Below are 227987 nucleotides of genomic sequence, written 5' to 3'. Positions count from 1 at the left end.
TAAAATTACCAGCACATAATTATCCTCATTTTAATTACTGCTATTAATCAGGGGGTGGGTGTTTAGTGACCCCGCAATCCAGGGGGAGTGGGGGGCCGAGTCCCCCCAGCCTTTTGGTGCCCCCCGGACTGGGGTGCAGCGGGTTTGGGCGGCGCATCGGGCGCTAACGAAGCCGTAATTAAGCCTGGGGGTTAATTAGGTGCGGCGGGGCAGGTTGGGCAGGGCGGGCATGCCCGGGCCCGGCGCAGGACGGGTGAAGTGGGGTCAGCGCCAGGGAGACACCCCAAAAGTGGGGCAGGAGCTGGGCTGGGCTCCGGGCTGGGCGCTGGGAGCGGGGCTGGGCTGCGGCACCCACGGGAGGAGCGAGGGGAGCAGGGGAGGGCTCCGCAGCCCCCCGATCGCCGGGGGGGGGTGGCTGGTCAGCGGGCAGCACTCCCAGCCCTGCCCGTCACCCCGAAAGCCCCGCTGTCGCCGTGCCTCAGTTTCCCCAGCCCGTGGGCTCCTTGCCGAGCCCCGCCCGGGCACACAGGCGACCGGGGGCTGCAGGGCCCAGCCCGGGGTGTCCCGCCCGATCCGGCCCCTCCCGGGCACCGTTGGACTTCGAGCCGCGATCGAGGCCGGCGCCGGGGCTGAGCCCGACGAACTCGTGAGACGCACGGGGCCAAAATGCCCCCAAACGGGGTGAAAACCCCCCAAACCCGCGGCCTGCGCAGCACGCTGCTGGCCCGCCCTCACCTCCCACCCGTCCCTTATTATGGTTTGGGGCAGAAGAAAATGTCAAAGCCCTTCTCCCGGCGTTTTCCTACCCAGTCATTTGCAGGCTCCGGGCAGCCGGCGCGGCCGGGCTTTGGCTTCGGGGGAGCGGCGGGGGATGAAAAGGCCAAATTCCTCCTGGGTTTTGCCGGGGAAAGGGGCCCCGGATGGGAATCGCTCCCGGAGCCGTGTGAAACCCCTTAAAATCCCCGATAACCCCCTAAAAAACTGTAAAGCCCTTAAAAAACACTCTCTAACTCATTTAAAGCCCCTTAAAAATCCTCTTTAACCCATTTAAACTCCCATTAAACACCTAAACCCCGTCACTTTTAAAATCCCCTTAACCCCCCCCCTGAAAATCCCTAAATAAAACCCTTAAAAAACATTAAGCCTCCCTAAAAAATAACTTAAAACCCCTTTAAAGCCTCTAACCCCCCTTACAAACCCTGATAACTCCTTCAAAAACCTTAAAATGCCTAAAAATCCCCAAAACTTTAAACCTCCTTAACTCCCCCTTAAATGTTCCCCCAAACCTTTAAAAGTCCTTAAAACGCCTTTAAAAACCCTTAAAAACCCTCTTATAATCCTTGAAATGCCCTTAAAACCCCTAAAATCTAGGTGAAGCCCCCTCTCTTTGCCCCCCAAATTCCCTCAATCTCTGTGAACCAGTGAGAAAACACAAAATTCTAGAAAACCAAAAAGCACATATATTTATTCAAAACCCCACAAAAATCCCCATAAATCCATGAAAAAAGGGGGGAAAAAAGCATCTGAGATGTGGTTTTTTTATTTCCCCCTTTTTTTCTCTCCCAAACCTGACACGACCTTTAATTTCTCGCAATAAATATACAAAAATAGAATAAATTAGGTTAAAAAATACAAGGCAACACTGGCAGATCAGCGTTAAAGGGGGAAAAAAACCACCCAAAAACCCGGTGGGAGAGGAATAAATAGGGAGAAAAAAAGCAAAAATAAATCAGCTTTGGAACTGAGCCCTTTTTTTCTTGAAATGTGGGGGGAAAATAAAAAGAAAAATCCCTCCCCCAGTTCCAAACAAGCTTGAAATTCCATTTTTTTTAGGGGGGAGGGAAGGGGCAGCACCCATTTCATCCCCAGGCGTGGGGACGATATCAATAACATTATAAAAAAACCCTTTATAATTACAGAAATAATAAATAAACCCCTCGGGGAGGAGGGGGGGGTTCATGTGGTGCTCTGGGGGTTTGGGCTCAGCCCGGGGCCCCCCCGGCCCCCGCCTGCTCCTGCAGCCCCAGCAGGCTGTAGGCGATGCGCTTCTGGTGGCCCGGCAGCCGCACCCCGATCCGCTTGATGTCCCTGGGAAACGGGAACACGGGAACACGGAGTCAGGAGTGGGGGAACGGGGCTGGGAGGGGCTGGAGACGGAAACGGGAACACGGGAACACGGAGTCAGGAGTGGGGGAACGGGGCTGGGAGGGGCTGGAGACGGAAACGGGAACACGGGAACACGGAGTCAGGAGTGGGGGAACGGGGCTGGGAGGGGCTGGAGACGGAAACGGGAACACGGGAACACGGAGTCAGGAGTGGGGGAACGGGGCTGGAGCCGGAAACGGGAACACGCCGGGCTTGGGGGGAGCCAGGAGCAGCGTCCTGGGGGTGGGGATGGATGGGGGGTGGACACAGCTCATCCCGAGGGATGGATGGAGGGATGGATGGATGGATGGATGGATGGATGGACATAGCTAACCCCAAGGGATGGATGGACACGGCTCATCCCAAGGGATGGAGGGATGGACATAGCTAACCCCAAGGGATGGATGGACACGGCTCATCCTGGGGGATGGATGGATGGACGGACACGGCTCATCCTGGGGGATGGATGGATGGACATGGCTCATCCTGGGGGATGGATGGATGGATGGATGGATGGATGGACATGGCTCATCCTGGGGGATGGATGGATGGATGGACGGACATGGCTCATCCCAAGGAATGGATGGATGGATGGACCTGGCTAATCCCAGGGTATGGATGGATGGATGGATGGATGGATGGATGGATGGACGGACATGGCTCATCCCAAGGAATGGATGGACACGGCTCATCCCAAGGGACAGATGGACGGATACGGCTCATCCCGGCCTCTCCAGCCAGGGAACATCTAATTTTATCCTGTCCCTCAGGCCACCAAGGCCACAGAAGTGGTTTCCGTTCCCAGCACATCCCTGTCCCTCGGGAGCTGGAGGGGAGGGTATGGGGACAGCGTGGGGACACATCCTAGGGACAGCAGGGGAGTGGTGTGGGGACAGTCTGGGAATATCAAGGGGACAGCACGGGGACAGGGACTCACTCGCTGGTCATCTGCAGGACCTTCTCGATGGTGCTGTAGCCCGAGGCCATGAAGGTCTCGGTGTACTGGGGCATGCGGATGGACTCCAGCCACTCCGGGACCGAGCGGAACGGGACGCCCTCGGAGCCGCTGGTGCTGGGCAGCCGGATGGACACCCTGCGGAGACGGGCAGGAAAATGATGCAAAAATTAGAAAGATGCAAAAAAAGTGGTGCAGAAATGCAAGGCTGGAAAAGTGATGGGCGTAAAAAAAAAACAAGAAAGGCTTAAAAATGGTGCAGAGAGGAAATGATGCAAAAAATGATGCAGGAGTGGAGGGGTGTAAAAAAATTATGTGAAAACGAAAGGTGCAAAAAACTGTGAAAATGGGAAGGGGCAAAAAAAGTGAAAATGGGAGGCTGCAAAAAACAATGCAGAAAGGCAAGGACACAGAAATATTGCAGAAATGAAACAATGCAAAAAATGATGCAGGAATGGACAGGTGCAAAAATGGTGTAGGAATGAAAGGGTGGCAAATAGAGATGTGAAAACGGAAGGATGGGAAAATAACACAGGGTTGAAAAGATGCAAAAAATAACGTGAAAACGGAAAGATGAGAAATTCTGCAGAAATGGAAAGGTGAAAAAAATAATGGAGAAAACTGGAAGGATGCAAATATAGTGTAGAAATGAAATTATGCAAAAAATTATGTGGAAGGTTAAAACGTTGCAGAAATGGAAGGATGCAAAAAATTATATGAAAATGGAAGAATGGAAAAACAATGTAGAAATGGGAAGATGCCAAAAAATAAACGCAAAAATGAGATGATGAAATTATGATGCAGAAAACGAACACTGCAAAAAGTGGAAACGTGAACATGGGGAAATACCAAAAAATGATGCAGAAGTGGGGATGTCAGAAGCAACGTGGGAGTGCAGAGATGCAAAACCCAACACGAGAGTGCAAAAAATGATGTACAAAATGCAAAGATGAAAACAAAATTATGCAAAAAATGACAGAAGACGCAAAGATGCGCAAGAATCAGAGAATGCCAGGCTGGTTTGGTTGGAAGGGACCTTAAAGCTCATCCCATTCCACCCCTGCCATGGGCAGGGAACCTTCCACTATCCCTGGCTGCTCCAAGCCCTGTCCAGCCTGGCCTTGGACACTGCCAGGGATCCAGGGGCAGCCACAGCTGCTCTGGGCAACTGCCCCCTTCCCTCTTCTTGCCCCCCACCCCATCCTGGTGCTCCCCGCACTCACCGAGGGTCGAAGTCTGCCAGTGCCTTGAGGGACTCGGGGGCGCGGATGAGTTTGTCGAGGATGCTGACGATGTCGGTGAATTTGGGGCGCCGGCAGCGCTCCTGCTGCCAGCACTGCATCATCAGCTGGTAGATGGCCGAGGGACAGTCCAGCGGGGCCGGGAGGCGGAAGCCCTCGTTGATGGCCTTCATCACCTATGAGGAGGAGGAGGAGAAGGGTCAGGGATGGTCCCCCCAAAAAAGGTATTCATTCACAGAATCCCAGAATGGTTTTGGTTAAAGGACTTTAAAGCTCATCTCATTGCAGCCCCTGCCCTGGGCAGGGACACCTTCCGCTGTCCCAGGTTGATCCCAGCCTTGTCCCACCTGGCCTGGAACGTCTCCCAAAACAGTGGTGATGGTGGAGGGTGGGCACTCACCTCGTGGTTGGAGAGCTCCCAGTAGGGCCGCTCACCGTAGGACATCACCTCCCACATGACGATGCCGTAGCTCCAGACGTCGCTGGCAGAGGTGAACTTGCGGTAGGAGATGGCTTCGGGTGCTGTCCAACGGATCGGGATCTTCCCGCCCTACAGCAACATTGGGGTCAACCCTTGCACCCCCAAAAATCCACCTCACCTTGTTCAACCAACCCAACATGGCCACCGTGATGGACAATCACCCACCATGTTCAACCAACCCAACATGGCCACCGTGATGGACAATCACCCACCATGTTCAACCATCCCAACAAGACCAACCATGCCCTCACCTCAGCGAGCCACCCTTCCATGGCCAACCAGCCACCCCTCCCTGGCCACCACCCTGCCGCAGTGACACTCACGCTGGTGGTGTAGGTGGCTTCAGGGTCATCTTCCAGCACCCTTGAGAGCCCGAAATCAGACACTTTGCACACCAGGTTGCTGTTCACCAGGATGTTCCTGGCAGCCAGGTCCCGATGGACGTAATTCATGTTGGCCAAGTACTTCATGCCAGCAGCAATGCCCCTCAACATCCCCACCAGCTGGATGACGCCAAATTCGCCCTCTTTTTCCTGGGAAAAGGGGAGAATCCAGCCTGGAATCCACCTGTTGTCTCACCTCCTCTGGTGGGTGTTGGAGGTTCCACCACCCCGTGGTCGTTCCCACCACGTGTCACCTACCCTCAGGAATTTATCCAGTGCCCCATTCTCCATGTACTCCGTGATGATCATGAAGGGCTTGTCTGTATAAAAGAAAGTCCCCAAAATAGGCAAAAACGCCAAAAAATATCCCTCCAATCCCCCCCAAAAAGTGACCCCCCTAAAATCCCTAAACCTCCCACAAACCCTCCCAAAATTCTTAAATCCCCAAATGCCCCTCAAAAAAACCCAACACCCCAGAACAACCCAAACCCCTCAAAAATTGCAAAAAACCCCAACCACCCCCAAAAAGCCAAACCCTCCCAATTTCCCCAAAAACCCCAGACCCCTGACTCCCCCAAAAATCACCTCTATTAAACATTCTCAGAAAAACAAAAAAGTTTCGACCCCCTTACAGACTCCAATAAACCACAACAGCCAAAACCCCAAAATAACTCCCCCAACTCCTCCAAAAATCCCCTAAGCTCCCTGTAAAACCTTCCAAATAAACCTGAATTCCCTCCCCAAAAAAATCCCCAACCTCATCCCCCAAAAAGACCCAAGTCCCCCATATTCCCCTTTGCGCTGTTGCTCTATAGGAACATCCTGGTTTTGTATCGCTTTTTTGGGGTGTTTTGCTGGGAAATTGGGGTGTTTTTTTGGGGGGGGACAGGACATAGAGGCCACTCACACTTGGAGACAACGCCCTCGAGGCGGATGATGTTGTGGTGGCAGAACTGTCCCATGATGGTGGCTTCGCTCAGGAAGTCCACGCGCTGCTTCTCCGTGTACCCCACCTTCAATGTCTTGATGGCCACCGGCACCTCCTTCCGGCCGCGCTTCAGGGTGCCCTTGTACACCTCCCCAAATTCACCTGCTCCAAAAAACGTGGGCATCCTTAGCCCCCCTGTCCCACCCCGATTTCGGGGTGTCTCTGGGGGGACAAAGCCACGCACCGGCGCCGATGACCTTCTGGCGGGTGATGAAGGATGGAGGGATCTCGGTGGTGAACTTGAGCATGGCTTGGTTGGGGTCTTCATAAGTGTGGGGGTCAACGTAGGTCTTGAGGGGCTTCAGCTGGTCTGGGGGTGTCAAGGAGGGAGTCAGCACCCCTGTCACCCCCCCTCGCCCATCCCTGTTGATCCCACTGTCCCATGGTTCACCTGACTTGGAGAAGTAGACGTCCTCGGCGGATTGGCGTGGCCGTGACCTCCTCTTCCTGCAGAAAAGGAGCATTTAGTCCCAGAAGATCATCCCTTGCCCATATTTGGTGGTGGGACAACGACATTTTGGGGTTTTTTGGGGGTCTCGGGGAGGGGGATTGTCCCCTTACCGCCGGAGGACGTAGAGGAGAATGACCAAGAGGAGGACAACAAAGACGACGCCAGCGATGCTGCCAGCGATGACGGTGGTCGATGCCATGGCCTCGGAACCTGTGGGGACCATCCAGGTGAGCCCTGCACCCCCGGGAGGCCCCACCCCGCACTCCTGACACCCCCTGGAGGCCCCAGCCCGCACTCCTGACACCCCCTGGAGCCCCTCCTCACCCTCGGGCAGGGTCTCGAACTCGTGCTGGGGGCTGAAGGCCCCATGGCCATCAGCGGTGAGAGCCTGGACCCGAACCACGTAGGCAGTGCCTGGGGACAGTTTGGGCAGGGTGACAGAGGTGCCCTCGCAGCGCAGCACCGAGTAGCTGTTCTCATCCACCTGGGGACACGGCAGGGTGACATTAGGGTGACATGCAGGGAGCGGTGGCACGGGTGGGGCAAAGATGGAGGTGATGTGGGGGATGTGACATGGATGGGGCAGGGATAGAGGTGACATGGATGAGGAGGTGACAGGGATGGAGCAGGGATAAGGAGGTGACAGGGATGGGGACAAGAATGGCGTGGATGGGGGGCTGATGTGGGTCAGGGCAAGGATGGATGGATGATGTGGATGGAGATTGCATTGCCAGAGGTGACACAGCTGGGGGCAAGGATGGAAGTGACAGGGATGGAGGTGACAGGGATGGAGGGGTGGGTTTGAGGGTGTCAGGCTGTGTCACCTTCTTGCTGTAAGTGACCTCGTACTTCCAGACCCGACTCTGCTGCCGCAGTGGCACCGTCCAGGACAAGACCAGGCTGGTGGCCGTCCGTCCATCCAGGCTCACCGATGTCACCCGGGGGGGCTCTGCCATGGGGACACAAAAGGACGTCACTGAGGTGTGACCCACAGGGTACAGGGACACTGCAGATGTGTCCCCACCACGGAGGGAAGGTGTGGGAGCTGCCGATGCCCCCTCACCTGTCTGGTTGACACTGATGGTGGCGCTGGCCACGCTGCGCTGGTGGCTGGAGGGGGACACCCCATTGCGGGCCTCCACGGTGAAGGTGTAGTTGACGTGCGGCTCCAGGTCGGTGACAGTGACCTCCGTCCCCGTGAGCCCCCGGGGGGGCTGTGAGAACCGGACCCCCCCGTCGCAGGGCCGGCACTCGCCGCTCTCGGGCCAGCACTGCTCGCAGGTGACGCTGTAGGTGACGTCCTCGCGGCCACCGGGGTCAGCGGGGGGGGCCCAGCGCAGCTGCACCGCGGCCCCCAGCCCCAGGGCTGTGACAGCCTGGGGGGGCGAGGGGGGTCCTGCAGGGGACACAGGGCAGGGTAAGGGGACAGGGCGGTGTCGTGTCACCTCAGCGAGGTGACACTGTGGTGTCCCCCCTCCGGAGGTGACTTACGGGTGCAGGGATGCTCCAGAGGATCCTCAGGGGCCCGGAAAAATCCATCCTCGCACGGGCAGGCAGCAGCGGCGGCCGGGGCAGGAAGGGTGTGGGGGGGACAGGGCTGGCAGCCCCCCGAGGACACCGCAGCCTTGAAGGTGCCAGGGGGACAAGCTGTGGGGGGGACACACAGAGTGACACTCGTGAGATCACAAATCCTGTTTGCCATCCGTGGGATCAGCACCTGGCAGGTGGGGGGGAAGCACCTCCAAGCACCCAGGGAGATGTTCACGGGGGTTTGCCTCATTTTCCTGTTTCTTTATTATTGGGGAACCCCCACCAAAACCACCCCCCTCCTGGCTGAGCCCTGTTGCACTCACTGCATGAGTGATGCTGCAGGGGAATGATACAGGATAGGGAATTTTGGGTCCAACATCTCATTTCTCCAGCTCAAATGGGGAATTTTAGGGTATTTAATCTTATTTTGCAGCTGCTACTTTATTGGGATACCCCCAGCCCACCCTTTATGTGTCTGAGCTCTTACTACACTGGTGATGCTGAAAGATGGGGATCCAGGGCTGGGAATTTTGGAGCCAAAACCTCATTTCTCCAACTCAAATTTGGGAATTTTTAGGGCATTTCACCTCATTTTTGCAGTCACTGCCCCACCTTTCTCCCAGCTGAGTCCTTCCACACTCCACTCAAGGCTGAGGATCCAGGACTGGGAATTTTGGGGTCAATCCTCTTCCCTCCCACCCCGCCCCAGGCACACACCAAGCTGGCCCATCCTCAGACACCCCCTCAGCTTAGCCCAGTCCATACCTTGGCAGGTGTCTCCCAGGCTCTGGAAGCCGGCCCGGCACAGGCACTCCCCGATGGGCACGAGCCACTCGCCGTCGGCGTTGCAGTGCAGGGCCGGCGCCTGCTCGGCCACCGCCTCGGCCACGCACGAGCCCCGCACCTCGGCCAAGGTCTGCGAGTCGGCGCCGGCCACGGTCTCCGGGAACCGCGCCATGCCCCGCACCACGGCCGGGCACCGCTTGTAGTAGACACGCACGGAGAGCAGCGCCACGCAGGCGCCCAGGTCCTGGAAGGCCAGGTAGAAACCCTTCCTGCGGAGCGGCCCCACCGACCGCACCTCCACGTTGAGCTTCACGTTGCGGGCGGTGAAATCCTCCTGCACGGTGATCTCGTCCGGAGCGATGGTGTCGATCTTCCTGAACTGCCGCTTCTGGAAGTTGGTGCCGTAATCCACGTCGGACTCGGCGTAGTAGAGGTTGAAGGTCTCCTTGCAGGAGCCTCCGCCCGCCATGGGGAAGCTGTTGCAGTCTCGCACGGTGAACTGCAGCTCGATGAAGATGCGCTGGGCCACGCCGCGGTAGATCCAGTTGGTGCGGAGCCAGTTCTCCTGCTCGCCCTCCATGACGTTGCACACGGAGTACATGTAGATCAGGGAGTCGTTGAGGACGTTCTGCAGCTGGTCCCACTGTCCCCGGAGACAGAGACAGGGCTATGGCGGGGAACTGAGGCACTGTCCCCAGGGATGGGCTCGTCCTCATCTCGTTCCCCCTGTCCCCATCCCCATGGAGGTCCCCAGGCACATCCCAGAGGTCTCCAACCCCAAGGATGTCCCCACGTCCGTCCCCATGGATGTTACTGGTTCCATGGAGAGCCCCAGCCTAATTCCAGTGGAGGTCTCCATCGCCATGGGTGTCCCTGGCCCCATGCCCATAGAGATCCTCATGACCGAGGGATGTTCCTGTGGAGGTCCCTCCCTGTGGATGCTCCTGTCCCCATTCCCATGGATGTCTCTATTCCCATGGAGGTCCCCATTCTCCATCCCCATGGATGTCCTCATCCCCATTCCTGTGAAGGTCCCCAAAGATGTCCTTGTCCCCATCCCCATGGAGCTCCCCATGGCTGTCCCCATTCCCCATGGAGAGGTCCCCATTCCCCATCCCGGATCCATGGGTGCTCACCCCTTTTCCGTAGGGATGGGTGAGCCAGCCCAGCTCCCCGTGTGCCTTGGCGAAGTCCAGCAGCACCACTGTGTGAGAGGAGAGAGGACAGGGGCATCAGCAGATGCCACCAGGACCCACGGATGGCCTCAGGACCTGCAGGTGCCACCAATACACCCCTCTGGCCCTTGGATGTCTGTCCTCCAGGACCCACAGACATCCCCTTGGAAGTCCCTCGGATGTGCAAACACTCCTGGGGACCCACAGATGTCCTCAAAAAATCATGGATGTCGTGGGCACCCACAGATATCCCTGGGACCCACGGATATCCCTGGACCTGTGCATCCATCCCCGGATATCCCACCAGGACCCCTGGATGTCCTGGGCACTCACAGATATCCCTGGAACCACAGATGCCAGGAGGTTCCATGGATGTCCTCAAGACCCACGGACCCACCCCATTCCCACAGACTTCTCCAGGACCTCCAAACAGTCCCAGGCCCCAGCGGTGTCCCCTGGACCCACCGATCCCCCCGTTCCCGGCAAATTCCGCTGGACGAAGCCCCCTGGGGCCGCCCCAGAGGCGGGGAAGCCGCGGGGCCCGGCGGGACCTGCCCTGGCACGCCGAGGGCGGCGGCCGGATCCAGCGCCGGGAGAGGAAGAGGAGGAAGAGGAGGCCGGGGAGGGAGCGGGGCCCCCCGGTGAATCACCCCCCAGGAATGTGCCTGGACGCCCGGGTTCAGCGGCGAGATGGGTCCGGCGGGACGGGGCAATTTCGGGACGGATGGGCCCCCCCAGCTCCCACGGCTGAGCGCGGACGGGCTCGTGGCGTGTCCCGGGAGGGTCAAGTCTGGGAGGGACCCCAAAACCTTCCGGGGGGGACGCGGGTGGCTGCAGCATCCCCCCCGCGCCGTGCCCGGGGTCAGGAAGGATGCCGGGGCGGATATCCCGGTTTTCCTGAGGCTGGAAATCCCCCCCGCGAACCTCCGGAGAGCGGAAAGCTGCCGGAGCCAGAGCCGGAGCGGGCGGGGGTTCCCTGCCGGTGCCCCCGGGGCTGGCTCTGGGGACAGTCCCGGGGTTGGGGCTGCTCCAGGGGCGCAGCAGCCGCTGGAGCTCGAGGGACAGCGCCGGAGCCGCAGCCCCGTCCCGGGAGTCACCTGTACCCACCGCCGCCACCACCACCATCATCATCATCAAATTCTCCGTCGCCTTCGTCACCCGGCCACGGCCGCCCCCACCGCCAGTGCCACCGTGATGTGGCCACCAACCCTATCACCACCCCGCGCTCCGGTGCGGCACCCCCGTCCCAATCCCATTCCGGCTGCATCGTTGTCCCTGTCCCCTGCCCTGCCCCAACCCCGTCCCGATCCCAATCTTTGTCTGAACCTGAATCCGAATCCCATCCCATTCCCAAAGTGAACCCCAATCCCATCCCCTCCACAATCTCATCCCCATCTGAACTTTAACGAGAATCCCAATCCCAAAATGAAACCCATCCCCTCTCCATCCTCATCCCAACCTCATCTCCTCTTTAATCTCAATCTGAACCCCAACCATAACCCAAAATTGATCCCACCCCAGTCCCAATCCCGCTCCATTCCCTCCTTTTTAACTGCCTCCCCACCTCAGCTCACCCCAAATCCCACTGGATCTCACCGAGGGGAACCAATCCCCCCAAAATCCCCAAATCCCACCACTCTCCCATCACTTTCCCTTTCCCCCCACGCACTTTTAAAACCTCAAATCCCAACATTCCCTCCCGTGAAACAGCACTTTGGGAACACACCCCAAATCCCACAGCTGCCACAGGGTCACCCCTCTGCTGTCCCCCCAGCACTTCCAAAATTCCTCCTTTTAGGGTTTTTTACCCCGTTTTTAGTTTTCAGGGAGTATTTTCCATCCCAACCTCTGATTTATTTGCATTTGGGGCTGGATTCTTCCACCTTACCCTCAAAAAGTGACGGATTAAAGCCGTCAGACAGAGTTTATAGAAACTCAACCCTAAAAAAATTCCAGGTGTACACGAAAAAGTGAATTTCCCCCTTTTCTTTTGCCCAACCCTCCCAAACTAAGCCCCAAAATCACTGGGGGAAGGGTTGCGAGGTGGAGGCCGAGACGCTGCTTGTTTGTTCCCAGCAATTTTTTGGGATTTTCCTGACATTGTTTTCCAGCTCTCCGGCCGGATCCTACCCGACCCTGCACCACCCAAGGGAAACGCTCCATTTTAAGGTGATTTTCCCCTTTTTGGGGGGTTTATTTTTTAAACCCCCCCACCTTCACCCCTCTGCCAGCCTCTTTTGGGGGCTCCCGGCTGGACCCGGCCCCGATGCATCGGTTGGACGCTCGGCATGGGAAAAGTTGCCCCAAACTCTTGGTTTCCCCCTCATTTTAGCTTTTTTTTCTCCCCATTTAAATTTCTTTCTCCTCTATTCTAGTTGTCCCCCCATTTTAGCTAGACCCCCCGTATTTTGATTCCCACATACACCTTTTCAACTCCCCCCTCCTTACTTTAACTTTCGCCCTTTAATTTGACTTTTCCCCTTTTCATTCAAATTTCTCCCACCTCATTACAACTTTTCCCTTAATTTTAACCTTTTCCCCCACCAAAACGCGCTCCGGCACCTGCGGCTTCCCCACCGCACCCCAAACTGCTGGGGGGGAAGGGGGAACCCACATCACCCTTTACCCTCAGAGCGCTCCCAGGTTCCTCAGCTCCCCCCAAACCACCCGAATTTACCCCAAAACCACCCCACCCTTGGGGGTGTCCGCAATAAGGAGTTTCGGGGTGCTCCCCAACTAAAAAAAAAAAAAGAAGTGGGGACTCACCTTCCTCGGCGGCCAGGGGGCTGAGGGCGGTGAGGAGGAGGAGGGTGAGGGCCGGGGGGCTGCCCGCCATGGCGGGGCGGTTTTGGGGGGTCCCGGGCGCGCCCCACGAGCGGCGGCCCCGCGGGGAGTGCGGGGGGTGTGGGGTGCGGGGCCGCGCGCCCGCTCCTGTTCATTCATGCCCCGCTGACGTCACCGGCCACGCCCGCTCTTAAAGGGACAGGAGCCGCTCCCAGTACGCACCAGTACGGCACTGGGAGAGCGCCGGCCCCAGGGTGGGACGCGACGGGGTGGAGGGGAGGGGAGTGTGGGAGCCCTCTCAAGGTGGGGTACGGCCCTGGAGGGGGTTCGGGGGTCCCGAAGCCCCGCGGGGACCCCCCGGGCCCGGCCCCGAAGGGGTGAGCGAGTCCCCCCTCCCGCCCCCTCCCCTTTCATTCATGAATCGGCGTGGGAAGGGCGCGGGGGCGGCAGCCAATGGCCGCAGGGGGCGGGGCCACGCAGTTACTACCGGCCACGCCCCCCACCCACCAGTTCGATACTGGGGGGCTTGGGGGCGACCGGCCTGGGGGGGCTGCCCGGCCCCCTCGGGCCCCAGCGCCTCAAATCCTCAGCTCCACCGTCCTCAGCATCCCGCAGCACCCCAAATTCGATCACCCACAGCACCCCAAATCCCGTAGCACCCCAAATCCCACAGCACCCGAAATCCCACAGCACCCCAAATCCCATCACCCACAGCACCCCAAATCCCGTAGCACCCCAAATCCCATCACCCACAGCACCCTAAATCCCACAGCACCCCAAATCCCGTAGCACCCCAAATCCCATCACCCATAGCACCCTAAATCCCACAGCACCCCAAATCCCACAGCACCCCAAATCCCATCACCCACAGCACTGTAAATCCCACAGCACCCCAAATCCCGTAGCACCCCAAATCCCATCACCCATAGCACCCTAAATCCCACAGCACCCCAAATCCCATCAGCCACAGCAGCCCAAATCCCACAGCAGCCCAAATCCCACAGCACCATAAATCCCATCAGCCACAGCACCCCAAATCCTACAGCACTGTAAATCCCATCACCCATGGCGCCCCAAATCCCACAGCACCCCCAACCTCTGTAGCACCCACGGCACCCCAATCCCTTCACCTCTAGCACCACAAATCCCCCAGGACCCCAAAGCAACTCAAATCCCACAGCACTCTAAATTCTGCACCCCTGTTCCCATAATCCCTCTGCAGCCACATCCCCCAACACCACACAGCACCCAGAACCCCCAGGATCCACAACACCCCAAATCTGCCAATAGGCCCAGCACCCCATTCCATGATCCCGTTGAAACCCAGAGCCCCCGGCACCTGCAGCACCCCAAATCGTGCAGCACCTCCATCCCCAGGATCCCAGTGCACCCCACATCCCAGTGCACCTGCAGCACCCCAAATCCTGCAGCACCCCCATTCCATGGTCCCACTGAAATTCAAATCCCCCAGGATCTGCAGCACCCCAAATCCTGCAGCACCCCCATTCCATGGTCCCACTGAAATTCAAATCCCCCACGATCTGCAGCACCCCAAATCCTGCAGCACCCCCATTCCATGATCCCACTGAAATTCAAATTCCCCAGGATCTGCAGCACCCCAAATCCTGCAGCACCCCCATTCCATGATCCCACTGAAATTCAAATCCCCCAGGATCTGCAGCACCCCAAATCCTGCAGCACCCCCATTCCATGATCCCACTGAAATTCAAATCCCCCAGGATCTGCAGCACCCCAAATCCTGCAGCACCCGCCTCCTGATGATCCCATTGCACCCCACATCCCCCAGTACTCCCAAATCTTCATTACCCCAAATCCCCAGTACCCGTCACCTCAAACCCCCACCCCCAAATCGGACAAGTCAGGCCACCCATGATCTTTTTCATAGAAAATCGCTGATTTTAACTAAAGAACGCCTTTATCCCTCCCACGCCCACAACCCCCCCCACAAGAGGGGGTTCATGTGGGGGTGTCCCCCGTGTCCCCCGGGGTGACGCCGGCGGTCACTTGGTCGCGCCGCCAGAGCTCTTCGACCAGAGCGTCCAGGACGGGGGCGACCCGGGCCAGCCCCGCCCGCGCCCCGCCGGCCCCCGCGGCTCCCCCCGCCCGCAGCACCCGCAGCCCCTGCGTCCCCTCGAAGGCCCGCACGTCCCCCTCCGTCACGGCCGCGTGTGCGGCCAGGTCGAATCTGGGGTGGGGAGGGGACACAGGGTCAAGGGAAACAGCAACGCCCCGGAAAATCCCCCAAAAGCACCCGAGATTCATCGGGAGTTGTGAACCCATCGGTGTAACCAGGTGGGAGTGTTCTCTGCCTGCCCAGGGACTGAGTGGTTGGAAATCTGGGGGTGCAAACCTGATTGTTGGGGGGGACACGGGGTCCAAAGGAGACACCAACACCCCGAAAAATCTCCCCAAAAACGCCTAAAGAGAAATGGGGAATGTGAATCCATTGGTGCAATGAAGTGTTGAACGTTCTTGGCCTGCTGAGATAACAAGTGCTGAGAAATCTGGGGGTGCAAACCTGACTGTGGGGGGGACACAGGGTCAAGGGAGACACGGGAAATCCCCCCCAAATCCCCTTGAAAATAAGTGGGAGCTGTGACCCAAAGAAACACCCCCAAATCCCCTAAAAATCAGTGGGAGTTGAGGACCCATCGGTGTATTCACGTTCTCAGCCTAACGAGGTATTGAGTGGTTTGAAATCTGGGGGTGCAAACCTGACTAGGGGGGGGACACAGGGTCAAGGGAGACACCAACACCCTGAAAATCTCCTTTAGGGCAGCAAAACCGCCTAAAAATAAGCAGGAGCTGTGAACCCATCAGTGTCATGATTTGTGCACATTCTCAGCCTGCAGACATACCAAATGCTGAGAAATCTGGGGGTGCGAACCCGTTTTGGGGTGGAGTGGGAGGGGGGGTTGAAGGAACACCTGAAAAACCCCAAAACCCCGATAAAATCAGCAGGGGTCGGGAATCCATCGGTGCAATGAGGTGTGCCCATTCTCGGCGCCTGTGATGCCAAGCGCTGAGAGCCCCGGGGGTGCAATGCCCCCGCCATGGGGTGACTTTTGGGGACCCCTCAAAAGGATACTTGGTGCCCACGACCACCCTGACGAGGTGGCGGTCCTCGGGGTCCAGCACGCGGCCCATGAGCGCCGGCAGCTCCTCGAAGGACGCGCGGTCCGTGAAGGAGAACAGGAACAGGGCGGCGTCCGCCTCCTCCTTACAGGCCTGGGCACGGGACACCCCTCACCGCGGGGTCCTGGGGGTGTCCCCCGCCCCAAAACGCGTCCCCCACCCCAAAGCGCGTCCCCCGCTCACGGGCAGCAGGTGCTCGAACTTCCGGAGCGCTCCGTCCCCGCAGTCCCAGAGCTGCAGCTGGAACAGGACCGGGCGGCCGCTGCCGCGGGGCTTGGCCGGCCAGAACACCGTGGTGGCCTCGATGCCTGCGGGGACAGCGGGACTGTCACCCCCAGGCCCCACCAGGGTCTTGTGGTGGCCGAGGTGGCCTCGATGCCTGCGGGGACAGCGGGACTGCCACCCCCGGGTCCCCCCCGGCCGTACCCAGGGTCTCGAGGTGGCCGAGGTGGCCTCGATGCCTGCGGGGACAGCGGGACTGCCACCCCCGGGCCCCACCCTGGCCGTACCAGGGTCTCGAGGTGGCCGAGGTGGCCTCGATGCCTGCGGGGACAGCGGGACTGCCACCCCCGGGCCCCACCCTGGCCGTACCCAGGGTCTCGAGGTGGCCGAGGTGGCCTCGATGCCTGCGGGGACAGCGGGACTGTCACCCCCGGGCCCCACCCTGGCCGTACCCAGGGTCTCGAGGTGGCCGAGGTGGCCTCGATGCCTGCGGGGACAGCGGGGCTGCCACCCCCGGGTCCCCCCCGGCCGTACCCAGGGTCTCGTGGTGGGCGGGGGGCGCGGGGGTCCCCCCCAGCCAGGCCACCAGCGCTGTCTTGCCGACGCCGCTCCTGCCCGCCAGGAAGAGTTTGTAGGTGACAGTGGGGACAGCCAGCGCGGGCGGCAGCGCCGGGCGCTCCAGCAGACCTGGGGAGGGGCTCAGACTCATTCCGGGGGCTGAGACCCCGGCTGGGGGGCGCAGGGGGGGGCACGCACCGAACATTCTCCGCTGGTTCTTGTGCAGGATGGAGTCCAGGTAGGGGCGGCCGGCGGGGGACAGGAGCCAGCCCGGCTCCAGCGCCCAGTGCTGCTCTGCCATGGGCCCCCGAACCTGGGGGACAGGGAGGAGCCCCCCTACCCCCATGGGGTCACTGCATCCGCAGCTTTGGGGTCCCCTCCTGACCCCACCCCACGGTCCAGGCACCCTCCCCAGGGTGCCTAAATCCTCCATCGGGTCCCTAAAACAACCTCCTGCATCCCAGCATCCACCCATGGGGTCCCCAGAACCACCCCTGGGGTCTCTGACACCCCACTGTGGGGTGCCTCACCCCTTCCATGGGGTCTGTGCCCTCCCTGTGGAGTCCCTGCATCCTCCCATGGGGTCGCTGACCCCTCTCTGGGGTCCCAAAGCCCTCTCTGAGGTCCCTGCGCCCCTCCACGGGGTCCCACCACCTTCCCATGGGTTCCCGACCCCACCATGGGGGTCTCTATGCCCCCCTGCCACCCCAGTACCCCACCACAGTCCCCCCACCCCTGGGGTCCCTGCCCCCCTCAGTGTCCCTCGTCCTCCCAGGGCGTCCCTCAGCCCCACACGGAGTCCCTGCCCCCTCCGCGGGGTCTGTGCTGCCCCCGTGCCCCCACAGCATTTCGAAGGGGGGGACCCAGCCCCCTGTCCCCCCCCAGGACCCGCTGCCCCCCAGACCCCCCCGTGCCTTGCCCCTCACACCAATTTTCCCGCGCGGGCCCTTTAAGACGCGGCCCCGCCGCTCACCTGAGGCCGCTTCCGCCTCGCCGTGACGTCACGAAAAGGGGCGTGCCGTTGTCGAGACCACGCCCGATTACAGCTGCGCATGCGCGGTGAGCTGTGGCGACACGTGGAGTGACCCCGGCCCTGCGGATTTTGGGGGGTCCCCATCCCAAATTACTGACACTGGAATGATCTGGGGGTCTCCATCCCCAGCTCCCAGCACTGGCGGGATCTGGAGTTCCCAACCTCCAGTTTTTCCAGGCTTTGGAGCCCTCACTCATCATCACTGACACTGGAATGCTTTGGGCTCCAGCATCTCCCACACTGGCAGGACTTGGAGTCCCAATTTCCAGCCGCAGCAGGCCCTAGGATCCCCATCCCCAATTCCCATCTCCAACAGGCTGTGGGATCCCCAGTTCCCAGCACTGGCAGGATTTGGAGTCCTCAAATCACAAATGTTCAGCCCCAACTGGCTTTGGGGCCCCTATCCCAAATTTCCAGCCCAAACAACAGGTTTTGAGGTTCCCAATTCCCAGCGCTGGGAGGCTTTGGCATCCCCAGTTACCATCTCCAGCAGTCTTTGGGATCCCCATTCCCGATTTCCATCCCTAACAGGGTTTGGTGTCCCCAGTGCTGAGAGCCTTTGGGTCCCCATCCCTAATTCCCAACCCTGACAGGACCTGGAGTCCACAATTTTCAGCACAGGCAGGACCTGGGTTCCCCATCCCCAGTTCCCAGCCCTGGAAGGTTTTGGGGTCCCTATCCCAAAACAGGGTTTGGGATCCCTGAATTCCCAGCTCCAATAGGCTTTGGGATCCCCAGTTTCCAACCCCAACAGGCTTTGGGGTCCCCATCCCCAACTTCTGGCTCCAAGAGGCTTCAGTGTCCCCAATTCCCTGTGTCCCCCTTTGCCTCCCTCCACTGCTCCAACATCCCCTGGCACAAGTATTTCCCTTCTCTTGCCCAAAAGGTCCCCAAATCCGCCCTTTCACCCCCAAACTTGTGGCATTGCAGCAGGAACTTCCCCTCCAGGCCACTCCCACCCCACCCCTCCTCAAAAGCACCAACCATCCGTTTCTTTTCCTTTTTATTTGTTAAACCACTAAAAATTCGTTGGGAAGCGGGGGAGGGACCCCCATGAACCCCCCCAAAGTGTACACAAGATTTTAAATATCACCGGAATCGCTTCCCATTCCTGCGCTCGGCCCGGGAGTGGCGGGGGGGGGACACCTGAGTCGCGGGGGGGGACACCTCGCTCACAGCACCAGCAGCTCCCGCCGGATTCGGGGACAGGGACCCAAATTTGGGATGAATCTCTCTGAAGGGCACAGAACATGCGTCTCCCGGCGGGGAATCACCCCGAGAGCGGGGCAGGATGTAAACTGGGAGAGCAGCCCTGGAGGGATGCTCTGCAGGGAGAAGGACATCAAGGCGCCATCCATCCCCGGCTTTGACTCTTTTTTGGGGACGGATGACAAAAAACATGCAAGGGGGACGCGGGGATCGATGCCGAAGCCTCGACCGCCTTCCCCGCGGCCACGCGTGGAGAAGGAAAATTCCACAGCTCACCCGAGGTGCTCCTGAGGTCTGGGGATTTTTTTGGGAGGAAAAAATTGCATTTTGCTTTCCCTTAGGACAAACCAAATCGTTCTGGGATGAACGGGACAGGTGGGATTCGACGAGGGATTTATTTACAGAGGTGGAAATGCCGCGGGTGAAGCAAATCCCTCCCCGTCCCCACGCGGCTGGGATGGGATTTAAGGCTCCGACCGGCAAAAAGCTCAGTGGGAATGGAGAGCAAAAATTCAGGGAAGAAGGGACCACGTCATGGCGTTGCCGGCTTGGGGAGGGCTCCCTGGTTTTAGGGTGCTGGAGGTGGGTTGACCAAAACCTGGCAGAATCCGCCCCGTTTCCCCCCCGTGGAGGGGACAGGGAAGGAGAGGGGGTTGTGCCAGAAGGACGCACAGGTTCAATCCCTTCGGATTTGGATTTAATCTTTGCGGAAGGAGGCACGTGCAAAGATGAGGTGAAGTTACTGCATCGAGGCTGCCCTCACATTTACCAGTATCTGTCCTTTTCCCTGGAAAACCCACCCTGCTCCCGGGCTCCAAGGGGCTGCTTCGGCCTTGAACAGGATTGGGCCATTGAATGAAATGCAATCTTTAAGTCTAGAAGGGAATTGGCAGCCAAATATCTCAGTTTTGGGGGAATAATGGGATTTTCAGAGTACTTCTGCTGGTCAGAGGGGATAAGGGCTGATCCCGAAGCCTGATTCAGCAGGGCAGGGAGAGGAGGGATGCTAACAATCAAGATTTTTGGCATTTTGACACAAAAAAAATGTCCTTTCCTCCTTCTTTTGGTCCTGCCTGGAGGACAGGGATGAGAACGGCAGGTGAGAGGCAAAATAAAAAGGCATCGTGTTCGTGTTGAGCAAAGGTTGGCAGCGCTGGGAGATTCCCAGAGGGATATTGCTCTTTTCCTGATGGATTTGAGCATGGAATTAATCAAGCTAAGAGCCTCCTGCCTGCTGCAATTTGGGTTATTCCTATAAAACCACTTCTACTCGCAACCCACGAGGAGTTTCGGAGAGACTGAGACTCGCAAACACTAGGAGAATGAACCCAGGAGGATCCTGGCTGGTGGAATTCCCTGGCTGCTCACCCCGAATCCTCGGATCCTCAGGTCCTTCCCCGCCTTGTAAACACAACTTGCTCGCAACTTGGTCTTACTGGGAACTGCCGGGGCAGCGCTGGAGGTTTTGCTTGGACTTTTATTGGTTTCCTGCTCCCCAATTCACAGTTTGAACGCCTGCGTGTCGGGAAGGGGCTGGGGAAGGAGGAGGAAGAGCCGCAGGGATGGAGGGACGGGCGGCGGGCGGGGGCCGCATTATCTCTTTGCTCGCACAAAGTACAAGGCATTTGTTTTGGGGTAATATTTGACGTTTTGTTTCTTGTCCATTAGGCCACCGAATATGATCAGCTCCCCTCGGCCTTGCACCACCGTGTGTAAACTCGTCTCGGGCGGCCCCACCACGGAGCTGCTGTTGAACACTTTCCACTTGACTCGTCCCTGCTCCTTGGTGTCCTTAATGTCCAGCACGTACATCTGCATGGGCTTGCAGTTCATGCTCTGGTACAGCGGCTTGCCCACGTTCAGCGACTGCGGCGGGTGGTGCCCGAGGCGCCGGGCGATGGGGGGCAGCGAGTGCCCCTCGCCCTGGGTGGCACTTGGCCGCACGGAGCCCGGCTCGGCGCCCGGGGACCCCGGGGACGAGGCCAGGGGAGGGCTCAGCGCGGCCGAGGCCGAGGCGGCTTTGGAGGAGAGGGCTTTGACGGCCTCGAGGCTGCGGCGGAGCGCGCCGGGGGACACGGCCCCGGGCAGCGCGGCGTGGGGCGGGGTGTGGATGCCGTTGGTGTGCTCCGGGGGGTTCCGCGTGCCCGCTGTCCTGCCCTCCGCGCCGTCCAGCTGGCACAGGAGGGACGTGGGCTTCTGCTCCCAGCCCAGCTCCACGGAGGCCAGGCGCAGATCCCTCTGCTCCGGCAGCGAGCCCCGGCGCGGCGCCAGGGCCAGCCCCACCTTGAGGTCGAATCCCTCGGCGGCCGAGGGGGTGCTGGGGGACAGGGCCTGCACGGGGCTGTCCAGGGAGGCCCCGCCGGCCGGCGCCGCTCCGGGTGACACGGTGCCGCCGTTGAGCACGGGGGAACTGTCCCCTCTGGCCGGGGACAGGCTGCCCTCCCGTGAGCCCGACGGCGTCTGCCTGCGGGGCCGCAGGGTGCCCCAGCGGCCGTTGACGCAGGGAGCCTCGTCCGTGTTCCTGACGGGAGACTGGGAGCGGAATTCCCGCGTCTCGGGCACCAGGGCGGGCGGCGTGGCGCTGATGGGAGACGGGCGGGAGTTGAGGCTGGGGCTCAGCGGGGCTCTCCCGCTGGGAGCTTGGCTGAAGACCACGACACACTGTCCCACCTGTGGGAGAGCAGGGAACAGGCATCAGGAAGAGCATTGGTGCTGGGGAGAAGCGGTTACAGAGCATTTTGGGCAGGGAATAAAGAGGGAGGGATGTGTGTGAGGGAGCAGGGACCCCGCTGTGTCCATACCTTGCAGGCGGGATGGCACCACAGCTCCGGGGCTCCGTGGTCCTCGTTCTCCACCTTGAGCGGCTGCCACGTCCAGGGGTTGGCCTGCATGTGTAGCAACCAGGCGTCTTTGAACAGCTGGGGAGGGAAGGCTCACATTCAGGACTCTGGGCTGGCATTCAGGAGCCCAGCTGAGATTACAGAGCGCAGGCTGAGTTTTAGGAGCCCAGTTTACTGCTGGGCTGGGCTCATCAGGGCCATGGTGGGAGCAGTGCTTTGCTACTGCAGACAGAGGATGCTGACCCAGAGCAGGAGCTGATCCCCCATGAGTGACTACACCCCACTATGGCCATGGATAAATTCCTTCATTGCCATCTGCTATCCCAGTACAAAGTCAGGGCTCATCCTGATGAGCCTCAGTGAACCCAGGGAGCTGCTCAGAGAGCTCCTGGAGTGATTTTTATTAATTAAAGCAGGTTCAGCAACAGCTAAACAGCTTCTCTGGAAAATCTACCAGATTTGAGGAATAAAATGCCACCAATGTGCAGAATCCCCCCATCCCAAATCCAGCCCCCAGGTGCCAGGGGGATGGTGATGTCCCTGCTCCCTCAGGTACTCACTGCATTGGGACCCCCGCAGCCTCCAAGGATTAAAATGGTCTCGTTGTCTATCACGATCTGGAGGGGACAGAAGAGAGTTTCAGCCCGGGAAGGATTTTCGGCCTGGCCTCCAAGGACAGACAGTGGCAGGTTCTCACTGCATGGGCGTTCCTGGGTTCTGTGTGCCCCGGGATGAGGAGTGGAGCTGGGATGGAGCTGGTTTTGCTGGGACCGGGACAGAGCGGGATGCAGGGCTCATCCCACCCCTTGTCCCAAACCAGTTCCTCTCCCAAAGCACCGAGGCCCTGACACCCCTCTGCAAAGGAGGACAAGGGGGAAGAATTGTTTGGGAGGGCAGGTGCTGGCAGCAGTGTCTGATCAGTGCTGCTGCTGGGTGAGGGATCCCCGTGGGCTCCTTTCCTAGGGCATGGAAAGGCACGCTCCAGCACGAGCCATCCGAGCCCTGCTGGGTGCCCGTGGGACCAGCCACACTCTGGGAATCACTGACCATCCCAGAGGGGGACACCTGCCTCAGGTAGGGTGACAGCCATAAGCTCCCTGCCCTGGGCAGGGGCTGCCGGAGCCGTGCTTGGAGCGGGAGTCAATCCCAGGATTGGGAGAGAGGAGCAGTCACAAGGGCCTGCAGCCAAACCCGGCTGTGCTGCCTCTCCACTGATCTGAGGTGCCACGGGGCATGAGTGGGGTAAAGCAGGGATGGGTTCATTAGAGCTCTGAGTCACTGGGGGAGAGGGCCTGGCGGGCAAGGGCTCCACAGATAACTTGGGAATGAATGAACCTGTGCAGAGCTGTCTGCAGCTGGGAGCGAGGCTGTGCCTGGCCTCCCTCTGGCTGAGCTCACCTGGGACTGGCCCCCGCGCGGGTGAGGGCTGGGCCCCGAGATGCTGGGCTTGGACCAAGCCCACTGCTCCAGATCCAGCACCCAGACGTCGTTGCTCCTGCAAGGATGAGACAACACGTGCTGAGGATACAACCAGGGACATAGAACTCGGGCTCAAGGCTGGGTTTTATGGCAAAAAATTTGGATTTTTGCAGGCTAGAGCCTTGGGATTTGCTGCGAGAGGCAAAGGGTGTGCTAAGGCAGCAGGCAGACCCCAACATCCTGCAGAAAATTCCTCATGGGCGACCCCAAGACCATCCCAACTCCCTCGTGGCTCACAGGGGTGCTTGTCAGACACCCTGACCCCAAACTTACATCTGTCGGGATCCAAGGGAGCCCCCAAAAACGATCATTTTGTCTTCGATGACACAGGAGGAGTGTCCTGCCATGGGAGGGGGGCCATGGGTGGTCATGATGCAGTTCCACCTGGGAAGAGAGGCAGGAACACATACCCCAGAAAAGGAAAATGTTGGATGAAAGGCCAAACAAAAAATCCCAGTGGCCTGAAAAGTCCTCAAGAACATGTCATGGGGGAAAACCACAAGGAAAACCTCCAAATATCCAAATAGCAACGAAACTAATTAGAAATCCCAATGTGCTAAACATTTTTAAGGCATGACCAAGTCTCATGGCCAAGTTAGGAACGGCTCCCCTTCCAATTAAGTTTGCCTCAAATTCTTTCCAAGAGAATTGGAAATCTTAATTACAGAGTTGTAACAACACTGCCCAAAGTGCACTGGATAATTGATACTTTGGAGGATGAAAAGTTCTCAGTGCAAGAGGAGCAGGAACCTTCTCTTTGGTACAGCATTTTCCTTCTCACACACACTGTCAGTGAGAAAGCTGGGTCTAAAATCAGCCAAATGGTGTTTAAAAGGAAAAGGAAAATTCCTGCCAGCTCCATGGACACTGCTGGATGCTTCAGTCCTGGAGCTGTAAAGGCAGAGGTTGAAATGATGGAGAAATCTGATTTATCACGTCTCCCTGAGGGAGCTGAGTTTTGGATCATCACTAAAAACAAGACCTCCAGCACTTCAGGCTTATCTCAGAAACACCTCAGTGCTCCCAGCCAAAGTGATAAGGCATTTAAAACACCCAGGTTTCCCACCTGGATGGGGATGCTCAGGCAGCCTGGAATATTTAGGTACAAGTCCAAAACTATATGGAAGCAACAGCACCCACGAGCTGCTTGGCAGCACCCTGTCCTCAGCTCTGCTGTGCCTGTGTGGCTTTTTTTTTGTTTCAGAAAGAGCATTAGAGACACACCTGGGAAACCAGGACCACGCACAGCTTCCCAGGCATTCCTCCAGCTGCATTCCAGAGCCATTTCTCCGGGATCAAAGCCTGCTCTTACCAGTTTTTGGAGGGGGAGTACGTGTGGATCTCATCGAAGAACCTCTCGGGCTGGTGCAGGGGGTAAGGGCTCGGCCGGGTCCACCCCCCAAAAAGCACCAGCAAATCCTTGTAGACCACCAGCGTGGCCCCAGCCTTGGGAGAGGGGTAGGAACCTGGCAGGGAGGGAGGAGAAGTTAGGAAAACTATGAGCACAAGCCCCCAACTCTGCATCCTTTTTTCCCCAAGTGTCACAATGTGGAGACTCCACCTCTCTGAAAAAATGAAAATAACAGGGAAAAAAAAAAAAAAAAAAGAAAAGAGAAAAAAAGGCAAAATTAGAGCTGGGAGCCTGGGAAGAAAACTCCTGCCAATTTGTGTCATGGTAATTAGTAGGAGCCTGAAAGTACATCTCAAACACAGCAAAACATCTGTCACTCACTGGCAGGAAATTGCTGGTTTTCCAGCTATCCCTCCAAATTATTGCTTTAGCGCCGAATAAAAGCAATAATTACCTCCAAATACCTCCTAACGTCTCTCCCAGAGGAGGGAGGGAGAAGGGAGACAATTCCAAGGCACTCAGAGTGGCTCGTGCAGATGTGTGGGGTGCTCACAAGTGGCAGCACTCACTGAACCCCAGGTTTGAGAGGGAAGTCCTGAATGCTCTGGCTGTGAATGAAGTCATTCCTCGAGTCTGGTGGATGCAGTTCTGCTCTAAAAATCGTGGAAAACCTTTTTGTGTGGCCTGTTTGAGGTTCAAAGGGCTCTGCAGGGACCAGGGGCCTCCTGAGGACGACCTGCACAAGGACCAGGTGACCTCCTGGCCTCGGTGCCATTGGGATTTGCTGTGCTCAGACGATTCCGTGGATCTCGAGGGCTTTCCTGAGCTCACCTCTCAACCTACTGCTGCTCCTGTGGCCCCTGGCCACCACATCCCTGAGGAGCTGTGGCCGCTCCATCTCTGGAAGCGTCCAAGGCCAGGCTGGATGGGACTTGGAGCAACCTGATCCAATGGAAGGCGTCCCTGTCCATGGCAGGGGGTGGAATAGGATGAACTTTAAGGTCCCTTCCAACCCAAACCATTCTGGACTCTGTGATTCCTGTGGAAGATGTCCCTGTCTGTGGAAGGAGGGTGGAATGAGATGAGCTTTAAAGTCCTCCCAACCCAAACCAATCTGGGATTTTATGTTTCTTAACCTGCTTAGAGCAAGAGCAGCCTCAATGCAAGAAACTTGTTGGCAAGAGCAACTATCAAAGGATTCGACTGCTTTGAATTTGTGTTGGGAAATCGGCCACGATCCGCTGCAAAAGCCCAATCCCTGCCTGGCCCTGGAGCCAGAGGTGCTGTGTCTGTGTCACCACCCTGCTGATGTGTGAGGTGCTGAGCTGCTTCCCAGGAACAGCTAAAGCCTCTGCAGCCCAGCTGACTCTGAGCATCCTCCTTCCCACGGTGGCCACCAGCACCCGGCACATCGCTCCACCTCCACAGCCACCCTTTCCAGTTAATCCTGGAATACCCAGCCCAGCCTCACAGCTCCGAGCCCGGCTCCGGGAGCGCGGCAGCTCAAGGGCACGGCTCACACGTGGCCACCTCTCTGAAACAGCCGATGCTCCCACCTGGCCCCTGTCCCCTCCCCTGTCCCAGCAGGACTCAGAGACACAATTTTAGCAGGGAATGACACCCAGAACAGACTATTTTTAAAAGAAACCGGAGCAGCTATTTTAGGATGCTGCAGCTGAGGGAAGCAATTCCATCGCGATGGGTTCCAGGTGCTGGGAGGGGAGGGCCCAGCACAAAGCAGCCCCTGGCCTGATGCAGAGATGGCCACGGTGTCCCTGAGCCCTTCCCCAGGGACAGAGTGTTCTGCTGCCCTCAGCATCGTGGAGATGAGGGAAAAATGGGAATAAAGCTCTGCAGAAGCACTTAATGCAAGGTAACGTACAGCCAGAGCTGTACCAAGGTCTCTGTGAGGACAAAATGCCAGTGAGGGTCACATTTGGTTACTCCTTGTTCCTGAATTCCAGTTTTCCTGGCTCATTCCATGTGTGCAATTCATTAACCCACACCAGCAGGTTTCCAGCCTAAATGATTCCCTGGCAATGCAGAAAGTTTTTCTCCTAAGCCTGGCACCACAATAAAACATTTGTACCTGAGCTAGTGAATCCCAGCTGGGTGATATTGCCAGGGATGCCACAAGGTACTGGGGTTAAATTGGGTTATTTTTAAACCAAAAGGGGCAGCTAGAGTCATTCCAGCATGGAAAAGCATTGGCACCTTGCTTGGAAAGGTCTGGGAGGGAGCAGTGAGGAAAGTCACCCTCCCACTGCTGTAACCTGAAGGTCAAACCCAGCCTCAGCCAAGGAGACAATTCTCAAGTGAGTCAATGCCATGCAAACAGCCCAGGGCAGAGGCCAGCCCTGGTTTTTCAGGAAGCTTTGCCTGTTATTGGACATTGTACGCATGTAAATGAGCTGAGTTTCATTCTGCAATGCAGGAAAACTCTGCATTTTACAAGTCAAAGAAGTGCTGGCTTCTCAAAGCCTCTTCAACAGCAAAACTGGGATATCTGTGGATGCTCTCCACAAATGAGATGCACCACAAGCATCTCCAGGACCTTGTGCTGGAGCAGGAATGTGTGGAAATCTGGAGAACTAATGCTGTCTATCCCTAAAGCAGGGGAGAGCTGCTGCGTGCTGGGTCCTCGGGAAGGGCAGGAACGTCCCGAGGGAGCTGCTGGAACTGCTGGAACGGGAAGGCAGCGGCAGCTCTGTGAGCTCAGGACTCAGGCATGCGGAGGAGCCCGGCACAAAGGGACATCAAAGGGACCGATGACCTGCTCAAAGTCCAGTCCTCTGGAGGATGTGGGAGGTGGGAGCGGCCCTTCAAAGACTCCCAGGAACATAAGGGATCCTCTCTGGGATCACACAAGGATCAGGCTGAGGAGCCATCAGAACTTCGTTAATGAATTGTACTGGTTCCCACTGGCCCCAGTGGGGAACCGCTGCGATCCCGAGCCCCTCACCCCAGTAACACCACCCAGCCCAACATCCAGGTTATCCTTCCATAACATCATCCAGGTTATCCCTCCACAACACCACCCAGCCCAACATCCAGGTTATCCTTCCATAACATCATCCAGGTTATCCCTCCACAACACCACCCAGCCCAACATCCAGGTTATCCTTCCATAACATCATCCAGGTTATCCCTCCACAACACCACCCAGCCCAACATCCAGGTTATCCCTCCACAACACCACCCAGCCCAACATCCAGGTTATCCTTCCGTAACATCATCCAGGTTATCCCTCCACAACACCACCCAGCCCAACATCCAGGTTATCCTTCCATAACTTCATCCAGGTTATCCCTCCACAACACCACCCAGCCCAACATCCAGGTTATCCTTCCTGGGGATAAAGGTTCGAACAGGCGGAGGGTGTAGCACAGTTCACTCCTCCTAAGCACAGCAGGCTCCATCCCTTCACAGCTGACGCTGTTCTTTTGGCTGGGATGAGGAGCTAAAAGCTGGGCTGAGCTATTTTTTTCCCAGCTGATGGATTTTCCTGGCTTGCAAAGCCAAAAAACCAACCAACCAAAGATCTCCAGCTTCCACAGATGTTTGGAAAAGAAATGCCAGCCTCTGATCGCTCCCGACACAAGCTCTGGCTGTTTTATCTGTGTTGGATCTGTCCTTATAAGCAGTTTTTAAAGCCCAGTTATCCAGCCCTCTAAAGCCACCGGAGCCGCACACGCGTAGATTAACGGGAACAAAGGAAAAGCCTGGCTTGAAGGGCATTGGGACACAGAGTGCCAGACCAGCCTTTTACCTCTGGAAGGGGCAGTCCCGAGACTCCAAAAACCAGCTGGAGTGGGGAAGAGCAATGATCACCCCATGGTTATCTGCTGGGAGTGCCCAGGTGGAAGGATCGGCTCAGGTCGATAGGGTTTGGGGAATATTCCACAGGAGGGGCTGGAGTGGGTCTGCACTGACCCAGGGGAAGGGAACACATGGAAAGAGTTGTGACAGGGGGATCGGTACTGAGGAGCTTTAATTCTGGGGAAGGATGGGAGGAGAGCTGCAGCCAGGAACTGTTTCTGCTGGATCTGATGGATCCTGCAGGGAGCCAACTCCCACCATTGCGGCCGATCAGGTTCCTACGGAACACCCACATAACCACAGCCATGTGTCCCATCTCAAAGCTGAGAAATTAAAGGGAGCTGCTCCAGCACCCCATGGATTTCAAGGTGCAAAGGAATTCAAATGCCACCTGCAATCTGCACTCCAGAGGTACAATAAACCATCCCTGGGGAAGGGCTAGGGGCTGTCCTTTCACAAGAATCTTGGAATGGTTTGGGTGGAGGGACCTTAAAGCTCATCCCATTCCACCCCTGCCATGGGGCAGGGAAACTTCCACTATTCCAAAATGCTCCCAGCCCTGTCCAGCCTGGCCTTGGACACTTCTTCCCAAGGCAGGATGGTGCCTGTTTTGCACTCTGAGGTGTCCCAAATTGGATCCAACCCTGCCCACCATGAGTTTTGTGTTTCCATGCTCAGGGCAGCAGCAGAGCCACATCCAGCGGCTGGTTTTCGGTCTGGCTTTTAGGCTGGACATGGATTTTCAAATCCCAGTTTCCAGCCTGGAACTCACATTCACCCCAGTCGAGGGATGGCCCTGACTACATCCCATCCCACAGAGTTCCATCCCAAACTTGTGTGACAGCGTGAAATCCCCAAATCCTTCCCCTTCAACCGGAAGCAAAACCAGAGAAGGAAAAAACAATAAATCCCTCTGCTTCCCAGGCCAGCAGTCAGCAGATTCATCCAGATCCCTGCTAGGTTTCCCAAAGGGAAGAGGACAAGCTGGTGAGCAGCAGTCCAGAAACCAGAAGAGAATGTGCATCCCAGCAATCCCAGCACTAGCACAGGATTTGGGAGATGTGAAAGGAGCGCTCCTATGGGAAGAGCAGACATCCCTGCTGCACACCCACTCATTCATGAAGTCAAACCCAACACTGAGCACTCTGCTCAGCTGCCTTAGCTCCAGCATTTGACATTCACCTGGTTTTAACCCCAAAATGTCTAAAACAGAGCACTGGGATTACGAACTGGGATCTAGACTAGCTCTGACCAGGTCTGCCTAAACCTTAGAGCCTCTAAAAGCCACAGAAGTATCATCTTCTGTTACCAAAACCACAGGCAATTTAGTGTTCCCTTCCAGAAAAACCCCAAATTCCATGCTGGGAAGCAGACAGGAATTCAGCCTTGCAGGAGTCTTAAGGAAAAACCAAACAAATCTCTGCTGATTTGTCTCTTCAGCAGAGAGACAAAACCTCTGCAGACACAAATAACCTCTTGGGAAGGAAGCGGGAGAATATCCCGAGTTTATTTGCAATTTTGGGGGGCAAGTCAGCAACCCCCTGATGTTGACATGCAGACAGAATTCCCAGTGTGGGATTTCCACCCTGCAGTGACTCGAGACTGTGGTACAAGCCCAGTCAAACCCTGGTGTGGAAGCAAAGTTTGGTTTCTCGCAATCCCTGGGAGGTGCAGGCAGAAGCCCCGGGGAGGATCAGTCACCTCCACGCTGTTGCAAGGTGCCCGTGGGTATTTTTTTAACCCCGGCATTTGTGAGGTGCTGCCGCTCTGATAAAGCCGTGGAGAAGGAGAGGCAGTGCCCTCTGAACCCCGTGCAACTGGATTTACTGAGTCACTCTGTGCTAATGCCTGGCAAAAATGTCCTCATGCAGCATTGAGCAAACAATGCCGAGATAACCGCGCCAGAACGCCGCGGGCTCGGCCTCTTATCTCCCCACAGCCGCGGATGGGATCGCCGCAATTCCTGCCGCAATTCCTGCAGCTGCACTGCAGGAGAGGCTTTACTGGGATACACCCTGCCCCTCTCCCTGGCAGCAGCGCCCCAAGGTGCCGGGAGCTCCTCGGGGTGAGGTCACCCTCCACAACCATCCTTTGGGAAAGGCGGATTTGGCCCCGCACGGGGAGCTGCTCTTGCAAAAGCCGCTGTTCCCTCTCTCCGTGGGCGGAATCCCCAGTATCTACCTCGCCCTGCTTCCATGCTCGTGTTTTTGTTCCCCCTGAAGTGACGCTGCCCTGCAGACTTCTCCGGTGATTTCACAGCCTGACACCTTCCCAAAATCAGCCCCTGTGCAACTGAAGCGCTCAGCGCGCCCAGAAAGGGCTGAGTGGCTCCCGCCGCTCGTGATCCCTGCAGGAGGAGAGGGAAGAGCTGGGAGCTGGGCTCGGGCTGCCCAGCCTCGAGGAGGGGGTAATTGCAGGGCAGGGGGGTGGGACAGCGGGGCTGTGTCCAGCCCTGCTGAGCTCCGCGCTTTTCGCTCCTGGATCATTTCCCACAGCGCGAGGGAGGCGCCCCAGCCTTGGAGAATCCCAAAATGAGTGGTGTTCCAGGAAATGGCTGCTGCGTAATTTGGTGAGGTTACAGCTACCACGGGGCTCCAAACCTCAACTATCCTCTAAAGAGCACCCTGTAGGCACAGCCAAAGAATCCCAGGATGATCTGGGATGGAAGGGACCTTAAATCTCGTCCTATTCCAACCCCTGCCATGGGCAGGGACATCTTCCACTGGACCAGATTGCTCCAAGCCCGGTCCAGCCTGGCCTTGGACACTTTTGGGGATGGGGAATCCACAACCCTTCTGGATGCAGTCAGAGGGAGAAAGTGCAAAAAGCCTGGGAAGAGCCAGGGCTTTGCTGTTCCCAGTATTTGCTGCAAGGACAACAGTTATTCACTGAAACCCCAGCATCCTCCCGCTGCAATTTCCAGCACAGGAAGGGAAATTTAGTGCAGCTCTTCGCACTCCCTTCCCTTGCTGTCTCCCCCTTCTCTCCCATTTTCAACCCATCGGTTCCTGAACTTTGCTCCCTCCACGCCAGGGAAGCACTTTTTTCCTTCATTCCAGTAATTCCAGCCCTGAACACCAAACTCCTGAATATTTCATGGCAGGAACCAAAATCCACCTTTGGACTGCAGACAAGCACGAGCGAGGGCTCCGTCCTTCTGCGTGCCTGCCCCACTCCCCATGAGTTTTACAGCAGATGCTTTGGGGAAAGATTACAATCAGGCTACGGAGCGCCGGGATGCCGAAAGGCTTGGAAGGCCACGGTGCTGGGTGCGGATTACACTGCCCCAGGAATGCTGCCTGCTCCATCCCGAGGATTACACACGTAATCCTGCTGGATTGAGTCCTCAAGGCAAAGGCTGGGCTGCCTTGGAAGGAGCTCCTGCCGATAGATGTCAGCACAGCCTGCCCGAAATTCCCAGGAGGACCTTTCCTTCCCAGCTGACAGAGCAGCGGGGTTTATCCCGCTGACCCCACAATGGACAGGGAGGTACCTGCCCAGGAGGGAAGGCCCGTCAGAGACCCAGGAATAATTGGGTGTGAAACGATCAGGGAATTTGTGTCCAGGGAAACCATCACCCCTGGGTGCCTCCCACGCCTCGGGAAGGAGGGATCAGCTCCCTCTGGGGTGCAACACATTCATGAGATGTGAGACACCACCAGTGTCAACAACGCCGTGTGTGGCTCCGGGGTTTTGAGCCTTTTTCCCGAAAAGGAAATAAATTGGAGATGCTTTGTCTGAGCCACAGTTCGCAAATTCCTCGGCTCCAACCAAACTCGGACAAGCGAGAAATTAAATTCTCTGCAGGGCTGGGAAATCAAACGTCAGGAAAAGGGGAAAAAAATCCTGATAGAAAAAAACCTTCTCAGAAAATCCAGCCTAACTTCTGCCTAGGTTAAAGGGATGACAGTCCTGCACTTTGGGATTATTAAAATGCAAATTGTTCTCCAAGTGCCAGCTTTCCAAAGTGGAGGAGGGAGTACCAGGTACTATTACTACTACTACTACTACTACCTGCTACTAGGAGGGATTCCTGCTCAACCCTGGAAGTGTCCAAGGCCAGGCTGGACAGGGCTTGAAGCACCCTGGGATAGTGGAAGGTGTTCCTGCCAGTAGAACAAGGTGAGATCCCAAAACTGTACTGAGGGAAGAGGGAACCCAGAGGAACTGGGGGAAGAGGCAATCCAGATCCTCACTCCAGCATCCACTTCCTTTCGAGCTGCTGCTCTCCCAGCCCCCTCAGCCTTTCCCTCTGTTCCCTTCCCACAGGGCTCCTGCCACGTCAGGCTGAGCTGTCCGGGCAGGGCAGGAGGGCATCCGCAGGCTGAGGGATCATTCCCTGAGGGAGAACCAGAGCCGGCCGCTGCCTCCCTGCCCTGCTGCCCAGGGCAGCCCAGCCCCGCTCCCAGGAGCCCATTTCCCACAGCAGGGAATGCTTTTCCCCCACGTTTTGCCCACGGATAAAACCTGGCTGAACTTCCAAGTCCTGCGGTGCAGGGAGAGCAGGGAATGGAAGAAGGGAAGTGCTTTGGCCTGCTGGGGTAAAAGCCCTGTGCCAGCCCCGTGGCAGCTCCCCCGACTGAGCCAGCCCTGCTCCTGGGCACATTCCCACCGCCCTGGGCGGGTGAGCCACAGCTCCTTCAAAGCCATTCCCGGATGCCTCGGGCACTGCATTCCTGGAGGCCCAGGCACACCTCAATGGAATGGCTGAGCTGCCTCTGCCCCCTCGCCGGCAGCTCTGAGAGCAGAGAGGAGACACGGGGTGACTCGGTGACCTTGGCGACACCGGGAGCGCTGGAAAAGCCGTGGGAACACGGCATTGATAAGGATAAGCCGCTGCCAGCTGGAGGGAGGGGCAGGATGCAGCCAGGTAGGGGTCGGGGGGGAGGGAGGAATGTGGGAATCCCACATTTCAGATGTAGGATTCAGGACTGGGAGGCACAGGGCTGTTTTCCCCTGGTGGTGGTGATCCTCACCCATTCCCCATCCCACTGACCAGTCACCCCGCTGGGCTCTCCAAGCACGTGCCTTTGTTTGCAGGGAGCAGATCCCCAGGCAGGGGAGGGATCCCAGACAAGGATCTTTTGGCTTTTCCTGCCTGGTTCAGTGACGGTCCCTGTGGGATAAATCCCTGCAAACAGCTCACCACACGCTCAGTTTGCTCGTGGGTTTTGTACCCGTGGTCCCTGGGACTGATCCGTGCCAGGCATGGCAGGGTGGCCATCCAAGGATGGATGCCAGTGGAATGTGGTTTGGATCCAGACAACAAAAACCTTCCAGAGGTTAAACACAGCCAGCAATGCCACGAGCTGCAGGAGGAGAGAGCCTGGCAAATCAAAGGGAGGGGAGGTGTGTGCTGTAAACCTAAACCATGGCTTAATCTCCTGGAAACCAGCAGCACCTTCCCAACCAGGTGTCAGCTGACACAGAAAAAAAAATCAAAAAGCCTTCACTTGATCTGAGTTGACTTTTCATCTCTTGCCCTTGAGATATTTCATATTGAACACCACAAATTCCATTAGAGACGTTCTACAAAACCAGCCAGGCACAGAGAGGAACAAATGAACATCAGATGGATCCAGGGGCTGGGAACAGCCCTGCTCGCACCCCAGAGCTGCCAGTTCACCCTCTGCAAGGGCAGGAATGAAGTCCAAACTCTATATCCAGGGATACTGCTGGAGAGTTTGTTTGTCAAAGGCTTGGCAGGAGTGGTCACTCACCTCCTTATAAAACTGGGAGTCCAAAAAAGGAGGAAAACAATCAATATGCTTAAACTGGAGAAAGCAATTCCAAGCAACCTGTGCTGGGAAAGCCTCTGCCCCAAAGGGCATGGGACAAAGCCTGGAAAGTCCTGGTTCTGTTCCAGAAGGACAGAAGTGAGGGGTGGGATAAGCAAGAAGTGAGGGCTGGGATAAGGAAGAAATGAAGTGTGTGTAAGGAAGAATTTAGGTGAGTGATCAGGAGGAAACTGGGTGGGTGAAAAGGAAGAAATCAGGGGCAGGATAAGGAAGCTCCAGGCAGGAGGCTCACAGGATTAAAGCTGAGCTTGAAAAAGGCATCAAGTCACTCCGAGCTTGAGGACTCCAAGAGCCTTTGGATGCTGGTGGGAAAGCCACAGATTTTTGGAGGATAACATGGAATGTTTCAGCTCTGCAGAGGCAGGAGCGAGCCCTACTGCCACCAAACTCAAAGGGCAAGGAGGAAAAAAACACCCAGATCAGGAAAAGAGCTGGCAAAAGCTTTCCTGTCTTCCAGGCTTACCAAGACTGCTCACAGCACGAAGGATTTCCATCCAGCCCATTAACCTGCTCCACTTTGCAGGCTCAGGCACTCAGCCATAATTAGGGAGGTTGTTCTGTGCCAGGAATCAGCTCCTGGATCCCCCGGGCCCCTGGGAGGCCAACAGGGACACATGGCTGGGGGCCTCAAGGTGATCCTGAGCCTTTCATAAAACTGAGCTTTGCTCTCAGTCACACGGGGCCGTGGGGCACCACGGGGTGAGCTCAGAGGCCAGGGGGACACCAAGGGTATTCTGCAGACAGAATTTTGGTCAGGTCAGGATTTTGGGGGGTTTTAATGCTCAAAGCAAGGCTGTGCCCGGGATCCCTGTGAGGGAAGTGACTGCAAGGGGAACAGAGCTGCAGTTTGGGGTCAGGGCAGAGCACCTCAGTTACTGCTCTGCAGGAAAAAAAATCCCAGAATCCCTGAGGTTGGAAAAGCCCCTCAGGACCATCGAGTCCAACCTGTGCCCAGTGCTCTCCTTGTCACCCAGCCCAGTGAGTGCCATGTCCAGCCCTTCCTTGGACACCTCCAGGGATGGGCACTCCAAACCTCCCTGGGCAGCCCCTGCCAAGGCCTGAGCACCCTTTCCACGGGGAAATTCCTGCTGGTGTCCACCCTGAGCCTGCCCTGGCCCAGCCTGAGGCCGTTCCCTCTCCTCCTGTCCCTGTTCCCTGGAGCAGAGCCTGACCCCCCCGGCTGTCCCCTCCTGTCAGGAGTTGTGCAGAGCCACAAGGGCCCCCCTGAGCCTCCTTTTCTCCAGGCTGAGCCCCTTCCCTGCTGCCTCAGCTGCTCCTGGTGCTCCAGCCCCTTCCCAGCTCTGTTCCCTTCCCTGGACATGCTCCAGCCCCTCCAGGTCCTTCCTGAACTGAGGGGCCCAGGACTGGACACAGCTGATGCAAAACACAACCCTGAACTGAACAAGCTGCACAGTCTGCAGTCACAGAGGGTTTAAATCCACACGTGAGGAGCTCCCCACTATTCCCACACCTCTGATTATTCCACAGATTCCCCCTGAGCCCTTGGACAGCCCGGCTCCTGTCCCAGTGGGATTCATTCCCTGAGTGCCAGTGTGGTTCTGGTTTGTGGCTGTGCATAGCTGGATCCTGTGGGATCTGGTGAGATCCTCTGGGATCCTGTGGGATCCAGCACCACCCCCCTCCTCGGGAAGCCCACTCAGTCCTTCCCCGTGTCTCCTTCAGCTCCACAAATCTCCCAGAGCTGAGGAGATCGCAACCGAGGAATTCAGCACCGTGAAACTCCAGCAACTGTTTGGAAATTTGTTTTGAAAACTCGCCGCTGTTTTCTAGAAGGGGCAGATGAAAACAAGGCTGGGCTTTTTAGCTCGGGGCAAGGTTTTTGCACAGCTTTGTCAAGGCCAAACCTCTCTGCTCCACGAGCGAGCTACGGGGAGGTTTCTCCACCAGGACCACATCTGACACCAGGAGTCTCTGCCGAGCCTCTCCTGCCTCCTTGGGGCTGTTGCTTTTGTTGACACAACACCATCAAAGGCACCTTCCCCTCAGTCACAAAGGGAAACTGATCCTCCCACTCCGGGCACGGAGGGGGCTGGGGGAAGAGCTGAGCCACGAGGAACTGCTGGCAGAGGGGTTTTACTGCGTCCTGCTAAGGCCACCCAGGAGGTTTAGGCACAAACTCCAGGCTGGAGCAGGAGGAAGGATCAGCCGTGGCCCGAGGGCAGAGGGGATCAAAGCCTCACACGGAGGGGTTCTGCCTCTGAGCCCGGTTTGATCCCGAAGTCCTGAGGAAGACGAGAAGCTTTCCCTCTCCCCAGGAACCAGGAAGAGGTCCTGGGGAGGTGCCCGTGCCGGGGCAGGGTGGCCCAGGGCAGCAGCAGCAGGATTCTCCTCCCAGCAACAGGAAAAGCGGAGCCTCGGGGCTCCTGAACCCCTGTGGGATCAGCGAGGGATATCCCAGCCTGGCAGAGGGAAACCACACAGGGACAGGAGGGACAGGGCCCTTCCCAGCCCTCCTGCCTGCCCAGCTGGGAGCAGAAGGGGGATGAGAAAACAGACCCGAGAGGAGGATGTGCGTATCCTACACGAATGCCTCTCCCTGCAAAGCCCTGGTCGTTCCAGCACCATCCCTGGCTTTACAAACACGACAAGCTCAGTTTCAAAGGGTAAAGCTTTTCACCTCTGTGCCATGAGCCCCTGGGAGAGCAGAGTTCCTGGCCTTTTCCTCCCTAATTCAAAAAGGCACTTTCTGGTGTGTTCTGGCCGAGAGAGGCCAAGTGCAGGACTCTGAGGAACTGGAACCAAGGACCCCAGGAGGGACAAAGCCTGCAGGGACACAGCCTGGAACAGCCCAGGCAGGGCAGCAGGAGCCTGCCCGGGGACCCTCCCGGTTCTGCCTGTGAGTTGTCCCTGCAGGATGTGCGGACAGGAGGCTCAGATGGTGCCAAAGCTCCTGGGGCTCCCTCCTCTGAGAGCCTCCAGCAGCTTTCCTTGCACAGGGAGGGGTGGGAGATCACCAGGAGAGTTCCACAGACCTGCATGGGAGCAGCACAAACCCTCCTTGCCAGCAGGGCAGCAGATCCAGGGATGAATCCAAGCATCAGCAAAGGCCTCACCACAACCCCCTGCAGCTCCCATGGCATGAAGTCATGGAATCATGGAATGCTTTGGGTTGGAAGGGCCCTTAAAGCCCATCCAGTCCCAGCCCCACCATGGGCAGGGACACCTCCCACACTCCTAGGGTGCTCCAAACCCTGTCCAGCCTGGCCTTGGACACTTCCAATCTGTGCCATGGCCTCATCCCCCTCATAGGGAACAATTCCTTCCCAATATCCCATCTGACCCTGCCCTCTGGCATTCCAGGCCCTTGTCCAAAGTCCATCTCCAGCATTCTTGGAGCCTCTCCAGGTACTGAATGTCCTGCAACTCTCTATTTCAAATGAGGTTTGGTTTCTTTCCTGACTGTTCAGCCCATTTTTGGGGAGCACCAGGGACTCTCACCACTGAAACCAGCGTGCTCCAGCTGGACTCACAGGAGTGGGACCTCACCCTGGCCTCCAGCTGGATAAACAGATTCCAGCATAAACCACCCCCAGCCCTCCATCAGGATGCCCTGAGCACAGATGGGCTCAAATTCCAACAACTGCCCAGGTTAATTGTGCAAATGAGGGCAAGGAAAGCCGCCCCACCACATGGAAAAGGCCTCTGCCTGCCAGGGACCACCTACCCTGGGACAGCACTGCAGCGTCCCACACATGGAGCTGGTAATTATCCTGCTCCTGCTCCAGCAGATCCTGTGTGGGATGGGAAGGGTGGGAGCAGCTCCACAATGGCCAGGAGAGCTCCAGGGAGAAGAGCTGGGAGGCACCTTCTGGAAATAGAGATCCTGCTGCCTGCCACCCTCCTTTCCAGAGCTTCCAATCCCACCAAAAGCTCTCCAGAAGAGCCAAACACCAACTCTCTTGTGCTGCTCCAGCCCCATCAGTCACACGTCAAAGCCACTGTTTCAGATCTAAGCGAAAAAAAAAAAAACTTTGAAACCTCAAAAATTAGGGTTTTTTGAAGTAATTATCTCCCTCTTCTGTCTCTGAGACGAAAGAAACCCAGGCCAATTATTTCTTTGAAGGCTAAATATTTACTCCCAGATGAAGTAGCTTGGGCTGGAGGGGAATTATCCAGCTCTGATGTCATCTCATGCCTGGGAGCCAGAAAACCCGGATGAAAACAGGTAGGAACAAACAGTAACAACAACAACAACAAAAGGGTGTCTTCTCCTGGAAAAGCCTCTCAGGAAGGGATGAAGTTGTGCCCAAGACATTGTGCTCCCATTCCCTGCCCAGGGCTTGTTAAATAAGATGCTTAACAAGGGCACACGTGGAGTGTGAGGGAACCTCTCTGAGCAAGACTGGCCCTGGGAAAGAGCCAGGATCTCATCCCAGAGTTCTGGAGTCTGTGGGGCAGGTGTGGGAACTCCTCCACAGCAATTAGCCTGCACACACAATGAGTGGTAATCAATCAATGTCAACTCTTCGGTTTTTCTTTTAAAAAGCCCTCTCCTGCCTTATTTACATCCCAGCATTTCAAAGCTCTGCCCCCTCCAGCCGCTCTCCTTTCCCAGGCAGGCGGTGCCACCCCCAGTTCGGGGCACCCAAAGGAAGAGCAGGAGCTGTGGGATCCCACCGGGCTTGACTCATCCCTTTGGAAAAGCAGGAACCAGAGCACTCCCCGGGCCCGGCCTCCAGTTTCAGCTGTGATCCCATCTCGCCCATGACAGCGTGCAGGAACATCTCCTCGGGGGATCTTCCCGTGGGACTGAGCCCCGCCACGCATTCCCACAGGAGCCGTTCTTTGGGAGCGCCGGGACGGCCTCCGGGACAGGCACACACTGGGGACAGGAAAGAGCTCCCCAGGCTGCAGGAATCCCTGGCCTGGGGCAGAGAGAGCTCTGCGAGCCCAGGAGCTGTGCATCCTCCCCTCTCCAGCCCCAGCAGGGCAGGATGGATGGCAGGAGCCCCTTTGGAGGACTGGGGTTCGTTTTCCCTGTTTAAATCCACAACTCCCTAATTCTTCCCTTGTGAGAGTCCCACAGGGGCTGTTTGCCCAAAACCAGAGCACGAATGAAGTGTGGGTAGATGCCCAAGCACCAAGAGAGGTGTTCACAGCTGGAATTCCCCAGGTGACACCAGCACTTGGGACTTGTCCCTAGTCCCTCTCCAGCTCTCCTGGAGCCCCTTCAGGCACTCTAAGGGCTCTGAGGTCACCCTGGATCCTTCTCTTCTCCAGGTGAACGCCCCCAGCTTTCCCATCTCCCTTTATATCCTTCTCCACCTCTATCTCCTTATTCCCTGGATTTTGGAGGACTTCAAGTGCCAGACAAGAAAATACTTTATAAACAACATCTGAGCAGTCCACAATACTTGGGGCACATGACAGGGAATTCTGTTCCCAACAAGGAATGCTGATGGATGTTGAGCTCCTTTTCTCCTTCCTTCTCCCACCAAAACAGCTGCTCTGACTTCTCCCCTCTGCCCCAAGAGCTTCCCCCAATTCTTCTGCTTTCCTCAAAGTTATTTTAGTGGAATTCAGAAATTAAAAAGAAAAAACCAAACTGTTGTGGGTGACATTTCCAGCACATAAACCAGTGTGGGAAATAATCTGTGGTGTTTTCCTGCCCAGCTGAGGGTGCCTGGACAGCAGGAATGAAACTGCTTTCCCACGCTCTCCCACCTGCACGGGCTTGTCTGCTCCACCCCCCAAAATACCTGGAGTGGGAGCCACTGGAATGAGCAAAGAAAATCTCAGCTTTGGGACAATGACTCTCACCACGGAATGGAATCACAGAATGGGACCTTAAACACACCCAGTGCCACCCCCTGCCACAGGCAGGGACACCTTCACAATCTCAGGGTGCTCCAGCCTGGCCTTGGACTCTTCCAGGGATCCAGGGGCAGCCACAGCTGCTCTGGGCACCCTGTGCCAGGGCCTGCCCACCCTCACAGCCAGGAATTCCTTCCCCATCGCCCATCCAGCCCTGCCCTCTGGCAGTGGAAAGCCATTCCCTGTGTCCTGTCCCTCCAGCCCTTGTCCCCAGTCCCTCTCCAGCTCTCCTGGAGCCCCTTTAGGCCCTGGAAAGGGCTGAGGTCTCCCTGGAGCCTTCTCCTCTCCAGGCTGAACAACCATCACATCTTAGCCTACTGCAGCACGAACAATCCCAACTCTCTCAGCCTTCCCCAGGCTGAACAATCCTGATTTTCTCAGCCTTATCACCGCAGGCTCTGGTGGCTGCAGGGAATGTCCCTCACCCTGCATGACAGGGACCTGCTGCTCCCCAGAAAACCCCCCAAGGTGGGGCTGAGGATTCACACACATTTCCCTGGGATGCAGCCCAATCCCAGTGGGATAAGCTCAGACACCCAGAACCACAACCCCGAGCCGCAGGGAGGAGGGAGGGGTGTGGGGGAGCTCCCGGGCTCACCTGAGGCCAGGGGCCGGATCCACTCCTTGCTGTTGAGGTCCAGTCTCCAGAGGTCGTTGAAGGCGGCGTTGCAGCTGCTCTGGGTGCAGCCCCCGAACACGTACATGGACTGGTTGGGGTCGTAGTAACAAGCACCTGCGAGAGAGCACAGCCCTGTCACTGCCCTGTGACCACAGCTGCTGTCACTGCTGTGTGACCACAGCTGCTGTCACTGCTGTCCCCACAGCCCTGTCACAGCTGTGTGACCACAGCCCTGTCACTGCTGTCCCCACAGCCCTGTCACTGCTGTCCCCACAGCCCTGTCACTGCTGTCCCCACAGCCCTGTCACTGCCCTGTGCCCCACAGCCCTGTCACTGCTGTCCCCACAGCCCTGTCACTGCTGTCCCCACAGCCCTGTCACTGCTGTCCCTACAGCCCTGTCACTGCTGTCCCCACAGCCCTGTCACTGCTGTCCCCACAGCCCTGTCACTGCCCTGTGCCCCACAGCCCTGTCACTGCTGTCCCCACAGCCCTGTCACTGCCCTGTGTCCCACCCGCAGGTTAGGCCCTTTCCTCCCTGGAGAACAGCAGCCAGGCTGCCCCAGCTCCCCAGAACCACAGGGCACCCCTGAGCAGGGTGAAGCTCAGCAAGAACCTTCCCAAGAGGATTATCCCTCAGGCAGAGCTGCTCCTCAAAGTGCAGAGAAAACTGCCTTAGAGGCCTGTAATTAATGAGCTTAGCTGTGATTAAGGCACTGAGCTCCCTGACCTCCCTGAGCCGGATCACACAGCTCACAGACCCCACTGTGCACCCAGCCCTGGGCTTTGCTCTCTCTTCAGGATTTCCCCCTGTCTCATTTAAAGAGCCCCACTAAAACTCAGGATCATCCAGGGGCATTCCCTCTGCTCCCTGTGGGGAAGGATGAGGCAGCCAGATGGGGAACAGGGAGGGAACACCATGTTTGACAACCCCTCAAAGATACCCAAGATCTTTTGGCCCCAAATAAGCTCTGCAGCAAAACAAGACCCATGCAAGTGTCTGCCTTTGGCAGGGAGTGTCTGCAGCACCCAGGTACCTCTGGCAAGAGGGAACTGAGAGATGGAGCAGGGAGGGCTTGCTCAGCTTGTCTGCCTTGGAGGCTGGGCAGAATTCCGGGTTTCCCGTAAAATTCCATGTGGAATAACCCCCCACATCAAAATCACTGAGATTGTGCTCTCCTACTTCTTTTAAGAGTAATTTTAAGCTGCTGAAGATAAGGAAGGCAGAGCAACTTGAGGGAAAAAAATAAATAGGAAAACCCAGGAAAAAGCAAGCACAATGAAAAGTGCAGTTTATTCCAGCTTGTGGGAATTCCACAGTGGGATTGTGGGGGCAGCTCTGTGCAGGGTCAGGAGCTGGACTTGGATGATCCTTGTGGATCAGCTCAGGATGTTCTAGGAATTCATGATATGTTTATATATAGTTTATACCAGGTGTAGAACAAATCAGAGGGAAATTGTGCACGTCCCTTATGGTTTTAGGGTTTCTTAGGGTGGAAAACACTGAATGGATTTAGTTGGGTTTTTTTATGTCTCAGCAAAATTCAGTGACCCCCAGAGTTTCAGCACTGCAGAAGTGGCTTGTCTTTGGAAAGGAACCAGGAATTCTGGTGTTTGAAGACACTCATGCTCAGGGAGAGCAGAGGTTCTGGTTCTGAGCACACTCTTGACTCCCCTGTCCTGAGCAATGAACCACTGGAGATTTTAACCCGGAGCAGCCGATAGCCAGAGCAGAGCTGACTGGGGAAGGAAAACCAAATGGAAAGCACATTCCCTTCACCATAATCAAGAGCATGGACTTCTGAAACTCAGAGAACACAAAATAAATTCACCCATCCAAGTTCAAGGGCTGTATTTCCCACTGGAGAGATGGGAAGGAGCCAGCTGGGCTGTAAATCCCATTCCCACATGGATTGGAGGGTGACAGCCTTTGGTATTGGCCTTGGACACTGCCAGGGATCCAGGGGCAGCCACAGCTGCTCTGGGCACCCTGTGCCAGGGCCTGCCCACCTTCACAGGGAACAATTCCTGCCCAAGATCCCATCCATCCCTGCCCTCTGGCAGTGGGAAGCCATTCCCTGTGTCCTGTCCCTCCATCCCTTGTCCCCAGTCCCTCTCCAGCTCTCCTGGAGCCCCTTCAGGCCCTGGAAGGGCTCTGAGCTCTCCCTGGAGCCTTCTCCTCTCCAGGTGAATGGCCCCAGCTTTCCCATCTCTTTCTATCTCCATCTCCACCTCTATCTCCTCACTCCCTAAAATGCCATTGTCCTGCTCCTTGCAGTGCAGGGCCTGGGTGCAGCCAAAAATCCGGGGATATTGAGCAAGGCTGGGTGCTGGGAGGAGCTGCAGCTCTGCTCCAGGAGCAGCCCATCCTGTAAAACAAACATTCCAGCTCTCACCACTCCCAACGGTTCATCAAACCCACAAATTGCTGTAATTACTCATCCCGGTGGTGCCACCAACCCCAGGCTCCTTGGAAACAAAAACAATAAATCAGTGCTTAAAATTAGACACTCCTCCAGCAAAGGATCAATATCCCTGGCACAAGGGTCGGCATTCCTTTGCTGCTTTTCCGTTTCTGCATTCCTGAGCCTCCTGACATCTTTTTCCGACTGCGGGCAGTGATTTCACCCTGTGACTCATCGCCCTGCTGTGACCTCGCAGGTTCATACATAAAACAGCTCAGTGACTCCTGCAAACATCATCCAAAAAACCCCAAACACGGGGGATTTCTGCCCCTAATCACCCAGCATTACTGATGTTTCACGTCCTGCAGTTTTGCAGCCTTTGGAAATCAGCGGTGTGATCCCTGCCAGGCACTCCCTCCCCACGGCAGCGCCTTCCATTCACTATTCCTTATCAAGCGCTCCTGCCACTCCTCCCTTCAGGACTGAGAGCAGACAGGTTGACTTCCAGCTGCTTAGAATTCCCCTCCTTGGCCGTTTGTGCTCCCTGTGAGAACTTCTGGGATAGTTCTAATAATTCCTGGAAGCGAGAGCGAGCCCCAGACAGAGCTTTGATAGCAGCACTGACTCGTGCCTGGGCGGTGACGTCTTCCCACAAAAACCAGCAAATCACTCATCCCTCAAGAAGGGCTTTGTGAGTCCTGCCTGCTCCCTCCCCACTGCCCAAACTCCTGTTCCCTCCACCTCAGCTCACCGTCATCCCTTGGGACTTTAGGTGACGGTTCAGAGGTTCAGAGTTTGACTTTCCGGAACTGACGATTTGTAGCTCGGCTTTAACGCTGGAATCTCGCCCGCAGGCACGGAATGCTGCTGCAGGGAAAGCAGAGGCTGCAGATTTGGGCAGCTGCTCACAAACCAATCCGTTTAAGTCAGCAAACAAGTTAATCCAGATTAGCTTTGTGCCCACAAAGTGCATTAATAATGCTGCCGTGGCCACCGGGGCCGGGCAGAGCCGGGGCCATGTCACTGAGCGAGGCTAATACGGATTACACGCTCCGAGGGCTGTGGATTTAGGGAGACAACTCACTTTGCAGCCAGGAAGCCCGTGGTAGGCAGCAGGATAAAGGGAAGAGCACGCAGTGCTCTTTGGGGCAACTCTGAGCCTTTTCCAGGCAATTTCTAGCTGGCTTGAGCACCCAGTAGTCGCAAAAAACGCTGCTAAAATTGAAGGGAAATACATGCAAATGTGAAGTCGTTAATAAGCACTTCATTAAGGTTGCTAAAAATGAGCTGTGAACTGCGGAGCCTTTTCATCCTTCAGGAAGGCGAGGGTATCTCGGCAGAGCACAATGACTTCACCAGAGCTCCCCGCAGCAGCGTCTCCCGGGCTTGTCTTGGCAGGAGGCAGCGAGGCGGCTGCCTCATAAATTATTGCTTGGGAAGATGAAAATGTGATGCCTGCTGCTCTTGGAATGGCAGGGTTTGCACAGTGTTTACCTTCCCTCAGAAAAATGCAATTTGCTTCCTGGAAGAGCTGTCCCCCAGAGGGCTCAGACCCCGTGCTCAAGTCACAGGAAGGAATTTTTGTCTTGTTTTTTTTTTTTTTGTTGGAGCCGAGGCAGCTCAATGCTACTGTGCTCCAAAGAACAGGGTTTATTTCAATACCTTTCCCTCAAAGGCACTGTGTTTAGGTATCTTTTCTCCTCTGTTCTTTTCCAGACTCTTGGAAGCAGGGGAAGAATTCACCCAAACATTGAGTGGTGCTGTTGACTGAATCGCTCCCTTCTGTCAGCAAATCCACCTGCAGCTCTGCTCGATTTGAGCCCAGCACACTGCAGAATTCCCAGTTTTCCTTACAGATGTAGAGGAACTGTGCGAGCAGCTGGTGCACATCCCTGAGTGCTGCACTTCCCAAAACCCACTGGCTTTGATGGGAATGACTCCAGTCCAGCTGAGGGAGGGGGTGTTGGGGAGGACACAAAGCTCAGGGCCAGATCCTGGGGATAACTCTGGGTGCCTCAGGACATGAAGGACACTGAGGGGCTGGAGCATGTCCAGAGATCGGAATGGACTGGGTAGGGGCTGGAGCCCCAAGAGAGGCTGAGGGGGCTGGGAAAGGGGCTCAGCCTGGAGAAAAGGAGGCTCAGGGGGGCATTGTGGCTCTGCACAACTCCTGACAGGAAGGGACAGCCGGGGTGTTCGGGCTCTGCTCCCAGGGAACAGGGACAGGACAAGGGCGACAGCCCCAGGCTGTGCCAGGGGAGATTTAGGCTGGATATTGTGAAAAACCCTTCATGGAATGGGGGTTAGGCACTGGCACAGATTGCCCAGGGCAGTGCTGGAGACACCATCCCTGGATGTGGCACATGGGGACACATTTTGGTCAAGGGCTGACTCCATGATCTGGGAGAGTTTTCCAGCCTGGAGAGCTGCAGAAAGATCCTTGCACAACCAGAAAGCCACAATCCCAACCCATTTCCACTCCATCAACATTTCCTAGGACCAACGAGTCCACCATGACCAGCAGCTCCCAAATCCCTGCTCTTGTGCCAAGTGTTGGCACAGCTGTGGCTTGAACACCGGTGGCGATGGGCACGTGTGGCACTGCCAGCCCCCAAGGAAGGTAGCTTCCAGCAGGATTCCAGGGATGGCACTGCCAGCCCCTGAGGGAGGAGATTCCCAGGATACTCACTGTGTGAGAAGCGCTGGGTGATGGGGGTGCCGGGGTAGGGGTAAGTGCGGCTCTCCCACTGGATGTTCCCTTCCTGCACTGCCTTGATAAAGCCGTGGTAGCACTGATGGGCCACACCTGGGGAGAGAACAACACTGTCAGCAAGGCTGGGAACAAACTGTGCCTGCACGGGGACAGCTGCAAACCCCCGTGTTTGGGTTAGAAACACGCTGGGAATGCAGGGGATTAAAGGAATAAAGACAAGGGAACTCTGCAAATGAAGAAGTCAGCAGCGTGCACCGGCTGGGTCATGACATCCCGGCAGCTCCGGCTCGGGGAAGCAGAGCCTTTGGGAAAGGAAGGAAGCACTGGGATGCTTTGGAGAGCTTGTATTCAGCCCTCTGTGCTGCACCCTTGTTCCCTCATCACACCCCAAGGGGCAGCTTCCCTTCCCTCGAGGAAGCTCAGTGCAATAATCAATTTTTAAGAGTGTGAATGCAGCTACTGGCCAGGGATCTGAACAAAGACGGAAAGGAGATATCAGTGATAAAAATCAGCAGGGATGCTCCAAGGTTGCCACTGTGTGAGGGTGCTGGGAGAGGCCAGAGGAGACAAAAGGGTCTGGAGAAGGTTTCTGGCAGCAGCAGCAGCTCAGCAGACACTTGGTGGCACCTGCACTGAGGATGCCACAACCTGCCAAGAGTTCTTCCCCAAGCCCTGTGCCAGGAACACCCCCAGCAAGAAATCCCACTACGGGATATAAAGCAGGAAGGTTTTTTTTAAATAAAAAAATAAAAGTCTGGAGTCCTCGAGGAGCTGATCCCTGAGAGTCACACGGGAAAGGGAATGTGAGCTCCAGCAGCGCACGGCAGATGTATCCTGGCAAACAGGAAAAATTAACCAGGAGAACACGAATCAATTGTTTACCTCGAGTGACCTCTCTGGGCACAGCTCGCAGGTGGTGGCTCCAGGCCTTTTTTTGGCTGGAATTGCCCCAGAAGGGCCCAGCTGCCCAGCACCACTTGTCCCCTGAGAGGTGACACAGCCCAAAGCCACGCTGTGCCCCTGGCTGCTCATCCCTGGGCTCCAGGGATGTTTCCCACATCCCTCTGGGGTGAATCCCAGGTGTTTGTCCGTCCCAGCTGCATCCCTTGCAGGCCACTCCAGGAAACAGCCAAGCAGCCACTTGGGGCTGCAGCACTTGGAAAAGGCCCTTCCCCAGGGCTGTTGTCCCAAAAGGATGCACAAAAAGAGTTATTTTGGGCCATGGTCCCTGCTGGGGTAGCTGTGTTTTTTTTTAACCCCCAGCCTGTTCAGCTCTGGGCAAAGTGAGAAATGCCTGGAATCCTTCAGATGAGGAGAAGTCCATAAATGAGCCATCACCCCACAATCTGCCAAGGGCATTCCTCACCTGACACCCCCTCCTGTTTTCCAGAAGGAACACATTCCCATTGTGCAGCAACCTGTCCCATTTCCTAGGACTGAACTGCTCTCCTCTGAAACTCCTTGTTTTTAAATGAAGCTCATGATTAAAGCATGCACCCAACAGAATCGTACCAGAAATCACCGAGTGTATTAAAATAAAATGAAGCAGGAGGTTCTGTTTGTATCCCTGTCCAAATTTTCCCTCCTTATTTGCTGTATCATATTTCTCCAGCATTAAAATATCCCCACGAGGCTCTGGAATGAATGTGCGGAGGCCAAGGAAGGATCTGTGTCTCTGGGCTACTCTTCCAAGAAGCTGGAATATGCACATCTCTACTCATGCAGATTTTATACTGCACTTATCTCCAGCAGAGCTGTAAGAACCAGAGCCAGGGCTGTTGAAAGCAGCAGCTTTGGGAATGTTAATTACTGAGCAAGACACAAACGAAGCGCAATTAAAGCCACATCAGCCATGGGACACTGGCAGGGGCTCTGGGGAGGAGGCTGCAATCCAAGGTCACCAGTGCAGCACTGGGAGCACCCAAAGGCAGCAAAGGGCTTTGTTTTAGTTTGGGCTGGAAGGGACCTCAAAGCTCCAACCTCTGCCAAAGGTGGGACCTTCCACTATCCCAGATCACTGCAAGCCCTGTCCAATCTGGCCTTGGACACTTCCAGGATGGGAATTCATGGCCTCTCTGGGTTTTCTACCCTGAGAGAGACTGAGGGGTTCAGTTCTGCACAGCTACAGGTCCTCTTTGAGCAAAGCCAGGGACCCCATGGCTGTTAGGATTTCTCTAGGATTTCACAGAAGCCAAATTTCAGAGTTTGAGGGGAAAACAAGAGGCAAAGATAAAAGAGATCTGGGTTCTAGGCCCCACAATTAAAGAAATTGCTGCCATCATTTGTACCTTTGATCAGTCGATACCACTGTTTGCAGACAAGGGCAGCGGTTTTGTGCTCCTGGTAGGGAGAGAGGAAGGACAGGATGTATTCCAAAACCTCTTCTGGCAGCTCCAGCATCGATCTGGAGCTGGGCCTGGGCTCCTCCACCTCCAGCTCAGCGTGGGGCTCATCCTCCTGCTCCATCGTCCCTTCCACCGCGGCGTCCTCTGGATCCACGGCCATGAACCCGTCATCGTCACTGTCCGAGGAGCTGGCCATGGCATCCCACGTCACAGCTGGGAAAGGGACAATGGGGAGGTCACAGGGAGCATCAGGAACGCACCGAGAGGTGTGTGCCACACCAGAGGGCTCTGGCATAGCAATCACCAAGTGCAGGATGTGGTTTTGCAGTTTTGCAGCAGCTGAGGGTTTAGGAACGGCTTTCCCAGGTCACTCCATCTCTCCCCACCCTGCTGCTGCCTCCAGTGGGAAGCAGAGAGCCAAAGCCAAACCCCTGGAGCTGCTGCTCCCTCACTGGGCACAAGGAGACATCGCCCTGCTCTGCCCTGCACCGTGGGACCCAGCTGGGATGGGGAAAGGATCCCTGTGGAATCTCACCAGAGGTGAGACAGGATCACAGTGACATTTACAGTCCCTCCGTCCCGTGGAACCTGTTCTGCCAGTGAGGCTGTTTTAGCCCAAACAACTCCTTGTGGGGGAAAAATGCCCTGCCTCGTTTTCACCACCCTTTTCCTTTTATTTGTGAAATACCTGCACACAGCCCTGGCTGGCAGTAGGTGAAGAAAGCAAATCCCCCCGGGATTTACTGTTGATGGAAGGCTGGGATAGCAGAGGTTGTATCTCCAGCTATTCCCAACATCCCAAGTGTAAGGTGACACCTCGATGACAGAAAAGTATCATGACATAAATCCCCCTTAACAAGTGGCTGTGTCCATTTTGGGCACCTGGCACCGTGTGAGGTTAAATCCATGCCTGCTGTGGCAAGGCAAACCCCTGGGCTCCATTTCCAGGAAGCAGCCAGCCTGTCTTGAGCAGAGCAGCAGCACTTTTCCCTCCCAAGGTGGCTGCGTAGAGACCAAGGGAGCAGCTGCTCCCTGAGTGCTCCTGGATCCATAGCCCAAACCACAGTAACAGCTCCCGGGGATGACACGGGGCTTTCTTTTCCAGAAATTCCCTTTTTATCCTTTCCTAGCACGAGGAAAGCACCCAAACCAGGGCGAGCTCCCTGTTCTTGCATCACTCAGCCAGAGTTCCTCTCAAGTCCACAAGGCAGAGGCCGCCCAGCCACCTCCAGCACTGAACTGACCAGAATTATTGGAGGCAGATCCACACAGTCCATAGGATAAATCCAACCTGCAGCAAGCCAGGAAGCAAACTAGCTCCTCAAGAGAAGACAAGACAGCTTTTCCCTAACGTCCTCCAATATAAGAATATTATAATTATTTTTTCCAAACCCTAATCCAGAAAATACAGCTGGAAGGATTTGAAGTTATTGATGTCATTGTTTAACGTGGGTTACTTAGCAGGATAAATATCCTGATTCAGAAACATCCTGATAAAGAAATATCCTGATACAGAAATACCCTGGTAACAAACCCCATGTTAAACCATCAACTTGGGTCATTGACCTGATTTATAAACGAGGCTCATTTTGCAGGAATAACCTGAGCTGCTGTTACTAATCCAGGTTTTTCTCACGCTGTGGGAATGGCAGGTGGTGGAGACATGGAGTGGGAAAGCTTTCCATGGCAACCAATTCATGCCCAGAAAAATGACAGGCGACAGCACCAGTCCCCACTGCTGTCAGGTTCCCTGATGAAGCAGCTTTGGAAAATCCACAGGGCTGTCAATCTGTGGGAGGAACCACGGGAGGAACCACAGCAGAACCCAGCACATTTCCCATGTCAGAAATCCCTGCTGGAGTCACTGTTGGGGCAGGGGAGGCTGGAACCCAAACACTGTGACACAGGCACTGCTGCTGCTGCCACGAACCCGCCTCACGCAGCCCAGCAGGCACAAACTCCCAGGGACTGAGGGAGTGGGGAAAAGGGAAAAGTGGAGTTGAGCTAAAAAAAAATGAAAGAATGGAGGGTTGGGCCTTTTCCAAGCAAAGGCATCCATGGCTGGGGAGTGCCTGTGCTGGTTTCCATCCTGACACAGCATGGAGCCAGCGCTGCTGGTGCTCCTGCTTGGGATGGGGCCGTGCTCCAGTCTGGGATGGGGCCGTGCTCCAGTCTGGGATGGGGCCGTGCTCCTGCTTGGGATGGGGCCTTGCTCCAGTCTGGGATGGGGCCGTGCTCCAGTTTGGGATGGGGCCGTGCTCCAGTCTGGGATGGGGCCGTGCTCCAGTCTGGGATGGGGCCGTGCTCCAGTTTGGGATGGGGCCTTGCTCCAGTCTGGGATGGGGCCGTGCTCCAGTTTGGGATGGGGCCGTGCTCCGGTCTGGGATGGGGCCGTGCTCTGGTCTGGGATGGGGCCGTGCTCCAGTCTGGGATGGGGCCGTGCTCCTGCTTGGGATGGGGCCGTGCTCCAATTTGGGATGGGGCCGTGCTCCAGTCTGGGATGGGGCCTTGCTCCAGTCTGGGATGGGGCCGTGCTCCAGTCTGGGATGGGGCTGTGCTCCAGTTTGGGATGGGGCCGTGCTCCAGTTTGGGATGGGGCTGTGCTCCAGTCTGGGATGGGGCCGTGCTCCAGTTTGGGATGGGGCCATGCTCCAGTCTGGTTTGGGGCCTTGCTCCAGTCTGGGATGGGGCCGTGCTCCAGTCTGGGATGGGGCTGTGCACCAGTTTGGGATGGGGCCTTGCTCCAGTCTGGGATGGGGCCGTGCTCCAGTCTGGGATGGGGCCGTGCTCCAGTCTGGGATGGGGCCGTGCTCCGGTCTGGGATGGGGCCGTGCTCCGGTCTGGGATGGGGCCGTGCTCCAGTCTGGGATGGGGCCGTGCTCCAGTTTGGGATGGGGCCGTGCTCCGGTCCGGGATGGGGCCGTGCTCCGGTCTGGGATGGGGCCGTGCTCCAGTCTGGGATGGGGCCGTGCTCCAATTTGGGATGGGGCCGTGCTCCAGTTTGGGATGGGGCCGTGCTCCAGTCTGGGATGGGGCCGTGCTCCAGTCTGGGATGGGGCCGTGCTCCGGTCTGGGATGGGGCCGTGCTCCGGTCTGGGATGGGGCCGTGCTCCGGTCTGGGATGGGGCCGTGCTGCTGCTCAGGGTACAGAAGTGCAGAAGGGTCTGTCCTTTCCTTCCTCCCAGCCTGGGATCACGGAGCAGCTCCCCAGGAGCCAGTGGTTTCCATCCCCACCCTGAAGCCCTGCCCGAAGCCTGAGCAGGAGGATTTTTGCCTCTGGCCTGGGGACAGCAGGACCCTGCAGATGGTGATGGGCTGGGGAGTTGTCAGGACCTTGTGTGATCCCAACTACTTTTATTTGTCCTTTTTTTGTGCTCTAAATAATGTCCAAATCCTGCTGGAGAGAGTCATGGGAAGTGCAGGAATGCACACCCACTAGAAAGAGGTGTTTTCCAGCTAGTAAATCCCAATTTGGATCCTCTGGAGCAGGCTCGGGAATAACCCAACACGTCAGGCTGATCCCAGGCACAAAACAACAAAAACCATCTTTAAGGCCAATTTTAAAACAGCGGGAGGAGCCTCAAATAGCATATCTGAGGATGGAGAAGCTCCACTGAGTTTTGTCTGCTCTTCCCAAGCCACTTGATAACATTATAAATATTCCAAAGCATATCCTTTGGTAAATGCTTGTTTCCTAAACGTTTTGAGCATAAGGAATAACCATCATCAGAGTTTTCACACCGACACCGTGTTCTTTTTCAGAAGGAAAACAAGGCCAGCAATAAACTCAGCTCCCAAAAGGCAGCTCCCTGTCAAAATAACCCTCCAAGCTTGACCTGCCACAGATGTGGATTCTGTTTGGCAGGGCTGGGAATAACCACCCCTGGAATGCAAAGCAAAGCCCTGTCCCAAAACCCTGCTCCAATACAGAAAAAGGAAAAAAACCCAGGCAGCTGGCAAAAAGTGGTAAAATCCCACACCTGGGGTTTTACTGGTTATTCCAGGAGCAGAACTGACTGTTCCTGCATTTTGGGGTGATGCAAGAGGTGCTTTCTCTCTCATCCTGCCTCTCCAGGTGCTCTCTGCTTGCACCATGCTGGACTCCACTTTGCACCTGGGCTAAAATGAATCTCTGAGCACTCAAAAAGCTGCAACCAAGAGATTTAAGCAGTTTTGTCTCATCTCAAAGTAGCTGCAATCCAATTAACTCCGGGATCGGACTGAGCCCTGAAAACACCAACATATCCCCCAAACATTCCATGATATTCTGCACCCCAGAGCCCTGTTGGTCCCAGAGAAATGCCTGTATATCCCAGCACTAGGAAAGTTTTGGGGCCTTCAGGAATCAGCCTGGAGCTGCAGCAAGGAGGAATGGCAGCTCCAGCAGCCCGACAGGAAGCGCTGGAAGCAGCGGGAGCGGAGCTCTGCCGGCGCCGATGGAATCTGCCTGCCCTTTCCTAAAAGCTGTGTCTCTGCCAGCTGGCAAAACATTTCATAATCCTTTTCCTCCTTTCAGAGCACTTCAATTTTCCCTCTGTCCCCTCCTGAAATTCGTTAAGAACCTGCTATTTATTCCTAAAGTAATTATCTGGAACTAACAGATGAGGAATATTAAATGCAGGCAAAAATAACCCCACCGGGTTGACGCACTGCTCAAAATCTGCTCCTGCAAATCCCTTCTTGGTGCAAGGAGCTTTTCCTACCTGCAGACCCCTCTCCTGGTCCCGGAGCCCAAAGCTCAGGTGTGGGTGGCACTGGTGGTTCCCTCCTGAGCTGCCTCCTCTTCTCCACAACTTCCAGCTGCTTAAGGAAGTGCTTGAACCTGCAGGGTTTTTAACCTGCCTTCCCCCCCCCCCCCCACCCCCGGCTTTTTATGGATTTTATGGAAAAAAGCCTCCAAGGGCAAGCTGTTGAACGGCAATGAGAGGCTGAGCATCGGTTCTGAGTCAGAGCACTGCACACACAGGGAATGCTCCTTTCCACAGGCCACAAGGAATGCTCTCTCCAAACACCAGCGGAGGAGCCGTGGTGCTGCTCCCGTCAGGAACAAAACATTCCAAGTGTGTGAGAGGACCCAGGCTGGCCCAGGGCTTGGGCTGCCACCAGAGAGGGATTTCATTGCACCTGGCAACCAGGAGCCCTGGTGGTAATGCAGGGGTGGAAGGCAGCAACTGTCTCCAGCCTGCTCCAGACTCTTCCTCATACTTTGGCATGGCTTCTTCTGCCTGCCAGCGTCTCCAGGGGGGCACTCTGGGGACAGCCACACCTCTGGCTGATTCTCTGCCCCAGTTCAAATCAAAACCCTCTTCCATCAGACAGAAATGGTCCATTTTTCCTTTAAAAAAATCTTATCTCTATGGGAAGGATTTTCAGTGTTTTCATGTTTGTCTCTCCAGCTGTGCCATCAAGGACTCCACCTGCAGCTATCTCTCCTCCTGGTTTTGCCCTAAAACAAGCCCTGAGACCCCTTCTGGGGTGAAAAGAGGAAAATTCAGCACGATTTCCGAGGAGAAGCATGCTATTTTATAAAAGCAGCAGCACAGGGAATGAAAGGTCCGTGGGAACCATGGGACTCAGGACTGGGATAAATACCATAAAATAAAACAACATTCCCAGTCCTCCCCAACCTGCAGCAGCTGCAACTGATCCTTTTGGATATCAACTGCTGGGCAAGCTCAACAATGGGGGGAAAAAAAACAGATTTTAGTTCAAAAAAAGAAAATAGAGCCTCTGGGAAGTTATATGAGCAATATCCTGTCTGTGCAGAGCAAGACCTCGGGAATACCGGCACCACGGATGCTCCTTATCCCTGCAAAACAGGCAATTCCAAGGGCTCTTCAAAGAACTGCTTTCCCCTTTTTTTTCCCCAACACAAAATTGTTTTTCTTTCATACAAGTCATCCAGGAAAAGAAAGGATTCCTAAATTCCATCTGGAAGGTTGAAAATTCCACCATTTCTCTGTCAACGCAACCTCCCTGTGATGGTTTTGCCTGTTAGAACAGTGGGCTTTGGGAAAAAATTCCATATTACATCATTTCTACTGCTGCCCATTGTCCTGGAACAGCACCACTGCAGCTGAATTTTGGTTGATATTTCTGTTATAAAAAGGTACCAAGATCCCAGGAATTCCTCCCAGCCCAGTGATGAGCTGACCCTTTGCTATTCCAGATTCCTGCTTGTTCTTTCCCGAGGTTTCAGTTAAAAAATAAGCAACAGTGTGACATTACACAGCAGGATTTATTGCACAAACAGCACAACAACCTACAAATAAATCCTGCTGAATCTGTTTTCCCACAAAATGAATGCACTGAAAACCAGAATGAAAATGTGGGGGGTTATCCTGGATTTTTTGGTGGAATACAAATCAGGGAGCTGCTGTTTGAGGGACTTTTTGGTGTAGAGCTCACAGGAAAAGGGGAAGCAGCAGAGTTTAATGACACCACACTTGAGGTGTATGTAGGGAAATCCTCATTATTATCGTTATTATTATTATTGTTATTACAAAACCTCATAAATGGTTCCAAAGCTCAAAAAAAAAAAATCTTAAAAAATATGAAGTAATATGCAGGAAATTTATAATGAAACCATGAGGTAAACACTTCAACTGACCCAAAATCCAGCCTGGTTTTGCTCACACGAAAAACAAGTCTTAAAGAGACAACTCCTGTGAGTTCTGTATTTCCCTTTCCACACCAAAAAAGAAAGCCCTTAAATATCCCTGCAGAAAGCCATGAAAAAAGCCAAAACCTCCACCATCCACCAAACCCTCCACTTGTTATGTATGCATGGATTTGGAGAATTTCCATGGTTTCGGATAATATTATTACCCTTAAAAGAGTTGGATTTGTTTCAAACCTGCCAAAATCCGCCTTGCCAAGCCCTGGCAGCACTGGAGGAGCTGCTCGGGTGCAATAATCGGCTGCTCCCTTTTCCTGCGCTCCCGAAATCCCCTAAATTTTGTAGGAAATGAGGAGGATTTCGGGCTCACACACTCCCTCTGCCGGCCCCTGCCAAGCCCTGAATTCCAGTTAGCCTCACCTCAGCTTTTCCCAGCAAACAAATCCTGCTCGATTTGCAAACTGAACTCCCTGTGAGCCCCAAAACCCAGAATAATCCCTAAAAGCAAAGAGAAGCCTTTGGGTCTGGAAAATCGAATTTTTTCCAAGGAAAAGGGCAGCTGCTCCTCCTGGTGCAACATCCGCTGTAGGAGGATGAATTTCACAGGATAAAAACATTTATCCAAACCTGCTCAGGATGATTTATTGGCAAGAATTCCCGATTGGGAACACTGAGCAAACCCACACTGGGAGATCCTGGAATTGCTGTCACCAGGAGAGCACAGGAGCTCCTGGACAAGCTCTTGGAAAGCTGTGGAGAATTGTCTGGAGGACAGCCTGTGAGAATGTCACAGCGTTCCCTGAGTCCTACAACACCTGAAACCTCCCAAAATCACCAAAATTGGTTCATCTGCACAAATGGAGGGAACTTATAATGGAACCACAAGGAAAACACGGCTACTGACCCAAATCCAGCCCAATTCTGCTCAGCTGAAAAACCAGCCTGAAAACACAACTCCTGCAAGTTCTGGATTTCCATCCAGCCCAATGCCCAGTTCCAACTGCCCGAGCAGAATAACCAAATGAAAAACGTGGACATATCTTAGGAAAGGGTTTGTTAACAGAACACCCAAACATACTGGATGCCTTCATTCCCAATTTTCTGACAGGCTGTGCTAGGGGCTTGTGGGATTACTTTGTTAAAGTCCATTCTCTGCAGAGCCCTGGGCACCTCCCAGTGCCATTCCCAGGGAAGCCACGGTCCCCACGTGTCCTGCAGGAAAGGCGAGTGCCAGAGCTTCCTTGGCTGGGACACCCCTGAGCTCATCCACCTCCTGCAGCCCACAGGCAGCTGGGGAGCAGGAAAATGGCATTTCCTACTCTGCTCCGCTCGGCATGGCAGCGTCAGGCCTCTTCCTCCTCTGCCTCCGGGATTTGGGGCTCTCTTGCCTTTGCTGAGGATGGTCCTAGTCCCTTTCCAGTCTTATGGAACTTGGGAGAACTGAGGATCATGGAATCATGGGATGGTTTGAGTTGGCAGGGACCTTAAAGCACATCTCGTTCCACGGTAGGGACACCTTCCACTGTCCCAGGCTGCTCCAAACCCCAGTGTCCAGCTGGCCTTGGACACTGCCAGGGATCCAGGGGCAGCCGCAGCTGCTCTGGGCACCCTGTGCCAGGGCCTGCCCACCTCCCAGGGAAGGATTTATCCCAATATCCCACCTGAACCCACTGGATCCTAGACCAGGATTCTCGAGAACTTCCTGCCCCTGTTGAATCAGGCAGAGGGGGGCTGGGCTGCAGGATCAGGAATCAGTGAGAGGAAAGCAAAGGCTCTAAGCCTTGTTTCCAGAAATCCATTGAGGGCTGGACACAGGGCTCCCTTCAGAAACCACCAGCACTTCCAGAGGCTGGGAACAACCAGGATTCACACCTCACTGCAGTGCTGTCCACAGAACCCAGGCAATCACGGGTGGGACAATCAGGCAGGATTCCAGTGTCCAACACTGCTGCAAACTCAGGCTGGATGTTTCGCAGTGGGAACGAAGGATGGAGTTTCAGGAAAATGAAGTCCAGCACAGCCACGTCAAAGTCAGGATTTTCCTGCTGTGGGTGCTCATGCTCCAAGCTCTAGTTCTCCATCATGATGTGGTCTTTGGCAGCACTCCCATCCATCACAGAATTATGGAATTGGTAAGGCTGGGAAAACCCTACATGATCACCGAGTGCACTGCTCCCACAGCACTGCCATGTCCCCACTAAACCATGTCCCCCGGTGCCACATTCTGGGACCAGCCAGGGGCCATCCGCCTCTTGCCCACCTGGGCATACCTGGCTCATGTCCAGCTCTGGGCAGTGGCAAATGAGCAGTTTGGTGGGGGTAACAATTTTATTTTTGCAATAAACAAAGCTATTCTTCAGCCCAGATTCCCCAACTACACCTTTCCTCTCCCCACAAAAACACGTAAGTCATGTACAGCCCCCAGACCTTGCACCCAAAGCAAAGATGAGCTCAAGGCTACTGACTTTCAAGCCATAAAAAGAGAAAGATATACTGGAAAAAACCCATTTTATTGCAGCCTGGCTGGCCAAGGTTTGATTGGAATCGATGCCCGGGGCTTTCAGACGCACTGCTGACTTGGCAGCAATGCTGATGCAATGTTTTTGTTAGCAAGCAGGACACCAGGACATCCACCACCACCAGGGATGAGCACCCCAAACTGCCCTCCCCTCCTGATCTGAACTCCTGGGACACAGCAGTGTGTCAGACACACCCAAACGGTGCTTTTGGGATGCACACTGGCTGTGTCTCACACCAAACCTGTCTGTGCTCCCCCTCCACGCCCAGCCCTGCCATTCCCGCGGTGAGGCCTTTGATGGAAGCTCCCAAGCAGGGATTAACCATCCCCAGCAGTGCCCAGGAGCAGGGCTGGATCACAGGCAGGGGGTTTAAAGGCAGATCTGTTTGCTAAACACAGCAAAACAGTATGGAAGGTATTTTCCCTCTCTCAGGTGGAACAAAGGAGTTTCCATCACAGACAGACACCTGGTCTGGCCACAGAGCCACAACCTGAAATGCCTCAAACATTCCAGCCTTCCACATTCCACAGTTAACCCCATTTTGCAGGTAAAGGAACAAAAGCCACAAGAAGCTGGGGTTAACAGCAACACTAGGATTCAGGGAGCAGAGGTTTGCAGCTCCCTGTCCTGAGCTGCCACCTCTCCAGAGTTCAGAGGGATGTGCAGACAGCTGGAAACAGAAAGGACCTGACAAGAAACACGGGAAGGCACTTTTTACCAGAGCCTGGGGTGCCAGGACAAGGGGGAATGGCTTCCCACTGAGAGACAGGAGGTTCAGATGGGATATGGGGATAAATCCTTCCCTGGGAGGGTGGGGAGGCCCTGGCACAGGTTGCCCAGAGAAGCTGTGGCTGCCCCTGGATCCCTGGAAGTGTCCAGGGCCAGGTTTGATGGGGCTTGGAGCCACCTGGGATAGTGGGAGGTGTCCCTGCCCATGGCAGGGGTGGCATTGGGTGGGCTTTAAGGTCCTTCTCAACCCAAACCATTCCGTGATTCTTTGCTGCCCTAATCAAAACCTCAAAAGGTGATGGGAAGTGTGATATTCCTGAAAAGCAAACAGCGTGTCCTTGACCCCCATGGAAGTACTGGAGTGTGTGCAGTCCAAAGGTGCTGGAATTCATGGCTGGGCTTTTTTAGCAGAAAATGTGAATTAGGGAGGGCAGACACCCACCAGCCTCTGCAAATTTCAGACTATGGAGCTCGCACTGTGCTGTGCAATGGGGATGGAGAGAAGAATCTACAAGCACAAAGGTCCATGGTGATGTTGGTGTGGGCAAAGGGCAGTGCCAGAGGCCGGGACAGAGGGAAATATTGGCTTCACCATGTGACTGACCTTGTGGCATCCCAATTCCTTGCTCAGAACCCCAGGGAGCCGTCGTGAGCTTGGTGCTTTGCAGGCAGACAGCATCCCTGGGATTCCCTGTCAGTGGAGCTGGGAGCTGCTCTCCTGGAGCTCCACTCCTGCTAAACACACTGCACAGAACCAGGGAATGTCCTGAGCTGGAAGGGACCCATAAGGATCAGAGTCCGACCCCTGGCCCTGCACAGACACCCCAACAATCCCAGCCTGTCCAAAGGCTCCTGGAGCTCTGGCAGCCTCGGGGCCGGGACCATTCCCTGGGGAGCCTGGGCAGTGCCCAGCACCCTCTGGGGAAGAACCTTTCCTGATCTCCAGCCCCAACCCCCTGGCCCAGCTCCAGCCCTTCCCTGGGTCCTGTCCCTGCTCACACAGAGAGCAGAAATCAGAGCTGCCCCTCCACATTTCTCCCCCAAACCAGCACCTCAGTGGGGGTAAATCTCAACCAGTTCCCAGCAAACAGCAGGCAATGAGCAACAGAGGACTGCCTGAAATCTTTGAGGGGGTAAAGCAGATGGGAAGGGACGGATCTGAAGTGCAGACCAGCCCTGGGTGGTGGCAGTGCAACCCTGTTATTACAGAACTGGAAAGATTGCTCTGCATGCCCTTGGAGTCCAGGCTTGAAAGGAGGGAGAAATGGGACTCAATCCACAGGGAATCTGGGCACAGAGAGGTGTGAGGGGCTGGGAACAGTACCCACAAACCACCAGGCAAACCCCAACCACAACTGAGCCAGGACCAGAAAATATAACAGGGATTCCATTTGGAACAGACTTCATGAGTCTGACCCACCCAATGGGCTGGAGGAGGATTTGCTGCAGTTGCCACTGATTTGAGCAGAATAAATAAGAGCATTTGTTCTTGTTTTGTACAGGATTTTTTTATTCCTTAGCTAATGGGAAAGGCAAAGCATGGAGAAGCAGAAGCACTGGATATTGGGGATGAGGAAAGCAGGAGCTATCCTGCCATCCTTTGTGCCATGCCTCAAGCCTGGGTGTTTAGGGAGGCTTAAATATCAAATACAAAGAAAGAGACAACCAAAAAGTACAGTCAAATCCATATTATGTTCACCAGCAAACAAAAATTCAGGGAAATTGTGCAAGTTTCAAGTTCATCTGTACCACTCAGTGACAAAATGAGCTCCCCAGTATGTTCCTTTGTTACCATCCTGTCACCACAACAATCACCATTAACCAGCACCATTCCCAGCAGAACGGGGCAAATCCCTGCTCATCACACATTATGGAACCCTGGCATTTCAAAGCATCCAGGAGTCCTGCTCAGAGCAGGCTACAGCAACCCCTGTGCCCAACAAGTCTGTGTCTGCAGAAACCCAAAAGTCTGGGAGCTTTCAGGAATTCCCAGCAGCTGCTGGGACTGGGAAAGGAAACGCCTGGCCCAAAACCAGCGCTGGGAAGAGCAGCACGGATTTAAAGGTGGCTGTTCAGAGGAACTGAATGCAGGAATTCCACAGTGATGCTGCTTCAGAGAGAGCTGCACCTGGTTCTCTCAGGTGTTTTGGACAGCTGGCAAAAGGCTCTGGTGTGCATCCAGCAGCAGGGACAAGAAAAGCCAGAGATTCCCACGGCCAGCCCCTTCCCTGGAAGCTCAGCGTGAGGATAACGGCACCCAAAGGGTTCATGAGTCTCTTTTAAAGCACGAATAAATCACACTGCAGGCTCTCCAGAGTGACAAAAACCTAGCTGGAATGATTAATCCATGTCCCAGATTCCCTGATGTGAGAAGTTTGGGGATGAACAGTTCTTCCCGCAGCCACCCTGACTTCACAGCGAGATTCTGACATTTCTGAGCTGCTTTTCATCCAGAAAACCCCAAATCACTCCTCAAACCAGGGATCTTTTTACCCAGAAAACCCCAAATCACCCTTCAAACCAGAAATGAACTTTTGTCCACTGAAACCTAGTGGGAGTCAAAATCATGGAATAGTTTGGGTTAGAAAGGACCTTAAACCTCATCCCATTCCCTGCCATGCACAGGGACACCTTCTAGACTTACTCCAAGCCCCATCCAACGTGGCCTGGAAAGAAAAGCTCCAAATAAATAAAAGCAGCTCTGCCAACTTACCTTAAGCCTCCAAAACCCCGAATTATGATAAAACTGGCACAGGTACAAGACAAAATAAGGCAGGGAAATGCTTCCAAATGAGTCTGGAACCCAGGGAGAGATGCAGTGCATCGGAATTGCCAATTGCTGATGCCTGAACTGCATCCACGTTTCCCATGGAGGGAAAAAGAGGATCCTCAGTCACGGATGTTGCAGTGGGAGTTCAGCAAGCAAAGATAAATATTTAAAGATTGCCACAGAGATGGGGAAGAGAACACAGTCCAGAGCAGCTCCTGAAACAGCAAATTCCTGACAGGAAGAGCCCTGATTCCTGCAGGTTGCTCGACATGAGCCACGATTTTCACGTGGATGTGTCACCCCTGCTCTGCTTTGATCCAGCAACACAGGCGAGTTCAAAAGGAATTCTGACCTGGATTTCCCAACTCCATCACAAGCTGTGCTGGCTGCTCCTGGCAGCACAGCCTGGATGCTGCTGGGGACAGCCCGGGGAGACGCCAGCAGCAACACTCAGGGCAGGAAATGCGCTCTGGAGGGAGCCCCTACCTGGAGAAACACCCCTGGAGCACACCAGCCCTTCCCAGAGGCCTCTTCCCAGCTTTTATCTGGATTTGGGCCAAACCTGAGCCTGGCTCCAGCTCTAACACCTTCCTTAAGCCCTCACAGCCATCTCCAGGTGATGCTATGCCTTTCCCATGTCAAAGCCCAAAGCCTACCCACCTCCAGCCTTAGGAAAATCCTGACTGGATGCTTTCCAACAAAGCCTGCCCTGTCAGAACACACAGGGAAAAATCACTTCCCTTGGAGGCGCAGCTCTGTTTATACAGAGAGTGGGAAGCCTTTTCCAGCAGCCCTCGCTCACATCCTGTGGAAGTGGCTGGGATGGAAGCGGGCTGTGTCTAAACCCAGCGCCTCCTGGAAGCCCTGGGAACACAACTCCATGGATCTGGGAATGCACAGCCACACCATCCCTGAGCTGGGAATGCACAGCCACACCATCCCCATGCTGGGAATGCACAGCCACTCCATCCCTGAGCTGGGAATGCACAGCCACACCATCCCTGAGCTGGGAATGCACAGCCACACCATCCCTGAGCTGGGAATGCACAGCCACTCCATCCCCATGCTGGGAATGCACAGCCACACCATCCCTGAGCTGGGAATGCACAGCCACTCCATCCCCATGCTGGGAATGCACAGCCAGATCATCCCTGAGCTGGGAATGCACAGCCAGATCATCCCTGAGCTGGGAATGCACAGCCAGATCATCCCCGTGCTGGGAATGCACAGCCACACCATCCCTGAGCTGGGAATGCACAGCCACACCATCCCCATGCTGGGAATGCACAGCCACTCCATCCCTGAGCTGGGAATGCACAGCCACACCATCCCTGAGCTGGGAATGCACAGCCACACCATCCCCAAGCTGGGAATGCACAGCCACTCCATCCCTGAGCTGGGAATGCACAGCCACTCCATGCCCATGCTGGGAATGCACAGCCAGATCATCCCTGAGCTGGGAATGCACAGCCAGATCATCCCCGTGCTGGGAATGCACAGCCAGATCATCCCCGTGCTGGGAATGCACAGCCACACCATGCCCATGCTGGGAATGCACAGCCACACCATCCCCAAGCTGGGAATGCACAGCCACACCATCTTTAAACTGGGAATGCACAGCCACACCATCCCCATGCTGGGAATGCACAACCACACCATCCCCGAGCTGGGAATGCACAGCCACACCATCCCTGAGCTGGGAATGCACAGCCACACCATCCCCATGCTGGGAATGCACAGCCAGATCATCCCCGTGCTGGGAATGCACAGCCACACCATGCCCATGCTGGGAATGCACAGCCACACCATGCCCATGCTGGGAATGCACAGCCACTCCATCCCCATGCTGGGAATGCACAGCCACACCATCCCCAAACTGGGAATGCACAGCCACACCATCCCTGAGCTGGGAATGCACAGCCACACCATCCCCAAGCTGGGAATGCACAGCCAGATCATCCCTGAGCTGGGAATGCACAGCCACACCATGCCCATGCTGGGAATGCACAGCCAGATCATCCCCGTGCTGGGAATGCACAGCCACACCATGCCCATGCTGGGAATGCACAGCCACACCATCTTTAAACTGGGAATGCACAGCCACACCATCCCCGAGCTGGGAATGCACAGCCACACCATGCCCATGCTGGGAATGCACAGCCAGATCATCCCCGTGCTGGGAATGCACAGCCACACCATGCCCATGCTGGGAATGCACAGCCACACCATCTTTAAACTGGGAATGCACAGCCACACCATCCCCAAACTGGGAATGCACAGCCACACCATCCCTGAGCTGGGAATGCACAGCCACTCCATCCCCAAGCTCCCACTCCAAACCTGTCACTCCTGGCAGATGTGCAGACTGCTGCATGCATTGCATTTCCTGGGATTAAGGACAGGATGAGGAGCACATCCCAACACCTCTGCAGAGGTGCTTGACGCAGTGGCTGCAATCCCCAAATCACAGGTCACCCACGTTCAGCAGTGGGAATAAACCAACCCCACCTTCATTCCAAGCCCAGGCAGGGCAGGAACACGTGTCCTGCAAGTGAGCTCCCCTCAGGGGCTGCTCCCGCAGCCAAACGCAGGGAAAAACAGAGTCCCAGGGAATAAAGGCTGGAACTCCAATTAAAATTGAAAATCGTACATGCTGCCTGTAAAAACCCACGAGAGAAAATGATAAAACTGTCCAGAGCCTTTCGAAATCCAAGAGCTTCACCTGCCACCCTGGAAAAGCAATGCTGCCTGGGTGGAGTCACCTGTCAGGGAACACTCCGGGGAGCACAGCAGGAAAAACACACACAAACATCCCTGCCATGCCAAAACAACCACGGGATGTGGCTCTGCCGCCGCCCGAGCACGGAGACACACAACTCCTGCAGAACAGCGTGGAGCTCCACACCATGGAACAACACATGTGCAAGGCAGGCACCACCCTGCCCTGCAAAAAATGTCCAGGCTGGACGGGGCTTGGAGGGACCTGGGCTAGGGGAAAGTGCCCCTGCCCGTGGCAGGGATGGCCTGCAAAGCCCTTCCAACCCAAACCCTCCTGGATTCTATGAAACAGCTGGAATTCTGCCCAAGATTTTGCTCTTTTCTCTCCCACTTGTGACACCAAGGAAATACCAATCCCAGGGGGACATAACCTGAGGGAAAAACCCCCGTTTTCAGCCTTTCTCTGGCATCAGCATAAGGAAAAGGAAGGAGAGATGGTGGTGGGAACACCCAGGGCTGTAGGAATGAGGAAACCTCCCACTCTGGCACTTGCTCTCCAGAAAGGCCAAGCCTCGGCTGCGGGGCTATGTCGCGATATAAAGCACTTTGTCAGGACACCGCGGCACCGCCCCCGAGCCGCGGCTTCCTTGGGAGGCGCCGCTCCTGCAGGACAGGTGGGGAAAGGCCCCTTCCCACCCAGGGTGTGGACTGAGGTCAGCAGCTCCTCCACGGGAATTCACCGCAATTCCCGACCCTTCCAGCCACGGGGAAAGAGTTCCAGCTGCTGACCCGAGCCGGCTCCCAGGGATGATTAAAGCCAGCCGAGCACAAACGACAGTCCCGGCGATCCCGGGGTTATCTCGCATTCCCGACTCTCCTTTTGTTCCTGCTCCGAGCATTCCCTGGAGTTCAGGACATTAACAGCGAGACACCCTGGCCATGCTCCCGCTCCTCCTGAGAGATGCCCGGCCCCAGTGACCGGGAAAGGCGACTGGAAAAGCCGAGAGGCTGGGGAGGATGAGATAATGCACCGCTCCCGCCGAGCCCTGCAGCGCTGCTCAGCCCAGCCCAGCCCCGCCGTGACAAGAACACCACCCCAAATCAACCCCGAACCACGTTCCCAAAGCCCCGAGCGGACACCGGCAGCGCAGACAACGGGGAGCGACACCCCAAAGCCGCCGGGGGTGCGGGGCTGGGCACCTCGGCTGCTCCCACACCGCGATGCCGTTCGGAAACCAGGGCACTGACACACACCGGGCCCGCGGAGCGAGGGGAGAGGCGGCTCCACGCCGACAGCGAGCGGGGACCGAGCCTCACCTTTGTTTTCACACGAACCCAACCCGAGCTGAGGTTTTGGGGGCACCCCCCACCCGTGTCTGCCCCGCAAAGAGCCGCTGATCCCCCCCAAAAGCCGTATTTCCCCCCAAAAAAGCCGTATTTCCCCCCAAAAGCCGTATTTCCCCCCAAAAGCCGTATTTCCCCCAAAAGCCGTATTTCCCCTCCCTCCAAGCTGTTTCCTCCCCGAAGAGCCATGCTCTCCCCCTAAAAGCCGTGTTTTCCTCCCAAAAAAGCCATTTCCCCCCACCGCCGGCACTGCCAGCCTGTGCCCTGGCACTGCCCCATGCCAGCACTGAATTTTGGGGTAACGGGGCTTTTAGGGTGAAAACGGAGCGGTTTTTTTTTTTGGGTTTTTTTTTTTTTTTTTTGACGAGGGGGGCGGATATGGTTTTTGGGGGAAGGATGAAGTTTGGGGGGCAAACCTGGCTTTTCGAGGCGAAACGTGGCATTTGAGAGAAAACATGGCTTTTAGGGAGGAAATTAGAGGTCTTAGGAGAGAAACGTGGCTCTTTTGGGGGAAACATGAGGTTTTCTGGGGAATCGTGGCTTTTAGGGAGAACATACGGCTTTTCTTGGGGAAACACGAGGTTTTTGGGGAAACGTCCTTTTTGGGGGGAAACATGTATTTTAGGGAGGAAGCACAGCATACTGTGGAAGAAACATTGCTTTCGTGGGGGAAGCTTGGCTTTTTGGGAAGGAAACACGGCTTTCAGCGAGGAAATAAGGCTTTTTTAGAGGGCAACACGGCTTTCAGGGGACAGGCTTTGCTTTCTGCCCGCCCTGAGGGAGCCCCGGGGCTGCCTTCCCCTCGCACCCCTGAGCTGGGAAGGGGCTTCCCCCTCCCAGAAGGGGCTACAGCCCCCCGTGGGCTCTGCCCTCCGCAGCGACCCCCAAAACGCTGTGAGGGGCTAGCACAGGGGCTGGCACTGGGGCTCCCTCCACCCTCAAATGTGGTCCCCCCCACACCAGGCCCGTCCCGCCCCGAGGGGCCCGTCCCGCCGCCCCGCTCCCCGGGGAAGGGCCTCGCCCGGGGAAGCCGCACCGCGGGGCCGCTCTCACCTGCCGCCGGGCCGGGCCGGGCCGGGCCGGGCCCTCAGGGCTGCGGGCGGCGGGGCCGCTGCGTCGCCCCGGTGACGGCTCCGACCGGCGCCGCCATCTTCCCTCCCCGCCCTCCCGCCGCTGCCCCGGCCGCGCGTTGCGCAGGCGCGGCACCGCCTCCCGCATCACGTGACAACGGGGCGGGGCACGGGGTGTTTCATGGTGGCGCCATGATGGGAAGGTCAGGTCTTCGCTTCGCGGCGCAGCGCGGGGGCCGCCATGTTTGGATGAGCCCGCCGCCATGTTGGGACGGTCCCAGCGCCATGTTGGGCGAGGCGGGCGGGCGAGGCCGCCATGTTGGGAAGGTCGGCGCTGAGGCGGAGGCGCCAGGGCGGGTCCCGTTCCTCGTCCCGCTCCCTCCCGGTGTCCCACCCTCATCCACAGCCCCGGGAGGCGCAGCTGGGCCACGGGGACCCGCTCTGCCCGCAGGGGTGGCTGCCCTTCAGCGCCTGCTGCGGCCCCGCCATGTCCCTGCGGCCCCCTCAGAGACGCGGAGCATCTGAGGGCTCGGCAGGGAGGGGGAGGTGACCTGTGCCTGAGGGGCTGTGGTGCCCCTCTTCCCATGGAGGTGAGGAAGGGAGGGAGTGGAGCCCATTCCGTGGGGGAACAGCCCTGTGCGGGGCTGTGTTGTGGCATCGCATCCCGCTGGCGGGTTGCGTGGGGACGTTATTCTCCAGGGAAAAGGCGAGCACCGCCGCCCGCTGTGTCCCACAGAGCCGCATCCCGCACGGAGGAGCCTGCCCAGCATCCCGGCCCCGCGCCCGGCCTGGCCCGGGCTCCAGGAGCCGCGTGGGGAGCCGGGATCCACGGCGAGGAGTCGAGGGATGTGCCAGGAGCTCTGTGCAGGGCTGGGATAACCCGGGAGGAGCCGAGGGATGTCCCAGGAGCTCTGTGCAGGGCTGGGATAACCCGGGAGGAGCTCTGGGATGTCCCAGGTGCCCTGGGCAGGGCTGGGATAACCCGGGAGGAGCTCTGGGATGTCCCAGGAGCTCTGTGCAGGGCTGGGATAACCCGGGAGGAGCTCTGGGATGTCCCAGGAGCTCTGTGCAGGGCTGGGATAACCCGGGAGGAGCTCTGGGATGTCCCAGGTGTCCTGTGCAGGGCTGGGATAACCCGGGAAGAGCCGAGGGATGTCCCAGGAGCTCTGTGCAGGGCTGGGATAACCTGGGCACACACGTGGGGTTTGTCCCCCACCAGGTGAGCCCCCTTGGGGTGTGACACATCCATCAGTGCCTCATTCCCAACGGATCCCGCTTGGTTTTTTGGGCTGCTTGGGGTCAGACTTTGCTGGGAAGGGGATTTTTTTACAGTCCCAGGGAGCGCCGCTGGAGCACTGGAAGGGATCGAGCCAACCATGCCAGGCTCTGGCTATTGGAAAACTCAGTTCCTGTTGCTTCTGGGAAAACCCCAGAGGATGAGCAGGAGCAGCCCCAGGCTCCTGCAGCTTTTCCTGGTGGGCAGCATTCCCAAGGAGGGGAAACGCCGTGTCCCGCCCAGCTGAGCTGCCAAAGGAGCTCAAATCCAAGGATTTAATTCCCTTGGAGCACTGAACAACCCCCAAACCCCCTTCATCATCCCCTCCTTGGATAAACAACCCCCGATAATCCACCTGCAGGGTGTCCGGAGGTTCCCTGCCCAGATTTTGGGCTTGGCGGAGGAGCGGGAGGCTCAAGGTCGGGGCAGACCACAGCGATCAGGATTTGTTTTAGCTGGAGGATTACTGGGATATTTTTTAGGAGTCCAGTCGCCATCTGCCGGCAAACTCTGGCTCTTGGGTGGGAATCTGGGGAAAAATTTAAGGGCAGCTTCCCTGACTCGCCGTGTGAAAATTGTGGGGTTTTTAGGATGCTGAAGGGGCAGTTAATTTTTGAGCGAGGAAAAGGAAAAGCAAATCCCACCCCAAAAACCTTAGTGTGGCTCGGAGCTCAAAGGACAACACTGGAGTGGTGAATATCTTGGATATAGATGAGAAAGGTTTAAGAAATTATGGAGGCTTGGGGAATTTTGAATGTTTCTGAAGGTTGGAGCTGATCCTTGTGCTCCGTAAGAGCAGCTTTGGGCTTAAATGAAGAGGCACAAATTGGATGGAAGGACACATGGATGTCGGCGGAAGGGACCAGAAGCTGGATTGGTGGCTGAAATAGCCTAAATTTGGGGAGAGATTTGTCCAATAACCCAAAATTAGGGGAAAACGCCTCAAAATTAAGAGAAAACACCCTAAAACTAAGAGGAAAGACCAAAAAAAAAATTAAGGGAAAACAAAACTATAGAAAAACAAACAACCAAAAAAAAAAGGCCCCAAAATTAAGAGAAAGCACACCAAAATCAAAGAAAAACACCTAAAAATTAAGAGAAAACTCCTCAAAATTGTGGGAAAACACGCCAAAATGAAGGGGAAACACCTCGCAATTCAAGGAAAACACAAAAACGGAAGGAGAGCGCCTCAAGCGGCCGCCCTGAGCCCGGTCCTCCCGGCCGCCAGGGGGCGCCGTGGCGCCGCGCCCGCCGCCGCCTCCCGCCCTTTTCCGCGCGCCGCGCGTGCGTTGCCGGGCGCGGGCCGGCAGGCGGCGCGCGCATGCGCGGGGCGCGGCGCCCGGCGGCGGACGGGAATTAAAATGGAAGATGAGGAGGTCGCGGAGAGCTGGGAGGAGGCGGCCGACAGCGGGGTGAGGGCGGGCGGCGCGGCGCGGCGCGGCGCGGAGGGCTCGGGGCGCCGGGGGGGGGCGCGGGCGGGCGGCGCGGCGCGGCGCTGCTTGAGGAGGCGGCGGGACGCGTCCGGCGGCGCGGCGGTCCCGCGGCGCTGCTAGGCCTCTTAAAGGGACCGCGGCCTCGCTCGGCGCGGGGGGGGGGGGGGGCTGCGGGTCGCCCCCAGCCCCGCTGCTCGCCGGTTCTGCAGTCCCGCTGCGGGTTCCTCCTCGGAGCAGCTCCCTGCCCGTCCTCCGCCCCACCCCGTGCGCTCCTCGGTGTCCAAAACCCCCTCGGCCCGGCGGGGCTCAGCGGGGTCGCGGCCCAGCCCCGCACAAAGCTCCGCTTGCTGCGGGGGTGAAGCAGGAGGGGCGAGCAGAGCCAAGGTGTGCGTGCCCCGCGTGGCGGTGAGCCTGGCGGGGCTCTGGGCACCGCGCGGGGGCTGCGGGCGCACACCCGGAGGCCTTTCCCCCGATCTCCGTGACTCGGGCACCACGCGGGGAGTCCCTGCCCGGCCGCTGGGGCTGGGCCTCGCTTCAGCAGCGGCTCCGGAGCTGGATTGGCATCGTGTCTGTCACGCTCGGGGACCCCGAGCGCGTGTGAGTGCTGTGCTTGCAGATACAGCCGCTGCCTTGGCAGGAGTGTGGGCGGGTGCTCTGCGGGCTGCTCGCTGCGAGGGGAAGCTCCGCCAGGCAAACTCTGCTTTCAGTGAGGTCCTGGGGATCAGAGGGCACACGGACCTCCGGACAGGGCCTCGGCGAGGAGCCCGAGCGGGACTGTGGGCAAGGGATTGGGTTACACCTGGCCAGAGCCAGCGGAGCAAAATAGAGCCTGTAACTGAACGCCCGAGAGGGGCCAGTGCCAGGCTGGCAGCGCAGCCGCTCGCCCGCTCCTGCCAAGGCCGGGGGCTGCGCCCAGCGGGAGCCTCGTGCCCGGCTCGGAGTTAATTCCAGCGCTCCATGAAGGGACACGGCTGGAGCTTCGGGAGCCCGTGACTGTGGCCTTGAGTAATGGTTTAAAATGGTCCTGATGCTCCAGTCCTGCCGTGGAGCGTCCTCCCAGTTTGTCCTTGCTGCTGGTGCCTCCCAGGTGCTTTTCCTTAGAAGGAGAAATCCCTGTCACTTGTCCTTTCTCACACCCTTTGCCAGTCCAAACTGCTGGGAATTCGTGCTCATAACCTCAGTGGTGCTTGTGCTGATGAGCAGAGAGAATCCCTGGGGAATCACACAATCCCGGAGGTTGGAAAAGCCCCCCAGGACCATTGAGTCCCACCTGTGCCCAGTGCTCTCCTTGTCACCCAGCCCAGTGAGTGCCACGTCCAGCCCTTCCTTGGACACCTCCAGGGATGGGCACTCCAAACCTCCCTGGGCAGCCCCTGCCAAGGCCTGAGCACCCTTTCCATGAGGAAATTCCTGCTGGTGTCCACCCTGAGCCTGCCCTGGCCCAGCCTGAGGCTGTTCCCTCTCCTCCTGTCCCTGTTCCCTGGGAGCAGAGCCTGACCCCCCCGGCTGTCCCCTCCTGTCAGGAGCTGTGCAGAGCCACAAGGGTCCTCCTGAACCTCCTTTTCTCCAGGCTGAGCCCCTTTTCTGCTCCCTCAGCTGCTCCTGTAGGCCTGGCAGGAGGAGCAGCTGCTGTTGCAGTTGTTGGGCTCTGGATGCCTGTGGAGCAGTTGGAGGGGTGTGGGAAGTGAGCTGCCTGTGCAGGCTGGGAGAGGGGCAGGAGCTGTCCTGGGCCATCCCTGGGGGGAGGAAAGGGATTTCACTCCATGCCTGGCAGGAAGGAGCCCTGGAGCTGCTGATGGTACCCACAGGAAGCGGGATGGAGCACAGGAGAGCCCAGCTTCCCCTTGTCCCGTGGTTCTTGTGGTCCTGATGGATGCTGGTGCAGCTGGGGATGGTCAGGTGTCCCAAAGTCACAGCCAGAGGAGGCAGCAGGTGGGGACAGAGCAGCGAGGGCAGGAGGAGGCTCTGCTGTAGCACCAGCAGCAAGTGCAGCTCCTCCCGAGGGGCAGCTCAGGGACAGGACCCAGGGAAGGGCTGGAGCTGGGCCAGGGGTTTTGGGCTGGAGATCAGGAAAGGTTCTTCCCCAGAGGGTGCTGGGCACTGCCCAGGCTCCCCAGGGAATGGTCCCAGCCCCGAGGCTGCCAGAGCTCCAGGAGCCTTTGGACAGGCTGGGATTGTTGGGGTGTCTGTGCAGGGCCAGGGGTCGGACTCTGATCCTTGTGGGTCCCTTCCAGCTCAGGACATTCCCTGGTTCTGTGGTTTTCTTCCATCCAAGGCAGCACAAGGTGGATCCCAGCATACAGCACAGGGCTTGGTAGTCCTGGTTGGGGCTCAGGAGGAGTTTGCAATGGAACAGAGACACCAAGGAGCAGCTCCAAACACACCCTGTTCTGACAGTGCCAGGACACAGGGAATGGGCAGGGATGGGTGGGATACTGGGAATTAGGAATTCCTCCCTGTGAGGTGGGCAGGCCCTGGCACAGGGTGCCCAGAGCAGCTGTGGCTGCCTCTGGATCCCTGGAGGTGCCCAAGGCCAGGCTGGACAGGGCTTGGAGCAGCCTGGGACAGTGGAACGTGTCCCTGCCCCTGGATGAGCTTTAAGGTCCCTTCCAGCCCAAACCATTTGTGATTCTGTGATGCTGATACTTCACACTGAGTTATTTTATTTTTTGAAACCTGAAAACCTGAGTTATTTTATTTTTTAGACCCTTCAGCACACGAGGGAACAGTAGAGATATAGCAGGATTTTGGGTTTTATGGGATACATTATCTGTGTCCTAGCATGTAATTTTTTAATATTCCACCCACAGGGTGTTCCTTGGGAAAGCAAATAAATCAGATTTTTAGTTCTGGGGGTTTTTGTTTGTAGTTTTTGTTGAGGCTGAGAACTTCTGCTCAAGGCCTTAAAGAAGGTTTGTCAGCAAGAGACATCTCTGGGCTGGGCAGAGATCCCCAGGCCTCCTAATTAAAAATCACCTCATTTCTCTGTTGCAGCTCTCCCAAATCAGGCACCAGGAAAATCTCATTAGGTTGAAGAAAAGCCCCAGAAACCCCACACAGCTCGGTTTGGTCACTCAGGGAGCTGTAAAACCAATCCTCAGGTGATTGTTTGGGTGTTTAACGTGGCCTCAGTTTGCCTCTTGTTTTTGTGCCATCAGAATTGCCCCAGAAACAGAGCAGCTCCTTGGGAATGTGCCACCCCTGGGTGACCAGGGCAGGCAGTGCCCTCTGCTCTGGCAGTGTCCCCTGTCGCAGGAGTCGCAGGGCCACAGGGTGCAGCAGAGCTCCGTGGGGCCTCTGGGTCCCTGTCACCTCCCTGGTGTCTAATTAGAGCCCTGGAATGTCTGTGGAATGGGAGTTACAGATGAAAACCAGGGCGTGAGGAACGTGTGAGTTGGCTGAGTTAGGAGTAAGGGTGGAAAGGCCTTCAAAGGCCAGTCTGGGTCACAAAACACTAATGAGCCTTAATTCCTGGTTTGTTTTTCTGTGTTGTTGTGTGGCCCAGCTGGCAAACACAAATGAGAGGTCAGTTGGTGACACTCAGGCCTGTTTACCTGCCTAAACCAATAATTAAATGCTAGGTGGGAAGCTGGGCTCCAAAACTGGAGTGTGTCCATGGTCATGGGTGATCCTCAGCTTGGAATTGGTGCTTGGCAGATGGATTCATTGGTTATTCCTTTGCCAACTAAGATTTGAGTGTGTCAGAGTCTGAATAACTGATTTCAGGTCAGAATCTCTTTCATCTACATCCCAAGGGGGGAGACAGTTCTGATCTCTGCCTGTGAGCAGGGACAGGACCAGGGAAGGGCTGGAGCTGGGCCAGGGGGTTGGGGCTGGAGATCAGGAAAGGTTCTTCCCCAGAGGGTGCTGGGCACTGCCCAGGCTCCCCAGGGAATGGTCCTAGCCCCGAGGCTGCCAGAGCTCCAGGAGCCTTTGGACAGGCTGGGATTGTTGGGGTGTCTGTGCAGGGCCAGGGGTCGGACTCTGATCCTTGTGGGTCCCTTCCAGCTCAGGACATTCCCTGGTTCCCTGCAGGTCAGACATTACTCTGTCAATCCAAAACAGGTTAAAAACCCCATGGAATGAACCTCCTTGCGTGTCCTTTCCCCCTGGAGTTTGCAGACTGAGCTCCCAGCTGCTGCCTGCAGCCTCCCCAGTGCCCGCAGCGATCCAGCTGTGCCTCAGCAGTGTCCCCAGGAGGGGAAAGCCTGCCCCGTGTCCGGTCATGGGCCACTCCGGGAGGATGGAGCAGCCAAAGGCTGGGCATGGACCTTGGCCTGGCCTGGGGGCTGTCCCCTGCTTGTGTCACAGTGCCTGAGGTGGCAGAATGTCTCCTCTCTGTCACCCAGATGAGCCCATGAGGGTGGCCTGGGTGTCACCTGCCAGCAAAGGCTCCGGGTCATTGGATCTGAAGGTGTCAGCTCCTGTCACTTGGAGCTGCTGAATGGGGTTGAAGTCCAGCAGAGTCAGAAGGGAAACATTTTGGAGTGTGACACTGTGACCTCCGTCTGCTAATGACTGCAGTGGTCAGAGGCCACACTAACGAGGCTGGGGTGTGCAGGAGCTGTGTCCACGAGGAAAAGTGGGTTTTGGTGTCAGGGCTGAGAGGGGCATGGAATTCCAGGATGGTTGGGGTTGGAGGGACCTTAAAGCTCATCCCATTCTACCCCCTGCCATGGCAGGGCCGCCTTTCACTGTCCCAGGCTGCTCCAAGCTCCGGTGTCCAGCCTGGTCTTGGGCACTGCCCGGGATCCAGGGGCAGCCACAGCTGCTCTGGGCACCCTGTGCCAGGGCCTGCCCACCCTCACAGCCAGGAATTCCTAATTCCCAATATCCCATCCATCCTTGCCCTCTGGCAGTGGGAAGCCATTCCCTGTGTCCTGTCCCTCCCTGCCTTGTCCCCAGTCCTTCTCCAGCTCTCCTTGAGCCCCTTCAGGCCCTGGAAGGGCTCTGAGCTCTCCCTGGAGCCCTCTCCTCTCCAGGTGAACATTCCCAGCTCTCCCAGCCTTTCCTCCCAGCAGAGCTGCTCCATCCTCTGATCCCCCTGGAGCCTCCTCTGGCCTGGCTGCAGCAGCTCCAGCTCCTCCCTGTGCTGGGCCCAGGGCTGGGGCTGCTCTGCAGGTGGGGACTCACCTGAGGGGGCAGAGGGGCACAACCCCCCCTCTCCTGCTGCCATTGCGCTGCCATGAGCCCAGGATGGATTTGGACTTCCCACACCAAAAAGATTTTGGGCAAACTTTCACCTAAAGTTTGCTTTAGGTATTGGAACGGGTCCAAAAAAGTATTCAAACTGGGAATGGAAGTTTCTGTTTCTGCTGCTTGGTGCTGCTTGGGCAGAGGAAGGTTTTTTGTTTAGAAATGGGAGGTTTGGAGTTTGGAATTGAGGAGTGGGAATTGAGTGTTGGTTTGGGGATACTGCAGCAAGGGAGAAGGAGCTGCTGCCCCCTTGAGTGCTTCCCCCACCCCTAAACATCCATGCTGGGAATGTCCTGTGGCGCCACCAGGCTTGTTCCCAAAAATACTCCCTGTCCTGTTCCTCAGTGCCTGGTGCCGAGGAGCAGGATCTGCCATGGAGACACAAACACCTGGGGCTGTCCTGGCCAGCCTCTGCCAGGCCTGAGTGTGGCAGAGCGACTGGGAGGACTAATTAATGCAGCAGGCTGATCCCCTGTAGCCTCGGGAATTGGAATGTTGCAGTAATTAATAGATTAATTTCTCTTTGGAGGAGAGAAATAGGTGGATAACGAGGAGATCAGGGACTGCCCACGTCTGCTCTTCCTGAGGGTGTTTTGGGGAAGCACTTCCAGGTTCAGGTCCCCATCAATAGCTCTGGTGACCTCAGATCTTAAAACTTGTTTTATTTCCTAAAGAAAAGATCATCAGCCAGGCTTTGGAGTTTGTCTCTGTCTGGAATTGCCAGAGCATCCAGTGGTGCTGTAAGGAGCAGACAAGGCCGTGGTTTTGGGAGGATCCAGCTCCAGCCAAAATTTGCTCGTTCTGGGGTTTGACACTCCACGTTATTGGGGTGAGAAGGAGTAGAAGGTTGTGCTGGGAACAGAGAATGTGGTTAATGGTTTTCCAGGGCTTTGGAATGTTACCAGAGATCCAGGAGAGCACCGGGACTTCTGCCCTGTGCTCCAGTAGGGATCTCTCCTGGATTTCTGCAGAGGAATTTTGGGGGAAGAGGGGAAAATATCCACCCAGTGTAAGTGATCCACACAAAGTCTCTGCCTTCCTCACACCTTCAGTCATGGTCACTCACCTTGGGATCAAAGGCAGCCATCCTGTTATTCCTTGCCCAGATCAGCTGGGCTGGGAGCTGCTGGTGTTCCTTGTGTTTGGGGAGTCCCTGCAGGCAGGGATGGGGGACGGGGCTCTGTACATGCCCAGTGCACTGCACTTATTCCCACAAGGTTCTCTGGCCAGCAGCGTGGCTGGCTCGGGCCACTGTGCTTCCCAATATTCTGGTTTTGCCTGGGAATGTGCCTGCATCCCATGGAGGCTCTGCAGGGCAGTCCCTTCCTGAAGGACACATTCCTGGGGTGCTGAGGGTCCCCAGCTCACCAGGAACACCCCCAAGGTGTCAGCTTAATGGCTAGGGTGGCTCTTTGGGATGCCAGGCCACGGGAGCAGCAGCTTCGTGTCCTGGGGTCCGTGTCTGAATTCCAAGGGGGGTTATGGATCCTCTTGGCTGTTTTCCTCGGGGCTAGGGGTAGGAGGGGTGGCTGTGGTGGGCCTGGAGCTCAGTTTCCATGACGTCTTTGTCCACAAATGCAGCCTAAATGTCAGAGAACAGAATCTTCTTCTGGCTGTTTGTTTGGGTCCTGTTTGGCATCCACAAATAATAGCCCTAAAAATAGGTGGGTGAGATTCCTTACTAATCTTTGGGGAGGGGGTTTTGCCCAGGGACGTGAAGCAGGCTTAGTTTGTGGTGATGCAGATACGTTTGTGTGGGAAGGGGGAGCTGGAAGAGCCCCTCAGGTGATGGACACCTGGGGTTTGTCCACAGTGACCTGTCCAGGTCCTTGGATGCCACATCCAGCTGCCTCTGCAGGCAGCTCATGCCTGTGGTGCTTGTAGTGCCTCTGGCACTTGCCCTCCGAGTCAGCTCCTAATTTTATCTCCTTACCCACACGGTGACAGCGTGACACAGCAGAGGAGAGGGAGTGACATCAGCAGACGGATGGATCCGTGCGGAGCAGCAGCAGGGATTTGATTTTAATTAAAAGTGAGCAGTGCCAAGGTGATTCTGCTTTTAAAGTGGTGCAGTGATCCCTGTCACGAGCTGTGAGGCTGCTCAGGGCTGGGGCTGTGTCTGCACATGGTGTTCAAACGCTCCATTCCTACAATTCCAAACATCCTACTAATGAACACTGAGCTTCCTGGAAAATGCAGAGTCAGTCCCTGTGTTTAGATGAAAACACAATTTCTGACACACCAAGAGGTGTGTGAGGTGGGGAGCTGCTTTTGGCCATCTATTTAAACACAAAGGGAGACTTTTCTACCCAAAAGATCAGTGGATGTCTGGAGGCAGCTGGAATCCCCTCAGCAGCACCAGGAATTCCGTGGATCCTGCAGGACTGACAGTGGCTGGGGTGGGTGGGAGGGGTTCGTGTGTGTTTGGTGGGAATGGTTGGTTTCTATTATTCTGTCAAGATCCCTACATGTGGAGGAAGCCTCGTGTTCTGCAGCGAGCACAGAGCTTCCATCGGCTGCTGAGGCTGGAATTTAGGGGATATTTTAGCTGTACCTGGCTGTGCTCCTTGTGGCAGCCTGGTGTGGAGCAGCCTGTCTCCAGTCCTGGGCCCTCGTGGCAAGAAGGACCTGGAGGGGCTGGAGCATGTCCAGGGCAGGGAATGGAGCTGGGAAGGGAATGGAGCCCCAGGAGGGGCTGAGGGAGCAGAAAAGGGGCTCAGCCTGGAGAAAAGGAGGCTCAGGGGGACCCTTGTGGCTCTGCACAACTCCTGACAGGAGGGGACAGCCGGGGGGGTCGGGCTCTGCTCCCAGGGAACAGGGACAGGAGGAGAGGGAACGGCCTCAGGCTGGGCCAGGGCAGGCTCAGGGTGGACACCAGGAGGAATTTCCTCATGGAAAGGGTGCTCAGGCCTTGGCAGGGGCTGCCCAGGGAGGTTTGGAGTGCCCATCCCTGGCGGTGTCCAAGGAAGGGCTGGACGTGGCACTCAGAGCTCTAGGCTGGGGACAGGGTGGGTCGGGCACAGGGTGGGCTCAGCGATCCAGGGTCTTTTCCAGCCTCCGTGAGCCCGTGTGATCCCTGGTGAGGAGCTCGCCAAGCACGGAGCGCTGGTTTATGGTCCAGGACCACGTGTTTGCTCCCTGACCACTGGCAGTTTTGGGGGTTTGGAGACAGATACCAAGAATTTTGTTGAAATTACCTGCTCCAGAGTGGGAAAAGCAAAACAAGCTGTGAAAGAGGTGAGATGGTTTTGAAGCATTCTTTGGAATAAGTTTTTGTGTTGATCAAAGTGCTTCATTTTTCTCAGGCAGGGGAGGCTGCAGGTTGTGGTTGGAGTGTGTGGGGCTGTCTGGCAGCACTGGGGCTCAGTGACAGTGCCATGAATCACCTGTTCTCGGGTGCTGAGGTGGAGGGACGCCCTGCAATCGCAGCATCTCGCAGTCAGACAATGGCTGCAGCCCCAGGGCTCACCTCAGAGCCAGCAGCAGTGCAGGACCAGCCCCGAGCTCACCCCAGAGCCCCCAGCAGTGCAGGACCAGCCCTGAGCTCACCCCAGAGCCCCCAGCAGTGCAGGACCAGCCCTGAGCTCACCCCAGAGCCCCCAGCAGTGCAGGACCAGCCCTGAGCTCACCTCAGAGCCCCCAGCAGTGCAGGACCAGCCCTGAGCTCACCTCAGAGCCAGCAGCAGTGCAGGACCAGCCCTGAGCTCACCTCAGAGCCCCCAGCAGTGCAGGACCAGCCCTGAGCTCACCCCAGAGCCCCCAGCAGTGCAGGACCAGCCCTGAGCTCACCTCAGAGCCCCCAGCAGTGCAGGACCAGCCCTGAGCTCACCTCAGAGCCCCCAGCAGTGCAGGACCAGCCCTGAGCTCACCCCAGAGCCCCCAGCAGTGCAGGACCAGCCCTGAGCTCACCCCAGAGCCCCCAGCAGTGCAGGACCAGCCCTGAGCTCACCTCAGAGCCAGCAGCAGTGCAGGACCAGCCCTGAGCTCACCTCAGAGCCAGCAGCAGTGCAGGACCAGCCCCGAGCTCACCTCAGAGCCCCCAGCAGTGCAGGACCAGCCCTGAGCTCACCCCAGAGCCCCCAGCAGTGCAGGACCAGCCCTGAGCTCACCCCAGAGCCCCCAGCAGTGCAGGACCAGCCCTGAGCTCACCTCAGAGCCCCCAGCAGTGCAGGACCAGCCCTGAGCTCACCCCAGAGCCCCCAGCAGTGCAGGACCAGCCCTGAGCTCACCCCAGAGCCCCCAGCAGTGCAGGACCAGCCCTGAGCTCACCCCAGAGCCCCCAGCAGTGCAGGACCAGCCCTGAGCTCACCCCAGAGCCCCCAGCAGTGCAGGACCAGCCCTGAGCTCACCCCAGAGCCCCCAGCAGTGCAGGACCAGCCCTGAGCTCACCTCAGAGCCAGCAGCAGTGCAGGACCAGCCCTGAGCTCACCCCAGAGCCCCCAGCAGTGCAGGACCAGCCCTGAGCTCACCCCAGAGCCCCCAGCAGTGCAGGACCAGCCCTGAGCTCACCCCAGAGCCCCCAGCAGTGCAGGACCAGCCCTGAGCTCACCCCAGAGCCCCCAGCAGTGCAGGACCAGCCCTGAGCTCACCCCAGAGCCCCCAGCAGTGCAGGAACAGCCCTGAGCTCACCTCAGAGCCAGCAGCAGTGCAGGACCAGCCCCGAGCTCACCCCAGAGCCCCCAGCAGTGCAGGAGTGTGACCTTTGCCAGGCCACCTCTCCCCTGCCGGGAAGGAGGCAGCAGAACAGAGCCTTCCCCGGGCTGCTCGGTGGCTTGTGACCCCTCCGTGCCCACGGTGCCACCTGAGGGCTCAGCAGCCCTGTTTCTGCTCAGAGTGGAAGGATTTCAGAAGCTCCTGAGTGTGTTTGCCCCCTTTTCACCCTGTTTTCCTGTTGACTCTCTCCTGTGTGCTGTAGTATTTAATAGGGGATATTCCAGGAGAGCCTGGGTGAACTCTTGGAGGCAGAAAATGTGGTTTCAAGACCACGATGTCACCTGGGATGGCTCGGTGAGGAGCCAAGCCCTTCCCCTCACTTGGCTTCCATTGTTTGCTGCTCCACAGCATCTCCATCCTCAGGGATATCCTGAGGGATGTATATCCTCAAGGATATCCACCCCCTTCTCTCGGCGGGCAGGAGGCAGCTCTTACACATTTCCCTCCCTCCTGAGCAGCGCTGGAATGGAATTTTCCTCCCTCCCAGTCCCCTTGAAGAGGAAGGAAGCTGCAGGTGTTTGCCCTCCCCGGGAGGCTCTGCCTGAGACCTGCCTTGTGAAGCTCTGCCTGGTTTTGTTACCTCCCAGGACAGGGTTGGGTAGGAAACTCAACCTCCCACCCACCTTTTATCTTCCTGAAATGATTTATTCCCTTCTAGGTGGAGGCTGCCGTGGCCTGTATGACCAACAGCCAACACTGTGGTTTGGCATCTTGTAGTGACTTGTGCTCCCTCCGTGCTCACAGGGGCAGGGAATTTCTGTCCAAACCCGTTCCTCTCCCAAGCCGTGCCCGCTGTGGTTCCTGCTGGCAGCAGAGGGAACCAGCCAGGCCTCAAAGTACAGCAGCTGCCTCCTGCCACAAGTTTGGAATTTCCTTCTGTAGTGCCAGTTATCAGCTGGCTAAACTAGGACACTCTCAGGTAGTGTTTTCCCCCCTTCCTTGATGATTAAATCCAACACAAAAAGCTGTTTCGGAGCCTCCTTTAAGGGAGCTGTCGTGAGGATCTAAAAATACCGGCGGGGTTGGGGCAGGTCACCTGCAGGAGGGTTGAAAGCTGCCTTCCTTCTCCTCCTTAGCCACGTTTCTCTGCCTGATTGCTCCAGTTGCAACACGTGGCCAGCTCGGCTGAGGTGGAGGCCAGCCTCGGGCAGAGGCTGCCACGCTCACACCCGGCCCTGTCGGTGATGAACGCGTCTCAATGCCCATGGGCGACTCCATGGGCGACTCCATGGGCGACTCCATGGGCGACTCCATGGGCGACACTCCATGGGCGACTCCATGGGCGACTCTCCATGGGCGACTCTCCATGGGCGACTCTCCATGGGCGACTCCATGGGCGACTCTCCATGGGCGACTCTCCATGGGTGACTCCATGGGCGACTCTCCATGGGCGACTCCATGGGCGACTCTTCATGGGTGACTCTATGGGCGACTCCATGGGCGACTCTCCATGGGCGACTCCATGGGCGACTCCATGGGCGACTCTCCATGGGCGACTCCATGGGCGACTCCATGGGCGACTCTCCATGGGCGACTCTCCATGGGCGACTCCATGGGCGACTCCATGGGCGACTCTCCATGGGTGACTCCATGGGTGACTCTCCATGGGCGACTCCATGGGCGACTCTCCATGGGTGACTCCATGGGCGACTCCATGGGCGACTCTCCATGGGCGACTCTCCATGGGTGACTCCATGGGCGACTCTCCATGGGTGACTCCATGGGCGACTCTCCATGGGTGACTCCATGGGCGACTCCATGGGCGACTCCATGGGTGACTCCATGGGTGACTCTCCATGGGCGACTCCATGGGTGACTCTCCATGGGTGACTCTCCATGGGCGACTCCATGGGCGACTCTCCATGGGCGACTCTCCTTGGGCGACTCTCCATGGGTGACTCCATGGGTGACTCCATGGGTGACTCCATGGGCGACTGCAGCGTGTGGAAGGGCAGGGAGCAGCCCAGAGAGGAGCGTGTGGGACAGGGCAGGGCCTTCTCCTGGCAGGAATGCGGCCCTGCCGGCCAGCCCTGCCCCTGGCTCAGGGCTCGGGGCTCCGCTCCCCCAGGGTCGCCCTGGCCATGGCCACTGCTGCTCCTCTGCCTGGCAGGTTTGGCCTGCTCCCTGCCTGGATCCGGGAATACTTGCTGTGGAATTGCTGTGGAATCTGTGGGGGTTTACCCTCGCAGGTGGTTTTTTGCCTGCTGAAATGAGCGATGAGCGCCCCGCGCTGGATCCACGGCCTGCTGTGGGTGTGCTGCTGCTTCCAGCAAAATACTCCTGGTGGTTCTGCTTTTCTCATGGGTTATCCATGGTGGCTTTGCTTTTCCCTGCCTCTTGATTCCCAAGTCATCCTCAGATGGAATCACACACTCCCTCCCCCCTTTATAGATTGGTATTCGGAAGAGTGAAATTAAATGTGTGCCCAGAGAGGCTCAAACTCCAACCTCCAAACTGAGATTGGTCTTAATTTTATTAAAAACTTAGTGGTTTTACTTTTTTCTCCTTCTTTTCAAGGAAATAGACAGACGGTTGGAAAAGAAGCTGAAGATCACACAGAAGGAAAGGTAAAATCCTGATTTTCCTGAGGTGCTGTTGGACAGCTGAAGGCCTAGGGAGTGGGATCAGTAGGGAAACAGCTTCAAACTGAGCAGGGAGCGCTGGGTTGGGGTTGAGAATCAGGGAATCCCTAGGTGGCCCTTTGGAGCCGCGGGAGGGCAGCAGAAAGCTGAGAGTGCTCTGATTTCAGAGCCGGCTCCAGACTGGATGAAGCTCCAGCTTGGGGGAAACTGTGTGAGAAAGCGGGGAAGAAATGGGTGAGTCAGGTAATCCCAGCTCCTGGCTCTGGACTGACTTGCTGTGTCTTGCATAGGGAGAATTTCTTTTCCTGCTTCCTTTGGGCCTGGGCAGGGCTGTGTTATTTTCTCCTGCCAGAAATGTTTTTAATCGCTGCTGACAAGTCCTTTGTTGTTAGGGTTTTTTACTCCTTTGATTATTAGAGAGTCGTGGGATTTATCCTCTGGGAGTTCCATGCAGAAAAGGGACTGTAAAACATTCAGATGGTGAGCTGGGGCCGAGGCTGGCTCTGAGGAGTGAAATGGCAGTGACAGGCTGGGTGTCCTGGTGAGAGGGAATGCAGGGAATGAAATCAAGGTGTTTATACCAATATCTTCAACTAGAAATGCGAAAGCTTTACCCAGTGTCTGTTCCTTTCCTTCAGCAGAGTTTGATGGTGCCACGCACAGCAGGGACTGATTTTCCATCTCTTTCGGAGCTAATCCACTGCTCCAGTTTAGAGTTACAACTATAACGAGGCCTTTAATTATTCCAGGCTGCTCTTAATCACAGGAAGGCCATCCGAGCACCAGGAATTCACATGCCAGGCAGCAAACCCCCGTGGAAAACAAGCATCAACCCCATGTTTTTCTTCCCAACAGCAGAAAGTCCAAATCTCCTCCCAAAGTGCCGATCGTGATCCAGGACGACAGCCTTCCCGCGGGGCCCCCGCCCCAGATCCGCATCCTCAAGCGGCCCACGACCAACGGCGTCCTCAGCAGCCCGCACTCGGCCAGCCGCCCCGCCTTCCCCGTCAAATCGCTGGCGCAGCGCGAGGCCGAGTACGCCGAGGCCAGGAAACGCATCCTGGGCAGCGCCAGCCCCGAGGAGGAGCAGGAGAAGCCCATCCTGGACAGGTGAGAGCAGCCCCGTGGGCCTGGGCAGTTCCTGCCTGGCACTGGTGGGGGTGGGCTCCTTGGGGAGTGCAGCTGGGCTGGCACAGAGAGAGGAGGGCTCTGTTAGCAGAGCCTCGGCTGCGTGGGAGCGAGGGAAGTGTCTGGTGAGGCCATAAACCATGGAACCATTGAGGTTGGAAGAGCCCTCCAGGATCACAGAGTCCAGCCATTGACTGGCACTGCTGTGTTCCCCATTAAACGTGTCCCCAGGTGCCACATCCGTGTGCCTTTGGAACACTTCCAGGGACCCAGGGGCAGCTACAGCTGCTCTGGGAGATCTGTGCCAGGGCCTCCCCACCCTCCCAGGGAGGAATTCCTTCCCAATATCCAATCCATCCCTGCCCTCTGGCAGTGGGAATCCATTCCCCCAGGCTCTTGTCCAGAGTCCCTCCATCTTCCCTGTTGGCCTCCTCAGGCACGGGAAGGCCACAGTTAGGTCACCCCAGAGATTCTCTGTTCTAGGCTGAACAATCCCAGTTCCCTCAGCCTTTCCTCAGAGCAGAGCTGCTCCGTCCCTCTGATCACCTTGGCAGGCTCCTTTGGACTTGTTCCATATCCCTCCTGTGCTGGGGACCTCAGAGCACATGACAAGATTCCCATGGTGCAGGGGTTTCCCCAAGGCAGGCAGAATTGCACACCTCATTTGCGTGTCCCCACAGCCCCAGCCCCGCTCCTGGTGTCCCCGCAGGCTCAGCTGCGTCCCTCTGTCCCTGCAGGTCCCAGCTGTGTCCCTCTGTCCCTGCAGGTCCCAGCTGTGTCCCTCTGTCCCCAGGCTCAGCTGTGTCCCTCTGTCCCCAGGCTCAGCTGTGTCCCTCTGTCCCCCCAGGCCCCAGCTGTGTCCCTCTGTCCCCGCAGGCTCTGCTGTGTCCCTCTGTCCCCAGGCTCATCTGTGTCCCTCTGTCCCCAGGCTCAGCTGTGTCCCTCTGTCCCCGCAGGCCCCAGCTGTGTCCCTCTGTCCCCCCAGGTCCCAGCTGTGTCCCTCTGTCCCCAGGCTCAGCTGTGTCCCTCTGTCCCCCCAGGCTCAGCTGTGTCCCTCTGTCCCTGCAGCCCCAGCTGTGTCCCTCTGTCCCCGCAGGCTCAGCTGTGTCCCTCTGTCCCTGCAGCCCCAGCTGTGTCCCTCTGTCCCCGCAGGCTCAGCTGTGTCCCTCTGTCCGCAGGCTCAGCTGTGTCCCTCTGTCCGCAGGCTCAGCTGTGTCCCTCTGTCCCCAGGCTCAGCTGTGTCCCTCTGTCCCCAGGCTCAGCTGTGTCCCTCTGTCCCTGCAGGCCCCAGCTGTGTCCCTCTGTCCCCGCAGGCTCAGCTGTGTCCCTCTGTCCCCAGGCTCAGCTGTGTCCCTCTGTCCCCCCAGGCCCCAGCTGTGTCCCTCTGTCCCCCCAGGCTCAGCTGTGTCCCTCTGTCCCCCCAGGCTCAGCTGTGTCCCTCTGTCCCCCCAGGCCCCAGCTGTGTCCCTCTGTCCCCAGGCTCAGCTGTGTCCCTCTGTCCCCAGGCTCATCTGTGTCCCTCTGTCCCCAGGCTCAGCTGTGTCCCTCTGTCCCCAGGCTCAGCTGTGTCCCTCTGTCCCCAGGCTCTGCTGTGTCCCTCTGTCCCCGCAGGCTCAGCTGTGTCCCTCTGTCCCCGCAGGCCCAGCTGTGTCCCTCTGTCCCCGCAGGCTCAGCTGTGTCCCTCTGTCCCCGCAGGCCCCAGCTGTGTCCCTCTGTCCCCGCAGGCTCAGCTGTGTCCCTCTGTCCCCAGGCTCAGCTGTGTCCCTCTGTCCCCAGGCTCAGCTGTGTCCCTCTGTCCCTGCAGGCCCCAGCTGTGTCCCTCTGTCCCCAGGCTCAGCTGTGTCCCTCTGTCCCCCCAGGCTCAGCTGTGTCCCTCTGTCCCCAGGCTCAGCTGTGTCCCTCTGTCCCTGCAGGCCCCAGCTGTGTCCCTCTGTCCCCGCAGGCTCAGCTGTGTCCCTCTGTCCCCGCAGGCCCAGCTGTGTCCCTCTGTCCCCGCAGGCTCAGCTGTGTCCCTCTGTCCGCAGGCTCAGCTGTGTCCCTCTTTCCCCGCAGGCTCAGCTGTGTCCCTCTGTCCCCGCAGGCTCAGCTGTGTCCCTCTGTCCCCGCAGGCTCAGCTGTGTCCCTCTGTCCCCCCAGGCTCAGCTGTGTCCCTCTGTCCCTGCAGGCCCAGCTGTGTCCCTCTGTCTGCAGGCTCAGCTGTGTCCCTCTGTCCCCAGGCTCAGCTGTGTCCCTCTGTCCCTGCAGGCCGCCGCGGATCTCGCAGCCCGAGGACAGCCGGCAGCCCAACAACGTGATCCGGCAGCCGCTGGGCCCTGATGGCTCGCAGGGCTTCAAGCAGCGCAGATAGAGGCGGAGGCGCGGTTCCGCCGGCACGGACACACGGACCCGGGCCAGGGCACCTCCCGGGGTGATTTGCACTGTGACCCTTTTGCTCTGCCCACTGTGACCTTCAGCCCCACGCACTGTGACCTCCCCTCTCCACCCACTGTGAGCGGCCGTCCCGGCAGGGCTGTCCCCGTGGCCGGGGGACACGAGGGGCCGTGCCGGACTCGGCCGGGAGCAGGGAGCTGTGCGTGTCCCACTCGGGTCGGAGCAAGCGCCAGCAATAACGTTTGTTGTACTCGAAACCTGGCATTTAAGGAAAAAAAAAAAAAAGATGGGAAGCCTCCCCAGCCGCGCATGTTGTCCTCATCGCTTCCAGAACGAGTTCTGTTCCCAAGGATTTTAGGTTCCTTTATTTGGTTTTCTGTTTGTTTTCTGTATCTTGGATCGGCGGAGTGCATGGGAAGGGTTTGAGCCATTTGTTTGAATCCAGAAAGGTAGCTGAGTGTTACGAAGGGAATTCCAATGGATTTCCATGAATGTGATGGCTTGGGGATGACAGGCTCGTGCTTTTCCTTCTCCTTTTCCACTGCCATGGAAGCGAACTCCTGGATACCCCCAGGTACCTCAGAGTCGGACCCAGTTCACATCTTGCTCCTGTTAAAGCTTGGCTCCGATTCCCTGCTGGCTTTGAGGAGAAGCTTAAAATACATCCTTTTTGGGTTCTTTTGTGTCTGGGGAGAAGGGAATGCAGAGTGACCCCGTGCAAATGCCTGCTGAATTACGGAGATGTGAGGAGGAGAGGCTCCGGCGCCGCTGCGGCCGTGACGTCGGGCAGTGGGATATCCCGAGGGGCCAGCCCGGCGGCGCGGGGACGGTACGAGATCTCCCGGAATGGCAGAACCAGGAACCAGACCAGCCTTGGGGAAAGCCTGGATGATCCCCCCATCTCCCTGGAGGCAGCAAGGCTTCAGGGAAGGGGTTGTCCTGCTCGGGCTCCCGGGAAGAGGACGGGGAGGCTGCTGCTCCCCAGGAACGGAGATGTTCCCCCCGGATGAAGCTGAGGATCACTTGATATCAAGGGATTGGATGAACACTAAATGCTCTTCCTGGAGGGGCCAGGACCTGGAGGCCTGGGTGGTTCCCCACGGATTCCTGCATCCGCGTGCTGCCTTCAGTAGGTTCGAGGGGGAACGAGCCAATCTTGACGTGAACGAAAAGGCCTGTGTGGAAATGAGGCTGAAATCCCACAGAAACGGGAAAATAGAAACTACCTGTGTATCCAAGCGATCCCGGGAACCTTAATGAGCTCCTCACAGCTGGTTCCGGGTGGGGCGGGATTCCCCCTGGGATCCTGGGCACTTTTGGGGGATCTCACTCATCCCCCTCAGCCTGGGGGCCGGGATGAGCTCCAGGAGGGAGCGGGAGGGAGAAGGACGTCAGCAATAACTGTAGTCACTGCGCCTTTCCTTAATTATTCCTAAAAATAGCCTCAAATAGCCAAAAACCTCCCAAATCCACCGGATTTCTGGAGCGGCCGGTCGGCGCCGCATCGCTGCCTCCTCCGTGTCCAGCACCGAAATTCCACCTCTGGCACCGAAATCCCCTTTTCCAGCACTGAAATCTCCTCCTCCGGCTGCTCCTGCTGCATCCCGGCGCCAGGACACGGTGCCCAGGACACGGTGCCCAGGACACGTCCCGCCCGCGGGCAGGGCTCGGCGGCGTTCCTGTGGGAAGCGCCTTCATCCCGAGGAGGGGGAGGATGGACGCAGCACCGCGTGTTTCCACCCCCCCCCAACCCCAAAAAAAATAAAAACAAACCTGCGCCGGAAAGAAAACGTTTTATAAATTGTATTTTAAATAAATGTCTTTAAACTTTTCACGGCTTTATGGCTCCCTCCTTTTCTCGCCGTGTCTGCCGGGGTGGCTTTGTGGTGGCAGGTGTGTAAAAATCCGCCAGGAAGGTAAAATCTGGGAGCTTTTGCCCATAATTTTACCCAAAACCAGGGGATTTGACCCTGTTTTTAGGATGGTTGAGAGGAGTAGTCCGAGGAGGGTGGGAAGGGCAGTGCTCCGAGGGAAGATGTGGATCCAGAGTGCGGATGTGAGCGCTGCCTCTCCTTGGAGGAGAACACACAAATCAGTTAACTGAACTCATTTAATCTAATGTGATTCTTTTGTTGCTCCATGCTGGGCTCCCCCCTGGGTGTTGTGCTCCATAATATCCAGAGAAGGTGCTGGAGGCTCCTGGGGTGAGGAATCTGGGAGCCCTGGCAGCTCCCACAGCCCCCAGCTCCCTTGGAATTCTGATGACTTTTAACTATTTATTTAGAATAGAAATAATGTAAACATATAATAGAGATATATAATATAGAACTATTCATAAATAAATTAATATAGATTAAAAAAATTATATTATACAACCCAGTATCTAATACATATATTTTATGTATCGTATCTACCTCACAGAACATATAACAGAACATATAATACTGTAATATATAGAATATAACGCTATAATAGAAACAAATAGAAGTAACAGACTCTAATAAATGATCTGATCCATAAAACCAGTGAAACCTGGGAGTTTGGTGGCTCGGAGCCCTGAGCCGGTTCCAGTTCCCGCAGCGCCCTGCACCGGGTCCTCCCGCGCGCTAGGGGGCGCCGCGGGTGCGGAAGCGCCTCTCTTCGGTGGGCCCCGCCCGCTCCTGCGCGGCCGCGGAGGCGGCAGCGCGGTACCATCGAGGCGGCGGGACAGAGCGGCGGCGGGGCCGCGATGGCGGCGGAGGCGGAGGAGGAGTACGAGTCGGTGCTGTGCGTGAAGCCGGCGGTGCTCGTGTACCGGGTACCGCCGCGGGCCTCCAACCGCGGCTACAGGTGGGGCCCGCGCCCGCCCGCGGGGTGTCAGCACCTCCTGGCGTGGGGGGGCTCGCCCCCTCCCTGCGGGGTTTGTGGGGTCCCCTCCTCACGAGGTGTTTGGGGGTTTGTGGGGTCCTCTCCTCATGAGGTGTTTGGGGTTTGTGGGGTCCTCTCCTCATGAGGTGTTTGGGGGTTTGTGGGGTCCCCTTCTCATGAGGTGTGTGGGGGTTTGTGGGGTCCCCTCCTCACGAGGTGTGTGGGGGTTTGTGGGGTCCCCTCCTCATGAGGTGTGTGGGGTTTGTGGGGTCCCCTCCTCACGAGGTGTGCGGGGTTTGTGGGGTCCCCTCCTGATGAGGTGTTTGGGGGTTTGTGGGGTCCCCTCCTCATGAGGTGTGTGGGGTTTGTGGGGTCCCCTCCTCACGAGGTGTGTGGGGGTTTGTGGGGTCCCCTCCTCACGAGGTGTTTGGGGTTTTGTGGGGTCCCCTCCTCATGAGGTGTGTGGGGTTTGTGGGGTCCCCTCCTCACGAGGTGTGTGGGGTTTTGTGGGGTCCCCTCCTCACGAGGTGTGTGGGGTTTGTGGGGTCCCCTCCTCACGAGGTGTGTGGGGTTTGTGGGGTCCCCTCCTCACGAGGTGTGTGGGGTTTGTGGGGTCCCCTCCTCATGAGGTGTTTGGGGGTTTGTGGGGTCCTCTCCTCATGAGGTGTTTGGGGGTTTGTGGGGTCCCCTTCTCACGAGGTGTGTGGGGTTTTGTGGGGTCCCCTCCTCATGAGGTGTGTGGGGTTTGTGGGGTCCCCTCCTCATGAGATGTGTGGGGGTTTGTGGGGTCCCCTCCTCATGAGGCGTTTGGGGGTTTGTGGGGTCCCCTCCTCACGAGGTGTGTGGGGTTTGTGGGGTCCCCTTCTCATGAGATGTGTGGGGGTTTGTGGGGTCCCCTCCTCACGAGGTGTGTGGGGTTTGTGGGGTCCCCTCATGAGGTGTGTGGGGTTTGTGGGGTCCCCTCCTCATGAGGTGTGTGGGGTTTGTGGGGTCCCCTCCTCATGAGGTGTGTGGGGGTTTGTGGGGTCCCCTCCTCACGAGGTGTGTGGGGTTTTGTGGGGTCCCCTCCTCACGAGGTGTGTGGGGTTTTGTGGGGTCCCCTCCTCATGAGGTGTGTGGGGTTTGTGGTTCCCTGGAGGTGTTCGGGGTCTCTCCCTTCCCGTGGGACAGCAAGAACTGCCCCTCATGGGGTGTCTCAGCCCTTTCGTGAGAAACCTCCGCCCCCCGTGGGTTCCCTCGGGAGGTGTCTCTGCCCCCATCCCCACCCCACAGGGCTGTCTCCGTCCCCCCGTGTGTTTTGGGGTTCCCACCCCGTCAGTGACCCACAGCCGAAGCCCGTCCTGGCACAGCCGCCTGTCCCTAACGCAGCTTCCGTCTGCAAACTCCGCGGAAAGGGAACCGAAACCTCCCGCGCAGCTCTTGCCTGCTCCCCGCCCAAACGCAACAGCTGTTTTGGGGTGAAACGAGCCATCTTGTGACACATGCCACTGTCCCCCCCGTGACCCTGTTAGCAGGCACAGGAGCTCCGGGGCAGCCCAGGGCTCAGGCTCCCTTCCTGCTCCCCAGGGCCGCGGAGTGGCAGCTGGACCAGCCGGCCTGGAGCGGCCGCCTGCGGATCACGGCCAAGGGCAGCACGGCCTTCATCCGGCTGGAGGACAAGGCCTCGGGTGAGGGGGCACCGCGGGGCTCCGGGGAGCAGCGGCGCGGGCTGGGCCCGGCGTTACCCGGCCCCTTGCTGTGTTCCAGGAGAGCTCTTTGCCCAGGCTCCTGTGGAGCAGTTCCCCGGGATCGCTGTGGAGGGCGTGACGGACTCCAGCCGGTACTTTGTCATCCGGATTGAAGATGGGAACGGTGCGTCCCGCACACCCCGCGGAGCCCTCGCTGCTCCTGTTCGGGAAGGATTCCTGCTTTCCATTCTTGCACGGGGAGGGCAGAGGGAGGAGCTGCCTCCCACCCACCCTCCCACGGCTCTGACCTTCGCCAGGAGCAAAAACACTTGGGTTTGGCTGCTCAGCGTTGGCAGGAGGATGCAGGAGCCCCCACCGGGCCCCGCTGCCAGTTAATTAAAAAGCTGTTTGTACTGAAGTTTAGGTGTAGCCAATGAGGTGAAACACCTGGAGCTGCCTTTGGAGAAGGGGAGGCTCTGGGGTGACCTAATTGTGGCTTCCAGTCCCTGAAAGGGCTCCAGGAGAGCTGGAGAGGGACAAGGGACAAGGGCTGGAGGGACAGGACACAGGGAATGGCTTCCACTGCCAGAGGGCAGAGATAGATGGGATATTGGGCAGGAATTCCTGGCTGTGGGGGTGGGCAGGTCCTGGCACAGGGTGCCCAGAGCAGCTGTGGCTGCCCCTGGAACTCTGGAAGTGTCCAAGGTTGGAAGGGGCTTGGAGCAGCCTGGGATAGTGGAAAGTGTCCCTGCCCGTGGAATGGGATGGGATTTACAGTCCTTCCAACCCAAACCATTCTGGGATTCTGTGATCCCCAGTCCCGTGGCTCAGTCTCCAGTGTGCCAGCTCCCTCTGGAGGCAGCGCCAGGCACGGGGCAGTGCAGGATGGAGAATGCCATCCCCATCCCCATCCCATCCCATCCCATCCCATCCCATCCCATCCCATCCCCATCCCATCCCATCCCATCCCATCCCATCCCATTCCCATCCCATCCCATCCCATCCCATCCCATCCCATCCCATCCCATCCCATCCCATCCCAATCTCCTCCTCCCTGCCCAGGCCGCCGGGCGTTCATCGGGGTTGGCTTTGTGGACCGAGGGGATGCCTTTGATTTCAACGTGGCTCTCCAGGACCACTTCAAGTGAGTTTGTGCCTCTCCCTGTGTCCTCTCAGCTCCATTTTTGTCAGGTCTCCTCCAGGAGAGGTGGAGAAGTGTGAGCTGGGCTGGGCAGGTGTGGTGGGCAGAGGAAGAAACTCGCAGCTCTTCTCTCTCCAGGATTTCCCAGCCTGCATCAGCAGCGTCCCAATCTGGGCTTCCCAAGTCCAAAACTGGGTGTCCAGATTCCCAATCCAGATTCCCCAATTTACTTCCTCTGCTTCCTGTAAGGGGCTGCCCTGAGGGGCTGCTCCAGCTGCTGGGGATGGTGGGATTTTGGAGTTTTGGGGAGGGATGGATGGACGTGGTACCAGCTGGGGGATCCCTGGGGCTCCGGCAGCCTCTGCTGGGAATCATCCCCTGGGTGCTCCCTCAGGTGAGGTCTCGGCTCACACCTTGGCCTTTGCAGAGCTGCTGCCACAGAGGGATGGTCCTGAGCAGGATTTGTATTTCTGGGGGAGCCCGGGTTGGGCTGTGTCTCCTTTTCCATGGATTTAATTCCCACAGGTGGGTGAGACAGCAGAGCGAGCTGGCCCGGCAGGCCCAGGACCTGGAGCAGGGACCCAAACTGGATCTGGGCTTCAAGGAGGGACAAACCATCAAACTCAACATCGCTGTGAGGGCCTTTCCCGGCTGATCCCAGCTCTTCTTTTGCGTGGCACGAGGCAGCAGCAGCTCCTTCCCAAAATCCCTGGGCGTGGGCTCAGGGCAGAGCCCGTGGGGTTAATGCTGCCTGCAGGGATTTGCATGGGGTTGTGGTGCGATCAATTCCTGCTGCCAAAACCAGGCCTGTGGGATCTGGGGTAAAATCCACCCCTGCTGTGACCCCTTTGGATGCACCAGCAGTGGGATGTTGTAGCAGTGAAGGATTTTATTCCCAAATTAAAACAATTTGGCTTCCAGGGTTTTCACGCTCCGGCTCTGGATTTAAATGCGATCCCACCCAAACTTCCTGCTCTCCTTTCAGAACATGAAGAAAAAAGAAGGAGGGACAGGGAGCACCAGGCCACGTCCTGCCGGGCCTGGGGGCCTGAGCTTGCTCCCACCACCCCCTGGAGGAAAGTCCAGCTCTGGGGAGCGCCCAGCCCCGCTCTCCACGCCTGCCCAGCTCCCAGGAACCCCCATCACAGGTCTGTGCTCACACAGAGCTCCTGAGGGGCTGCTTCATCCATCAAAGCAGGGAATCTGGGAATGAGAGTGGGAAATCACTCCTGCTGTTTTGTTTTCTCTCTTCCCGACTTTCTGACAGACTCCCTGTTGTCCTGGCCTCAGCCCACTGCTGCTCCTGCTGCTGATGTCTGGGGAGACTTTGCCAAAGCTTCAGGGTGAGCAGAACAGGGATCTGGGGAGGATGTGGATGCCCCAAAACTTCCTGGTTTTGCTGGAAAACCCCTTTGGGGTGGGGGCTTAGCTCCATCCAGTCCCAACTTTGGGGTTCAGAAGCAGCTCTGCCTCTGGCTCTGCCTCTGTGCTGCCAATTCCCTGAGTTCAGGCCCGTGGGCACTTCTTGCTCTGCTGCTGAGAGTTTTGGGGTGCTCCTGGATGACCCATTTGCAGCCCAGTTTCCTCCATGGATACCGTTACCATCTCTAAACACCTTTTTTTCCCTGTTTTTCCCTCTCTCCAGGTCATCTTCCAACCAGGCTCAGGGGAACACTGGCTGGGTTCAGTTCTGATCCCGGCCTTGATCCACCTTTCCCCACGTGGGTGCTGGAACCCTCGGGATTCTGTGGGACCAAAGAAGCAGCCTCAGGACACCTCACTCCTGCCCTTAAACCCACCTGGCCTCGAAATGCTGGAATAAGTGCTGGAAAGAAACAACCATGTGCCTTAAAACACTCCACATCCAGGGCCTGGATCGTGGGAGACCTCGGAGGCTTCTCCTCTGGAAAAAACCATCAGGTCCATCCCTCTCCTTGATAAGGAAGGAGAGCTTGGAGTCTCCTCAGAGATTCCTTCTGCCTTCTGCTCGTGCTTTTGGGCTGGATCAATCCTTCCCTTGGCGAGGAGCATCCTCCTGGAGCCATCCCACCTCCCAGATCCACTCAAACCTTTCCCTGCCAGGATGCCAAGCACCGCCTGGATTTTTTTCTGAGCACTTAACTGGGATGTGGAGAGCCTGATCCCAGCGTTTCCATGCTGAAATTCCTAGTTTCTTACTCTGGGAAGTTTGTTTTACTCCTCCTCTATTTTGAAGACACGTTTTTTTTACTCACTTCCATGGACATTTTATTAAGGACAGAATGGAGTCAGGCTCTTAGACAGAGCTGGGGTTGAGATTCCTCTTGAAACAAATAAATATTTTCTTACCTATTTATATTATGGCTTTTCCAAGTACAAAATCCCACTTATTTTTATCCAACCCTTTGGATTTGCCTTTCCATTTCCTACTGGATGACGGGCATTTTGCTTTCAGAGCTTTCCCCTGGGCCTGGCAGCAAACCCAGGTGAGAATGTAACGCTTCCAAGTGAACAATAAAACGGTTTTGATGCCAGACTGGAATTTTTTTTTTCCTCCCCTGGGCGGGCTCGGAGCAGCCAGGATGAGCTTTGGTGATTCCCATTCCTTGCCGGTGCCGAGGGAATGGGATTGGACACGGAGCACAACAGAACCTGTTGCTTAGCAGTGGTTTCTGTTGGGAAGGACACCAGGAGGGGAAGGTAAGAGAGGAAATGAGGAGAAAAGGAGGGGTTTTGGGACACAAGTGCTGGGGGGTGGAATCGGAGGCAGCTCCCGACTGGCTGGAGGCATCCAAGACGCCGTAAATCCTCAACCCTATCTGCCTGCTCCCCAGCCCGGGTAATCGCCGGCTCTCGGGGGGAGAAAGGGCACTTTCCCTGCCGGGGGGGGGCGAGGGGAGGGCGGCCCGGCGAGCCCCTCCTGCCCGGAGCGTGGCTTGGGACCGGATCCATCCCTTGTTTCAGGGTCAGGGACGCCTCCAGCCCCCGTCCTGGGGAATTTGGAGCCCGGCTTGGGGATTTATGTCCACTTTTCCCTACTAGGGTGGGGACAGAAAGTCTTTAATTACGCGGGGGATAATTAAAGCTCCGGCGGGGGGGGAATGATCCGGAGTCCCGGGGCCATCCCCGCATCCCGGGGGTGTTAAAGCCGCTTCACCCCTTGGCAACCCCGGCTCGCTCCACCCCGGAGCTTTTCCTGCCGGAGCCAGCTCCCGGGGTTAATGAGCTTAAGGAGCGCGGGGCTGCAGGCCAGGGCCCTCCGGGAGCGCCGTGCCCGCTGCAGAGCGGCTCCGGTCGGGGTAAGGACCTCCCCACCCCCTCCGGGCACGGCCGGCGCCGGGGGCTGGCGTTTGGTTCTGTTTTCCTTCCTTTTCCTCGTTCCGCTCCTGCCGGGAGCCTCGGGGTGGGTTTGTCGGCAGAGCCCGGGAGTGCCGAGGGATTTCGGGGGGAGGATGGGGCCGTGCCGCTGTCGGGACCTCCAGGAAGAGGAGGGTCCCCGCTCCCGCCGTCACACGGGGAGGGGATGCGGATTTCGGGCTAATCCTGACCCCGCATCCGCTTCCCGCGGGCGGGCACCGAACCCGAACCGCCCCAAATCCCGGGAAAAGGGGCTGGGGACGAGGAGGCCGAGGCAAGGGGGTGCCCGGGGCGCGGGAGATGCTGCCGGGGCTGAGGTGGGGCCACCGCCTGCCCCCCGGCGGGGCGAGCGTGGGATGGGGACCGGGAATGGGACCGGGACCGGGAATGGGATCGGGACCGGGACCGGGAATGGGATCAGGACCGGGAATGGGACCGGGAATAGGATCGGGACCGGGAATGGGACCGGGACCGGGACCCGGACCGGGAATGGGACCGGGAATAGGATCGGGACCGGGAATGGGACCGGGACCGGGACCGGGACCCGGACCGGGAATGGGACCGGGACCGGGACCGGGACCCGGACCGGGAATGGGACCGGGAATGGGATCGGGAATGGCGCTGGGGCAGCGGGTTTGGGAGGGCAAAGGGGGTTTGTGGTGGGAGCATCGCGGATCGGGGCGGCTCCGCGATCCCGGCGGAGAATCGGGGGCGGGTCCGTGGCCGCGAATGGAAAAGTGCCGCGGTTTGGGATCTTAAATGAGAATTTACGGCGGTTCGGGGATCACAGCTGTGAATCTGCAGCAGGGTTTGGGATCACGAGCACAAATCTTTAGTGATTTTGTGGTTGCAGCTGTAAATCTCAGCAGTTTTGTTGTTGTAACCGGAAATCTCCAGCAGTTTTGGGATCACAAACATGAATTTACAGTGTTTGGGGTGAACTATGAGTTTGCAACAGTTTGGGGATTGTGACTGGAAATCTGCAGCAAGTTTGGGATCACAAACATGAATTTTTAGTGATTTTGTGGTTGCAACTGGAAATCTGCAGCATGTTTTGGGATTGTAACTGGAAATCTGCAGCTGTTATGGGATCACAGTCATGAATTTACAGCAGTTTTGGGATCAAAATGCAAATTTGTGGCAGTTTTGTGACTGCAGCTGTAAATCTGCAGCGGTTTTGTGATCACAAACACAGATTTGCAGCAGTTTGGGGATCATGGCTACAAATCTGCAGCAGTTTTGCTCTTGCAGCTATAAACCTGCCGTGATTTTATGATCCCAAACACACATTTACAGAGGTTTTATGTTGCAGCTGCAAAATGAAGTGGGTTTGGATCACAGCCGTTGATCTGCAGCTCTTTGTGATCCCAAACTCCAGATTTTGGCCATTTGTGGTTGCAGCTAAACATCCCTGGTGGTTTTGTGATTGTGAGCGTGGATCTGAACGTCCTTGCAGTCACAACGGCAAACTTCTCATGGGTTTCTGACCACAACTGTGCATTTCCAGCAGCTCTTCCCTCACAAAGGCATTCCTTGGAATGTCTGAGTGTGGGAGGTGGCATTTCCAGCTGGGCCAGGGGGCAGAACGCTCCTGGGCTGGAGGAGACTCAGATTGAGGGGTGGTGGGATTTAGGTGGAAATTCCCCTGTTTGCGCCTGATTATTAAAATCAAAGCCAATATCAGGGAAGGATCCCAAGGCAGGTTGTTGTTCCTATCCCTGAGGATCATTTATCCAAATGCTGCACCTGGGGAGGGCTCGGCCCCTTCCCAAGGGGAACAGAGCAGCTCGTGCTGGCAAAGCATGCCCTGGCTGTGTCCTGGGCTGGATCCCAGATCCCAGATCCTATCCCGCCTCTTTCCATCCCATCCCGCAGGGGCCATGGCCTCGCTGCTGTCCCTGCAGGAGGAGAACAGGATCCTGCAGCAGGAGCTGTCCCGCGTCGAGGACCTGCTGGCCCAGAGCCGGGCCGAGCGCGATGAGCTGGCCATCAAGTACAACGCCCTCAGTGAGCGGGTGAGCCCCCCCAAATCCCCCTTTTTAACCCCAAAATCCAGAGTTGTTCATCAAGTACAACACCCTCAGCCAGCCCTCCCAAATCCCCCTTTTTAACCCCAAAATCCAGAGTTGTTCATCAAGTACAACGCCCTCAGCCAGCCCTCCCAAATCCCCCTTTTTAACCCCAAAATCCAGAGCTGGCCATCAAGTACAACGCCCTCAGTGAGCGGGTGAGCCCCCCCAAATCCCCCTTTTTAACCCCAAAATCCAGAGCTGTTCATCAAGTACCACACCCTCAGCCAGCTCTCCCAAATCCCCCTTTTTAACCCCAAAATCCAGAGTTGTTCATCAAGTACCACACCCTCAGCCAGCCCTCCCAAATCCCCCTTTTTAACCCCAAAATCCAGAGTTGTTCATCAAGTACAACGCCCTCAGCCAGCCCTCCCAAATCCCCCTTTTTAACCCCAAAATCCAGAGTTGTTCATCAAGTACAACGCCCTCAGCCAGCCCTCCCAAATCCCCCTTTTTAACCCCAAAATCCAGAGCTGGCCATCAAGTACAACACCCTCAGTGAGCGGGTGAGCCCCTCCAAATCCCCCTTTTTAACCCCAAAATCCAGAGTTGTTCATCAAGTACAACACCCCCAGCCAGCTCTCCCAAATCCCCCTTTTTAACCCCAAAATCCAGAGTTGTTCATCAAGTACAACACCCCCAGCCAGCTCTCCCAAATCCCCCTTTTTAACCCCAAAATCCAGAGCTGTTCATCAAGTACAACACCCCCAGCCAGCTCTCCCAAATCCCCCTTTTTAACCCCAAAATCCAGAGTTGTTCATCAAGTACAACACCCCCAGCCAGCTCTCCCAAATTCCCTTTTCAGCCTCAAATTCCAGGTGGTGCCAGCTCCAGCCCCAGCATTCCCCATGTGGGGAAGGAGAACTGTGGTGTCCCCGTGGTGGGAATTGTCCAGACCAGTCCTGGCTTGCCAGGGCTTGTCCATCCCTGTTGTATTTGTCCCACTGGATTTTGGGAAGGAACTCCCCCTCCCTGTGGGAATCCTTCAGTTTTTCAGCACTTTGCCCTGGCAACCCGGAATTCCAAAGGGCTTTGGCCCTCCCAGTGCTGAGTGTGCCCCAGACTGGTGGGATACTGGAAGAATCCCTTGGTTTGTGTCTCATTATTTTAAAAAACAGCAAATATCGGGAAAATATCCCCAGGCAAGTTTCCACTCCTGTGCCCAAGGATCTTTTATCCATCAGCCACTCCATGCAAACTGGGAGGAGGCTTTGCTGAACCCACAGACTGGAGGTTGAGTTATCCTTAAAAGCACCCCCGAAATTTCCCATTCATCCCCTCCCTGTGCATGGAGCAATGAGGGAAGGTGGGAGTCGGGGCCTTTGGCTGGCTGGGATTTGCTGTGGAACCCTCGGAAGCGAGGCTGGGGGATGCTCAGGGGTGTGGGGGTGCCATCCTGGGTTCCCCCCAATCCCAGCTGGAGCAGAGCCTGCGGCTGGAGCCGGAGGAAGCAGCCGAGAGCCGGAGCCTGGCCCAGCACAACATCGAGCTCCGGAGGCTGCTGGAGGAGGAGCAGGCTGCCTACAAGAGGAAGCTCCAGGCCTACCAGGAGGGCCAGCAGCGCCAGGCCCAGCTGGTGCAGAAGCTCCAAGCCAAGGTAAATCCTTTTGGAAGGGGGCACAGGGATAATTTGGGGTCCCCCCACATCGCTGTCACCCCCTGTCCCTCCCCCAGGTGTTGCAGTACAAGAAGAAATGTGGGGAAGTGGAGCAGCAGCTGCTGGAGAAGGCAACGGAGCTGGAGCAGGAGAGGCTGACGGTGAGGGAGGCTTTGGGGGTGCCCTGCCCCAAATCCCAAATCGGGGTTATGGCCAGCGGGGGGGTGTTCCCACAGATCCAGCTGGATGCCAGCAGCTCCCAGCCCGATGAGGAGAGCAGCAATGAGCTGGAGAACGCCCTGATCCGGCTGGAGGAGGAGCAGCAGAGGTGAGCAGGACCCGGGGGGATGTGAGGATTCCCGGGGGATGCTGGCCCCGGTGATCCCCCGGGATCCCAGGAGCAGCAGAGGTGGGTGGAATCCCCAGGGGGATGTGAGGATTCCCGGGGGATTCTGACCCCAGTGATCCCCTGGGATCCCAGGAGCAGCAGAGGTGGGTGGAATCCCTAGGGGGATGTGAGGATTCCCGGGGGATGCTGACCCCGGTGATCCCCCGGGATCCCAGGAGCAGCAGAGGTGGGTGGAATGCCGAGGGTGATGTGAGGATTCCTGGGGGATTCTGACTCCGGTGATCCCCTGGGATCCCAGGAGCAGCAGAGATGGGTGGGAATGTCGGCATTCCTGGGGGATTCTGACCCCGGTGATCCCCCGGGATGCCAGGAGCAGCAGAGGTGGGTGGGAATGTCAGCATTCCTGGGGGATTCTGACCCCGGTGATCCCCCGGGATCCCAGGAGCAGCAGAGGTGGGTGGGAATGTCATCATTCCTGGGGGATTCTGACCCCGGTGATCACCCGGGATCCCAGGAGCAGCAGAGGTGGGTGGGAATGTCATCATTCTCGGGACCCCGGTGATCCTTCGGGATCCCAGGAGCAGCAGAGGTGGGTGGGAATGTCGGCATTCCCGGGGGATTCTGACCCTGGTGATCCCCCGGGATCCCAGGAGCAGCAGAGGTGGGTGGGAATGTCATCATTCCTGGGGGATTCTGACCCCGGTGATCCCCCGGGATCCCAGGAGCAGCAGAGGTGGGTGGGAATGTCATCATTCTCGGGACCCCGGTGATCCTTCGGGATCCCAGGAGCAGCAGAGGTGGGTGGGAATGTCAGCATCCCCGGGACCCCGATGATCCTTTGGGATCCCAGGAGCAGCAGAGGTGGGTGGGAATGTCGGCATTCCCGGGAGATTCTGACCCCGGTGATCCCCCGGGATCCCAGGAGCAGCAGAGGTGGGTGGGAATGTCATCATTCCTGGGGGATTCTGACCCCGGTGATCATCCGGGATCCCAGGAGCAGCAGAGGTGGGTGGGAATGTCATCATTCCTGGGGGATTCTGACCCCGATGATCCCCCGGGATGCCAGGAGCAGCAGCCTGGTGCAGGTGAACTCCATGCTGCGGGAGCAGCTGGAACAGGCCAACGTGGCCAACGCGGCGCTGAGCGAGGACATCCGGAAGCTCACGGCGGACTGGGCGCGGGCCCGGGACGAGCTGGAGCAGCGGGAGGCAGAGTGGAGGCGGGAGGAGGAGGTGGGGGACACCCGGGCGGGGACAGGGGACACCAGGGAGCAGCAGCGGGGAGAGGGGTGGGAGCCAGGGGGATGTGGGATCATGGAGAGGGATGTGGGGTCGTGGGGCATGCTGCAAAGAGAGAATTTGGGGAGTGTGGGGGTGTGGCATGTGATGGGAAGAGGATGCGGGGCAGAGGGATGTGGGGTCACTGAGGAGGGATGTGGGGCCATGGGTGATGTCCTGTGGGGAAGGATTTGGGGTGGGAAATGGAGACGAGGCCGGTGGATGCAGGGATGTGTCAGGGACAATGCGGGGGATGTGGGGCTGTGGGGGATGTTCCATGGGGAAGGATTTGGGGTGGGAAATGGAGACGAGGCAGGTGGATGCAGGGATGTGTCAGGGACAATGCGGGGGATGTGGGGCCATGGGTGATGTCCTGTGGGGAAGGATTTGGGGTGGGAAATGGAGACGAGGCAGGTGGATGCAGGGATGTGTCAGGGACAATGCGGGGGATGTAGGGCTGTGGGGGATGTTCCATGGGGAAGGATTTGGGGATGTGACATGGATGGGAAAGGGAGATAAGGCAGGGGGATGCAGGGATGTGTCAGGGACAATTACAGAGGACCCCTGGGAGGGATGTGGGGCCATGGGGGATGTTGCATGGAGAGGAATTTGGGGTTTTGGGGGATGTGATGGGAAGGGAATGTGAGGCAGGGACGTGTCACCCCCAACCCCTCTCTGTGCCCACTAGAATTGGGGTGGGGCTGTGGAGGACTGTGGGGGCGATTGTGTGGTCAGGAGGGATATTTGGGAATTTGTGGACCCCAAAAAGTGGATCCTTGATCCCGCTCCATCCCCCCCCAGTCCTTCAACACCTACTTCAGCAACGAGCACAGCCGGCTCCTGACCCTCTGGCGGCAGCTGGTGGCCTTCAGGCGCCACTTTGGGGAGATGAAGGCCACCACTGAGAGGTCAGCGGGGCGCAGGGCGGGATCCCTCCCTCCGGGGATCCCTGGGGATCCCACCCTGCGCCTCCCGCCCGCGCAGGGACCTGTCGGAGCTGGGCCACGAGGTGTCCCGGACGGGCCGTGCTGCCCACGCCGCCTGCCTGCACCTGGCCGCCAACCTGCGGCTGGCCGAGAGCCAGGCCGGCGCGGCCCGCGAGCGGCAGGAGCTGCGCCTGGAGCAGCTGCAGGAGCAGCTGGCAGCGCGGGCACGGGATGCAGAGCTGGAAAAAGCCACCCTGGCAGCCAGGTACAGGGGACTGGCGGGCACCGCGGTGGGCGAGGGGAGGAGTGGAAGTGCAGGGGATGTGGCACAGGATGGGGAGGGAGTGAGACAGAGGGATGGGGTGCAGGACTGCCAGGGGGGATGCAGCACTGCCAGGGGAGATGCAGGACTGCCAGAGGGGATGCAGGACTGCCAGGAGTGATGCAGCACTGCCAGGGGAGATGCAGGACTGCCAGAGGGGATGCAGCACTGCCAGAGGGGATGCAGGACTGCCAGGGGGGATGCAGCACTGCCAGGGGAGATGCAGCACTGCCAGAGGGGATGCAGGAGTGCCAGGGGGGATGCAGGACGGCCAGGGGGGATGCAGGACTGACAGGAGGGATGCAGGACTGCCAGAGGGGATGCAGGACTGGAAGGAGGGATACAGGACTGCCAGAGGGGATGCAGGACTGCCAGGGGGGATGCAGGACTGCCAGAGGGGATGCAGCACTGCCAGAGGGGATGCAGGACTGCCAGGGGGGATGCAGCACTGCCAGGGGAGATGCAGGACTGCCAGAAGGGATGCAGGACTGCCAGGGGGGATGCAGCACTGCCAGGGGGGATGCAGGACTGCCAGGAGGGATGCAGGACTGGAAGGAGGGGTGCAGGAGTGCCAGGGGGGTGCAGGAGTGCCAATGGGGGTGCAGGAGTACCAGGAGGGATGCAGGAGTGCCAGGGGGGGTGCAGGAGTGCCAGGAGGGGTGCAGGAGTGCCAGGGGGGGTGCAGGAGTGCCAGGAGGGGTGCAGGAGTGCCAATGGGGGTGCAGGAGTACCAGGAGGGGTGCAGGAGTGCCAGGATGGGGAGGATGCACCCCCATGGGGCCATGGGGGATGTTTCATGGGGAAGGTTTTGTGGCTGTGGCGCAGATGGGAAGGGATGTGAGGCAGCAGGAGGCATCCATGTTAGATGTTGAATGCTGGATGCTGGGTCTTGGATGCTGGGTGCTGGGTGCTGGATATTGGGTGCTGGATTTTGGATGCTGTATTTTCGATGTTGGATGCTGGATGTTGGGTGTTGGATGCTGGATGCTGGATTTTGGATGTTGGGTGCTGGGTGTTGGATGTTGGGTGCTGGGTGTTGGATGTTGGGTGCTGGGTGTTGGATGTTGGGTGCTGGATTTTGGATGTTGGGTGCTGGGTGTTGATGCTGGGTGCTGGATGTTGGATTTTGGATGCTGGATGCTGGATTTTGGATGCTGGATGTTGGGTGTTGGATGCTGGATGTTGGATGCCGGCCGTGTCCCGGGCAGGCTGGAGGAGCTGACGGCGGCCCTGGAGCGATGTCGGAGCGAGGACGAGGAGAAGGAGCGGGCGGTGGAAGCGCTGACCCTGCAGCTGCGGGAGCTGGTGGGTGCAGGGTGTGGGGGGTTTGGGGATGCAGGTCCGTCATTCCCGGCCTGATCCCGTCCCGGGGCTCGCAGGAGGCCACGCGCGCCCGGGAGCCGACGCCGGAGCAGGTGCAGGCTCTGCGCTCCGAGCTGGAGCTGCTGCGCCGGACGCTGCACGAGATCACCCAGGTGCTGGGACACCCCAGGGCCCCCCACACCAAAAGGGGCCTCTCCCTGCCTCAGTGTCCCCTGCCTTCCTCAGTGTCCCCTTCCTTGATTCATTTTTGCATTTCCTGATTCAGTTTCCCTTCTCCCTGATTCAGTTTTCCCCTCCCTGCCTCAGTTTCCCTTTTCCCTTACTCAGTTTCCACCTTGACTTGATTTCCCATTTCCCACCTCAGTTTCCCCTTCCCTGGACTTCATTTCCCCTTTCTCACCTTGGTTCCCCCCTTCACTGACTTAATTCTCTTCCCTGCCTCACTTTCTCCTGGATTTTCCTGGGAACAGGCTGTGCTGGCGGATGACCCTGAGGCCCCTGCCCCCACTGTGTCCCCCCCGTGTCCTCCTGTGTCTCCTCCGTGTCCCGCCGTGTCCCCTCTCCGCAGCCTCTCTGCCAGCGCCGCCGCTGCCGCCGTCCACGCGGCCCTGAGCCGGCGCCAGCTCCAGCTGCAGGTGAGCTGGGAGGAGGAGGAGGGTGGGGATGGGGATGGGGATGGGGATGGGATCTGATGAAGGCTGACCCCCAGGAGGCCCGGAGCCAGGTGGAGGCGGGCCGGGAGGTGGCCGGGAGCCTGCGGCGGGAGCTGGGAATGCTGGAGCAGCGGCTGGAGCAGCTGGGAGCCGAGGCCGGGAGCTGCCGGCGGGCGCAGGAGGAGGCCCAGCGTGAGGAGCTGCGGCTGCGGGCCCAGGCCGAGGGGCTGCGCAGGTACCGGTACCGCTCCAGCTGTCTGTCCCTGTGCGTCCGTGTGTCCCTGCGTCCATGTGCCCATGTGTCCATGTTCCCGTGTCTGTGGGCCCACGCCCATGTCCATGTGTCTGTCTGTGTTCCTGTGCCCGTGCCTGCGTGTCCATGTGCCCATGTCTGTGTGCCCATGCTCGTGCCTGTGTGTCCATGCACCCACACCCGTGTCTGTATGTCCATGTGTCCGTGTGCCCGTGTGCCTGTGTGTCCATGTGTCCATGTGTCTGTGTGCCCGTGTGTCCGTGTGCCCATGTGTCCCTGTCCATGTGTCCCTGTCCATGTGTCCATGTCCGTGTGCCCATGTGTCCCTGTCCATGTGTCCCTGTCCATGTGTCCATGTCCGTGTGCCCATGTGTCCCTGTCCATGTGTCCATGTCCGTATGTCTGTGTGCCCATGTGTCCCTGTCCATGTGTCCATGTCCGTATGTCTGTGTGCCCATGTGTCCCTGTCCATGTGTCTGTGTGCCCGTGTGTCCGTGTGCCCATGTGTCCCTGTCCATGTGTCCATGTCCGTGTGCCCGTGTGCCCATGTGTCCCTGTCCATGTGTCCATGTCCGTGTGCCCATGTGTCCCTGTCCATGTGTCCATGTCCGTGTGCCCGTGTGCCCATGTGTCCCTGTCCATGTGTCCATGTCCGTATGTCTGTGTGCCCATGTGTCCCTGTCCATGTGTCCCTGTCCATGTGTCCCTGTCCATGCGTCCATGTCCGTGTGCCCATGTGTCCATGTCCGCAGGGAGCTGTGCCGTGCGGAGGCAGCGTTGGCGGAGGAGCAGCAGCGGGTGGGGGCCCTGCAGCAGGAGCGGGAGCAGCTGCGGCACCGCAGCGAGGGGCTGCAGGACTCCCGGGACCAGGCTGCCCGTGACGCCCAGGCTGCCCACCAGCAGCTGGAGCACAGGTGGGCACGGGGCACGGCTGGGCACAGGGCATGGGTGGGCAGGGGGCACGGATGGGCGTGGGGAGCACAGGTGGGTGTGAGGGGCACAGGTGGGCACAGGAGTGTGCAGGTGGGCTCAGGGTCAGGGTGGTTACAGGGTGTGCGGGGGGTCCAAGAGGGTTCAGACGAGCACAGGTGGGTCTGGGGGCACAGGTGGGTGCACGTGGGCGCAGATGGGTGCACAGGTGGGCACAGGCGGGCTGTGCTGTCCCCGCACAGCCAGCAGCAGGTGCAGGAGCTGGAGGCGCAGCGGGCGCGGGCGCAGCGGGAGCTGCTGGAGGCGCGGGAGGAGCTGAGCCGGGCGCTGCTGGAGGCGGAGCTGGCCCGGGGCGAGCAGGAGGCGCTGGCAGAGGCCCTGGGCAAGGTGGGCACCCGGACCCGCCCCACAGCGGGGCCGGGCACGGATACAGGTGCATCCCCGTGGGTACAGGTGCACCCCCGTGCCCTCCCCCGGGAGTGCCAGCCCTGCTGTGGATGCAGCCCCGTGCCCCAGCTGCCCCCATGGCCCGGTTCCACAGGTGCTCCCACATACCCCAGGTGTCCCCAAGTGCCCCCCATGCTCCAGGTACTCCCCAAGCCCCAGCCGCCCCCTGTGCCCCCCATGCCCCTGTTGCCCCGTGCCAGCCGGTGTCCCCAAGCCTCAGGTGAGCCCCAGGTGCCCCCCATGCCCCAGGTACTCCCCGAGCCCCAGGTGCCCCTCGTGTCCCCGTCCCGCCGTGCCCGCAGTGCCAGCCGGTGCCGCTCGCAGGCGCAGGGCAGCTGCGGGGAGCTGGCGGAGGCCCGGCGGGCGGCGGAGGCGGAGGAGTCGCGGCTGCGGGACGCACTGGCCAAGACCAGCGAGCTGGCGGCCGGGCTGGCCCGGGACAAGGCGGAGCTGGGCCGGCGGCTGGAGCGGCTGGAGCAGGAGCGGGAGCAGGGCCGGCTGCGCAGCCGGGAGCTGTGCCGGGAGCTGGCGCTGCTGCGGGCGCGCCTGGAGAGCGGCCCCCGCCCCGGCAGCGAGCGGCGGAGCCTGGAGCGGCCACGGGGGGATCCCCGGGACGACGGGCGGGGGCTGCGGGAGGAGCTGCGGGAGCTGCGCGGGCTCCACGAGCGGCTGCGCCACAGCCTGGGCCAGGTGGGCACCACGGGGGCAACTGGGAGGGGTGGGGAGGGTGTCAAGTGTACCTGAGGTGTTGGGGAGAGAGCCTGGGGCCACTGGGAGGGTGTCAGGGGTACACGGGACAGTGCCAGGGACAACTGGGAGTGGTGGGGAGAGTGTCTGGGGTAACTGGGAGGGGTGGGCAGGTGCCAAGGGTAACTGAGGGGTCGGGAGGGGGCATGCGGTAACTGATGGTCAGTGGGGTGTAACTGGTGTCCCTGGGCTGTCACTGGTGTCCCCGGGCTGTCCCTGGTGCCCCCGGTGTGCCACAGGCGGTGCAGGAGCAGAGCGCGGCGGGCGAGGCGCTGGCACGGGCGCGGGCGGAGCAGGAGCGGCTCCGGGCGGAGCAGGAGCGGCTGGGCCAGACCCAGGCGGCGCTGGCCCAGGACGGGGCCGGACTGGCCGTGCAGCTCGCGGCTGCCCAGCGTCAGCAGCGGCACCGCGACCGCGAGGCCGCCGGCCTCAGGTGGGTGCTGGGGCGGGGGTGTGCCGGGCTCAGGTGGGTGCTGAGGTGGGTCCAGCCCCGTGCCCAACCCCGTGCCCGGCGTCCCGCAGGTCAGAGAAGGAGGGACTGGAGAGCAGCGTGTTCCAGCTGCAGCAGGAGCTGGCCCAGCTCCAGGCCCGCAATCAGCAGCTGGAGGCCCAAGGCCGGACACTGGCCCAGGCCAAGGAAGCGCTGGAAGGTGAGGGTCCCAGCCACCTGTGTGTCCCATCAGCCCGGCCATGCCCAGCTCCCACCTATCCATCCTCATCTTCATCCTCATCCTCAACCCATCCGTGCCCAGCTCCCACCTATCCATCCCCATCTTCATTCTCATCCTCAACCTGTCCATCCTCATCTTCATCCTCATCCTTAACCCGTCCATCCCCATCTTTATCCTCAACTCATCCATCCCCATCTTCATCCTCATCCTCAACCTGTCCATCCTCATCTTCATCCTCATCCTCAACCCGTCCATCCCCATCTTTATCCTCAACTCATCCATCCCCATCTTCATCTCATCCTCATCCCATCCATCCCCATCTTCATCCTCATCCCATCCATCATCCCCATCCTCATCCCTGTCCATCTCCATCCTCATCCTCATCCTCATCCTCAGCTCCATCCCCCATTGACAGGGGGTGTCTCCATGACTTGGGGTGTCCCCACAGATGACAGGGTGTCCCCATGACTGGGGGTGTCCCCAGTGACTGGTGTCTCCCCATTAGCTTTGGGGTGTCCCATGACTGAGGGCTGTCCCCAAGGCTGGGGGTGTCCCCATGCCTGGGGGTGTCCCCCTGACTGGGGTGTCCCCGTGTCCCCCAGTGGAGCTGGGCGTGGCGCAGCGGGAGCGGGCGCAGGAGCTGCGGGAGCGGCGCCAGGCGGTGGCGGTGGCCGAGGCGGCCGCGGTGACAGCGGCCCTGCAGAGCGCCCGCGACGCCCACCGGGAGCAGCTGGAGCACCTCCAGCACGAGAAGGTGCGCCCGGGACCGGGGGCACGAGTGTGGTGGAGGTTTTTAGGGTGTCATGGTGATTTTGGGTGTTTTAAGGATGATTGTTGAGGCATGATGTTGATTTTTGGGTTGAAATGTTGGGTTTTGGGGCTCAGTGGTGATTTTTGGGGTGACATGTAGATTTTTGGGGTGAAGAGCTGGTTTTTGATGCACATGCTGATTGTTGAGGGCATGGTGGTGATTTTTGGGGTGCAACCTTAATTTCTGACATTCCCACTGATTGCTGGGACACAATACTTGGGGTGCAGGATTGTTTGGGTTCGCTGATGATTTTTGGGGTTCACTGGTAATTTTGGGGCTGGCAGGAGGAGCTGGAGGCCGAGCGGGGCCGGATGGTGCAGGAGCACGAGGAGCTGGTGGCCGAGCTGGCGGCAGCACGGCAGCAGCGCCAGAGCGAGAAGCAACAGGTGGTGTCCCCGATGTCCCCCTGTCCCTGTGCCAGCCCCGATACCCCCCTGTCCCCATCCCTGTGCCACCCCTCTGTCCCCCAGCCCTGTGCCACCCCTCTGTCCCCCAGCCCTGTGCCACCCCCCTGTCCCCCATCCCTGTGCCACCCCTCTGTCCCCCATCCCTGTGCCACCCCCCTGTCCCCATCCCTGTGCCACCCCCCTGTCCCCCAGCCCTGTGCCACCCCCCTGTCCCCCAGCCCTGTGCCACACCCCTGTCCCCCAGCCCTGTGCCACCCCCCTGTCCCCATCCCTGTGCCACCCCTCTGTCCCCATCCCTGTGCCACCTCCCTGTCCCCCATCCCTGTGCCACCCCTCTGTCCCCCATCCCTGTGCCACCCCCCTGTCCCCATCCCTGTGCCACCTCCCTGTCCCCCATCCCTGTGCCACCCCTCTGTCCCCCATCCCTGTGCCACCCCCCTGTCCCCCAGCCCTGTGCCACCCCCCTGTCCCCCAGCCCTGTGCCACCCCCCTGTCCCCATCCCTGTGCCACCCCCCTGTCCCCCAGCCCTGTGCCACCCCCTGTCCCCCATCCCTGTGCCACCCCTCTGTCCCCCATCCCTGTGCCACCCCTCTGTCCCCCATCCCTGTGCCACCCCCCTGTCTCCCAGCCCTGTGCCACCCCTCTGTCCCCCAGGCTCTGGCGCTGCAGGAGGAGGAGCGGGTGGCCCTGGCAGGGACACTGGCAGGGCTCCAGCGGAGCCTGGACGAGGCCACGGCTGAGCTGGAGCAGCGGCGGCGAGAGGTCACAGGCCACCAGGAGAAGGAGCAGGTGGGTTTGGGGGGCTCCCAGAAACCCCCCCAGGGTGGCACAGAGTCCCACAGAGCCCCCACTTCCAGCCCCTGTGCCCAGGTGTCTCCCCTCATTGCAAACCTCATTGCCAAAGTGTCCCCTCCTACTGCAGCCACCCGTGCTTGGGTGTCCCCCTGTCACCCCCCAGTTCCTGGGCATCCCCCACTGCAGCCCCTCCTGTCTGAATATCCCCTGTGCCCCCCCGCCATTGCAGATCCCCATTCCTGGGTACCCCCCCTTGCACCCCCTTGCTTGAGCCTCACCCCCACCATTGCAAGACCCCCCCCAGTGTCCCCTTTTCTTGCAGCCCCCCAACTTCACCCCCCATCTCCTGCAGCAACGGGGCTCAGCTGTGGTACCTGAGCCCCCTCACCCCATCCCTGCACCATCCCTCCTGCCCCCCTCTTTCCGGGACCTCATCCCCAGTGTCCCCCTCTCTCTGGGACCCCATCCCCACTGTACCCTCTCTCCGGGACCCCTCCCCGTGGTGCCGCCCCCCGAGGGGAGGGAGGGGGGTCTCAGGGCGCCGTGCCCCCGCAGGCCTTGGCCGCGGAGCTGCGCTCGCTGCGGGCGCGGGCGGAGGAGGCGGCGCTGAGCCACGAGCGGGAGGCGAGGACGCTCCGGGACCAAGCGACAGCGGCGGCCAAGCAGCGGGACGGCGCCCTGCGGGAGGTGAGCCGCCCCCCAGAAACCCCTTCCCGCCCCCCTGAAATCCCCAGATCCCTGGAGTTCCCCCTCCGGGCAGGCGGAGGAGGCGCGGGCGCAGCTGCGGGCGGGGGCCGAGGCGCGGGCGGCGGCGCGGCAGGAGCTGCTGGAGGCGCAGCGAGAGGCCCGGGACAGCCGCGAGGGCCGCGACACCGAGCGGCGGCGGGCGCAGGAGGCGAGCCGGGCCCTGGGCGATGCGGCCCGGGAGAAGGAGGCGCTGCAGCGCTCCAACGAGGAGCTGCGGGCGGCCCTGCGGCGCGCCGAGGGAGAGCGCATCAGGTCGGGAACGCGGGATGTCCTCACTGGGAGGTGCAGGGCGCGGCTGCCGCGCCTTGGAGGGGATGCTCGGGGTTGGGGGGATGCTCAGGGTAAGGGAATGTCCAAGCTGGGAGATGCAGGAGTTGGAGTGATGGGTGGGACAAGGGGCTGCCCGAACTGGGAGGTGCAGGAGTTGGGAAATGCTCAAATGATGGAAGGACAGGCTGGGAGATGCAGGAGTTGGGAGATGCTCGGGATTCGGGAAAGCAGAAGTTGGGGATTACAGGGGTGATCCCCCCACCCTGGAGGGTGATGCCTGGGCTGGGGGTGGTGTTGGGACACAGGGATGCTCAGGTTGGGATGGGGCGATGCTCCAGGTCAGGAGGACGCTCAGGACAAGGTGATGGGAGTTTGGGGCTGGGGGGACACCCGGGATGGGCACGGCTGGGGCCGGGGGCTTGCTGCCCCCCTGGGCGCTGCCAGCCCCCGCTGCCCGCAGCCTGAAGCGCTCCGGGGAGGACAAGGAGCAGCGGCTGGCGCTGCTGGAGGCGGCGCGGGCGGCGGCCGAGCGGGAGGTGTCGGAGCTGCGGGCGGCGCTGCGGGGGCTGGAGCGCGCCCGCCTGGAGAGCCGCAGGGAGCTGCAGGAGCTGCGCCGCCAGGTCAGGGACAGCCGGGACGGGGAGACAGCGGGGTGGCACGGAGCCTCCCCGGCCGTCGGGCTGTCCCCGAACCGCTGGTCCCTTCGCGGGCAGGTGAAGGAGCTGGACAGCGAGAACAGCCGGCGGGGCCGGGAGCTGGGGGAGCTGCAGGCACGGGTGGCCCTGGAGGAGCAGCGGGAGCAGCGGAGCCGCCGCGAGGCCTCCGGCCTCAGGCAGAAGGTGGTGGAGAGCGAGGCCAGCACCGAGGCTGCCAGGAAGGAGGTGAGGGTGTCCCCAAAGGTCCCCAAGACCCCCTGTGAGTGTGCCACATCCTGAAGTGTCCCTGGCCCCCCATAGCTGGCTATCCTGTGGGTCTGGAGGTGTCCCTGTCCCCTCAGGTCGTAGCTTGCTTGTCCCAAATCGTCGCCATCACCGTGGTATCCTGTGTCCCAATGGGTGTTGCCATTGCTCCATCCCCTGCATCCCTGGAGTTCCCTGTGACCCCACTGCTCCACCCTCCAGATCCCTGGAGTTCCCTGTGAGCCCACTGCTCCATCCCCTGCATCCCTGGGGTTCCCTGTGACCCCACTGCTCCATCCCCTGCATCCCTGAGTGTTCCTATTGCTCCATCCCCTGCATCCCTGGGGTTCCCTGTGACCCCATTGCTCCATCCCCTGCATCCCTGAGTGTTCCTATTGCTCCATCCCCTGCATCCCTGAGTGTTCCTATTGCTCCATCCCCTGCATCCCTAGGGTTCCCTGTGACCCCACTGCTCCATCCCCCAGATCCCTGGGGTTCCCTGTGACCCCACTGCTCCATCCCCTGCATCCCTGGGTGTTCACATTGCCCCACTGCTCCATCCCCTGCCTCCATGGGGTCCCCCATCACCCCATTGCTCCATCCCCCGTTCCCCATCGCTCCCACCTGCCATTCCCATCTCCCGTTCCTGGCCCTCCCGCAGCTGCAGCAGCTGCAGCAGCGCCTGGCGGCGGCGGAGCAGGAGTTCGGGCGGCGGGAGCAGGAGCTGTCCCGCAGCCTGGAGGAGGCGCGGGGCAATGAGAAGAAGCTGCTGGCGGACGCGCGGAACCTGCAGCTCAAGGTGGAGGCGGCGCGGGCCGAGGTGGCCGAGCTGGGGCTGCGGCTGAGCGCGGCGCAGGGCCGGGCGCAGGGGCTGGAGGCCGAGCTGGCCCGCGGCGAGGAGCAGCGCAGGGCCACCGAGTCCCGCCTGGGCGGCCTCCAGGCCACCCTGCGCCGCACCGTGGCCGTGGCCAGGGCCAAGGGTGAGCGGCCCTGGGGGCATCGGCGGGGGCTGAGGGGAAGGGAGGTGTCAGCCCTTGATCCAGCCCTGGGCATCTCCAATGCACCAGTGCTCCGGCCCCTGCATCCCGGGGGTCTCCCAAACCCCATTATTCCATCCCTTGCATCCCTCGATTCTCCCAAACCCTGTTATTCCATCCCCTGCATCCCGGGGGTCTCCCAAACCCCATTATTCCATCCCCTGCATCCTGGGGGTCTCCCAAACCCCGTTATTCCATCCCCTGCATTTCAGGGATCTCCCAAACCCCGTTATTCCATCCCCTGCATCCCAGGGATCTCACAACCCCCATTATTCCATCCCCTGCATCCCAGGGATCTCCCAAACCCCGTTATTCCATCCCCTGCATCTCTGGAGTCTCCCAAACCCCGTTATTCCATCCCCTGCATCTCTGGAGTCTCCCAAACCCCGTTATTCCATCCCCTGCATCCCAGGGATCTCCCAAACCCCGTTATTCCATCCCCTGCATCCCAGGGATCTCCTAAACCCCGTTATTCCATCCCCTGCATCTCTGGAGTCTCCCAAACCCCTTTTTTCCATCCCCTGCAGCCCAGGGATCTCCCAAACCCCGTTATTCCATCCCCTGCATTTCAGGGATCTCCCAAACCCCGTTATTCCATCCCCTGCACCCCTGGGATTCCTTTCACTCCTCCCTGCATCCCCACATTTTTCCACCCCCTGCCTCCCCCGCCGCTCCGTGCCCTCCCCCCGGGCTGGTGTCCCCATGCCACCCCGCCTGTCCCCCCCAGGCGGGGGCCCGGAGGGGCCGGGCAGCCCCGGTTCGTTCCCGGATCCCGACGCCGATCCCGAGACGCTGCGGGCGGCGCTGCGGGAATTCCTGCGGGAGCTGCAGGACGCGCAGCGGGAGCGGGTGCGTGCCCCTGTCCCTCCCGTCCCCGTTATCCCCAGAGGGCCCTTCCCGGCCCGTTCCCAGCCCTGTTCCCGGCAGGAGGAGCTCCGGGGGCAGCTGGGCAGCCTGGGCCGGCGCCTGGCGGAGGCGGAGGCGGAGCGGGACAGCGCCGGCGCCCGCGCGCAGCGGCTCCAGAAACTGCTGGACGAGAGCGAGCAAGGTGATGGGGCTTTTCGGGAACTGCGGGATTCGGGGTGGTCTGGCGGCTGCTGGAGCCGCCACAGCGAGTGGGAGCTCGGAGGGAAACTGAGGCACAGGGAGGGGGGGCGGTGCTGCCCAGAGCAGGGGATGCTCCCCGGGATTTCCTCCAAAATCCCGGTGGGAAACCTGATAAATCCCAGTAAACCCCAGTAAAATCCTTCTGTACCCCCTTGAAACACCAGTACAAGTGGTAAAAGCTTCCATATATCCTTCTAACCCCCACACATCCCAGTAAAACTGGTATAACCCTCATGGATGCCCATAAATCTCACTGGAACTGGCAAACTCCCCCATGGATCCCATGTAAATACCAGTTAAACTGGTAAACTCCACAAAACCCAGTAAAACTGGTAAAACCCCCTGTGCAAACTCCATAAATCCCAATAAATTGGGGCAGAACCTCTCTGCACCCCACATAAATCCCAGTAAAACTGGTAAATCCCTATGTAGTTCCTGCAAACCCTAATAAAACACCGGAAAAAGCCCTGTGCAAACTGCAGAAATCCCAATAAAATTAAATTAAAGACCCAAAACATTAAAAAATAGTAATAAAAAAATAACCCATTAAAAAATTCCCCATAAACTGCTGTAAAACCAATGAACTCCCTGTGCAGCCTCCATAAATCCCAACAAAGGGGTAAAACCCCCGTGCATCCCTCTTAAAACCCAGTAAACCCAGTAACCCCTCCCAGTCTGTCCCCCAAAACTCCAATAAAACCCCAATAAAACTGGCAAAACCTCCCACGACCACCCCAGGAAAACTGGGAAATGCCCTGAGCAAATGCCATAAATCCCAATAAAGTGGGTAAACTCCCCCTGAATCTCCCAGAAACCCCAGTAAAACTGGGATCCTCCCTGGATCCCCTGTAATTCCCAGTAAAACTGGGAACTCCCCTGTGCAAACTCCATAAATCCCAATAAAATGGGTAAAACCCCTCTGCATCCCCATAAACCCCAGCAGAACTGGGAAACTCCCCAGTGGATCCTCTGGAAACCCAGGGGAAGTGGTCAAGTCCCTGTGCATCCCCCTTAAACCCCAGTAACCCCCCTGCCGCCCCAGTAAACCCCAGCCAAATCTTGCAGCACCCCTTTAAACCCCAGTAAACCCCCCTAAACCCCAGTAAAGACCCATCAATCCCAGTAACCCCCCTGATCCCTCATTAACCCAAATAAACCACTCTGCACCCCCAAAAACCCCAGTAAACCCCCTTAAATCCCAGTAACCCCCACCATACCCTGTAAATCCTTCTGGAATTCCCATACACCCCAATAAAACCCCCATGGATCCCCCATAAACCCCAGTAAGCCCCAGTGACCCCCCAACATCCCCCACGAACTCTGATAAACCCCTGTGCACTTCCCATAAAGCCAATAAACCCCCATAAACCCCAGGAAAACCCCATTGCAACACCATAATCCGCAGTAATACCCCACAAACCCCAGTAACACCCCCTCCCATCCCCATAAACCCCAATAAAACCCCCCTGCACCCCCACAAACCCCTCTGCACCTCACAAACCCCAGTGAAACCCCTCTGTACCCCACAAACCCCAGTAAAACCACTCTGCACCCCCACAAACTCCAGTAAAAACCCTGTAAAACCCCAGTAAAACCCCAGTAAAACCCCACAAACCCCAGTAAAACCACCTTGCACCCCCACGAACCCCAGTAAAACCCCAGTGAAACCCCTCTGTACCCCACAAACCCCAGTAAAACCCCAGTGAAACCCCTCTGCACCCCACAAACCCCAGTAAAACCCCTCTGCACCCCCACAAACCCCAGTAAAACCCCCTTGCACCCCCACAAACTCCAGTAAAAACCCCGTAAAACCCCAGTAAAACCCCTCTGCACCCCCACAAACCCCAGTGAAACCCATATGCGCCCCACAAACGCCAGTGAAACCCCTCTGCACCCCACAAACCCCAGTAAAACCCCAGTGAACCCCCACAAACCCCCACAAACCCCAATTAAACCTTAGTAAAACTGCCTTGCACCCCCACAAACCCCAGTAAAACCACTCTGCAGCCCCACAAACTCCAGTAAAACCCCAGTAAAACCCCTCTGCACCCCACAAACCCCAGTAAAACCCCAGTAAAACCCCTCTACACCCCACAAACCCCAGTAAAACCCCTCTGCACCCCACAAACCCCAGTAAAACCCCAGTAAAACCCCTCTACACCCCACAAACCCCAGTAAAACCCGTCTGCACCCCCACAAACCCCAATTAAACCTTACTAAAACTGCCTTGCACCCCCGCAAACCCCAGTAAAACCACTCTGCACCCCCACAAACTCCAGTAAAACCTCCTTGCACCCCATGAAACCCCAGTAAAACCCCAGTAAAACCCCTCTGCACCCCCACAAACTCCAGTAAAACCTCCTTGCACCCCATGAAACCCCAGTAAAACCCCAGTAAAACCCCTCTGCACCCCACAAACGCCAGTAAAACCTCCTTGCACCCCCATGAACCCCAGTAAAACCCCAGTAAAACCCCTCTGCACCCCACAAACTCCAGTAAAAACCCTGTAAAACCCCAGTAAAACGCCTCTGTACCCCCACAAACCCCAGTAAAAACCCCGTAAAACCCCAGTAAAACCCCTCTGCACCCCCATGAACCCCAGTAACACCCCAGTAAAACCCCCTTGCACCCCCACAAACCCCAGTGAAACCCCTCTGCACTCCCACAAACCCCAGTGAAACCCCTCTGCACCCCCACAAACCCCAGTAAAACCCCTCTGCACCCCCACAAACCACAGTAAAACCCCAGTAAAACCCCTCTGCACCCCCACAAACCCCAGTAAAAACCCCGTAAAACCCCAGTGAAACCCCTCTGCACTCCCACAAACCCCAGTGAAACCCCAGTAAAACCCCTCTGCACCCCACAAACCCCAGTAAAACCCCAGTAAAACCCCAGTGAAACCCCTCTGCACCCCACAAACCCCAGTAAAACCCCTCTACACCCCCACAAACCCCAGTGAAACCCCTCTGCACCCCACAAACCCCAATAAAACCCCTCTGCACCCCCACGAACCCCGCAGGGCGGCGGGAGCTGAGCGGGGCCCGCGCCTCGCTGCTGCTGCAGGACGAGAGCCTGCGGCGCTCGCAGCGGGAATGCCGCGGGCTGCGGCAGCGCCTGAGCGCCCTGGAGAGGGAGCGGCGGGCGGGACAGGTGGGAACGGGCCCGGGGAACGGGGACAGGGGGCAACGGGGACGGGGACAGGGGGGAACGGGCCCGGGGGACGGGGACAGGGGGGAACGGGCCCGGGGAACGGGGACAGGGGGCAACGGGGACGGGGACAGGGGGCAACGGGGACGGGGACAGGGGGGAACGGGCCCGGGGAACGGGGACAGGGGGCAACGGGGACGGGGACAGGGGGGAACGGAGCCCGGGGAACGGGGGGAACGGGGCCCGGGGAACGGGGACAGGGGGCAACGGGGACGGGGACAGGGGGGAACGGGGACGGGGAACGGGGACAGGGGGCAACGGGGACGGGGACAGGGGGGAACGGGGACGGGGAACGGGGACAGGGGGCAACGGGAACGGGGGCAGGGGGGAACGGGCCCGGGGGACGGGGACAGGGGGCAACGGGGACGGGGACAGGGGGGAACGGGGACAGGGGGGAACGGGGACGGGGAACGGGGACAGGGGGCAACGGGGACGGGGACAGGGGGGAACGGGGACGGGGACAGGGGGGAACGGGGACGGGGACAGGTGGGAACGGGCCCGGGGAACGGGGACAGGGGGCAACGGGGACGGGGACAGGGGGGAATGGAGGGGCCGGGGGGAATGGGAGGTATGGGGGGAACGGGAGGGGCAGGGGGCAACGGGGCCAGGGGGGAACCGGAGGGCGTCAAGAGGGAATGCCAGGCAGCCCCATGGGGTGGGAATGCTGAGCGGTCCAGGTGGGAATACCGAGCAGTCCAGGAGGGAATGTGGGATAGTCCAGGAGGGAATGCCGGGCAGTCCAGGAGGGAATGTGGGATAGTCCAGGAGGGAATGCCAGGCAGTTCAGGTGGGAATGTGGGATAGTCCAGGAGGGAATGCCGGGCAGTCCAGGAGGGAATGCCGGGCAGCCCCGTGGGGAGTGTCAGGCCGCCCGGGTGGGAGCGTGGGGCAGTCCAGGTGGGCACTGCGGTGTGCCTGGCACAGCCGCGCTCCACGCCCGCATCCCGGCGGCTCCAGGAGAAGCTGGGCGAGCTGGAGGAGGCCCGGCAGAGGCTGGAGGTGTGCGAGAGCCGGAGCGCCCGGCTGGAGCTGCAGCGGCGGGCGCTGGAGGCGGAGCTGGGCCGGGCCCGGCGGGCGCTGGCCGAGCGGGACGCGGAGGCGCGGGAGGCGCGGGAGCGAGCGGAGCAGCTCCGCACGCAGGTACCGGCACCGCTCCGGCCGAATTCCAGGGGCTGAACTGGCTTTCCATGGATCCAGCCCCACAGGTCCGCCCTGAGCGCCCTCCCAGCGCCTCCTGAAGCGCTTCCCAGTCCCACAGCTCCCACTGAACCCACTCCCAGTTCCCACAGTCCCACAGCTCCCACTGAACCCACTCCAGTTCCCACAGTCCCACAGCTCCCACTGAACCCACTCCAGTTCCCACAGCTCCCACTGAACCCACTCCCAGTTCCCCTGAACACCTTGTGTTTTCCACAGTTCCTCCCGAAAGCCTTCCCAGTTCCCCCTAAACCCACTCTCAGTTTCCCCGAGTTCCCCCTGGATCCCATCCCAGTTGTCCCCAGTTGTTCCCTCAAAACGCCTCTCAGTCCCTCATCTCTCCCTGAATCCCTTCCCAATTCCTCTGAGTTCCCCCTGAGCCCTTCCCAGTCCCCCCAGTTCCCCCTGAGCCCCATCCCAGTCCTCCCAGTTCCCCCTGAACCCCAGCCCAGTTCCCCCTGAGCCCCATCCCAGTCCCCCCAGTTCCTCCTGAGCCCCATCCCAGTCCCCCCAGTTCCCCCTGAGCCCCATCCCAGTCCCCCCAGTTCCCCCTGAGCCCTTCCCAGTCCCCCCAGTTGCCCACTCTCCGTAACCGTTCTGGGCACAGCTGGCTCAGGCCGAGTCCCGCTCGGGGCCGCTCCCGGTGCCGCCGGGGAGCGGCTCCAAGGGGGAGGCTCCGGGCGGGTCTCTGCTCCACGAGCGGCTCCTGCAGCTCCAGAACGCGCTGGCCGCCGGCGAGACGGACCGGAGGCTGCTCCAGGTGGGACCGGAACCCCTCCCAGTGCCCCGGTTCCTTCTGAACCCCCTCCCAGTGCCCCCCAGCTCCTCCCGAGCCCCTTCCCAGTTCCCTCATTCTCTGAACCCCCTCCCAATCCTCCAAGTTCTCCCTAAACCCTCTCCCACCTCCCCCAGTTCCCTCTGAACCACTCCCAGTCCCCCCAGTTCCCACTGGAACTCCTCTTTCTTCCCCCTGAACCCCCTCCGAGCTCCCCCAGCTACCCCTGAAGCCATTCCCAGCTCCCCCAGTTCCCCTGAATCCTGTCCCAGTTCTGCCTGGACCCATTCCCAGTTCCCCTGAGCCCCCTGCCAGTCCCTGCTGTCCCGGGGCTGTCCCGGGGCTGTCCCCGGGTGTCCCGGGGCTGTCCCGGGGCTGTCCCCGGGTGTCACGGGGCTGTCCCGGGGCTGTCCCCGGGTGTCACGGGGCTGTCCCGCTGTCCCCCGGTGTCCCAGGAGGGGCTGGAGGAGGCGCGGCGGGCGCTGGCGGAGGCGCGGCGGGAGAAGGGAATGCTGCGGGAGCAGCTGCGGGAGCAGCGGGAGCTGGGAATGCTGCGGGAGCCGGGATTCCTGTGGGAACCGGGAATACCGCGGAAGCCGGGAATGCCGTCGGAACAGGGAATGCCGCCGGAGCCCCTCCAGGCCCGACAGCAGGAGGTGAGTGGGGCCACACCCCAAAATCGCTGACCCTTTACCCCAGACAGGACCCTGTGGATCCCCCATTGAGCCCCGCACCGTTATGGGCTAATTAATTACCTCATTATCATCTAATATCAATATAATCATCTAATTATCTGATGCTATGTTAGATAATGTATATATTGCTATAGATATAAAAATATATATGTAAAGGTATATATTTTACTGTAATGTATTTTTGGGTTTATCTGTATCTTTCTAGCTGTTATACATACTTTAATAAATATTTATCTGTGTGTCTGGGCAGGAGCTGGACCCTCCCAGCCGGGCTGGATCCACGCGGCTCCTGGCAGGGCCGGATCTCCCGGCGGGGCCGGATCCCCCCGCGGGGCCGGATCCCCCTGCGGGCTCGGCCGAGCGGGAGCTGGAGGAGGCTCGGAAGCGCATCCAGGTGCTGCGGGTGGGTCCCTGCACCGGGGCTGTTCCCGATCCATGGGATGGGGCTGTTCCCGATCCATGGGATGGGGCTGATCCCAATCCATGGGATGGGGCTAATCCCGATCCATGGGATGGGGCTGATCCATGGGATGGGGCTGATCCCGATCCATGGGATGGGGCTGATCCATGGGATGGGGCTGATCCCGATCCATGGGATGGGGCTGTTCCCGATCCATGGGATGGGGCTGATCCCAATCCATGGGATGGGGCTAATCCCGATCCATGGGATGGGGCTGATCCATGGGATGGGGCTGATCCCGATCCATGGGATGGGGCTGTTCCCGATCCATGGGATGGGGCTGATCCCGATCCATGGGATGGGGCTGATCCCGATCCATGGGATGGGGCTGTTCCCGATCCATGGGATGGGGCTGTTCCTGATCCATGGGATGGGGCTGATCCCAATCCATGGGATGGGGCTAATCCCGATCCATGGGATGGGGCTGATCCATGGGATGGGGCTGATCCCGATCCATGGGATGGGGCTGTTCCCGATCCATGGGATGGGGCTGATCCATGGGATGGGGCTGATCCCGATCCATGGGATGGGGCTGTTCCCGATCCATGGGATGGGGCTGTTCCTGATCCATGGGATGGGGCTAATCCCGATCCATGGGATGGGGCCATTCCTGACCCATGGGATGGGGCTGATCCATGGGATGGGGCCCATCCCGATCCATGGGATGGGGCCAATCCTGACCCATGGGATGGGGCTAATCCTGGTCCATTGGATGGGGCCAATCCCGATCCATGGGATGGGGCCATTCCTGACCCATGGGATGGGGCTAATCCTGGTCCATTGGATGGGGCCAATCCCGATCCATGGGATGGGGCTGATCCCAATCCATGGGATGGGGCTGATCCCAATCCATGAGATGGGGCTGATCCATGGGATGGGGCCATTCCTGACCCATGGGATGGGGCCAATCCTGACCCATCGGATAGGGTCAATCCCAGTTCATGGGATGGGGCTGATCCATGGGATGGGGCTGATCCCAATCCATGGGATGGGGCTGATTCATGGGATAGGGCCATTCCCGATCCACGGGATGGGGCTGATCCTTTGGGAGCTCATCCTGAGGGGAATGGTCCCAGTGCTGGTACTGGGGTGGGGCTGGGTTCATCCCAATGGAATGGTCCCGGTACTGGGAAGGGGCCGGGCTCGTTCCAGGGGCAGGGAGGCTGGCGCTGGCTCACACCAGGGAGGTGTTGGCGCCGGCTCCGGGCTGTTTTGGGGTGCCTGCCGCAGGCAGTGCCCAGTCCGGGGTGCCGGGCACCCCCTCCCCGCAGGCGCAGGTGTCGGCGCTGGAGCTCCGGGCCCGGCCGCTCCCCGAGGCGCCCGCGGAGCTGCAGCGGGAGCTGGAGCGGCTCCGGCTCAGCCGCGGCGGCCTGGAGGAGCAGGTGAGGGGACACGGCCGGGGGGACACAGCGCGGGGGACACGGGGACATGGGGACACGGCCAGGGGGGACATGGGGACAGCCCCGGGGAACATGGGGACACGGTCCAGGGGGACATGGGGACAGCCTCGGGGAACATGGGGACACGGTCCAGGGGGACATGGGGACAGCCTCGGGGAACATGGGGACACGGTCCAGGGGGACATGGGGACAGCCTCGGGGAACATGGGGACACGGTCCAGGGGGACATGGGGACAGCCTCGGGGAACATGGGGACACGGTCCAGGGGGACACGGGGACAGCCCAGGGGACACGGGGACAGCCCCGGGGAACATGGGGACACGGTCCAGAGGGACACGGGGACAGTCCAGGGGACACAGCGCTGGGGGACATGGGGACACGGCTGGGGGGGACACGGGGACAGCCCCTGGGGGACACGGCCTGGCTCCACAGCCTCCCATCCCTCCCTCCTGCAGATCGCGCTGCTCAAGGAGCAGGAGCTGCAGCGACATCCCCCCGGAACTTAGGGAATTCCGGGAATTCCGGGACATCCGCAGGGACCGGCACAGCTGCGGGATGGGGGATCCATTCCCGATCCTGAAATCCACAGCAGCTCCGCTCAGGGCTGAAGGGGATCCAGCCCCATCCTTGTGCTCCAAACCCACAGCGATTTTTGTTTTCTCATTCCCTTTTCTCCAGGAAAAAGCTGCTCTTTTCCTACCAGCCGACAAAATTTGTCTATTTTTGATACAATTTGGGACCTCATCGAGGGTTTACCCATTTTCCTGTTGCAGTTTTTAACGGAAAAATGGGGAATATTCCCCCTTTTTTAGCCCCAAAAGACCCAACTGATTATTCCCCTCCAGCCCTGCCCTCACTTCCTCCTAATGTTCCCCCTTTTTCTAACAAAAACCTCCCTGGATTTGTGTTTTTGAAGGATTTTTTTAGGAACTAGCAGGGGTTTTATATGGAATTTATGGGAATGGGGGTTTTTACTGGTGCTCCGGGGCAGCCTGAGGGTGGGAAGGGAGGTAGTGGCTCTGTCCCCCCCCTGCCCCAGTCCCAGCAGGAATAAATGTGGAAAATCCAAACTGGGAGTTCTGAGGGATTTTTTTTTTCTTTTGGGAAGCTGGCACTTTGGGAATGCCCAGATTTGGGCTGGGCTGAATGAGGTCCCTAAATAATAATGAATAATAAGAAAAATGAATAATAAATAGAAATAAACAATAATTAAACCCCCAAAAATAATAATTAACAATAATGAAGAGTAAAGGATAAGGAATTGTAATAAATAGCAAATAATGATGAGGATAAAGCTGCACCCTATAGATGACAGAGAAGCTCTGGGGGGAAATTCACCCTATAGAGAGGAAATTCATCCTACAGAGGGGAAATTCACCCTGTGGAGGGGAAATTCACCCTATAGAGAGGAAATTCATCCTACAAAGGGGAAATTCACCCTGTGGAGGGGAAATTCACCCTATAGAGAGGAAATACACCTTACAGAGAGGAAATTCACCCTATGGAGGGGAAATCCAGCCTATGGAGGAGAAATTTACCCTATAGAGGGGAAATTCACTGTGAGACCCACCACCTTCCTAAAGGGGAACCGGGCAACACCTGACAGCCGGCTCCAGACCCACCCCAAACCCCTTTGTCTGTAAGTGACCCAGACCTTACCCCAAACATTTCCATACTGCACATCTTTCTATAGGAGCTGCCCCAAACTGAGTCCCCACATCCCCAACCACCACCCCAAAATCCACCATTTTACACCCAAAAGCCCCTTAAAACCCCCAGACGTACCGCGTACAGTGCCGGGAATTGTTCAAATGGTCAGAAACCCCCCCAAAATGGGGAATAATCCCAAAGGAAGGAGCTGGGAGCCCGGAAATTTGGAATAATCCCAAAGGAAGGAGCCGGGAGCCCAGAAATCGGGAATAATCCCAAAGGAAGGAGCCGGGAGCCCAGAAATCGGGAATAATCCCCAAGGAAGGAGGCGGGAGCCCAGAAATCGGGAATAATCCCAAAGGAAGGAGGCGGGGGCCCAGAAATCGGGAATAATCCCAAAGGAAGGAGCCGGGAGCCCAGAAATTGGGAATAATCCCAAAGGAAGGAGGCAGGGGCCCAGAAATCGGGAATAATCCCAAAGGAAGGAGGCGGGGGCCCAGAAATCGGGAATAATCCCAAAGGAAGGAGCTGGGAGCCCAGAAATTGGGAATAATCCAAAGGAAGGAGGCGGGAGCCCAGAAATCGGGAATAATCCCAAAGGAAGGAGCTGGGAGCCCAGAAATTTGGAATAATCCCAAAGGAAGGAGGGGGGGGCCCAGAAATTGGGAATAATCCCAAAGGAAGGAGGCGGGAGCCCAGAAATCGGGAATAATCCCAAAGGAAGGAGGCGGGAGCCCAGAAATCGGGAATAATCCCAAAGGAAGGAGCCGGGAGCCCAGAAATTGGGAATAATCCCAAAGGAAGGAGCCGGGAGCCCAGAAATCGGGAATAATCCCAAAGGAAGGAGGCGGGAGCCCAGAAATCGGGAATAATCCCAAAGGAAGGAGCCGGGAGCCTAGAAATCGGGAATAATCCCAAAGGAAGGAGCTGGGAGCCTGGAAATTTGGAATAATCCCAAAGGAAGGAGCCGGGAGCCCAGAAATCGGGAATAATCCCAAAGGAAGGAGCTGGGAGCCCAGAAATTTGGAATAATCCCAAAGGAAGGAGCCGGGAGCCCAGAAATTTGGAATAATCACAAAGGAAGGAGCCGGGAGCCCAGAAATCGGGAATAATCCCAAAGGAAGGAGGCGGGAGCCCAGAAATCGGGAATAATCCCCAAGGAAGGAGCCGGGAGCCCAGAAATCGGGAATAATCCCAAAGGAAGGAGGCGGGAGCCCAGAAATCGGGAATAATCCCAAAGGAAGGAGCCGGGAGCCCAGAAATTTGGAATAATCCCCAAGGAAGGAGCCGGGAGCCCAGAAATCGGGAATAATCCCAAAGGAAGGAGGCGGGAGCCCAGAAATCGGGAATAATCCCAAAGGAAGGAGCTGGGAGCCCAGAAATTTGGAATAATCCCAAAGGAAGGAGGCGGGGGCCCAGAAATTGGGAATAATCCCAAAGGAAGGAGCCGGGAGCCCAGAAATCGGGAATAATCCCAAAGGAAGGAGGCGGGAGCCCAGAAATCGGGAATAATCCCAAAGGAAGGAGCTGGGAGCCCAGAAATCGGGAATAATCCCAAAGGAAGGAGCCGGGGGCCCAGAAATCGGGAATAATCCCCAAGGAAGGAGCCGGGAGCCCAGAAATCGGGAATAATCCCAAAGGAAGGAGGCGGGAGCCCAGAAATCGGGAATAATCCCAAAGGAAGGAGCCGGGAGCCCAGAAATCGGGAATAATCCCAAAGGAAGGAGCCGGGAGCCGCAGGGCCCCTCCGCTCTCTGCGGGACCCTCCGTGGCTCCCCCTCCCGCGGAACAGAGTAAGGCACAGAAATAACAAACCCCCCCGATTTAATTATTATGTGCACAAAGAAAAGAGGAATCCCGGGGGTTCGGCGAGCTGCTCGTTCATGCACGGGAGCTGCAGCGGCGCGGGGCGGGTCCGCAGCGGGGCCGGAGCGGGGCCGGGGCTCAGCAGCCGCCGCAGCTGCGGGCGCAGGACGCGCCCACGGTCTGGCACAGGCCGCTCGTGGCCATCACCCCGCACTTGGAGAACTTGTCCCGGCACAGGTCGGCTGCAGGAGCGAGGGATTGTCCCTGGATGTCGGGAAAACTCCGGGAGAGCAGCGAGGGAAGCCCCCCATCCAAGCCCAGCCCCAGCCCACAGCGCGACCCCGCTCTGCTCCGGGGGTCTCGGCAGCTTTGGGCCCGCGGGATTTTCCCTCCCCAGAGTTACGGGGAAAAGGGGGATTTGGATGGGGACGGCCCCGGTTTCTCGGGGTGCCCCCCTCACCTCGCAGCAGCTCCTCGTGGGCGCACACGGTGCGGACGCAGATCTCCTTGTTGATGACATAAACGCGGCGGAGGCTGGGATTTTTTTTGGGATAGAAAGGGAGGGGATGTAAAGCGGAGGGGTTCCCAAAATCCCAGGTCAGAGGGATCAGGGGATGTTTCCCCTCCCTCACGCACCTGTAGAAGCAGATCTCGTTCAGGCACTGCTTGCAGGGCTTGTGCACGGAGTAGAGCCGGGTGCAGGGGTACTGCTCCTCCCGGCAGTCTGCGGGCAGCGGAACCGGCAACTCCCGGGAATTCCTCACCCGCGCCTCCCCCCCAGGCTGTCACCTCCCCCCGGCCCGGCTGTCACCTCCCCCCGGCCCTGCCGTCCCCCCCGGCGGCACAGCCCGGCCCCGGGGGGGAACGGGCGGGCGGATCCAGGCACTGGGAACGGGAATGGGATCCGCACTCACCGAGCGGTCCCGGCTCCGTGGGCTCCGTCTCGGGCACCGCAGCTGAAGGGGGACAGGGGACAGGGGGACAGGGCAGGGAATTTCAGGATGGGGCAGAAGCGCCTCCCCGCCCTTTCCCTGGATTTTAGGGCTGGAGCACTCTTGGCACCCGCTGGGGGCTCCGGGGAAGGGCACAGCTGGGCTGGGGGGGCAGGGAAGGGACGGAGAGACCCCAGTCCCAGGACTGTCACCCACCCCGGGGGAGCTGTCACCCATCCTGGGGGCTGTCACCCACATTGGGGGAGCTGTCACCCATCCTGGGGGCTGTCACCCACTCCGGGGGAGCTGTCACCCATCCTGGGGGCTGTCACCCACCCCGGGGGAGCTGTCACCCATCCTGGGGGAGCTGTCAAACATCCTGGGGGCTGTCACCCACCCTGGGGGAGCTGTCACCCACATTGGGGGAGCTGTCACCCATCCTGGGGGCTGTCACCCACATTGGGGGAGCTGTCACCCATCCTGGGGGCTGTCACCCACATTGGGGGAGCTGTCACCCATCCTGGGGGCTGTCACCCACCCCGGGGGAGCTGTCACCCATCCTGGGGGCTGTCACCCATCCTGGGGGAGCTGTCACCCATCCTGGGGGCTGTCACCCATCCTGGGGGAGCTGTCACCCATCCTGGGGGAGCTGTCAAACATCCTGGGGGCTGTCACCCACCCTGGGGGAGCTGTCACCCATCCTGGGGGAGCTGTCACCCATCCTGGGGGCTATCACCCACCGCGGGGGGCTGTCACCCACCTGGGGTCGGGGCTGGCACGGTTTCCTGCTGGGATTGCTGTTGGGATTGGTACCGGAACTGCTCCTCCGGGGCTCGGGGGGTGGCATCTGCAAGGAGAGACCCCGTGCAGGGACACCCCAAAATCCTGATGCCCCGCACCCTGGCATCCCACAGGAAAACACTCACCGTGGTAGTCGTAGTAATCCTGAATTTCTGGGAATAAAACAGAAACAGGCTGAGGGTGGGTCCAGGAAGAAAACTCATCCTGCCTGTGGGGACTGGGAGCAGGAAATGAGATCCCTGGAATTCTGTGCTGGGTCAGGAAAACTCTTTCCAGCCCCTCCAGGGATGAGCCTGGGCCACTTCCCACAGGTAGGGATTTGGGATGAATAAAGGTTCAAAGAACAATTGGATAAAGTTTTAATAAATAGATAGATAAAGGTTTAACAAAAAATTGGATAAAGGGTTAATAAAGTATTCGATAAAGGGTTAACAAAGTATTTGATAAAGATTTAACAACTGGATAAAGGTTTAATAAAAATTGGATAAAGGGTTAATAAGAGATTGGATAAAAGTTTAATAAAGGATTGGATAAAGGGATAATAAGGAATTGGATAAAGGGTTAATCAAGGATTGGATAAAGGGATAATAAGGAATTGGATAAAGGGTTAATCAAGGATTGGATAAAGGGATAATAAGGAATTGGATAAAGGGTTAATAAAGGATTGGATAAAGGGATAATAAGGAATTAGATAAAGGGTTAATAAAGGATTGTCAGTGAGAGCAGAGGGAGGAGCTGGGAAGGTTGGGAATTCCAGGGTGGAGGAAGAGGAGGGATCAGAGGACGGATCGGATCGGATCAGAGGGCTGGGTGCTGTCCCCGAGAGCCGCAGCTGGGGGCAGAAGCACGGGGCTCACCTGCCTGCTGGTCGTACTGGGAATACTGGACTGGCTCGGGGTAGGTGATGCCCTCGAACCGGCTGAACTGTCCCTGCACCAGGAGCGCTGCGGGACACGGGCAAGGATCAGCGGGGCACAGCACCCCGAACCGGGACCCGGGATTCCCAGGGACACCCCGAACCGGGATCCGGGATTCCCAGGGACACCCCGAACCGGGATCCGGGATTCCCAGGGACACCCCGAACCGGGATTTGGGATTCCCAGGGACACCCCGAACCGGGATCTGGGATTCCCGGGGACACCCCAAACCGGGATCCGGGATTCCCGGGGACACCCCAAACCAGGATCTGGGATTCCCAGGGACACCCCGAACCGGGATTTGGGATTCCCGGGGACACCCCGAACCGGGATCTGGGATTCCCGGGGACACCCCAAACCGGGATCCGGGATTCCCGGGGACACCCCAAACCAGGATCTGGGATTCCCAGGGGCACCCCGAACCGGGACCCGGGATTCCCAGGGACGCCCCAAACCAGGATCCAGGATTCCCAGGGACACCCCGACCTGGGATTTGGGATTCCCACAGACACCTTGAACCGGGATTGGGATTCCCACAGACACCCCAAACCAGGATTTGCGATTCCCACAGATACCCCAAACCGGGATTTGGGATTCCCATGGACACCCCAAACTGGGATACAGGTTTCCCACAGACACTGCCAGCCTGGGGATTTGGGGTTCACTGCTCCCACCATCCCCCAATCCCACAGACACCCCCCGCCCAGGATTCAGGGTTCCCACAGGCACCCCCAGCCTGATCCCTGCTCCCACCATCCCAAATCCCACCCCTCTGTCCTCAGGGCTGCGCGGCCCCAGGAGAGCAGGAGGATTTGGGATGCTCAGGGATGCAGGATCAGCCCCAGCCCGGGGTCCCTGCAGCATCCAGGTGACCCCAGAGGTGACCCCAAAGGATCCCGGCTGCCACGGCCCCGCTGACCCTGGGATGCTCCGAGCCCCTCCATCCCCTGGGAGCTCATCCTGCCGAGGATCTGGAGGGAAAGGGCTCCAAATCCAGCATGGAAGAGTCGGAGGGACTGGAATCCCTGGGAAGGGACCAGGATCCCGGGAAGGGACCGGCATCTCCCGGAAGGGACCAGAATCCTGAGAAGGGACCAGAATTGCGGGAAAAGGACTGGAATCCCTGGGAAGGGATCCCCAGGAAGGGACCAGAATGTCCGGGAAGGGACTGGAATCCCCAGGAAGGGACCAGAACCCCGGGAAGGGATTCCCAGACACGCTCCATGGCTTTGTGTGGAGCCACTGTCACCCGAACTTCTCCTGGCTCCGGCTCTGTCCCCTCCCTGCTCGTTCCCATCCCGTCTGGCAGCCCCCGGCGGGTGATAAATCTCATTTCCCTGGATTTTGTCCCAGTTTTGTGCCACCTCCGTGTCCTTACGGCTGGAGGGACTCGCCTGGTGCCAGCTCAGAGCCATTCCCAGCCTAAAGATGAGCCCGAAGTGGGATTCTGGGGAATTTTGGGAAATAACAGGGAATGAGTGAACTCCCAAAAATCACTGGGGGTTGTGGCCACCTCCACCCAGTCATCCCTCAAATGATGCTTTGGTACCAAAAATTGACACTTTGCGCCCTAAAAATGCATTTTTGAAGGCTTTGATCCCCAAAATGAGATTCTGGAAGGTAAAAATGAGGCTTTGGGTCAAAACATTGAGTATTTGGGTCTCTAAACAAAACTTTGGCCTCTAAGTCAGAGGCTTTGGACTTTCAAAACCGAACTTTGGGCCTTAAAAATGGGGTTTTGGGTGTTAAGATGAGCCTTTAGACCTCAAAAAGGGTGCTTGGGACTTAGAAATGAGGGTTTGTACCATAAAAAATGAAGTTTTCAACCACAGGATCAGAGCTTTGGGCTCCAAAAGTGAAGATTTGGGACCTAAAAATTAGGTTTAGGGATGTAAAAATGAGGTTTTGGGACACAAAATTGAGGGTTTGGGACCTAAAAATTAGGATTTGGAACATAAAAATGAAGTTTTGGGATGCAAAAATAAGGTTTGGGAACACAAAAAAATAGGGTTTTGGCCCTAGAAATGTGGTTTAGACCCTGAAAATTAGAGATTGGACCCCCTAGATGTGTCTTGGGGTTTAACAATGAGGAAAACCGGTAAAAACGGAGCTGGAAAACGTGGATTTGGCTGATCCAAATGGTGCCGGGGGTTCGGGGGTGTCACCTGGGGCTGGGGACACTCACCTGGCAGACACAGCACCAGGAGCTCCACTGCTCTCATCCTGCTGGAATGACGGGAAAGGGCAGGAGCGCGGCCGGGATGCAGCCGGAGGAGTCTGGATATGAGCAGAGGGAATTCAGAGGGAGGGGACACTCAGGGACACTGCCCCCATCCCCGCCCCGAGGCGTCCCCGGCAGCTGGCTCCAAAAACATCTCCCCCTCCCAATCCTCAGAAGTGAAGGAATTTCCCCCAAAAGGCTTCCCGCCCGCTCCCAGGGGATTTGCAAAGACCAAGCCCTGGAATATCCCGAGGACAGAGCAGGGAGGAGAAACGCAGGGATGCGGGATCGCTCCCAGGATGTGGGACCATTCCTGGGATGTCGGGATCACCCCCGGGATGAGGGAGGACAGGCCCGGACCCCCCAGAGTGGAACTTTGAGACTCCTTTCCCGAGGTTTCCAATTCCTTGGGAAAGGAATTGTTTTGGGGGGATGCTGGCTTTTCTCGGGCATTCCCTAAATCCAAAGGAACGTGGGGATTTGAGGAGAAGATTCCGGATTTTGAGAGGAATCCCGTGGGGTTTGGAGGCCTCGGGCGCTTCCCAGCGTTTTCCAAGCCTGCGGCTCCCGGCGGGAAGAGAGGCCAAGGCCGGGAAGGAATGCCGACTGCCCTTTTCCCATCCCCAGCTAGCTCCAGGGGGAAATCAGGGGAAAAAAAGAGAATTTCTCCCCCAAAACTCCTCTGAAATCCAGGGGAAGGGGTTTGAGGATGAATCCCGACAGCATTCCCGGCACTTGGGTGAGGGGATCCTCCCCGGGCTCTCCCGGCTCTGCTGAAACTGAGGCACAGGGGAGAGGAGCCCTTTGGAACCTCATCCCTGTGGAGCGGGAGCATCAACTCCCCGTGTCGGGAGAGCTTCCAGCCCAGATCCCAGGGAAACAGCTCCAGCACCCGGGAAGGGCCAGTGGGACCGGCTGCAGTGGCTCTGGAGGGTGGGATCCTGCAGGGATCCCATCCTCACCAGATCCAGAGTGTGGGATCCTCCAGGGATCCCATCCTGCACCTTGCAGGGATCCCATCCTGCACCAGCTCCAGTGTGGGATCCTCCAGGGATCCCATCCTGCTCCATCACCGTAGTCCTGTTTCCCAGCCACCCAAGTCACTGAAGGCACCTTCCAGGGACCTTGTCCTGCCCCAAACCCAGAGTGTGGCACCCTCTGGTCCCCAGGTCCTCTCCACCACCATCACAGCACCCTCAGGACCACGTCCTGCAGCCCCACCAAACAAAGCCCCTTCCCCACAGAGCTCATCCCAAGGGAACCTCATCCTCCCCACTCCAGGACCAGAGCTGCTGGAGGTGCTGACCCCAGACCCTCCCCAGCTTTGGGAATCCATAAAGTCGGTCCCTGCCTGGGCTGGATCACCACGCCCAGTCCTGGCTGTCCCTGGTGGGACAGGTCCTGTCTGCTCCCCACAGCCCAGGAGGCCCCAGCCTGAGCCGGGCTGGAATGTTCTGGGATTAAAGGGACCGGGGGATGAGCGGCACCAGCGGCGCCTCCAGAGGCTTTGCCAGGCTGGCAGACCTTGGACCCAGGACAGCACCTAGGGCCTGGCCGGGGGCCTGGGGAGCCCATCCCGAGCCCTGCTGGTTCTGCAGGTGCCGGGATCCCGTGGGACACCAGCGCCAGCATCCTGAGGATCCAAATCATCCTGATTCAGTGCCCGGATCCCAGCAGGGAGGATGGGGAGATGGATGGATGGACGGACATAGGGATGGATGGATGGATGGATGGATGGATGGATGGATGGATGGATGATGGATGGATGGATGGATGGATGGATGGAGGGATGAATGGATGGATGGATGATGGATGGACGGATGGATGGATGATGGATGGATGGATGGATGGATGGATGATGGATGGATGGATGGATGATGGATGGATGGATGGATGATGGATGGACAGATGGATGGATGATGGATGGATGGATGGATGGATGGATGAATGGATGGATGATGGATGGATGGATGGATGATGGAGGGATGGATGGATGGATGATGGATGGATGGATGATGGATGATGGATGGATGGATGATGGATGGAGGGATGGATGATGGATGGATGGATGGATGGATGATGGATGGATGGATGGATGATGGATGGATGATGGATGGATGGATGATGGATGGATGGATGGATGGATGGATGATGGATGGAGGGATGGATGATGGATGGAGGGATGGAGGGCTGGCTGGATGGATGGATGATGGATGGATGATAGATGGATGGATGGAGGGATGAATGGACGGATGATGGATGAATGGATGGATGATGGATGGATGGATGGATGGATGGATGATGGATGGATGGATGGATGATGGATGGATGGATGGATGATGGATGGATGATGGATAGATGGATGGATGGATGGATGGATGGATGATGGATGGATGGATGGATGGATGATGGATGGATGGATGATGGATGGATGGATGGATGATGGATGGATGATGGATAGATGGATGGATGGATGGATGGATGGATGGATGGATGATGGATGGATGGAGGGATAAATGGATGGATGATGGATGGATGGATAAATGGATGGATGATGGATGGATGGAGGGATGGATGATGGATGGATGGATGATGGATGGACGGATGGATGGATGGATGGATGAATGGATGGATGATGGATGGATGATGGATGGATGGATGGATGGATAGATGATGGATGGATGGATGATGGATGGATGGATGGAAGGCTGGATGATGGATGAGGGACAAGCACCACCTCGGGACCATCCCCCACCATTCTCCCGTTCTCCCAAGGACACGGCTCTGCAGTGCCCTTCCTTCCAGCCCCGTTTCCAGCCTGCACAGCTTCTCCCGCGCTCCAATTCCCTGAATTTCCCCCGATCTTGGCTGGAGCTCGCAGGGTTTGGCCGCGGGACCGGGACAGTCGGGTCACGTCTGCCCTGATGGCAACGCCAGCGGCAGCACCCGACAGAGACCCCGGAGTGACGCCGATGTCCCCATGATGTCCCCATGATGTCCCCATGATGTCCCCATGATGTCCCCCTTCACCAAGGCCCCGAGGAGGGGATGAAGCCACCTCCACCCTCGTCCCCCCCGTCCTCCCCCGCTCCGGCCGCTCCCCCGCCGGGAGGGCCCCGCTGTTCCCCCTTCCCTTCCCCAGGCTCCGCTCCCTCCGTGCAGGGGTCCGGCGGCTCCGACCGCGCCAGATGTTTTTGCAACTGCACATCTGGGAACAATCAACCCCGGAGAAAGAACACCACAGTCCCTTTCATTCTACTAAACCCCACCTTCCTCCAGCCTTTCCCCCCTCCCTCAGCTCTTTTTTTTTTTCCCATTTTCTTTTCTTTTTCTTTTTTTTCCTTTCTTTCTTTCTTTCTTTCTTTCTTTTTTTTTTTTTTTTTAGCTCTCCCGTTGCCAGAGAGTGGGAGAACAAAGGGAATATGAAAGGATTCAATTTTTTTTGGCCCCCAACCAGAGGTAAAGAACTTGGTGCCCCCATCCCTGTTTTCACACATCACTTTTTCCTCAGGGACCCGTCCCCCAAAATAAATCGGAATAAAAGATCCCTTTTCTACAATCTCTTTCCCCGATGGAAAAGAAAAAAAAAAAAAACAGAAAAAAAACCCCAACCAACCAACTAACGGCTTCCTCCAGGCTTTGGGGTATTTTTAGACTTTTTGGAAGTGGTTAAAAATCTCCAACAACTGCCAGGCCTCAAAGAAGGGCCCCCTCCCCCCCGCGGCTGCCGTTCCTTCAGCACCCCAAAAATCAAGGGGGTTTGGCGTTTTGAGGTTAAAAAGCTGAAAACAACTTTTCCAAGCTCTTAACCGATGGAGTTTTAAGGTGATTTCACAAAGTCCCCAAAATGGGGGTTCAGCCCCGTTTGCTGCTGGGGGAGGGTCCCCGGAATTCCCGGGAATTGGGGGGGGGTTTCCCTCGCCTGGTCCTTACCAGTGAGTGCCGGCTCTGCCCTCGCCCACCGCCTCGGTCTCCTCTGTCTGCTTCCCCAAAACTCTTGAAATGAGAGTCAGAAAAAAACAAAAAACCCAAAAAACCTCCTACCTCCAGCACGGGGGATCCGCTGGGTCCTAAAGCCACACCTGAGCCGGCCCCTTCCTCCTCCCGCGCGGCCTGGGAGGGGGAAAACCCACAAATAACCCCAAATAACCATCCGTGAGAACGCACCGCTGCCAGGGGCGCCGGGGACGGGGTGCATTGTTGTTTTTGGGGTTTTTTCCCGGCGGGATGAGTTTAAAATCCATGGAAAAGCGAGGAGGGGGGAGGATCCCGCGCGGAGCGGGCCGGGGTTTGTGGGGCTGCAGGGAGGGAGGGATGGAGGAAGCAGCTCCGGGGATTTTTCTGTCACTTCGTGACAGCTCTTGGGAAAAAAATCACTGCACCCCCAAAATCTGGGATCCTGGGATGACAGCATCCCTCCCGATCCAGGGGTGGATTCCGATTCCCCCCCAGAGGCGGGGATGCTGCAGCCCCGCGGGGGATTTATCCCGGGACGGGAAAAGGACCCAGATCACCCAAATCCTGCTTTTCCCACCCAGGCCGGGGCTGCCGGAGGCTCTGCAGCCCCCGGTGCCGGCGTGGGGCCCCTTTCCCCGCTCCTGGAGGAGGATCCCGGCGGGATCGGGACGATCCTAAAACCCCCCGAGCTCGGCAGGGACACAGAGCCAGAGCTGGGGGGTGAATCCTGCAGGTTTGGGGTGAAAACCCAGGAAAGGAGCGGCGGAAGGGCACTGGGGTGGAGGGAAGAGGTCTCCGGAGACCGGAATGGGGGTGAGCAGAGGAGATTTTCTCCCGTGGGACTGGATTCCCAGCAGCCCACGCTGCGTTGTGCCGGGGGCTGAGCAGCAGGACAGGCTCTGAGAGCTGCAAAAGGCAGGAAAAAAGGGATTTTCAGAGCAGGATGACAGGCAGACGGGGCTGGAAGATGCTCCTATCTCCTCTCCTCTGGTTTTCCAGGCTGAAGCATGAATAAAACTACCCAAAGGACCCCAAAACCACCTCAGTTTCCAGGCTGAAGGATGGGTAAAACCACCTCAGCTGCTCCCACCGAGCTTCTGCCGCCCCCAGCTGCGGCACTGTCCTCATCCCAGCCCTGTTCAGCTCCATCCGGGGCAGGAGCTGCCTGTCAATAATTAAATGAACTTTACCACCCCCCGGGGCCGGGAACACCCTCCCGGCTCATCCAAGCCAAAGAGCCCGGAGCGCGCGGAAATTCCAAGGGGAAGCGGCTCCCGGGTGCCTGTGCTTTGGGTACTGCCAGGAACGGGCAGAATTCCCGAGGGCTCGCAGCGGGGAGGGTTTTTCCAGGCTCGGGAAGCCTGGGTTAACAACCGCAGCCTTGGCCGGGCCTTCAGGAAACCTCTTACCTCTGCTTGTGCCTCATTTCCTGACCTAATCCCGGCTCCCCAGGGCAGAGAGGCGCCGCCGGCGCTCGGAGGGGGTTCAGATTTTCCATGGAAGCGAATCCCTGCGGGAAGCAGCCCGGGATCCTGGGAGGCAGCTGGAAAACCCCGGGAGGGGCCGGGGCAGCACAGACCCTCCGGGGAGCTGCTCCTTCCCTGTGGGATGCGGTGTCTCTGTCTCCCGACTTTTTCTCGGTGGAAGGAGCGAGGTTTTGGAGTGTCAGCCAGGACACCTGGGCTTTTCCAGCGATTATTATTATTTTCTAGGAAATTCCAGCTGGAGAGAGGTTGCTCAGCCCAGTTTGGGCTGCAGGAATCCCAGCGGTGTCATCCCTGGCTCCAGGCCCTGCTTTCGAGCACCAAGCTGAGCGTTTCCCAGCCCGGCTGGGAACGAGGTGACCCTGAAACCTCCTCCTGCTCCACGGATACTCACCCGTGCCATCCCAAACCCACCCCCAGCCGGCAGCACGGATGAGCAGCCAAGAAAATAAGTGTTAATTTATTGGACAAGACCCGTGACAGCCCCATCCGGAACCCGCGAGCGGCGCCATCGCCTTCCCGACGGGAAAAGAGTTAAAAAATAGAGAATTTGTGGGGTCTGTAATGCTACAGAGGTCCCATCCCCAAGCAGAGGTGCTCTGCCCGAGCATTCCAAGTGGAGAAGGGGCCCAGGCGCTGGGGATGGAGCAGCAGCCTTGGCAAGCTGGGAACGGGGACTGTAAACTCCCTACACATCTAGAGGGGACTGGGGCTTCACAGTGTCACAGCTGGGGGCACTGGGGACATCAGGGACCCCCTTCCTGGTGGCCTGGGCTGGCCACGAGAGGCTCAAATGGTCCCGGTGGCCAGCATGGGAGTGCGGGGAGTCCTGCAGGAAGAGCAGGGCTGGATCCTCCTCCTCCTCTGATCTTCTCGCCCGTTCCTCCTCCACCTCCTGCTCCTCTGGGCTGCGGCCACGGGATCAGCGTGGCCATGGGATCAGGGTGGCTGTGGGATCAGCATGGCTGTGGGCTCATTGTGGCCGCGGGATCAGTGTGGCCGTGGGATCAAGGTGGCCATGGGATCAAGGTGGCTGTGGGATCAGTGTGGCCGTGGGATCAAGGTGGCCGTGGGATCAGGGTGGCCGTGGGATCAGTGTGGCCGTGGGATCAAGGTGGCCGTGGGATCAAGGTGGCTGTGGGATCAGGGTGGCCGTGGGATCAGTGTGGCCGTGGGATCAAGGTGGCTGTGGGATCAGGGTGGCCGTGGGATCAGTGTGGCCGTGGGATCAAGGTGGCCGTGGGATCAGGGTGGCCGTGGGATCAGGGTGGCCATGGGATCAACACGGCTGTGGGATCACCATGGCTATGGGATCAGCGTGGCCATGGGATCACCATGGCCGTGGGAGCAGTGTGGCCATGGGCTCAGTGTGGCCAGGTGACCACCATGGCTGTGGGATCAGTGTGGCCACAGGATCACTGTGGCCATGGGCTCAGTGTGGCCAGGTGACCACCATAGCTGTGGGATCAGTGTGGTCATGGGATTCACATCTGCGATGCTGAGGGATCCCACCCGCCGCATCCCTGCTTTTTCCGGGATAAATAAATTAAGCAAGTGTCCGAGGGCTGGGGCAGAGGCACAGCTGGCACTGCTATCTCACAGCCAGGGACATCCTGGGTGTGGCAAACAGGGGCTGGTCCAGGGGTGGCCAGGCCGGCTGCTGCTGGCTCAGCTCCTTCTCCAGCCTCTTGAAAAGCTTCTTGGAGGCCTTTTTCCGGCGCAGCCTTCGGAAGCAGCCGAGCAAGCCGTGATCCAGGGCGGTCTGGGGCCAGAGCGGGAGGGAAATGGGCTTGGGAGAGGACAGGAGAGCCCCGTGCCCACCTGGGGAAGCTCCAGGGGGATGCTCCGTCCCAAAGCCCCCCCTGACCCACCTCCAGCACAAAGGCAGCGAAGAAGTTGAGGGCAGCAATGCCCAAGAGGAGCAGCTTGAAATTGAAATCCTCAATGGGCTGCAGCTTCAGCAGGGATTTGGGGAAGCCCAGTGGGTACAGGGTCAGCCAGATCATCAGGCCAAAGAGCAGGATGAGGACGAGCAGGAAGAGCACTGGGGGCAAGAGGGGGTGGGGTGAGGGGCAGGGGAGGGAGGGCCGGTGGCTCTCGGTGTCCCTGTGGGTGTCCCTGTGGGTGTCCCCATGGGTGTCCCTGTGTCCTCACCGTTGGTGTAGAGTGGCTCCCGGAAGGGGTAGCCCTTGGACATGGCCACGGCCAGGATGAGGTACTGGAAGCCGGTGATGCAGAACAGGACGGTGTTCTCGTAGTTGGGCAGGTTCTGGGGCGCTGTCACCGTGCTGTTCAGGGGGACATACCTGGGCCAGGGGACAGGGTCAGCAGAGAGGCCAAGGCAGGCTGGACACCACCCCTCATTCTCCACTGGTTACAGCTTTGGGAAGAGCAGGGGCAGCTCCAATCTCTTGCTCTGGGAGCAGGGATAGACCCCTTGGGAATGGGAGCTGGGCCAGGGGGTTTGGGCTGGAGATCAGGAAAGGTTCTTCCCCAGAGGGTGCTGGGCACTGCCCAGGCTCCCCAGGGAATGGTCCCGGCCCCGAGGCTGCCAGAGCTCCAGGAGCCTTTGGACAGGCTGGGATTGTTGGGGTGTCTGTGCAGGGCCAGGGGTTGGACTGGATGATCCCTTCCAGCTGAGGACATTCCATGGTTCCCTGTCTGCTGCCACATCCCAAATCCCAGGACACACCCTGGGCTCTGCCACAACCTTGGTGCTGTCCTCATCACCAAACACAGGGCAGGTTCAGGTGGGATATTGGGAAAGACTTCCTCATGGGAGGGGCTGAAAAGCCCTGGAACAGCCTGTCCAAGGGAGGATGGAATCACCACCCCTGGAAGTGTCCAAAAACCCTGTGGATGTGGCACTTGGGGTTTAGTGGCAAACAGGGACTGGCAGTTGTACTCGATGACCTTTTCCAACCCTGGAATCCCACAATTCCCAGATTTGGGGCCCTCACCAGCTCTGGGAGACGGTGATGAAGTAGCTGAGGACCTGCACGGTGACGAGCAGGGCTGTCTGCAGCAGCAGGCTGCCCAGCACCAGCCCGCTGATCAGGGCTCCCTGCGGCCGCCGCACGCCCAGCGCCAGCGCCGGCCCCGTGCGCCCCATCAGCACAGCCACCGTGGTGGTGATCACCAGGTCGAAGAACAGGAACTGGAAATCACTCAGGTTGGTGTTGATCTGCAGAGGAGGGAAGGGACAGGCTCAGACCCAGTGGGACTGATGCTTTAGGGTTTTACCTTTCATATTTTCCATGTGTTTGTAACCCTGCGGTTCTGTAGTGCAGAACTCCAATCTCCACACACAGCGTCAGCTGCTGCTCTCCCGTTTTGGGCAGACACAACAATTCCTCTCCAGGCCTGGCAATCAAGGACACCTCACTGCCTCAGCCCCGAGAAATTCAACAAAAGGGAGATGGAGGGAGCAAGCTTGGGGTAAATTACTTAATTACTGAAGCTGGAATTGGAGGATTAACCCCCAATATGCAAATGGACCAAAGTTATCAAAGTATGAAAACTCGTGAGCCCTGGTCCATTTTTGGGTGTAGCCCCTGGAGGGCTTTGTCTGCCCTAAATGTACCTGAAGGCCTTCAATAAATACAAGTGCTTCTTATTCCCATAATTTTGTCTGGCCTCTGTTTTTAGGTAGTCCCAAAAGGTGCCCCAGGAATTCCCGAGAAAAGCAGGTATTCAGGGTGGGACTCACGGTGTAGAGCAGGAGCACGGACACGAACTGGACCAGGCTGTACAGGGCCATGTACTTGAAGACCCCGAAGGAGGTGACCAAGGAGCACCGGCCTTCCCTGAAGCGGGGGATACAACATCACCACCGGCCACCCCTCCCCGGAGCGATCCCGAGGGGACTGCGGCACTCCTCCCGGGATTACACCGAGTTCCCGGGACTCCCCCACTCACCGGATGACCCTGGGCACACACTCGATGGTGGCCACGCGGGAGGTGAAGGGCGAGGCCACCGACGCCTCGGCCTCGGACAGCGAGATGCCGACGTCAGCCGCCCGCAGCGCCCCACAGTCGTTGGCACCGTCCCCGCACATCCCCACGCAGTAGCTGCAGGAAAGGGACCCCGCATTCCTCAGGGAATGGGAAAGGGACCCCACATTCCTCAAGGAATAGGGAAAAGCCCTGGCTCAGCCCAGAGAAGCTGTGGGTGCCCCATTCCAGGCTGGACCTGGTGGAAATGTCCCTGCCTACGGCATGGGTGCCACCAGGTGATGATTGAGGTGTCTCCCAACTCAGCCCACCCCGTAATTCCACGATTATTCCCCTGGGATCCATTCCCTGGGATCCATCCCCTGGGATCCAGCCCCTGGGATCCAGCCCCTGGCCTTACTTGAGCTCCTGCAGGCTGCACACCAGCTGGGTCTTCTGCTCGGGCAGCATGCGTGCGAACACGGTGGCCCGGAGCAGGATCTGTCAACGGGGAGGATCCGTCAGCATTCCGGGGGGGCAGGGAACTGGGAAAGTCCAGCTGGGAACTGGGAATGTCCAGTAGGAAACTGGGAATGTCCAACAGGGAACTGGGAATGTCCAACTGGGAATGTCCAACTGGGCACTGGGAATGTCCAGCAGAGAATAGGGAATCTCACAGCAGCCAAAGAAACACTCGCAGGGAGCTCTGGTTTGGAGCTGGGGGGCCGCAGTGGCAAACCCCGCAGAGATCAAAGGATGGAAGGTTCCCAGCCCACTGGAGGGTTCCCCAAAGCACTGGAAGGTTCCCAGTGGCACTGGAGGGTTCCCCAAGGCTTCCTGCCCGACTCACCCTGGGCAGCAGCTCGGAGAAGTGCTCGCAGACCACCTGGAAGGATTTCCCGTTGAGGGCAAAGTGGCAGTGCTGGGGTGGGAGGGAGGAGCTGTCCTGCTGCTGCAGGCCCTGCCAGGAAAACAGCTCCAGCTCCAGCCCAATTCCCTGCGGGGCCCCCAGGCCGAGCCAGGACCCACACAGAGCAGCAGGAATGACTCCCAAAATCCCAATACCCAGTGGGGCTGTTTGGGGTGCAGGGTTGGGCTGACCCAGCCATCCATGCCAAACCTGGAGCAGCAGGGAATGGCTCCCCAAAATCCCAATTCCAGGCACACCAGTGGGACTGTTTGGGGTGCAGGGTTGGGCTGACCCAGCCATCCATGCCCAGCCTGGAGCAGGATCTGGCAGCATCCATGGGGAGGTGTTTGGAGCTGCCATTCCAGCCTGGATCCCTGGATGTGCTCCAGGGAAAAGCAGCTGAGCCTCTCCCGATGGATGGATTTATGAGGAGAGGGATCACAGCCTTAATTGCCTCCAAGGATAACGATGCTGGAAAACCCCTTCCCATCCCTGGGAGGGCTCAGGACCAGGCTGGAGTACCATGGGATAGTGGAAGGAGTCCCTGCCCATGGAATGGGACGAGCTCTGAGGTCCCTTCTGACCCAACCCATTCTGGGATTTCGGGATGCCCAGGACTGCGGAGACAGCCAGATTTGAGGGACTCCATTTCTTAGATATTGGGAAGGAATTCCTCCCTGTGAGGGTGGGCAAGCCCTGGCACAGGGTGCCCAGAGCAGCTGTGGTTACCCCTGGATCCCTGGCAGTGTCCAAGGCCAGGCTGGACAGGGCTTGGAGCACCCGGGATGGTGGAAAGTGTCCCCGCCCATGGGATGGGATGAGCTTTAAGGTCCCTCCAACACAAACTGTGCTGGAATTCTGGGATTCCATGAAAAACCAAGCCCTGCAGGGTGCCTGGGCAGTTTGGGCTCCCAGAAGGTTTCCTGGGCTGTTACCTCGGGCTGCTCCTCGCCCTGGGAATGCTCGGCCAGGACGAACTTGAGGGCGGCAGGTTTGTCATGGCCGGGGGGCGAGGCCGTGACGAAGATCACGCCTTCCCTGGGCTCCACCATGCGGCACCCCCGCGCCACGTTCATGGCTGTCAGCATGTTGTCCCCTGCCAGGGACATGTGGGCCATCAGCAAGGAGGTTTTGGGATGTCCAGGCCAAGAGGAGCAGCTCCAAGCTGCCGTGTCCCCTCTCCTGGCCACCGCAGCCACACGGTGGCTTCGCTTCCCTCTTCTTTCCTCCAAAACCTCCAGCCTGCCCTGCCCCAAAGAAATGCGGGTTCAACCCCTGCTCTCCTGCCTGGAAAACACCCAGAGATGACCCTACACCTCCTGCATTAGGCATGGAATTTGGGAGCTCAAACACAGCAATATTTGGGGGATGGACAGCAGAACAATGAGTTCTTCCACCCAAAACACGTCCACGGCCTGAGCCCTGCAGCGGATCGTGCATCCCGAGGGCAGGGATGCACAGAGCCAGGAGCCAGGAATCCTCGTGGTGCCCCCACAGCGACTTCAGGCACAGATTCCTGCTGGGGGTCATGTCGGGGTTCCTGCTGGGATCCCTGGTGGGACTCCTGGTAGAGATCCTGGTGGAGTTCCTGGGGTGGGGTTCCTGGTGGGGTTTCTGGTGGGGTTTCTGGTGGGATTCCTGGGGTGGGGTTCCTGGGGTGGGGTTCCTGGTGGGGTTTCTGGTGGGGTTTCTGGTGGGATTCCTGGGGTGGGGTTCCTGGGGTGGGGCTCCTGGTGGGGTTCCTGGGGTGGGATTCCTGGTGGGAAAGCCCTTTCTCCCTGCACACTGCCCAGGACTGTCCGTGTGCCGTCCCTCCCTGAACCCCGCGTGCTGCTCCCTCCCAGGGTCACCTGTCACCATGACGGGGCGGATGTTGGCGCTCCTCAGCAGCTGGATCACCGGGGCAGACTCCGGCTTCAGGACGTTCTTCATGACCAGGAACCCCAGGAAGTTTAGACTGTTCTCCACGGAGTCCCTGGTGGGAGACATGGAGCCTTTCATCACCTCCAAAACCAGCACAAAGGATCAAGGGGTGTGAGCAGCTAAAACCCATCTGGGAACCAGCCAGGGATTCCCTCTGTATGGATTAGGGTTGAATTCCCTGCAGGGCATCCCAGGAAACACAGGAGCGAATGAGGAGGTGGAGAGAGGGAGTGCTGGCACCGACCTGGGGAGCTGCAGGGCCTCCTCAAAGGTGGCCACCGTGCCCAGGGCTTTGCAGGCCAGAGCCAGGACCCGGAACCCGTCGGTGGTGTAGTGCCGGAGCATCTGGGAGAAATCCGGGGGCACTGGAAAAGTGAGGCCAGAACAGCTCCTGAGGGAACCCTGGCTCCAGGAGGGGACACGGAGCTCTGGGGCTTGGGTGCTCACGAACAGCTGCTCCTCAGGGAGCCTGGAGATGCTGGCATGGGCTGGGGGAAGCCCTCAACCCCAAGGAGCCTGGAGATCCTATCCTGGGCTCGGGGAAGCTCTCCCCACCCCAAGGGGCCTGGAGATCCCATCCTGGGCTGGGGGAAGCCCCCAACCCCATTCCCCATCTTCTGCCTCCCACCTCCTTTCCCTCCTGTGGCTGGAGCCACCCCAAAGCCTTTGGGATCTGCCCCACGGCATTCCTGAGGATAATTCCCTGGGGGATGAGCCTCAGGGATGAAGCCAGCTGGACTGGGGTTGAGCCCACCTCCCAGTACGAACCAGTTTCCTTCCTGCACAGACTGGCCACCATCTCCGGGGCACCCTTGACGTAGGCGTGGGCTGTGGCCTCTCCAGGTAGCTTGACCAGGACGCTCATCCTCTGGAGGGAGGAGGAGAACGGGAAACGCCGCAGGATCCCCAGGGGGGCCTGGTGCCTCTGTGGAGAGTGGGATCAGGGCCGGGCAGGAATTCCCCCAGGAGGCAGGAATTCCTCCAGGAGGCAGGAGGGTGGGGAGCTGTTCATGGCGTTACCCTGTCCCGAGGCTGCTCCTCCTCTGGCGGAGGTTTCACCACGGCCAAGACCTTCATCTCGAACTGCTGGAACACCGGGAGCTCCCCTTCCTCCTCCTCCTCCATCATCTCCAGGCGCTGAAACAGAGAGGGCAAAACCCTACTGAGCTCATGCACCCGCGGAGGGCCCGGAACTGCCGAGATTCCCAACACCTCCCTCTCCGGCCCCGCAGCTCCCGCCTCACCCAGCCGGTGGATTCCAGCATTTTGATGTCCACGGGGTCCCCGACGAGCTGTCCCCGCAGCGGTGACACCGTGTGGCAGGTGGCCAGGGCGTAGAGCAGGGCGCCGGCGGGCAGGCAGCGGGGCTCGTGCACGATGGGCAGGAAGCGCTGCTGCTCCAGGGGCACCACGCCCCACACGTCCAGCCCCTCCTGGGTCAGCGTCCCGGTCTGCGGGCGCAGCGCGGTGGGTCCAGGCAGCCCCGGCGCCTGCCCGCCCCGCCCGGCCGGCCCACCTCACCTTGTCGAAGCACACCAGGCGGATCTTCCCGCACAGGTTGATCCGCGGGGGGCTGATGCAGAAGATTCCCTGTTTTTTCAGACGGTTCTGGGCGTAGATGGTGCCCACGGTCATGGCGGCTGGCAGCGCCGGCGGCACGATGACGGTGACCAGGTCCAGGGCGCGGATGATGATTTGTCCCACGGGGACCTGGGAGGGGAGGAGGAGGCAGAGGGGTGGGCATCCCTCCCCCGATGGATCCCTGCCGGCTCTCCCGCTCGCTCCACCAGCCCTACCTGGTTCCTAACCAGGATGAGGATGCTGTACAAGGTGCCGATGAGAGCTGTGCCAGGGGAGAAGGGGCTCGGTGACAAAGCAGGGCACAGAGGGGAGCTGGAACGGAATTCCATTCCAAGGAATCTGGCTGCTCCAGAATGTGCCTCCGGGCCCACACCTACCCAGGATGGCGAGGAACAGCACGAACTTCACGGCATCCTTGTAGAACTTGAAGCTCACGGGTTTGGGGTAGAGGATGGAGCTGATGAGGTCCCCCTTGGCTGTGCAGAACCCTGTGGGACAGGCAGGAGGTCACCGTGGCACCACTCCCAAGGCCAAGGATTTAACCCGGGATTCATCCTGGGATTATCCCCCCCGCCCTCACCTGTGCGGGTGACCACAGCCAGCACTTCCCCGCCCACGTAGGCCTTGGCCTGGATGACCTGTGTCCCGCAGAACAGCGTGTGCCGCCGGTGCTCCTCGGGGCAGTACACGGCTCCGCCCGCCGGAAGCGGCGTCTTCATCACCGGCACGCTCTCCCCTGCCCAGAACATTCCGGGGGGACTGTCACCCCAGGGGGGTCAGGGGCCAGCCAGGCAGGGTGGGAAGGAGACTCTGGCTGAATCCCATGGGAATGTGATGCCTGAGGATTTTAGCTTTTTTATTTTTCAGATCCTGCGCTGCATTAGTGCCCGACTCTAAACTCCACACAGCCTGTCAGCTGCTGCTCTCCCATTCTGGGCAGACACAACAATTCTTCTGGGCCTGGAACTCAAAGACAACCCCCAGCCTCAGGCCTGGAAAAGTATAAATAAATGAGCTGGGGGGCAGCAAACTGGGGGTAAATGACTTCATTACCTGAAGCTGTAATAGGAGCATTAACCCCTGACAGGTAAATGGGGTTAAAAATTTATAATTGTCTGAAAAACTTGTGCCCATTGTCCATCTTAGGTGTATCCTCGGAGGCTCCAGACTGCCCAAGGTGTATCCATGGAAGGCCTTCAATGAACACCCACTTTATTCTCTTAACCCTGCCTGGCCTGTGCTCTAGGCAGCCACCCCAGTGTGAAGGGACGGGCTCTCACCGGTCAGCAGGCTCTCGTTGACCATGCACTCGCCCGTCAGCAGCGCGGCGTCACAGGGCAGCAGTGCCCCGGCCGCTGGCAGCCGGATGCAGTCCCCGGGCACCAGCTCCGCCGAGCTGACCACCAGCTCCTCTGGAAAACAGCCCTGCTCAGGCCTGGGGAACGGGGCATGCATCTCCTGACACCTGGAGAACCCTGCTCAGGGATTGGGGAACAGGGTACTTATCTCCTGACAGCTGGAGAACCCTGCTCAGGGACTGGGGAACAGGGTATGCATCTCCTGACAGCTGGAGAACCCTGCTCAGGGATTGGGGAACAGGGCACTTATCTTCAGAAACCGGGAGAACCTGCTCAGGGACTGGGGAATGGGGCACTCATCTCCAGAAACCTGAAGGACCCTGCTCAGGGATTGGGGAACAGGGTACTCATCTCCTGACAGCTGGAGAACCACACTCAGGCCTGGGGAACAGGGTACTCATCTCCAGAAACCTGGAGAGCCCCACTCAGAGCTTGGGGAATGGGGCACTCATCTCCAGGCACCGGGGAAGGAATCCCTGTGGGATAAGGCAGCAAACAGGAAGGGGTTAATTCCCTGGAGGTGGGAAATTGAGATCTAAGCCTGAGGATGCTGATCCAGACCAGAATTCTCAGCAGGGAGAGGGCAGAGGCATCTTTTACTAATAATTTACCCCAAAATTATTCCGGTGTCTCATAAAATTATTCCCATGCATAATAATGTTATTCCCATATATCATATCATTATTCCCTTGTATCCCAACATTATTCCCATGTATCCCAACATAATTCCTGTCTTACAACATTATTCCCATACATCATATTGTTATTCCCATTTATCCCAACATTATTCCCACACATCCCAACATTATTCTGGTGTCTCATAACATTATTCCCATGTATAATAACATTATTCCCGTGTATCCCAACATTATTCCCACACACCCCAACATTATTCCCACACACCCCAACATTATTCCTGTGTATCCCATCACTATTCCCACACACCCCAACATCACTCTCTGGTGTCTCATAGCATTATTCCCATGTATAATAACGTTATTCCGGTGTGTTCCAATATCATTCCCAGCTATCCCAATGCTACTTTGGTGCAGAACCAGGATCCCAAAGGACACGTCATCCCAAAACCATCCCAAAAATCCTGCCTCTCACCTCCTCCGGGCCGCCGGACCTGGACCCCCAGGGACATCCTGGCCATGTTCCGCAGCGTGGTGCTTTGCTGGGAGGGAGGGAGCGGTCAGAATCCACCCAAAACACGGGAAACCCTCCCTAAAAACGGCCTCGGGGGCTCGGAAGCAGGGACAGAGGACAGGGAGAGCTGGGAAAGGGCTGTCCCCATCTGGAGCAGGGCTGTTCCGTGGGGCTGTGACCCCAAAGGAGCCGCCACCACCCACCTTGCGCGTCTCGTAGAGGGACAGCCCCAGTGAGAAGGTGGAGATGAGGAAGATGCAGGCGGCGTAGTAGTAATAGGCATCGCACACCCACAGCACCATGCTGAGCACTTGGAACAGGTAGAAGGGGTTGAGCACCTGCAACAAGGAGAAAAAACAGGCTTGGGAGCGGGGGAACTTCTGGGAGCTCACTGGGAGACATCCTTGGGGGTGGGAGAAGCTCCCCCAGCCCATCATGGGATTTCCAGGTTCCTGGGGGTGGGAGAACTTCCCCCAGCCCATCATGGGATTTCCAGGTTCCTCGGGGTGGGAGAACGTCCCCCAGCCCTGTATGGGATTTTCAAGCTCCCTGGAAATGGGGACAGCTTCCTCCAATCCCATCATGGGATTTCCGGGCTCCTGGAAGTGGGAAGAACTTCCCCCAGCCCAGTATGGAATTTCTAGGCTCCCTGGAAGTAGGGAGAGTTTCCTTCTGCCCAGTATGGAACCTCCAGGCTCCCTGGAAATGTGGACAGCTTCCTCCATCCCATCATGGGATTTCCAGGCTCCTGGAAGTGGGAAGAACTTCCCCCAGCCCAGTATAGGATTTACAGGCTCCTTGGGCTGGGGAGAGCTTCCCCCAGCCTAGTATGGGACTTCCAGGTGGGAGGAATTTCTCCAGGCTCCTTGCAGGAGGAAAAGCTTCCTCCAGCCCATCATAAGCCCTCCAGGCTCCCGGACGCAGAGGAGAACCCGGCCCTTCCCCAGGCCCTTCCCTGGGGCTGGCAGCATCCAAACCCTCCATCTTCCCCCGGAATTCCCTATGGATGCTGCTCCCGAGGACACTCAGCCACCTCCACAGCCCCCAGGGGCTGCTCCTGTCCAAGCCTAGGGGTCAGAAAAGGTCCCCTCCACGGCTCTGCCTTTTCCCAAGGGCCGGGAAGCACTTCCAGAGAGGGACAGGGAGCAGGGAGGGATCTGTCCTTGGGAAGCCCAGCCCGGAACCCACCTCCTCCACCAGGAGCCTGGCGTAGGATTTGACGGGCACCTCGATGAGGTTGGGGCCGTAGATCTTCCTCCTGCAGGAGGGGAAGGACAGCAAGGGAATGTTATCCTTGAGGAAGGAGAGGGAAGGAGTTTGATCCTTGGGAAAGGAGAATTTTATCCTTGGGTAAAGAGAGGGAAAGAATTTTACCCTTGGGAAAGGAAAGGGAAGGAATTTTAACCTTGGGAAAAGAAAGGGAAGGAGTTTTGTCCTTGGGAAAGGGAAGGAATTTTAACCTTGGGAAAGGAAAGGAAAGGAATTTTATCCTTGGGAAAAGAGGGAAGGAGTTTCACCCTTGGGAACAGAGAGGGAAGGAGTTTCATTCTTGGGAACAAAGGGAAGGAGTTTCATCCTCGGGAAAAGAGGGAAGGAATTTCATCTTTGGGAAAAGAGGGAAGGAGTCTGATCCTTGGGAAAAGCTGCATTTCCAACCCAAGGGCCCCTCGTGCTGCCCAGACTCCCAAGAGGAGCCAGGTTATGCGGAGAAACCAATCCCAGGAATTCCATCCCGCCCGGCAGTTTGGGGTCTGAGGCTCTGGGATTTCCTGCTCCCTGGAAAAGCCCTGTCGGTGCTTCCCAGGAGCTGCCAGCCCCCACCTGGCGCTGTGCTCCTGCTGGTCCAGCCCGGCCCGGCACAGGTGCAGCTCTGCGCAGGTCCAGCCCTCGTCCAGGACGCTGGGGAGCAAAGGAAAACAGGGACAGAGTCAGACCCAGCGGGAACGGCGGAACAAACAGCCCGGCCAAGGGCTCGGGACAAACTCACCCCTTAGGAAAGGGAGAGTGCACTGTTCCTTGGCCTCTCTGCAGCCCACGGCTGCCAAGGGAAGGCAACAAAAGGGGCACAGTCCGAGAGCTGGGAGCGTCCGGCTCTGCCAAACTGCCCCGGCCGGTTCCTGTGCCCGGGAGCACCCCAAGGGCACCAGGGATGGCTCCCGAGGCCTGGGAGCGCTGAGGGTGATGTCTGAGGGTTTGAGCTTTGCTGTTTTCCATGTGTTTGTAACCCTGCGGTTCTGTAGTGCAGAACTCCAATCTCCACACACAGCGTCAGCTGCTGCTCTCCCGTTTTGGGCAGACACAACAATTCCTCTCCAGGCCTGGCAATCGAGGACACCTCACTGCCTCAGCCCCGAGAAATTCAACAAAAGGGAGATGGGGGGAGCAAGCTTGGGGTAAAGACTTCATTACTGAAGCTGGAATTGGAGGATTAACCCCCAATATGCAAATGGACCAAAGTCATCAAAGTGTGAAAACCCGTGAAAAACCGTGGTCCATTTTTGGGTGTAGCCCCTCTCAGTGACTTCTGACTGCCTCGACTGAAGGCCTTCAAACAATACAAGTGATTTTATTCCCTTAATTTGGTCTGGCCTCTGTTTTTAGGGAGCCCCGAAAAGGCACCAAGGGATTGGCAGTGCTGGGGCTGCTGGGGGAAGGACGGTCCTGAGGGAGCAGGAATGCTGGGAATGCCGGGATCCAGGAGGATCCTGAGGGAGCAGGAATGCTGGGAATGCCAGGATCCAGGAGGATCCTGAGGGAGCAGGAATGCTGGGAATGCCGGGATCCAAGAGGATCCTGAGGGAGCAGGAATGCCGGGAATGTGGGAATGCTGGGATCCAGGAGGATCCAGGAGGATCCTGAGGGAGCAGGAATGCCGGGATCCAGGAGGATCCTGAGGGAGCAGGAATGCCGGGAATGCCGGGATCCAGGAGGATCCTGAGGGAGCTGAGGGAGTGGGAATGCTGGGATCCAGGAGGATCCTGAGGGAGCAGGAATGCCGGGAATGCCGGGATCCAAGAGGATCCTGAGGGAGCTGGGAATGCTGGGATCCAGGAGAATCCAGGAGGATCCTGAAGGAGCAGGAATGCCGGGAATGCCGGGATCCAGGAGGATCCTGAGGGAGCTGGGAATGCTGGGATCCAGGAGGATCCAGGAGGATCCTGAGGGAGCTGAGGGAGTGGGAATGCCGGGATCCAGGAATGCCGGGCTCTGGCAGTACCTGACTCTGCAGAAGGCCTGCCGCCGCTCCAGCCACACGTAGCGCATTCCCTGGAACAGGTAATACCTCAGGAGGTTCTTCTGCCAGACAGGGACGGGAAAACGAGGTGTGAGTGGGGTGTCCAGGGACAGGGAGAGGGCTTGGGCGTGGGGAAGGTCCCGGTGCCACCTCGTCCTTGTCGTGCAGCCGCACGGTGTCACGGCTCTCCTCCTCGTCCGGCACCGCCACGGCGACGCTGCTCCTGCGGTCCGGCTGGGCCCCGGGGTGCTGCTCCAGGCTGCTGAGGGAACCGGGCTCAGCGCCGGCCTGCCACCCTCCCTCGGGGACACCTGGGCTCAGCCACCCTCCCTCGGGGACACCTGGGCTCAGCCACCCTCCATCAGGGACATCGGGGTTCATCCCTGGCCTGCCACCCTCCCTCAGGGCCACCTGGGCTCAGCCATAGCCTGCCACCCTCCCTTGGGACACCTGGGCTCAGCCACCCTCCCCTGGGGACACCTGGGCTCAGCCACTCTCCATCAGGGACACCCGGGCTCAGCCACCCTCCCTCAGGGACATCGGGGTTCATCCCTGGCCTGCCACCCTCCCTCAGGGACACCTGGGCTCAGTCACCCTCCCTCGGGGACACCTGGGCTCAGCCCCAGCCTGCCACCTTCCCTTGGGGACACCTGGGCTCAGCCACCCTCCCTTGAGGAGACTTGGGCTCAGCCACTCTCCCTCAGGGACACCTGGGCTCAGCCACCCTCCCTCGGGGACACCTGGGCTCAGCCACCCTCCCTTGGGACACCTGGGCTCAGCCACCCTCCCTCGGGGACACTGGGGTTCACTGGGGTTCATCCCTGGCCTGCCACCCTCCCTTGGGACACCTGGGCTCAGCCACCCACCCTCGGGGACACCTGGGCTCAGCCACTCTCCATCAGGGACACCCAGGCTCAGCCACCCTCCATCAGGGACATCGGGGTTCATCCCTGGCCTGCCACCCTCCCTCAGGGACACCTGGGCTCAGCCACCCTCCCTCAGGGCCACCTGGGCTCAGCCACACTCCCTTGGGGACACCTGGGCTCAGCCACACTCCCTTGGGGACACCTGGGCTCAGTCACCCTTCCTCAGGGACACCTGGGTTCAGCCACCCTCCCTTGGGGACACCTGGGCTCAGCCACCCTTCCAAAGGGACACCTGGGCTCAGCCACCCTCCCTTGGGGACACCTGGGCTCAGCCACCCTCCCTTGGGGACACCTGGGCCCAGTCCCCCTCAGCCAGAGCCAGGAGTGGCTCCGGAGCCCGCAGGGACAGAGCCCGGCTCACCCGGCCTCGCCCAGCGGCTCCGTCAGCACCTTGGTGGTGAAGCACTGCCCAAAACGGTCCTGAAACACAGGGATGGGCTGGCAGCGGGACTGGGAACGCCCGGTGTGTTCCCTGCTCCTTCCAGAACCCGGCAAGGCCCTGGCCACCCATCCCGGGTGGTGGCGGAGGTTTGGGGACAATGAAGAGAAATTCCAAGCCAGGTAGGCTGGGATGGAAAGGGGAAATGTGGAGTTATTTTAGGAATAATAATGATTCCTGGAATGGGACAATTCTAGGAATGATAATAATAATAATGGTAATAAATTCCTGGAATAATCCGATGATTGAGGAAAGGAGATGCCAGACACAGGCAGGAGGACAAGGAGAGAGAACATTCCCAGGGTCCTGTTGGGAACCTGGGGCAGAGCCCAACCCCGGACCCACAGAATCCAACCCCAGACCCACAGAATCCAACCCCAGTGCTACAAAATCCAATTCCCAATCCACAGAATCCAACCCCAGATCTAAGGAATCCAACTCCCAACCCACAGACTCAACCCTGGATCCACAGAATCCAACCCTGGATCCATAGAATCCCACCCCAGACCCACAGAATCCAATCCAGACTCCCAAAACCCCATGCCAAACCCACAGAATCCCACCCCAGACCCACTGAATCCAACCCCAGACCCACAGAATCCAACCCTGGATCCACAAAAACCAGCTCTGGATCCACAGAATCCAACCCCAGACCCACAGAATCCAATCCACACTCCCAGAACCCCACACCAGACCCACAGAATCCCACCCCAGACCCACTGAATCCCACCCCAGACCCACAAAATCCAATCCAGACTCCCAAAACCCCATGCCAGACCCACAGAATCCCAACCCAGACCCATAGAATCCCACCCCAGACCCACAAAATCCAATCCAGACTCCCAAAACCCCATGCCAGACCCACAGAATCCCAACCCAGACCCATAGAATCCCACCCCAGACCCACAAAATCCAATCCAGACTCCCAAAACCCCATGCCAGACCCACAGAATCCCACCCCAGACCCACTGAATCCAACCCTGGATCCACAGATTGAACGTCAGATCCACAGAATCCAACTCCGGATCCAACAAAATCCAACCCCAGATCTACAGAATCCAATTCCCAATCCACAGAATCCCACCCCAGATCCACCGAATACCACCCCAGACCCACAGAATCCCACCCTAGACCCATAGAATCCCACCCCAGACCTATAGAATCCCACCCCAGACCCACAAAATCCAATCCAGACTCCCAGAACCCCACACCAGACTCCCAGAACCCCACACCAGACCCACAGAATCCAACCTTGGATCCAACAAAATCCAACCCCAGATCTACAGAATCCAATTCCCAATCCACAGAATCCAACCCCAGACCCACAGAATCCAGTCCAGACTCCCAGAACCCCACCCCAGACTCCCAGGCTCCCAGCCTGGGAACGCTGGCCGGGATCCCCGGGGACTCACCCTGATGATGACCCAGTCGGCCTGGCCCAGGGCGCAGGGCTGGCACTTGGCCTGCACCTCCAGGCTGGGCTTCCAGTGGAAGAGCAGCAGGAGCAGCCCCGCGCTCAGCACGGAGCCCGCGTGGCACAGCAGCACCCGCCACGCCCGGCGCTGGTAGCCCGTCACCTCCTGGAGGGGAGGGGATCACTGGGAATCAATTACTGGGAATCACTGGGAATCAATCAGTGGGAATCAATCACTGGGAATCAGTCACTGGGAGTCAATCAATGGGAGTCACTGGGAATCAGTCAATGGGAGTCAATCTCTGGGAATCAGTCACTGGGAATCAATCACTGGGAATCACTGAGAAGCAATCATTGGGAATCACTGGGAATCACTGGGAACCACTGGGAATCAATCAATGGGAATCAATCAATGGGAGTCAATCACTGGGAACCAATCACTGGGAATCAGTGGAAGTCAGTCACTGGGAGTCAATCACTGGGAATCAGTCACTGGGAATCACTAGGAATCAATTACTGGGAATCACTGGGAATCAGTCACTGGGAGTCACTGGGAATCACTGGGAATCAGTCACTGGGAGTCACTGGGAATCACTGGGAATCAATCACCAGGAATCACTGGGAATCAGTCACTGGGAATCAATCACCAGGAATCAATCACTGGGAATCACTGGGAATCAATTACTAGGAATCACCAGGAATCAATCATTGGGAATCACTGGGAATCAATCACTGGGAATCACTAGGAATCAATCACTGGGAATCAGTCACTGGGAACCAATTACTGGGAATCACTGAGAATCAATCATTGGGACTCAATCACTGGGAATCAATCATTGGGAATCACTGAGAATCAATCACAGGGAATCAACCACTGGGAATCAATCATTGGGAATCACTGAGAATCAATCACGGGGAATCAACCACTGGGAATCACTGAGAATCAATCACAGGGAATCAATGGGAATCAATCACTGGGAATCAATCATTGGGAATCCCCAGGAATCACTGGGAATCACTGGGAATCAATCACCTGCACCCGGCTGCTCAGCCATAACATCAGCTGAAATCGATCACCAACCATTAAACCCTGAACTCCCAAAATCCCGGCGTGACCGAACCCCAGGCAGGGTAAACCACGGGGCTGGAAAAGCAGCACCGGGATGGGTGTGGGGAGCACCGGGATGGGTGTGGGGGACCCCCCAGGCCGGACCTACCATGTGGGCCGGGTCCGTGTCCGGCTGCAGCGTCCCGTAGCCCGGGCGCTGGGCCCCCAGCAGCCGGCTGCTGTCTGCAAATCCACCAGAAACACGGAGAAGGGTCAGGAGAGGGGCCGGTTATCCCCGGAGCCGGGCTCCCGGCGATGCCATCCCCAGGAGGAGGTGGTGGTTCCTGGCCCATCCAGCCGGGATCGCTGCCCCCTCATCCCCCCGGGCACGTGACGGTCACTGGGACGACGCCGGAGCAGCCCCGGGATTTCTGGCGTTACCCCAGCAGCTCAGTGGGCACGGGAAGGGAGCAGGGCTGGCCCTGAGCCAGGACAGCTCTCCCTGCCACTTTTCCAGCTCATTTGCTCCTTGTTTGCTCCTGGCCACCAAAAAATTGGCATTTCCCAGTTTTAACCATGCTCCAATTCCCGTCGGGCTCTGCTGCACCCCAAAGCCCAGCCTTGGAAATTGGGTCAGGGATTATCCCTGGGATCCCCCCAGGTGGGATCTACCATCACCCTCCGTGCCTGAAGCTGAACTTGCTCATTCCCCAAATCCAGGATGGATCACGAGTCACTGAGCCTGCTCATTCCCTAAATCCAGGATGGATTAAGAGTCACTGAGCCTGCTCATTCCCTAAATCCAGGATGGATTACAATCACGGCATTCCCAAGGCCGGGATCTCAGAACAGCAGTGGGAAGGCAACACGTGGCACAAGCACGGAGCCGGAGCCGGGAGCTGTTCCCACTCCTGGAACACGTGGATATTTCCTGCCTGGGCCGGGGCTGGGTTTCCAGGAGGGCACTGAGACCAGCTCAAGGATTTACACTGGAAAAACCACCCCGGCTGGATTCCTGCAGCTCCCTGTCCTCTGCAGGGGATAGAAGCCGTTCATTAAAACCATTCCCTGTTTTTGATGATCCCGGTGGGGGGGGGGGGGGGGATCCATCTCCAGCTCCCGCAGCACAGCCGGTGTCGCTCCACGGGATAAATTTGGAGGGGAGGAACTGGGGGATGAGCCTGAGGGACGGTTCAGTAAAACAAAAGCTATCCCAGAAGCCAAGAAAAGGAAGGGAGGGGTCAGCAGTCCCCAGTGCCAGCCTCAAATGCTGCAAAAATTGGGAATTCCAGCTGCAGGGACACCGGGAGTGCAGCCCTTCCCAAGGATAGGACAAAGGACAGGGCGGGGGCGATGGGTCTCGCACAAGGGCTTTTCCCGGGATCTGCAGGAGGAGGGGAAAAGTATCCAAACACCCTGAAATCAGCCCAGTTCCCTTCCCGGAGCCTCTGGGCAATGGGAAGCCCGGCCCGCCCCTCTCCTGAACGGAACTATCCCGGCTTTTCTTGATCCTAAAGCAACAAATCCTTGGGAGGAACCAAGTGGCTCCGCACAGCCCCGTCCTCGTGGGATTCCAGCCCCGTTCCTGTGGGATTCCTCCCCTCCCGCTCCCATCCCGGCTGTTCCCAAAGCTCGGCAGGTGAGGAGAAGCCCCGGCAAAGACTCACCCCGCCTCATCCTGCCGGGAGCGCAGCGGAGCCGCTCCCGGTGGGGGCGGGATCCGTCAGGATGGGATCGGCCGGGCTGGGATCGGTCGGGTTAGGGTCGGTCAGGATGGGATCGGTCGGGATGGGGTCGGGAAAGGTGGGATCGGCCGGGATGGGGTCGGTCAGGATGGGATTGGCCGGGACGGGGTCGGTCAGGATGGGATCGGCCGGGCTGAGGTTGGGAAAGGTGGGATCGGTCGGGATGGGGTCGGAAAAGGTGGGATCGGTCGGGATGGGACCGGCAGCGCCGCCATCCCCGGCGCCCCCGCGGCCGGGCAGATCCGGAGCGGAGCGGCCGCGCTGCCGCCGCAATCCCAGCGCCGAGGCCACTCCTTGTCGGCAAACACGGCGCGGGGGCTCCTGGATGTCCCTTCTCCGCCTCCGGATCCCGGGAATTTCCCCGGAGCCCTGCACAGAGCTCTGCTCTCTGCTTCCCTCTCCGCCACTAATACGGGGATTAGGAGGGAGGATAAGGGCCAGGAGAGGCTGGAATCCCGGAGAGGGCTCAGGATGCACCGGCCCGGCTGGTCCGGGGAAGAGGAGAGCCAAGATCCCACACTGATGAAGGATGTGCATGGCCAAAATCCCACCTGGAATTCCCTGCAGCTGCCTGGCTCCGAGTCCAGGCCCTGCCCTGTCCTCTCTGGTGGAAATTTGGGAAGAGGCTGCTCTGGATGCTCCCACAGCCACTGTACATCCTGGCAGGGGGGTGAACCCTTGGACTCCAGAATGCAGAGCCAGAAGAGATCCAAGATCTTGATTCGGGATCCACGACCTGGCTGGGGATCAGCTGGGAATGCCGGGTCCTTGTCCCAGGATTTGGATCCGAGTGGCAGCCCCCTCCCCCGCGGAGGCGCACATGGAAAACAGATGGATACTGCTCCCAGAGGCTTCTCCATCAGCTCCCCTGGCTGCCCTGGCCCTTCCCAAGCCCCTTTCTGGCTGCAAACAACCCCCAAGCCAGCCTGGAGACCTCCTGCGCCCGTGGGCAGCACCATCCATCCATCCATCCATCCCTCCATCCCTCCATCCCTCCATCCATCCATCCATCCCTCCATCCATCCCTCCATCCATCCCTCCATCCATCCATCCCTCCATCCATCCCTCCATCCCTCCACCCCTCCATCCATCCCTTCACATCATTGGCTGGAAGCTGTACACAAGATCAGGAAGCTCCATCCTTGGAAGTTTCCGTTCCAGCCACTGAATTTGATGGGATGGGGTTGCCAAGGCCAACTCGGGAAAATGGGGACACGGAAAATCAGGATGAGGCAAAAGCCAGGAAGGAGAGACAACGTAAGGAAGTGCTTGGGTCATGGAGGGTGAGACTGAACCCAGGAGGATCTTCCAGAGTCTTTGGCTCTGGGATGGGAGATCCTGCAGCCAAGCGTGGCGCTGGGCTGAGATCCTGGCGATTCTCCTGCCCATGGATCCCACAGGAACCCATTCCAGCTGGACAGGGACACTCTGCCCTTCCCGTGGATCCCACACATGGATCCCAGCTGGACAGGGACACTCTGTCCTTCCCGTGGATCCCACACATGGATCCCAGCTGGACAGGGACACTCTGCCCTTCCCGTGGATCCCACACATGGATCCCAGCTGGACAGGGACACTCTGCCCTTCCCGTGGATCCCACACATGGATCCCAGCTGGACAGGGACACTCTGCCCTTCCTGTGGATCCCACAGGAACTGATCCCAGCTGGACAGGGACACTCTGCCCTTCCCATGGATCCCACACACCGATCCTGTGCCACTGGAGCAAAGGTGTCTGACCGGGCAGTTGGGTCCTCCCGGAACAATGGGCTGGAGGCACAAAGGCTGAGAAGGGCCTGATCCAAGGTGGAGACGTGGAAAACTGGGATTTGGACTCTGCAGTGCTGGGAAATCCATGCTTGGGCATCAAACCCTTGAGACAGCTGAGGAACAAATTCCTGGGAATTCCCAGCAGCCCTGTCTGCCTGCAGCAGTTGTGGCTTGGGTTTTTGGGAGAGATCTTCTGCGAGGAGCGGGGCAGTGCTGGCTGAGCCGTGTGCCGGTGACGCTGGCGAAGATCCCAGCATTCCAACCCTTCTGGCACAGGGGGATCCTCCCTGGCACCCTAACCCAGCTGCCAGTCTGGAGGGAAGTGCCAGGAACATCCTGGCTTGGGGAACATCGTGTTGCGAGTGGGAAAACAGGGGCTTCGTATCCCAATCCCACATTTCCCCCAGTTCCGGGTAAATGAGGGCTCCTCCCTCCCTTAGGAAGAGGAGCTGTGCTCCCACATTCCCCTCGGGAAGTGAGGAACCAGGGTGGGAACATCTCCTGCAACCCTTCAATGAGGAACTCAGGGAAAAAAGCGGGAGCTTTGAGCCCCGAGCACTGATTGGCTGCGGATTGGGATTGGGATTGGGATTGGCGAGGGGGATCCCTGAGGATCCGAGCGGGATCCCCACAGGGACGGATGCCCCGGAGCATTCAGGGATGTCCCCCCTGCCCCTCCCTGCCCCACTGCTCTTTCTAGAGCAGGAAAGGGGTGAAGGTCACTCGGCAGCACCGCTCCCGCATTCCCGGGCACGGGAATCCCGGCCGGGAGCCCTAGAAGGATCCGGAACCCCAGGTGCCCTTTTCCCACCCAGCACCACGTTCTGCTGTTCATCCATGAAAAAAAACCCTGGGACCGTTCTGGGATGGGATCTGAGGGGTGACGGGTCCTTCCCGACCCCAAACCCCACCCCGTTCTCCACGATCCCCATGGGAGAGGGACGGGAGCGTTCCCAAATTCTGGGTGGGATCCACCCGCGGGAAGCAGCTCTGGGAGGGCCAAGGGGATCCGGCTGTGGAGTTTGGGGATTTTGGGGTTTGGAGAGTTTGGGGGTTGGGGTTTGGAGGTTTTGGGGGGTTAGATGGGTTTGAGAGTTTTGGGGTTTGGTCGGTTTGGGGGTTTATGGAGTTTGGAGGCTTTGGGGTTTGGGGGGTTTGGGGGATTTGGAGGGTTTGGGGTTTGGGGGGTTTGGGGGATTTGGAGGGTTTGGGGTTTGGAGGGTTTGGGGGATTTGGAGGGTTTGGGGGATTTGGAGGGTTTGGAGGGTTTGGGGGATTTGGAGGGTTTGGGGTTTGGGGGATTTGGAGGGTTTGGGGTTTGGGGGATTTGGAGGGTTTGGGGGGGTTGGGGGATTTGGAGGGTTTGGGGGGTTTGGGGGATTTGAGGGTTTGGGGTTTGGGGGGTTTGGAGGGTTTGGGGTTTGGAGGGTTTGGGGTTTGGGGGGTTTGGGGGATTTGGAGGGTTTGGGGGGTTTGGAGGGTTTGGGGGGTTTGGGGGATTTGGAGGGTTTGGAGGGTTTGGGGGATTTGGAGGGTTTGGGGTTTGGGGGGTTTGGGGGATTTGGAGGGTTTGGGGTTTGGAGCACCCCACAGCCCTTCCTGTGATTCCTTCCCCTCGGATCCATGGCTGCGTTCCCAGGGCCGAAATTCCCGAGGGATGCAGAGCCAGGAGGGCCTGGGATGGGAGAGGGGCCGGGAAACCGGGAAAGAAAATGGGATAAAAGCGGGAAATGAAGCAAACTAAAAAAAGGGAAATAAAGCGAAATATAAAGGGAAGTGGAGCAAAATAAAAAAGGGAAGTGGAGCCCAATAAAGCGACATAGAAGAGAAACGGAACAAAATAAAAAAGCAAAATAAAGTGAAATAAAAGAGAAATGGAACATAAAAAGTGAAATAAAACAAAAGAGAAAAAGCAAAATGGATTGGGGTACAAAAAGGAGAAAAATGAAAATAAAAAAGCAAAATAAAGGAAAAAATAAAGAGAAATGAAGTGAAAAAACTGACAAAGCAAAGGAAAAAAGCAAAATAAAGCACAATTAAAAAGTAGAAAAACAAAGTTAGGAAACAAAACTACAGCAAAATAATGATGCCAAATGTTAAATAAAAAGGTGAAAGTAAAAAATCAAGCCACGAAAGAAAGCAAAATAAGGAAGCAAAAAAGCAAAATAAAATTAAATGAAGTCAAATAAAGCGGAATAATAAAGAGAATTAAAGCAAAATAAAAAAGCAAAATAAAAATGCAACACTTCAAAAGATGGCAACAGAATAAAGCAAAATTTAAACACTAAAGCATAATAGTGCAAATTTAAAAAGCAAAATTTAAGAAGGCAAAAAAATACAGCGAAATCAATGGGAATAAATGGGACTGAATGGGAATGCATGGGAATAAACGGGAATAAATGGGGATAAACAGGAATAAATGGGGACAAACGGGAATAAATGGGAATGCATGGGAATAAACGGGAATAAATGGGACTGGAGCCGCACCGGTCCCGCCCCCCCCGGGCTGGGCTGGAGCGGCCCCGGGAGCCCCCGGCGGCGCTTTTGGGGCCCGAGAGGCTCCGGCCACTCTGGGGATCCCGGTCCCTGATCCCGACCCCTCATCCCATTCCCGATCCCATTCCCGGATCCCGATCCCGATCCCGATCCCGATCCCGGTGCCGGTTCCTGACCTGAGCTCATGGCGCGGCCCCGCGAGCCGCCGGAAGGGGCGGGCCCGGAACGGCGGGGGATGCTGGGAATTGGAGTCCGCACCCCAAAACCGGGGTGTGACACCCCAGGGGATGCCGGGAATTGGAGTCCGCTCCCCAAAACCGGGGTGTGACACCCCAGGGGATGCCGGGAATTGGAGTCCACACCCCAAAACCGGGGTGTGACACCCCAGGGGATGCCGGGAATGGGAGTCCGCTCCCCAAAACCGGGGTGTGACACCCCAGGGGATGCCGGGAATTGGAGTCCGCACCCCAAAACCGGGGTGTGACACCCCAGGGGATGCCGGGAATTGGAGTCCGCTCCCCAAAACCGGGGTGTGACACCCCAGGGGATGCCGGGAATTGGAGTCCACACCCCAAAACCGGGGTGTGACACCCCAGGGGATGCCGGGAATTGGAGTCCACACCCCAAAACCGGGGTGTGACACCCCAGGGGATGCCGGGAATTGGAGTCCGCTCCCCAAAATTGGGTGAGACATCCCAGGGGATGCCGGGAATTGGAGTCCGCACCCCAAAACTGGGGTGTGACACCCCAGGGGAAGCCGGGAATTGGAGTCCGCACCCCAAAACCGGGGTGTGACACTCCAGGGGATGCCAGGAATTGGAGTCCGCACCCCAAAACCGGGGTGTGACACTCCAGGGGATGCCGGGAATTGGAGTCCGCACCCCAAAACCGGGGTGTGACACTCCAGGGGATGTCGGGAATTGGAGTCCGCACCCCAAAACCGGGGTGTGGCACCCCAGGGGATGCCGGGAATGGGAGTCCGCACCCCAAAACCGGGGTGTGACACCCCAGGGGATGCCGGGAATTGGAGTCCGCACCCCAAAACCGGGGTGTGACACCCCAGGGGATGCCGGGAATTGGAGTCCGCACCCCAAAACCGGGGTGTGACACCCCAGGGGATGCCGGGAATTGGAGTCCGCACCCCAAAACCGGGGTGTGACACCCGAAAACCGGGGTGTGGCACCCCAGGGGATGCCGGGAATGGGAGTTCGCACCCCAAAACCGGGGTGTGACACCCCAGGGGATGCCGGGAATTGGAGTCCGCACCCCAAAACCGGGGTGTGACACCCCAGGGGATGCCGGGAATTGGAGTCCGCACCCCAAAACTGGGTATGACACCCCAAAACCGGGGTGTGACACCCCAGGGGATGCCGGGAATTGGAGTCCACACCCCAAAATTGGGTGAGACATCCCAGGGGATGCCGGGAATTGGAGTCCGCACCCCAAAACTGGGTATGACACCCCAAAACCAGGGTGTGACACACTGGGGGATGCCGGGAATTGGAGTCCGCACCCCAAAACCGGGGTGTGACACCCCAGGGGATGCCGGGAGTTGGAGCCCCACCCCAAAATTGAGTGAGACACCCCGGGAGTGCCGTCCCTGTGACCTCAACGGAGCAGCATCCCATTTCTGGGAGGTTTGAATTATTCAGACCAAAAGCATGAATTCATCAGCAAAGCTGGAGCAGCTCTTTTCTCTCAGTCCCAGGAGCTGCTCCAAACATCTCAAACTGGAGAAAGATGTAGGTAAAAATAACAGGGAAAAAAGGAAGATTTACCCCTAAAAAATCCCATTTTCCTGGGATTTGGAATAAAAGGAATACAAACCAGGGTCCCACGGGGTGGGAAGAGAACACCTTGTTCCTGGTGGAACAGGGATCTGGAGGTAAAAATATCAGAGAAAAGAGAAGGATTCACCCCTAAAAAAATCCCATTTTCTTAGGATTTGGAGTAGAAATCAGGAATACAAACCAGGGTCCCATGGGGTGGGAAGAGAACACCTTGTTCCTGGTGGATCAGGGGGTAAAAAAATGCACTTGTTTTGGAGAAAAGAGGAAGACCCACCCCTAAGAAACACAATTTTCTTAGGATTTGGAGTAGAACACAGGAATACAAACCAGGATCCCACGGGGTGGGAGAGGACACCTCGCTCCTGGTGGAACTGCCCCCACCCTGCACCCCAGGAGCTCCAAACCCTCCAAATCCTCAGGGATTTCAGGCTCAGGATCCCTCCACCATTCCCTGTTCCCAGCTGATCCCAGGATTCCTAGAGCCTCCCAGCTGCTCCCAGCCCCGAGAGCTCTGGGATGGCAAAACGCTCCATGAAGGGATTTAATAAATAAATGAATAATAAATAAATAACAAAGGATGGAGCCCGAGCTGTTCTTTACAGCCTTTATTGCAGGTGCACAGGTAACGCCCTGCCGGAGCTGCCCAGGTGTGAGGGTCCCTCGGGGTCACTCCGGGGTTACTCCGGGGTTACTCCGGGGTCACTCAGCCCTCAGGCAGTCGCCGCCTTCTGCTTGTAGGTCGCCATCATCTTCTTGATCTCGGCGATGGCTTTGCCGGGGTTCAGCCCCTGTGGGAGGGGCTGGTCAGAGCCTGGGGGGGCTGGAGCACCTCCCTCCCCTCCCTCCTTCCTTCCCTCTCCATCCCTTTTCCCTCCCTCCCTCCCTCCTCCTCATCCCAGCCGTACTGAACTCCCAAATCTGCTGCTATTCCACCTTCTTCCCCCTAAAAGCTGGAATTCAGCTGATATTCTCCTTCCTTTCAAACCCTGGGAGGTCTCAGGATGGGTTACAGGTGTAATAAACTCCCAAATCTGCTGCTATTCCACCTTCTTCCCCCTAAAAGCTGGAATTCAGCTGATATTCTCCTTCCTTTCAAACCCTGGGAGGTCTCAGGATGGGTTACAGGTGTAATAAACTCCCAAATCTGCTGCTATTCCACCTTTTTTCCCCCTAAAAGCTGGAATTCAGCTAATTCTGTCCTTTTTAAAAAAAGCTGGGAGGTCACAGGATGGATCCAAGTCACAGCAAACTCACAAATCTGCTGCTACTGCACCTCTTTTCCCCCTAAAACCTGGAACTGAGCTGATTCTGTCCTTCCTCTCAAGCACTGGGAGGTCCCAGGTGGGATCCCAGTCACAATAAAATCACAAAGGAGTTGCTACTCATAGAAATACTCAGTACAGGAGGTGCTCAGCACTCCCTCTTTTCCCAAAAACCCCGAGTTCAGCCATATATTCTCCCTTCTTCCAAACCTTGGGAGGTCACAGGCTGGATCCAAGTGACAGCAAACTCTCAAATCTGCTGCTACCCCACTTTTTTATCCCCTAAAAGCTGGAATTTGGCTGATATTGTCCTTCCTTTCTGTGCTGGGAGACTGCAGAACAGATTGAAGTGGTAGCAATCTCACAGATGTGCTGCTACTCATAAAAATATTTGTTAGAGGAGCTGCTCAACATCTCTTTTTTCCCTAAAAGTCTGAGCCCAGCCTGACATGAATCCCCATTTCCAGCCTGGGGAGGCTCAGGACACCTGGGCCAGCTCTGACTCCAGCCAGGCTGGGAATTCCAGGGGCTCCAGGTGCAGCTCTGCCCCATCCCAGCCTCACTTTGGGGGCAGACTGGGAATTCCAGGGGCTCCAGGTGCAGCTCTGCCCCATCCCAGCCTCACTTTGGGGCAGACTGGGAATTCCAGGGGCTCCAGGTGCAGCTCTGCCCCATCCCAGCCTCACTTTGGGGGCAGACTGGGAATTCCAGGGGCTCCAGGTGCAGCTCTGCCCCATCCCAGCCTCACTTTGGGAGCAGACTGGGAATTCCAGGGGCTCCAGGTGCAGCTCTGCCCCATCCCAGCCTCACTTTGGGGGCAGACTGGGAATTCCAGGGGCTCCAGGTGCAGCTCTGCCCCATCCCAGCCTCAGTTTGCCCAGGAAGAGCGGCCCAGCCCGGAGCAGGACGCGGGGCTGGAGCTCCCTTCCTGCCCCTGAAGCCAAACTCTCCCCGGGAGCTGGGCTTTGATCGGGATCAAAGGGAGATACAGGACACAATTCCAGGTTTTTATGGCTGTCTGGGTTTCCAGAGGCAGCAGGCAGCCTGGGAACAAGCCTGGCTCCAGGACTGTGGGGTTTTCCTGCGCTGGGATGATGAGAGCTGTGGGCTGGAGCCCTGACAGGGCGCAGCTCCTCACTCCCAGCAGCGAGGCTGGGAAGAGGCACAGCCACACTGGGAAAGCTCCCTCTGCTCTCCACAGGAAGGGCTCAGAAATTCCCTGGAGCTCTCCTGGCAGGGCCCTGCTCCCAAATCCTGGGGTCAGAGGAGGAAAAGCTGACCTCAGCACCGGGGAGCTCCGGGAGCTCCAGGTGTCCCCAGGCTCAGCAGAACAGGGCATGTTTGGGGAAACTGAGGCCTAAAAGGGTCTTCTATGGAAACCACCAGGAATTCCAGAAAAGACATGGGAAACGGATGGGGAGACCTCACTGTGGCCTTGCCAGCTCAAGGCAACCTGGGAAAAGGAGGGATGGGGACAGTCAGTGACAGTATAAGAGGACATGGTTTGAACTGACAGAGGGGAGGTTTGGGTGGGATATTGGGGTAAATCCTTCCCTGTGAGCATGGAGAGGCCCTGGGCTGGAATTCCCAGAGAAGCTGTGGCTGCTCTAGCCCTGGAGGTGTCCAAGGCCAGCTTGGATATGGTTGGAGCACCCTGGGACAGTGGAGGGTGACCCTGCCATGGAATGAGATGAACTTTCAGGTCCCTTCCAATCCAAACCACTCCAGTATTCCATGTGCTGGTTTAGCTGGGAAATTGGGGTAAACCCCTCCCTGTGAGCACAGAGGTGCCCTGGGCTGGAATTCCCAGAGAGGCTGTGCCTGCACCTGGATCTCTGGCAGTGCCCAGGCCTGGCTGGAGCAGCCTGGGGCAGTGCCATGTCCTGGTGCCATGGCAGGGCTGGCACTGCCGCCGTGACCTGGCCGCTCCCTCCATGGCAGGGCTGGCACTGCTGCCGTGACCTGGCCGCTCCCTCCATGGCAGGGCTGGCACTGCCGCCGTGACCTGGCTGCTCCCTCCATGGCAGGGCTGGCACTGCCGCCGTGACCTGGCCGCTCCCTCCATGGCAGGGCTGGCACTGCCGCCGTGACCTGGCTGCTCCCTCCATGGCAGCCCGTGCCCCGTGTCCCCCCGTACCTTGGGGCAGGTGCGGGTGCAGTTCATGATGGTGTGGCAGCGGTACAGCGAGAAGGGATCCTGCAGCTGCGCCAGGCGCTCCTCCGTGAACTCATCGCGGGAGTCGATCATCCAGCGGTACGCCTGGGGACAGGGACACTGCTGGGACACTGCTGGGGACAGGGACACTGCTGGGGACACACACACACTGCTGGGGACTGGGACACTGCTAGGGACAGGGACACTGCTGGGGACTGGGACACTGCTGGGGCCTGGGACACTGCTGGGGACACACACACACTGCTGGGGACAGGGACACTGCTGGGGACAGGGACACTGCTGGGACACTGCTGGGACTGGGACACTGCTGGGGACAAGGACACTGCTGGGACACTGCTGGGACTGGGACACTGCTGGGGACACACACACACTGCTGGGGACTGGGACACTGCTGGGGACAGGGACACTGCTGGGACACTGCTGGGGACAGGGACACTGCTGGGGACAAGGACACTGCTGGGACACTGCTGGGGACAGGGACACTGCTGGGACACTGCTGGGGACAGGGACACTGCTGGGACACTGCTGGGGACACACACACACTGCTGGGGACAGGGACACTGTCGGGGACACCACAAACTCTGCTGGGGACATCACAAACTCTGCTGGGGACAGGGACACTGCTGGGGACACACACACACTGCTGGGATTGGGACACTGCTGGGGACAGGGACACTGCTGGGACACTGCTGGGGACACACACACACTGCTGGGGACAGGGACACTGCTGGGGAATGGGACACTGCTGGGGACACACACACACTGCTGGGACACTGCTGGGGACAGGAACTCTGCTGGGGACACCACAAACTCTGCTGGGGACAGGGACACTGCTGGGGACAGGGACACTGCTGGGGACAGGGACACTGCTGGGGACACACACACACTGCTGGGGACAGGGACACTGCTGGGGACACCACAAACTCTGCTGGGGACAGGGACACTGCTGGCAGCAGCTGGGGATCCCACAGCAACACCCGCCCAGGAGCGTCGGGCCAGATGATGCCGGGCCCTGCCTGAGGATTTTAGCTTTTGTATTTTTCAGATCCTGCGCTGCATTAGTGCCTGACTCTAAACTCCACACAGCCTGTCAGCTGCTGCTCTCCCGTTCTGGGCAGACACAACAGTTCCTCTGGGCCTGGAACTCAAAGACAACCCCCAGCCTCAGGCCCGGAAAAGTATAAATAAATGAGCTGGGGGGCAGCAAACTGGGGGTAAATGACTTCATTACCTGAAGCTGTAATTGGAGCATTAACCCCTGACAGGTAAATGGGGTTAAAAATTTATAATTGTCTGAAAAACTTGTGCCCATTGTCCATCTTAGGTGTATCCTCGGAGGCTCCAGACTGCCCAAGGTGTATCCATGGAAGGCCTTCAATGAACACCCACTTTATTCTCTTAACCCTGCCTGGCCTATGCTCTAGGCAGCCACCCCAAGGCATCGACACCGGCCAAGTGACACTGGCCAGGTGACAAAGGGTCCGTCCTCACCTGCATGAGCACGGCGGGGCCCAGGTACTTGTCCCCGTTCCACCAGTAGCTGGGACAGCTGGTGCTGCAGCAGGCACACAGGATGCACTCGTAGAGCCCGTCCTGCGAGGGAGGGGACACGGCAGGCTGTCACCGCGGGGCTGGTGACACAGGGGATCCACCCCTGTCCCCATGGAGCAGCTCCCATGTGAGGCTGTGGGGCAGCAATTCCTGAGGGGAACAATCCCAACCCTTCTAGACCAGGGCCAGGAGCTGCCCCTATGGTCCTCGTGGCCCCCTCCCCTCCCAGGGTATTCCATGGTTCCAGCAGCCACACAATGAACCAGGATCTCCAACAGCAGGGGAAGGGCACGGCCTGGAGAGAAAGAGGAAGCTGCTGGATTCTCCTGCACTCCCACCTTGGGTTCTCCTGCTCTCCCACCTTGGGTTCTCCTGCACTCCCACCTTGGGTTCTCCTGCACTCCCACCTTGGGTTCTCCTGCACTCCCACCTTGGGTTCTCCTGCACTCCCACCTTGGGTTCTCCTGCACTCCCAGCCCATCCCAGCCAGGACAGGCAGGGATTTGTCCCCAGTGGACCATCCTAGGTGTGCTCAGCAGGAAGGGAGAGCAGAGACTGCCTGGCAGCCCCGGTGCAGCCTGTCCTTGAGGGATACCCTGGCACTCGAACAGGGCTGGTCCTGAATTGCTTCCCCCTTTTTATGGGCAGATTTCTTTCCAGACACAGGAGGAATTTAGTCCTACATGGAAGTGATCCAGGCAGCTCTGCTCATTCCTGCTGGAACAAGGAGCTGATTCCTCATCCTGGATGGGAAACTGAGCAGCTCAGGGTCCCCTGAGCCTCCTCGTGGCCCAGCAACTTCTCCCAGACAGAGCCCAACCTGGCTTAATTCACATTCCTGAAAGTTATTCTGGGATAAAAGTTTGAGTTCAGGGAGATTCCTGGTGCCAGAACTCCCAGCAGCTCCTAACAAGCCTTTAGGAAGAGCTGCCAGCCCTGAGGGCAGAGCTCCCTCTCCTCACTCCAAATCTAATTTTTAACTGCACCACTCCAAACGCTCGAGGATTTAAAGGAATTCTTCAGCCAAATCCAAGTTTCTCCTGCACACAGGCTGATCCCAAAGGGAGAGGAATTCCAGCAAAGGGACCAAGAGCTGTTTTCCAGGTGTGGTTTTTGGGTTTCCTGGTTCCCACCTGGCTGAGAAGGGGACTCCGAGGGCAGGGAAAGTCCCTTCAGAGCTCAGAGGGATCAGAAACTGGAAGTGGTGCAGGACAAGAAACTGCAGCCTCTGGACAGAGATTCCTGCAGCCTGTCCAGCCCTGGGGCTGCTCAGGTGTCACACCAGGGGCTATTATGGGATGTCAGCTTGCAGACACCCAGGAGATACCTGCAGTGTTTCCCTGAATCCCCTTTGCTCAGCCTCCCTTCCTGCTGTTCACATCCACCTCTCCCTCCCCAAAATGGAGATTTGGTGCCTCCACAGCGGAGCCAGGACAGGTTGAGCTCAGAATCCTGGAATGATGGATCCATCCTGGCAGGGGAAAAACCCCTCCTGATCTGCTGCTAATCCCTGCAGCAGCCATGGAAATCCACCCAAACCTTGGCCACAACATCAGCCTTGTAAAGAGCTGTTCGTCAGCCACCCTCAAAAAGCTCTCCTCAAAATCCCCCCTGCTCAAGACAGACACCCCAAATCTTGCACTCTGGCTTCTCCCAGGAGATTGCTAGGCTGCAAAACCCCAGCGAGCAGGGAGCACAGCCAGACACCCTCTCCCCACTGGAATGCTCCAGCCTGGAAGGTGCAGAGTGCTCCCAGCAGCAGGAATTCCACAGGGGTATGGGATGGGAGAGAATGGGATCAGAGCCCACCCTGGCAAGCCCAGCTCCCTGCCCTGAGCCAGCAGCCCCAGCTGTGGGGCTGGGTCTGAGCGCTCAGCTGTGACCCCGGGCTGCTCTGGGAGGGGTTTCAGCACTGAAATTGCAGTGACCAGTTTCTGGCGGTCCTCTATGGACTGCAGGTACTGCTGCTTGCCCTCCTGGGACTCGTCCTTCTTCTTCAGGTAGGGCTGGATGGATTTGTACTGGGCGTAGAAGTTACTCAGGTCCTGGGGCAAGAAAGCACAGGCATCTGGTTATGGGGCTGAGGAGAATCAGGGAACATCCCCAGCTGGATCCACCCCAAATCCCACCCCTGCTGTCCAAGCCCTGGGGCCCTGACCCCTCCCCTTCAGCCCCACCCTCAGGGGCAGAGCCTCTTCCCAAAATCCCACCCAAATCCCCTCCTGGCACAGCTTCACCCCAAATCCACAGCTGAAAACCCGATCAGGAGGTGCCATTCCCTCCCCAGACCTGCCACATTCCAGGCCAGCACACCTTTAGTCACTGGGACCCACCCAAGGCACACGTGAGCCCTGACCTTGGTGGCAGCTGCCACGCCCTGGTCCCAGCCCAGGGTGTCCCCTGGCTGCTGCCAGCCCTGCACTCACCGGAACCAGGTCCTTCACCACGTACATGTGGGGCAGGGGGTAGATTTTGGTGACTTTGCTGAGGTCACTGTCGATTTTTTTGATGCAGGCCAGGGTGTTGCCGCCAGCAATGTTCATGGCACAAGAGCCGCAGATCCCTGAGGGGGAAAAGCGGACCCAAGTGTGGGATTCTCCCTTCTGGCCCCAAAAATCCCCCTGGGATGTCCTGGGGAAACTCTACTCGGCTCTTCCCAATCTACCAGGATCCCAAAAAACCTCTTCCCAACCTGACAAGGTCTTGGAAAACCCCTTCCCAACACATCAGGATCCTCACCCATCCCAGAAAACCTTCTGGAAAGGCTCTTCCCAACCTTCTGGGATCCTCACTTACCCCAAAAAATCTCTTCTCACCGCACCAGGGTGCTCACCCATCCCACAAAACCTCGTCACAGGTTTTGGAAAAGCCTCTTCCCACTCCTCCAGAGGCCTCACCAATCCCAAAAATCCCTACTTGTTCTATCAGCATCCTCACCTGCCCTGGAAAACCTCTTCCCAACCTGCCAGGGTCCCAAAAAACCTCTTCCCAATCCACCAGACTCCCCAGAAAACCCCTCCTGCTCTACCAGGGTCTTCATCCATCCCACAAGTGCCCCAAACGAGAAGAAGGCTGGAATTCGCCGCCAGGGCCAGACCTTTTTTAACTTCAACAAGGATCAAACTCAGGAGCTGCTTCCATTAGCACCAAAACACCTTTTTCCATGGGGCAGCTCCTTCCCCAGCAGCAAATAAGGGGGCTTGGGTGTGATTTGGGGAGGGGAGAACAACCAGCCTCACTCTCGGGCCTGGGGCATGAGGTGGGAGCTGAGAGAGGCATAAAATAAATAAAAAATAAAAAACACAACAAAAATTGGCATTAAAACATGGGAAACTGCTGCAGCGTCCTGAGCCAGAGAATCCCGGGGCTGGCAGGGATGGAAGGGACCTCTGGGAATCACCCAGTCCAAGCCTGCAGCAGGTGGCACTGGAATGTGTCCAGGGGGATTTGGCACCTCCCTGGGCACTGTCCAACCTTTTCTGCCCCTAAAAGCCCCAACTCAGCCTGGTTTTGTCCTTCCTTTCTGTGCTGGGAGGTCACAGGACAGATCCAAGCTGTAGTAAACCCACAAGTATGTTGCTACTCATAGGATTAGCTGTCAGAGGAGGTGCTAATCCCCCCTTTTTTCCCTAAAACCTGGAATCCAGGCTGACATTGCTCTTCCTTCCACACCCTTGGAGGTCACAGGATGGATCCAAGTGACAGCAAACTCACAAACCTCACTCTACCCTTTTTCCCTCTAAAAGCTGGAGTTCCACTCCAGGGAAAGAACTTTTTTTCAAAGGTTCAGCTGGAATTTTTGTGTTTTAATGGAATTTTTGTGTTTTAATGGAATTTTGGCGTTTTAATTTGTGGCTGCTGCTCCTTGTCCTGTCTCTGGGCACCACTGCCAAGGGTCTGGCACCATCCCCTGACACCCCCTGGAAATATTTTTAAGGACTGATGGTATCCCCTCTTGGCCTCCCCATCTCTGGAACAAACAGGCACAGCTCCCACAGCCTCTCCTCACAAAAGGGGAATAAAACAGCCCAAAGCATCCTGGAATTCAGGAATGTAACCCCGTCCCCCCAGGCAGGAGCCCCCTCCCCTTGTGCCCATTCCCAGGGGACAAACTGCCCTCCCAAAGGTGACAGGAGGCAGCAGGGCCACAAAAATAGCCCAACAAAGGGATGAAATGACACCTCTGAGGGTGCCCCAGCCCCTGGACTGCCACGAGGTTTTCCTCCCACTGCAGAAAGGCTGCCAAGCATTTTCCAGCCAGCTGGGGAGGGCAGCAGGGCCGGGAGCACGCGCCTACAGCGGGAATGTGGGACCGGGGGAGCCACAGAGGGGCAGGATGGAACCAGCCCGGCCTGAAAACCCGTCCTGTCCAGGGAGAATATTCAGGGCAAAGTTCTGGCTGTCTGGGAGCCCCACTCCGTGTGGAATTCCTGCCCTGCTGTGCAGATTCCAGAGGAAAAGGTGCCTTGGGAGTGCTGTTTTCCATTCACACCCCAGACAAAACATCCCCAGGCACTGCCTGCCCTGAGACTGGCCTGCCTGCAGACCCACCTCGTTAATCCAGAGCTATTCCAGCCAGGAATGCACTCCCACAACCCAGCAGGACCCTAATCCAGAGTCATTCCAGCCAGGAATGCACTCCCACAGCTCAGCACAACCCTAAATCCAGAGTCATTCCAGCCAGGAATGCAATCCCACAGCCCAGCATGACCCGTGACTCAGGAGTTTTTCCCAGGGGAAATCTGAGAGCAGCCCCAGACCAGATCTGGGAGCAGCCACAACCCCAAATCACCAGTGCTCTTTTCCTCAATCCACCCCTGCCCTCGGCCAAAGGGCCAAGGAGAAGATTCCTGGAGCTGTTCCTCGAAGTCCTGAGTGCTCTCTCTCCCAGTTCACCCAGTCTGATTCCCACAGCAGCACTGGCACAGCCCCCGCTGCTCCCACTCCAGCCCTGCCCTCCCAGCCTCGCCGCTGGAATCTCTCCCTGATCTCCCCACGCGCTGGGAGGCGGCACAGGAACCAGACTGGGAGAGAAACTGGAACAACTGGGAGCTGTGGAAGGAATTACTGGAGCTGGCAGCTCAGAACTGTGTCATTACACCCTGGGAGCACCAACTCCAGCTTTACTCCTTGGTTCATTTGGGTGTTTTATCCCCAGAAGTGAGAGGAGAGGGGTTCTGAGGAGTTTTACTCCCTGCTTCACTCGGGTGTTTTATCCTCGTGGGTGGGAGAGGAGGGGTTCTGAGGAGCGTGACTCCTTGATGTTTTATCCCCAGATGTGGGAGAGGAGAGGTTCTGAGCTCTCTGGGTCCCACAGTCAGCATGCAGAGCATCCCAAGGGCATTCCAGGTGGGAATGTGCTGTCCTTACCCTCCCTGCAGGACCTGCGGAAGGTCAGCGTGGAGTCCATCTCGTTCTTGATCTTGATCAGGGCATCGAGCACCATGGGCCCACACCTGTGGCAGAAATCCCAAATCACCGACCCTGCAGAGCCCCCAAAGGCAGGGTTTGACCCCTGCACCCGCGCTCAGCAGCACGTAGAAGGGTTTTCATCAATTCCCGCTAATTCTGTGTGAATCCCAGGGATCAAGCAGGGATCTCTGCCCAGCAGGGCAGCCCAGGGGCAGGCTGGGTCACCCTCTTGTGCTGAGCACTGAGGGTTCAGCCAACCCAAAGCCCAGTGATCTGTGCTGGCCCCTTTTCCCCTCTCTGGGCCAGGCTGAGACAGCCCTGCCTGGCCCCGTGAGTCACGAGGGACACGGGACAAACACTCAGGGACAATTTCTGTCATTTTACACCCGGGGCACCACCCAGGGATTATTCACTGGGGCAAAGACACCCCAAAAACGGAGCTGTGGCTCCTCAGGGGTTTGAGTAGGGGCTGGGTGGGAGGGGGAGCTCCTGGAAGGGTTTGGGGTGGATCCCTTGGGAAGGGTCTGGAGTGGATCCCTCGGGAGGAGCTCCTGGAAGGGTTTGGGGTGGATCCCTTGGGATGGGTCTGGAGTGGATCCCTTGGGAGGAGCTTCTGGAAGAGTTTCAGGTGGATCCCTTGAGAAGGGTCTGGAGTGGATCCCTTGGGAGGGGCTCCTGGAAGGGCTTCAGGTGGATCCCTTGGGAAGGGTCTGGGGTGGATCCCTCGGGAGGAGCCCTTGGGAAGGGTTTGGGGTGAAATGCAGGCCCAGCATCCACAGGGAGGTTTCTGGGCCCCTTCCCAGGATCCCAGGGAAGCAGGAGCTGTTCTGGGAGACCACAGCCAGGTGTGGATAAACCATGGAAGGGTGGATAGAGCTCCCACCATCTCTCCCTGGGAATCATGAGCTGCACATGGAATTCCCGTCTGGAATACACATTCACAGAACAGGCTGGGCTGGAGGGACCTTCTCATTCCATTCCCAGAGGCAGGGACACCTTCCTCTATCCCAGGTGGCTCCAAGCCCCGTCTAGCCTGGCCTGGGACACTGCCAGGGATGTGGAAGCCACAGCTTATCTGGGAATTCTGTGCCAGCCTCATGGGGAAGAACTCCTTCCCAGCATCCCATCTAAACCTCACCCACGGAAGAATTCCTTCCCAGTCTCCCACCCAAACCTCTCCTCTTTCAGTTCAAACCGTGCCTTGTCACTGTTCCTGACACCTGCCAGGCCACCACCTGGCCTTGGGAAAAGCTGCTCTTCCCCATCTTTGGCAGCCCCCAAACTTCCTAAAGAAATCAAGTTTATTAAAGCCACCAGCACCTCCCAGGGATGGTCCAGAAAGGTGGAAAACGTGCTTTTTCCTGGGATAACACCCACGGTGCCTGTGGAAAATCTGCTTAAATCTGCTTTTTCCTAGGATGACACCCACGGTGGCTGTGCCCACAACGAGCTGCTCTGTGCCAGAGGTGAGCAACCCCTTCCCTGGAGCTGGGATTGCTGCCAGCCCCATTCCCAAGGGACACCCACTTGTTCAGGTCCACCTCATAGGTCTGCATGCGGGGTTTGTCCCCGGCCTTGTCGGGGTCCCATCTGTAGATGGCGAATTTCTTCAGCCGCGGTGCTGCCGCTGCTGTCTGTGCCTGCCGGAGCACCTGCATCCAGGGAAAAACAGCCTCAGATCCCACCCTGGATCCAGGGAAAAACAGCCTCAGATCCCATCCTGGATCCAGGAGAAAACAGCCTCAGATCCCACCCTGGATCCAGGGAAAAACAGCCCCAGATCCCAACCAGGATCTGGGGAAATCAGCTTCAGATCCTGAGAAAATCAGCCTCAGATCCAGGGAAAATCAGCCTCGGATCCCCAGAAAAACAGCCTCAGATCCCATCCCAGATCTGGGGAAAAACAGCCTCAGATCCCACCCTGGATCCAGGGAAAAACAGCCTCAGATCCCACCCTGGATCCAGGGAAAAACAGCCTCGGATCCCACCCTGGAACCAGGAGAAAACAGCCTCGGATCCCATCCTGGATCCATGGAAAAACAGCCTCAGATCCCACCCTGGATCCAGGGAAAAACAGCCTCAGATCCCACCCTGGATCCAGGGAAAAACAGCCTCAGATCCCACCCTGGATCCAGGGAAAAAAAGCCTCGGATCCCACCCTGGAACCAGGAGAAAACAGCCTCGGATCCCATCCTGGATCCATGGAAAAACAGCCTCAGATCCCACCCTGGATCCAGGGAAAAACAGCCTCAGATCCCACCCTGGATCTGGGGAAATCAGCTTCAGATCCTGAGAAAATCAGCCTCAGATCCAGGGAAAATCAGCCTCGGATCCCCAGAAAAACAGCCTCAGATCCCATCCCAGATCCGGGGAAAAACAGCCTCAGATCCCATCCAGGATCCCAGGAAAAATACTCTCAGATCCTGGGAAAAACAGCCTTGGTTCCCTACAAAAACAGCCTGGGATCCTGGGAAAAACAGCCTTGGTCCCATCCTGGATCCAGGGAAAAACAGCCTCAGATCCCAACCTGGATCCAGGGAAAAACAGCCTCGGATCCTATCCTGGATCCCGGGAAAAACAGCCTCACATCCCACCCTGGATCCAGGAGGAGTTATATATTAAATATATAAATAGACACATGTATAAAAAGACACAAAAAAATAATAACTGCAGATATATTTACCCACACCTCTACGTATAAACATGATATTTATGTTTGGAATGACGTGTGGACATGTATGTGCACACTGTACGCTGCATGTACTCACATTATTATTATTATTATTATTATTATTATTATTGCTTTCTATTTATATAGTATATATTGCATTATATATTATCGAACACGTTGTACATTGTGTATTTTCATTTATAAATTATATGTACGTGTTTATAAATTATATGTATGTATTTGTATATTCTACTGACTCATTACAATGATGCAATTACGTGCTTAATTTATTTATATTTTGGGTTTATAGTTTATATATTTATAGATTTTATCTATATTCCACGTATTTATAAAGTGTATATAACATATTGCATAGAACACATATTTGTATTTATATGTGTAGACATATACGTAATCTAAGTACACAATGCCATTTATATGGGATGAATTTATATATTCTCTGTATATTTATAAATTACATGCATTTATGGATGTGTTTGCAAATTTTAAGTATTTGCATACCGTGTTGTATGTGCAATTACAATAATATAATTATATTTTACATCTGTATACCTTCATGTACACATTTTATATACGTTACTTATATATATAAGTAATAAAAAATGTCTGTAGCTATATATGTCTATATTTAATGTCTGCAGATAAATGTGTATATACACATTACGTTAATATATTTATAGATAAATACAAAAATATAACATTTAAAAATACATAAAATTACATAAGGACATAAATATTATGTACATAATTACATATATAGATAAATTAAATGTATTTGTATAAATAATTTATATAAATCTAGCCTGGGGCTCCCCCTGCCCGGAGCCAGATCGATATTCCTGAAATTCCGACCCCCAGCTGCTCCTGGATCCATCAAACCCCAGTGGCTCCTCCCAGCCCAGTTTTCCCGGAATTCCCGGGCAGCTCCTGCTCTTCCCGGGATCACCCTAGGCCTGCTCCTGCTGCTCTTCCCAGCCTTCTCCTGGAATCTTCCCTCTGCTCTTCCCAGCCTTCTCCTGGAATGCTCCCCCTGCTCTTCCCAACCTTCTCCTAGAATGTTCCCATTCCCTCTGCTCTTCCCAACCCTTCTCCTGGAATCTTCCCTCTGCTCTTCCCAACCTTCTCCTGGAATCTTCCCCCTGTTCCCTCTGCTCTTCCCAGCCTTCTCCTGGAATCTTCCCTCTGCTCTTCCCAGCCTTCTCCTGGAATGCTCCCCCTGCTCTTCCCAACCTTTTCCTAGAATGTTCCCGTTCCCACTGCTCTTCCCAACCTTTTCCGGGAGTGTTCCCTCTGCTCTTCCCAACCCTTCTCCTGGAATCTTCCCTCTGCTCTTCCCAAACTTCTCCTGGAATGCTCCCCCTGCTCTTCCCAGCCTTCTCCTAGAATGTTCCCGTTCCCACTGCTCTTCCCAACCTTCTCCTGGAATCTTCCCCCTATTCCCTCTGCTCTTCCCAACCTTCTCCTGGAATCTTCCCTCTGCTCTTCCCAACCTTCTCCTGGAATCTTCCCCCTGTTCCTGCTGCTCTTCCCAGCCTTCTCCTGGAATCTTCTCTCTGCTCTTCCTAGCCTTCTCCTGGAATCTTTCCTCTGCTCTTCCCAGCCTTCTCCTAGAATGTTCCCATTCCCACTGCTCTTCCCAACCTTTTCCGGGAGTGTTTCTGCTGCTCTTCCCAAATTTCTCCTGGAATCTTCCCACTGCTCTTCCCAACCTTTTCTGGGAGTGTTCCCATTGCTCTTCCCAACCTTCTCCTGGAATCTTCCCTCTGCTCTTCCCAACTCTTCTCCTAGAACCTTCCCCCTGTTCCCTCTGCTCTTCCCAGCCTTTTCCTGGAATGTCCTCCCTGCTCTTCCCAACCTTTTCCTGAGCCACTCACCAAATTCCCTGTTATCCTTTATCTCCCCCAAATCCTTCCCAGACCCTTCCAGCTGCTCTCTGCCCCCAGCTCCCTCATTTTCCCGGCCATTCTTCCCCTATTTCACCTCCTCCTCCTGGACCTCTGCTGCCCCCAGCCCCTCCTGCCCCTCCCTCCATCCCCTTCTCCCGCTCCTCCTTCCCTCTCCCAAATCTCACAAACCCCCACAGCTCCTCTGCCACCGACCCTATTCCTTCCCAAATCCCACAGCTCCTCTGCCACCGACCCTATTCCTTCCCAAATCCCACAGCCTCTCTCCCACTGACATTATTCCTTCCCAAATCCCACAGACCCCTTCAGCCGCTGACCCTATTCCCTCACACCCCACCCCATTTTCCCACGCACTCTTCCCAGATTTTACTGCATTCCAGTCCCCCTCCAGCCCCCCCGGCCCCTCTGGAACTTTCCCCCTGCCCACCCCAAATCCCGCACAGCCTCTTCCAGATCCCACAACACGCTCTCTCCCACCCTTTCACCCTGCCCACCACAATTCCTTCTTCCACATCCCACAGGCCCTCTCCAGCTCCCTCCCCACAGCCCCTTCCCCCTCTTCCCAGCTTTTACCTCACCGCCTCCTGCCCCCAGCCTCCTCCCCAGCCCTGCCCTCCTGTCCATCCCCAATTCCTGCACTCCCAATTACAGGCCCCGAACTCCAATTCCAGACCCCGCACTCCAATTCCAGGCCCTGCACTCCAATTCCAGGCCCCGCACTCCAATTCCAGACCCCGCACTCCCAATTCCAGACCCCACACTCCCAATTCCAGACCCCGCACTCCCAATTTCAGACACCGCACTCCCAATTTCAGACACCGCACTCCCAATTTCAGACACCGCACTCCAATTCCAGACCTCGAATTCCCAGTTCCAGACCCCGCACTCCAATTCCCGATCCCGCACTCCCAATTCCAGGCCCCGCACTCCCAATTCCCGATCCCGCACTCCCAATTCCAGACGCCGCACTCCAATTCCAGGCCCCGCACTCCCAATTCCCGATCCCGCACTCCCAATTCCAGGCCCCGCACTCCCAATTCCAGGCCCCGCACTCCCAATTCCAGACCTCGAACGCCCAATTCCAGACCTCGAACGCCCAATTCCAGACCTCGAACTCCCAATTCCAGACCTCGAACTCCCAATTCCCGATCCCGCACTCCAATTCCAGACCCCGCACTCCCAATTGCAGGCCCCGCACTCCAATTCCAAACCCCGCACTCCCAATTCCAAACCCCGCACTCTCCAATTCCAGACCCCGCACTCTCCAATTCCAGACCCCGCACTCCCAATTTCAGACACCGCACTCCAATTCCAGACCTCGAATTCCCAGTTCCAGACCCTGCACTCCCAATTCCCGATCCCGCACTCCAATTCCAGGCCCCGCACTCAATTCCAGACCCCACACTCTCCAATTCCAGGCCCCGTATTCCCAATTCCAGACCCCACACTCCCAATTCCAGACCCCGCACTCTCCAATTCCAGACCCCGCACTCCCAATTCCAGGCCCCACACTCCCAATTCCAGACCCCGCACTCCAATTCCAGACCCCGAACTCCAATTCCAGACCCTACACTCCAATTCCAAACCCCACACTCCCAATTCCAGACCCTACACTCCAATTCCAAACCCCACACTCCCAATTCCAGACCCCGCACTCCAATTCCAGACCCCGCACTCCCAATTCCAGACCCCGCACTCCCAATTCCAGACCCCGAACTCCCAATTCCCGATCCCGCACTCCAATTCCAGGCCCCGCACTCCCAATTCCCGATCCCGCACTCCAATTCCAGACCCTGCACTCCAATTCCATGCCCCGCACTCCAATTCCAGGCCCCGCACTCAATTCCAGACCCCGCACTCCCAATTCCAGGCCCCGCACTCCAATTCCAGGCCCTGCACTCCAATTCCAGACCCCGCACTCCCAATTCCAGACCCCACACTCCCAATTCCAGACCCTGCACTCCAATTCCAGGCCCCGCACTCCAATTCCAGACCCCACACTCCCAATTCCCGATCCCGCACTCCAATTCCAGACCCCGCACTCCAATTCCAGACCCTGCACTCTCCAATTCCAGACCCCGCACTCCCAATTCCAGACCCCGCACTCCCAATTCCAGGCCCCGCACTCCTAATTCCCGATCCCGCACTCCAATTCCAGACCCCGCACTCCCAATTCCAGACACCGCACTCTCCAATTCCAGACCCCGCACTCCAATTCCAGACCCCGCACTCCAATTCCAGACCCCGCACTCCAATTCCAGACCCCGCACTCTCCAATTCCAGACCCCGAACTCCAATTCCAGACCCTGCACTCTCCAATTCCAAACCCCGCACTCCCAATTCCAGACCCCGCACTCCAATTCCAGACCCCGCACTCCAATTCCAGACCCTGCACTCTCCAATTCCAAACCCCGCACTCCCAATTCCAGACCCCGCACTCCAATTCCAGGCCTCGCACTCCAATTCCAGACCCTGCACTCTCCAATTCCAAACCCCGCACTCCCAATTCCAGACCCCGCACTCCAATTCCAGACCCCGCACTCCCAATTCCAGACCCCGCACTCCCAATTCCCGATCCCGCACTCCAATTCCAGACCCTGCACTCTCCAATTCCAAACCCCGCACTCCCAATTCCAGACCCCGCACTCCCAATTCCAGACCCCGCACTCCAATTCCAGACCCTGCACTCTCCAATTCCAAACCCCGCACTCCCAATTCCAGACCCCGCACTCCAATTCCAGACCCCGCACTCCAATTCCAGACCCTGCACTCTCCAATTCCAAACCCCGCACTCCCAATTCCAGACCCCGCACTCCAATTCCAGGCCTCGCACTCCAATTCCAGACCCTGCACTCTCCAATTCCAAACCCCGCACTCCCAATTCCAGACCCCGCACTCCAATTCCAGACCCCGCACTCCCAATTCCAGGCCCCACGCTCCAATTCCAGACCCCGCACTCCAATTCCAAACCCCGCACTCCCAATTCCAGACCCCGCACTCCAATTCCAGACCCCGCACTCCAATTCCAGACCCCGCACTCTCCAATTCCAGACCCCGCACTCTCCAATTCCAGACCCCGAACTCCAATTCCAGACCCTGCACTCTCCAATTCCAAACCCCGCACTCCCAATTCCAAACCCCGCACTCCCAATTCCAGACACCGCACTCCAGTCCCTGCCCCCTCCCCACAGCTCCCTCTCCCCCTCAGCTCACCGCCCTTCTCTCCCACGCCCATCCCGGACCCCTGCCGCCCCCGGCCGCCTCTGCCCGCCTCCCCTCCCTCCATTGCCAGCCCCCGCGGCCGCCCCGGCCCCTCACCGCCCGCGGCCCGGCCCGCAGGAGCCGCGCGGGGACTCCGCTCCTCAAGGAGACTCCGACCGCGGCCGCCGCCATCTTGGCGCTGCGCAGTTCCGCCCGCCCCGGAAGCGCCCCCGCCGCCGCCATGTTGCTGCGCTGACGGGAAGGGGGCGCCCGCCATCTTGAGTGTGGCGGCGCCCTCAGGAGAGGCGCCATGTTGGGTGTGGCGCGCCCTGTGGGACACGGCGGAGAGGCAGGGGCAGGACGCCTAATTTCTCCTTTTTCTTTCCTAATCCTCCCTTTTTCTTTCCTAATTTCCCCTCGTTTTCTCTCTGTTAATTTTCAGCATCGTTATTTTGCATGGAGGTACCTGTGCTGCCTCTCCCCTCCCCAAGGGGTCTTGCCCTGACACCAGTGGGGCAAATGGTGGGCGCTGCAGATATTATGGTGGGCACAGAGATATGAAACTGGGAAAAGCCCTCCAAGGTCCCTCCAGGACCTTCAAGTCCCAGCTGTGACTGATGCCCACCTTGTCCCCCCAGAGCACTGAGTGCCTCATCCAGCCCTGCCTTGGACACCTCCAGGGATGGGCACTCCAAACCTCCCTGGGCTGCCCCTGCCAAAAAAAAAGCCCCCCTCTTGGGAATTGTTATAGATGCATATTATATGACTGGCTTTTTTGCAAATATTGAAATGAATACTGCATGTGTAATGTTGGAAAGTTATGCTGTGTTAATCTCTTTTAAGTAGTGTCGTAAATATGGTTTTTAGGCTATAGCAGAATATTAAAATAGAAACTATGTGATGTAAGATACTTTTTATAACTAGCTCAAGGAATGGATAAGATATCCAAGAAATTCTTCATATACAGATAACAGCAACAAAACACCAAAATCCAGAGAATTATTGCCTCCGTATCGGGACTGTTCAGACTTCTTCCAGACTTATAGGAGCCAAAAAATGATTTACAAGGTGAAGGAGGGGCAGAAACTAAGCAGAAGACATCCTTTGTTTGAAAAAGAATGTTTGAATCACATATGAGATATATGAATATGCAACAGGCTATTACTTTTAAGGTGTAGCAAGGTGTGATTTTGTGGCTTAGTGCCCAAGAGCATCTGGACGTCCATAATTCTCTGCTTTTTATTGTCCTTTATTATCCTAACTCTGATTGTCCAAATTCTTATTGCTCTAAGTTTTACTAATATTTTTATAACTATTTTATTACTATTAAACTTCTAAAATTTTAAAACAAGTGATTGGCACTTTTCACAGAAATGATGTAACTTTCCTAAATAGTTTTTAATTAATTGTGATAATTACTTGTAAGCAGTGCCGACTTTTAGCTAGCACAAGTTAAAACTTCTTCACAGACTCTTACTTCCATTTTGATCATTGAATCACTGAAACCTTGAGTTTGTTAAAGCTGACCCTGACAAGCTTCACTAAAGCCAAAGGGAATTGAAGATTGGACATGTGGGATCTCAAATTTATGGCCCTTTAAGGACCCTGGAGTAAGAAGAAGATACAGAGGAGATTGAGGCCTGAAAAAGACAAGAAAAGGATGATAAAAGAACTAAGGAAAGTGGCCCAGCTTAGCATGAAGAGTAAGAAATCAGTGACCAATAGTGGACAGAATGCTAATCAATGAAGAGCATTATTAGAATCCATGACCACTAATTTCTTTGTTAAAGACGTGTAGATAAATGAAAACATTTTGTATTGATGTGGAGGCTGGAGCTCTGTCAGCCACACACAAACCCTGGCTGAGTTTAAATACAGTGACGCCTGGCTCGCCAACACCACAGAAACAGTGGTAGAGACAATTTTGGAGGATTTTGGTAACTCCCCCACCCCTCTGAGCACTCCCTCTCTTTCCCTCCCAGTTATTCCCAGCAAAATTATTAATTAATAATTAATAATTATTAGGTTGTTTAATTCCCCCACTTTTTCCTCACAGCAAATTCATTTATTAAGGGAATAGCAAGCAACACACACTGGGGGCAAAGGTGGAGGGAGAAGAAGGGGGAAGAGGAGGAAATGGATGAAGAGGAGGAAGAGGATGAAGAGGAGGAAGAGGAGGCCCGTCTACGGCGTGAAGTGCCACCACTGGAAGGCGAAGGGCCGGCGCTGGACGCTGGTGCCGCAGCGCACCTCACCCAGGCTGCCGTGGTACGAGGCCACATCCTCCAGGAAGCGGCAGCACAGCCCCAGCGGCTCCAGCAGCGTGCGGATCCGCCGCTCCAGGCAGCACTCGCCGCCTGCCACCGGGCCAAACGGCTTGGGGATGCCCAGGTCCCTGGTCAGCACGATCATGGTGACCTGCAGGGTGACAGCGGTGTCAGAATGGGGGATGCCCAAGGGCTTGGGGATGCGCAGGTCGATCATGGTGACCTGCAGGGTGATACCAGGGGATGTTGGCATAAGAAAAGGGATATCAAAGGGTTTGGGGATGCCCAGATTGATCATGGTGACGTGTGGGGTGACATCAGGGGACAGCAGCATCAGAATGGGTGATGCCCAAGGGCTTGGGGATGCCCAGGTCGATCCTCGTGACCTGTGGTGTGACACCAATGGGGACAGTGGCGTCAGAATGGGTGACACTGAAGGGCTTAGGGATGCCCGGGTCCCTGGCCAGGACGATCGTGGTGACCTGTGGGGTGACACCAAGGGGATGTTGGCATCAAAATGGATGACACACTTGGGGATGCCCAGATCATGGTGACCTATGGGTGACACCAGCAGTGTCGGGATGGATGAAACCAGAGAACAGACACTGATCACCTTCCTCCGCCCTTCCCAGCACCTCTTTTTGCAGCTGCCCTCCCTCAGGATTCCAAAACCAACAGAACTCCCCCTTTTTTATCATTAAAACACGCCTCAATCCTTGCAATTTCACCACTTTTTTTAAAAACCCCACTGCAAGTACCACAAAGCCACCAAGCTGTGTTTGACTTGTGTTTATCTATGCCTGCCTGTATATATTTCCTTTTGTTAGACAGCTGGGGTTTTTTTGGGGAAAACTTTGGGGTAAACATGCCTCTAATCTTGCAATTTCACTGCTTTGAAATGGTTTTGCCTCAAAACCCCAAATCCACCAAGCTGTGTTAGACTTGTGTTGATTTTTCTTTTTCAGGAAAACTTTGGGTACTCATCCGGGCTGACTGAACTGTTTTTTGGGGAGGACCCCAGGGTAGGAACCCCCCCTTACCGTGTTGGGGAAGTAGGGAACAGCTTTTCCCTGCTTGTCCAGCTTGAAGAGGGCCGGCAGGTCGATGATGTCCTCCTCCAGCAAGCCCAGCTCCTTCTTGAGGATATCCCTGTTCCAGTCGATGCAGCGCTGCAGGGGACGGAGCAGAGCAGAGAGGGGCCCAAATCCCACCACTCCCTGTGGGGTTTGTGCCATGCCGGGGTGGTCGCTGCTAGAAATGGGGGCTGTGACCCCAAGTGTGGGGATTACCTGCACGTACTGGTTCTGCTGCGCCAGGATGTCGTTGGAGAGCACCTTGTTGATGGTGACACGCTTGGTGTCTGTCCCCGAGTACCCTAAACACGCAAAACGCCCTCAAAATGAAGCAGTGCTGGCAGGAGCCTGGCTTGAGGTGGGGTATAGAGATGGAGAAAGCCCAGAAAGCCCAGAAAAAAAGCCCCAAAAGCCCCAAATCCCAATTTCCTGAGGCTGGGGTGCAGGCTTGAGAAGCTGAGTGAAGGAAATCTCTGTCCATTGGAAAAGTCCTGTCATCCATCTTCCTGCCCAGGGGAATCCACTGGATTTCTCCAGAGTGTCCCCCTCCATGGGGTCACCCTTGGTCTGGGGACAGCCAGAGGAACCCTTGAAGATACAGAGACCTTCTCCCAACCGTGCCATCAAAACCACAATGAAAGGGAAAAAAACGGTTCTAATCTGGACAGGAGAGCTGCCAGATTCCCTGCTCCGTGCAGGTGCTCCATATCCTTGGAGATATGGAAACCTTCTCCCAACCATGCCACAGATCAAAACCACAATGAAAGGAAAACCTGGTGCTAATCTGGGGGGACATGAGAGCTGCCAGTTGTCCAGCTCCGTGCTGGAGCTCCGCTGGCATTTCCAGAGGCTCCATCCCTGGCAGCAAACATCCCCTCCACGCAGAGGCCCTTATCCCTCCCATCCCACTCGCTTTCCTGAAATAGGGCCGGAGGAGGCTGGGGGCGGCGGGCAGGCATCCCGCTGAAGGACACCCAGCGGGGCAATGTCCCCGCGTGGCCCCGGCTGTGCCACCGAGCGCTGTCCCCTTGCCTTTGAACATGGTGGCTTCTCCCTGTCCCTCCTTCTGCTTCTCGCGGAAGAGCCGGTAGCAGGCGGCCGGGCTGGCCAGCAGCATCCGGAATCGCTGCGGGAACACGGCCGGCTCAGCTGCAGCCCTGCAGCGCCCCAGGGACTCACTTCTGCAAAAACCTGAGCTGAAACTCTTAAAATTGGGAGTCTTTGCTGTTATCTAGTGCTTCATTTAACCCGTGGAGGGTTTGTGGGCCTAAATATTCCTTTTGTGAGCCATCCAGGTCAAGGCTCGGTTTCCCCAAGGGAAAAACTTATGTGAGAAGCAGCCAAAGCCATGATAGAGTGAAGATAAATGATCTGAGAACATGTGGGCATAAATATGGGGGTTTTTTTTGAGCCATCCTGGTCAAGGCTTGGTTTCCCTGAGGGAAAAATCCATATCAGAACCAGGAAAATCTACAAGAGAGGGAAAAGAAATGTTCTGCAAACCTCTGGGAGATGCTGAGCTGCTGCAAACCTCCAGGAAACTTAAAGCTGGAATTTCTTGGGTACCTTTGCACGCACTTTTTCCCTTCTATTTGCATTCATTAATAGCTCAGCAAATCCCTTTTTTTGTGCTCAGATCCCTCATTTTGGGGTGGGGAATGAAACCCAAGCAAACACTGGCTGGGGGTGCCAAAGGAACGAGTTCCAGGGTTTTCCCAGTGGGATCGGTGTCCTGGAGGAGGAACCCTGGGGCAACACGAGGGATCCGGGGGTACCTTTTTGTCAGAGGTGGGGACAAAGGTGACAAACTCGTTGACGTTGCCCATGGCCAGCCAGTCAGAGTAGAGCTCCACAGGGGCCTGGACACGCTGGGCATAGAGGAAATCCCGCACCAGCCTGGTCATCCTGCGGCCCGCAGATCTGGGGGAGAATTCCCATCAACATCTGCCTGGACACTCAGACTGGGGAGTATTCCCATCAACATCTGCCTGGACACCTGGACTGGGGGGGATATTCCATCAACATCTGCCTGGCACTGGGACTGGGGGAAAATTCCCATCAACATCTGCCTGGACAGTCAGATTGGGGGGATATTCCATGAACATCTGCCTGGACACTGGGACTGGGGCTGGCATTCCCATCAACATCTGCCTGGACAGTCAGACTGGGGGGATATTCCATCAATATCTGTCTGGACACTGGGAATGGAAGAAAATTCCCATCAACATCTGCCTGGACCCTTGGATATAAATTGCCTCTGAGGTGGAGGAGCTGAGGTGGAGGAGCTGCTCAGGCAGTGTCTGATTGACCCAATTACCCTGATTTTGGTGGTATTTCAGGGCGCTTATTGAGGCTCTGCTCCCAAATCCGTGTTTTTCCCAAATCTGTGTTCCCCCCTCTCTTACGCAGGGAAGCTGCTGCCAATGAGGATCCTTCCCAAGGGATACTCCTTGCCAGCCACGGACACGGGCGGGCTGACCTCCACGTTCCCGAAGGTGTCCAGGCTGGCCGCGGCCTCGAAGAGGGGCTCCTTGTGCACGTAGCCAAAACTGGGGTCCTGGGAAAGAGGAAATGCCCTGAGCCCCCACTGCTGCCACGGTGTTATCCTCCTGCAGGGTGGGTGAGGACAGTGACAGCGAGGGGACAGGAAAGTGACAGGAGAAAGGTCTTGGGGTCATGGAGGTGCAGGAATAATCGGGACAAGCCGGGAGCAGAGCCCAGGCCTGGAGCCAGGGCCAGATCTCCTCTCATCCCACAGCCAAGGTTCCAGTGTCCACACTAAGCCAAGGTTTAAATGCCCACGATAAGCAGGACCAGATCTCCTCTGTTCTTCCCAGCCAAGGTTTAAGTATCCACATTAAGCCAAGGTTTAAGTGCCCACATTTAGCAGGACCAGATCTCCTCTCTTTTTCCCAGCCAAGGTTTAAGTATCCACATTAAGCCAAGGTTTAAGTATCCACATTAAGCCAAGGTTTAAGTGCCCACATTTAGCAGGACCAGATCTCCTCTCTTTTTCCAAGCCAAAATTTAAGTATCCACATTAAGCCAAGGTTTAAGTGTCCACATTAAGCTAATTAAGCAGCCCTGAGCCAAGTTCCTGGCTGGCTCTGGGAGGGAGGTGAACTCCAGCCCCTGAGGGTGACTCTGCCCTGGGCTAAGAGCCACCCCAAGGGCTGCAGGGCACTTAAATCCTGCTTAGGGCTTCATTTCCAGGACTTACATATCTGGGATTGGAGGAGCTGTTCGTGCAGGGGTAATTAGCGCTCGGCTCTGTGTGCCAAAGCCCGAGGAAGCGTTAAAAACAAGGCAAAACTGGAAGGGATGGGACCAAATTCCCACTTTCCCCGCTCTCCGCTTGGAGTCGACACAGGCCCGGAGTGTACGGCAGCCCCTGGGATGAGATCAGGTGTCCGAGAGGTTTGAGTTAAATCCCAGTCACTTATCAGGGCTGGGTTTCCATGGGGATAACCCAAATATACAGGTCGGGAAAAGCGAGCGGGGGGACCTGGGCGTGCTTCCACCCAGAAATTCCCTTTTTAAACCGAGGCTGTTTGGAGATGCTGGGGGAGAGGGAGCACAGCTTTTCCTGAGGCTCCCCATGCTTTTTGGGGTGCATTTCTGGGGGATGGCCGGGATCAGATCCTTTTTTCTCTGGATGCTGAGGGAGGGCCTGAGCACCAAACACCTGCTCCCAACTAATTTCAGTTTAATAAAACCACGGAGCCCGCCTGGTTTCAACTGTCAGGGCTCTGGTTCATCCCAGGTTTGCGGGTCACATCCAAGTCCTATCAGTTCCACACTGATTTTGTGGGGATAATTCCCTCCCATCTCCTTTTTCCCTGGCATAGGCTTCCAGGGGCTCAGGGCTTGACCTGTGCCCTTGGCGTCAGGCTAAGTATTCCTAGCTGGAAAATGAGATTGGAAAGGTCAGGCTGGGGATTAGGGCAGGCTTCAAAGCAGAAATTGAAGGATAATGTGTTAGCAGCTCCCAAGGCTGAGACTGCTGCCCTAAATACAAGGCAGAGCAATTCCTAAAGAGGGCAGATCCACACGGCTGCCTGGCGGATTCACTGGATGAATCTGGGACTGGATGTTCCCATGCCAGGCATGAGAAACTATGGATTTCAGCCTTCCCAAAGCCCCCAGCCTTCCCCAAAGGGACAAAAGCTGGGTTTTGTCCTCGTCTCCCATTCCTGCCGGGGCTGGGGCTGCTCCAGCGCCTGGCTGGGAGTTGGGGACAGCGACTCCATGGCTGCCTGGGTGTCCTGCCCTTCTCCCGTGGGGGAATCTCCAAGAGATCGCCCAATCCAGCTTTTCCCCATTCTGGACTCTCCCAAAACGCCCCATCTCAGGCCTGCCCTGGCCCTTTTCCTTGGCCAAGGAGCCCACAGGGATGTTCCGGGCACTGGATGCATCCCATTCTCTTCCAAGGAAGTAAACTGACCCTCTCCTGCTTCCCTTCCCTCTCCTGCTCGGAAGGTGCCGGATATTCCCAGGCACAGAGGAGGAAAGGAAAAAGCAGCCTGTCCTGGGATGCTTGAGGGGCAGAAATCCCATCCCAGAGCTCAGCTGGAGCCTTTCACTCCCAGGGGTGCCAGCTCCTCCTTTCCCCTGGGTCAGAGGGTTCCCGGAGGGCTGGGATTGGGTGCGGCTGGATGAGGGCTGAGGGAGTGAGGCTGGAGCTGGGTGGGAGGGAATCTCCACGAGGAGCTGCTCTGCTTTCATTTCCCAGGCAATAACTCCATGCACTGAGCCAAGGGCAAGGAGGATTTGGGAAATGGGACTGTGGGCTGGGCATGACCTCAGGAGCTGCTTCGCAGGGAACCTTCTCTCACCAGCAGCTCCTTGACGGGGAGTTGCTCCATCCCTCTCTCCCGAGGGGAGTCCAGCACCACTGGGAAGCTCTTGTGGGGAGCCTGGGTGTAGCCGAGCTCGATCTCATCCTGAGGAAGGGAGGAAATCCCGCCTGGGGCACCGGCAGGGAAGGGTTTTCCCGGTTTTTGGAGCCCCCCCTACCTGCATCCAGCGGTCCCCACGGCTGATGTAGCCGAAGCAAACCTTCAGCTTGCAGCCAGACTTGGCCACCAGGCTCTGGATCTCCTTGGTGAACAGGTAGTTGTCCTTCATGCTGGAGGAAAGGATGGAAAGGAAGGAGAGGATGGAAAGGATGGAAATTCCCTGTTCCCAGCCCAGCCCCAGGGCCGGCAGGGCTGGGGAAGCACCACCTGTACCTGCACACCAAGAGGTTCACCGGGGCCAGGGTGCTGGGGGTCATGATCCACGGTGCCACCCGGAACACCACGGTGTCCGTGAAGATCGGTGAGTGGGGGATGCCCTGAGGGAGCCAAGTAGAAATCAGGGATGTTCCCCACACCACTCCCCCCAAACAACTTCCCCTGAGGCCATTTTTGGGATCAGTTAATGGGATCGCTCTCCATTCCGGCACCATCCCAATCTGCTGGGTGCAGCCTCCCGTCTCCCCATTCCCGGGAGTTCCTGGAATTCCTGGGTGTTCCCGACCTCGGCCAGTGGCTCCAGGAGGCTGACATGGATGGACACCAGCCCGGAGAAGGTCTCATCGGGGAAGCGCAGCCCCTCCACGAAGAAGTGGAGCTCGGCGGCCCCGCCGGGGTAGGGCACGGCATGGAACAGCTTCCTGCGGCCCAGCACCTGCACATAGCGCTGCCCGAAGAAGGGATCTGCAGGGAACGGGAAAACGGAGAAGCCCCGTTTATCGGGATTCCTGCCTGTTTCCTTGGGATTCCCGCCTGTTTCCTCGTGATTCCCGCCTGTTTCCTCGGGGTTCCTGCCTCTTTCCTGGGGATTCCCATCTCTTTCCTCGAGATATTCTTGCCTGTTTCCTCGGGATTCCTCCCTCTTTCTTCGGGATTTGCGCCTGTTTCCTTGGGATTCCCACCTGTTTCCTCGTGATTCCCGCCTGTTTCCTCCGGATTCCCGCCTGCCTCCTTGGGATTCCTGCCTGTTTCCTCTGGCAAGGAGCTCCCATGCTCCCGCTGTGCCCGGGGAAAGAGGGCTGGGTTTCCATGGGGATAACCCAAATACACAGGTTGAAAAGTGAGCAGGGAAATCTGGGCGTGCTTCCCCGCAGAAATTCTCTTTTTAAACCGAGGGTGTTTGGAGATGCTGGGGGAGAGGGAGCACAGCTTTCCCTGAGGCTTCCCATGCGTTTTTGGGGTGCATTTCTGGGGGATGGCCGGGATCAGATCCCTCAGATCTCAGAGGAGATCCAGCTGTGACAGGCACCTTGAAGCAGGAGTTGAGGGGCTTGGAATTTTGTCATGGACAAGAGGGATGAGGGAAAACGTCTCAGCCTTTCCTTGGCTGGAGCAGCCTTGGGAAGTGTTTTCATGGAGTTTCTGCTCCTCCACAGGAGGACAATGCCCCAGGCTCCCCCTGCACGGAGGGATGAGCCCGAGCTCCTCCATGGCACATTCCTGGCTGGGTGAGGGATCTCATTCCCAGAAAATAAATCCTGGTGCCACAGTGAGGAATGAAGAGGGGATGTGCTCTGGAGCGTGCTGCCAGCACAGAGAAAGCAGCTGAATGACCCCTAGTTTAACACTCCAGCCCTGCTTTCAGCTGGGAATTATTCCATTTTCTGAAAACATCCCATTTTTTTCTCTCTATTTATCCTTATTTTTAATAGAAATTATTCAATTTTCTGAAAAACCATCCCAATTAATCTCTTTACCCCCTCTTTGTTTAACCCACCAGGAGTATGAAACACTGGGGAAGCAGGAACCAGAAAGAGAAATAATTTAAAAACAGAGGAAAAAAAGAAAGAAACCCAAACCACATGAAGTTTGCAGCAGTGGGCTCTGTGTCCCAGCACTTCCTGAGATTTATTCTCCCTCTTTTTACCCTAAAACAGAGCCAGCAGCTGGACCTGCCTGGGCAGGGACAGCCTTACATCCCTGTGCTCTCCTGGAGCTGGGAGATGGAGCTGAACTCATCCAGCGGGAGGAAAATGAGCCAAAAGCATTCACCATTCTCTGGGTGAAAGCACTCTCTTTCACCATTTTCACTTCCCATTTCCTGCAGCTGAGGATTTCGGTTCTCAGGAAGCCAAACAAATGTTATTTGTATTTAAATCCTCCTTTTTCTTAAAACCACACCAGGCTGCCACTCCTTTGCTGCATGGCTTTGTGTCTCCCTCCCTCTGCTTGTCCATCCCCAGAGTTTTCCACAGGATGGAAAAGAAGGAAAAATGGGGGGAAATGGGGGGAAAAATGTGGGGAAAATGGGGGAGAAATGGAGGGGGGGAATGGGGGGGAATGGGGAAGGAGCATTGGGGCATGGTCTGAGGAGCCTGGAGAGGACAAGGTCAGAGATGGGAAGGAAAGGGCTTGTGGGGACCTCAAAATCATCAGGGAGGAGGAGGAAGGGGAAGAGGAAGGAGGGGAAAAGGAGGAAGAGGAAGAGGAAGAGGAGGAAAGGAAGGAAGAGGAAGAGGGGAAGAGGAGAAAAGGAGAGAGGAGTAAAGGAGAAAAGGAAGATGGGGTAGAAAAGGAAAGGGGAGAGAAGGATGGGGAAGAGAAGAAAGAGGAACAGGAGGAAGAGTGAGAGGAGGAAGGGGAAGAGGAGGAAGGGGGAGAGGAGGAAGAGGCAGAGCAGGAGGTGAGGAAGGCCTTACTCTGCACATGGAAGACCCCAACTTTATCGGCATCACTGACAGAAAGAGAGAGGATGATTTCGTAGCCCCGGGGCAGGCGCTGGGGCCCCTCTGTCCTCAGCACCATCTGAGCCATGTCCAGCAAATCTGGGGGCAAGCAAAGCAAATCGGGCAGCGTTCTCCACGTTCCCTCCCAGGGTTTGGATCTCCTTCCCAAGACACCTGCTCCTCCCTCGCCTCCAGCCCAGGCACACTGGCAAACCAGAGCTGTTGCCTCGTGGGCTGTGACCCAAATGCCCTTTTCACATCCCTTCTCCCTGCCCGCCATGGCACAGCCGGGCCGTGACCTCGGAGCGCCGCCGGGCCTGGCTCCGCGTGGGTTGGGTTTTCCAGGAACAGGTGGGTGGATTCCTGGCTGCCGGCCTCGTGCCTCACCCCGCGCTCCTCTCACCTGTGTGGAGCATCCCCGGCCCACACAGCCCTGCCAGCCTGCCGGGCAGCCGTGCCAGCCCTGGAACCTCAGCCCTTCCCCGGGCTGGCCACCATGCCCTGCCTGGCTCCAGTGGGTTGGCGCAGCATTAATTCCACAGAAATTCCCACGTGGGAAGCTTGCTCAGCAGCTGGTGGGGAGCAGCTGGGTCCTGGGCTGGGTCCTGGGCTGGGTCCCTCTCAGGAAAGGTCACAGAGAGGGGATGACAGGGATTTTGGGGACAGGGGATTTGGGGAGCCGTTACCTTCCCTGTTGAACACCTGCTCACTGTCGCAGTCGGAGGGCGGGATGAAGGGGAACTCCTTGTCACAGCTGACCAGCAGGATGGCCCCGTGTCCCTCCGGTCCCCAGGCCCAGCTTGCCTGAAGCACCCCTGAGGCTCAGCGGGCTTGAGACTCGCTGGGCCCGTGGATTTTCCATGGATGGGGGAGGCCGGGTACCTTGTTGGGGCTGTTCTTTTCCACCACTCCATCCCGATCTGCGTCCACGTCCAGGGAGATCCCTGCGGGGACAGAGCCGCCTCATCCCCGGGCATGGTGAGGGGATCGGGTGCCAAACCCCCAGAGCCAGCAGACCTGGGTCTGCTGTCCCCATCCCTGCCCCCACTCCAGGCATGAGGGGACAGGGATGGACTCCCGGAGCTCCGGACTCACCAACGCCAGTGAGGAACACCCCGGCTTGGTTGATGGGCTTTCCTCCCTCTGCGTAAAAGCTGACGGTGACCTGCAATCCCCAAACCGCACGTTGGGGCAGGACATTCTCCCTCTGTGGAGGTCCCGATCCCGGGATCCCGCTCCTCACCTTGTTGTCGTTGACCTCGGAGCTGGCCCGGCTCATGCTGAACCTCAGCACCGTCCCCTCGTCCAGCGGCCACCGTGCGCCAGCACTGGACACGGCCTCGGGCTCGGCGCGGCCGCGGAACAGCACGTCCACGCTGACCCCCTCTGTGTGCTTCACGCCAAAGGCCACGGCCCCGGCGGGGGCCGCCCTGCCAAAAACACCTGGAATTCTCAGGGATGTGCAGGGCCAGCGCGGCGTTCCCACCAGGATTCATTCCACTGCCCTGAGCATGGCCAAGACTGGGCACGCCAGCGTCTCCACGCTCACCGCTGGCACCTTCCTGCCCTGCTCCTGCCTGGGAACTGGAATTACCCCAGGTTTAAGCCCAGCTTAGCCCTGTGAGTGTTTGCAGCCATTGCTGTGGGTAAGGATCTGTAATAATCCCAAATAACCTGGGCTCGCACTTCCCTGGGGAAATCCCTGTTTTTTTTCCAGCACGGTGTTTAACCTCCTCAAAACACCGTGGCCATCCCCCTGAGAGGGTTTTCCGTGGGAAACTCTCATTTTTGGGGGATTTTATCCAGCCCCAAAGCTGTCAGTGCTGCCCTGCTCCCAGTCCGATGTGCCCTTGCTCTTCCCCTCTTCTGGCTCCTTTTCCCGAATTTCCCTGCCTTTCCTGGTTATTATTTTTGGGCTCTTTGCCCCGACACCCGAGACCTCACGTTGATCAGGTTTCTTGGATGCCGCCGGTCCCACCAAACCCGCACCCTTGGCGAGGGGGAAGGAAATCCGAGCGCTCCTTTGCTCCTGCCTGGGTGTTCCTTAAATCCTTCAATTGCTTTTAATTACACATGGAAAAACTGGTTTGGTTTCCTGGTTCCTTGGATCTGGGGATCCCGCTGGGAAGGGATTTGGCCTGGAGAGGTCCAAGGAGAGCTGGAACTGCGCTGCTTGGCTTGAATATCGAGGCTGGGATTTGGAACAGCAGCACTGACAAGAATTGAGCCTGGAATGAGCTTTTCACCTTTTTCCCTTAGGGAGAACGATTATCCCAAAATTCAGCATTGGGTTTGTTTTAGGGAAGCAGGGTTGGCGCTGTGGGGATCTCCCACTTTCCCAAGGTTTTGGTCAAGAGGTTTTGTATTCTTCCCTTATTTTGCAGTCCCTACCCGGGCTCCTGCTCGTCCCTCTGCTCTCCTCACCTTCCCGAGGTGCCCCTGGATCTGCTGAGCCCAGCGGGTCAGAGCCACCATGGGCTGGGGTAAATACAGGGATGTTCAAAGCTTTCCAGGGATTCGTGCAGCTCTGCAAAGCCCAGGGAGGGTTTTGCCCACAAAACCACAAATTGCATCAAAACGGTGTCAGGGCTGTGGGGTTTGGGAAGGCAGAGGGAAAAATGAAGAGCAGGGATTCCCAGAGGGATAAACAGGAGGGAAAGGTGAGGAGGAAGGTGAAGGTGGAGGAGGAAAGGAAGTTTTGGGGGGTCCCACTCATCTGTGGACATCAGTGTAGCTGCCCAGCAGCTGTGGGGTTTGGGAAAGCAGGAGGAAAAAAGAGGAGCAGGGATTCCCAGAGAGATAAACAGAGGGAAGAGCAAGGAGAAAGGTGGAGGAGGAAAGGAAATTGTAGGGGTCCTTGTCACCTATGGACATTGGCATGGATGTGGCTGCCCAGCAGCTGTGGGGTTTGGGACAACAGGAAGAAAAAGGAGGAGCAGGGATTTGCAGAAGGAAAAATGAGGAGCAAGGATTCCCAGAGGGCAAAACAGGGTTGAAAGGTGAGCAGAAAGGTGGAAGAGGAGGAGGAAAAGAGGTTTTGTGGGGGTCCCTCTCCCCCACGGACATTGGCATGGACGCGGCTGCCCAGCAGCCATGGGGTTTGGAAAAGCAGGAGGAGAAATGAGGAGCAGGGATTTGCAGAAGGAAAAGCAGGGGTGAAGGTGGAAGTGGAGGAGAAGGAGGAGGAGGAGGAGAAGGAGGAGGAAGGGAAGTTTTGGGGTCCCTCTCACCCGAAGACGTCGGCGCGGACGTGGCCGCCCAGCACGCACACGGCCTCGATGCGGTTCCCGTGCTGCAGCCGCAGCGTGCGGGGCTCCCCCGGCATCTCCCCGGCCATGGGCACCGGCACCGGCACCGGGAGCTGCCCCGCGGAGCCCTCACGGCAGCTGCTGCTCCTTCCCCCGGCCCGGCCGCCCTCCTCCTCCTCGCGGGGCTCGCGGGGCTGGGATGGCAATGGGAGCGAGGGGGCGGCTGGGCTGGACCTGTGAGAGCTCGGAAAGTGATCCGGGGGAGGGAGGGACAGCGGGGACAGCGGGGGACAGGGAGGGATGGACAGAGATGGACAGGGTGGGATGGACGGGGATGGACAGAGATGGACAGGGAGGGATGGACAGAGATGGACAGAGATGGACAGGGTGGGATGGACGGGGATGGACAGAGATGGACAGGGAGGGATGGACAGAGATGGACAGGGTGGGATGGACGGGGATGGACAGAGATGGACAGGGAGGGATGGACGGGGATGGACAGAGATGGACAGGGAGGGATGGACAGAGATGGACAGGGTGGGATGGACGGGGATGGACAGAGATGGACAGGGAGGGATGGACAGCGAGGGAAGGAGGGCAGCTGGCCCCAGCCCTGGGCAAGGAGCTCCCCCAGCTGTCCCCAGCTCCCGGTCCCTCCTCACCCCCCTGACCCCAGCCTGGGATCCCCAACGTGAATTTGCGGCATTTTGGGACCTGGCCGCATCCCTGGGGTGCATTTCGCCCTCTCCTGCTTTCTAGGGAAAATCCCTGCCTGCTGCCGCTTTCCCAGCCCTGAGGCAAGAGCAGAACTCTCCTTTTTTGTTCCCTGCTTATTTGCAAAGGGAAGCTGGGGAGCAGTGGCTGCTGAAGGGAGCTCGGAGCTGGTTTTTTCCCCCCGGGCCGCTCCGGAGCGCGTCAGGAGCGGTTCCCGCCCACGCGGGGCTTGCATCGTTTATTAACACCCAGCTAAATATTCATTTTCCAGCCCAAACTGCTGCCCCAGATTCTGGAAGCCACAAACAATTAGCGAGCAGCAGCAGAGCTCAGGTGGATGTTCCTTCTTTCCATCCCTCTCGGGCTTCCCTTTTTCAGCCCCGGCTTCCCTCCGTGGCGATGGAGTCCCTGGGATTTACAGGGATCATCTCCACGCTGCCATTCCCCCATGGAAAAACGGGGAATGGGATGGGATTTAAAGCCCTTCCAGCCCAAATATTTCCGGGATTGTGCTGAGGAATATCCTGAATGGATTCAGGGAATCTGACCTAAATCGGGATCATTTCCACTGGAATTTAGAATATTTCCACTAGAATTGGGATAATTTCCATTGGAATTGAGGGGTGGGAAGGGCTGGGGGATAAATATTCCTGGACTTTTTATGGATCATCCTCCCCCTGGAATCCCCCCATGGAATGAAGTGGGAATGGGGTGGGATTTAAAGCCCAAGTATTCAGGGATATTCTGGAATATCCTGGATGAGCATCCGGGCCAGGAGCTGGGACGTTCAGGGCTGGGAAAGTAGGGAATCTGAGTTAATCGGGATCGTTTCCACTGGAATTGGGATCATTTAACTGGAATTCGGTTTTTCCATGGATATGTCCCGCGGCTGTGCCGGGACTGGGAGGGATCCCGGTTTATCCCTGGATCTGTCTCGCGGTTTCCCTGTGAATCCGGGCCGCTCCGGGGATTCCCGGTGGTTTTTAACGCCCAGACCGGACCGGGAGCTGCTCTGCCCGAACCTCCCTCTGCCGGGGCAGCGCTGCCCGCCTGGATTCCCAGGAGCTGGGAGCAGATCCCAGCCTGGAGTTTGGGAGCGGCCCCCGCGCTCCGTTCCCGAGGGTTTCCCCGGGGATTTGCTCTCCCCGGGTGCCCGCTCGGGGCTCCGGGGGTCGTTCCGGCTCCGCGCTGCAGGCTCGGAATTCCGGGGGTGGGAGGGGAATGTTCCCGGGAGCGCTCCGGGCTGACTTTTCGCCTTCAGGAGGTGCCAACAGGTGCCCGTGCCCGTGCCCGGCCGGGCGCTGCCCGTTCCTGCCCGGAATTCGGGAATTCGGGATGGAGGCTCTGGGGCAGAGCCGGGGCTGTGCTGGGGCTGAGGGGGAGATGTGTGGGGCAGGGCGGGAGGTGTGTGGGGCAGAGCTGGGTTAGAGCGGGAGATGTGTGGGGCAGGGCGGGCGCGGGGCCGTGCCCAGCTCCAGCCGCAGGGAAAAATCGCTGTTCTGCTTTTCCGGGACGCTTCGCTCTGGGATCGGCAGCTCCGGAGCCTCCCTGCGGGCCGCCGCCTTGGTTTGCGGCAGAGGAAGGGACGGAGGAGGATTTGGGGTGCTTGGGCAGTCCGGCTGTTTTCCACACTCCATACTAGCCCAAAGTCTGGGTTTTCCCAGAATTTTTTCCCGCCCCGAACCTACCTCCTGCCCTTTTCCCCTGGCTCATAGGGAATGGGGGATGCAAGTCCTCCCTGCCTGCCTGGGGTGCGGCAGCCAAAAGAAAACCTAGTGAAACTCTAAAAAAAAAAGAAAAAAAAAACAAAAAAACAAAAAAACCCCAAAAAAACCTGAAGAAAACCTAAAGAAACCTGAAGGAAACCCTAAAGAAACCCTTCAGGAAGCCCAAGCCCTGCGGAGCCCGGCGGGGTTTGATAACTGGTTCGATGTCTCGCCCTGCTCAGGTAATTAGGCTGACACGGCTCGTAAAGGTTCCTGCCTGCAATTCTGCATGCGGGGTAATTAACCAGCTGTAATTAACGAGCTGTAATTATCGGCTTAGGGAGATTATCGAACTTTCCTTGGCAGAGTGGTGCTGCAGGATGGGCGGGGAGCAACGCCCCGGAGGGATCCGGCTGTTCCTGGGGCGTTCGGGGGGGCTTGGGATGGGCTGGGACTGGGGAAAGAGGCTGGGATTGGGCAAAAGAGTCTGGGACTGGGGAAAGGCTGGGATTGGGGAAGGAAAGAGTCCGGGATTGGGGGAAAACCAAAGGCACCCCCGGAGCAGGCTGCCCAAGCTCCCTGGTGTGATGGACAGGCGGGATCCGTCTGTCATGTGCCACTTTCCCAGGACAGGCTGTAATTAGAGAGAATCAGCTCCGGCCGCGCCGTGTGGCTCCAAACCCTCCTGTCCCCGAGCACGGCACGTCGGAGCTGGCGGCCGCTGCAGGAGGAAGAGGAGGGAGCGCAGGTTCCACCCAAAACCTGCCGGTGCTTGGGGCTGGGCGAGATCCGCAGCGGCTCAGAACGGGCTGGGACTGAGCTGCAAAACCCACCCGGCCCTGAAAGGTTTGGGCCCTCCGTGCCCAGGGGTGCGATCCCGCTGGATTTTGGGGAGCACAGCCGTCCCAACTCCCTCTGAGCTCCCCTCCCCGCAGATGACAGAGCCCCCCAATCCCGCTGTCCCGGCCCCAGGTGTGCTCCTGTCCAGCCCAGGTGTGCTCCTGTCCAGCCCAGGTGTGCTCCTGTCCATCCCTCGACCCAAACCAGCCGAGCAGGCTCAGGGCACAGCTCCAGCCCCTGCCCAGTACAAACCAGTGCAACCTGCAGCCTCCAGTGGGGAGCCCGGCCTGCGGCTCTGCGGGGACGCTGCTCCAGGGCCACTCTACCATTCTGGCTCCCAGTCCAGGGATCCATCAGGGCTTGTGCTCCCCAGGAAGGCCTGGAGAGCCAACACCATTCCCAGCAGGAGTTTGGGTGGTGCTGGGCTGTGGAAAATGTGTTTTTATCCAAAATCTCTTGTGAGTGAGGCCGGGGAGAGCCTGGAAATGCCACCAGCATTCCCTGTGGAGCATCCTGGCTGCTCCTCTGGGTTCCTCCAATTCCTGAAGCTGTTCTGGGGTACGAGACATGGACCTGGGGGTGGTTGCTGCACTTAAAGTTGGAGGGATCCCTTTTCCAGATCACTTTCCTGGATCCCTTTCCCAGAACCCCTTCCTGGAGCCTGGCTGGGCTCATCCCAGCAGTTTGATCCCACAGGGAATTCCCTGCTCCCGCAGCTGAGGACGTGCAGCTCAGTGCAGTGCTGGCTCTGGCTCCCCTGGGCCTCCTCCTGGTGCTCCCCACAGGGGTTTGGCCCTTCCCATTCCCTGTTCCAGGCACATCCCACCCAGTTCCCAGGGGATGAGCCATGAGATGTTTGAGTTCTAGATGCTGAGAATTTTAAACTTTTGTACTAAAAAACTGTAACTCAAGAAAACACTGCATTTAACCTAAAGCCGTAAAGAAAGCTTCCAAGATTGATTAATAACACTAAGATTACAAGCGTGAAATTAATTAAAAGTGTATACTACCACAGAGCAGAAAACCTTAAATTTTAAGTTATAAAATATAGTAATATATATAAAGTAAAAGAAAAGGGACCCTGTGAAATTAATTAAAAGTGTATAATACCACAGAGCAGAAAACCTTAAATTTTAAGTTTTAAAATATAGTAATATATATAAAGTAAAAGAAAAGGGACCCTCTGGAGGTGCTGCCTCCATCCTGCTCCAGCCGTGTTTCCCCACTCCCAGGCAGGCAAATCCTCCGGGATGGGATGGCCCGGAGAGTGATGGATATCTGCGGTACAGCTTGCAGCAAAGGGGATCTTTCCCATGGGATCTCGGCCTGGAAACCCTCCACTCCCCTGAAGCTCGAGGTCCAAGCGAGACACGGAGGAGTTGGAGATTCCTTGGGAAGCCTCTGGTTGTTGGCTGTTGGTGTTTTCCCCTTCCCCGCCTGCCCCATAACCAGTTCTCCCTGCCCGTCCCTCCCGTCCTCGGGATGGTTGGGATGGGAAGGACCGACCTGAGCAAACATTTCCTTTTGTTCAGCTGTACTCAGGCATGGCCCTGCTGCTGCAGCCGGGGCCGTGACTCACCCGGCCCAGAGAGGCCGGCTGGAAAATTTGGGGTGTTTTAAAGAAAATGCTCAGTTTTAATGACAGCATTGTAATAACCCCAAACAACCACCCTGCGCTGCCGGGGAGTGGGAATGTTTAATGCATGAGCTGCGGGGTTTGAGATGGAGCTGGGAAGGAACAAAAAGAGGGGAATAAACCCCAAAGCCTGGCTGAGGAGCATCCAGCAGGGCTGGCTGTCACCTGCTGTCCCCGCTGGAGCCACCCCAGGGCTGCCCTATCACCTTCATCTTGGGATGGAGGTGGAACCAGGGTCCCCTGGCCGAACCCCGTCATCCCGGGAAGGAGGAGTTACCTTCCCGAGCCTTTTAATCCAGTCCTGCTGGTTTCCCGGCACAGCCTGGAGCTCCCTGCCCATGCAGCCGTGCCCGGCTCACCATGGCCCCGCGTCACATCGTGCCCATGTCCACCAGCCACGCCGCCCACGGCGTCTGCGTGATGGGCACCGAGGTCTACCTGGACACGCGGCGGTAAGGGATTTGGGATGGGTTTGATCAGGATTGGGGCATCCTGAGCCAGGGATTTGGGATGGGTTTGATCAGCACTGGGGCATCCTGAGCCAGGGATTTGGGATGGGTTTCATCAGGATTGGGGCATCCTGAGCCAGGGATTTGGGATGGGTTTGATCAGGATTGGGCATCCTGGCCAGGGATTTGGGATGGGTTTGATCAGGATTGGGGCATCCTGGCCAGGGATTTGGGATGGGTTTGATCAGGATTGGGGCATCCTGAGCCAGGGATTTGGGATGGGTTTGATCAGCATTGGGGCATCCTGGCCAGGGATTTGGGATGGGTTTGATCAGGATTGGGGCATCCTGAGCCAGGGATTTGGGATGGGTTTGATCAGCATTGGGGCATCCTGAGCCAGGGATTTGGGATGGGTTTGATCAGGATTGGGGCATCCTGGCCAGGGATTTGGGATGGGTTTGATCAGGATTGGGGCATCCTGAGCCAGGGATTTGGGATAGGTTTGATCATGACTGGGATATCCTGAGCCAGGGATTTGGGATGGGTTTGATCAGGATTGGGGCATCCTGGCCAGGGATTTGGGATGGGTTTGATCATGACTGGGATATCCTGAGCCAGGGATTTGGGATGGGTTTGATCAGGATTGGGGCATCCCAGGTTGTTCCATGGAGCCACTGGGATTTGGGATGGATTTGCTCAGCATTGAGTGGTCCCAGTTTTTCATGGAGCCACTGGGATTTGGGATGGGTTTGCCCAGCATTGGGGCATCCTGGCATGTTCCACAGAGCTGCAGGGATTTGGGATGGGTTTGGAGGATAAACGGGTGGTTCGGGACTCGGAGCTCATCAGGAGTTCACCCAAGGATTTGGAGGGACAGGTCCTGCTGGGTGTGCCTTAGGGGATGATGTCCATGGGGAGCTCATCCAAGGTGTTTTTTAGGGAATGATGCCCCACTGTGTGTGTTGTAGGGGATGATGTCCCATGGGGACCTCACCCCAAAACTCTGTTTTTGGGGACAATATCCCACAGGGAGCTCATTTTTGGGGACAGTATCCCACAGGGAGCTCATCCAAAGGTGGGATGTTGGCTCGAGGCATCACAGCGGAGCCGGGACAGGATGGTTTGGAGGCAAAGCCCGAACACACCCCAAGTCTATTTCTGGCTCTAAGAACATTGGGCAAGAGCAATTCAAGACAAGCAACTCGGAGCTAAAACGGGAGAAGGAATAAAATGTGTGGCTCAGGCAGAAAAAAATCCAGCGGCAGCCGTGCACGGGCAATGTCAGGAAAAGGGATTTTTGCAGAATTAAATATGGGGTGGCTTTATTGGGAAGATAGATGGCTGACCCTGCCCTGCTGTCACAGTGTCATTATTTAATAAATCACATTTATAATGACAGAGAACGCAGGCCCAGCCGGTCGGCATCGCATCCAGGCAATTATTGGGATGGAGTGCTGGAGCCGGGCCAGGATGTGCCACCATCCCCTCAGAGAGCTCTGGCTGCCTTAAAACAGCCTCGTTTCCTCCCTCATTCAGATGGGAACGAATAAAACCTATTAACTGCAATTTTTTGTCCTGCTTTTGGACTCAGAGCCCTCTCAGTCCTATTTAAATATGGAGCCAGAGCGCCCAAATGGGGTAATTTGGCTTCTTGGTAACAAATTTGAGCCGTGGCCCCAAACAGCAGATGGTGGAGGCTCTTCCAGCTGACAAATGGAATAATTTTATTCCCGGGAGCACTGTCTGGGGAGAATTTAGTGGTGGATGCACCAATTTTGGGCTGTTTGGGGCAGAACGTGGAGCTCATTGGGAATCGGGCGGTGCTGCTGAGGTGGGAGGGTCACAAACCCACGGCAAACAGCCCCAAATCTGCAGGATCCCAGCATCCCGTGGATCCACGGCTTCGCAGGGTGTTTGGGATGGGATCCTGCATTTCCTGGATCCACAGCTTTGTGGGGTATTCCAGATGGGATCCAGTATTCCTCGGATCCACGGCTTAGCAGGGTGCTTGGGATGGGATCCCGCATTCCCCGAATCCACAGCTTCATGGGGTGTTCCAGACGGGGATGCCAAGCCCACGGAATGCCTTGATTTCCTCACAAGCTGCTGGAGGCACCGGGGATGCCGCGCCAAGAGCAACATGGGGATAAATCCCTGCTGTGGCGGGGTTTTGATGTTGTGGTTTTTACGTTCTCGCTGCTGAAGTTCTCACCTGGCTCCCCCTGGGATGCAGCTGGGGGAGCTGGGAGCAGGTCAGAGCGGGATAGAGAGGCTGGGGCTGTAATGAGCAGGGAGCAGCACTTCAAAGGCTCCCGAGGATGTCACGGAGCTGGGCGCGGGTGCTGCGTGCCGGGATCCAGGCTCCGCTCCAGCCCCAGCATCCCTCAGGTCACAGGATGGTCCCACAACCCCCAGCTCCACGCGTGGTTGGCATGAAAACCGTCCTGATTCTTCCCTGTTTGGGGTTTTGTCATGGGACACTGAAATTCAGGGAATTTCTCGTGGCTGCAGAGGGAAAAACAGCGGCCGGACTTGCCGGAGCTGCAGTGGGAGCTGGGCTTGCTCAATGCTGCCACAGAGGTCCCACGTGTGGAACTCCAGGGACATTTCATCACCCAGGGATGGTCTCGGGGCCCCTCCCGCCCAGTCGTGGCTGGGTTTAATTTCAGGTTTGGGGATTTGGATCCCGTGGTCTCTGACCCGAGGTTGCTCCGTTCCAGGTCCACCCCGAAAGGTGCGGCGTCCTTTGACGTGCACGCCACGCCAGCGGTGACGGTGCACATGATCCACAGCCCCACCACAAAGCCCACCCTGGACTCCCGGTGGCCCCTGGATCCCGACATCGAGGTGGTGGTGACCATTGACGTCACCAGCAGGACCGTCGATGACAACCAGGTCAGGTGCTGTTCATGTGCCCAAACTGGTGGAAATAAGTGAAATTTCCTAGGAAAACTCGAGGATTTGTGAGTAATGCTGACACCAGGGTGGTTTTTAAAAAGCTCCAGCAGAGTTGGGTAATTGGCACTGACGAGAAATGAAACCCTGAAGGAGAAGGTCCCACTTAGTGCCTTAACAATGACATCGCAGCAGTTGCAAAAGTCCATGCCAGGCAGCAAAAAATACCCCAAGTTTGGCTTTTTCCATGCCCAATTGTGGCTGAAGCTGGCACAGTGTTCCAATGAAGCGTAATTAATAGAGAAAGGCTGGGATGGACCACCTGGGGCCCAGCTGGGTGGGCAGGCAGGGGTTGGGTTGGAGATCCCTGTGGGCCCCTTCCTAGCTCATCACACGATCCTGGGAGGGCAGAGATCCCACCAGCCTGGCAGGGTCACAGTGTGGGGATGGAGATCCCACCAGCCCAGTGGGGTCACAATGTGGGGATGGAGATCCCGCCAGTCTGGTGGGATGTGGGTGACAGTGCGGGGATGGAGATCCCGCCAGTGTGGTGGTATGTGGGTCACGGTGTGGGGATGCATATCCCGTCGGCCTGGTGGGGTGTGGGTCACGGTGTGGGGATGGAGATCCCGTTGGCCTGGTGGGATGTGGGTCACGGTGTGGGGATGGAGATCCCGCCAGCCTGGTGGGATGTGGGTTACAGTGTGGGGATGGACATCCCTCCAGCCTGGTGGGATGTGGGTCACGGTGTGGGGATGGAGATCCCGTTGGCCTGGTGGGATGTGGGTCACGGTGTGGCGATGGAGATCCTGCCAGCCCGGTGGGGTGTGGGTCACGGTGTGGGGATGGAGATCCCGTTGGCCTGGTGGGATGTGGGTCACGGTGTGGGGATGGAGATCATGCCAGCCTGGTGGGATGTGGGTTACAGTGTGGGGATGGAGATCCTGCCAGCCTGGTGGGATGTGGGTTACAGTGTGGGGATGGAGATCCTGCCAGCCTGGTGGGATGTGGGTTACAGTGTGGGGATGGAGATCCCACCAGCCAGGTGGGATGTGGGTTACAGTGTGGGGATGGAGATCCTGCCAGCCTGGTGGGATGTGGGTTACAGTGTGGGGATGGAGATCCCACCCACCTGGTGGGATGCGGGTCACGGTGTGGGGATGGAGATCCCACCAACCTGGTGGGATGTGGGTCACGGTGTGGGGATGGAGATCCTGCCAGCCTGGTGGGATGTGGGTCATGGTGTGGGGATGGAGATCCCGCCAGCCTGGTGGGATGCGGGTCACGGTGTGGGGATGGAGATCCCACCAACCTGGTGGGATGTGGGTCAAGGTGTGGGGATGGAGATCCCACCAGCCTGGTGGGATGTGGGTTATGGTGTGGGGATGGAGATCCCGCCAGCCTGGTGGGATGTGGGTCACGGTGTGTGGATGGAGATCCCACCAACCTGGTGGGATGTGGGTCACAGTGTGGGGATGGAGATCCTGCCAGCCTGGTGGGATGTGGGTCACGGTGTGGGGATGGAGATCCCACCAGCCAGGTGGGATGTGGGTCACGGTGTGGGGATGGAGATCCCGCCAGCCTGGTGGGGTGTGGGTCACGGTGTGGAGATGGAGATCCCACCCACCTGGTGGGATGTGGGTCATGGTGTGGGGATGGACATCCTGCCAGCCTGGTGGGATGTGGGTCACAGTGTGGGGATGGAGATCCCACCCACCTGGTGGGATGTGGGTCACGGTGTGGGGATGGACATCCTGCCAGCCTGGTGGGATGTGGGTCACGGTGTGGGGATGGAGATCCTGCCAGCCTGGTGGGATGTGGGTCACAGTGTGGGGATGGAGATCCCACCAGCCTGGTGGGGTGTGGGTCACAGTGTGGGGATGGAGATCCTACCAGCCTGGTGGGATGTGGGTTACGGTGTGGGGATGGACATCCCGCCAGCCTGGTGGGATGTGGGTCACAGTGTGGCGATGGAGATCCTGCCAGCCCGGTGGGGTGTGGGTCACGGTGTGGGGATGGACATCCCTCCAGCCTGGTGGGATGTGGGTCATGGTGTGGCGATGGAGATCCCGTCGGCCTGGTGGGATGTGGGTCACGGTGTGGCGATGGAGATCCTGCCAGCCCGGTGGGATGTGGGTCACGGTGTCGGGATGTCTCTGCAGGTGAAGATCTCCTACTACGACCGCGAGGGGCCGCGAGCTGGCGGTGGCCTGGCTGTACCTCACCTGTGTCGGTAGGTGCCCACCAAGGCTCCAGGAATTCCTGATCTCTTGGGATCTGGCTGGATCCACGAGGCCAGAATTCCTTGGGGGCCACCAGCAATAAAGGTTTGGGTGTTCACTGATGCTGATGAGCAAGAGGGAAATAATTAAACCATGATTAATTAAATACTGCCTTATATGGTGTGGGAGAGACGGAGGCCGGGCCGTGTCCCCACCCAGGAGCATCCTCCTGTGCCTGCCAAGGTGATTCCTCGGGAAAAGAGGATCCACGGGAGATCTCCTCACCCAGCTCTGGCCAGCACCTCCTCCTCGGCAGCGAGGGGAGAGGGATTGGCACCGAAGCAGTGCCTGACCTATTTCAGGAGTTTAGGGTGCGGTGAATCATTCCCTCCAAATGCCTGCTCTCCCCTGCTGACTACAAAGGGAGTCTAGACAACCAGTCTGGGTGCAGAAGTCTCCACTTGGATGGATTAATTACCCTAAATTTGGGATTTTCTGAAGCGTTCACATGACAGTCTGACCTGTGTCCTCAAGTCGTGCCTATGCCTCCCAAAATTGCCCCTGGAGAGGCTAAAGGTTTTCTGTGTCCCATGGCCGATGGGCCTCGCTGGAGCCAACTGGGGCCACCACTGGCCACAGGGATTTTGCCTTCCAAATGTTCTTCTCTTGGCTGGATTTCAAGTTTCCCTCCTGGCTTTTCCATGTTGTCCTCTCTGCCCCAAGGAGAACAATCTCTGCTTCAATCCCTGTGTTTTCCATGCCTTGTGTGTCCCATCTGGAGGAGGTTTTGGGTTAGGACTGAGGTGGGGTTTGGATGAGGTCACCGGTAAATCTCTGCAGCAGAGGCAGAAATTTGGGGCAAGAAGAGCTCTGTGAGAAGTCCAGATTTCCTAGAAGTTATTTGGGTGTTTGCTCAACCACAGTGAAAATGCATTTTTGTGCCTCCACTGTGTTTTGGCTTCATGGAAAACAGAACAGTCAATAGGAAATGGGTGAAAACAAAAAATGCCAAGGAAACATAAAATCTGCCAAAAAAACATAAAATCTGCCATGAAAAGATAAAAAATGGCACGAAAACAAAATTGCCATGAGAAAAATGCTATGAAAATGTAAAATCTACCATGAAGTGGAGACGTCCCTGCTGGGGGAAACCAGAATGAGAGGAGACAGCTGGAGATCAAAGAGGGAAAGTCATGGTAAAGTTGTCGGGTTGGGTTTTCTTCTCCTGCTTTGTTGGAATCATTGGGTCTGGAGCAGTTTTGGGGGGATGAGGTGGGGTTGGTGTGGGGTGCCAAGGAGGAGCCCAAAATGGCCCCGGGAGCTCATCCCCTGCCTGTGGCTTCCTTCCCTTTCGCTGTTCCAGAGGTGTCCCTGGACGTGGACTGGAGCCGGAGTGGCCGAGTGAAGAGCAAGGGCAAGGACAAGGTGAGGAGAGCGTCATGGGAGGGCGGATCCATCGCTGGCCTCTTCCTGGAAAATCTCCAGGAGGGACAGGGACCTGGGTGGTGTCTGCATGAGGGCAAACAGCCCAGCAGATCCTCAGCCTACTAATTGAGCAGGAAAAGGATTTATTTTCCTATTCCCAGCCAAACATCCTGTGGCTCTAGCCTGGTCCTGAGGATCTTGTAGGAGAAAACTTTCAACTTTTTCTTCCCTTTTTCTTCCCTTTTTCCTGCCTTTCTCTTCCATCTTCTTTTTCTTTTTATTTTCCTTTTTGGGCCCTAAAGGTGCCACTGTATGAGTTGAGCAGGAGATTTCCCCCTTTAGCCACACATCTGCCTGTGCCCTGGTCCTTAAGCCAGGCTAATTAACCACAGCCCAGCCGGGCTAATTAACCGCAGCCTGATTGGCGGCGCAAATTGGTATCAAGATGGGCTGAGCTTCCAGAGGCGCTGCTGCCGTGTCCAGGCGAGGCTGGAGGCACTTCCAGCCTGGCTGGGAGATAAAATCTTGGAGCAGTCCGTGCAGGCCCTGCTGGAGCTGCCGTTGGGATGGGACGGTTTGGAGCAGCACTGGTGTCTCCTTGAGGCGTGGTCGGGTTCTCCTCCGAGCGCAGGGCTTCCCTCGGCCCAGGATGGGGGAATTCCTGCTCCTGTCCCCTCTCAGTGCTTCTCCTCCAGGCCAAGTGGACGTGGGGCCCTGACGGACAAGGGGCCGTGCTGCTGGTCAACTGTGACCGGGACAGCCCCGGCGCGGGGGGCACGGACAGCGGCCAGGCGGACATACGGACCCTGGCAGGTGGGCTGTGACCCCGAGGGGCTCCCTGGGGGCTTCCCCACTGCCATGCCCTCCCTCCGTGTCCCCTGTGTCCCCCAGACCTCCAGGACATGTCGGTGATGCTGCTGCGGACCCAGGGCCCCAGCGCCATCTTCACCGAGTACCCGGTGGTGCTGCACGTCCCCGAGAGCGACGCGGACAAAGTGCGGGTGTTCCACGCCGTCCGTGAGTACCTCTGCCTTCCCCTGCCCCCAGCACCCCTGCGTGACCCCAAGGCGAGCCAACCCCACAGGTTTAGTTCATTGGAGCGCCCCTATTTGCTGTAATCATCCTTTTACCCCCAAACCTTTTCTGCCGTTGCACAGGGTGAGGCTATATGGGAAAAAAAAAAGGGGGGAGAAGGCTCCAAAGAGGCTTTTCCCAACGAGGGCTGGAATTTTGACATTCCCATGGCACGGGAATCCCCACGTGGCTCCCAGCACTGTTTTGGCTCGGGCAGGGAGCCAAGCAGCCAAGCAGCCCATCCCGTTGGGCAGCGCCCTTCGCCTTTGAACGGTTGGATCCCCGGCAGCTCCGCGCCGAAAATCAGGTCCGGGGAGCCAAGGGTGTCATTAGATCCTCAGCCAGAGCACACACCTTGAAAGGCCTGGACCCGAGGGGATGGAGCCCTCTTTGTCCCAGGAAGATCAAGCATGTTCCCCAGGAAGGAGGAGGAGGAGGCTCCTCTGACACCCTTGGGCACCAGCCATCTCCTCCTTCTGCTGCTGGCGTGTCCCCCCGTGGGAATCTGGGGTTCTCCAGGCTGCTGGGTTTGGGGTGGGAATCCAGGGCTCTTCAGGCTGCTGAGTTTGGGGTGGGGATCTGGGGTTCTCCAGGCTGCTAAACTCGGGGTGGGAATGAACTTGGTGGCTGCTGAACTCAGGGTGGGCTCTCCAGGCTGCTGAGTTTGAGGTGGGAGTCCAGTCTTCTCCAGGCTGCTGAGCTCGGGGTGGGGATCTGGGGTTCTCCAGGTGGTGATGCCCACCCGCTCTACAAGCCCGTGCTGGGCCCAGACAAGCTCTCCTACGTGCTGGACCACGCTGGCCATGGGGACAGCACCTTCTACGTGGAGGGGTTGGCGTTCCCCGACAGGGGCTTCACCGGCCTCGTGTCCTTCAGCGCCAGCCTGCTGGAGGTACCCCATAAGGTACAGGGGGGTCGGGCCCACCCCTCCCCTAACAAACCCCCCATGGTGGAGGTCCCAAACTCCATTTTGGCTCCACCAGGATTCGCCGGGCACACCGATCTTCACGGACACCGTGGTGTTCCGCGTGGCGCCCTGGATCATGACGCCCAACACCCAGCAGCCCCTGGAGGTGTTTGTCTGCAGGTAGGAGGAGTGTCCCCCGCCGTGGCACAGGGGTGTCCCCTGCCCTGGGGCACTCTCCAGAGAGGAGTTCCCGACCCTTCCTGGCTGTCTGGGGCCCTAGTGAGCCAGGCTTAGGCATTCCCGACTGAGAATGTTTGGGAAGCTGCTGCTGTGGGAGTCATTTCCATCTCAAGGAGAATGGCTGGAGTTCCCTCTCCAGGTCCATTCCCATGCAGGAATGTTGCCTGGGGCATTTAAATCCCAAGGAGAAATGCTGGGAGACCTTCTCCAGCTCCAATTCCATACAGGAATGCTGCCCAGGGTGTTTAAATCCCAAGGAGAAAGGCTGGAACTCCCTTTCCAGCTCCAATCCCACAAAAGCTGGAGCTCCCTCTCCAGCTCCAATCCCACAAAGGCTGGAGCTCCCTCTCCAGCTCCAATGCCACAAAGGCTGGAGCTCCCTCTCCAGCTCCAATCCCACAAAGGCTGGAGTTCCCTCTCCAGCTCCAATCCCACAAAGGCTGGAGCTCCCTCTCCAGCTCCAATCCCACAAAGGCTGGAGTTCCCTCTCCAGCTCCAATCCCATGCAGGAATGTTGCTCAGGGTGTTCAGGAATGAGGTGCGAGCTGCGGGGTCGGGGTTTTGGGGTCTCCCCGTGAGCTCCTCCTCGCAGCCCCAGTCCCCCGCTGTTCCCCCAGCATCAAGCAGGGCTCGGATTCCAACGAGGTCTTCCTGGAGGGGCTGCGGGCGCTGCTGCGGAAAGCCAACTGCAAACTGACCGTGTGTGGGGAGCAGGACACGCGCAGCGACCGCTGGATCCAGGTCAGCCCGCCCGGCCCCGCCCGGACCCCCAGCACGGGAGAGCCAAGGGACGGGCATGGGAGCGGGCACTGAGGCCCAGGGAACGCTGCCAGGGTGGCACAGATGGGGACAATGGCCTGGCACCAGGGACACAGAGGGGCACCCGTGGGGCTGTGCCAGAAGGGCCCCACTGCAGGGGGATCCCAGTGAGGGACACTGTGGGAGGGACCCCATTGCGAAAGGGACCCCGTGGGGCTTTTGGTGGTGACCCCATTGCAAGAAGGACCCCATGGGACATTGCAAAGGGGACCCCACTGCAAAAGGGACACAATGGGACGTTGTAAAGGGGACCCCATTGCAAGAAGGACCCCGTGGGACATTACAAGGGGTCCCTGCTGCAAAAGGGACCCTGTGGGACATTGCAAGGGGTCCCCTTTTGCAGAAGGGTCCCCGGGGTGCTTTGGAAGAGGGATGGACCCAAGGGACACCTCGAGAGTGACCTCATTGTACGAGGGGATCCCATTGAAAGGGGGCCCCGTGGGGCTGTGCAGGAGGGTCCCACTGCCAGGGGGATCCCAGGGGGACACCGTGGCTGCAGTGTCACCCCGTGGGGCTGTGCAGGAGGGTCCCACTGCCATGGGGACCCCAGGGGACACCGTGGCTGCAGTGTCACCCCGTGGGGCTGTGCAGGAGGGTCCCACTGCCAGGGGGACCCCAGGGGACACCGTGGCTGCAGTGTCACCCCGTGGGGCTGTGCAGGAGGGTCCCACTGCCAGGGGGACCCCAGGGGGACACCGTGGCTGCAGTGTCACCCCGTGGGGCTGTGCAGGAGCCTCCCTAGTGGTTTAGGCTGGGCTTTGCCAGGCTCGCCCCATTTCCTGCCCCACCCTCCCCACATCCCTGGCGGAGATTCCTATCACTCCCCAGAGCCTTCCTCCTCCTCCTCCTCGTCTCCTTCCCACAGGATGAGATAGAGTTCGGCTACGTGGAAGCTCCACACAAAACCTTCCCCGTGGTCTTCGACTCTCCCAGGAACAGAGGCCTGAAGGATTTCGCTTTTAAGAAGATCCTGGTGTGTTCTTGCGTTGAAATCCCCCTTTTTCTCCCCAAAATCCCCTCACGGGAGGTCCTTGGCACCTCTTTCCTCTTTCCCAGGGCCCAGATTTTGGCTACGTGACCCGGGAGCCCCCCGGGAAGAGCGTGACCAGCCTGGATTCCTTTGGGAACCTGGACGTGAGCCCGCCAGTGACGGTGCGGGGCAAGGAGTACCCGCTGGGGCGGATCCTCATCGGCAGCCCCCTGCCCTGGTGAGCATCCCTTCCTCGGAAGATCCCAAAACCCTCCCTCCGGAGATCCCAAAACCCTCCCTCGGGAGCCTGTCAGAGAAAAAACCCGGGCCCGATCCCCATCAAATCCCAGATTTTACAGGCAAACCCCACAGCTGCTCCTCCGACCCTCACAAAACCTGGCTGCTGTTTTTCCATTTTCCCCTTTCCCCTTTTTTCCATTTTCCCGTTTTCCCATTTTCCTGTTTTCCCCTTTTCCCCTTTTCCCTTTTTCCCTTTTTCCCATTTTCCCATTTTCCTGTTTTCCCCTTTTCCCCTTTTCCCCTTTTCCCATTTTCCCTTTTTCCCATTTTCCCCTTTTCCCATTTTCCCTTTTCCCCTTTTTCCCATTTTCCCCTTTTCCCCCTTTTCCCCTTTTCCCATTTTCCCATTTTCCCCTTTTCCCCTTTTCCCCTTTTCCCATTTTCCCTTTTTCCCATTTTCCCCTTTTCCCATTTTCCCTTTTCCCCTTTTTCCCATTTTCCCCTTTTCCCATTTTCCCCTTTTGCCCTTTTCCCATTTTCCCTTTTTCCCGTTTTTTCCCGTTTTCACCCCTTTTGCTCCAGTCCCGCAGACCCGGGCTGGGGTTTGTTCTTTGGGAGAGGAGCGGGGAGCCCAGGAAAGGGTGAAATCCCGACCAGCCGGGGGTTGTTGTGCCCAGGGCAGGCGGTGCTTGGCAGCCCGTGAACAAAGCTCCCTGCCAAGCCTCCACAAAGGAGGGCATTTTCCGGGAAAAACAACACCCGCGCCCCATCCCGCCTGCTCCCATCCCAAAAAACCCACGGGACGCTCCCGTCCCAGCCCGGGGCTCGCGCTGCTTCCAGAGGCAGGGAAATGGGATTCTCCCAGCCCCACTGCGGCCCGAATTGTCCCTCATTACCAGGAATTTAATTAACCTCTTCCCAGCCCGCTCTAAGAAAACTTGGCCTCGCATCCAAGTGAGGCGGGATTTGGGAATCGCAGGGGTGGGAGAAACTCAACCCAGAGGTGCCCGAGCGGAACCGGGCACGGAATGATCCCATCCCTATGGACAGACCCGGCCTGGAGATGTGTTTACGGAAAATCTGGGGATATATCCATGTATTTATCCAAAACACAGGGAGATATGTTCATCTATATACATGTAATATTAGGGATCTTGTAATATATATTTATATAAGATAGGAATTTAGCAGTATGTATTTAGATAATATAGGGATTTACCAATATATATTTTTATAACATGTATATATTAACACTGTATATAATATAGGGATGTATCGATGTATTTATCAAAAATACAGGGATATACGCTGATATATTTATGCAATAAATATATCAGAAATATAGTAATTTTACTATAAAAAATATATAATATATTTATATATTAATATATAATATATTAATATATTTATATATTAATATATAATGTATAATATATTATACATTATGTATAATTTATAAATTTATATATAATATATATAATATAATATACAAATTATTTGTTATATAGTAATAATATGTATAATATATAATATATTAATATGTAATACATTATATATTATATATTATATATTATAATATAGATATAATATAGATATAATACATATTATATAAATATCTATTATATATATAAATATATATAATATATCATTATTTTTATATAATATATATTTTTATATATTATATATAAAATATATATGATATATATAGTATATAATATCTAGTATTGTATATTTATATAATACAGGGATTTAGCAGTATATATTTATATAACATGTATATATTAACACTATATATAATATAGGGATGTATCAATGTATTTATCTAAAATACAGGGAGATAAACTGATATATTTATGTAATGTTAGGGATCTAGTAATATAAATTTATATAAGATAGGGGAGGGGAGTGGGTTTTGGGGAGGGGGGTTTTGGGGAGGGGGTTTTGGGGCGAGGAGCGGGTTTTGGGGAGGGGGTTTTGGGGCGGGGAGCAGGTTTTGGGGAGGGGGTTTTGGGGTGGAGAGCGGGTTTTGGGGAGCAGGTTTTGGGGCGGGGAGCAGGTTTTGGGCAGGGGGTTTTGGGGTGGGGAGCAGGTTTTGGGATGGGGGTTTTGGGGCAGGGAGTGGGTTTTGGGGAGGGGGTTTTGGGGTGGGGAGCGGGTTTTGGGGAGGGGGTTTTGGGGCGAGGAGCGGGTTTTGGGGAGCAGGTTTTGGGGCGGGGAGCAGGTTTTGGGGAGCGGGTTTTGGGGTGGGGAGCGGTTTTTGGGATGGGGGTTTTGGGGCAGGGAGTGGGTTTTGGGGAGGGGGTTTTGGGGTGGGGAGTGGGTTTTGGGGAGGGGGTTTTGGGGTGGGGAGCAGGTTTTGGGGAGGGGTTTTGGGGTGGGGAGTGGGTTTTGGGGAGGGGGTTTTGGGGCGAGGAGCGGCTTTTGGGGAGCAGGTTTTGGGGCGGGGAGCAGGTTTTGGGGAGCGGATTTTGGGGTGGGGAGCGGTTTTTGGGATGGGGGTTTTGGGGCAGGGAGCAGGTTTTGGGGAGCAGGTTTTGGGGCGGGGAGCAGGTTTTGGGGAGCAGGTTTTGGAGTGGAGAGCGGTTTTTGGGATGGGGGTTTTGGGGCAGGGAGCAGGTTTTGGGGAGCAGGTTTTGGGGTGGGGAGCAGGTTTTGGGGAGCAGGTTTTGGGGCAGGGAGCGGTGCCCACCCGTGGTGTCCCGCAGGGCGGCCGGCCGCAGGATGTGCAGGGCCGTGCGGGATTTCCTGTTCGCGCAGACGGTGCAGGCGCCACTCGAGGTCTACTCGGAGTGGCTCAGCGTGGGCCACGTGGACGAGTTCCTCACCTTCGTCCCTGCCCTGGACAGGAAGGTGCAGACTCTGGAGCCTGCCCAGGGCTCTTCGCAGCGCCCCGAGAATCCCCTTTGCCAGCTGTCTGTCCTTCCGGGGGCTCTGGGGGATGGAGCCCCTTTGGGGCGGCCCAGGGGAATGGATTTGGGATTGGTGTTGGCATCTCATGGCCCGGGGATGGACTTGGGATGTCCATGGGCATCGCATGGCCTGGGGATGGACTTGAGATCTCTGCTGGCATCCCATGGCCCGGGAATGGATTTGGGATTGGTGTGGGCATCTCATGGCCCTGGGGATGTATTTGGGATCTCCATGGGCATTGCATGGCCCAGGGATGGATTTGGGATTGCTGTGGCCATCCCATGGCCCTGGGGATGTATTTGGGATCTCCACGGGCATCCCATGGCCTGGGGCTGGGTTTTGGATCTCCATGGGAATCCCATGGCCCAGGGCTGGGTTTGGGATGGCCATGGTGCCTCTCAGCCAGACTCTGGGGTGTTTATCCCCCCACACCAGGGGTGACGCCCGGTCTCTGTCCCGCAGGGATTCCGGCTGCTCCTCGCCAGTCCCAACGCCTGCTACAAACTCTTCAAGGAGAAGCAGCAGCAGGGCCACGGGGAGGCCACACAGTTCATCGGTGAGGGCTGGCTGAGGACATCCCTAGGGAATGGCATTCCCAGTGTCCCATCCCACTGTCCATCTCTCTGTCCATCCCTGCTGTCCATCCCTCTGTCCATCTCTCTGTCCATCCCGCTGTCCATCTCTCTGTCCATCCCGCTGTCCATCCCTCTGTCCCCCCACTGTCCCTCACCGCTCGCATACCCCAGGGCTGAAGGGCACTGAGAAGAAGAGCATCGACGAGATCCTGGCGGACGAGTCCCTGCGCAGCGACAACCGCCACGTGCAGGTGGGACCCGGGGGGCTCCCCCTCCTCATTCCAGGGGGTTCCGGGGGCAGCGAGAGGATTTGGGGTCCTGGGGAATGGCTAGAGGGGGCGAGGAGAGGGAGACGTTCCAAAGGACACAGAGGGGGCAGCTGAAGGGAGAGAGAGGATGGGGTGGGGTGGGAGGTGTCCACAGGGATGGGGTGGGAAGTTGGTGGGATAGGGATGGGTTGGGGTGGGAGGTTGTGCACAGAGGTGGGATCCAGGCAGGATCCAGCAGGGCCCATGGCTGGGATGTGGAGGGCCAGGATGGCAGTTCCGTGTCCTTCCCGCAGCGCTGCATCGACTGGAACCGCGACCTGCTGAAGCAGGAGCTGGGGCTGAGCGAGCAGGACATCGTGGACATCCCGCAGCTCTTCATCCTGACCAACTCCCGCGCCGACGCGCTGTTCCCGGACATGGTGAGACCCCGACCCCGCAAACCCTGGCCCGATCCCCGATTCCCCTGGGATCGATCCCTGCTGGACTCCCCGCTGTGCTCCAGGTGAACATGCTGGTGCTGGGCCGGCACCTGGGCATCCCCAAGCCCTTCGGGCCCGTGGTGGGCGGGCGCTGCTGCCTGGAGCAGCGCGTGCGGGAGCTGCTGGAGCCGCTGGGCCTCTCCTGCACCTTCATCGACGACTTCTTCTCCTACCACGTCCTGTCGGGGGATGTCCACTGCGGCACCAACGTGCGCCGCAAGCCCTTCGCCTTCAAGTGGTGGCACGTGGTGCCCTGACCCCCCCGGGCCGGGTCCTGCAGGGGAAGGTGCATTTCCTGCAGCCCGGGGAAGGTGCATTTCCTGCAGCCCAGGGGAAGGTGCATTTCCTGCGCCGGAAAAGCACCGAAAGCACGGGTTTGGCCAATAAAGCTTCACGGACACTGAGGGGGCAGCGCTTCCCGGTCCCTCGTCCTTCCTTCCTCCGCTCCCGGCGTGAAGATGTCGTTTGGAGCCTGGTTTTGGGCACGGGGTTTTGGTTTGGGGCTGGTGGGGACAGGGCGAGTGGGGAGGCTGCTCTGGCGGGTGCGGGCCCATCCCACGGCCGCGGGGTCACGGAGTCCCCGCCCGCGGCTTTGCAGCTGGTAACACCCGCAAAACTCCCTGTTTCGGCATAAAAATCGCTTCCTGCTGGGGAACCTGGTTCTGAGGCTGCAGGAGCCCCTCCTGCTCTCCTCGGGACCTTTTCACGCATTCTCCAGGAGGGAATTTCCGCCTCCCTCCGCTCTTCACCTCCACCGGAGCGAGACACTTCCCCGTGCCCGCCTGGCACCCGCCTGGCACCGCCCCGGGAACCGAAACCCGCCCCGTGCCCCGGGCACGGCCCGGCCCTGCGCAGCCCCGCTGCTGTTCTGGGGCCGGACACGCTCATTTTGGGCAATTTGCTTTCCTGGCAGCGTTTCTGAGGTGCAGCTGCACCTGCGGCTCGAGCTCCCGCGGCGCTGGAGAGCCGGCGGGGGGATGCTCCCACACATCCCACTCCCCCGCCCTCTTTTTGCCCCAAAAGCGGCTTTCCAAACCCATTTCCCAACCCCATTCCCCGGGGCTGTGTCCCTGCTGATATTCCCGGGCCCCGAGGAGCGACATTAAATCCGTGCCGCGCGTGACCCCGCGGGGAGGGGGTTTGGGAACAGCTGCAGGGACAAAGGGCTCTCCGCTCCCACGCGCAGCCCAGGGTTTAATTAAAACAAAGGCGATTAAAGCCCCTGGGGGTCCGCTGTCCCCAGCGCAGGTGACAGCCCCCGGCAGCGCCCGCGGAGCCGGGCGAGCGCCCTCCCCGCACCGCCGGCCCTCCCCGGAGGAAGAATTCCAGCGCATTGTCCCGGCCGAACAAATGAAACCTTTCAGCAGAAGGAGAAATCAAACCCGGCCGGGCCCGGCGCTGGCGCGGGCCCAGCGTGGCTCGGGTGTCGCGGTGAATGTTTCACGGCGTGGGCCGGACGGTGACCGCTCCCCCCGCGTCCCTCTGTTCTGACCGGAGCCCGGACCCCCCCGGAGCCCCCCGGACCCCGAACATCCCGTGGGCGTCCCAGGCCGCTCCGACCGCCGGGAGCGCGGCTGGACGCGCGCACACCCAACCCGGAGGTGGGATTAGGCCGGGCTTTGGCTGATCCCCTCCCAGCAGCCCGGCTTTATAAATCCCCCGCGGCCGCCGGGCGCGGCACCCGAGGGTGCCCGGGGCGGCCGCGATGGCGCAGCAGCGCCGTGTCCAGCTGTCCACGCAGCGCCCCGGCAGCACCGTGTGCGTGCTGGGCACCGAGCTGGCCCTGGACGTGTGCGGGTGAGCGCGGGGCACAAATCCGCTTTTCCCCCTTGATCCCATTAACCACAGCCCCAAAATAGCGCGCGGTGGGGCGGGGGCGATGCTGCTGCTCCGGGGGCTTTTCCCAGGGGATGCTGTCCCGGGAGGGGGGAGGGGTGGGACTCCCGGTGCCCCCTCCCAGTGTCCATCCCTGCTGCCCCTTCCCAGTGTCCATGCCGCTGTCCATCCCTCTGTCTATCCCCACTGTCCTTCCTTCTGTCCATCCCGCTGTCCATCTCTCTGTCCATCCCCACTGTTCATGCCACTGTCCATCCTGCTGTCCATCCCGCTGTCCATCCCTCTGTCCATCCTGCTGTCCATCCCGCTGTCCATCCCCGCTGTCCATCCCTCTGTCCATCCCAGTGTCCATCCTGCTGTCCATCTCTCTGTCCATCCCTGTGTCCATCTCTCTGTCCATCCCTCTGTCCATCCTAGTGTCCATCCCTGTGTCCATCCCTGTGTCCATCTCTCTGTCCATCCCTGTGTCCATCTTTCTGTCCATCTCTCTGTCCATCCTGCTGTCCATCCCTCTGTCCATCCCTGTGTCCATCTCTCTGTCTATCCCTCTGTCTCTCTGTCCATCCCTCTGTCCATCCTAGTGTCCATCCCTGTGTCCATCTCTCTGTCCATCCCTGTGTCCATCTTTCTGTCCATCTCTCTGTCCATCCTGCTGTCCATCCCTCTGTCCATCCCTGTGTCCATCTCTCTGTCCATCCCTCTGTCTCTCTGTCCATCCCTCTGTCCATCCTAGTGTCCATCTCTCTGTCCATCCCTGTGTCCATCCCTCTGTCCATCCTGCTGTCCATCCCTGTGTCCATCTCTCTGTCCATCCCTGTGTCCATCCCTCTGTCCATCCTGCTGTCCATCCCTGTGTCCATCTCTCTGTCCATCCCTGTGTCCATCTCTCTGCCCATCCCTCTGTCCATCCTGCTGTCCATCCCTGTGTCCATCTCTCTGTCCATCCCTGTGTCCATCTCTCTGCCCATCCCTCTGTCCATCCTGCTGTCCATCTCTCTGCCCATCCCTGTGTCCATCTCTCTGTCCATCCTTCTGTCCATCCTGCTGTCCATCCCTGTGTCCATCCCTCTGTCCATCCCTCTGTCCATCCTGCTGTCCATCCCTCTGTCCATCCCTCTGTCCATCCCTCTGTCCATCCCTCTGTCCATTCTGCTGTCCATCCCCGCTGTCCATCCCTCTGTCCATCCCAGTGTCCATCCTGCTGTCCATCTCTCTGTCCATCCCTCTGTCCATCCTGCTGTCCATCCTGCTGTCCATCCCTCTGTCCATCTTTCTGTCCATCCCTCTGTCCATCCTGCTGTCCATCCCTCTGTCCATCCCTCTGTCCATCCTAGTGTCCATCTCTCTGTCCATCCCTGTGTCCATCTCTCTGCCCATCCCTCTGTCCATCCTGCTGTCCATCTCTCTGTCCATCCCTGTGTCCATCTCTCTGTCCATCCCTGTGTCCATCCCTCTGTCCATCCCTCTGTCCATCCTGCTGTCCCTCACAGATGCTCCGAACATCTCCGCAACAGTGGGACTGCAACATTCCCAGCGGGATTTTGCCGGGTTTGGGGTGCCACAGGCCCTTTTTGGGGTTTCAGCGCTCCGCCCCACATCCCTGTGGGATGAAATCAGGAATGTTTCCCACTTTCGGAGCCAGGCAGAGAGCGAGCCCCCGGCCCGGCTCCCGGATCTCGCTCCGCAGCAGCTCCGGGGTTTTGCCCCCGCTCGCCCCGCGTTCATCGCCCGCTGCCCCGAGCTGGGATTCCCCCGTTCCCCGGGCACGGAGCCGCCTTTCCTTCTCCCGGGCCCGGATCCTCTCCGGGCCCATCGCCCGTGGCCTCCCGAGCGGGGGCGGGGCGGGACGAGCTCCGGCCTGCCCCGCAGCGCTCGGAAATGCCGATTTTGGGGAGATCCGTGCCCAAACCCCTCCCGAGCAGCGCCGGGATCGATCGCACCGCGGCCGGGCCCGTCCCCGCTGCCCTCGGGAGGTTCGCGGGTTTTATCCCAGCATTTGGGGCGTTTCGGAGCGATGACCGCCGTTCTTTTTGTGGGATTTATTCCCGTTTATTCCCGTTTCCCGTGGCAGGACGGGGCGCGCTTTGCATCCCGAATATCCGCGGATTTGGGGTTTTTGGAGGGATTCCTGCCGCGGGGTTGGCGCCGCCGCCTTGCCCCGGGCTCGCAGCCTTCGGCGGGATTTGCTTTAATCGCCTTTGGGGATTTGTGGGAATTGCCTCTTGCAGGAGCGGCTGCCCGCACGTTTGGGGGATTTGTGCCTATCCCCGCAATCGATGCAATTCCAGGCTGCAGGATTTGCTGCATATCCCGGGAATCAATGCAATTCCAGGCTGCAGGATTTCTGCCTATCCTGGGAATTGATGCAATTCTAGGTTGCAGGACTTCTGCCTATCCTGGGAATTGATGCAATTCCAGGCTGCAGGATTGGTGCATATCCCGGGAATCGATGCATTCCCAGGTTGCAAGATTTGCTGCACCTCCAGGGAATCGATGCAATTCCAAATTGCAGGATTTGCTGCGGGATTTGTTCCTCTCTGAAGGATTTATTCCCCATTTCATCTTGCAGCACTTTTGCTGCAGTTGCATTTTTCAGGATTAATTCAAATTTTCAGCACCTGTTGCTATTCTGAATTTCAGGGTTTCTTTATATTAAAGATTTTATAACAATTTCAGATCTCAGGGCTTGCTGCAGTTGCATTTTCCAGGATTATTTCCATGTCCCAGGACTTGTCACAATTCCACATTTCAGGGTTTGTTCCACATTGAAGGATTTATCAGAGTTTCACATCTCAGCGCTAGTTGCCTTTGTGTTTTCCAGTATTATTTGCAGTTTTTAGGATTTGTTGATATTCAACGTTTCAGGATTTGTTCCATATTGAAGGATCTCCTGTAACGGAATATTGCAGGATTTACTGCAGCTGCATTTCCCAGAATTTGTTGTGTTTTGCACCACTTGCTGTCATTCTAAATTGCAGGATTTTTTTTCCCATTGAAGGATTTATCCCAATTTCATTTCTCAGCCCTTGTTGAAATCACATTTTCCAGGAACATTTGAATTTTCCATGACTCGTTGATATTCCAAACCCCAGGATTTGTTCCCGTGGAAGGTTTTATCCAAATTCTACATCCCAGCCCTTGCTGAGGTCACATTTTCTGGGAATATTTGAATTTTCCGGGAATATCTGAATTTTCCATGACTCGTTGATATTCCAAACCCCAGGATTTGTTCCCGTGGAAGGTTTTATCCAAATTCTACATCCCAGCCCTTGCTGAGGTCACATTTTCTGGGAATATTTGAATTTTCCGGGACTGTCTGAATTTTCCAGGAATATTTGAATTTTCTGGGAATACCTGAATTGTCCACGACTCGTTGATATTCCAAACCCCAGGCTTTGTTCCCATTGACGGTTTTACCCAAATTCCACAGCCCAGCCCTTGCTGAGGTCGCATTTTCTGGGAATATTTGAATTTTCCAGGAATATTTGAATTTTCTGGGAATACTTGAGTTTTCCACTACTCGTTGATATTCCAAACCCCAGGATTTGTTCCCTTTTGAAGGCTTTGCCCCAGTTCCACAGCCCAGCCCTTGCTGAGGCGGTGTTTTCTGGGAATGTTGGCGTTTAGCCCCGCTCCTGGCAGAATTCCCGTTGCCCTGACCCCGCTCCCTGTTCCAGCTCGGCCCCGCACGGCGCCGCCTCCTTCCAGGCCCAGGCCACGCCGGGGGTGAAGCTCTGGGTGCTGCACGAGGCCCAGAGCGTGAAGTTGCCCTCGAGCGTCTGTCGCTGGCCCCTGGCCCCCGGCCCCGAGCTGCTGCTGGCCATGGACCGCCCCAGCAAGGACGTGGGCGACGAGAAGGTGCGCGATGGATCCCGCGGGATCCCAGCGCTCCCGCTGGGTGCCGGGATGGGTGACTGGATTCCTGCTGGATCCCAGGATCCTGCTGGGTGTTAGGATTCCCTCTGGATCCCGGGATCCTGCTCGGTGTTGGGATTCCCTCTGGATCCCAGGATTATTGTAGGGTGTTGGGATTCCTGCCGGATCCCGGGATTCCTGTTGGGTGTTGGGATTCCTGCTGGGTGCTGGGATCCTCCTGGGTGTTGGGATTCCCTCTGGATCCCAGGATCCTGCTGGGTGTTAGGATTCCCTCTGGATCCCAGGATTATTGTAGGGTGTTGGGATTCCTGCTGGATCCCAGGATTCCCACTGGGTGCTGGGATTCCAACCGGGTGTTGGGATTTCATCTGGGTCCCGAGATTCCACTGGATCCTGCAGTGGGTGTTGGGATCCTCACTGGGTGCTGGGATGGGTGACAGGATTCCCACTGGATCCCGAGATTCTCACTGGGTGCTGGGATGGGTGCCGGGATTCCCTCTGGATGCTGGGATTCTCACTGGGTGTTGGGAGTCCTGGGGATGCCAGGAGTCCTGCTGGATCTCAGGATTCCCACTGGATCCTGGGATTCCTGCTGGGTGCTGGGATTCCCCCGGTTGTTGGGATCCCTGCTGGATCCCGGGATTCCCGCTGGGTGCTGGGGTGGGTGCTGGGGTTCCCAGCAGATACCGGGATCCCGCCCGCCTGGCTCGGTGCCAGCCCCGCTCCTCGTTGCAGGTCAGGATTTCCTATTTCCGCGAGGCTGGCGGGGTTCCCATGGGCCGGGCCGTGCTCTACCTCACCTGCGTGGGTAAGGGGGGACGGCCCCAACCCCCATTCCTGAACCCCCTTTCCCAAACCCCATTCCTGAACCCCCGTTCCCGAACCCCCATTCCTGAAACTCCGTTCCCAAACCCCCATTCCCAACCCCCATTCCTGAACCCCCATTCCCAAACCCCCATTCCCAACCCCCATTCCTGAACCCCCATTCCCAACCCCCATTCCCAACCCCCATTCCCAAATCCCCATTCCCAAATCCCCCATTCCCACACCCCATTCTCAAACCCCATTCCCAACCCCCATTCCAAATTCCCCCATTCCCAGCATTTCCCTTTTTCCCATCTCACCCCTGTCCCACAGAGGTGTCGCTGGACGCTGACGTCACCCGCAGTGGGGCCGTGAGCCGGACACTGCTGGACAAGGTATCCAGAGGGATCGTGAACGCCACGGGAGTGGGAATTCCTGGATGACCCCCAGGCCCCAATGGGATTGGGAATTCCTGGATGAGCTCCCAGACCCCAGTGGGATTGGGAATTCCTGGGAGCCCCAGATCCCAATGGGATTGGGAATTCCCAGCTGAACCCCAGATCCCAATGGGATTGGGAATTCCTGGTTGAACCCAGATCCCAATGAGATTGGGAATTCCTGGTTGAACCCAGATTCCAATGAGATTGGGAATTCCCGTCTGAGTCCCAGATCCCGATGGGATTGGGAATTCCCGGCTGAGCCCGGTCCTGCTCCGTGCCCCAGGCCAGCTGGACGTGGGGCCCCGAGGGCCACGGGGCCGTGCTGCTCGTCAACTGCGACCGCGACGACCCTGATGCCGAGGGCCTGGACAACGAGGACAGCGCCGTGCGCTCCTACAACGGTCCCGACAGCCCCGAGCCCCCGGCTCCCGCTTTTCCCTCCCTTTTCCCACTTTCCCCTCAATTTTCCCTTTCTTCCACAGCCCAGAACCCCCAATTTTACCACTTTTCCCTGAGTTTTCCCACTTTTCCCTGTGTTTTCCCTCCATTTTCCCTCAGTTTCCCCACTTTGCCCTCAATTTTCCATTCCTACCACAGCACAGAGCCCAAATTTTCCCACTTTCCCCTCAATTTTCCCTTTCTTCCACACCCTGGAACCCCCAATTTTCCCACTTTCCCCTCAATTTTTCCTTCCTATCACAGTCCAGAAATCCTGTTTTTTCCCACTTTTCCCTCAATTTCCCCCCTTTTCCCTCAATTTTCCCTCTTTTCCCTCAATTTTCCCCCTTTTCCCTCAATTTTCCCTTCCTTCCACAGTCCAGAATCCAAATTTTCCCACTTTTCCCTGAGTTTTCCCTTCCCAGCACAGCCCAGAACCCCTGTTCTCCCACTTTTCCCTCAATTCTCCCATTTCCCCCTCAACTTTCTCATTCTTCCACAGCCCAGAACCTGCAATTTTCCCACTTTCCCCTCAATTTTCCCTCCCTACTACAGCCCAGGACCCCCATTCTCCCACTTTTCCCTCAATTTTCTCCCACTTCTACCTCAGTTTTCCCTTCCCACCCCAGCCCAGAAGCCCCAATTTTCTGCCTTTTCCCTCAGTTTTCCCTTTTCCCTTGAGTTTTTCCTCTTCTCCCTCTGTTTACCCCTTGTCCCCCAGTTTTCCTCTTTTCCCTGGTTTTCCCCTTTTCCCCCAGTTTCCCCCTTTTCCCTGCAATTTTCCCCTTTCCCTCGGTTTTCCCCTTTCCCCCCCAATTTCCCCCTTTCCCCCCAATTTTCCCTGTGTTTTCCCCTTTTCCCTCAGGTTCCCCTTTCCCCTCAGTTTCCCCTTTTCCCTGGTTTTCCCCTTTCCCCCTAATTTCCTCCTTTTCCTTGGGTTTTCCCCTTTTCCCCCAATTTCCCCCTTTTCCCTGGTTTCCCCCCATTTCCCTTTCCCCCCAATTCCCCCCTTTTCCCTGGTTTTCCCTCAGTTTCCCCCTTTTTCCTCAGTTTCCCCTTTTCCTTCCAATTTCCCCCTTTTCCCTCAGTTCCCCTTTTCCCCCCAGTTTTCCCGGTTTCCCCCTTTCCCCTGAGCCGTGCCCGTTCCCCAGACCTGCAGGACATGGCGCAGCTGGTGCTGCGGGCGCGCGGGCCCCGCGCCACCTTCGCCGGGCACCGCCTGCTGCTGCACCTGGACTTCGGCGACGCCGACAAGATCAGGGTTTTCCACGGTGGCAGTGAGTGCCCGGATTTGGGGGATTTGGGGGGATTTGGGACCCCCGGCTCACCGGGATCAACCCCAAATCCTTGCGCTGCTTCCCCAGCGCCCCGGGCGGGGTTGAGCCGATCCAGGCGGGGTTTGCTCCCCGCGGGGTTTGGGGCGGCTTTAGGGACAAAGGGGGAACGCTGCGGGAACGGGGCTGGGGTTTGGGTTTGAGGTGCCCGTGTCCCGCAGACGGCGCGGAGCTGGAGAAGTTCAAGCCCGTCCTGGGGGGCTCCAAGCTGGCCTATACCGTACGGCCCAGCCGGCACCACCACGACAGCGTCTTCTACGTGGACGGCCTGGCCTTCCCCAACGTGGCCTTCTCTGGCCTCGTGTCCCTGCACGTCACCCTGCTCGAGAGCTCCGAAAAGGTCTGGCCGGGGGGCACAGGGGGTGGGACAGCGGGGACAGATCCCAAACTCTATCCCCGTAATCCCAGGGAGGCTGGGACAGATCCACAACTCCATCCCTGTCATCCCAGAACCTCCATTTTGCCACTTTCCCTTCAATTTTTCCTTTCTACCACTGCCCAGAATTCCCATTCTCCCACTTTTCCCTCGATTTTTCCCCCCAGAGAGGGCTGGTACAGCAGGGACAGATCCCAAGCTCCATCCCCGTCATCCCAGAGGGGCTGGGACAATGGGGATAGATCCCAAACTCCATCCCCGTCGTCCCAGAGGGGCTGGGACAATGGGGATAGATCCCAAACTCCATCCCCGACATCTCAGGGCCTCCTGGAGTCACCAATCTTCACGGACTCCGTGGTGTTCCGCGTGGCTCCCTGGATCATGACGCCCAACACGGCCACGCCGCTCGAGGTCTTTGTGTGCAGGTGGGTGCTGCTGGGTGCTCCCACCCTCCTCGCTGCCGGATCCACTCCCAAATCCCGATTTTCCCGTTTTGCCCCCAGCGTGGACGGCAACGAGGAGTTCGTGGCGGCCGTGGGCGCGCTGGCTGAGCGGGCACAGTGTCCGCTGACCGTGTGCCCGGCGCCGCAGAACCGCCAGGACCGCTGGATCCAGGTGGGAGCAGGGCGCGCCCGGCCCCTCCTCTCCGCAGCAGCGCTTTTGGGGGGGTCCCAAAATTCTCCATCCCTCCTGCAGGATGAGGTGGAGTTCGGCTACATCCAAGCTCCCCACAAGACCTTCCCCGTGGTCTTCGACTCGCCCCGGGACCGTGGCCTGAAGGATTTTCCTGTCAGGAGCATCCTGGTATCCAACCCCTTCCTCCTGCCTTGCCCAGCTTGGCAATCTCCTAAAAACTGGGATAAATCCCTTTAAAAACTGGGATAAATCCCCTTAAAAAACTGGGATAAATCCCTTTAAAAATTGGGATAAATACCCTTAAAAACTGGGATAAATCCCTTTAAAAACTGGGATAAATCCCCTTAAAACCTGGGATAAATCCCTTTATTTCCTTTATTTTCGGCGTGGGAAGCTCCAGCACAGAGGATTCGGTGCCGACAGCTTCATTTTTTAAAGCATTTTCTCCCCGCCCAGGGCCCTGATTTTGGCTACGTGGCCCGACAGGCTGCAGAGGGCGCTTCCAGCCTGGATTCCTTCGGGAATTTGGAAGTGAGCCCGCCCGTGACTGTGCAGGGCAAGGAATACCCCTTGGGGCGCATCCTGATCGGCAGCAGCTTCCCCAGGTGAGCTGGGAGCAGGAAAACCCCCCCCCCAAAAAAAAAAAGGATTTCCCGGCCCCGTTTGGGGTGGGCTCCGAGCAGAGCCTCTCCGGGGCCCCCAACCCCCGGCGCTCCCCCAGGGTGGGCGGCCGCAGGATGGCCAAGGCCGTGCGGGATTTCCTGGTGGCCCAGAAGGTGCAGGCGCCCGTGGAGCTCTTCTCGGACTGGCTCAACGTCGGGCACGTGGACGAGTTCCTGAGCTTCGTCCCCGCGCCCGACCGGAAGGTAACAGATCCCGGGAGAGGAAAAAAGCGGGATGAGACCCTCAGAGCCCTCCCCGACCTCGTCCTCTTCCCACACAGGGATTCCGGCTGCTCCTGGCCAGCCCCAGCGCCTGCTACCAGCTCCTGAAGGAGAAGCAGGAGGAGGGGTTCGGCGAGGCCACGATGTTCCAGGGTAGGGCAGGATGGGGCTCCCTCGGTTGGTTTCCCCTTTTTCCTGCAAAATGTGATGGGGGAGGTGGATGGACCCTGAAAGCCAGCTGGGAAGTGCGGGTAGAACGGAGCAGAATTGATTAATTAATTAAAAGCTGCAGGGGTTGGATTTCTGGGTTGGGATGGAGCTCCGAGGTCAGAGCTGAAGTCTGATCCCGGCCAAGCTGGGGCAGAATTCCAGCCTGGCTCCCTCTCGGCAGGGCTGGACAGGGTGCCCAAGCCGACCATAAACGAGATCCTGGCTAACGAGGAGCTCCGCAAGTTCAATGACTACGCCCAGGTGAGGACAGGGAGCAGGAGGCTCCGACCCATCGCTCCCTCCCTGTCCTTTTGTCCCCCCCATCCCTCTTTCCTCTCCTCCATCCCTCCCCCCATCCTCCACCACCACTCTCCTCTCCATCCATCTACCCACTGCTCTGTCCCTCCTCCGTCCATTCCTCCCTCTGTCCAACCTTCCGTCTATCCATGGATTCATCCATGGATCCATCCATCCATGGATCCATCATCCATCCATCCATGGATCCATCCATCCATGGATCCATCCATTCATCCATCCATCTCTCTGCCCACCCTTCTGTCCATCCCTCCAGCCGCCTGCCCATCCTAAATGGGCATCCATCCATCCATCCATCCATCCATCCATCCATCCATCCATCCATCCATCCATCCATCTCTCTGCCCACCCTTCTGTCCATCCCTCCAGCCGCCTGCCCATCCTAAATGGGCATTCCATCCCTCTGTCCCTCCCTTTGTCCATCTCCCCATCCCTCTCTCCCATGCCCTCATCCCTCCATCTCCCCATCCCGATGTCCATCTCTTTGTCCCTCCATCCCTCTATCCCACTCTCCCTCTCCTCATTCCTCCATCCCTTTTCCCCCACGTTGTCCCTCCATTTCTCCATCCTTTTATCCCTCCATGTCCCCATACCACTGTCCCTCTGCTGTCCTTCCCTCCCTGGCGGCTCCCAGAGCTGCATCAGCTGGAACCGGGACATCCTGAAGCGCTCGCTGGGCCTGGCCGAGCCGGACATCCTGGACATCCCGCAGCTCTTCCAGAGCAACGCTGCCTCTGGGGCTGAGGCCTTCTTCCCGGACATGGTAGTCGCACCCCTGACCTCCCCGGGCTGGGATCGGGGCCGGGATGTCCCCAGGGCAGGACTGGGGCTGGGATGTCCCTGGGGAAGGACTGGGGCCGGGATGTCCCCTGATGGGATCAGGGCTGGGGCTGAGACATTCCCTGATGGGATCGGGGCCGCAATATCCGCAGGTTGGGATTGGGGTTGGGATGTCCCCTGATGGGATCAGGATGTTTCCTGATGGAATTGAGCTCCCTGGGGTGGGATTGGGCCAGGATCTCCCCGGGGTAGGATCAGGGCCAGGGTGTCCCCTGGTGGGATCGGGGTTTCCCCAGGGTGGGATCAGGGCTGGGACGTCCCCTGATGGAATTGAGGTGGGGATGTCCCCAGGCTGGGATCGGGGCCAGGATTCCCTCATGGAATTGGGGCTGGAATGTCCCTGGGCCGGGATCCAGGGCTGGGATGCCTCTTGATGGGACTGGGGTCGGGGCTGGGGGTGGGATCAGGGCTGGGTGGGATCGGATCCCATCCCTGGGGTGGGATTGGAGCTGGGATGTCTCCAGGGCAGGATTGGGGCTGGTATCGGGGCTGGGATGTCCCTGGGCCAGGAATGGGGCCGGGATGTCCCCTGAAGGGACCGGGGTCAGGGCTGGGATATCCTTGGGCCAGGATCTGCCCTGATGGGATCAGGGCCGGGAGGTTCCTTGGGGTGGGATTGGGGCCGGGATGTCCCCTGAAGGGATCGGGGTCAGGGCTGGGATATCCTTGGGCCAGGATCTGCCCTGATGGGATCAGGGCCAGGAGGTTCCTTGGGGTGGGATTGGGGCCGGGATGTCCCCTGAAGGGATCGGGGTCAGGGATGGGATATCCTTGGGCCAGGATCTGCCCTGATGGGATCAGGGCCAGGAGGTTCCTTGGGGTGGGATTGGGGCCGGGATGTCCCCTGATGGGATCGGGGCTGGGTTGTCCTCAGGCTGGGATGTCCCCTGATGGGATTGGGGCCGGGATATTCCCCAGGCCGGGATGTCCCCTGATGGGATCGGGGCCGGGATATTCCCCGGGCCGGGATACTCCCTGGAGTGGGATCAGGGCCAGGATGTCCCTGGGCTGGGATGTCCCCTGATGGGATGGGGATGTCCCTGGCTGCTCCCTGCTCCAGGTGAACATGCTGGTGCTGGGCCGGCACCTGGGCATCCCCAAGCCCTTCGGGCCCGTGGTGGGCGGGCGCTGCTGCCTGGAGCAGCGCGTGCGGGAGCTGCTGGAGCCGCTGGGCCTCTCCTGCACCTTCATCGACGACTTCTTCTCCTACCACGTCCTGCTGGGCGAGGTCCACTGCGGCACCAACGTGCGCCGCAAGCCCTTCGCCTTCAAGTGGTGGCACGTGGTGCCCTGAGGTGGCCCCGGCCCCTCCGCGTCCCCTCCCGCCCCAATCCCCGCCCTGTCCCTGCCAAGTGCCTTCGGTGGCGGAAATAAATCCGGGCTGCGGCCGCGGGGGCTCTGCGGGGCTCTCCCGGCACTGGGAGAACGCTGGACTGGTTAAACTGGTGGGGAATGGGGGCAGGTGGGGTGCTGGAGCCGCTGTCCCCGTGCCAAAATCCACGTGGGATCAGGGAATTATGGAATCATGGAATCAGAGAAACATGGAATTACAGAATCATGGGATGGTTGGGATGGAGGGACCTTCAAGCTCATCCATTCCCAGGGGCAGGGACACCTCCCACTATCTCAGGCTGCTCCAAGCCCCATCCAGCCTGGCCTTGGGCACTGCCAGGGGATCCAGGGGCAGCCACAGCTGCTCTGGGAATTCCATCCCAGCCCCTTCCCACCCTCACAGGGAAGGATTTATCCCATATATCCCAATCCAAATTGTCCCCCTTTACTTTGAAGCCATTCCCTGTGTCCTGTCCCTCCCTGCCTTGTCCCCAGTCCCTCTCCAGCTCTCCTGGAAGGGCTCTGAGCTCTCCCTGGAGCCCTCTCCTCTCCAGGTGAACATTCCCAGCTCTCCCAGCCTTTCCTCCCAGCAGAGCTGCTCCATCCTCTGATCCCCCTGGAGCCTCCTCTGGCCTGGCTGCAGCAGCTCCAGCTCCTCCCTGTGCTGGGCCCAGGGCTGGGGCTGCTCTGCAGGTGGGGACTCACCTGAGTGGGCAGAGGGGCACAACCCCCCCCCCCTTCTCATTCCCATTCCCATTCCCACTCCCATTCCCATCCCTGTTCCTGGCTCATTCCCAGTGGGAATCAGCACCTCCAGCCCAGGAGCTGATCCCATTCCATTTCCATTTCCCATTCCCATTCCACCCCTGGAATCCATCCCTGTCCAAGTGGGATACAGACAGGGCCATGTCCAAGCCCTGCCGGAATTCCAGAGGGACAGAATCCACAGCTGTTCCCCTGGAGCGACCCCACACAGGGACAGGAACCCCCAATCCCAGAGCTGTATCCCCCTGGAATTCCAGAGGGAAAACAGGACAGGAATCCCCAATCCCAGAGCTGTATTCCCCTGGAATTCCAGAGGGACAACGGGACAGGAACCCCAGTCCCAGAGCTGTGTCCCTAAAGAATTCCAGAGGGAAAATGGGACAGGAACCCCCGATCCCAGAGCTGTGTCCCTAAAGAATTCCAGAGGGAAAATGGGACAGGAACCCCTGATCCTATAGCTGTGTCCCTAAAGAATTCCACGGGGAAAACAGGACAGGAATCCCCAATCCCAGAGCTGTGTCCCTAAAGAATTCCAGAGGGAAAATGGGATAGGAACCCCCAGTCCCAGAGCTGTGTCCCTAAAGAATTCCAGGGGGAAAACGGGACAGGAACCCTCAATCCCAGAGCTGCGTCCCCCTGGAATTCCAGAGGGAAAATGGGACAGGAACCCCCAATCCCAGAGCTGTGTCCCTAAGGAATTCCAGAGGGAAAACGGGACAGTAACCCCCAGTCCCAGAGCTGTGTCCCTAAGGAATTCCAGAGGGAAAACGGGACAGTAACCCCCAGTCCCAGAGCTGTGTCCCTAAAGAATTCCAGAGGGAAAATGGGACAGGAACCCCTGATCCCAGAGCTGTGTCCCCCTGGAATTCCACGGGGAAAACGGGACAGGAACCCCCAGTCCCAGAGCTGTGTCCCTGCAGAATTCCAGGGGGAAAATGGGACAGGAACCCCCGATCCCAGAGCTGTGTCCCTGCAGAATTCCAGGGGGAAAATGGGATAGGAACCCCCAGTCCCAGAGCTGTGTCCCTGCAGAATTCCAGAGGGGAAATGGGACAGGAATCCCCGATCCCAGAGCTGTGTCCCTAAAGAATTCCAGAGGGGAAACGGGACAGGAGCCCCCAATCCCAGAGCTGTGTCCCTAAAGAATTCCAGAGGGGAAACGGGACAGTAACCCCCAGTCCCAGAGCAGTGTCCCTGCAGAATTCCAGAGGGAAAACGGGACAGGAACCCCCAGTCCCAGAGCTGTGTCCCCAGAGAATTCCAGAGGGAAAATGAGACAGGAACCCCAGTCCCAGAGCTGTGTCCTTAAAGAATTCCAGGGGGAAAATGGGACAGGAACCCCTGATCCCAGAGCTGTGTCCCTAAAGAATTCCACGGGGAAAACAGGACAGGAATCCCCGATCCCAGAGCTGTGTCCCTGCAGAATTCCAGGGGGAAAATGGGATAGAAACCCCCAGTCCCAGAGCTGTGTCCCTAAAGAATTCCAGAGGGGAAATGGGACAGGAGCCCCCAATCCCAGAGCTGTGTCCCTAAAGAATTCCAGAGGAGAAACGGGACAGGAACCCCTGATCCCAGAGCTGTGTCCCCAGAGAATTCCAGAGGGAAAATGAGACAGGAACCCCAGTCCCAGAGCTGTGTCCTTAAAGAATTCCAGGGGGAAAATGGGACAGGAACCCCTGATCCCAGAGCTGTGTTCTCATGGAATTCCAGAGGGAAAATTGGAGCAGGAATGCTTTGGGATGGAGTCTGGATTGGGATTTGGGATTTGGGAAAAGGCAGCATCAGCTCTGGGGACCTTTGGGAACAAAATGGGGAAGTAAAAAATGGAATAAAAAATTTAAATAAATGAAAATTTCAAGTCAAAAAGAATTAAAAAATAAAAGGGATGGAAATCCTGAGAATTGAAAAATATGGAGTGAAAAAATAGAAATTAAATGTTCCAAATGAAAAAAAAAGGAAAAATAAGGAAAAAAAAAAGGAAAAAAAATTGAACTTCAAATTTAAATACCAATGTTAAAAAATGAAGGTAAAATAAAATAGCAAAGTTAAATATAGAAAATGGAAAGTAGAATAAAAAGAGCAATAAAATTTTAAAAATAGAGGGGAAATATAAAATAAATATTAAAGTTGGATTAAAATGGAAAATTAGAGTAAGAAATAGAAATAAATGTTAAAATTGATTTAAAATGGAAAATTAGAGTAAGAAGCATCAAATAAATGTTTAAATTGAACTAAAATTAAAAAAATTAAAAGCAGAATTTGAAATTTAAGCAATTAAAAATTAGGAATACAAATGAAAAGATGAATTAAAAGACAGAATTGAAAAAGGACAAATAGGAAGGAAAAGATGAAGTTCAAAGTTGGATTTGCCAAATTAAAAAGTAGAAATTAAAATGAAGAGATTTTGATGGAATAAAATAGGAAGTTCAAAGTTGAATTCATAACGAGAAC

At 57.7% G+C, this 227987-nt stretch overlaps 12 protein-coding genes and 1 long non-coding RNA gene across 20 annotated transcripts; 6 read left to right on the top strand and 7 right to left on the bottom strand.

The window, feature by feature from the left end:
* Nucleotides 1-1437: 1437 nt before the first annotated feature.
* On the bottom strand, nt 1438-13323 carry EPHA2 (EPH receptor A2). Its single transcript, XM_068171812.1, has 17 exons — nt 12902-13323; nt 10097-10164; nt 8940-9603; nt 8136-8291; nt 7708-8040; nt 7469-7593; nt 6969-7128; nt 6755-6854; nt 6585-6640; nt 6378-6503; nt 6113-6295; nt 5464-5525; nt 5146-5355; nt 4742-4891; nt 4324-4517; nt 3083-3238; nt 1438-2088 (listed from the first exon to the last, which is right to left on the bottom strand). Exons 1-17 carry the CDS (start codon nt 12969-12971, stop codon nt 1983-1985), a joined length of 2919 nt encoding a protein of 972 aa, XP_068027913.1. The 5' UTR covers nt 12972-13323; the 3' UTR covers nt 1438-1982.
* Nucleotides 13324-14848: 1525 nt separating this feature from the next.
* On the bottom strand, nt 14849-17863 carry CPLANE2 (ciliogenesis and planar polarity effector complex subunit 2). Of its 5 annotated transcripts, none has more exons than XM_068171810.1 (6): nt 17829-17863; nt 17054-17168; nt 16832-16984; nt 16259-16383; nt 16029-16168; nt 14861-15125 (listed from the first exon to the last, which is right to left on the bottom strand). In XM_068171810.1, the coding sequence occupies exons 2-6, from the start codon at nt 17154-17156 to the stop codon at nt 14897-14899; spliced, it is 750 nt and encodes a 249-aa protein (XP_068027911.1). In that variant the 5' UTR covers nt 17157-17168; nt 17829-17863; the 3' UTR covers nt 14861-14896. The 5 variants fall into 5 exon arrangements, with proteins under 5 accessions (XP_068027909.1, XP_068027908.1, XP_068027911.1 ...); XM_068171811.1 differs by lacking the exon at nt 17829-17863 and adding an exon at nt 17784-17802; XM_068171809.1 differs by having other exon boundaries at nt 14862-15125; nt 17054-17191; nt 17829-17858.
* Nucleotides 17864-18874: 1011 nt separating this feature from the next.
* Nucleotides 18875-66187, bottom strand: FBXO42 (F-box protein 42). Of its 2 annotated transcripts, XM_068171595.1 has the most exons (11): nt 66052-66187; nt 48385-48512; nt 48243-48294; nt 45931-46047; nt 40818-40952; nt 24729-24882; nt 23690-23800; nt 23336-23432; nt 22498-22554; nt 21899-22015; nt 18875-21767 (listed from the first exon to the last, which is right to left on the bottom strand). In XM_068171595.1, exons 2-11 carry the CDS (start codon nt 48493-48495, stop codon nt 20691-20693), a joined length of 2028 nt encoding a protein of 675 aa, XP_068027696.1. In that variant the 5' UTR covers nt 48496-48512; nt 66052-66187; the 3' UTR covers nt 18875-20690. The 2 variants fall into 2 exon arrangements, with proteins under 2 accessions (XP_068027696.1, XP_068027695.1); XM_068171594.1 differs by having other exon boundaries at nt 48243-48512.
* On the top strand, nt 53169-53981 carry LOC137461829 (uncharacterized). The gene is made up of 2 exons (XR_010993498.1): nt 53169-53623; nt 53696-53981. It is a non-coding gene; the product is annotated as an uncharacterized lncRNA (long non-coding RNA).
* Nucleotides 66188-68632: 2445 nt separating the features above from the next.
* SZRD1 (SUZ RNA binding domain containing 1) lies at nt 68633-86600 on the top strand. 2 transcript variants are annotated; one of them, XM_068171814.1, is made up of 4 exons: nt 68633-68756; nt 81204-81253; nt 82127-82378; nt 84641-86600. In XM_068171814.1, the coding sequence occupies exons 1-4, from the start codon at nt 68706-68708 to the stop codon at nt 84741-84743; spliced, it is 456 nt and encodes a 151-aa protein (XP_068027915.1). In that variant the 5' UTR covers nt 68633-68705; the 3' UTR covers nt 84744-86600. The 2 variants fall into 2 exon arrangements, with proteins under 2 accessions (XP_068027915.1, XP_068027914.1); XM_068171813.1 differs by having other exon boundaries at nt 68639-68756; nt 82124-82378.
* An 864-nt stretch (nt 86601-87464) lies between these two features.
* NECAP2 (NECAP endocytosis associated 2) lies at nt 87465-92934 on the top strand. The gene is made up of 8 exons (XM_068171751.1): nt 87465-87595; nt 89180-89280; nt 89360-89464; nt 90343-90424; nt 90947-91055; nt 91407-91569; nt 91689-91764; nt 92067-92934. Exons 1-8 carry the CDS (start codon nt 87495-87497, stop codon nt 92113-92115), a joined length of 786 nt encoding a protein of 261 aa, XP_068027852.1. The 5' UTR covers nt 87465-87494; the 3' UTR covers nt 92116-92934.
* Nucleotides 92935-92971: 37 nt separating this feature from the next.
* CROCC (ciliary rootlet coiled-coil, rootletin) lies at nt 92972-120153 on the top strand. Its single transcript, XM_068212775.1, has 34 exons — nt 92972-93100; nt 95633-95772; nt 97244-97423; nt 97501-97584; nt 97660-97751; nt 98839-99004; nt 99851-99957; nt 100034-100240; nt 101506-101602; nt 101677-101772; nt 102091-102255; nt 102330-102508; nt 103279-103440; nt 103699-103843; nt 104228-104593; nt 104890-105083; nt 105173-105300; nt 105924-106075; nt 106417-106518; nt 107195-107329; nt 107891-108022; nt 108096-108334; nt 108813-108972; nt 109066-109233; nt 109913-110231; nt 111016-111137; nt 111216-111336; nt 114415-114545; nt 115560-115742; nt 116407-116559; nt 117030-117230; nt 117520-117672; nt 119001-119111; nt 119585-120153. Exons 2-34 carry the CDS (start codon nt 95638-95640, stop codon nt 119633-119635), a joined length of 5136 nt encoding a protein of 1711 aa, XP_068068876.1. The 5' UTR covers nt 92972-93100; nt 95633-95637; the 3' UTR covers nt 119636-120153.
* Nucleotides 120154-122608: 2455 nt separating this feature from the next.
* MFAP2 (microfibril associated protein 2) lies at nt 122609-131671 on the bottom strand. The gene is given in 10 exon segments (XM_068171758.1): nt 122609-122827; nt 123046-123119; nt 123222-123309; nt 123500-123541; nt 124278-124364; nt 124444-124470; nt 125176-125262; nt 127421-127478; nt 127481-127512; nt 131501-131671. Coding segments are annotated over 10 exon segments (753 nt in total). The 5' UTR covers nt 131655-131671; the 3' UTR covers nt 122609-122723.
* A 1665-nt stretch (nt 131672-133336) lies between these two features.
* On the bottom strand, nt 133337-157044 carry ATP13A2 (ATPase cation transporting 13A2). Of its 2 annotated transcripts, none has more exons than XM_068171756.1 (29): nt 157000-157044; nt 150983-151056; nt 149764-149931; nt 148274-148332; nt 147137-147248; nt 146969-147048; nt 145573-145650; nt 144940-145009; nt 143955-144089; nt 143713-143779; nt 142525-142656; nt 141825-141980; nt 141622-141732; nt 141460-141506; nt 141185-141373; nt 140908-141114; nt 140684-140800; nt 140432-140588; nt 139908-140028; nt 139591-139715; nt 138676-138836; nt 137681-137791; nt 137252-137331; nt 136816-136968; nt 136607-136703; nt 135858-136081; nt 135052-135203; nt 134769-134941; nt 133337-134659 (listed from the first exon to the last, which is right to left on the bottom strand). In XM_068171756.1, the coding sequence occupies exons 1-29, from the start codon at nt 157007-157009 to the stop codon at nt 134489-134491; spliced, it is 3537 nt and encodes a 1178-aa protein (XP_068027857.1). In that variant the 5' UTR covers nt 157010-157044; the 3' UTR covers nt 133337-134488. The 2 variants fall into 2 exon arrangements, with proteins under 2 accessions (XP_068027857.1, XP_068027858.1); XM_068171757.1 differs by having other exon boundaries at nt 147137-147245.
* A 2200-nt stretch (nt 157045-159244) lies between these two features.
* Nucleotides 159245-177063, bottom strand: SDHB (succinate dehydrogenase complex iron sulfur subunit B). The gene is made up of 8 exons (XM_068171864.1): nt 176929-177063; nt 170542-170666; nt 168973-169058; nt 166029-166165; nt 165531-165647; nt 163543-163644; nt 162013-162135; nt 159245-159401 (listed from the first exon to the last, which is right to left on the bottom strand). The coding sequence occupies exons 1-8, from the start codon at nt 177052-177054 to the stop codon at nt 159324-159326; spliced, it is 894 nt and encodes a 297-aa protein (XP_068027965.1). The 5' UTR covers nt 177055-177063; the 3' UTR covers nt 159245-159323.
* A 1892-nt stretch (nt 177064-178955) lies between these two features.
* Nucleotides 178956-191277, bottom strand: LOC137461760 (protein-arginine deiminase type-2-like). The gene is made up of 16 exons (XM_068171464.1): nt 191063-191277; nt 189076-189262; nt 188928-188997; nt 188715-188776; nt 188519-188636; nt 187806-187931; nt 185672-185850; nt 185383-185486; nt 185168-185279; nt 184987-185094; nt 182557-182708; nt 181927-182071; nt 181184-181277; nt 180368-180453; nt 180119-180247; nt 178956-179229 (listed from the first exon to the last, which is right to left on the bottom strand). Exons 1-16 carry the CDS (start codon nt 191167-191169, stop codon nt 178996-178998), a joined length of 2013 nt encoding a protein of 670 aa, XP_068027565.1. The 5' UTR covers nt 191170-191277; the 3' UTR covers nt 178956-178995.
* Nucleotides 191278-195814: 4537 nt separating this feature from the next.
* Nucleotides 195815-211736, top strand: LOC137461801 (protein-arginine deiminase type-1-like). The gene is given in 17 exon segments (XM_068171555.1): nt 195815-196428; nt 199146-199320; nt 201483-201509; nt 201511-201553; nt 202906-202967; nt 203663-203780; nt 203859-203984; nt 204770-204945; nt 205025-205128; nt 205806-205929; nt 206873-206980; nt 207064-207215; nt 209923-210067; nt 210590-210683; nt 210874-210953; nt 211265-211390; nt 211474-211736. Coding segments are annotated over 17 exon segments (1986 nt in total). The 5' UTR covers nt 195815-196336; the 3' UTR covers nt 211708-211736.
* A 1250-nt stretch (nt 211737-212986) lies between these two features.
* LOC137461926 (protein-arginine deiminase type-3-like) lies at nt 212987-224865 on the top strand. The gene is made up of 16 exons (XM_068171763.1): nt 212987-213247; nt 216964-217144; nt 217898-217970; nt 218300-218361; nt 218690-218807; nt 219996-220121; nt 220340-220518; nt 220876-220979; nt 221058-221169; nt 221251-221358; nt 221647-221795; nt 221912-222056; nt 222134-222227; nt 222466-222545; nt 223234-223362; nt 224500-224865. Exons 1-16 carry the CDS (start codon nt 213156-213158, stop codon nt 224731-224733), a joined length of 1986 nt encoding a protein of 661 aa, XP_068027864.1. The 5' UTR covers nt 212987-213155; the 3' UTR covers nt 224734-224865.
* The last annotated feature ends 3122 nt before the right edge of the window (nt 224866-227987 follow it).

This window comes from Anomalospiza imberbis, chromosome 23 (genome assembly GCF_031753505.1).
Source record: "Anomalospiza imberbis isolate Cuckoo-Finch-1a 21T00152 chromosome 23, ASM3175350v1, whole genome shotgun sequence".
In the NCBI taxonomy this organism is placed as follows: Eukaryota; Metazoa; Chordata; class Aves; order Passeriformes; family Viduidae; genus Anomalospiza; species Anomalospiza imberbis.
The sequence above is the reverse complement of the archived record's forward strand: the minus strand, read 5'-3'. Positions and strand labels throughout refer to the sequence as shown.

Bases quoted from the DNA above. Each gene is read 5' to 3' on its own strand.
- EPHA2 (XM_068171812.1), bottom strand. From the start codon at position 12,971: ATGGCGGGCAGCCCCCCGGCCCTCACCCTCCTCCTCCTCACCGCCCTC. The intron at 7,129-7,468 runs GTGACACAGCCT...CCGTGTCCCCAG, and splicing joins AGGTCACTTACAGCAAGAAG to GTGGATGAGAACAGCTACTC. The intron at 6,504-6,584 runs GTGAACCATGGG...TGACACCCCCAG, and splicing joins CGTCTACTTCTCCAAGTCAG to ACCAGCTGAAGCCCCTCAAG.
- CPLANE2 (XM_068171807.1), bottom strand. From the start codon at position 17,288: ATGGAGGATTTAGGCACCCTGGGGAGGGTGCCTGGACCGTGGGGTGGG. The intron at 16,985-17,053 runs GTGCGTGCCCCC...GCCCCTCCCCAG, and splicing joins GAACCAGCGGAGAATGTTCG to GTCTGCTGGAGCGCCCGGCG. The intron at 15,126-16,028 runs GTATCCTTTTGA...TCCCCACCCCAG, and splicing joins AGGGTGGTCGTGGGCACCAA to ATTCGACCTGGCCGCACACG.
- FBXO42 (XM_068171594.1), bottom strand. From the start codon at position 48,495: ATGGCCAGCTCCTCGGACAGTGACGATGACGGGTTCATGGCCGTGGAT. The intron at 46,048-48,242 runs GTACAAATGATG...TTCTCTCCCCAG, and splicing joins GTGGTATCGACTGATCAAAG to GTGTGGCCCATCAGTGCTAC. The intron at 24,883-40,817 runs GTGAGCCCGGGA...CCTCCCTGCCAG, and splicing joins GATCCGGCCCCTGGCCTCAG to GTTCCTACCCCTCTCCCAAG.
- SZRD1 (XM_068171813.1), top strand. From the start codon at position 68,706: ATGGAAGATGAGGAGGTCGCGGAGAGCTGGGAGGAGGCGGCCGACAGC. The intron at 68,757-81,203 runs GTGAGGGCGGGC...CTTCTTTTCAAG, and splicing joins AGGAGGCGGCCGACAGCGGG to GAAATAGACAGACGGTTGGA. The intron at 81,254-82,123 runs GTAAAATCCTGA...TCTTCCCAACAG, and splicing joins AAGATCACACAGAAGGAAAG to CAGAAAGTCCAAATCTCCTC.
- NECAP2 (XM_068171751.1), top strand. From the start codon at position 87,495: ATGGCGGCGGAGGCGGAGGAGGAGTACGAGTCGGTGCTGTGCGTGAAG. The intron at 91,056-91,406 runs GTGAGGGCCTTT...CTCTCCTTTCAG, and splicing joins CCATCAAACTCAACATCGCT to AACATGAAGAAAAAAGAAGG. The intron at 91,765-92,066 runs GTGAGCAGAACA...CCCTCTCTCCAG, and splicing joins GACTTTGCCAAAGCTTCAGG to GTCATCTTCCAACCAGGCTC.
- CROCC (XM_068212775.1), top strand. From the start codon at position 95,638: ATGGCCTCGCTGCTGTCCCTGCAGGAGGAGAACAGGATCCTGCAGCAG. The intron at 104,594-104,889 runs GTGGGCACCACG...GGTGTGCCACAG, and splicing joins TGCGCCACAGCCTGGGCCAG to GCGGTGCAGGAGCAGAGCGC. The intron at 106,076-106,416 runs GTGCGCCCGGGA...TGGGGCTGGCAG, and splicing joins AGCACCTCCAGCACGAGAAG to GAGGAGCTGGAGGCCGAGCG.
- ATP13A2 (XM_068171756.1), bottom strand. The intron at 145,651-146,968 runs GTACTGCCAGAG...TTTGCTCCCCAG, and splicing joins CAGGCCTTCTGCAGAGTCAG to CGTCCTGGACGAGGGCTGGA. The intron at 141,115-141,184 runs GTGAGGTGGGCC...CTGCGCCCGCAG, and splicing joins GCCTGGTGTGCTTCGACAAG to ACCGGGACGCTGACCCAGGA.
- SDHB (XM_068171864.1), bottom strand. From the start codon at position 177,054: ATGGCGGCGGCGGGGGCGCTTCCGGGGCGGGCGGAACTGCGCAGCGCC. The intron at 162,136-163,542 runs GTGAGGACGGAC...CCCTGTCCCCAG, and splicing joins GCCCCGCCGTGCTCATGCAG to GCGTACCGCTGGATGATCGA. The intron at 159,402-162,012 runs GTACGGGGGGAC...CCCCTCCCACAG, and splicing joins GCACCCGCACCTGCCCCAAG to GGGCTGAACCCCGGCAAAGC.
- LOC137461760 (XM_068171464.1), bottom strand. From the start codon at position 191,169: ATGGCCGGGGAGATGCCGGGGGAGCCCCGCACGCTGCGGCTGCAGCAC. The intron at 188,777-188,927 runs GTGAGTCCGGAG...CTGTCCCCGCAG, and splicing joins GGTGTTCCTCACTGGCGTTG to GGATCTCCCTGGACGTGGAC. The intron at 182,709-184,986 runs GTGAGAGAAGGT...CCTCTTTCCCAG, and splicing joins TCCCCGTCAAGGAGCTGCTG to GACCCCAGTTTTGGCTACGT.
- LOC137461926 (XM_068171763.1), top strand. From the start codon at position 213,156: ATGGCGCAGCAGCGCCGTGTCCAGCTGTCCACGCAGCGCCCCGGCAGC. The intron at 217,971-218,299 runs GTAAGGGGGGAC...CCTGTCCCACAG, and splicing joins GCTCTACCTCACCTGCGTGG to AGGTGTCGCTGGACGCTGAC. The intron at 218,808-219,995 runs GTCCCGACAGCC...CCCGTTCCCCAG, and splicing joins CGCCGTGCGCTCCTACAACG to ACCTGCAGGACATGGCGCAG.